Below are 288358 nucleotides of genomic sequence, written 5' to 3'. Positions count from 1 at the left end.
TATTTTCCAGATTCTACTCTTCATTTTTTTTCCGCCACACCCTCTGTACTGTTTAATAACCCTTTATTGAATGAAACAGAAATCCAATGCCAGATGCACAGACATACAACTAGGCACATTTCCTCCACTCTGTAATAATCCAATTATGGCTGAGTAATTAAAAACTGCGCCCTACTAGCAAGTTGAACCACTCTCTCAAAAATGAGGTTTACGTGGATTTTCGAAAAAGGGGGGGTTGCCAAAAAAAACACGTCCTGACTGCTTTCTCTTTCAAAGCTCTGCTTTTGAAAGTGAGATTGGAAAAGCACTTTCGAAAGTCTTTCGAAATATCCTTTTGAAACTTCAGCATAGTGTAGACGAGCCCTTTGTGGATTCTTCCTTCCTCCCACCTTTGTCATTGTTTGCATGGTCCGCCTTCTCCATGATTTTCTTTTAAAAAAACAGGCCAAGATTTTCAGATCCTGTCTGCTTAAAAGTAGGATCCCAATACCCTATTTAAGCACCTAAATACATGTCCTAATTTTTAAGAACTGCTTAATGCGTGGAGGCTCTTAATGAAGTCATGGGTGGCTGCTGAGCCCTTTTGAAAATCAGACCATGTCTTCAGGTACAACTCAACATGTTTCTTAAATTTAAACACAAGCTTTGCCTTCAGTGGTCTACTCACACACTTAAAATTAGACAAGTGCTTAAGCACCGTACTGAATTAGGGCCTTAGGTGCGTAAATACAGACTTAGGAGAGTAGCTTGACCATCAGTCATAATATAGAATCATGGAACCTCGAGAGGTCATCAAGTCCAGTTGCCTGCACTCATGGCAGGACCAGGCACCATTATAGACCATCCCTGACAGGTGTTTGTCTAACCTGTTCTTAAAAATCTCCAATGATGGAGATTCTTCAACCTCCCTGGGCAATTTATTCCAGTGTTTAACCACCCTGACAGTTAGGAACTTTTTCCTAATATTCAACCTAAACCTCCATTGCTGCAATTTAAGCCTATTGCTTCTTGTCCTATCATCAGTAGCTAAGGAGAATATTTTTTCTCCCTCCTCCTTGAAACTATCTTTTAGGTACTTGAAAGCTATTGTCAAGACCCCTCTCAGTCTTCTCTTTTCCAGAGTAAACAGACCCAATTCTTTCAGTCTTCCCTCATAAGTCATGTTTTCTAGACCTTGAATAATTTTTGTTGTTCTTCTCAGGACTTTCTCCAATTTCTCCACATAATTCCTGAAATGTTGCTCCCAGAACTGGACATAATACTCTAGTTGAGGCCTAATCAGCAAAGACTAGAGTGGAAGAATTACGTCTTGTGTCTTGCTTACAACACTTCTGTTATACATTCCAGAATGATTTTTGCTTTTTTTTGCAACTGTGTCACACTGTTTACTCATATTTACCTTGTGATCCTCTATGATTCCTAGATCCATTTCTGCAGTACTCCTTCCTAGATAGTCACTTCCCATTCTGTATAAGTGAAACTGATTGTTCCATCCTAAGTTGAGTTCTTTGTATTTGTTCTTATTGCATTTTATCCTATTTACCTCCAACCATTCCTCCAGTGTGTCCACGTAATTTTGAATTATAATCACATCCTCCAAAGCACTTGCAACTCCTCCCAACTTGGTATCATCTGCAAACATTGTAAGTGTACTCTCTATGCCATTTTCTAGTGTTTATATTGCTACGTCTGTGCTAAACTCTGAAGGCTTTGCATTATGGCTGACAATGTTTTCATTTCCTGATTTCTGAGGTCTGAAGAGTCAAATTCACCTTGCCTGTCTTATTCATGTGACCAGTCCCAATGCAGTTCTTGGTATTACTCATGTGAGTTTGAGTTTGCAAGATTAGGTCCTAAGTCTTTTGAGCAGAGACTTTATCTTCCTATGTGTGTAGAAAATGATGTGAATACCTCTGATATAATTATTATAATAATTAAGGCCTATATTCTATCACCCCGACTCACATCATTAACACCTTGCTCCAGAATAGTCACATTAAAAGCAATGAGTTCACTTTTTGTATAAGACACCATTTAATGTAAGGTTATAAGAATTTTGAGCTAAAACAGAATCAATGGGACTGTATGGAAAATGGTTAGACCTTCACATAGCTAATATTTAGATTCCCTACTTTGCCACTGGCTTCCTGTATAACCTTGGGCAAGTCACTTAGCTTCTCTGTCTCCATTTCTTATGTGTAAAATGGATATAATGGTACTTCCCTGCATCCAAAGGGTGTTGTGAGGCTAAAGCCATTAACAATTTTGAGGTATTCAAATACCATGCTAATGAGCCTAAGATAGATGGCAGCAGGAGGAACTGAGATGCAGGGATCAGGAGAAATGGATAGGGAGAGTCCTTCTTTCATTCTCTTTGCTATTTATTCATCTTTGAAAAAACTTAACAAGTGGTCCTGTAGCACCTTAGAGATTAACAAATATATATATATATATATATATCAATCATGAGCTTTTGTGGGGACAACCCACTTCTTCAGATGAGTGGAGCAAGAGGTGCACAGAGGGACACAGAAACCCCAAAAATTTAAAGCAGAAAAAGAGGGGGGAAGGGGAGGAGAAAAATACTTGTCAATTATAGCGCCCGTGCTAAATGAGGCTAATAGAGTGGAATGTAATTGTCCGATACTTAGCTTTTGATGTCATTTGCATGTTGAATAAGTTTTTAAGTTACAGACTAACAAAGCTACCTCTTTGAGACTTTTCTTCTTCTTTGAGTTGTTTATTCCATCTGTAGGATGGGGATGCCCAGGACCTAACCGAGAACCAATCCCCGTTGTGTGAGGCACTGTAAAACAGCCCCCAGGAGCTCACATGACAGCGACGGGGCAGTAGGGATGGTACAGAACACACAAACAAGATAAACAATGTGGTGGCAAAGAGAACAGTTGGGGCATGGTTTTTCTGCTTTAAGAGGTAGGATTAGCAAAAGCAGGAGCAAATAGCAAAAGCAGGAGCAGAGCCTGTAAGAGGACAGGAAGGAAGGGAGGCTAGAAACCCAACATTTTCTGCCCTCACAAGAAGCAGATCCCACCCCACAGCATGAAACAGCATGCAGAACAATAAGGAGATTTGTTAGCAACTGGCAATGCTTGTGAGGTAATTTTCCCATGGTAACAAAGATGGCAGCAGCCTCTCACTTGACTGCAACACTGTCTCCTCCACAATCTATTCTCCAGGCCCCTCCTGAAACTCCAGGCTGGAAACATACCAGCTGCCTCCTGAAGTAGTCAAGAATATGATCTAATTCCTCCAGGCTCTCTGCCATTGGCCAAGTAACATCCCTGTCGGTAGGTGTGGGGGTTGCTGCAGCATTCCTAGGTTCAAGTGATTTCCATGATATACAAGGTTTACAGTTTGGTTCAGTGGCTCTCAGCACCCCTGCTATAAAAATGGTTCCAGTACCCCAATCCCCATCTCCCTGCCCACCAGCCTCTTGGAGATGTATGGTCAGAGGCATTGATTTGGGGTACAACTCCCCAACTGCTGGCTACTGATCTCACCCTGGAGCTCCACCAGTGCCTTGTGTGAACAACTGGCATATTGGCACAAGGACCTTCCTGGTGGCATCCCTGTTCTGCACTGTAATCTATGGAGTAATGGAGCCAACCACGTGGTATGTGAGGTTGAAATGTAGCACCACTATATGTAAGCTGAGTGGTGCTATTCAGAGAACATAAGAACGGCCTTACTGGGTCAGACCAAAGGTCCATCTAGCCCACTATCCTGTCTTCACATAGTGGCCAATGCCAGGCACTTTAGAGGGAATAAACAGAACAGGTAATCATCAGGGGATCCCTCTCCTGAGGAGGGTTCCTCCCAGAGAAAGGAGCTCACCAGCCCCGTTAGAGGCATGCATGGATTGTAAGCACTTTCCCCTCGTTTCCTTAGCGTCTGGTGAACGGGATGAAAAACAAGCTGCATCCCGGAGCACCCGCTGTTGCTCCTCCATACCTTCTGAAATGGCGCCCTTGATTGATGCACTTAACCTCCATGAATTTATCTAGTTCTTTTTTGAACCCTATTGAAGTCCTGGTCTTCACAACCTCCTCTGGCAAGGAGTTCCACAGGCCAACCATGCGTTTTGTGAAGAAAAACTTCCTTTTGTTTGTTCATAGAATCATAGAACTGGAAGAGACCTCAGAAGGTCATCAAGTCCAGCCACCTGCTCTAGGCAGGACCAATTCCAATTAAATCAACCCAGCCAGGGCTTTGTCAAGCCGAGACTTAAACACCTCTAGGGATGGAGACTCCACTACTTCCCTAGGTAACTCATTCCAGTGCTTCACCACGCTCCTACTGAAATAGTTTTTCCTAATATCCAACCTGGACCTCTCCCACCACAACTTGAGACCATTGCTCCTTGTTCTGCCATCTGTCACTACTGTGAACAGCCTCGCTCCATCCTCTTTGGAACCTCCCTTCAGGAAGTTGAAGGCTGCTATCAAATCCCCCCTCACTCTTCGCTTCTGCAGACTAAACAGACCCAAGTCCCTCAGCCTCTCCTCATAAGTCATATGCTCCAGCCCCCTAATCATTTTGGTTGCCCTCCGCTGGACCCTCTCCAATGCATCCACATCCTTTGTTTTAAACCTGCCACCTATTAATTTCATTTGTGACCTCTAATTCTTATGTTATGGGAACAAGTAAATATGTAAAGGGTCCCACATCAGTGCCCTAGAGTGCCAACAAACCCGTGAGTGCTGAGAAATCCCTGCTGGAAAGGGATAACAAGTGGAGTTCCTCAAGGGGCTGTTTTGGGACCCGTACTGTTCAATATCTTCATCAATGATGTAGATATTGGGATAGAGAGTACGCTTATTAAGTTTGCAGATGATACCAAACTGGGTGGGGTTGCGACTTCTTTGGAGGATAGGGACATAATTCAAAATGACCTTAGCAAGTTAGAGAAATGGTCAGAGGTAAACAGGATGAGGTTTAATAAAGAGAAATGCAAAGTGCTCCACTTAGGAAGGAACAATCAGTTCCATACATACAAGATGGGAAGCGACTGTCTAGGAAGGAGCATGGCGGAAAGGGATCTAGGGGTCATAGTGGACCACAAGTTGAATATGAGTCAACAGTGTGATGCTGTTGCAAAAAAAGCAAATATGATTCTAGGTTGTATCAACAGGTGTGTTGTAAGCAAAACTCGTGAAGTCATTCTGCCACTCTACTCTGCACTAGTTAGGCCTCAGCTGGAGTACTGTGTCCAGTTCTGGGCGCCACATTTCAAGAAAGATGTGGAGAAATTGGAAAGGGTACAGAGAAGAGCGACAAGAATGATTAAAGGTCTAGAGAACATGACCTATGAAGCCAGACTTCATGAACTGGGCTTGTTTAGTTTGGAAAAAAGAAGATTAAGGGGGGACATGATAGCGGTTTTCAAATATCTAAAAGGGTGTCACAAGGAGGAAGGAGAAAAATTGTTCCTCTTGGTTTCTGAGGACAGGACAAGGAGTAATGGGCTTAAAGTGCAGCAGGGGAGGTTTAGATTGGACATTAGGAAAAAATTCCTAACTGTCAGGGTGGTCAAATATTGGAATAAATTGCCAAGGGAGGTGGTGGAATCTCCCTCTCTGGAGATATTTAAGAACAGGTTAGATAGACATCTGTCAGGGATGGTGTAGGTGGAGCTTGGTCCTGCCTTGAGGGCAGGGGGCTGGACTCGATGACCTCTTGAGGTCCCTTCCAGTCCTATTATTCTATGATTCTATGAGTCACGCCTTAGCCGAGCAACAGTTTGTGAGGCCCAGCCCAGGGTCAGAGCAGGTGGACAGACAGGGGAATAATACAAATAGACAACAGTTCACAATTTAAGGCTCAGTCCTATCACCAATTGTTCAGCGATTAAAGCTCTAGCTGGGTCCCAGCCAGGCAGGGGGTTGGGTCTCCTCACTCTTGGAGAGCCAAGAAGTGCAGGGGTTTGTGCCCCACAGTAGGGAACTTGCCACCCAAAAGGAAGTGTGGGGAGGGGGGAGGACGCGGGCATTCCCTATTCCACCATGTCCCGGCCCAGAGCCCTGATAGTGGCGGCCTTGCAGCCACTAGGTCGGTGGGGATCTGCTTACAAAAAATATTTCCTTATTCACTTTTTCCACAACAGTCATGATTTTATAGACCTCTATTATTCCCCCCCCCCCGCCCTTATTCTTTTTTTTTCTAAGATGAAAAGTCCCAGTCTTTTTAATCTCTCTTCATATGGAACCCATTCCAAAACCCTCGTCATTTTTGTTGCCCTATTTGAACCTTTTCCAAAGCCAAGATATCTTTTTCGAGATGAGGTGAACACATCTGTACACAGTATTCAAGATGTGGGCGTACGATGGCTTTATATAAAGGCAATAAGATATTCTCTGTCTTAGTCTCTATCCCTTTTTTAAGGATTCCTAACGTTCTGTTTGCTTTTTTGACTGCAGAAGAAGGGTATAAGTGGGAGCAGGAGCGGCTCGAGGAGAGCTGCCGGCAACTGGCGCCCTAGGCAGAATGCTCAATCGGCGCCCCCGCCTCCATAGCCCTCGATGGTGTGACGTCATCATTGGGCACCACATTTAACTGCCGAGGTTGCCTGCATCCACGGGCCGCCCCTGCGTGGGAGGACAGGGAAATAAGGCTCCAGTGGAACTGTGGGAAGGCATTGGTGGACTACCAGCCCCCTGATTTATGAGGAACAAGGTGACAGCTGTGTCCATACTGCAAAGTGAGCAGAGCACAACCTGAACTGAAGCATCAGCTGGGGCTCCAACCCATAGGTTTGGATCCAGATGTTAGCCTGGGTTCACAGCACCTCCGAAATCAGGTCAAAAATTTTGTGTGGGGAAGGGAAGGGGAGAGAAGGTGAAAATCCAGGGACAAGCCTGCTTAAGTCTCTGCTGTGAAAATACGCTGTGAGAGACTGGCAGGAGAAGGCTGGGATGTCTTTCATCCCGTTTGTCTGATCAGTGACTCACTCTCATTCTCCTGTGCTGATTCCATCTATTACTTTTTTTTTTTTTTAATTCTCTCTCTGGTGCTTGCACAGGAGGGACAATGGAAAATCCTGAGCAGAGCTCTGCAGGACAAAGCCAGCCCAGAAAAGTGAGTTTCCAGGACACTGTTTAGCACGTATTTATGCATTTAAACTCAAATCAACCCTAAACAGAAAGAAAGAAAGAATTGTACAGTGGCTTAGAAGTACAAAACAACAGGAAAATGTGCACGCTGTGCAAATAAGGAACAGGGCTTTGCCGTAATGCATATCACAGAGGACTGTGTATATGAGCTTCTGTTTTCTATTTCACCAGAGGTACAGGTGCTTCGCAACAGGGTTTTTCTGTGTGAGAAACAGGCATTGTGGGAAACCATCATGGACAACAGAAATTTTTTTGAAAGTAAGTAAATACATTTCATAGAATCAATGACTCTAGGGCTGGAAAATATCCGTTAGATTAACTCACTCCAGCTCCCTGTCACTGCAGAATTGTTCCTTAGTGGAGACGTATTAGTGCTTTACTCAGTCTAGTTTTAAATGTCACATTTCATTTCCTGCCACAATTATAAGGAGCTTTTATCTACGGGATGTGTGTGGGAAGGGAGGAGGGTGTTTTCACTTTTGTATGCAAATGTATTCTTAGGTACTGTCCAAGATACAGGACAAATATTTGCTGTTGTAAAAGAAAAAATGCTAATAATTCAAAGTCTAAATATTCTCTCAGATCACTCGCTATGATATGCAAAACCAGCTATGCACAGCTCTCCATGTAGTATAAAAACAAGTGGATTTATGTGAGCAAGGCTGATCTTGTGTATTTAAGATATTGGGCTGGAACTGAGAAGCACTGGGTTTAATTCCCATCTTTGCCACAGATTCCCTGTGTGACCTGAGGCAAATCGCCTAGGCCTGGTTTTGAGATAACAAGAGGAGCGTCCACACGACAAGCCTTTTATTTTGAAATAAGGGACTGGTTATTTTGAAATAATAACACATGCTTTTTCACGAGGAATAACACTTATTTTGAAATGGTTATTTTGAAATAGCGATAGAATGGACACTCTACTGCTGCTGTTTCAAAATAAGTACTCCCCAGAGTCAATCAAAGTAATTACTCCCCAGTGCTTCCAGGAGTTCTAAGTCGAGGTAGCACGTTCACATTAAGGGAGCCTGCCTCAGACTAATTTTGAGGTTCCCCTGAAGTGTGGACATGCTATTTTGAAAAAAGCTTCTGGGGATACAACAAACCGTCTGGTAGCACTGTATAGACTAACAAAACATGTAGATGGTATCATGAGCCCACTTCTTCAGATGACCTAAACTCAAAACTCCGGTCATCTGAAAGCTCATGATACCATCTATGTGTTTTGTTAGTCTATAGAGTCCTGACCATTTGTTGTTTTTTAAGTTTATTTTGAAATAGTTATTTGGGGATTATTTGTTTCAAAACAAGTTATTTTGAAATAATTTCCTACTGTAAACATGCCTTTAGGGTTAGGTTCACAAAGGGACTTAGATGCCTAAAATCTTCTTTAGGTGCCTAAGTCCAGCATTCAGGGCATTCACAAAGCCCCTATTCTGTTGCTGTCTAACCCTATAGATGCCTAGCACAATGGCTGTTTTGAAAATGTCAGTGGTGCCTCTATGGGTGACCTAAGGCCCTAACAAGGCACATAGGTAGCTAACTGGCTTTGAGGATCTGGGCCTTTGGTCTCACTCTATTTTGATATCCTAGCTATAAATTAGGCCTGATAGCACTTCCTCATGGCAAGAGTGTTGTGGCCATGAATTTGTTAAGGTGCTCAATTGGGAGGTAATTAGATGTGAATGAGTCAAATATGGTAGGGTTGCAGGCATTAACTTTTGTCTAGATTTTCCACTGCCTTCCCCCTTACTTCATCATCCGAGGCTCGGTGAAGCCAGTGGAAAGACCAGTGCTGGCCTTACCATGAGCAGGTGCCAGACTGTGGGGGAGTGCCACTAGGACCCAAAGTGTAAAAAATTGTGTCTGCTACTGATGCATATGTATTCTCTCTGCTCTAGATGCACAGAGATGGTGAAGTGCCATGAGAGGAGTAGAACAGGAAGAAGGCAGAATTGAGACCTTTCAAAGTTTTGGCCCAAGTGAGGAGGCATGGGGGCGTCATTTCAGCTCCCTGCCTCAGGTGCCAAAATGTTGTGGGCTGGCCCTGGGAAAGACTCCCATGGACTTCAAAGGGCTTGGGCTCACCCCTATTTTGATTGGGCACTCACTTCACACTCACATGAATGACTCCAAAAGGGCCAGATGGAAGAGAATCATGCTTGATGGCACCATTATGGCAATACAGAGATTATATTCATTTGACTAGACCAGTGTTTCCCAAATGGTGTTCCGCGGAACCCCAGGGTTCCGCAAGAAAATTCCATTACAATAGCATTTTATGATTTAAAAAATAATATTTTTGTACATATTAAATGTGATTTTTGATTTTAAATATGTGCAATTAAACTAAATGTTGATCTCATGACTTTGTTTAGCACTTGTTTATTATTAGCCTTACTTATTTGTGGTCTACTTTTTCAGCTCCAAATCTAAGACTGTTATTAGGGGTTGCACAGAATTCTTTGAAGTTTAAAAGGGTTCCATGGCCAAATAAAATTGGGAAACACCGGACTAGACTATCTTCAGTGAAAATACACAGACTATCTTCAATGAAAAAAGCTGACTGTGGGTCCTACTACTTTTCAGACTCTGGGCATTTGTGCAAGAGTTTCCTGACAGCTTTACCTTTTAAAAATATCCCCCTTAATCCCACCTTTGTAAATGGTTCCAGCAATAAGTCCCAACTATTGTGCCTAGGAAAGTGGCCCTGCAAGAGCCTTAGAATGCAGTGTTTTGAGATGTGATTAGAGAAGGAAATTTGTCAGCTTCCTCCTTTCTAGCTCTGCTTTATTGCCATTTAACAGAAAAGCCATCTCTCCACAAAACCACTTAGTCCATTTGTTTTCTTAATACAGCATAATAGATATTTGTTTTACAGCTTAGTTTGAATACAGACCTAGGGACTGAAAAAGCAGCTAATTTATGGCCTTAAACACAATGGTTGGGGTTTGGTTTTTTTCATTAACAAGTCCTAAGGAAAGAACACTTTTATTTTAGGTGAGGTTTTTACACCTGTAGATCTTGCCAAGAGCTGTTGTCAGTAGTTGCTACCAGTTGCTGAGCAATACAGGCAGTCCCCGGGTTACGTACAAGATAGGGACTGTAGGTTTGTTCTTAAGTTGAATTTGTATGTAAGTCGGAACTGGTACATATTGTAGGGGAAACTCTAGCCAAACATTTTTTTTAGTTTTGGATAGCATAGGGAAAGGTTAACTCCCCTCTAATGTTTGTTTTGCTGTCTGTTCCCCTGTTCAGAAGATTTCACATCTATTTCTGTCCCTGTGACAAACTCAGGACTAAAGGAGTAACTCATCAAATACCAAACAGCTCTGCACCATGCTTTGAGCTAATAGCTTTATTTCCACACACCACCCAGGGTTCTAGGAGGAGGGTCCTTTTTTTGCTAACACAATGAGGCCAGCACTTTGTTTGTTTTGGTGGAGTCTTTGTTTGCCCAGGGAGCCCAGCATGTATAGGGGGAGGAGGGGCGGAGAGGCTGCTTTTGTCTGCTGTTCCGCAGCCTGTTGCTCAGGGGAGGGGGCAGCCTGTTGCTGGCAGCGGGGGGAGGGGGGAGGCGTGCAGGATGCGAGGCCGCGGGGGGGGGGGGGGCAGCGGGCGTGGGGAGGCACTTTTCCTCTGCCCGGCAGCTCTGCGGGATCCCTGTCCCTGTGGCCAGCTGCTACAGGCAGAGGCCAGTTGGAGCCGGCCGAAGAGGAGGAGAAGGTGGATTCTAGGACCCAGGTGAGCGAGCCCCGGGGACGCTGCTGTGCTCCGAGCTGGGCATGTATAGAGGGGAGGAGGGGCAGAGAGGCTGCTTTTGTCTGTTCGGCAGCCTGTTGCTCAGGGGAGGGGGCAGCCTGTTGCTGGCAGGGGGGTGGGGGGGGCAGCGGGCGTGGGGAGGCACTTTTCCTCTGCCCGGCAGCTCTGCGGGACCCCAGTCGGAGCCGGCCCGAGGAGGAGGAGGATCCTAGGACCCAGGTGAGCGAGCCCCGGGAATGCTGCTGCGCATGTGCGGGAGTTGCCTCACCCCGTTCGTATCTAGGGATCCGACGTAAGTCAGATCCACGTAAGTCGGGGACTGCCTGTACTCAGAGGCTGGAGTAGAGCACAGCTGGTTCAACACATACTTAGGACAGCAATGAGTTACTAGTGGGTTAGCAGCAGGAAGGTACTGACCCCCCACCTTACTATTTGTGTGCAGATCAGTGTAAATATGGCATATGTCCTCATGGTGGGTACGACTTGGGCTTAGCCTGCTTCGTAACATGGATTCTGAATAGGCATCACATCAGTGACATCCGTCTGTGCCCATGGGCGGTGGGTGCAGGCCCAGCTGGGGAAGGCAAATCCTAGCCCTGCCCCTTCAGCAACCTTCCCCCCCTACCCCATGGAGCCAAGACCCACCCAACCTTTCCTGGCCACCGGGAGGGCTGGGGCTGGCACGCTGTGGCCCCGGTCCTCTGTGGCGGCCAGGGAGCCAAGCTGCTACACCATGGTTCTAGCCTTCCCCTGCAGCCAGGGAGCCTGTTTGTCACACCACAGCTCCAGCCTTTCCTGGCAGCTGGGGAATGTAGGCAATTTTGAGAAGGGAATGCCTTCCCTTGCCTACATTACCCACTGCCCATGTCTGTACCCACACTTTGTCCAGTGCTGCAAACCTTAACCACTTCTTCAGGAGAAATGCAACAGAATAGCACAGCAACTTCTAAAATCCCACATGGGGGGGGGGGGAACAGTTCACCCCTTCATCCTATAGTCCCTCTGGTGCAAAGAGCTGTTGCTCCAAGTTCCTTGAGCCATAAAGTAGTACAGTTTTCACCAGAGAAGGTAAAATTCTGCTCATTTAGAAGGTAAAAACTGCTTTTTTGTCATTTTGAAAACGTCTGTTCTTATGTGGCAGCTTTGCCCGCGACGGGAGCAGGAGTGATGTAGATCAACCCACACAAGCAGGAATCCGTGACCCTGACAGCCTCCGGGACTGACTGAATGACTGACTCTCTCTCCCATGCTGAGGAGAGAATCATCCCCACTGTTTGATATTTGCAAGGCTGATGGTTGGAACAATGGGATGAGCTAACACTGAGCTAGCCTTTAACAAAATGCATACCGGCCCTAACTCAGAGACTCTGGTGCATTCTCTTCCCATCCTTCTTATATCTGATACACTAGCCTTTAATTAAACAAATTAGCAAGGGATATGGTGGATTCACCATCGTTTGGAATCCTTCATCCCAGATTGGATGCCTTCCCATAACATATTGAGGTTCAGCCACAAGTTGTTGGGCATGCTGCAGGAACATGAATGAAATCTGGCTGTTGTCATGCAAGAGGTCAATCTTAGATGATGAGTTTGTACAGCACCTGGCGTAATGGGGGTCAAGGTCTGTTTGTGGGACTAGTGGGCACTACTGCAATACAAATAATAGACCCTTCTGAAATCTATCAGACACATATAGGAGAGACTAATTTGTACTGTCAACAATTCTGTCTGTCTCTAAAAATTTAGTGCCCACGTTAACAAAATCACTCAAACTTTCTAGCTGTTTTCTTCTTCCCCTGGGGCAACTGAGTTGGGGCTGGCCAACCAGTTTTATGAGAACACATTCCAGGGAATATCCAGGGTCAATGGATGTTTTGGGCCTTACTGGAATGGAGACATAGTCCAGTGCCAATATGTAGTTCCCAGTTGCAAGGCTGGTTTGGGAAGATAACCTACAGAAAACTGATTGCGCATAATTGCATGGTTGTGCCAAAAATGAATCTCTTTGAGGCAGGGACTATCTCTTGTGGTATTATAAAGTACCTAACATCACAGGCCTTAATCCTGATAAGGGCACTTGGGTGCTACCCAATGCACTTCATTAGTAAGTTGCAATTCACCACAAGAGCTAGGTTAAGCCACATAAGGTGATGAGTGATAGAAATGTAGCCGTGTTAGTCTGGTGTAGCTGAAGCAAAATGCAGGACTATGTAGCACTTTAAAGACTAACAAGATGGTTTATTAGATGATGAGCTTTCGTGGGCCAGACCCACTTCCTCAGATCAAATAGTGGAAGAAAATAGTCACAACCGATGAGCTTTCGTGGGCCAGACCCACTTCCTCAGATCAAATAGTGGAAGAAAATAGTCACAATATGGTTGTGACTATTTTCTTCCACTATTTGATCTGAGGAAGTGGGTCTGGCCCACGAAAGCTCATCATCTAATAAACCATCTTGTTAGTCTTTAAAGTGCTACATAGTCCTGTATAAGGTGATGAGTCACTCCTGTGCCAAGCTCCAGCCAATCCACAAGCCGATCTGGTGGCTCTCCGCATGGATGCGTGAGCCCCACAGGAGAAACAGCAGCTCCGTCTTCCCAGTGTCACTTCATGGCTCTGAACTCTCTCAGTCAGACACTGAGATGCGAAGGGTGAGGCCTAGTGGTTGGTGCAGCGGCAGCCAGACCAGGAACCAGAATGACATAGTGATGACATACTCCTCAGGCCTTATCCAGCTCCAGCCCTGCTCAGACTTCAGCCTTGTTCCCAGTCCTGTTCCAGCACTGCTCTTCCACCTGCCAATTTCCTAGCCCTGCTCTTAGCTTACTGCAAGCATACCTGACGCCTGACTCCGGCTCCTACCTCCGATTCCAGTTCCTGGCCTTACCCTCCACATCTCAGTCTCTGACAGAACTCCCAGTGTGGTCAAGAAGTGTGCTGTCTGCTATTTGCCTAAGGGGCAGTCACATGGGTTACATGAATCTATCAACACATATGTGGGAGTCTTTCTGCTGCTTCCTGTGTAAAAGCAACTCCCCCGGAGCTCCATGGTCTTTACCTTTTGCACAAAGCATCACAATGTGCGTCAGGAACTCTGCGATTATCCTGCAGCATCTTCTCATCCTTGCTGGGGCTGCAGCGCTGCCCTGCCCTCTTCTTCCCACTGCCAGGCCGATGTTTATACTGTGATAGATTTTCATTTAAGATTTCATAACGTCCAGCTGCATTTGAGGTAAAAATGTGTTGTCTAAAAAAGTAATTCACTGAGAGGCGCTGGCTGGAAATCATTTTCTGAACCACAGCATAATTTTAATCAGAGGATCATGCTGTATCCAATCAAAGGAGGATTTAGGAGAGAGGGAGGAGGGGTTCTAGTGTGGCATTCCCAAGGGAGCTGTAAATCCAAGCCCTACTTCAGGAAGACAGGATATCATGGGCTTCACATTCTACCCAAACCTAATTTGCACTAGAATTACATGGATATTACTAATGTACACAGTAACTCAAATTGATTAGCTTGCTATTAGTAAGAGCAATGTGTTCACTTGGTAGCTGTGGTTTCCTTTTGAGCAGAAGCCTGGTAGGCTTAGAGCTAGTAGGGAGTGATGCTTTGAAAACATGCATGTTCTAATAAAGAGGGCCATACTATACTGCCCCTTCTGGCGCAAGAAAAACTCTTGCGCAATGCCGTTCTTCCTGAAAAGTAATAGGTGTAACGGCATTGCCCAGGAGGGTTTTTCTTGCGCAAGAAGGGGCAGTGTAGACGCTCCTTCTTGCACAAGAGCCTCTTCTGAAAAAAATGGTGGCTCATTAGGTATGCAAATGAGGCTCAGCGATATTCCACGCTTAGTCTCATTTGCATATTACTCGCACAAGAAACCGCGAGTGTAGACATAGCCCAAGAGAGTGAGGATTGGTGTCGGGCTCCGCCGTGTCCCTGGGAGCAGACACATGTTGCCCTAAGTCTCTAGGTACCAGTAATTCTGGGGACTTTCATGTTACACTCGTTCCGCTAGAAATGGGATCAGTGCAAATTGCACAAAGAACCAGTAAGTGATCACCTGCCTTAAGGCATAGTAAACAACTGCCTGGGTTGCTCTTTAAGCCAATGAACTATTTACAGCATTTCTTAATTAAAGGGTATCTGAGAAGTATGCCACCACCAGGACGTTGTAGTGTTGGCACTGGCAAAATGCAACTGTCTATACAACACATTAATACAGAAGCTTGGTTCTGTATCCTCAGAGCCAGGGTGCTCAGTGAGAGCAGGACATACCTGTCAGGAGTAGAGACTGGTCAAGACCAAAATCCTGGATCTAGACTTTAGAAGGCATCCCCTCAGCTGATGTAAACTGGCATAACAGGGAGCAATGCCTATAAAGCAAAGCCCAGATGTGGCTCATCAGCAGAGACAGAACCTGGGACCTGTGGATTGTAAAGTACGTTGCTCTGCTGACTGAAGTAGAACATAAGAAAGGGGTCAGCCCAAAGGTCCATCTAGCCTAGTAACCTGTCTTCCAACTGGGGCCAGTGCCAGGTGCCCCAGACGGAATGAACAGACCAGATAATCATGTGATCCATCTCCCATTCCCAGGTTCTGGCAAACAGAGACCAAGCTGTGTTAGTCAAATGCAGTGGCAGATTCAAACTACTAGGTGGCCCAGCTCTGTGGGGGGATAGATCACAACCCTACGCATGGGTTACACACCAGCTGAGAGTCTGGCCCCTAAATTTTACACCTGGTGCTGACTTTGGGTCAGGAATAAAGTTATGTCCCCTCCACACAAACTCAAAAATGTTACTTAAATACATCTTGCAAGAACTGGACAGATTAAGAGGTCTTCTTGCAGAGCATAAAACTCCATACCCATAGAGCTCTAATCAAGGAGATGAGTCAGGGAACAACATCCACACCTTCAGACCTTAATCTTCTATGAGGATACAGGATACTGGACTTCATGGACCTCTGCTTTGATCCATACCTGGTCCCTTCACGTTGACGTTTGAGGCAGGTGAAGAGGTCCCTCCCATGGCACATGGGAATGCAAAGACATCTCCCACCTGCTTGATTGCCATAGGCCCCCTGAGAGAGCTCTGATGTTGCAAAAGGTGCTTCAGCTGACTCTGAAATAGGCTGCAATTTAGCCAAAGAGAACAGCTGATGGCTGAGGGACACGGTTTGGCTGCTTGTACTCTAGCAGTGCCACAGGCTAGGCCAGTTTTTTTCCTAGCTTTCACTATTTCAACATTTCACGGTTTTAGCTTGGTTTGCATTTTTCAGTTTTCTTGTATAATCAAAATCAACTTTAACCCTATTTATATAGCCAGCATGTTTCACTTCGGCTGGGGTTGCACTCTACTCCACACTTACTGGTGTAGATCAGGAAACGCATTTGCAACCATCTTATGGGATGATCATAACTAACCCCTATCTAGTATATGATAGCCAGGGATTTCTAATTGCTTTTCAAATGACGGAAAGCCTCTTTTCATCTGTGTGTGTGCACGCGTGTGTTGTGAGCAGTGAAATGATTTGCTGAAGGTCACATAGTCAGAGCTCAACTCTCCTGCCACTGCACCACACTGTTTCTCTGTCTGATGATGGAGATAGAAACAGAATTAGGCCACAGAACGCTGGAAACATTTTCTGGGATCTGACACCCTCCCTCTCCCCCGTTTGGAATCCATCTTTGAGTTTAAACTGATTTAGTTTACAAACTTGGGGACTGCAGCTATGTTCAGCACAGTGCATTTCTAAGCCTCTGACAGAGGATCCCAAAGCACTTTACAGTATTTGGGCCAATGCCATAGCTAAACAGTGGCACTGTGCTACTTTCTACCAGCTGAAGATCTGGCCTGATTAATTGAGCCTCCCACTACACCTGGGCAGCCGGGAAGTCTTTTGCTGCCCATCTCCACAATTCTCACTACCTGTGTTTTGGGATCGCTTGATGTATCTGAGTTGCAGGCGGCAGCCTCAATCAACCTGGCTAGCTGAGTGGAAAAGAGGCAGGCTGGCAGGTGCTGGTCAGAATCCATAAGGTGTTTTACTCCAGATGGATGCATCTGCACACAGGGAGACAGGATCCAAGACTGTTAGCAGCACTGGGTGGAGGAGGGGCAGGGCAAGGCAAAGTGTTCCAGCATGTTGACTGGTGTGGCTGACTCTCTCCCAGTTCTCTGGCTACAATCAAACCCAAGTTTGCTGCACGTTACAACTTGCTGAGAGAAGCATTAGCAGAAGTCCGCAATGGCCTTTATTCCCTCCTGCTTTGGATACGAGTTAGTCTTTGAACGATGGTTCCTCTCTATGTTTGGGTAACAATCTATGTCCCGTTTCTTAAACAACATTAGACATGCCTCATTCAAGATCCTTTGTCTGCTTTGCTCCTTGCCTGTGGAACACATGGTCAGTGCTAGTGGGCACGCCAACCGTTATGCCTCACTAACGTGTGCAAAGTAATTTCATTCAGCTTCTTGAAGTGATTATTTGGGGACTATTGTGTGGCCAAAGCTGCTGATTTTACACTCAGTGGGTGGGAAAGTGGCCTCACAAGGCTGCATGTAGGGCACAATGGAATGCATGCTTGAGTTACTCCCCTAATTTTACTACACGTGAGAGCAGACTTTTACTTGTACACATAGTGAACACAACATACCCAACCCAGAACATCAAAATACACACGTCTGAGATTTTTAGGCATGTACGCTCAGTCACTGTCCAGTGTTTTAATCCAATTTATGACAACAGCAGATATTGCATTAATTGCACAGGGCATTAGCGAACATACAAGACCTGGCTCCTCCAGAACAGCGTAGGTGGGGCTGCTTAGATAGACCTGAAGCACAGAAGGGAACAGTTCCTACCTCCCTTTTGGTTTCTCATCTGTGTGGCTGTACGATTGCTGGAGAAGACAATTAAAAAATAACAGCAAAATTACTCCTCACTTCCCCACTGAGTCAGGTCACCTCTGGGGTTTATATACAACTCCTATAGAAGCTCCTGAAACACTGGAGCAGACAGACCTATCATTTTTATTTTTCTGGCTTAAATGGGACAAGTCACTTCACTTTCCTGTGATTTGGGTTCCTCTCCCAGCCTTTGTCTGCCTTATCGGTTAGACTATAAACTCAGACCAGGAACTGTCTCTTACCGTAGTCTCAGCTGGGAGCCTCTTTGCACTATTGTAATACAAATCACAGCTGGGATATGGACCAACACTACATTCAACTAATGGCTAGAGAAATAAAAATGCCCCCCTCTCTCCCGGTGCATTGCAGACTGGTACAAATTAAAGCATTAAAAAGTATTCTCATAGTATATAAAGTGTTACATACTCATCTGCGATTCCACTCCTAATGAAGTAGGATTTGGACTTGGCATACAGCCAGGCATACAAAATGAAGACATCAACACTACTGGTAAATCTAGTACAAGTATGTTATTTCCACAATCCTTTTCATCTGGGAAAGTCATGGGTTTGTCCTGTACATAGCTTTTTAATGTAATACATGAACTCATAATTCTTTTAAAAAGGGGGTATGGTAGCATTCCAAACAGGAAAGACAGTTGTTACTATAGGAAAGGAAACAAAGCGTCTTTGTTATTTACAGCTTTCACTTGAATCCTCCATAAGACTTTCAGCCTCTTAAAGTTTATATGCAGCTGGAACAGATAGTAAGTCAAGTATCTGTTATAGATTTCAACTGCCCCCAAACGGTCAAATATCAGAACTGCATTCACATTTCATACCTCTGACAAAATAAACACAAAAGCCAGAAAGAGTTAAAACCAAATCCAAAAGAAGGGCAACTGCTGAAAGGTCCATCTGAGAACAACATTTTTTCCTTTTCTTAGTGTCTCCATATTAGCCACTGAAAACACTTTGTTTACCAACTCCCCTGCTCTGAATGGAAGTCTGTGAGAATGCTGGTGAGCAGCAATCAGGAAATGTCTGTATCCGATTGCAAATGGTAGACAGATGTCACCACCCTTCAACTCTTTTATATTAGGCCAACACACTGGGAAGACTGAAGCAAACCAATGCTAGCACTTCCCACCATTTGTTTTTAATCACACTTAGATATTTTAAATCACATGGTGGTTTATAATTTCTCCAACAAAATCTAGGCATGTTGGTGGACCCAGATGATGGTGAAGGTTGAAAAACTAATGAGGATTGTACCAAAATTCTAGTTAAGCCTTAGTAGTTAACAGTAAGAGGAATTCTGACACTACTAATAGCAACCAATGTTTTTATATGTGGCTCAGCATACAGGGCAGTAATTTATGCTTAGAAAAAAATAAGCCAAGAAATGTCATTATTTGTGCTGTATTTTCTGTTTCCTTTAGAAAGCTTTGTTCCAGCCACCAAAGTCATTACCTCAATTTGTGAAATAGGCAAAGTAAATGCTTATGATTGTATTATATTCTTTGATTTGTATCAGATAGGGATGTGTTTTTTCTAGGCCAGTACTAGCTATTTACTAGAGTTATTGATTAATTGCAATTAACTTGTGTGATTAAATAAAAAAATCAAGATTAAAAATATTGTGATTCATCACAGTTTTAAATCACACTGTTAAATGATAGAATACCAACAGAAGCAGACAGGGGCTGCAGACAGGGGAGTCTGACAGAGGGAGGCCTACGATGGTCAGGAAGACCCGCAACACCTGTACCAGCACTGCTTCTGTCTCCTCCACCGGCACCTGTCGCCAGACAGAGCACCTGAGCATGGATGCCTCTACCCAGATCCTGGTGTGGTTTTGCAGGGACTGTGGATTGCAATTCCCACTTATTGATATCCAGGCTGGGGAGATCATCCAATGCGAAAGGTGCCTGCTGGTGGAATCTTTCAGGCAGCAGGTGGCCGAGCTACAGGAGAAGGTGGCTAGTTGAGGAGCACCCGCATGCATAAGAAATTCCTGGACCGTGTTCATGAGGAGACAGCTGAGGTAGCTGTCCTGGTACACAGGACTGGGGACACACCACTGATGGAGGAGGAGACGGCTCAGGGTGGACAGTGGCAGCTGGTTACTTCTGGCAGCAGGCACTGCTCCACCCCTGCTCTGAACCCTCCCACGGTAGTACTAGGAAACCGTTATACTCTTCTTTATACAGGAGATAAGCAATCACCCCCTACACCGGAGGAGAAGTCCCATACCCCCAAGGCTGGGAAGTCTGCTGCCACCACTGTGAATAGGAATAGGAAATAGGAAATGAATAGAAATGTATTAAATATTTTGGATGTTTTTCTACATTGTCAAATATATCAATTTCTATTATAACGCAGAATATGAAATATACAGTGCTCACTTTATATTTTTATTACAAATATTTTCACCGTAAAATGATATACAAAAATAGTATTTTTCGGTTCATCTCTTACAAGCACTGTAGTGAATTCTCTTTATTATGAAAGTACAATTTAGAAATGTAGCTATTTTTGTTACATCACTGCATTCAGAAACAAAGCAATATAAAACTTTACAGTCTACAAGTCCACTCAGTCCTACTTCTTGTTCAGCCAAACACATTTGTTTACATTTACCGTAGATAATGTTGCCTGCTTCTTATTTACAATGTTATCTGAAAGCGAGAACAGGCATTCACATGGCACATCTGTCGCTGGCGTTGTAAGGTATTTACGTGCCAGATCTGCTAAAGAGTCATATGTCCCTTTGTGCTTCAACCACCATTCCAGAAGACATGCATTCATACTGATGATGAATTGTGCTTGATTCAAAACAGGTGGCATGGGAGCGGGCAGAATTATCTTCTGCAAATATAAACAAACTTGCTTACCTAAGCAATTGGCTGAACAAGCAGTAAGACTGAGTAGACTAAAGTTTTACATTGGTTTATTTTTGAATGCAGGTTTTTTGTACATAATTCCACATTTGTAAGTTCAACTTTCATAATAAAGAGATCGCACTACAGTACTTGTATTAGGTGAAATGAAAAAAACTGTTTCTTTTCTGTTTTTTACAGTGCAAATATGTGTAATAAAAAGTAAATATAAAGAGCACTGTACACTTGGTATCCTGTGTTGTAACTGAAATAAAAATACAGTAAAACTCCATTAGTCCAGCATCCAATGCTCCGGGACTCCTGATGGTCCGGCACCATCAGGAACCCGGAATTGCTGGGGCAGCCGGACAGGCTTCCCCCATTCAGCTGCTGCTGAAACTGACCAGCAGCTGAATCGGGGAAGCCGGGAGCAGAACAGCTGGGGTGCTGCTGGGTTGGTCTCATAGTGCTGCCCCTCGGGGCTGAGGGACCAACCTGGCAGCACCCCAGCTGCTCTTGGGGATGCCTGGGGTAGAGCAGCTGGAGTGCTGCCGGGTTGGTCCCCAGCTGCTCTGCCTCAGGGGTCCCCGATTCAGCCGCTGCTGAAACAGATCAGCGGCTGATTCCAGGAAGTCACAATGCACAGCGGTCTCTGCAGTGAGGTTTTGGGTGGTATGGCAGATCTAGACACTGCAGGGGATACCTCTTGCCTTTAAGCTTGCTGCTCATGAGGCTGATGCAGCATATGACTTTACTGGACTAGAAGGGAGGGTTACAGGCCTTCTTGTTAGGGATGAAACAGAGCCACAAGCCATCCCTGAATTCCTACTTCCACTTCATACACCTGCCAGGGAGGAGTGGATAATAATTAATAGGAGTCTGGATCCACAAAATAGCAGACTCCACCCTTCTATCAATATGTGGTTCTCTATTACCCATTAGATAAGTGCGGATTTACATTTATGCTAAAACATGATGGGCAAAGCAAAATGCTTCCCCCAAAAGAACCCTCCTTTACACCCAGTGGTAAGGCTCCTGCCCTTCCTATGGGCATGTTTTCATGGTAAGACCAGCCCCGAGCCTTGCTGACAGCAGCTCACATAAGTCAGTGTACCTCATCTCCTTCCCCATGGAATCAGGGACACGTTATGCCTCTAATAGCTTGCTGAGCTGTGTGTTTGCCAAGTCCTCTAAGGGGATTCCAGGCCAGGCACTCTGCTGCCTCTTGGACCTCGTGAGGGGAGGTAGGTGACTGTGTTGTGATGTACTGTGCATTTTGTTATAATTAATCAAATGGATGGGTAAAATCCTGGCCTCACGGAAGTCAATGAAAAATTCACCACTGACTAGACAGTGGATATAAATGTTGCTGGGTTTTAAGATGTCCGCCAAGTAAAAGAAAAAAAAGTCATGTCAGCATTTATTTCATTAAAACAAACAACAGAAAAACAAACTCACCACACACCACCATCATTAATTCTACAGCTTTGTGTTAAAATACATCTGTAGGGTCAGTTACATTTAGATGGGTTCCAGTTATACTCCTAAGGTGTCCACTGTCTATTTTTATAATATTTCTAGAAGAGATTCCATACAAACCTTCATTCTGACGTCAAAGCCTTTTCCAAAGGCCTCATAAGCCAATCGTGCCAGGAAAGAATCATTTTCATTTTCCACACAGTACTGTGGCAAATCAGACATACATCATGTTACAAGAGGATGAACATTGCCCTGAACTCCAATGCCTAATTGTTTCCACCTTTTTTTAAAAAATAGCCAAATTGTAAAATCCAAATTGTGTGTGCACATCCCTCCTTTCTGAGTCTGACATTCCAAATATAGTTTCTGAAATGCACACTCAACCAGCTCTCCTTTCTCTAGCTTCCATTTGCTTTTGCTCCACTAGTTCCGCCTCCTTCTTCTTGTAAAGCTTCACTAGATATTCATCAGGCTCAATTCCCTTCTCCCTTAATTCTGACATCACCTTTTCCAGCCTGTGCAGCGTTCTGGCACTCTGAACTTTCCGGGCAGTGATATACAATGTAAACTCATCAAACCCCATTAATTTACAGGTGTCTACATCACAGATATTTTTAACATCTTTGGTTTTGTCCACCTGTGGGAAGAAAATCAGCCCTGACATTTTCTCCAGGTCTTCAATATTCACTTGAAATTCAAGTAGTTGGTGACTGAAGCCTATGGGATCGTTAGGCACCACAAAGGCCCCCAGCATGAGGGGCTCCGAGGAAATTCTGCTTCGCCTGGCGAGAATCACCTTGTAGAGGTGTGACGGTACAGCCACATCGTCCTTGCCAATCACCTAGCAACAAAATAGTTAAATTAGAGATATATATCTGAACTGGAAACTAGGCCTAATCCTACAACTTCTGGAAATGAGCTAATATCAACAAACAGTAATATCAGCATACAGCAGATCATGAACGCTATACTGGATTACAGTATGCTCCCGATTCAGTTGTTCTGTTACTCTCAATACAACCCCATCCTCTCTGGTGAGCAGAGACATAGAAACATGGTACAGAACACGCTGGAGAGAGCTGCACAGATGTTTGGCTGTTGTTTTTCAGAACACTGTATTGGTCCTTCTTACCTTGACATGCTAATGCAACTGATTTTCCATTAAATGTCAAAAGCAAGAGGGTTATAAGTAGGTGTATAACTGCAGAGCAGTGTTTCTCAAAGTGGTCCATGAAACAGATGATCTGTATTCCCAACTGTGCCAATTATTTCCTTTTTACCATTAGCCATGTTGTGTGGATTATTTTTGAAGTGAGGATCTTGTATATGAAACATCAGAAATCTAGGATACAACATTAGTAAATACCCCATTTATCCAACAATACAATTCAATTAATGTAACACAAGCCGGCAAAGCAAAAGCAGAAAAGATCAAATCAGGGCTTAGATTTCCACTCCCCAGTGCTATCTGGTATCTGACACTGTTTCTTTGCTTTCATGCCGCATTGCTACTGATCTCTGTCATGCCCCTTTGCCACCAATCCCTATACAAACTGCTCCTAGATGCTGGAGGGCCATAAATTCCATAGGGCCGGGAGATCCAATACTTCTTGCCTGCTCCAGGCAGAAGTGTCTAGTAGCTCTCTGTTCGTATAGCACGGTCGGACAGTCAAATGCAAACAGCAGAGGTGAGCTTGGATGGATGCTCACTAAGGTGAGCAATCAGGAAGAGGTATTTCAAAACATATGTGTGGAGTTTTACAGGGTGCTGGGGTGAGCTTCTGCTGTCTGTGACCGCTGAGGTCAACACAAGTTATGCAGCATATACGCTTCCCTGAACTGACAGTGGGTTTGCGCCGTTGGTGTGTGTGTGGGGGGGGAGGTTACTGCAGTGCAGTCATGGGGTGCTCACATCGCTGGCGAAGGGCACACTTTGCTAGAGACACATGCACAACTAGGTTGATTCAAGTCAATTTACATCAACCTAACTTTGAAGTACAGACAGCACCCTAGGTACTGTATGGTCCCCATTATCACAGTATGAGTGCCTCACAATGTTTCACAGATTTATCCTCCCATCACCCCTGTGAGCTAGGGCAGTGCTATTAACCCCATCTTAAAAATGGGAAGCTGAAACCCAGTGAAACTAAATGAGTCATTCAAGTTGCATGAGGAAGTCTGTGGTGGAGCAGCAACTTGAACTCACATCTCTCAAGAACCAGGCTACCAGTCTACCGCTGGGGGAGCAACATTCTTCCTCTATAAACTCAACTGAGATAGGATAAAGGCTTGGTCACATTAGCACACCATTCCCACGACAAAGGTTCTTTTCAATAGCAACAGCTCCTATATGATTTACCATGTGTCCTTGTTAACAAGAAATCCATATTCATTTTCAGAATGTAAACATCCCTTTTTATCAGTTCTAGCTTACTCTCTTGCCTATTGGTTGTGATACATTTGCGATGCACCATACACAATATTTAAAACCTAAATTAGGGATGTAAGCGACTAGTCAAGTAGTCGACTACCCGATAAGCCTAGGCTTATCAGGTAGTTGAGTGACCACTGGACTACTCGCTTCCCCCCTCCTTTGTATCAGAGGTGGCAGGTGGGGGGAGCAGGAGCTGGTGCTGGGGGAGCTGGCTTAAAAGCCGGATCTCCCCAGCACAGTCTCCGCAGTGGTCTCAAAGCCTGTGTGAGCCAGGACTGCTCAAGTCCCAGCTTGTGCTGGCCCTGGGAAATACCCCGGCTGCAGCTCTGCATTTTATTTGTAGTAAAAGCCAATAGGCTCTTACTAAATTTAAAATGCAAAGCCACAGTGGCCCTGGAGCTGGTGCGAGCCAGGACTGCTCAGTCCCAGCTCATGTTGGCTCCGGGAACTACCCCCGCTGAGGCTCTGCAGTTTAAATGTAGTAGGAGCCAGGCTACCTGCACACCCAACTCCTACTGCATTTAAACTGCAGAACCGCAGCAGCAGTAGCTCCTGGACTTGGTGCGAGCCGGGACAGAGCACTTCCCCTTATCGACTAATCATGTAATCGATACAAATTGTATCAACTACACGATTAGCCAATTACCCGCTTTTTAACATCCTTAACCTAAACAGGAATTTTTATGAGGGACCCCAGATGTAGAAAACACTGTTTACTTGGGCAGTGGTTAAGATGCTCTAAGATAGCCGAATAGCCACATTATGAGGAATCTCCATTATTCCTCACTGTGTTTTTATTCTGTCTAGCAATTCATTAAGACTACACATAAGGACCAGTAAATGACGGGATTGCTGTTGTGCATCTCAAAACAGATCACAAACTCCAAATGTAACTTAAGAACTTGGAGTGGATAATCAGAACTCTGAATTCATTTGAGGCCTGTAACATGCTCACATACATCCATACATCGAGGGCTACCATTACATCAGAGAGACCTTCCTGTGTCATGAATCCATCTGGCAGGAGACACCATTCAATGAAGAACTGAATTTTCTTACTGCCAGGAAAATTAACTATTTGAATAAATTATGTTCCGATGGGTATTTTACTAGGACCTTTTATTTGCTATGCCGTTTATCTGGCACATGGACAGAACACACAGTCAACCAAATGTAGCTCGGTTTATGTCTAGAAGATTTGAGTGCTGTTAATTCTTTTATATAATTGTATTTTAAAAACACAATTAAAATGGCAACACAAGAAAATGAGGTAGATTCTTAGACATGAAATATGAAGATCTCTGGTAGGATGTATAAAATCTAGGGATGTGAAAGGTTAACTGGCTAATCAGTAAGCGTCATCCTAAATAGGTAATGCTTATCGGTTCTGGTTAACCAGTAGGGGCTGGCCGGAGCAACCCCTGTCCGTAGCGCTGTCACTGTGGCAGCGTAGCCTCCTCTCCAGGAGTGGGGCCAGCAAAAACTGGAGGCCCTGATCCTAGGGAGGCTCCACAGGATAAAGCTATTCAGCTTAAATAAAGCTTATCTTTTTACTGCAGCACGTGTAACCACTAAGATTTTCAGTGGTTACATGGTTAGCTTTTTAACCAACTTTTTGGATCCCTAATAAAATTCAGAAGTAAAACACTGTATTCTAGGTTTGTAGCATGCGTAAAGACACTGGCCCTACATTTTTATTTCCTGACATCTTTGTGGCATGGCTGCTTTCTTTGAAATCATATTTTATCTATTTCACTGCTGTGATTGATCCAATTAATTACAAGCACTTTTAAGTTGAGGTAATGGTTCAAATGTACTTTGGCTCCGCAGATATTCAGTATAATTCAGTTATAGAATAATCTCTATATATTTGAGTGGGACAGTATTGAGCACTTTTGCACAAGATAATGCATTTTTAAAACCCCGTCTTGCCAACGGCTATTGAAGTATTCAAAGTTCAGTTCAGTCTGTTCCAATATTTAACTCATTTAGGTTTCTGCTAGCCCTGTGGTGGATTCCTTTAGTGTTTGAAATGGTCCTTCTACATCCTTTTGCAATAACTAAAACCATAAAAGCCCAATCAGTTAGAAAGAAACCACCCTACCTTTAGGAGAAAGGAAATGGAAATCATAGCTACAGAGTTTTCATTTTTGGCGCAATAACTTGGCAGCACTTCACTGCTGCCTTCTCTGTATCTCTCCATATAGATCATAATCTCAATTTTCTTTAGTTAACATTATCAACTTTATCATTACAGCAAGCATTTCTCTCCTTTTTAGGGAGTTTCATGATGGTAACAACTTATCAGCAGGTGAAGACATACTGCAGACTACAAGTAATCTTTCCTTTGCCCCCCACACTTTCCCAAAAATTTCCTCTGTCCTCAACCCTTTCCCAACCTATGTATATAAAAGTCATGAAGACAGCACCAGGAAAAGCAATCCCTAATATCTTTATGCTAAATTCCCTTCCGATGATGATAGATGTCTTGATCTTAAAGAGTCGGAGTTCTTAAGCTTCAAATCACTTTGTATTTAGCATTTAGTGTCTGTGAAGCCAGACTTACAGCTCCTGGGCATGAAGAGCTTAATCAAAAGTGATTGATGTGCAGGTAATTTTAAAATCTATATTAAAAATAACCACCCCCCTGTGCTTTATCTGATGGATTCAAATTGAATTGTAAAATGAAGGCTGTTGCTCATTCTAGGTGAAATTCAATCCTTTGCAGAAAGTGATCAGCATGAGGCCTATGTGTGTTCTGGGGAAATTGAAGTTGTACACAGGCTTTGTGCTAGCCCGTACATAGGTGTGAATTTCACCCACAGTGAGCAAAACACTGTTCTAATGAATTTTTCCTGTAACCGGGGTTAGCCTAGTCCAAAAGCTTCCTCTTATGCTATCCAGAGCAGGCTTAAAGCTTCTATACCAGCCCCATCCAGCAGTCTGTAAACAGCTTTCTTTAGGGAGAGTTGGAGAAGAGTTTGCGGAGATGCATGTCCCTGCAAATATGTTTCTTTACAAGACAAGTCTTCTGAAGCATAAAGCTTACACTGACCACATACAGTTTTGTAGTGCAGGTTCTATCTGCAGCCAAAGTGACCGGTGAATGTTACAATGACAATGTGTGGCTCTTAGAGAGAGCCATTATGGCAATGTTAATACATATGCAATATGCACACAATACAAAACTTTGCATGATGGCCAATGCTAGTGGTATTTGTTTGCAAAACGTGGCACATATGCACTGCATTGTATAACAACACAGTAACAAGAAGAATCTTATCTTCCTCCATCATTTCCCCATTCTGCACAAGTACCTGCACTGAAATACACACCTATTGCTTGAGAGAGAGGCTGTAAAAGACTGCTATGGATGGTTCTGTAGGTTGCTCAATACATGTATGCACTGCACAGATGAACAGTCAGTAAATGGACTAAAGAATGGTTCTGTGGAGGTAGCAAAGTTTGAACAGGAAAAACGGGACGATTACATGAACAGTTCATATTGTAGTGCCATCTTGTGGAGCTTCTAGTGTAACTGCAGCAACAGTCATAATTGCAGGGCATGTATACTCTACTATGTTGACAATGTTAGTCAACATTGCATTAATTAAGTTGATTGTGTGTGTCCACACCACACTCACTGTCTCGGTGGAATACGTCCTTACTAGCAGTGCTTGCATCGATGCACAGAGCAGTGCATCGTTGGTAGCAATCCCACAGTACAACAAGACATAAGGGCTATGTCTACACTGGCCCCTTCTCCGGAAGAGGCATGCTAATTTCAAACTTTGGAATAGGGAAATCCGCGGGGGAGATTTAAATATCCCCCGCGGAATTTAAATAAACATGTCTGCCGCTTTTTTTCCGGCTTGGGGAAAAGCCGGAAAAAAGCATCTAGACTGGCGCAATCCTCCGGAATAAAGCCCTTTTCCGGAGGATCTCTTATTCCTACTTTCATGTAGCAGACTAAAAATCTTTTTTTTTTTTTAACTTTAACAATATTCACATCTCTCTCTTTATTGGGAATAGCAATCTCAAATTTCAGATCTCTTTTCTCTTTGCTGCGCCTATTAGTTTTGCTACCAACATTGATTAACAAAACTGTTTGCTGACCCATGACACTCTTTGGAGTTTCCTATCACATTCACTTTTGCCCTGGATTTTCAATATTCTTGCTATTTTACCAGCCAAAGATTACATGTATTACGGAGGTTGCACTGTCCCACCACGATGCATTGTTAGTCTTGTTCTCAACACAAACATTTGTTGTTTTCACCAGACTGAAATTCCTAAGAGCTACAGTCACTGGAATACTAGACCCAGAGTCCACAAATGAGCATGCAAAACTATCACATCTGAACATCTCAGAGGGGTAGCTGTGTTAGACTATAACTGAAAAAACTGAAAAAACAACAAATAGTCTAGCAGCACCTTAGAGATTAACAAAAAATGTAGATGGCATCATCATCCGGCTGATCCCGCACAGCGTTTCACAAGGCATAAGGGATCAGTCGGCAACGGCTTCCCCAGCCAACGGATCCGCGTCTAGACTACCGCGCTGTGCCGGATCAGCTGATCATCGGCACAGCGCGGCAGCCATGTTTATTTTAATGAAGCAGGGATTATTTAAATCCCTGCTTCTTTGCCTATGCCGGGGAAACTAGTTTACGGAGCCATGTAGTCTAGACATACCCTATGACTTGTCACACAGTTACAATGGTTCCTTGGTAACTTTCACCCTCACTTACCATGACAAATCTGTAGCCTGAGACAACCAAATGAGCAGGATCCTGCCTTAAAATTTTATCAGATCAGAGCAAGAGCAGGAGACAAGAAAAGGGATTCTTTCCAGAGATATAACCTTAAAAGCCAACTACTCTATAGAACACAGGCACGTCAATGTCAACATACTATTTCTGAGTATTTGTTTCAGGGACAGTGTCTCTCACAGGCACCACACACATCCACGCTAACCCCAATACAGGCTGTGCTTCAAAGAAATAACAGGACACTGCTAGCTTTTTAAAAGGATACATACTTGTCGATTTAAACACAAGCTTTCCTGAATTTTAATTCTGTAGTCAACCCAATAAAAGGGCTACAGCTGCACAGTCATTCAAGAAGAGAAAGCAAATCTCCAGTAGGAAGGAAATAAATTTGCATGGGAAGCAATTATATCTGAAAAGTTGCACTGTGCCATCTAGTGACAAGAAAATGCAAAACTACCATGAACAAAAATTGGCAAAGGACCCTGGGCTTTCCTGACAGTGAGCTCCAGCTCAGAGCTGGCAATCACCTAAGACTTCTGCAGGACATAGTTAACAGAACTCAAATTCCATCAGGACTTAGCTGCCAGTACACATTAATCAGTCCTGCACACTCTCCCTGAACCAGGCAATATTGTCAAATACATTTCAACAATACCTACAGAAATTTCCTTTGGTGTATAGTAACTCTTTCCTCTGTGTGTGTGTTTTGGAGCTCTGTCTATATAACTACTATGGGGGAGCAGAGAATCTCTAATTCAGAATCTCTTGGAAACACAGAAAGAGTCAACTCTCAAGCAAAGCAAGTCTACACTGCCATCCAGATCCAGGAATAGCAAAATTAAAGGTTAGTTAAATCTCCAGGTCATCTACAATGCTATATGCTGAATTTCCACACACACCATCCCTTTAGCTTCTACATTTGGCCTATGGCCCCCTCTGATCCAGTGCCTAAGGGCACGTCCACACAGCAGGGCTAAAGCCGAAATAAGCTATGCAACTTGAGCTGTGTCAATTGTGACTTTTGGTGCTGTCTACACAGCAGGAAGTTCAAGAAAGAGCACTCTTTCTCCAACTTCCCTTACTCCTTGTAAAATGAGGGTTACAGGAGTTGGAGTAAGAAGTCCTTCAGCTCAACATTATTTTGACATTATGTTGAAATAACTCCTTGTAATGTAGATGCGGTCTATGTTATTTCAGAATAATGTCAGTTATTCTGAAATAACACTGCTATGTACACATAGCTTTAGAGAAGATACTTGATCTTTTTAGCTATAACGTCAGAGACAATGTTGACCAGGACCATTAGATAACATCATGCCTACTGATATCACCCCAGGATTAACTCATCAGAGATTTATCATAATTTGATCCAGGATCCCTTGTAGAAACAGGATTCTGGAATCCTCCTTGCTGTTAGTGTATTTTTTCCCTGGCCATGAGTGTTCAGAACATCACTTGTGCTCTCCATACCAGTCCGAATGCCCTTGCATTCATGTTGCTATTGGACCTGTTAATTTTGTTATTACAGCCCTGGTTTCCCTGCTTGATAAGGAGTGAGGAGTTTGAATGCAGTCCTGTTCCAAGGACTCTTTTCATTCTACTTGTAACATAATCAGCATTCAGTATTCCTGAGGATGTAACACAGAAAACGTGTCACATACTGAAGAACTATGTTAAAATAAACAAAAAAACCTCCCAGAAAACCAGTTAAGGTTGAGAGAGAGAGAGACCTACCTTTGAACAGGCAATATCTTGATTCAGAACAGAAACCACAACCCAGGTGAGTGCCCTAACCCAGCGGCTAAACAGTTGGTCTTTCTCAATCACTCCTACAGGAGTGGTTCCATTGGCATAAAGAATTAAATAAGCTTCGGGTCAGAGATCAGGGAACTAACGTGATAGCCCAGTTTTGACTAATCTTCATTTTTCAATGAAAAAATGTTTTATTGAAAATTTCCCAATCAGTTCTACATAATTCAGCCGCCTTGTACATATAGTAGGATGTTAGCTATCGTTTAATTGAATAGTTGTGTAGCCGCAGACAATATTATTGGTTACATGACAATTTGATAGTCCCCGGGGGCAGGCCGGCAGCCAGTGCATTCCTGGCCCCACTCTCAGGGAACCTCCTGCGACTCCACGCTACTGCCTCTCTATCAGAGGCAGCAGAGTGGGGTGGCAGGTGGGAGCTGGTCCGTGAGGGGAGCCAGTTTAAAAACCAGCTCCCCACACAGATAGGTCTTTGACATTTATAGTACTTAAGGCCCTGTCCCTTAAACCATATGCCCTTTGGGATAGGAAGCATGTCCATACTTGTCTGTATAGTACTGAGTAGATATGGGGTGCTAATAATGGTACCAATGTTTGCATGCAGGTTCTTTTCCCTTGTAATATCTAGATTAAAAGAGATCAATGAAAACCCTTGAGAGCAGGGCTGGATGAACTCAGTGGCTTTAGGGGCTGCAGTTTAAGGCTTTAGGCTCAGGGGGTCGGATGTGGCCCACTGCTTCTTTTCATTCAGTCCATGCCAAGTCTCTGCATTGTAAGCCGGACACCAGTCACCGAGCCTCTCCCACCCCTGCAGGGCTGGAATCGCAATGCCCCATCAGCCTCTAAGTGAAGGGCATTCAGGGAATCTCTGCATGCTGCCCTGTCCGCAGTGCTGGTGCTGTAGCTCGCACGGCCCAGGAAGAGCAGACAATGGGGTGTGTGGGAGCAGCGCCGGTGGACACGGGCAGCTTGCACTGCACAGAGCGGCCTGGCCTCTCCAGCAGATCCTCACCCTCCTATCCCAGCCCTGAGACTCCTTCTCATACCCCAACTCTTGCTCACAGCCTACACCCTGAACCTCCAACCACATCCTTGTCCCCACTCCTGAGCCCATCCCACCACCTGGAACTGCACCCCCTTCCTCACACCAATCCCCTGCCTCAGCCCTGAGCCCATTTCCACATCCCAAACCCCAGGGTTCCACAAAATCTAATGGTTCCAGACCCACAGGAGAGTTATTCCGGCTGTATCAGAGATGTTTCCCAAACATCTTTACATCACCATCACACACCTGAAGAGGTGCTATTAGGATTTTAATCACCTATTCCTCAATTGCTGGTGTAGATGACAGCAGTACACCCCAACTCATATAGTTGGTCTCTGCCGTGTGTCAGGAAAACATATTAATTCTGTTTAAACATCTTTAAACATTGAACAAAAGAAATGTGTCCAGTAAATAGTAAATACTTCATTTAAAAAAAAGCCTCAAGCAAAATGCCTTGTGTGAAATAAACAAGATGGTGACTTCTGTTGACAACAATTGCTGAAAAAGTTAGTTATAATTTAGTATGATTCTATGGCGAACAAAGGAATGTGATGCAATAAAATTACAGTACAAGTCATATTTAAAACCAACAATCTGCCAGCAGAGGAAAATCACTAAACTCACATTCAGTGGAGAACAGTAATATATAAAACAAGACAATGTCAGTTTGATTTGCTCTGGACAAAGATGAAAAACCTGCATCTGCCTCTCCAGTGACACAGAACAGATTCTTCCTGTTGGCATTCTATTTTACATTTGTGTATATATATTCTGCAAATGTATCTCTCAAACACCAAGCATGGTCATCAATCTATCTTTTGCAATAAAAGCCTCCATTGGAGGCAGATGTGCTGACAGAATTTATCTTGGGACACAGCAAGTTCAGCCAATAGACAGAAAAGCATTGGCATATAAGGAGTTTGAGGTTAATTCCTTTCTGGAATTAAAAGGCAAATGACACAGCAGTCCAAGCAGGAACTGGGAACAATGCCACGGCTGCTGCTCTGACTTTCCTCTACAATGATCTAAAAATAATGTTTTGGGGACATCCATGATGAGAAAAACATCGGCCTTGCCACCCGTGGATCTATATTTCACCACTCAAATAGCCAAGAAGAAAACGAAAACTGAAGAGTAGGTCAGTAAATAGATTAATGCATACATACATGTTTTAGTACTTCCACATTTTTTGCTTCACAAAAGAAAACAGTACAGGAGCATAAAGATGTCAGAAACCCAGCCACAGCATTTACTTTGTTGGGGTGTGTCTACACTGCCACCCTAGTTCGAACTAGGGTGGCTAATGTAGGCATTCGAACTTGCAAATGAAGCCCGGGATTTAAATATCCTGGGCTTCATTTGCATGTTCCTGGGCGGGCACCTCCTTGCAGGAGGAATAACAGTAGTTCGAATTAGGAGCTTTAATTAGAACTACCTAGTCCGTGCCACGTGTAGCAGGTAGTTCGAACTACGGGCATTTAAAAATGGCACCCACCCGTGAACATGCAAATGAAGCCCGGGATATTTAAATCCCGGGCTTCATTTGCAAGTTTGAATGCCTACAATAGCCACCCTACTTCAAACTAGGGTGGCAGTGCAGACATATCCTTAGTATGTAATTGCAATGCTTGAATCTACTCTACAACATGCCTCTTTAACCAACTTCAAAAGAATGACATTTTCCCATGTCATCCACATCAAAAAAGAGATAAGGGGTTGGCTGTGGATTATGGAACCTTCCATTTCTAGGTCACTGGTCTGACCACAAGGCATGTCACTACTGAAAGATGGCTAAAAGCGTATCCACCAATTATTGCTCAGTAACAAATTCTTTGGGTTCCTAGTTGTACGGGTGAAATCCTGGCCAATGGAATCAATAGCAGAACTCCTCTGACTTCACAGGAATCAGATATCAATGAACTTTTATGTGTGATTTGGCAAATTATGACCCATTTAAGGAGAGAGCATTAGATTTTACTGCTGAATAAAAAATTGCTACACTCCAAAGTCTTGTTCCCCAAAGGACAAATTCCTGGTGACAGCGAAGAAGTCTCTACTAGAAACAATATCTACAATGACAAAAACTGGGAAATTTTAGATATTTTCAGTGTATATTTTATTTACACTAAGAGAATGAACCCTTTAGAAGCAGCTAAACACAAGTGGCTTGGTCAATATGCAAATTGTTCCTATTAAGAGTCTTTGAGTCTCTTCTCAAATTTCAAAGAGAATCAAGCACCAAGAAGCACCTAGTATTCATGCTAGTACAAACAAACAAATTCACAGCTTTTGAAAACACTGAAAGTTCCTCTAAATAACTTTTAGAAGCAGAACAACAGCCAAATTACAATCATATTGGATTGAAACCTAACTTGTTTTCTGTTACATTCTATTCCCTTTTGAATACATCCAAAACACCACAGAAAATAAATGATCATGCATATGCATAATTAAAGATTTTAAATTGAAATAATTCAAATAGTAAAACTAATTGCATTACTCCTGTTCCCCAACTAAATAGATGCTAGTTTGGGAATACAAAAATTTAAGTGGCAAAGGAATCTATCCATGGTATCTCATTCTGGAAAAAGGCAATTTACTAAAAGGGTTTATAATTGTGACCATCACCTTGCCATTTCCTATTCCAGACTCTCATAAGATCGAACTTCACTTCATAGCTTGTATCAAAACCAAAACCAATACAACATTTATGAAAGACATGAGCTGTCGTCAAACCCAGGGACGATGAAGACGTCTTGGCACCAGACTAGAACAAAATGCAGTAATCAAAGCCGCAGGGACACATTGTGCCACTGTATTATTCAATCATAATATGTTGTCATCAAATTATTTGAAATAAAGGCTGTAAGATACAGATCCTGCTCTTACTTTTTTCCTGCAGTGCACTAACATTAACATTTCAAAACTGACAGAGTCACAGAGTGTTGTTTTTAAATATTCCCTTCCTTTTCTTTGTACTACGAGGAGATGTTCCTTCAAAGACACAATTTGAAAAATGCTGACTAAAACATAGGGGTGTAAAATCCTGTTTAAAATGTTGACTAGTTAAACCGTATGTTTAACCAGTTAACTGGCCTGTTGTATCAAGGACTGCTCCAGCCAGGCAGGGGTGGCCCGCTGCACCCCTCCGTGGGGCTGCTCCGGTCAGGCTAAGTGCGGGTTAACCTGGTAAGCATGCCGTTAAGGTGAATGCTTACCGGGCAACTGGTTAACCCTTTAAATCCCTACTAAAATGCAACACAGTAGAAACAACTGCTGGATTCTGAACAATTCTACAGCTTGCTGGAAAATCATTGTCATTTTAAAAATATTCCTGGGATCCACCCTCTGATTCCCAACTGATTGTTAATTTCTTAATAATCCAAGATAATATTTTTTAAACGATAAACAACTGAAACTAAACCGTCATGATAATCAAAGTGAAGCAAAGTCCAGTGAGCTATACATAAGGGGGAACTCCAGAACATTCTAATCCTAGTTCTGCTGCTGACTCGCTGCATGGCTTGGTCAAGTCACTTAGCCACTCACTTTCTGTATTTGTAAAACGAGGACAGCAATTACCTACCTCACCAGAATATTGCAACAATTAAAGCTTGTAAAACTTTATCTCTGAAGATGAAAAATATGAATTATTATGGATTTATATTTTACTAGCACCCAAAGACCTTAGGCAGGATTAGGTCCTATTGTGCTAGGTACTGTACAGTCAAAGTTAGTCTCTGCCCTGAACCGTTCCTACAAGAACTTATACACATGCTTACCTTTAAGAATAAGAGTAGTTGGTCAAGAAAAGGAGGTGGGGGCTATCAGTCACCTAAACAGCATTTTTCAGTCTCTTGGCTCGTAATGCAATAAGTTCTGAAGACTTTGTCCAAAATTTCAATGAACTATTCAGGCATCAATGTGTGTGATATAAAATAAGGGGTAACAGGGAGGGAGGACAAAGGTTACAGTGGTAAGGCTGCATCTGAAGCCCACTGAACTCAACTGATGCCTTTCAGCTGGCTTTACTGACTTTTAGATAACACTTTAGGGCTGATATTTAAACTGCTGTCAAGGGGATTTTGGCAAATAATTAACAGGAACAGGATACCCAAAACCCTTATGTGGCTTTGAAAACCCCACGCTGTGTTAGCATTGTGACGAGAGACGTGCATTTTTAAAGAATATATAAATAAATGATTAAATAGATACATATACATCAGCAAGCCCCACTGGCCCTCTACCTAGCAATTATCTTGCATCACAGAAGCACAAAGTACAGTTTTAAAACAGCTTTATAAAGAAGCATTTAAATGCCCTCTGGTACATGAATAAAACAAAGGATTTTATAACAGAAGGCGCAGTAGCACAATCTCAGAATGTAGGCTAGCTACAATAGTGCTAATGTTTATTACAACGTTTTCAAGGATTAAAAAGTTTAATTTTGTTTTAACCAAGCTGCAAGATAATTATGTTTATATGCTTCTGTTTCATATAAGGATACTGTGGACAGTGACATTCAATTTAGTATATGACAACAGCATAGATACCTACCTCATAAGTAACTCTTTTTTTCCCATCATCCCCTGTCTGTGGCAAGGTCAAAGGTCCAGAAACTATCCAAACATCCTCAAATCTCTCAGTCAGCTCCCGACAATACATTTCCATTCTGCAAAGATATTCCTCATGTCAAGGAATGCCAGTAGGTGAACTTCAAATTTAAAAAAAAATGCCTAAAACACAGAGGGCAAGACAAACTACTCTAAAAAATAAGTACCAATATTGCATGCCAAGAAAGGAAAAAAGCATGCATAAGTTAAAGTTGTTGTCCCATCTCCTTTATTCACTCCTTACCGGTTAATTTATAATTAGTCATGCATTTTCTTCACACATTTGAGAACTCAAATCAGCAGTTTCATCACATTCCCTCAAAATCAAATTCCTCAGTCATTTCCTCTACTGAGTTCTTGATCGCTGTCATTATATAAGACAATTTCCAAACGGTGGGCTGCATCCTATCTCATTTCAAAAGGTTTTTAATATTATTTTTGTTTGCGCCTCTATATTACAAAGCAATCACAGTCCTTCAACATACTACCAAAGAATTTTAGAAATACAGAATTAGATAATCTTGTAAGCTGCCTTATTAGTATTTTAAATGTCAAATTACAAGTATTTCAGGCGTTCTCTCTCATGCTCTGATGCCAATTCCAGTCACCAAACTTTACTGCTCTTCAGTGTGAAACTCGTTAGAAAAATAGGATACTGACCAGCACAATCACTGCCCCGAATAAGGTATCAAACCAAACGACATATTAATGGGGTTCAGGCAAATATTTAGGGCATTAAGTTTGGAGTATGAAAAGTCTGTCCAGGTGAACAGCTTGCCAAGTCATGCCTAGTTTGCATAAAATGGAACTGGTTATAGCCACTCTTTACATGGCTCTTACAGGTCATAGCAGTTGCTTTACATTAAAGCGGTCACTGTGGAGACCTTTACTGGAAGTGAAGAGGGGGGATGTAACACATTCGGTTTCCAAGTCTCACTTGGTTACCTTTGAAATAGTCAAATGTACAGTTAGTTATTCATCTACTCGCGTTGGGTGGAAGAGAGGGAGGAAGAAATTGATGGGATAAATTAGTATTGAGAGAGATTTTTGGTAGGGAGAAGTCAGGAGACACAAAAAATCCAGAGGTGGCAGATAAAATGTAAGAAAGAGAGAGAAGGGTCTCGAGGGGAGAAAATGAAAAAAGAACACAGATGCAGGTTGGACTTCCCGAGTCTGGCACCCTGGGTCATGAATGAGGGAATGTGCCAGACCAGCGAAGGTCCCCTGCCGCTGGCCTGCCAGCCCACTGCTGGCTCTGCTTCTGGCTCCAGCTGGTCCTCCTGCCTCCAGTCAGCTATGCTGCTGGCCTTGGCTGGATCCCCTTCCAGGCACACTACTGAACCCCGGTGCAGTGGGCTCTCGGTTGCACAACTCCTGGTCACCACTGACGAGCTCCCCACACTGTTTCACTGCCCCCTGCTGCAGGGCTCCATGCCACACCACTGGACACACACACACCTGCCACAGGGCTCCTGGGTGTGCCTCCCCTGCCCTGTCCTGCTGGTCTCCCCTCCCGCCATGGGGCACCTGGCCATGCTGCCCCTCCTCCCGGTGCCAGTGTCTCAGGGCTCTCTGGATCGTTGACGTTGCTAGACCAGAGAGAACCGGTTTAGGGAGGTACAGCATGTACTGAAAGACAACATTACAAATAATCCATAAAAAGAAAGGGGAGAAAGGACGAGAGAGAAGACAGGAAGGGGTAACAAAAACAAAAAAGATGCCTTATGCAAAACAGGTCATGCAGCTTTTTAATGTTACTGTTACAATCTGCTGAATTTGTATATCCTATTTTTGTGCATGTATCATTCTTGTATGCGGTTAGAAATATGAAATGAGGATCTGTTTATAATTCTAAATGTGCTAATGAGAGCTATTAGTGATACTTCAGGTAACTAATGACTTTGTATTCAAACCAACGACCTGTGGATGGCCTTTTTGTCCTATAAGTCCAAACTGTGGTTGGTTCTAAGAAGACACGTGACCATGCTACCTGGCACTGGACTCCCTCTTGAACCTGGTATAGTAAACTTCCGATAATCCAGCACCTTTGGGACCCAGGGGGTGCCGGATTATCAGATATGCCGGACTATCAGAAGGGAGGGCTATGAGGGGTCTGACCCCAGACCCTTCATAGCCCCTCCTTCCGATAGTCTGGCTCTGCCCCAGGCGTCCCTGATTCAGCCGCTGCTGGTCGGTTTCAGTAGCGGCTGAATCGGGGACGCCTGCAGCAGAGCAGCTGGAGTGCTGCCGGGTTGGTCCAGTAGCGCTGACCCTTGGCGCAGCGAGACCAACCCGGCAGCACCCCAGCTGCTCTTGGGGATGCCTGGGGCAGAGCAGCTGGGGTGCTGCCGGGTTGATCCCTGCAGCCCTGAGGGGCAGCGCTACGGTACCTACCCGGCAGCACTCCAGCTGATCTGCCCCCGGCTTCCTGGATTCAGCTGCCGGTCAGTTTTAGCAGCGGCTGAATCCGGGAAGCTGGGGGCAGAGCAGCTCCAATGGTCCGGTTGCCCGGAGCACTTCCGGGTTCCTGATGGTGCCAGACCATCAGGAGTGCTGGACCATCAGATGCCGGACCATCGGAGTTTTACTGTACTTTTCCATAGGGATGGAGTATGCCAAACAAAGGGTTTCCACCATGGGGGAAAATCTATTTAAGCAATGGGAAACCATCAATCTTTTGTCTTCAGCTGGCCTTTGAAACTGCCAGGCACACTATAAGAGGATACAAAGAACTTTGAAAACGCTGTAGACCCAGGCCAGAGTAAAAATCAACTCTGACTTGAAACATTTTACCCAAGATAAGAACAGCTCTTTAGAATAAGAATTTGCATGTTACAAGTTTCTTAGTGAATTAGAAATAGTTAAGTGTTTTTTGTTCATTTTAATTTAGTAAGTTACTTCGATCTGACTGTTTTCACTTACAACCACTTAAATCCTACTTTTTATACTTGATAATAAACAAAAGTGTTTTTATAAAGTGCAATGTAAGTAATTGTTACCGGGGGAGGGAGGGCATTGTACATATGTCTCTTTCATTGACAAAGGGAGCTTTTTCTGTAGACTTTTCCTGTGTAAAAGACAGAATAAGACAGATTTATTTGGTCCCTTTTGGGGGTTGGTTTCCTGGGTGCTGAGCCTTTTTTAGCTGAGTCTTCCCAGAATGGAACTGTTTCAATGTCTGTGTTGCTCTGCAGGAGGGCGGTAATCCCAAATCTGTGGTTTGGCTTGGGAAGGACCAGAGGATCTGGCCCAGAGGGCAGGAAGGCAGGCATCAGTGGCATGATCACCACATAGGTTGAGTCACAGAAGTCCCCTCATCACAGCAATATGAACAGAACAAACAACACATGCTAACTATATGCCTTTACATTGGAGGGGAGTGGTAACCATGATATTTAATTCTACCTAGTAGGCAAAGACCACGGGGCAGTAGGTGACCGATGTAATTTACAGCTCTCCTGATCAGCCAGAGTTCTTGGCTGAGTGAAGTAACAGAGGCTCCCAACCCTCAAGTGGCACATGCCTACCTTTAGCATCATGAAAAATTACACTCAAATGCCTGAGGCATTAAAACAATAGAATCTCTCTTAAAATGTTATTGTACGTTATGTCTTCATACAATCCTATAACCTTACTGGATGCCTTATATACTGAAATGTATGTATATTCCACTACAAGTAAAAAGCAGCATTTGCTAGAATGATGAATCATTTCCTATGCTAGATTTTTAAATGTAATATTTTACATTGTTGTACTATCCTCTCCGTGATTGAGCCTTGTGACATTCATCACTCCCTCAGATGTCTGAGCCTTAAAGATGTTGCATCCCACACAAGTACGGAATCAATGTTTGTTTTAGCTACTAATTAGTTTTCACCTCAAAAGAACCCAAGGAACAGAGCCAATATGAACAGTCAATACACATCATCCAGTTCTGTCACCCCAAAGCTGCAACACTGCCAGTCTTCACAAGTGAAGGAGATTTTGGCTGGTTGCTATTTGGATGCATGTACAAGTCAGGCCTTGCAGGTCTCCAACCTGTAGCCATAGGAATGATGGGGGGAGTCATATTCCAGCCTTCCACCTGGCAGCTTACAGAAAGCAGCTGGGAAGGGCCAGGGTTGATGAACCCCAGCTGGGGCACCCCTCCCCCCCCCTGCTCTGCCTGGGAGAGCTCTAACTCTGCTGATTGGGCCTTAGCCCCTGTTTAAGCCACAGAAGAAAAAAAGAAATTGTCCCTAAAACTGGGCTTCACCTTGCTGGTCTGGGATTTACCTGATCCTGTCCTCCTGGTATCCTGACTTAGCCTGACTCTTGGTAACTGACTCTTGGTAACTGTGCTGCCCAGCTTAGAGGGAACGCTGCTCTTGATCCCTGCCCTCTGGTTTCTCTCTGAATTCTAGTCTCCTGGGCTATGTCTACACTTGCGGCTTCTTTTGCAAGAAATATGCAAATGAGGCTAAGCGTGGAATATCGCCAAGCCTCATTTGCATACCTAATGAGCTGCAATTTTTGCAGAAGAGGCTCTTGCGCCAGAAGGAGCTGTCTACATTGCCCCCTTCTTGCGCAACAAAAACCCTCTTGTGCAATGCCGCTAAGCTGATTATTTTCAGGAATAACGGCATTGCGCAAGAGGGTTTTTCTTGCACAAGAAGGGGCAGTGTGGACAGCTCCTTCTGGTGCAAGAGCCTCTTTTGCAAAAATGGCGGCTCATTAGGAATGCAAATGAGGCTTGGCGATATTCCATGCTTAGCCTCATTTGTATATTTCTTGTGCAAGAAGCCGCAAGTGTAGATATAGCTCTCTTGTTCCAACTAAGGATGCCCACACAATTAACTGAGAAGCCTGAATTTATTGGTTAATCTTGTTCACTACATGCATTCCCCTCACTTGCTGCCTCTGTATCGGAGGCAGCAAACAGGGGAGGGAGCGGAAGCCGGTGCCTGTGAGGAGCTGGCTTTAAATAGGCTCCCCACAAGCACCAGATCCGCTTACCACCTGTCCCATGCTGCTGCCTCTGATAGAGAGGCGGTAACACAGAGAGTGAGGGGGGCAGGCTGGAGCAGATATTTGCAGGGAGCCGGCTTTCAAACAGGCTCTCCACACGTGTCAGCTTAGTGGACCCGCCTCCCCCCCCCAGTTGACCCCTCCTACAGAGGCAGTGAGGGGGAGCAGGCAGGAGCTGGTGCCAGCTTAAAAGCCTCTGGGGGGATCCAGCTTAAAAGCCTCTATCAGAGGCAGCAGTACAAGGGAGTGGAAAGGGCAAGAGAGGCTGCCGCAAAGCAACCTCTGTCCACGGCAGCAGCCCTTGTCCACGAGGGGGTCCGAGTTCCCTATGGGACAGAGGCTGCTGCTGCGGACCAGGCTCTGTCCATGGGGAGCTTGTACACCTGCAGACAGGGGCTGCTGCCTCTGTATTTTTAAATTGGCTCCCCTGGCAGACCAGCTCTGGCCTGCCACTCCACACTGCTGCCTCTGATAGAGATTCAGCAGCATAGGGAAGCAGGGGGCTCCCCGGGGGCCATGATAGCAGTTTCCGGTATATTAAAGGGTGTCATAAGGAGGAGGGAGAAAATTTGTTCAGCTTGGCCTCTGAGGATAGAACAAGGAGCAATGGGCTTAAACTGCAGCAAGGGAGGTTTAGGTTGGACATTAGGAAAAAGTTCCTAACTGTCAGGGTGATCAAACACTGGAATAAATTGCCCAGGGAGGTTGTGGAATCTCCATCTCTGGAGATATTTAAGAGTAGGTTAGATAAACGTCTATCAGGGATGGTCTAGACAGTACTGGGCTCTGCCATGAGGGCAGGGGACTAGACTCAATGACCTTTCGAGGTCCCTTCCAGTCCTAGTGTTCTATGATTCTATGAAATAAATTGTGTCGCTGGCCCTACCTGTCCGACAGATTGTTCCAACCCCCCTCCTGGCCCCAATTCCGGCCACTTTATCGGCCGGCGCCAGCTCCTCCAGCTGTGTCTGGCGCTGGGCATTCTGCGTTGGTGCACACAGTGCCCAGCCTTCTCCCTGGGTCCTAGCACCCGCCGGATCTCGCCCTGCCGCCCAGGAGCATGCCCAGCAGAGACGCTGCGGCGGCGGGCTCTCTCCCAAGAGGGCCACGCCATCGCGCTTGGCAGTGCGGGGTGCTGCTACCCCGTCACACAAATTAATAGGATCGTGCGCGATAATTTTTCAAAGGACCAGTATTTTTTTTCTAAGGACCGGTACTGGGCCGCGGACCACACTTTGGGAAACGCTGCCCTACAGGTTTGCGTCACACAGCTGACCAGAGTCAGCCAGCTACTCCAGGAACAAGTGGACCAGCTATGAGCCGAAACCACCATACTTCGAGCACACCTTGAAGCCCCCCACCATGTTCCTCTACTGAAACATTTTGATAATTCCCGCCCATCATTCTGGGGCTTTATGAACCAATGTTGGCTTCTGTTCCTAATATGTCCCCAGACCTATGCTTCTGATTGGTTCAAGGTGAAACTGGTAGTCAGTCTGCTGATGGGAGAAGCACTAGAACAGGTCTTCCCCTTGCTGAAGAATGACAGCCTGGTACTGCTAAATGGGAATGATGTTCTCCAGACCGCAATGGTAACATTAGAAGATCTGCACAAGGCTTGAATAGTGAAGCTGCTTTGAGACAATCTGGCAGGGGCAAGACATGGTAGCTACCTGTGCAGAGCATGTCTCATAGCAGATACCAGCTGATACCAAAACAGAAGATGAGATGGCCTGTGTAGGGAAACCCATAAATATAATCCACTTTTGTGGATCTCACTGTTCATACAGATAGCTGGCTGTGTGAAACAGGGAATGCAAGAAGAGGCTCCCTGGAATCCCCTATCCATATGCTGTTTCCTTGATGCCCTCCATCCTGCCAAACTGATGCAGGTGAACATAGCCTGTTGGCGGCTCACTCCTGAGGAAAGGAAACATCACTGTCAACACAATTACACCTGGAGGCAAAAGTGCTCCACTGCCAGATTTATGCCATGTCCAAAGCCAAACTGACTTCACTCCAAGAACATTTCCAGGAGAATCTGGCCTGAGAGTTTATCTGTAAGTTAACATCACTAGCTGGCCTTCCTTCCAGACCTCTTTGTTAAGAATCCATCAACTATCATGCACTAAATCAAACAACAATAAAGAACCCGGACCTGCTGTCCTTGACTTCTGGAGTTAAGGATCACATAGGAACTGTCAAAATATGTACTAGGTTGGATCTCTGGCAAGCCAATAACCTTACATGCACTAGGGAAGGTGAGGAATGGAAGACCATCTTTGAATACACGACAGTCATTCTGAATACCTGACGATGCTGTTCAGGCTGATCAAAGCCCCTGCAATCTTCCAACACTTTGTACATTGTGTGTTCTGGGATGTTAGAGCAATACATAGTGGTTTATCTAGACAATACCCTACTACTCTCGGATGACCATGGAGCAGCCCAGCTGTCAGTTTTGAGCAGTCCTGGAGCATTTATGGCAGCAAAGACTTCATGTCAAGTTTTAGAAGTGTGAGTCTGAGAAGACTTCCACAGAATTTCTGGATTTTATCCTGACCTTGAAGGAATCGAGATGAATCCACACAAAGTCCAAGCCATTTGCAACCGGACCATCTCTACATATGACCTGGGATCAGCAATGCTTCTAAAGGTGCTCAATTTTTAATCAACAGTTTATTCCACGTTTTTCAAAACAAGCTGGGCCCCTCACTATTCTGCTTCAGAAGAATGCCTAGTTCCAGTGGTCCCTCAAAACACAGCAGGCATATGATCAGCAGAAACTCACCTTTACCACTGCATCCATACTGCCCCACCCAGATGACAGACAATCCAATACCATAGGTCATATATCTATGTGCCCATAATTCACAGAGGCTTTTCCCCACTGAACAGAGCTGTGAGATTCTAGCTATAGAGCTCCTAGCCAATGCCTAAGCCTCTGAAGAATGCCAGTGTTATTTAGAAGGGGTTCATCATCCATGTATACACTGACCACTATCCCATATTAAGGATGCTAAATAGTGACTAATTCTGCCTTTGAAATGTAGCAACAACCCTAGGACAGCTGATCCCAGGCTCCACACTGAGTTGCTGCTTTGAAATGCTGGGAGGAGCCTGATGCTGGGCTCCCCATGGCATTTCAAAGCAGCAGCGCCACATGCAGCCCAGTGTTAGCGGGGGAATCCCCAGCTGATCCCGGGCTCCACACAGCGCTGCCACTTTGAAATGCCACATGCAGCCTGGGGACACCCCATCTGGCCCTGGGCTACACACGGCATTTCAAAGCAGCAGCGCCACGTGGAGCCCAGGGTCTGGCCACAGGCTTCAAGGAGCATGGATGCTTTGAATTCCCCTCTTCTCCACCTTGCTGCCTCTTTCTGATAGAGGCAGCAAGGAGGGTGGGGAGGGAAGTGACTAGGGGTATGTCTACACTAAAACGTTAATTCGAACTAACTTAGTTCGAATTAGTTAATTCGAACTAAGCTAATTCGAACTAACGGATCCAGACTAAAAAACTAGTTCGAATTAGCGTTTTGCTAATTCGAACTAGCATGTCCACATTAAGTGGACCCTGAACCGGGCTTAAGGATGGCCAGAAGCAGTGCCGGCAGGGCATCAGAGGAGGACTTAGAGCATGGAGATGCTGTCTCAGGCTAGCCGAGGGCTGTGCTTAAAGGGTCCCGACCCCCACCCCGGACAGACAGTTCTCAGGGGTGCCCCGCTTGCAAAGCAGTCCTGGCTTGGATTGCCCGGACTACCCACACTGGGCACATCACACCACTTGGCCATCAGCCCGGCTGCACTTGCCGCAGGCTGCCATCTGGGAAGAGGGGGCAATTGGGGGGCTGCAGGAGAGCTTCCACCCCCAGAAGCCCGCAGAGCCAGCCCAGTCCTCCCCATCGGGGGCTCGTGCCCCATTCCTCCCTCACCTCCTTCCACTTATCCTTCCCTAGCCCCTCTTCTTGATGTACAAAATAAAGATAACATGTCTTCCAAAATGGAATCTGTCTTTATTGAACAAAACTGGGGGAGACTGGGAAAAGGAGGTGGGAGAGGGTAAGAGAGAGGCTGGGAGAGGGGAGGGCAACTAAAATGATCAGGGGTTGAGAACAGGTCCCATATGAAGAGAGGCTAAAGAGACTGGGACTTTTCAGCTTAGAAAAGAGGAGACGGAGGGGGGACAGGATAGAGGTCTCTAAAAGCATGAGTGGGGTGGAGAGGGTGCATACAGAAAAGTTCTTCATTAGTTCCCATAAAGAAGGACTAGAGGACACCAAAGGAAAGGAATAGGTAGCAGGCTTCAAACTAGTAACAGAAAGTTGTTCTTCACAAAGCAAAGAATCAACCTGTGGAACTCCTTGCTGCAGGAGGCTGTGAAGGCTAGAACTAGAACAGAGTTTGAAGGGAAGTGAGATCAAGTCATGGAGGCTGGGTCCATGGAGTGGTATTAGCCAGGGGGTAGGAGTGGTGTCCCTGCCCAAGGTTTGTGGAAGGCTGGAGAGGGATGGCACGAGACAAATGGCTTGGTCACTGTCTTCGGTCCATCCCCTCCAGGGTCCCTAGGGTTCGCCGCTGTTGGCAGACAGGCTACTGGGCTAGATGGACCTTTGGTTTGACCCAGGACGGCCATTGTAAGCTCAGGGCTCAGGGGTCTCAGTGGACCCCCTTGATTCTCTTTCACACCTGCTCCTGGGTGGCCAGGCTGGCACCTCTCCTGCCCTAGCCGGCCACTTTCCTGTGCCTAGTGCGGAGATCGTGGACAAGGTCCACGATGTCTGCACTAGCCCAGGCGGGTGCCCGCCTCTTGCGGTCCCGGGCAAGCTCCCGGGAGCCGCCAGCCTGGTCCCGGGAAGAGGGGGAGGGCTGGGGGGCATCGGGTGGGTGGCTCGATCTGTGCCAGGTACAGGGTCTGCTGGCTGGGTGCTGGCAGGTTTGCACCTGGCACAGGCACCGTAGCCAGCCCGTGCCCCTTTAAGGGGTCCGGGGCCGGGAGGGGGGCAGAAGCGTTTCCCTGGTGTTGGCCAGAGTGGCCACCAGGGAAACCTGGGGAGGGCTAGCCTCCCACTAGTTCGAATTAAGGGGCTACACACCCCTTAATTCGAACTAGCTAGTTCGAACTAGGCTTAATCCTCATAAAATGAGGTTTTCCTAGTTCGAACTAAGCGCTCCGTTAGTTCGAATTAAATCTGAACTAACGGAGCACTAGTGTAGCGCCTATGAAAGTTAGTTCGAACTAACTTTGTAGTGTAGACATACCCTAAGAGACTAGTCCTTCATATCCCTATTCCATTTAGCCCCTGAATCAGAAACAGCAAGGCTGATCCTTATCTTGGAGCTTTGACACTGAGCTGTATGGACCTAGCCAGGAATCAGACCACATCCTTACGTCCTGCTACTCCTTCTTAAGGACCTACTCGTACTGATTTGTTCTGTCTCTTCTTTGAAAGTTCTGCCTCGCAAACCACCAATGACAGGGAGCCACACAACATTTGGAAGGGTGGCATGTTTGTGGATAACCATGTTTACATTCCCCTGGGGCAGACAAGAGTGGTGGCTTCATAAGCTGTACCATGACCACTAGCTGCCCCCTTCCCTCAGCAGCACAACTGGGTTGCTTTAAGACTCTACAATTGACATGTCATCTTTTCTGGTAGCCCTCAATGTGCTCCATGACACAGGCTTCCGAGGATCCTGCAACATGCATGTGATCAAGCAAGATGACGCAACATAAACTCTGAGGTGTACTCCAATCTCCAGACACTCCACCCCAACCATTGGCAGCTACTGAATTGTATTGTATTGTGGGGTTGTCAAGAGTCAACTATCTTGACGGCGGTAGACTTCTTCACCAAAATGGCCCACTTCATGCCCTATGCTCAGCTCCATTCTGCTGAAGACACAGCTCAGCTGTGGATTAGCTGTGTAACTCATTTCCATAGACTAATGAAACGCTTCACCTCCAAATGAAGGTTGCAATTTAAAGCCCAATTCTGGCAAGAGGCCCTCTGTTTTGTGACAGTCTAGCTGCACCTTTCTTCCGCCTACTACCCTGAATACAATGGTCAGATGGAAAGTGTTACTCAGATAGCAGAGCAATACCTACAATGTTATAAAAAGAAGACTGATCTTTGCTGTTAACTCTAAGTGGTGCTTGGATAAGATAACACAGATCATGCTTTCACAAAGAAAAGCCCCTTCTTTGCCAGCTATAGGGCCAACTCCAATTCCAACCATAGCTACATATGACCTCTCCTAACCTGACCACCTCAGACTTAGTGCAGAGAACTCAGCAAGAAGTAAGGGGTCACCTGGAAAAATTGAAAGCTGACTACTGGTGACTACCTATGGATCACTTAAGATTACTTGTTCTGTTCATTCCCTCGGAAACCTCTGGCATTGGCAACTGTCAGAAAACAGAATACTGGGCTAGATGGACCTTTGGTCTGACCCAGTATGGCTGTTCTTATATTTTTGCGTAATGATCAAGTGACATGCAAACCAGCATTATCGACCATGCCACCTATCCAGTGGAAGAAAAAATGGCTTTCATTGGAGCACCTTTGCACAGATTCTCGTGTAAGCTGGACTTCATGTTCCTCAGCCCTTATCAAATCCGTTGACAACTCAACCCAGTCATCATTAAGCTGCATCTACCCCGATCTCTCAAGTTCCAACCAGTATTCCAATAACTTCCTAAAATCCTACACAGAGAATTTGTTTCCTCACAGGATCCAACCACCTCAACTGCCAATGTATATACAAGGACAGGAGGAATACGGTGTGCATATGCTCTTGGACTCTAAAAGTCAGCAGGATACACTTTTATGAGTGATTGATGGGGAAGGCTATAACCCTGAGGAATGTACATAGAAGCTGGCAGAAAACATTCACACTCCTGCCCTAATATAAGCCTTCCATGAGAACTATCCCAAGAAACCTAGACTCGTAGTACCTGGAAGGTGCCTTTGGGCAGAGGCTGATGTCCAGCCCTGGACTTCTCAACCAAAGTCCATGGAGGTCCTGGGAGTCATCACACTTCAATCCTCTACCTGGAAGCTAATAAACTGCAGCTGGGACCATGGTTGATGAAGCCCAACAAGGTCACAACCCCCAATTCTGCTGTCTGATTGGGACAGCTACATGGCTCTTGACTGGGCAACAGTGCCTATTTAAGCTAGAAGAAGAAACAGACTTTTGTCCATAAAACTGAGTTTCATCCCGCCATGGACCACTGGTCTGGCTGGTGTTTACCCTTTCCTGTCTTCTGATCCTGACCTCTTGGGATATTGGCTCTTGGTAATGGCTTTCTGGTTCAACTGCTTGAGGCTGACCTGCCATCTTAATTTCACCTGACTCTTGATCCCTGCCCTCCAGTTTGTCTCTCAATTCTGAACTTTTGGTGTTCCAAACTGGCTTGACTCTCAATAATTGGCTCCTGAAGTTAAACCCTAGGATAAGTAATTATATTCACCTAACTAAATCCCTTCTATAATTTCTATTGGATAATGCACCAAAATGAATGCACATTGTTCTTGGCAATGCATTTCTTCATGGAGGAGGTTGCAGGATATAGTATGAAATATTTTTGCAAAGTGCTTTTGTATCCTTTGAGATGTATGAATATGATACTATTAGTGTTTTACCCCTTAGTCTTCATCTTACACTTGTTCCATGCAAAAGTAACATCTCACCTGTTCCAGAATCCAGCATTATTCTTATAATTCTGGGGCACAATATTGGACAGGTAAAATGTTTCAGCCATAGCTCGCTATAGAAAGAAAGAAAGAAAATGGTGCCAGGTTATTGAAATGCAATTGAGATGGGCTGAAAATAAAGCCAAACTTTAGGAGGGCTAGGAATTAGAACCCGTATCTACAGCCAATTTTCATAACTGGACATTATTTACATAAGAGGCAAAATCAAAATCCTAGATCAGAGTACCAGTGAAGTTCTGGGGAAGAAGTAGAAAGGGAAAACAGGTTAAGGATTTTAAGTAACGGTTAATTTACTAGTTGAGTAGTCAATGGAATTTCCTCCGCTGAGGCTCTTGTACATTTCAAAGGAGGAACACGGAACATTGCGTGCACCCCGGGGCCAGTGGGAAGCTGAACCTGCCCATTTGAACACCGCCTAGGTATTTCAAAAGGGCAGCTACACAGCTGATCCCTAGCTCAGCTGTGCAGTGCTGCCCCTTTGAAGTGCTCCCTTTCCCCCCCCCCTTTGCTGCCTCTATCTGATAGAGGCAGCAAGGGGGGGGGAAGGGGATCGACTAGTTAACAGACTATCTGATAAGCATTTGTTCATCAGATAGTCGACTAGTCCTTAACACCCCTAAAACAGGCCCATCTGTAGTTCTATAGAAATATTCACATGTTATCCATATTTGGAGCCAGCAGACATATAAAATAACATTGAAGCATAACAATGAATGACAACAAATGGTCTCGTAGCACTTTATAGATTAACAAAACATATAGATGGTATCATGAGCTTTTGGGGCACAGCCCACTTCTTCAGATGACCGGAGTTTTGAGTTTGAATGACAGTAAGGAATTAATGTTAAAGGGGCATAAGTTTATAATTAATTTGGGCATAGCTGGCTGCCTTTTCCAGAGAGAAGGGAAATTTACACTTATGATTCTTATTTCCCAGAATGGTTCAATATATTTTTGCCCTTACTTGGCTAAAAATATTTTACATTACTAATTTTTTACAATTTGAAAAATATAAAGAGTGCAGATGGTGAAATGGTCATCAAGATCCTGATTCAGCACAGGATTATGCCCCTGTTTAACTTTACAAATTGTGAGTAAAGAAGGAGCATAAATATTTCAGGATTGTGGCTCAAGTAATTCCAAACAAGAAGCAACCTTACCTTCTTCTGGTTCTATGCATTTATAAGTATGTGAAAAAATATAAAAGGAAAATCTCAGGCTTTTATCCTGAATCTTATATCTTTATTTTATTAGAAGTGCCTTTTCAGATTCTCCTTATTCATAGAAGTTAAGGATCTAGCAGCATTATTTGGAACAATGCTTAGTATAGTTTGTGTTGGTGAAAGCTATGAAATATTCCAGTTAGCATGTCTAACTCTATTTTAGTCCTGGACCTCATTGCTAAACATGCTGGAATAACACTGACAAAATCCATCAGTGACCCTTTCGCTGTAAGTAAAAGGGCTAGTACTTTAATCCACTAAATACAGTGCTGCCATCATTCTGCTCTACCACATATTACATTTCAGGACAGAAATGCACTTTCTCGCTGCTTCTTAAATAGCAAATAATCTACATTATGGGAAAAAACAAACCAAGACCAGATAGAATCAAGGCTGTTTTGTCTATCAGCCAATGGATTAAGAGACCGATATTTTGATACAGGTTCAACCTCTATAGTCGGGGCTTCTGTCATCCAGCATCCCCACGGGTGCTCCTGGGCAAGCCTCATGCTCAGCAACTCCTCCCCCACCCTTCCAGAGCTTCCGGAGCACTGCAAGAAGCTCATTTCGCCCTGGTCCACCCTAGGGAGTTATTTTGAAATAATAAATTGAGTGTCCACACTACCAAGCCTGTTATTTCAAAATAACAGGCTGGTTATTTTGAAATCTGCCCTTCTGCTTTCCTTGGGGAAGAATGTTTATTTCAAATTAGTTATTTCAAAATAGCATTACTGTGGACACGCTGCTGCTACTTTGAAATAACTACTCCCCAGAGTCATTCAGAGTCATTACTCCCCAATGCTTCCTGGGGCTCTAAATCAAGGTAGCGTGTCCACAATAATGGAGCCTGCCTCAGACTAATTTTGAGGCTCCCCAGAGTGGGGATACACTATTTCAAGTTTGTTTTGGCAGTTATTTTGAATTTTGTTATTTCAAAATAATTTCCTAGTGTAAACATGTCGCCACTGCGCTCAAGCTCAGGGAGGGAGGAGGAGAAGCGGGGGCTGGGGAGCATTCAGGGAAGAGTCAGGGTGTCTGAGAAGCCCTGAGGATGGAGGCCAGGAGTGCAGCCCCACGGCTGGCAGCAGAAGCCAAGAGTGCAGCCCCACAGGGGCCGGGAATGCAGTCTGCCAAATGGGGGCCGTGGCAGGTGGCGGGAGCCAGGAGCGCAGCCCAGCGGCCACCTAGCTGTGCTCCCAGCCCCCAGCTGCAGCGTTCCTCAGATGCCCTCCCTCTTCCCCCAAGTGCCTTCCTATCCCATCCCCGCTTGGTCAATGCTGCCACCAGAACAGAGCTCTGCAGCAGATTCCCTGGTTTGGGACCAGTCAGGTCTCAAGGGTGCCGGACCAGGAAGGTAAAACCTGCACCCTTATCTTACAACTTTATAGATCAGGTAAGTAAAGACACTTTGTAGGCTTTAAGAGCATACCTAAGGCAAAAGCTAAGGCAATCTCTTAATTCCCTTCATACGGAGAATTAGAAAGGGAACAGACCTTGAAACAGTCTAATCCATTCCCCAGCCAGAACAGGACTGCCCTTCACAGTATGTTTGCTAGTGCTTTGTCCATTGAGTTTTAAATATCTCAGTACCTGTTGGCTGCTTTTCTCCACTTGCTTATTAACTCAGCATCAGGAGAGACATTTAAGGTGAGATATGTAAATAATCTCCATGCTGCAGGTAGGGAAACTGGGACACAGAAAGTTGTGGAGTTGCTCAGTTTCACACAGCAAGCCTACAGCATAGTGAACCCCAGAACTCCTGATTCCATGTCCTGTCCCTCAACAAGTAGGCCAGACTTCATCCCAAGAAAACTCAGGAGAAATACATTTCAGATCACCCTCCCTGTGACAGGCAGTAGTTAAGAAAGATTCTTACTACTGAAAACTTGTTATCTCCTGCAGGTGCCATATGTCCTCGCGACCACCCGCTCCCAATGTAGTCTTCATTGACAGCACTAAACATTAGAGGGATACTAGGATCTGGTCTGAATTTGCAGTGCCTTCTATCTGCGTTGCCTGAGGAACAACATAATAAATAGTTAGGTTATTAGTGAACCATCATCATTACAGAATAAAAAGAGCTGTTTCCAAATGTGCCTTCCCAAACTGCTTGCCTACGTCTAGACTGGCCACAAATTCCGGAAAAGGGATGCAAATCAGGTAAGTCAGCATAGGGAAATCCGCAGGGGATATTTAAATCCCCCGCGGATTTAAATAAACATGTCCGCCGCTTTTTTCCGGCTTTTCCCCAAGCGTTTAGACTGGCGCGATCCTCCGGAATAAAGCCCTTTTCCGGAGGATCTCTTATTCCTACTTGAAAGTAGGAATAAGAGATCCTCCGGAAAAGGGCTTTATTCCGGAGGATCGCGCCAGTCTAGACGCTTTTTTTTCCGGCTTTTCCCCAAGCTGGAAAAAAAGCGGCGGACATGTTTATTTAAATCCGCGGGGGATATTTAAATCCCCCGCGGATTTCCCTATGCTGACTTACCTGATTTGCATCCCTTTTCCGGAATTTGTGGCCAGTCTAGACGTAGCCCTTATGTTTCAAGATTCTAGGTACAATCTGAGTATTAGTTCTATCAAAATCAAGGAAGAAAATATGTCTTGATTGGCACAGCAATCAGATATATATCAAGAATCACATATCTCAAGAGGTTTAATCTTGGCTGGATAGTTTGATTCTGATACTTTGGACAACATTTTAACATGTCAGATGATTACAGTCACTTGAAAACAATGTTTAAATTACAGCTTTCACCATATGAACCACTGAAGTCAATGGGATGACTTACTGATAGTTCTAAGTGCTTGTAGGACCATGTCTGTAGATCTGAAAGTTACGCTGAAGACTGTGACTGAGATATAGCTGAAGGGATGCAACTTCTATAAAACATTTAACAATTACACAGCTACCTTTCTTACCAACAACTTTCAATACGAAAACTGAAATAATTCTATAAACTTAAGATAGTTGTATATCGTTTACGTTTCATTCAGGAGGTGAAAACAATTTAATTATTTTCTTACATATACAACAGAGAAGAGGGAATCAGATGTACTCAAGTGAAATAGTGAAACTGGGGCAATGGTAGTACTGGGTTTCAAAAAGCATGTGTTATATCCTGAGTAACACGTGAAACAATGTATTACAATAATTATTTGCTTTTGCCCAGTTGATTTCACTTAGTTCAGCTTTCCCAAAAACATTATTTCAGGGATACATATTACATACGCCTAGTTTTCTGGTATTTTATATTCTAACTAATTCTGTCACAGAGCTATTTTGATTACTTCATACTCTGATCCTGCAAAGACAGACATGGGTAGATCCTCAGACAGTGTAAACCTATGACAATCTACCACAGTGGAAGATTTGCTCCAGGATCACCTTTAAGCACTTGAGTAATCCCACTGCCTTCAATGAAAATGAGCATTTCAGACACACACACACAGATGCTGAACCACCAGACTTGCATCTGGGTAAACTATACAACCACCTCATCCTATACCTGTTACTCATGTCCTTCCTCGTCCCTCCACAACCCTCCCTCTCCCCCACGCTGAGATACACTCAAACCCCTGTCACGTTTGTCACATAAGCCATATGCCTGCAGAGAAATCCTTCAGTATGCTCCCTTCTGCCAGCACACAGACCCACTAGAACAGGCATGAACGTCTGCACTGGTAGATCCCTGTTAACAGGACTAGGGTTATCAAACCAGCACTTCCATGCAGTTTCACTGACTTTGGTGAGCACAGGGCTCTGCCTCCACAGAGCTTATTGCAGGACTCAGGTGACAGACTAAAAGATCTACAGAACAAGACCAGTCCCCTTTAAGTATTTTCTATGAAGTGCCTAGCCAACAGCCAAGCTAACCGATTAATCCTAGATAGTTTAAAAGATCTGTCCAGCTCTGTGTCCACTTCACTAGACCTAACCAGATATTTAGACCAGAGACAAATTAGAAAGCCAGTATTAAAGAATAAGATAGCTTTGACCACCCAGCCCTGATGGTGGTGAGTCCCCTTGTAAGAACTGGCGCCACAAAACGGACCAGTACAATTCAGGTGAGTCCCCATCTCCCCTGTGCCTACCCATGGGAGTGGGGAAGTAAAAAATCCGTGTCTTTACTGCTAGGACTGGGGTCCCGTCGCAGAGGGTGGCCAGCAGGCCAACAGACGCCTCGTTATATAGGAAGAGCTTATTACACTTTAGATTTTAACTGCTAGAACACAGGGGTTCCTTCGCAGCGGGCAGCCTGGGAAAGGCTGGAAAGGTGCCCCAACGGATCTTGTCACCTGGGAGTGACACAGAACCAAACGCCTAAGCTCTCCCTATGTCTGTCCTTTTATGACCGGCTGAAGTTCTTTTAAATTGTGCTTGGTTCTGTTACAGCAACTGAAGGAGTCAGGTTAAAGCTTAAACAGTTACAGGTTTATTAAAAGACTTATAAAAGCATATGGTTACAATGGCTATTGCTCTATTTTTTAAATGCTAACAAATACAGATTTTAAAAATGGTTACAAAGAAAATAAAGATAGAAAATAGAAATAATGGTACCAAGTGACAGCTTAATCTTTAAAGAGCTCTAAGTCTATGTATATATATACTTAAGCAAAGGACCACATCCAGGTACAATTTTTACTCTTTTCTGTGCCTCTCGACTCTAGCGTGTCAGGCCAGGGCCGGTCTCTCAATTCCTAGGAAAGACGAATACGAGGTGGGCGTCCCCTTGGAACCTCGGGAGATCAAACACCAAACTTGACCAGCAGATAGATGGTAGATTGACACTCAGAGAAAATGCGCTGCTGGACCTATCTTTATACCCCTGGGGGCCCGTATTCTCTTTCTTATCTAAGATGCTGAATTGTACTGGTCCGTTTTGTGGCGCCAGTTCTTACAAGCAAGTTTCAAGTTAATTTACACTTGCAAGAGAGATAACTAAATTGTGAGCACTAGACATTTTTTTACTGGGCGAGAGATTCCTCCCCCCGCGGATGGATGTGTGTTCGTATCAATATGGGTTTCATTCAAGGGCACTCCTTGGCAGCCTCTTGGTCAGCAATTGGCGTATCTCTGTTTACAGCCATTCACGGTCACACAGCCTGGGCCTTCTGCTCTGTGTGCCCTGTATGCTCCAGGCAAGCAAAAATGGATGTTACAAGGGGGGGTTCCTGTCTGGCTACACACATACATACATACCCAGTGTCTTGTGTTTGGAAATATGTTCAATCACCCATCTAGGCAATCGTTTTGCCTGATCATAAGAGAGTGCATGATTTGTGTAACATCTGGTCTCTGTTCCAGCTACAGGGAAACCATACTGTTCCAGCAGAGACTCTTCCACTGGCTCTAAGGGGAAAAACAAACAAAATGTGACCCTCAGAGAAAATTGGGATTAGAAACAGAAGAGGAAGGGGAACGTCTCTTATGTGTCTTCACAGAGTATTGAACAACGGGACTATTTGAGTTTAACTGAAAATGTATCTGAGATTTAAAAAGGAACGTAGACAAATAACTCCTGTCCACCAGAGAAACATCCATGCTTGATGCCAAGTGTACATTAATAATAATTATATGAATAATAATTAATTGCATTAATAATTAATATTTAATAAATAACTAATAATAGTGATTCCCTGGTCACAATTACAGTTGACGACCTGTCAGCCAACTCTTAGTCCACTGAACTCAAACTCAGGATAGACTTTGTGTTGATTTTTGTATTCTTGTTTCACACCAAATGTCAGTGTAAATGTCAGTGCTGTCCCCTTCATCACACAGCCTTATGGCTCAGTCTGTCAGAAGGGGAGACAAGAGGCCTGAGGAGCAGCGAAGGCCAACGCTCAGGGAGTGGGAGCTGGGATAGGAACTTCCTAACTGTCAGGGTGGTTAAACACTGGAATAAATTGCCTAAGGAGATTGTGGAATCTCCATCACTGGAGATATTTAAGAGCAGGTTGGCTAGACATCTATCAGGGATGGCCTAGACAGTACTGGGTCCTGCCATGAGGGCAGGGGATTGAACTCGATGACCTCTCGAGGTCCCTTCCAGTTCTAGTGTTCTATGATTCTATGATTCACAGATCAAACCAGCAATGATAAGCCCCCACATTCTCACCTCCCAAGGAAGCCTGTGGGCCGTACAGGTATTTATCGCACCACAGAATGCACTCAATCTCTCCTAGCAGCAGGCTTTTGCTTCTTCCCAGTTCGACAAAATGCTTAAACATGGACTTTGCCAGCGCAACCCACGCAGACACTCATACCTCTATGGTTCACCAGGGCCTGAGTAACAACGGAGCAGAACCCTTTGCAGTATATGTGCTCATATGTCACTGAGCAAATCTACATTCATGGACAGGCTGAAAGAGTTCTCCCACCAAACGACATTGTCACACACAGTGTTATTCTCCCCATGGTTATTCTGGAGGCCCCTGCATGTTCCCTTTCATGCCTTGGCTTATGAAACTATAACTAGATTGCAGAAGTCCTGGCAAAAGAAGGATTAATTACACTTGCAAAGGGCGGAGAATGATTGGTTTTGGCCAACTGACATCTCATTGGAAATATCTACAGACTTGTTTGGATGCCAGAATCATCATACCATCTGCACCACTGGGGCTTGCTGTGCTCATCACAATCTTTGCAAAACCAGAAGTGAGCCATTTCCCTATGATAGCGAGGGGCTACTGACTTGTACCTTCAGCCAGGAAGGAGACTTACTGCAGCTGGAGCTGGATGCACCCAGGCCACAGAAGTCAGGGGATGTTTTGTGCTCCCACCTTGTGGGCATTCTCGGGCCAATGGAAGAGGGAGCATAATACCTTTATGTCAAGTATCAGAGGGGTAGCCATGTTAGTCAATTCAAATGTCACCCAACTGATTTAGCAGAGTGCTCAGCTAGTTATTTTGTTTCTACTGGTGGCACACAGTTGCACATGCTTTGGTGCACATAACAATTTATTCTGCACATGGATGGAAAAAGATTAGAGGGAACATTATTCCCTGTCTGTAGAAACAGTGGCACAGCTGCAGCTTGCGGACACTGTTTCATGAACAAGTCAACCTATTGAGTGCAGGCAATCTCTCTCTCATGAGTCCTAGCCTTCATTTAAATATTTTTATTTCAAACTGTAGAGAACATAACAATTGTTAAATCTTTCTGAAATCTGACACCTCAACAAATCCTGCTAATATATAAGGGGAGTGGGTTGGTGCATTACTGACATACACACAACCAATTCAATGGGAAAGGGGAAAAAGAACAAAAGAAACCTTTAAGAAGAAAATGCCTGAAAGTCAAAAATATTTATGTACTGGCACACCTACAGTAACTTATCTCCCACCACCAGACACTTATTTTTGTACTAAAAATAACACAAATACCCGTAAGCAACAATCAAGCGAAAAAGATGTCATTACAAGCAATTAACTACTTGTGCGCAAAAGCCATAGGAAACCACTTCCTTACCACGTTTACTGATTAATTTTCACTGGAAGCAGCAACAAGGAAGGTGGATGTTATTTTTAATTCAATTCACATTCAATGGTCTCAGGATAAACCTCTGCTCTATGTTGGTGTGTGTACACACACACACACAAAATATGACAAAAATACTGTCATTACAGCAATGGGGGGCAATCTATTTATTGGAGAAGGAATAATAGGACAGTGGGGGAGGTTTCCTGAGGATAAGAAATTGTAGGGAGGAATATTGGCAGGGCCGGCCTTTGGGGTGAGCGACCTGGCTGATCACCCAGGTGCCATAGTCAGGGCACTGTGGTGTCTATGGGGCCTCCCTGAGGCCTGGTGTGGCATCCAGAAGCGAGTCACTGCAGAGCAGGGTCAGCCCTATAGGTGGGTGATGTGGTGGGGGGAGCTATGGGCAAGAAGCAGGGCAGACACAGTGTATGAAGCTTACGTCAATGGGAGAAGATTGTAGGAGTGGGGAGCCCAGGGAGACAATGAGAGCCTAGGGTGTGAAAATGCAAGTTCACACAGGGTGGTATGTCCCCTGAGGCCAGCTTTGGCTACTGGGGCTGGTCATGGGGCAATGTGGGTAGCTCTGTTAGGGGATGGGGCTTTGGTGCTGACTCCTTGGGAAATATGGGGAGGTCTGTTGGGGGACAAGTAGTGAAGAAGACATTGGGGTTAAGGGATTCATCTGGTTCCTGGAGCGATGTGGAGAGATCCCTGGGGGCTGGGCAGTGAAGAGGGTTACTGGGATTAAGGATGTTAACTAGTGGTTAATTGACTAGTCAATAGACACTTCCACATTCCTCCTTTGAAATGTGGGCAAGAGCCCCAGCTGACTGCAGGTTTCCCAAGGCATTTCCCCAGAACCCAGGGTCAGCTGGGCGGAGCTGCCACTTTCAAGTGTTTGTCAGAGGCTGGAGAAGGATGGCAGGAGACAAATCACTTGATCATTGTCTTCAGTCCACCCTCACTGGGGCACCTGGTGTTGGACACTGGGCTAGATGGACCTTTGGTCTGACCCAGTACGGCCATTCTTATGTTCTTATGTAAGTACCCCTTCTTCCCACCCCCTTTGCTGCCTCTATCTGATTGAGGCAACAAAGGGGGGGGGAGGGGAAATCGACTAGTCGACTATCCAAACAACATTTGCTTATTGGATAGTCAATTAGTCGACTAGTTTTTAACATCCCTAATTGGGATAGGGAGTACTGGAGTATGAGTGATCACCTGGCTCCTGGGGCGATGTGGGGAGGTCAGTAGGGGCTACACAGGACACAGAGGGCTGTGGGGCAAAGGGGATGGTGATGGCGATTGGGAGAAGAGCTGTCAGGTGGCTAGCTCCTGCGCTCATGATGGAAGATCCACAGGAGCTGGGCAGGAACGAACAAGGAGGGCTGATGTAGGAACGGCACTAAGAGATGGGGCTAGCTCCTGGGGCAATGCAGGGAAGCCTGGGGGAGCTGGACAGGGAGGAGGATTACTGAGATATGGGGCATTGGAAGATAGGGACTGGAGCTGCCTCCTCAGGAGAGGTGTGGAAACCCATGGGGCTGGACCCTGGCTCCTGGGGAGCCCTATGGGGGCTGGGCAGGACCCAGAGAGCTGGTGAGGCATCTAGGGATGACTCTTGATTAGAGGGTCAGCAGGTAGCAGATGGAGCTGGGCACTAGGGGTAACCAGGGAACGGGGGAAGGGAGAAGGATGGTGGAGACCAAGGGAGCCAGGCACCTGGGGCAGGGCTTGGGGGATGGCGGAGGCCGGGAGGCCGGGCATAGGGGGGAGGGAAGGGGCCGGGCACAGAGTTAGTGGGGGGGGGGGGGCAGGCACTGTGGGGGAGGAGCTGATGGGGCCAAGCGCCGGGGGGCGGGCACGGAGCAGCAGGGCTGGGGGGGGGGAACCGAGGCCAGGCACCGGGGAGGGCTGGGGGCGGGCTCGGGCTGCCAGACGCCCAGCTCCCGGCGCACAGGCTGCCGGGCCGGGATCCCCCCGCCCCCCGCCACGCTCTTACCCTGCGGCCGCTCGCGAGGGGGCGCGGGGCCGGGCTGGCGGCGGAGGAGCCCCAGCGCGGCCAGGCCGGAGGCGGCGGCGCCCAGCGCGGCCCCGCACACGAAGCCGCCCAGGAAGTGGCGCTTGGCGAAGCCTGAAGTTCTCGCCATGGCCCGGCCGGGGGGAGCAGGCGGCTCCCGCTCCGCGCTGCCCCACAGAGCCCCCTGCAGGCCGGCCGGGGAGCGGCCCGGGGCTCGCTGCCGGGGAGCGCAGGCCCCTCCGTGTCCGCCCCCCCCCCAGCAACAAGCGGGGCAGAGCTGCCCGCGGGGCTCCCACCCCGCTCCCAGCCTGGCCCCCCTTGGTGCGGATCATCCCCTGGGCGCTGTGGCTAGAGGGGATGGGGAAAGCTCGAGGCAGAGCCCTAGGGACAGGCCATTCCCATTCCCGCTTTCACCTTAGCTTCCTTGGATGAAGGAGGTAACCTAGTGACAGATGATGTGGGGAAAGCTGAAGTACTCAATGCTTTCTTTGCCTCTGTCTTCACGGACAAGGTCGGCTCCTGGACTTCTGTGCTAAGCGACGCAAGATGGGAAGAAGATGGACAGCCCTTGGTGGGTAAAGAACAGGTTAGGAACTATTTAGAAAAACTAAACGTACACAAATCCATGGGTCCAGACTTAATGCACCCAAGGGTACTGAAGGAGTTGGCAAATGTCATTGAGGAGCCTTTGGCCATTATCTTTGAAAAGTCGTGGAGATCGGGCGAAATCCCGGATGATTGGAAAAAGGCAAATGTAGTGCCCATCTTCAAAAAAGGGAAGAAGGACGATCCAGGGAACTATAGGCCGGTCAGTCTTACCTCGGTTCCTGGAAAAATCATGGAAGGGATCATAAAGGAATCCATTTTGAGACACTTGAATGAGAGGAAAGTGATCAGGAATAGTCAGCATGGATTCACAAAGGGCAAGTCGTGCTTGACCAATCTGATTAGCTTCTATGATGAGGTAACTGGCTCAGTGGACATGGGAAAGTCAGTGGATGTTATATACCTTGACTTTAGCAAGGCTTTTGATACGGTCTCCCACAATATTCTTGCCAGCAAGTTAAGGGAATGCGGATTGGATAAATGGACGGTAAGATGGATAGAAAGATGGCTAGAAGGCCGGGCCCAGCGGGTAGTGATCAACGGTTCAATGTCAGGATGGCGGTCGGTTTCTAGTGGAGCCCCAAGGTTCGGTTCTAGGACCGGTTTTGTTCAATTTCTTTATTAATGACCTGGATGAGGGGATAGATTGCACCCTCAGCAAGTTTGCAGATGACACTAAGCTAGGGGGAGAGGTAGATACGCTTAAGGGCAGAGATAGGGTCCAGAGTGACTTAGACAAATTGGAGGATTGGGCCACTAGAAATCTCATGAGATTCAACAAAGACAAGTGTAGAGTCCTGCAGTTGGGACGGAAGAATCCCAAGCATAGTTACAGGCTGGGGACCAACCAGTTAAGTAGTAGTTCTGCAGAAAAGGACCTGGGGGTTACAGTGGATGAGAAGCTGGATATGAGTCAACAGTGTGCCCTTGTAGCCAAGAAGGCTAATGGCATATTAGGATGCATTAAGAGGAGCATTGCCAGCAGATCCAGAGATGTCATTATTCCCCTTTATTCGGCTTTGGTGAGGCCACATCTGGAGTACTGTGTCCAGTTCTGGGCCCCCCACTACAAAAAGGATGCGGACGCATTGGAGAGGGTCCAGCGGAGGGCAACCAAAATGATTAGGGGTCTGGAGCATATGACCTACGAGGAGAGGCTGAGGGACTTGGGTCTGTTTAGTCTGCAGAAGCGAAGAGTGAGGGGGGACTTGATAGCAGCCTTCAACTTCCTGAAGGGAGGTTCCAAAGAGGATGGAGAGAGGCTGTTCTCAGTAATGACAGATGGCAGAATAAGGAGCAATGGTCTCAAGTTGTGGTGGGAGAGGTCCAGATTGGATATTAGGAAAAACTATTTTACTAGGAGGGTAGTGAAGCATTGGAATGGGTTACCTAGGGAAGTAATGGAGTCTCCATCCCTAGAGGTGTTTAAGTCTCGGCTTGACAAAGCCCTGGCCGGGTTGATTTAGATGGGATTGGTCCTGCCTAGAGCGGAGGGCTGGACTTGACGACCTTCTGAGGTCTCTTCCAGTTCTGATTCTATGATAAGGGGATGGTTGGATGAAATAACATGATCTTGGTAACTAATTGACCATTCATTTCCAGATGGAAATAGGTCAATGGAGGGATGATAGGAGTTGCTATAGGGAACTTTCTGGGTGTCTGGCTGGTGAGTCTTGCCCACATGCTCAGGGTTTAGCTGATTGCCATATTTGGGGTCAGGAAGGAATTTTCCTCCAGGGTAGATTGGCAGAGGCCCTGGAGGTTTTTCGCCTTCCTCTGTAGCATTGGGCACAGATCACAGCTGAAGGACTCTCTGCCTGTTGGGGCCTTCAAAGTATTGGAAGGCTTCAATATCTGAGACATAGGTGAGAGGATTATTCTAAGAGGGGTGGGCGAGATTCTGTGGCCTGCACTGTGCAGGGGGTCAGACTAGATGATCATAATGGTCCCTTCTGACCTTAAAGTCTATGAGTCTATGAGTCTTAGCTGTGTCTAGACTGGCCAGTTTTTCCAGAAAATCAGCTGCTTTTCCCGAAAAACTTGCCAGCTGTCTACACTGGCCGCTTGAATTTCCCCAAGAACACTGACTTCCTACTGTCTGAAATCAGTGCTTCTTGCGGAAATACTATGCTGCTCCCGTTCAGGCAGAAGTCCTTTTTGCGCAAAAGGGCCAGGCTAGACAGCTCAGATTTGTTTTCCGCAAACAAGCCCCGCTCACGAAAATGGTGATTGGGGTTTTTTTTTTTTGTGGAAAAGCGTCTCTCGCTTGGCCACAGACACTTTTCCACAAAAAGTGCTTTTGCGGAAAAGCATCCGTGCCAATCTAGACGCTCTTTTCTAAAAATGCTTTTAACGGAAAACTTTTCCATTAAAAGCATTTCTGGAAAATCATGCCAGTCTAGACGTAGCCCTGGAGAACAGCTTGTTTCCCCCTCTCGAGCCTGCTCCAGGAGTTAGCTCAGGGAAGTTCCCCAGCCTGAGCGACACGGGAGGCCAGAGACCTTAATTCTTGCTGCTGATTTTGGCCTGTTATTCGCGCCTGCAGCAGCCACAGCCCTGCTCCTACCCAGAGCCGAGCCAGTTTTACATGATAATAAATTTAGTCTGTAACTGGTATGGTTGAGATGGGTCAGAATTGTGGCTAAGAAAAACCGAGGACGACTAGGGGGCCAGATGCCAGATTCTGCCCCTCTTTTTGTTTTGTTCAGGGTTTTTGACTGTACCCATTAATATCTATGCACTTTCCAAAACCTAAGACATACAATGTGACTTAGGACAGTAGATATATACTCACTCTTCTCTTCCACCCCACAGCTGCATAAGGTAGATCAGAAGTGCATTTTCCAAAGATGTTAATCCATAGTTGCTGTGTAAAAAAGCACATGGGGGCTGTGATCATCGTTAGATTCTGTGGTAATGAATTCCAAAGGCTTGGGCCTTTTATGAGAAACATTCTAGGTAGCTCAGGGCTTGTCTGTACTACATTAGGTCAGTGAAGTGCCAGGGCAGTAATTCAATCAGCTGGTGTCTTCACTGGGGGGCACATTCTCATCCTGAGCATTTCCACCAACTGAAGTAGGGCAAGGTGGGGCACTGACAGCCATACTGGACTCACAGCCAGAGTCTCCAACCCACACTGAGGTAACAACCCCAGCTGTGAACCCATGGGTTGTCAACTCATGGGTTCAACTGTGAGCCCCACCCTGCTCACAGAATGACAGATCACCACTGAAGTAAGTAGTGCAGTATCTATAAGGGCACTGCATCTCCCTAACTACACTAAGACCTATGTCTCTTGTGGAAGTAGGTTTCTCTCAGTGTAGCAGGCCATGTATTGTGGCAGAAGCAGCATTCTAGTGTGGATGCTGCTATAAATATAGGGAATGTAAGCTACCTTAAGTCATCCCAGCTCTGATGTTGATCAAACATCAGGCCACCCATGCTCTTCTGCCTTCTGGCAGATCTTTCCAGTGTTTCCAAAAAGCAGAGCTAATGAGACCTCTACTAAGTCTTTCAATTCCCAGGCTGAAATGAACAGCCTTAAAAATAAGGATGGTTAAGATATTTTAAAAATGGGTGCTCTGAAATTCCTATTTAGGCACCTAGTTAACTGGCCTGATTTTCAAAATGGCTGACTGTTCTGCCACTCCTGCAGACTCCAAATAGGCATGCTAAATGGAAAGGGTGCATGTTCAAGAGTAACATGTGAGAAGAGTTATTTGAGCACGTCAGCACAGAGATCTTGATATCTAGCTCATGGAAATCCTGTTGCACACCTGTTAGAAGCCCTAATTTTGCTGAAGTGTTGGTGTGGTATTTAGTTTCTACAATTATGCTGAGTTACATAAGCAGCAGAGAGATTCCAGATGTCAAAGATCAGCACAATTGCCTTGCTGTGTTCCCTCTCCCACCCAACAAAGGTAGGAAACAAAGATGACACATGGGGACAAAAGGGAGCTGCAGTTTCAATAGTAACTCGTTACCTTGGATAACCCCCTCTGTACCTCAGCCTCCTCTATAATATAAGGGTAAATGTGCCTCCCAGCAGAACATGAGTTAATAAATGTTTGTAGCACACTTGAGTGCTAAGAATTAACTGAGAACCATAATATTTGATGTCCCTTGGTAGCTCATGAGGGCCATTGTTGGCCAGGTATGATTCTCTCACCTTCTCACAGCTAGGGTTGCAAAATCCCATTTAATTAGTTAACTGGTTAAACTGATTAAAGTAGCCCCCCTGTCTGCTGAGGCCAGACTGGAGTGCCTCTTCGCTCTGCCACAGGCAGGGGATGCTCCAGCCTAGACAGAGCAGCCCCACCTGTGGGGTGCACAGGCCTACTGTGGACAGAAGCCGCTCCAGAACTGGCAGGCGGGGAGCTGCTCCACCTCCCCCACCATTTAATGGTTAACTAGAACCGGTAAGCATTATACATTAAGAAGGAACGATTAAACTTTGTGTGTCCCTAGTCCCAGAATGCTCATGCTGTCCATGTATATGCATCTTATCTGGGGACAGTAGGACTAGAAACAGAGATTAGTGCTCAACCTGTGCACATGCCCATAGGATTTGCCTGTGTGGCCATCTTTTTTTTATTAACGAATTATTTGTTGCCACACATTTCTTGCACAGGCATGAGATTTCCATAAGTTTCTCAATAGCATTAAAGGGCACATTCCATGACTGAACAGATTCAATTGAAACATCATTTCAGAGTTTCACTGCCCTCCAATAAGAAGAATTTTACAGGTGATGGGTTGGACCTAGGCAAGCTGCAATTCTGTGCCAATCTCACTAGATGGCAAGGAGGCCATAAACAATGAAGATGCAATGTATTCTGAAAGCAAATAATTCAGGCAGATGTAAAGAAGAAAAATGTCTTTAGAATTTTACCAATAAAAGAAGAGCTTAATAGTTGTAATTTATTGTTTATTTTCATATACAAAAAGATAAACTTGAAATATTTCTCTCTAGTTTTTTTCCTCCTATTTGTTGGGATATAGCTGCTTCACGCAGGGCAAACACTACATTCATACTGGTTTATTCAGGCACCCAGTGCAAAGCTGAAACAGCAAAACCCCAACATGGCAGATCTAATTTCAATCTTGAGACTCACTTCTAAAATACCACAGTAAAAAGGAACAAAGATCCACTGCAAATTTATGAACTATGATACAATGTTCTTTCCAAAACATCTTCATCTCATAACTGCAATACAATGGATGTCTGCTTTAGGCCATTTTATATATGTATATATATATTTTTATATATATATAATATATATAAAAATCAGCACACTTCAATCCAAAAGGGGTTACAGCAATGAGCTTAACTCCGTATACTCTTTTTTCTTTAACAGGATACTTCAATATAACTTTTGTTAACTCAGTAGTACAAGCTAGCTCTGTTCTACATTTTAATAGCTACAAGAGTGAAATATAACCTACAACATTTACATTTCACATATCCTGGTATACAAACAGTATTTATTGAATTTGAGCCAAGGACCAAAAGAACCTTTAAAAATTATTTCACCATCTGATAGAGCTTTCTGTGATTTACACTCAAGTTTACTTCTGCAGTCTTCTCAATTATTTACTTAATGTCATTGTCAGACTTTCTTAAATCATTCAAACTGGAAATCCTGAAGAAACAGGTTACTGCAAACTCTTATGTATATTCCATATATACAAGTTAAGTAACACAGCGTAATAAGACTTAGCTATCCATCCTAAAACTGATATACACATATTTCACTAGGCTAGATAAGTCTTAGGATATTTTTTTTAAATAAAGCACAAATTTAGAAGTAGCTAGTAAAACTGATAATATGACAATTTAAAATGACTAATTGTTAGGGTGAAATTTCTTTCTGCTGGTGCCAAAACATTTTCAGTTTTGTACTATGCTGTGTTGTTTAACTGTATGTGTCTAAAGTTACATGCAGAAAGCTCTTTCCACAAGAATTTACATCAAACTGTACTTGTCAACTTTACAATAGAAAATTAGTCAAATTTCACAGAAATGTGAATAGTAACAGGTGAAAAATTAAGCCTTAAACTCTATCATGAGGATCATGCAGAATTCATAAGCAGTATTTTGAAGAAATTGACAATGGCATTGTGTGGACTTATGGCATAGAATAATATCAAGAAGTATGTTACTCACTTCAACGTAACTTTAGTTGTTCATGGGTGTGGAAAAGTCCCCACTTCCCCAAGCAATAGTTACATCAATCTGAGTGCTGGTATGGCCAACACTATGTCGGCGGGATAAGCTCTTCTACTGACAAAGCTCCCACCACTTGGGTAGATGGAGTAATACTGATGAGAGGAGAGAGCTCACTCCCATCATAAAGCATTGGCATTAGCAGCACTGCTTCATCAGTACAACTTCACCACTTTGGCAATTCTAGCATAGACTAGCCCATAGGCTGCAGTAACCACCTCCTTAAATTCTGATGGAACAAATAGCTGGTTTTGCACCATTATGTAACTGTATGGCAAGGCCATCAATGTTCCAAATATTTTCTGGGAGATTTTAATACTTTTGTAAAAGGTGTATCAAAGATTCCCTGTTATCAATAACCACACAAACATTTGTCACTTACACCAACACTGATGCTTTAAAGAAGTGGTCATAGATCACCCTCCTCCCCTTAAATTACTTAATGAAATTTCATATAGGTAAACTGCAAACTGTATTGGTTCACTAGGTATCTAGCTAAAATTAAAACAAATTTTAATCCAAACTTCCCAAAAACATGACCAATGAGAATGTAATAGGTTTTTCCTTTGGGAAAAACTAGTAGGGCTGCAGTTTCTTTAAAGCAGATACTGTTCTGGCATATTCTGTTAGGGTCAAAAAGATGATAGTATTTAAAAGCCACAGGGGAATAAAAAGATTAAATCCACTCATATTATAGGTCTCCTAGATAGCCAACACAACTTTCTCTGGATAACAGAGGGTAACACTCCCTGGACAGCCTAAATCCTTATCGCATAGCCACCTTTTTATAAGTTAGAGGGTAAATCTGCAGCCTAGAAAGGTCACTAGCTACTACTCAAGATTTCAAAATGACACTGTGATGGTCACTGGTTAAGCTTTAGTTCATTGCAATAGCAGAGAAAGGTGAACAAGATAGTTACTGGTTTCCTTTTTACAGAAACAGTCTACAGAAGTTTTCCCAGAATGCACTGTAGTTTTACAACACTAATCTTACTGGAATGTTTTATAGTGAGTTTAACAACTGGAAATATCACTGAGCCTTCTGCTTCAGAGAAGACCAAAAGAAATACAGGAACAGCATTTTAATCACATCATTTGACACAATGAAATGTTGAAAACTGTAGAAATTAGGTTAATAAAGGAAGCACTTTTCAGATAACACCCTCTTGAGATATATATCTCCAGCACAATGCCATTACAGAGCTTTACAGAAGCCCTTTTGGTTTCAAAGGTTGGAAAACAGAAAAGCTTGCTTTTCTTTTTCAGTCCTTGGGGATCTTTTCCATTTATATATATATATATATATATATATATATATATATATATATATATAAACACCCATATGTAGCAGGGTTCCTGTTTGTGTATGTTACAATATTGTAGTATCAAGGAGAATCCAGATAGCAACACTGTTCAACATGAGGTTTGAGGTAATTGGTTCTTGAAATACCTGGATCACAGACTGCATCCAGAAACTACAGCTGGGCAATGAAAAGTGTCCCTCCCCTCCTTCCCCCCCAAAAAAAACAAGTAAAAAATTACAGCAGTTGCTTTTACGTGTTAAAAACAAAGGCACAACAGAATAGTATTACATTTCAAACTGAAATGGACATAACAGATGTAGGATCTTTCTGTGGAATTGTCCCAACAGAGAGGATAACTACTTACTTCATGGATTATTACTTTAGTTATGGAAGCAAAATTTTAACCTATATTTAATGTGTTAGGGAACAAGAAGGTCCATGTATTATTGACCAGGCACTGTTAAAAAGTGCTCTAGGAACACATTAATCTACTTTGACTCAAATCAATTCAGCAGGGCCAAGATATTACTCAGTACATGTCTACACTGTTGCTGCTTTGCCACTTGTGTGCCTTAGTGTAGCTGCAGCCTATACTGAGGGAAGAGGGGTTTCCATCACGTACTTCATCCATCTCACTAAAGGATGCTATTTAAAGAATTCTTCTGTCAATGTAGCTGCATCTACACCAGGGATTAGATCAACCTAACCAGTGCTCAGAGAACAAATTTTTTCCCAGCTCCAAGCAACATATTTTGGATAATCTAAGTGCAAACCAGGCCTCAGAAGGAGCACTAATACAGAAATGGACCTGCAATTACAAATGACAGGAACTACTCAAAGTCTTCCTAGTCTAGAATAAAAGGGACACTGTCAGAGTGACTAGACCATATAAAATTATTATAATTTCAGTGAAAACAGGTAGTTTGGAATTAAGATGCTTACTGCAATGTGGACTTTGTGGCATCAGAGTAGAACATGAGACCTAGAAAGCAAAACTGTCCAGTCTGGTTTTCTATTTAATTTAGCTTGGACAGTATAAAGTGAACAGTCAATATTAAGTGGTGACAAGTACATTTTAGGAAGTTTTGTTTTTTAATTCGATGACGTCTTTGATTAGTAACACAGATTAGGAAACTTTCTAAATAGGAATTTTAACCTGGCAGTGTCCCACTAGTACTTTTTTTAAAAGAACACAAGGACAAGTATCCCTTATATTGACAGTGAAAGTTGATTTCTGAAAAACAGAGCACTTGTCTCAATTTTCTGGAAAATCCTGACCCAGTTTATATCTATATTTTTGGGGAAGAAAAGGGATTTCTATGAATTTGTTTTATTGGGTTTCCACTGGCAACAGTTTCTTAGAGATCATATCATCAATGCATCAGAAGCAGCTCCTATAAGTGGATGTGTGTCAATGAGTAAAATCAGCCTTAGGATTTGTTCTTTGAAAATTCTTTAGACTCTGACTTTAAAATCCCCTGAAGCATCACAGCACATGCACACCACCACACTAATCACATATAGATCTTTGCATGGATATGTGAAAATAGCCTTCATGGTTAAGCCTAAAATGGCTTGTTTACAGAAGGGATGAAACATGCAAGATTACCAACTGAAAAACATACAGGGCAGTCCCCAAAACATGTCGTAGTACTTCCAAATCTGCTTGTTAAATTGGTTTCACATTAAATTATTTCATCCTCTATATTTTGATATAGTGCAGAGTTAGATTAAAAATTACATACATTTTATATAGATATATATTTTCCTGTGACTACACAATTTTTCCCTTTTCCCTGAAGAAACATATTAGACTTTACAAAAATAATTTGTGGTACAAAAGAATCATCACACAATGTAGAATTTTTGCTTATATACGTAACTAAAATATATTTTTCAAAAGTAAAAAAGTCAAAATGTTCTTATTTTCCTCTTATTATATAGTCTACTTTTTATTTACAATGTTACCAAACAATAGTCTGTATGCAAAAGCGATATAGTGGGGGAAGGGAGTGGGGAAGTGGGGAGGTGCTTCCAACTTCTCAACCAGAGTACTACTTGGACAGGACTGCAACGACTTCATGTTTGCAATGTTATCAAGCAGTAACTTCTTCTGCAACTTGACTTTCTTGCTTTCATAACAAGAAATTAGTTCTCTCTCCCAGAAAAATTGGGGCATGCTGTCTAGAAGGCAGTGCTACTGGAATTAAGTATATGTTTTTCAGTTTACATGCAGTCAGAGGAGAAATCATTACTCCTGGTAAGAAGGGCCCAGATCTTACAATGACTGCACATGAAGATTCCTACCAGGAATTCTGCATCCAATGAACTTACATAAGAACATAAGATTTTTATAACTTCTGTGATTAGGCCCAATGCTACTCCTACTGAATGAAGTCAGTGACTTCAATGGATCAGGATTGAGACCTTAGTACCAGGTGAAATGTAACATGCTATTCTGAGAAATGGGAGGGGACATTTGCTGCATCTTGCCCCTGAAATGTATAGGGAGATCAAACATGGACACTTGGCATTTCCACAGGTGTAATTCTTGTCAAATACTTTTTGGAGGGTAGGGAGGGCAGATTTTAATCTTAAAAGTATGAGAGAAGTCTACGACATAGCATCTTATGACTTAATAAAAATGACTATGAAGACACAAAGCTCCAAATCTGTACAGCTTTATAATTTCTCTCTAACTTTGGTCTCTATCCTCTGCTTATCTCAACATCGCAACTTGGGGGTTGGAGAAAATTGTAATTTTTTTACTCTTTGCACGTGTTGATAAACCTAAGGAAATTAAAGCATCTTAGATTAACATTGATTCCAAGGAGCTTAAAATGTGGAGAGATGCTTTTGAGTATTAAAAATTGTTATTGACAGATATAACAACATATAGTAAGGGTCACCTCCTACACGCTGTTAAAATACTCTCAGGCTTTGTCTACACTGAGCTTTTGCGGCAGAAAATATGCTAATGAGGGACTTATTAGCATAAGTCATGATCTCATTAACATGTTTTCTGCTGTTTCTTTTTGCACACGGGGTTTTTGAGCAAAAAGAAGCAGTGTAGCCGCCTCCGTTCTCCGGAGAGGTATAAGGATCTTGCACAAAAACTCGCAGTGTAGATGTAGCCTCATTGACTTCAGTTGGAGTTTCCTGACTAGAGAGCAGGATTGGGTGGCAAATTACTACTGATTTAATATATGAAGTTTGTTCAGTACTTCTGTAGTGAGAACTGGGCTGAAAGTTTGTGTGATAACAGGTTTATATGTTTAATACACTATCCACAAGCATAATAACTGCAGGAGGAATTGAGAGGAACTCTTTCACTCAGGACGGGTTTAATTTAAAAACATCTTTTACGTGAAAAAGTCTTTAATTTCATTCCTGCTTAGCCAACAATCTGTGGTATCAGTAACATGATAAAAAAACTCTCAGTTTTATATCATAATTAGTTAGACAGTTCTATGAAATTTTACAAATTGATGGATTCACTGAATTTTAAGCCTTTCTATAAGAACACAACAGCTGAGAATAGTTTGTGTGTGTCTTAACATTCTTATTCTTATCTAGAGGGTGATGCTTCAAGCTCACTTTTAGTAGTACCCTTATACCTCACTGACCACAATATGAAGACAGGTCTGAGACCACAGTGAATGAAATTTACAAAATCTTTATCAGATTTCTGAATTGGTGCTTAGTTGTACTATAACTGTAGCACAAAAATATTCATATTCTTTGTCTTTTTTTAGTATAATAGGAAATTTAATCCCTGGCTCCTGCTAGGGAGTTAAAACGATTTAAAAACCGCTTTCTATAATATGCTATTCTGACACTCATCTAAGATACTTGTAAGAGATGGCAACAAGTCAGCTGTGTTGACAGCAATAAACTGAATAGATTACTTCTTTGGTAGGCTGCTAGAGATTACTTAGTGATCAGAGCAAAAATCTGCACTCAGCATGAATAAATTAAATGCTGCTTATCAAGGACTAATTCATAGCCTTCCTTATAAAGTGCACATATATTTAAACATTCATGCAATGCACTAATTTCCAGCCCGCGTACAATGATATTATCATTATTATCCAGGATAGATCTGCTAACTACAGCTCCTGTAGAATTTCCCAGAATAAAATGTGAACTCATACTTTAGTCAGCCAGTTAACTAAATGAGTCAATGTGACAAATTCACAACCTGAGTTAAGATAAATGCTGATGAAATCCTGGCTCTCCTGATGCCAAAGGGAACTTTGCCATTGACAATTTTAAACATCTTGGATGGCAATTAACATTAAACTATGCCTAGCAAATTGAATAATGATGCCCAACAATAAAATTCTACGGAATATATTTTAAATAGGCATGTCTGAAGTTTGCAGATGCAGTAATCACTAACACTTCAAAAATGAGAATATATGGTCAGTCATATTCAACGTGGTCTGGAGGGGAAATCATTGCAATTGCTTCTGACTCTTACACCTGTGGAAATACCTTATTGCTATCTTAGGAAATGTCTTTCAATACTGAACACAATTCCAATGGATATTGTAAAATGACAGTTGAAATGCTGGATTAGCAGTGATGAAACTACTCGTTTGGTATCTAGAAACCTGCACAGTCGATGAGATCATCTACATGAAAAGTATGCACAAGTTTAAGTTAAACTGGTATGTTTTTTAAACTGGGGCAAATCTTTATGTAGACAAGACCTCAAGACTTCCTTCTCTGGCATACTAATCTGCATGCACGCGCACGCACGCACACACACACAGGAATTCCCTTTTACCATTTGCTAAGTTATGTTCACAAAATGATCTATTAGGAACTGTAAAGCCAGGGAAAATGCTGATCTCACAATCAGTTGTTTGGTCAAAGTTGGTATGTCCATACAGTTCTCCACAGTAAAATAAGGTACACATGTTAAGAGTTTTTGATTATTCTTCTTCAAAAGAGACTTTTGAGGAGAATGTCTAATAAGCTATTGAAAATCATATGGCACTTTCAATAAATACTTTAAAGCTTCTTAAATAAATCAGTTTTTTTTAAAGCAACTGCTGTAACAAGCTTGTTTTATCAATTACACAATTCTGTAGGAAAAAATCCAGAAACAGCACAAAGATCATAGTAGTTAAAAGACAGTACAGCTTTTACTTTTCATAACAATCTGGACTGGCTCCCATTTCAAGAATAAGCCAAAAAAACCTAAGGTTTATTCAATCTTAATTCTTATCTAGAATTCTACCCCCCAAAGCTTATATCGCTCCTTTTCAAAACACTAAAATCACATGTATATAAATTTCAGTGCAGAAATGTATTCACAGAGCAAAAGAAAGCCCCCAGTCCTGGAAACACTTATGCACATGCTTAACTTTAAGTATGTGAATATTGTCACTGACCTTAACAGAACTACTTGCATGGTTAACTTTAAGCACTACAGTGTTCGTAGCATTGGGGCCAAAGATGTTAACTATCAATGGGCCAGAATTTTATTATTTTGCTTGTGTGTTTGTCCAAGTTTTCTGAACAGGATCACATTAAAAATCAGAAACTTCCACATACACAAATACACTTACATGTGTGCACATATTAATATGTGAATATACATTCAGTAACTTGAAAGAAGTATTTAAGATTTTATTTAGACAGACAAGTGAAGGCAACTACCTTATTGTCTCTACAATATCAAGGACTCTGTCCATTTGGGGACTCTAGGTTTTTAAAGCCATGCTTCTGAGAAAAATATTTGCAATCTATTTTTTGAGTTGGTAATTTTGTTTGCTTAATATTTTTACACCTAGACTAAGGTTCCCCTGTTGACATTTTGTCAGTGACAAAAAAAATTCCTAATTTATTTATATAATATATACTTTTACATCATAAAAGGTCATTTGTTTAGGGGTATGTTTTGGTATAAAAGCAAATAAAAGTTTAAAATTTCTGGCAATCAAATGAGGAAAGATAACTTTCAGGCTAGCAAAATATTGATTCTTGTACTAATATTATATTCTGAGAAAAACATAATAAAAAGATGTACTGTCCTTTCACTGAAATAGATCAAATACAAAATGGAAACAGCCTTCACAAACAAGAGTGAATAATGCCCAGATACCTTATATAGGCAGTTATTCTACAACTGTATACAGTTATTTACAATGATGCTTTATAAAACAAAAACAAAAAAATGGTAGCACTTCCTAAAAGATTTTGGAACTTTTTTTCTTCTTTTTTTTTTCTTTTTTTAAAACTCCCTTGTCATAAAAGCCAACTTACATTAAAATAGACTTACTACAAGACAACACAACTAACAAAATATATAATAAAACTCATACAAGTAGAAAATTCTGAGGTATTTCTGGTTTGAGGTGGTCTGTGGTCATGAAGATTTTAATTTTTTTTTCAGTTTAAACCTCGGAAGCCATGTAACGTGTTTTGTGTGTGTGTTTTGTTTTTTTAAACATTGCATGTTTTGCAAATTAAAAAAATATTTAAATGTTGAATCAGCAGCATTAGGAACATTCACTGACTAGAGCAAGTGTATGGCATACTAGAGTAATGGTATTTTAGAATATGCACCACTTTAAGACAAAAGAGTTTAACCACAGATAAGGAGAAAGCTAAGTCAAACTGGTTTAACAAATTCTATGATTAACTTTAATGCTGCTCTATTACCTCCCTATATTCTGCAAATGTACAATTCAAATGTTTCTTGGGTGCAACTGTCTGCCATTGGTCCAGGTAATTTTTTCCTCTCCAGTTAATAAAGGCCTTTTAGAGTGCCAGAATCAGACTTTTCTTCTTTTAAAAGATCTACACTGATAACTTGGGCTAAGCAGTTATCCAGCCCAGAGGACTTATTCCCTGAACTGCTAGGCTACGTCTAGACTGGCCCCTTCTCCGGAAGAGGCATGCAAAGCAGGCAAGTCAGAATAGGGAAATCCGCGGGGGATTTAAATATCCCCCGCGGGATTTAAATAAACATGGCCGCCGCTTTTTTCCCAGCTTGGGGAAAAGCCGGAAAAGAGCGTCTAGACTGGCGCGATCCTCCGGAATAAAGCCTTTTTCCGGAGGATCTCTTATTCCTACTTCCAAGTACTTCATACTTGCAAGTAGGAATAAGAGATCCTCCGGAAAAAGGCTTTATTCCGGAGGATCGCGCCAGTCTAGACGCTCTTTTCTGGCTTTTCCCCAAGCCGGGAAAAAAGCGGCGGCCATGTTTATTTAAATCCCGCGGGGGATATTTAAATCCCCCGCGGATTTCCCTATTCTGACTTGCCTGCTTTGCATGCCTCTTCTGGAGAAGGGGCCAGTCTAGACGTAGCCCTACTGTATTTGAAAGCAAGATATAAATGCTTTCAAATCTTCCAATACTTTACAGAGTGCTTCAGAGCATATGCTATTACTTCTCTCAATTACACAGCTTAAAAGCATTTTTTTCCAATTCTTAACTGGAGAATTAAACGTACACACACACACACACACACACACACCCCCCCCCCATGGTTTGGTTTTGTTCTGTTCTTTTAACACTTAAGCCTGAGATATTGGGGGAAGTAAGAACTGGTACCTTGCTTATCCCATTGGCTCTTTGACTGAACTTTCTCCATATGCTGTGGTGATTAATACTCTGCCTCAAAAAAGTTCTTCCCCTCATTAACTGGTTACCTGAGAAGTAGCTCCATAGCAAATGATGTTTCTCCAAATGCTGCGAAGTCCAACGTCACTCTCCCCCTATTCCCTATACTAACCACCCTCCTTCAATTTTACCACCAAAGAGTTAACATTCTCTTCCCAGTTTCTTGTGTTTTTTTTCCCATTACAATGACACCCGTTAGATCCGTAAAAGACACATCTGCTGTTTGTTTCGTTTTGAAGCTTACTGTCTAAAAAAGAAAACAGGGGAAAATAATCCTTTTGAGGAAGGTGTAATCTTATGTAACAGTCTTAAGTTTCCTCCAAAGTTTGCAGCATTGCGTTTTCTAAGATGGTTGGTGGTTTTCCTTTATGTCAGAGATGCTCTGTGTTGAAGACAGACCAATAAAGAGAAACCCAGAAAACTGAATAAAAAACAACTGAAGTGAGTTTGTTGAGGTTCTGAGGTACCTGCACCTTTTCTGCATTCATTAGTCGGCACCTGAATGCTTGCTGAGATGTCTTTTTTTTTTTTTTTAATACAGTAGAGCAATGTGCTGGTAAAATTGATCCAATCAAAAAAAAACAAAACAAAACAACAACAACAACAATAATAATAATAATAAAAGTCAAGATAAAATAGCAGCTGCATTCATGTGTTTGTTGGGTTTTTAAACTTTTTTTTAAATCCACTGAGTCTGGAAAGACAAAAATGAATCAGGACTTAGATACTAGACTCTTTGGGTGGCAAGTCCACGTTGGTGACAGATGTCACGATGGAAACGAGGCAGTCCGAGGTAGTGCCGTTTACCGATTTGCGGATCTGAGAAATGCGCTCCTCGACACAGCCTGCTGAAAGCCGAGCCTCTGCATCGTGATCCCAGCATTCTTCAATTGTAACACAGAGCTGTGCCAAACCCTGTGGAAACAGGAGGAAACACACACTTAGCATGTGGATTCTCATGGAAATCTTGTTTTTAGAAGTGAGAACGAGGCATGTGGAGCAACACACAGAGCCTGGCAGTGGACATAGGAGAATCTGAGTACAGGCAGTCCCCGGGTTACATGGATCCGACTTACATCGGATCCCTACTTACAAACGGGGTGAGGCAACCCCGCACTAGCTGCTTTCCCCCAGCAGACCAGGGAGACGCGAAGCTAGCGCCCCCCCACCCCCCAGGAGACCAGGGAGATGCGGAGCGGCTTTTCTCAGCAGACACCTCAGCTTGAGAATAAAGGACTGAGGGAAGTGAGGTGTGGGAGAATAAAACTGAGCTCTGGAGAAATGTTTGGCTAGAGTTTCCCCTACAATATGTACCAGTTCCGACTTACATACAAATTCAACTTAAGAACAAACCTACAGTCCCTATCTTGTACGTAACCTGGGGACTGCCTGTATATTTCCTCAATAGAAGATCCTATGGACTTGTCTACTAGAACAGTTAGTTTGTGGCAAGACATAGTGTAAATGTACCCATCACTAGCCTGCTGTGGACACTGCTGCTACATGCTGCAAGTTTCCTAGTGTGCTTTGATCTATCCTGCTTTGAAATGGGAGCTGATCACAGCATACTAGAAAACTCCTCATGCACAGCAGCAGGGTCCATGCAGACACTCTGTACAAAGCAGGCTAGTATGAGTTACATTTACTCCAAGACCTTCTATAGTATCTAGCTCACATTCTACAGTGAGTATTGCCAACCTCACATTCTCAAAAGCCTGAGATAATCTCACGACATTTTGAGGCCTACTTTAAACAGTGTGTGTTTTTTTTTTAAGAATACACTTAAGTTCTTTGATTTATGGGCCTTCAGGATGCATTCAAATCAAGCTTTTACCCACAAACATGAAGGCTATAAACTTTTTTTTTTTTAAACGGAGAAGAGATTCTCAACTAATCTTTAGATTCTGGGAGCAGGAAGTTTAAGGAATAAAACCCCAAATATTGCAAGATTTACGAGTCAATAACATTGTTACAAGTACCATAAAATTCTTCTTCCTAAAGAAATACTGCTTCATTAGCTTACTCATCCTGTAAAATTGCTGGATTAAAGATAGCACCTTCCATACAGCTGAATGCAGGTTATTAATACTCTGAATTGTATCCAATTTTGAATAATCAGGTTTCATCCACATATTATGTCCCTGATTTTGGGGAAACATACAGAATTTAAATTGTCTGAAATAATGGTAACTGTATGGCTGAAGATAGGGGTATTTAGCCGCTTAGTACATGGGGCTTGAGCTTGAAGTCATCATGTTTTAGTCAGCAGAGGTAAGGCATCTAACATTTAAGTGGCCCGTATGCAATGACCTGGAGAGCTCAGTTCAAAGAGTGGAAAGACTCCCAAAGCACAAAAGCCAGTTGTGGCAATTGGCATTTCTTCAGAGAGAAAGAGGACTGAATTGACCTGGAGTCTGCTGTGCTCTCCTGAACAGGGCTGAGACACGTTGGCTAGTGAAATGAGGGGAAATCTTGCTCTGACACTGCAAATGCTTGGGCCTCTTCTATGGATAAACAGAATGCTTCATTTTCTGATGTCAATCTAGACCATTTCACAAGCACTAAGCCTCAAAACAAAACAAAAAAAAATCTAATAGCCTGACTGGGAATCCTTGTCATGGCATTAATGCACAAAATGTTATAAAATATTCCATTTCTGGCTATGCCGGTGAAGGGTGAAACTGCTTAAAAATCAGATCAGTTGATTAAAACCACAGTAAAAATAGGACAAACTATCCAACAGAATGGGCACTGCGTAAGTGTTGATTCCCAATGTTTCCACTGGCCTCCTGCCTGACCCAGGGCATATCACTCAGTTTCCTCAGCAATGGGGATATGTTACTGACCTCCTTTCAAAAGTTCTTTGAGCTCTGCTAATGAAAAATGGTATATAGGAGCTGCATACTCTTATTTTTAGCTATGGATTTTTCTTCTGAAGCAATTTTCCACACCATATCAATGAAGGGGAAGGGAAGCAGTAGTCAGGGAGAGAGAAAAGGACAGGGCCGGTTTTCAGACATGCTCAGTGCTTGTAGTTGTGGGTGCTCAGCTCCATGAGGCCCAGGAGACTAAATAAATAAGTTCATATGTAGTTTAGTTTATGCCTCAAGACAGTTCCATTCTGCCAAACCGTTACAAGATAATTTCCCTGATGTAACTGGCTTGAAGTTAACATCTAATGCTCAACCGTGTTGCTAATTCTAGCAATCAGAGGAAACATTTTAAGCTGTTAATGAGATGGGACATACAGAGTGTTTCAGCCAGTGATCCTTGAAAGCAGGTCGCATCTTTTTGTGCACCACCACTTCCTGCAGGTCCTCCAGGGATGGATGCTGACCTATCTCCTCTTCAAAAGGCAGCATATACTCATCCACTGGACCTGAAGTACAAGGAGAAAGCTATGTTAATACAGAGAAGGACTCCATTAGGTAGATGGATTTCTTTACTTAGGCTGAACTGCAATTCGATAGCAAAAAAACAAAGCAAAGCATGGCACACTACATGTTTCATGTCATTTTATACCAACCTGATTTACATTCCCCCTTCAAAAAAAACCCAGTATGCCATCACTGCTATTTATCGATTCATGCATTTGCTACTGATGTTTGCTTGAACCCCAAATCTTCCACAATTCTCCAATTTATGCCATTTTCCTAGTGGAAAATTAGTGGGGTATTTTGTAAAAAAACTAAGCAAGTTAACTCCAAATCTCAGTTGGTTTGATGCATTACTCCAATGTTACATACAATGTTCTGGCAATAAATATCAATATGGCAGACATGACTTGCAGGGTCAAACACCAATAAAATATTTCTCACTTGTTCTTTCATGATCTAGTCTGATCATAGACTTATGGAAATAACAGCCATTTGTTTTTAGTTACTACACTATATTGGTGATCCTGAGAATCGACACTTTCCTTAAAGAAGCCAGATCTGATTAAGTGACAGACGGTCTACTACAGGTGTGGCCAACCAGTTAGAAACTAAGAGCCAAAATAGCTGTAGATAGTAGTGCAAAGGCACCTCCAGCCTCGCTCTAACCCAATTCACACACCCCTCTCCCAGAGCCAGGCATTCACAGGCCCCCTGCTCTAACCCAATTCCCCTCCCCTCCCCCAGAGCCACGCACCCCCAGCTTCCACTCTCCCCCCCGCTCTAACCCAATGCACCCACCCTTCCCCCAGCCAGGCACTCACAGCCCCCCTGCTCTAACCCAATCTCCCTCCCCTCCCCCAAAGCTAGGCAGCCCCAGATTCTTTTAACAACACCCTGGGTCTCACCGGAGCTGCCACAGCCACATGCTTTTTCCTCCAGGCAATGGGGCATGTGTGCAGAGTGGCTGTGAACTGTCCAGGCGTGCAGCTCCGAAAGACAATCAAACGTTCCCTTGAAGGCAGGTGCCGCCGCCCCCTCCCCGAATCCTGGACATTTTTTGTGTTTTAAAAAAGCCAGCCGGACTGCAATTTAACATGCGAAAATGAGGACATGTCATGGAAAAACCGGGCTGAGGGTAACCCTACAGAGCCTCATTTCTATGAGCAAAGAGCCGCGGGTTGGCCACACCTGGTCTACAAGGCATTATCAATGTAAGTAAATCTAGCACAGTTGTGCTATTAACAGTAATATCCATAGAACAACGTACAGTTCAGGAACTTAGGGTGTGTCCACAGTAGCTCGTTAATTCGAGCTAGGTAGGCAAATGAGATGACCGCAGTTGCAAATGAAGCCCGGGATTTAAATATCCTGGGCTTTATTTGCATGTTCCCGTCCTGTCACCATTTTGAAATTTCACTAGCCCGAACTCACTGCCGCACGGCTACACACGGCAGTGACACGTTAATTCAAACTAAGTCCTTAGTTTGAATTAACTGTTACTTCTCGTGGAACTCCGGTTTGCAACTCCGGTCGCCTCATTTGCCTACCTAGCTCGAATTCACGAGCTAGGGTAGACATACCCATAGATAGTTCTTGAAATTCTTTGGTGTTTCAGTGGACCTCTAAATAAATGACCCAAGATGGAAAGCAGGAATGCAAACAGCAACTTACACTCTATATAAGTATATGATGGGATTTTTGAGCCACTTTAGGAAATAGGGGCTGAAAAAACTTGATCTTGGTCAGTTCTACTTTGGAAAGTGGTCAACTGTAATAGGACAGCAACTTTAAGAAAACCAATTCAGGGTTAAAGAGCTAATTACACTGTAGAAGAGTACAGAAGCCTTTGTTTTGACCCTTCACTTACAATTAAGTCTCAGTTCACACTGGGAGCTGGACCATGTCAAGCACAAATGCATTCTGAAACAAAGTCATTCATGGGGAAAGGGGCTTGAAAACAGCAAAGAAAATAGTTTTCCAATAGGAATAGAGAGATTTTCTTTTCCAGGGAGGATTTCTGTTTTAATTGTGCTATAAATTATCCCTAGCTAGCAGGTACAGAATGATTTCTGAACCTTTCAGACAAGTACAGATGTGACCTGTCCTGAACTGCAACAGCACATGAAAACTTATCTAAACAGCAGTGTGGTCTACAATTGTGGCAACAAGTTTGGTTTATTAAAACATCATTTGACATTTCATAATTGTTAAGAGTGTATCTAAGCAACAGCCTGCCAACTGAAGTGAAGAATTTTTTTAATGGTACTTCTGCATGGTCTCTCTGGACCAAGTGGTGGCCTCTTTCAAACCTGACACAATTACACATGGGTTCCTGCAAATGGAAGGAAAAAAGAAAATAGCTGGATAATTTATTCTGCTCATGAACAGTAAGCCATCAATACACATTACACCTCTAAAATCCGGGTTTCTTTGGTCTGGCAACATCCGTGGCCTGGCATGACAACAGATGTTCCAGGACCAGAGAGTGCTGGTGGAGGTCCAGGAGCCAGTGTGCAGCTCAGTGGGGCTGCGGGGGGGAGAGGAGCTGGCACGCGGCTCATCTTTGGCTGCGGGAGAGCGCCAGGAGCAGGCGCACAGCTCAACTGGGCTGCCGGGAAAGCCAGGAAGCGGGAAAAGGAGTGTCAGGGGCCAGCAAGAATGGGGCCCTGAAATGACCTCCCCTGATCTGGAAAAATCCTTCACCCAGGACCAATGAGGTCCAGAGGGTGCCAGACCAGGGAGGTCCAACCTGTACTCCAATGTTTCAATATGTGACTATTACTCTGAAAGGTGATTAAAAGTCCATTTAATTTTTCCCAATGATGTGCCAATAAATAAAACAAATCTAAATATTTAGCCATACTCTGTAGGAAGGGAAGGTATTTTTGACATTTCCAAGGACTTTTCAAGGATAGCCACAGTAGAGATAATTGCAGTTAGCCTGGAGACATTATGGATTCATTGTTTATTAGCCTCCAATTATTTCCCAATCCAATATGCTCATTATTATAAGTAATGAGGTTCCTCATACATGCACGTTACTTGCTAGACTTGCAAACTCAACCTGGACTCAGGAGTTGAGCAGGATTCTTTTTGGTGCATGCACTTCCAACAAGAGAAGGTTCTGCAGGCCAATTGTCTTGCAACTGACATTTAGCCTGAAATTACTGCTGCAGTGCAAGTCATAGTGCCATTCAGCTCTGTTTCCCAGCACTGGATGTGCAGCGAGACTAAACATTCAGCACTGAAGCCAGCAGACATGGCTCTGAATATATGCACAGAGCAGGTCTGTTGAAATGGACAGTGCCATTTACATATGCACAGGAAGTAGAACTGCACTCTGAATTCAAGCCAGCTTCCTTTGAAGTCCAAGGAGGTCTTTCCATTGACTTTAATGGGACCTGCCTCATGCCTTTTTGAAGCTGTGTTTAATAAAAGGCTGATGGGGAGGACCAAATGGAAGATCTGAATCAGACAACCATGTGAGACCCGCATTATATTCCCAGGTCTGTAGCAGACCTACTGTGTGACCTTGGGCAAGTCGCTTTAACTATGTGTCACTATTTCCTTGCACATCTTGTCTAGTTCGACAGTAAGCCCTCTGAAGAAGAGACTAGTCTCTTGCCACATGTATGTAAAGGGGTCTCGATCTGATTTGCATCTCGACACGCTACTGTAATACAAACAAATAGTAATATTTGAAGCCCAGGGGAATCAGATAACGGACTGGATGTCTGTTCCATAAGGCGATTCCATACAAAAAGCGAAGGTCTTGAACAGTTAGTCGTGGAGCTGACAGAAATGAAACGACTGCTTTTGCCTAACCTCAGCAGGGAATCTTCTGCACACAGCAAAACTGTCACTGATTAGCAGATGCACTATTTCCACATGACACTTCTTGCTTACAGACCAGAGGCTGCCTCATTCTTCAAGCACTGTTTCGATGAAGAAACGTTGAGAAAGTCAGGCAATGCCAGGAAAGCAAACTCTTGCAGCTATGGCTTTGATTCCTTCTGAACTCAAGTGCTTAGGTTTTTATTCTTACAGTATAAATGGCAGCATCTTCCATTCTGGGTGGTGTAGTACAAGGGAAAGGGCAGATATATTAGCCTTTCAAAACTTGCTTAGGCAACAAGTGAAAATGAACAGCTTTGACAACAAACGAGACCCCCTTTGGAAAGAGACGCTGCATAGGGTAGTGCATTTAATACTTTAAGGTAGGCCCACTGTCAACTAAGGAACTATTTTCTCTCTCCCCTCATTTGCCATTTTTATTAGATTTCCAGTCATTATGCAATAAAATCTGCTCACTGTTAAAAGCATTTTGAACCTTAACTCTTTGATGTCAGAGGAAATGACAGTGTATTGGAAAATCCAGATAAGCATCTTAATCAGAAGAACATATATTGATTTTATGAAGGCAAAACCATTCTCTGGCCCATACACCCCAGCTGAGCTATGACAGCAAAGAGGGGATCTTGACACTTACCATCGGCTGCTGTGCACCTGGAGATTAACTCCCACAGTACTAGTCCCATCGCATACATGTCTATTCTGAGGAAGGCATCTCGCTGGAAGTTGATTGCCCCCTCTAAAACCTCAGGAGCCATGTACCTCCTTGTTCCCACCTACATACACACACAAAGAAAACCCCCCGCAAGTTAAGTTACAAAAGATTGATACTACATATCTAGTAATCTCAGCTGTTCCATCGATCTCAAAGCTACTTCTCTGCTAAGATGGCTGCAAACTGGCTCCAAATGAAATAGGTCCACCCTTTCTGGCATTTCTCCTCATTAAAACCATTTCAAGATACATGAAACTATTGCACAAAGGCTCCAGGTGTGTAAATATGTACATGTTGACCATTCAGGGGACACTAAGGGTTTGCATTAAATGCCATGAGGTAAGAGAACTATAAAATTCTGTCATTCGTCTACCCCATTACCTCTAGCTATTGCAGCATACACTGTATGTAAAACCATGTTAATCTTTCGAGACAATCCAAACACCCTAAGTTCAAGAGTTTCTCAGTTTTTGGATCATAGTTGATAGCTTAAATACCCCCCTTTATACATTTAAAGAGGAAGATTGAGCTGAAAGTTTTAGTGAATCAAGGTTTGACAGCCATAGATAGAAGTCTCATTTATTCAGAGAACAGGTATAATGTAGACACTGGAAGTTTCACCCTACTGTCCTGCCAATGTGCCTCAGCCATATTCTAGAGACCACCTCTAATCAGCCATATTCTAGAGACCACCTTTAATCTCCATTATACATCACTGTTAAAAATCTCCTTACTTTTACTCCAAAGAGATCTTTATAGAGGTGCTACAAATACGTGCGGTGAAATATCAAGTCATGATGATGAGTAAGAAAGAAAGGGGACTGGAGAGGATGATGGAATCATCTGTTCAATGCTGAACTTCATTAAAAAGAAAATTAGTTGCCCCTTTAGAGAATCTTCCACCATAAAACTTTCCATCTTGCAAGGGTCTTACCTTAGGGACAAAGACTAAGCACAAAAAAGATGTAGCAGTCAGAAAGGTCTAGAGAGGTGGCAAAAATTATCAGAACTGCAGCTGGATTTACAGAGGTATTAACAGTAACAACCCATTGCTCATTCTTAGGCTTTGTTTTCACTTCCAAGTTTAAAGTGTTGCTGAGGCAGCACTTTCATATGACAGTGTGGTCACAGCACCAGCGCTCTGGATAAACCACCTCAACGAGGGGAGTAGCTCAGAGCGCTGGGAGCCTGTTTACACTGGCACTTTACAGTGCTGTAACTTTCTCACTCAGTTTTTTTTCCCCTGAGCAAGGAAGTTACAACACACTAATTTGACAAGCCCACCCATAGTCGGTCAGTGGAAAAGAAGTAGACAGGAATTGAACAGTGTACTCAAAAATATACAGGCCTGTAAAGGAAAAATACTGGCTCTCCCTTTAAGCCCAGTGCATCACTCCTAAATTGAAAGATAATACATTCAGAATCATTTAAAAAATGAAGGGGTTTTGTTTGGTTTTAGACCCTGTGTATTCAGCTTGGGAGATTTATTGCTGCAGAAGGTCTCTAAGCAACTACAATAACTGGACTTAAAAAAAATATATAAACTGAATAACTTTATGACCCGATATTTGATGCTAAGACCAGTGATCAAATCTCATGTTGGAATGGATAAAGTGAATGTTGAGAGGGGTCAGGATGGTCTCCACCTCCATGCTATGCAGCCATGCACAAATTACTACATGCACTATTGGAAAGGGTGAGGGGTCGCCTTCCTCTGCAGTACTGGAGCCAAGTTACTTTAAAATGGCAAGTAGAAAGTGTCTAGCGGAAATGTAAAGATCAAATGCCATTATTTATGGAAGTGTTTCTGCTCACTTTGTTCCCTGATTCTGTATTTGGGATATAAGTAGTTTGCAAAAGTAGAAGGACATGTGTGTGCATGGGCGTGATAAAATATGTAAAAGGTAAATCTGGATCATGTCATAATCTACACTTTGGACACCACCATTCAAGCTAACTGAACATCAGCAATTAAAAAGACATTTTGTATCTGTTCCAATTCAGATTAACCAAGCTGAGCAAAGCAATGCCCTTCTGCGATCTCCTGTGTCACTGTCGACCATATCCTGCATCTGTGGAAATACTGATGGTGTCCAGCAGACACTGCTAGTCCCACATTTATTTTTACAAAGGAATTGTTACCTGTCCATGGGTGTCTCCTGGAGGCTTTCCAGGCTCAAACCGTACAGCCAGTCCAAAGTCAGCGAGAACTGCTGTCAAGTCATTCTTCAACAACACATTTTTACTCTTGAAGTCCCTGCAGATGGACCAGAAAGCAAGTTAGAGAAGAATTTAGTATGGCACAAATCCCATCACATTTAAACAAACAGGTCAAAACTTGACTGGTTTAATTGCCATGCTCAGGTTGAGCTCTGTGACCCAGTGTGAACACAGTAAACTGAAGATGCATTTGTCTTACATCTCTGAGATCAGACCTGCATCTACGAAAGCATTAATCAAACTAGAGCCCACACTGCTCCTGACCATATTTAACAGAATTCCTTCCCTTCCACCACATACTCCTTTGGGTATGTCTACACAGCAGCATTATTCTAAAATAACATAGTGCACATCTATACCATAAGCCTTTATTTTGGACTAACGTCGAGCTGGAGGACTTCTTACTCCGACTCACAGTAACCCTTATTTCACCAGGAGTAAGCGAAGTCGAAGGAAGAGTGTTCTTCCTTCAACTGCCTGCTGCGTAGACAGTGCCAAAAGCCAAATTAAGTTATTTCGACTTCAGCTACACAACTGATGTAGCTGAAGTTGCGTAGCTTACTTCAACTTTTGCGCTACTGTGTGGACGTACTTTTAGTGTGCATTTTTACAGAATTCTCCAGTTCAAAAAGACACAAAGAACCTACAGTAGAGTCAGACACACACGCACACTGTTTTAAGGAGTGGCATTAGGGCACTGCCTGCAAACACACCCCTCATGATTATACATGCTACACAGAGCAGTGTGGGGGCAGATTCCAAGCTGTGCACTGAAGCAGGTTCCAGCCTTTGTACTGAAATTGGGCCACTGCTTACATTCCATGGATGATCTGTACATGTGTGCCTTTGGCAGCTCACTATTTCACGGTCAGCTTCTCTTCCCTCAGCCTGGAGGGAGGATTGTAGTGATGCTGCCACAGAGAAGGTAGGGATCCTGTGCTACCCAGTCAGTGCAGGAGATATAGCGGTTATATTGGTTCCAATATAAAGTCTAAGGGTATGTCTACACTACAAAGTTAATTTGAAATAACAGACGTTATTTCGAATGAACTTTAATAGCATCTACACAGGCAAACTGCTATTTTGAAATAAATTCGAAATAGTGGAGCCCTTATTTCAAATTTGGTAAACCTCATTCAACGAGGAGTAACACCAAATTCTAAATAGCTATTTTGAATTAAGTGCTGTGTAGACACTTAATTCGAAATAGGGGGCCTCCAGCCCTTCCCAGGGAGCCCTTGTGGCCACTCTGGGCACAACCAGGAAACCTTCTCTCCTCTCCCTCAGCCCCGGAGCCATTATAAGGGTAGACCCTGGCCACAGTGCCTGTGCCAGCTCCAAGCCTGCCAGCCCAGAGCCAGCAGTGGCCACTGGCAGCCAGCCCTCTACCACTCCCCAGGAGCAGTCTGCCAGCTCGCAGGAGCCTGACAGGGGCTGGAAAAGGCAGGCACCTTCCTGGTCCAGGGTGGAGATCATGGACCTTATTCAAGTTTAGGGGGGACGCCCCCAACTTCCATGATCTCCGCACTAGATGGAGGAACGCGGCCATCTATGGCAGGATAGCTGCCAGCCTGGCCACCAAAGGCCACATGTGAACCCAGGAGCAGGTTTGCATGAAAGTCAGGTTCGTCCAGTAAGACCCCCAACCCCGAGCATCCCCTCCCCCCTTCCAGCTCCCTCCTCCCAGGTTTCCCACACCCTTCTCCCACCCTCTCTCTTCCCTTCTCCCACCTCCTTTTCCCAGTCTCCCCAGAGGTCCATCCCCCCTCTCCCAGTTTTGTTCAATAAACCCAGATTCTATTTTTGAACATACATGTCTTTTATTTGACATCAGGAAGGGGGGTTAGGGAGGGGTAAGTGGAAGGACATGAGGGAGGAATGGGGCACAAGTCCCTGGTGGGGAGGACCAGGGAGGCTCTGAGGGCTCCTCAGAGTGGACGCTCTCCCTCAGGGCCTACTAGATCTTGACAGCCCTCCGGTGGACCCCCCAGATGACAGCCTGCAGCAACCCTACGAGATGTACCGGCGTGCTCAGGGGCAGCTCTAGCTCCATGTGGCCTAGGGCTGTGGTGTCCCAAGTTCAGGCATTCAGGGCACTCCAGAACAGGACTGCTTTGCTGTCCCTCGTCGAGGTAGACAAGCAAGCAGGGAACCCTGAGAACTGTCTGTCCAGGGTGGGGGTAGGGTCCCTTTAAGCAAGGAACTCAGTTAGTGTGTGGGGCTGCTGCCTGAGGCTAAGTCATAAAACAATATTTACACACACACACACACACACACACACACACACACACACACACACACACACACACACACACACACACACACACACACACACACACACACACACACACACAGAAGGTAGATCCCATGTTTAAAGTTTCTACCATTTATGGACTATACAAAAACCAGCATTTCATACTAATGGACAGACCCTTTCTCCACTTGGCAGTCTCTGCAATGTTCCCTCAAAATGGCATTTGCGAAGTGGGGGACAGCACCACCAGGACTACCTACACACTGTTCCCATGTACATATGGTATACAGACTTTGTATCTGGGCTTTAAAAATTAAGTGTGTCTCTGACTCCATTCAAAGTCAGCCGTTTTAAGAAAGTCTAACTGCAATTTTAAATTAGAAGAGAGCTTAATCTTTCTCAAAGTTTCTCTAGTTGTTTGCTATTATAAGCAACCCACCATCACCAACACATATGCTAGATGCTTTTTAACAATTACTGTATTCATTAGGCCCATTAATTTATGAAGCAAGTGTTATAGTTGTGTGTTTATAATACTTTGTCATCCTAATTAAAGTAGTAGCCCTTTACAAAACAAGGTCTCCATGGAAACAAGCTGGTATCAGATGAACTCAGCTCACCCTTTCTACAGTTTTCAATAGTTGTGTGTGACGGGGATCACTTAAACTTAATTTCTGAACCAGTACTATCCTAGAGCTATTGCCTGTCTAGGAGTTGGATCACTAGTCATTGACAAAGTCCAAACTCCCTTTGTAGTGGTTTATTATGGATTAACCAAAATTTCATCCACAAGCCCTTCAAAGCTATGTCCTTACCTCTGTCTTATAGCAGTTGCTGCTTCTCATAGCTCTCCTTGGATCTATATGGTGAACTGGAGCCAAAGGGAGCCACAAGGCTGTGTGTGTGTTTGTGTGCGCATGTGGGTCTGTCCCTAGGGCCACTTTAAAAACTTCACCCAGCATCCCCAGCACAGCCGGATACTTATAGTTCCTCTCCTGCACTTGGGAGAGGCCTGCACAGGAGATCTAGTGGGAAGGAGACGCTCCACCTGGTGGAGTCCTGCGGCGTTTCAAAGAGGTGGCAGCAAAAAAAGAGGCTGAAGCAGGCTCAGGCAGACGCAAAGGCTGTTAGCAAAACTCCTTTTGCAGGCCTGCTGGACCAGAGGAGAAGGAGGGGATCCATTCCCAGAGTGGGAGGGAAGAGAAATCCCTGAGCCCCTTCCCTGCACAGGGCACCTTACAGGAGAAAGGGGAGGCCACAGCAGGGCCAACTCCGCCCCCCCCCCCACTTTCCCTGAATAGGCTGGTTGCAGCAGGGAACAGCCTCTGGCAGACTGGAGACTTAACAGTTAAGGAGGCATGCATGACTGGAGGATGGGGGGGGAGGGGGAGGGAAACATGTTACAGTAGTGGGAGGAAAGATAACACCCTCCCTCCCCCCCGAACTCCTTCTCAGCGTGGGGAGCTGAGAAAAAGGAAGGACGGGGTGGCCACAGCTGGGATTTGTGTGCGCGCTTGTGGTGGGGTTGGTGGCCCCCAACTGATCTCTCTCTGCAGATTAGTGGCCCTCGACCCAAATAATATTCCCCACCCTGTGTTAGATTAACAAACCGGAATGGCCTGTTAGCAGCTTTACACTATCTTATAGTAAGAATGTGAGTAAAAAACCTAACGAGAAAAAAAACTCACTCCCTGGCCTTTCCATGTTTTCATCAGAAAAGGGATGTTGGTGAACATAACCCAGTTATAGACCTCAGACAGCAGGTGGCAATGCCCTGTATGCTCTGCATGGTAATTTTCCTGTATTCTTTCAGTTCCCTCCGTGACCTTGCTAAATGCAGGACACTGCAGCCTTGCACGACATAATTAATGAGGTCAGATACAATTGCTTTCAACTAAAAGTGACCTGTCAAAATATTTTGGGAAGAGAGAAATCACTGGACCAGACAGAGGGACCAACTACATTTCTGGGCGTCATAAGGCCACATCCAGAGACAGGCTGCACTGCTCAACCCCCAAGTCTCAGCCTTCTGAGAAAGGAAATAACTGTTCCTTACCATGGCAACCAACAAATCTGGAAGTTCTAGCTTGGGAGTTTCTGGCGAGGGATTAAAGTGGGCGAAGTGATTTAGCGTTCCTTACAGTAAAGCAATTTTTGGAGACATTTCTGCAAAGTGTAGGATTTGTCATTATAGCATATTGAGGGCAAAATTTAAAGCATGCTTAATTGCTTAAGCAAAGCTGTGCTCTCATGGTTCTCCCTCATTGAGCTACAACTCCATTCGACAGAGGAGTTAATCTATGACACAGTCACTACACCACAGTAATACTCTGCTCCAACATCTTACAAAGGACAAATGAATGATTAGGGGCATACATATATAAATATGCATACACATAATTCCGGGCATACTATGCAGCAATCACCTTCTCCGTGTGCATCTACAAAAAAGGGAAAAACGAAAAAAACAACCAAATTGATCAAGTAAACAAAAATGTCAAGAAAGGCCCCCCCTCCCGACCACAGAAAGAAAAATAATCCTTCCCAGAAAGAGCTTTTGGATTTCAAAGCATGAGACAAGAGGCTCTATATTTATGTGCTTACATAAAAACAGTCCGATTTTCTGAACAACTGAACATCTGTTGACTCCCACTCAGATCTAAGAAACAGGATTTTAAAGCATGGCCAATCACTGGCTCGGCAACATGACCTGAAGGTCAGCAAACTATTCAGACAGACCAGGGAACTGGGAGGAAAATGGGGGTGGGAGGAAAAAGAAATTAAGCTCTACAAGCAGGGACCTGCACTGAAAATCCCTTTGTACTTCGCCTCCTCCCATTTAGATTTGGGGCCAGTCCATTTGAGTGTCTTATCTGGTAGGTAACAGAATGCAGCAAGAGAAGACTATTTCTTCCTCACTGCCATTTACACCTGTGTGTATCCCAGAAGCCACTGGCAACAATGATAAAGATTAACACACGTTTGTTTTATTATCTGCTCCTTTCGATTAAAATGTGATTTTTAATAAGTCAGCACTTTTCTATTGTGCGCTAACAGCTCATACATCCAGGGTAAAATATTTATACCTACCTCTGGAACTTCCACTACATGCATCTGACGAAGTGGGTCTTTGCCTACGAAAGCTTATGATCCAATAAATGTTAGTCTATAAGGTGCCACAGGACTTCTCGTTGTTCTTACAAATAACAATATGCGTGCATTTCAACACCACAACTAGACAGCTATTACCTTCAACTGGATACACACTGCAGAGGTGATAGCTTGCTCTTCTTTCACCCACCTAACCTTAAATTGGGTTGTAGGTGTGGTCTCCAGTATAGACAGTGCTGGGCCTGCACTACAGACCTGATCCAACTTCTGTGGAAGTCAGGAAAAGACTTCTTCTGACATCAACTGGCAGTGGAATGGATCACTGCTTACGAAAGCCACTTGCTTTTATGCAGGGTGTAATACAATAAAATCCATGTCAACATGCTATTTTAAATGGCATGCCAAATCGCAAAGGAGCGGATGGGCAATTAACCTCTTCTTTTCCATCCTTGCATTGTGCAGCAATGAGGTTCTTCAAGATGCACCCCTCTCTGGGTGCACTGCCTCAAGTCCTCATGTGCCTCCCAAGCTCTTGATCAGAGATTTTCAGTTAGCAGCATCTGTTCTGCCCATGCACAGACCCCGTGTGCCTCCTTCTTGGAGACACTAAGTTAGACTGGGGCGCATGGTGAATCACTCATTTGCTTCTCTACCCCAACATCCCCTAGGAAATAGCCTGAAGAGGAGGGGAAGGAAGGCAGGGCAGTGGAGATAGTGACAGATATCAAAGAACCACCGTTATGGCACAAGTTGAGTAACTTCTACTTCTCTGAGTAGTGTCCCTATGGGTGTTCCACTTCAGAGGACTCCTAAACAATATCCACAGAAGGAGAGTGGAACTTTGGAACAGAGTCCAGAATCGAAGATAATACCGCAGAACTAAGTGCCACTTCTGATCTGATTGCATGGATGAGGGAGTAGTGGTTTGCAAATGTATTTACTGACGCTCCTATAGCTACTCTACATCTCTCAGAAAATTATACATTCTTCAGTACTGCTATAAATATTGCCTGTGATCTAATCAAATGTGCTATCACTTATGGGGGGTGGAGTGGGGAATAGAGCAGGTGCAGACTCTTAACAAGTGAGGCAACCAGATGTCCATTCCAATAGTATTTGTGCAGAAAGAGAACCCCCTGGATCTATACACAATAGACATAAAGAGCCAAGGTGACCACTGTAATGTCCTGGTCCTCTTTAAATAGAAGGCCTAAGTTCTTCTAACATCCTAAGATATGGAAAGAGTATTCCTGTTGAAAGCAATGATGTTTGGATGATGGATGGACTGATTTCATTAGGTCAGAACTTTCATTAACAGTTATGGATATGGGTTTTAGGAGACCTTATCCTTAAAGAACACTGTATATGGAGGTTGGGTGAGGGGGAGACTGTTTAAAACCCTGAATTCCCTGACCCTATGGACAGATGTGAAGGCAGTCTTTGTAGATCAATGGAGCAGGAAGAAGTTTGCTATATGGTTTGAATGGAGGTCTCATAAGAAGACTGACAATCAAACCAAGGTCCCAAGGAAATGTAAGTTTTGAAAGTGGGGGTAAAGAGTACCCAACCCCTTAATGAATCTAGCCAAAGCCAAGAGAGCATCTACAGAGAATTCCTCCACCAGAGGACAAAAGTCTGGTATAGAAGCCAAACGTACCTTAATCAAGCTCATGGATAATTCTGATTTCTTCAGATCCAGCAGGTAATCAGGGATGAGTGGAAGCAGAATTGAATCAGAGCAAAGAGTGCAGAGACTATGCCAATAAGAGAATCTCGTCCATTTCCTCAGGTAAACAGTGCTTTTACTTCTGCAGAGCAGGGAGCCTCTAGCCCAAGAGCCATGAAGGAACCATGCCCTGAGATGCAGAACTGTGAAGTTGGGATGAAGCATGCAACCCACATCCTGAGGTAGGGAACAAGGAATGGCTGGAAGCTTGAATGACCACAGGACAGACAGGTGAAAGCAAGTATGGATATAAAGATCATCTCAACCAGCATGGCACTAAAAGAATAGCTCCAGCTATGCGCGATCTAATCTTATTCCTGATTCATACAATTAGAGGTGATGGGACACGTAAAAAGATCCCTCTTCCAAGGCAGAAGGAAGAGGTTTCCCAAGAATTGGTGACCTAGTCCTCTCTCAAGCAGAGAGGAGGGCAGTTCCCATCCTTGAAATATACTGCGAATATCCAACTTCCATTCACAGTCGTGTGAAAAATGAGAGGATCACCTGTGATCTGAGTGCTTGGGAGGCAGACCACTGAAACATGGATCTACTGGGTTATACACACGTTCCACAGCTTCACAACAGCCTGCTTGATGATACTGAACATGCAGAGCATGTTGTCTGACATGGCCCTAATTGTTTTGTCCTTTATGAGGAGCAGGAAATAATGGCAAGTGTTCCTGATAGATGTGAATGCCAATAGACTGACGTGTAGACTAATTTCTTGGGATGTCCATCTGCCCTGAATTGTGACGGTACTGTGATGTGTGATGGGTGTATCGATTTATGAAAACAGGCATCTGTCAGGCCAAAGACCAAAAGCCAAGTCTTTCCTCTGGTAAGGGAATTATAGTTACCATGGTCACCATCCTGAACTTTTGAGGCTTTGAAGTCTTGTTTAAGTCTTGGATCTAAGAATAGCCTCCATCCTCTGGCCTCCTTTGGGCTCAGGAAATAACTGAGTAGAATCCTGCCCCAATGAGGGGAAGAAACTGGTTCTGTTGTTCCTAGCTAGAGATGAAAATCCATCTGTTGTCTCAACACAAGTTGGTAGAAGAGATCCATGAAGAGGGACAGGGAAGGGTGGTGAGGGAGGGAGGGAGGGATGTAAACTGGATGGTATATCCTGATGTAATGACCTCTAAGACCCACTTGTCTGTAGTGATCATCAGGACCACAGAGCGCCAGCTGGTACCTGTATAGGCCTGGGCTAACTGCCTATCCCCCCACACCCTGTAGTTGTGATCAGACTTGCAATTTGCCTGCCATGTGCCACTAGTATAAATGCCAGAGCCATGCTATCTGCCTCCAAACATGAACAGCCGGTACCTGAGCCTAAGGCCCACAGCCCAAGCACCACTGCCCAAAGGGATGGTGTAGACGGAGCTTGATCCTGCCTTGAGGGCGGGGGGCTGGACTCGATGACCTCTCGAGTCCCTTCCAGTCCTATTATTCTATGATTCTATGACCTGTGCCCAACCCCACATCTCACCTGTTCCCTCCCCCCCCCCCACATCTCCCAGACACATATGCCCAGTCCCACACCTCGCCTGTTTCTCTCCTCCCGCCCCCATTGCCCACAGACCTGTGCCTGGTCCCGCATCTTGCCTGCCTGCCCCCTCACATTGCCTAGAGACCTGTATCCGACCCTTCACCTCGCCCTCTCTCCCCCACTTCCCAGAATCTATCTGCGCCCAGTACTTCCCACTACCCCAGATAGCTGATGCCTTTGCCCTGCAACCGGCTAGCTTCAGTGCTGGGCCCCCACTATCCTTAGCCCCACTGCCTCCCCCGCAGGTACTGATCCCAGTAGCTGCCCCACCACTCTCCCGCCTGGGCTCCCATGAAGCGGCGGTGGCTCCGGCCCCTGAAGTGGCTTCCTGCCGCCTGCCTCACACCTCTCGGCTCCTCTGGCCCTGGCTGCCAGAATGGCCACCCACCTCATGGCTCCTCCGGCCCTGGCTGCTGAAGCCACCATCTGTCATGCACTGGAGCAGCCACCTGATGCCCGCCATGCAGCTATGCATAGGAGGTGGGCGGGGTGGACATTTTTTCAGCACACCTGCACAAGTGCGGAGCTTAAAGGGAACCCTCGTCCGAGACTTCCCTTCAGGAAATCTTGGATACCTGCTTCACCTGAAGCAACAAGGTCTTGCCTTGGACACCATTCGAGTCCCACTGGCAGCCATTCCCACATTTCATCTGCTCCTGCAAGGACAATCTGTAGTCTCCCATAATGTCACCTCCTAGTTCCTCAGGGGTGGAATGGCTCTACCCCCAGACCAGAGGCCTTCTCCCACAGTGGGATCTGAACCTGGTCTCGGCACGGTTCATGGGACCCCCCCATTCGTGCCAATGGACGTACTTAGCATGGCCATCAGTTACAGGGACAGCCTTTCAACAGAAAAGGCAGCGTTTGAAGCCTGGCAGGCTAGGAATGCCCCACTAGGGAAACAAATCTCTCAGACTGACTTTGTTTTTTAAGAGCAGAACAAAGCAATCTTCTCACTACTTACACAAACTCACTCACTCCAATGTCACTAACAAATACTAGACTAGGTATCTAAACACTAAAGAAAAACCAGAAAGGCTGAGGCACATTCCAGGCAGGCACTCGGGAGGCACCTCCACATGTTATAAAAATTCGACAGCCTATCTGGGCTACAACAACTGTTTTTCTGCATTAAAAAAAACCCAAAAAACCACAACAGAGAGGCAAGCAGGGTTACGGGGGGGGGGCCCATTAAGCTAGGAAGCTCAGGATTTGGCTTCAGCCCAAGGGTGCAGGGCTTGGGGCCCCAAGGTTCAGCATTGCACAGCACAATTTCACCTGTCTTCCCTGAGCCCCAGCCCTCCTGCTTGGCAGATCCCCTGAAACCTGCCATGGCCACCCATGGGGCCAGAGTCCCATGGTTGAGAACCACTGCTCTAATAATCAGCCTCAGGCCGAAGTAACTATGGCGACTCGCCTATATATCCTGATGGAGTCATGGTGTCCAACATACTAGCCACATGTGGCTATTTGGCTGGTTGAGTGTGGCTAGTTCGCTATAGCAGTGGACACTATAGCGGCTATTGCTTCAGAACTGGTTGGGCACCATGGCTATAAAGTCTTGGATTCCACTGATTTATATACAAATGCTCTTATTTGAAATGTCCACTAGGGGGCACTATTGCATTGCCAAGTAAGGATTGTAATAATTGCAACATTAATCCTCCTTTTGTGCCAGAGGCCAATGGTGTTAAGGAATTAGCTGAAGCTTTTTATGGCAGTAACTCACTCAGACTTAACTGAGAATTCAAGCATGTTATCAGTGCATTGTCCTGTGCTATTCCAAAGTATCACCCAACTTTAAACCTATTTGCTCAGATTTCTGTTACACAGGGAAAGCCAGTGAAATACAGCCCCTACCCTAAAACATGCTCCATAGATGCTAAATTCACAGATGGGGAATGAATTCTTCCCCGTTTCCTCCCCTGCATCATTTGCTAAATCTATTGTGACACTAATTACCATGGTCCACAACTTCAAGACTTTTGTATGGCTTTTCCCCTGCCCCACCCTTAGGAATTTCACATATAAATCACTGCATTTATTATACAGGGGCAAGTGTCAAGGAGGCAGCATTCCCTCCACAAGCAATTGAAATGCAGCTGCAGGCTCTTGCACAAGACTACTGCTCTCAGAATTCCCTTAGTGTTTTGGAGGGGCAGGCGCACACATACAGCCACTGAACATAAAACACTTGTTATAAAAGAGATTTCATTTTTCCTATGTAAAAAATCAGTTTCACTGTATCAGATACAGACTACTGTAACGGAACTTCATGTTTCAGCCCAAGCTAACCTGCAGTGCAGTGGATGAAGGCGTGTGTCCAGGGACTGCCATATATATATATAGCCTTTCACCTGATTTGAATCCTCCCTGAAAACTAGAGCAAGACTATCTATAGTTATTTTAGAACAAGCTATATAGAACCATCACAGCATGCAGCAGATCTACCAAGTGAGTATCCAACTGTTGCCGTAACCTTCATCCTTCTGCACTCCATTCACTATGCCATTCTAATCTGTACCACGTTTAAAATGTACTGTAAGCTCTTTGGGGCAGAGATCTTTTTTGAATCTTTTGTACAGCTCATGGCAAGCTGTGTGCTATAAAATATTGAGTAACAAACAGCAACCATTTTGTTTTTCACTTATTCTTTCCTTCTGAACAAAAGCTCAGCTTAAGAGGATGGAATTAAAGACTAAGCATCATCAAGTTTGCATAGCCAAGTCAACAGACAGAATATACAAATTACCATACAATTTATTCAGATTATAATGCCAGGAGGGACAGTTTTCATCATCTAGTCTAACCGCCTGTAGAGCACAGGATTTCCCTGAATCAATTCCTATTTAAATTAGAGCAGATCTTTTAACACACATCCAATCTTAATTTAAAAATTGCCAGAGAGATAGAGAATCTACCACAGCAGTTGGCAAACTGCTCTATTGGTTAATTACCTTTTCTGTTAGAAATTTCCACCTTATTTCTACTCTAAATTATTCTAAATTCAACTTCCAGATCTTGTTATACTTGTGCCTGCTAGCCTGAAAATCCTCTACCAAATTTCTACTCTCCAAGTATATACTTACAGATTGTGATCCAGGGGTACCCCTACTTTTAAAAGGGATGTTAAAAATCCTGTAATAAGGGAACCATGTAGGCGCTGACAATCTCAGTGGTTACAGAGTTACCCATGCTGCAGGCTCTGCAGAACAAAGCTTATGTTCTGTGTCCCGCAGCAAAGCCTTCCAGGGAGGGGAGCCACCAGCTCTTGCCTGCCGGGCTCCTAGGGAGGCTGCTTCGCTGAGTGGAACCAACACCATTAACTGATAAGCGATAACCCATAGAGACTGCTTATCGGTTAAACACATAGTTGTCCACTCAAACATCCCTACTTAAAACCTTCCCTTATTTAAAATAAGCAAATTGAGCTCTTTGAATCTATTTTTATAAAGCTTATTTTCCCATCCTTCAATCATTTTTGCAGCCCTCTTCTGAACCCTCTCCAATTTACCAACATCCTTCTTGAATTGCAAACACCAGAACTGGACACAGGATTCCAATGTGAAGGTCCTTTGGAGAAGGACTAAATCAATATCCTGCCTGCTCTACCTGGACATTAAACATCACTTGGCATCATCAGTGGATCAGAGGAGGTTTTTTCCCCCCTGTGTTTTTGGCCTAAGTGCCTTTCTTCTCCAGGGCTGATTACTTATCTGGCTATTACTGTATGTGTATCTCTTGCAAAATACTTTAGGATGAAAGGCATGACATAAAAGCAAGCTCTCCTCCCTCCCTCCATTCAACAAAACTGTCATCAGAGGGTCATGTATTTTAGAAAGACAAGGTGGGCAAGCTTTTATTGGACCAGCCGTGAGGGCAGGGGACTGGACTTGATGATCTCTTAAGGTCCTTTCCAGTTCTAGTGTTCTATGATTCTATGACACTATGAACTTCTGCTAGTGCAAGGTCCAACCTTTCAAGTTTCATGGAACTCTTCAGGTCACAAGCTGAAGAAGCACAGTTATGCAAAAACATACAATATTTACCTATGTGCTATAGCAGGTTTGTGTCCTTCCCCCTTACACCAGGGAACATCTTCATGTAGGTAGGAAAGTCCACGGGCCATTGTTTCCGCAACATGGCAGAGTTCATTCCAGCTGATAATATTCCCCTTCAGGTAATCTGTCAGCGAGCCCTGAGAAATAGGATGCCATATAGTCTTAGAAGTTAATCACAGACCTTGGTGAGTGACAGTTGTGCCAAATCATCAGTTTAGAGAACGGTTTTAATGAGTGCTTGAGAAGTTTGAACTTTGATTTGACAGAAAAATCCACTTGCAAAGAACAAAACAAAAAAAGAAAAAGGGAAGAATGTCAGTGAAATACTATCACTTTCCTGGACTTATTGCAATGCATGGATTTAGAGTATTTGAAATAAAAAATTGATTTTTAAAAATTGTTTTACTAAGTCTAGCTACTTCAAAGAAAAACTGGAGCAATTATACAAGAAGGTGAAAGCCATAAATGGAAAAAAAGATCTTACATTCCATCACCTGGCTATGGAAATGATTGGCTCCATGAACCTGAGATTAAATACAGGGATATCATCACAGCTCAAACCTGGATTTGTGCAGGTTTGTTTTATTTTAAATGTTAGTTATATTTGATAACTAAAGCAACCCATTAAAACTTACAGCCATAGCTCTGTTTAAGTAAACACAGAGCCTGTTTGAAAATGAAGAGGAAGGACTGGGACAGTCTGTCAGGTCTGAATGCTCTCTCTCGGATTTACCTACACAGGTGCAAGGTTACTACTGCTTGCAAGTGCAAAGAGATGTTAAAAATTATGTAAAAGGGTAACCGTGTAACTGCTGAAAATCTCAGCGGTTACATGTGCTGTGGGCTCTGCAATGGTCTTTTCCACTTCTCCTCCTGTCCACCACAACAGATTGATTTTCTAAAGCTCACAATTTTTCTGAGAAATCTTTAACCAACTCTTAGTTGAAAGAAAACAGCAAACTGAATAAGCTCACTACTGAGAAGTGGGATACACTCTGAAAATAGCTATATGTGGAACATGACATTCCAAAGGGGTTGTTAAAATGGAACACACTCATTCTAAATCCTGCATAGCTGCCTAACAAGCATCAGTCCCTTTAGCACCCCTCAAATGGAGATGTGGGTATACTGTACCTTGTCATGGAAAGCTGTGATCAGCCATAGTTCCATCTCCAGGTTTGTTCCTCGCTTCTCTGCTGCAATAAACTGCAAAAGGTTTTCATGCTTCATGCCAGGGGTGCTGAAGATTTCTCTCTCGCTCTGCCAGGATTGTTTATCCTAAAGAAGAAGGAAAAATGATCGAAGACCACTTCTAAATTAAACCCTCCATTTCAAGCAAATAGCTGCCATGACAGTGCATTGCTGATGCTCCTCTGAAAGTCACTCTCAGCCATCATGAAAAAGAAGTACAAATGCCTTAAAAATTAGGCAGTTTCCCAAAGGTCTAGAAGCCAGAGGGGCAGAAGACATTTTTGCATTCAAACCACCCTCAGATATTTCTGTAGCCTTAAAAAAAAAATCTGACAACTCAAAAAAAAAAAAAAAAAAAGCAGCTACAATTTCTGTAAAAGCAAATAAAAGAACGAATACTACCTAGATTTCTATTTTAGCTGTAACTGTTAAGATCATCATAAACCAGAAGGGATTGTGTCAATGCCCAACTAGTTTATCCACTGCTGGTCTGAAGAGAGGATATGGAAATCTCCTTCTATAAAGTCACAATGAAAAGCACAAGGAAGAGGAGGATTAAACAAGAAGGCCTTTGGTGAGGAACACTCGGACTTTTTTTCAATTATTTTTCTTCAAGTGGACATGTTTGATTGTTTGGTCTTTCTGTTTGCAATTCTTACAGAGCTTTGGATGTTCAAAGTGAAAGATACAATGTAATCAGCACAGTAATGTTCCTGTGCAATTAGTCTTCACTCCATTAGGACTGTGGCTTTGTGAGCTGCAAATTACTTGTTAGGTCAGGGCTGGATTCAGAGTGTGCCTAGGCAACAGTCATGCAAGATGTAGGATTAATAACTCTTTGGGTATTGAACTACGTGCTGCCTCACTTGAATTTGTACAACTCAGAATACTTGTGTTGCATAAATTGCAAGGTTTCGTCCCCTTGGAGGCTAGTCTGATTTACCCCAAGAAGAGAGTCACACTTTCAGGCTGGGTCCAACTCAAGTTTATTGGTTGCAACCACGGTACGGCTAAGGAACTCAATGTTCAAATCAGAGCCGACCCCCAACATCTCATATGCAGGGGTTTTTATAGGGTTAACATCCTTCCTGGTTTAGGTGCCTTAACATGATAGGTTACTACATTTTTGACGTTTAGCATTCCTATAGGTCAGGTTAATTTTCCAAACGAGGTTAAATACAGTGCCTACTTGCTGACTTTGCGGTTACAGCTGTATTACATTCATTCACTCTTGCTGAACAATGGGCAAGCCATACTTCCCTTTTCCCTTTCCTGCTTGAGCCGGTCACAAGTTTAAAGGATGTAGAATCTATCCATATCTCTACTTAACAGAAGACTGGTTTCACCTCCCCTCGTCTCCTTATTATAAGTTATTACCTGTGACAGGCCTTGACCTTTGTCATGTCTTACTCCTATACAAATAGCAAATATATCTAAGCATTAGCAATGTATGTATATTGTACGTGCCCCTCATAGGGGAATCAATGGCTCCGGGGGATTTGACTTCCCTTTTACACATCACTTGGACCAAAGTTAAAATACCTGGTGGATTTCAAAATGGGATCATCTGTCCAGTTTCAAACAGCAACCGCCTCAAGTGGCATTTGCTACTGAAAGGCATTGGAGACCCTTGAATTTCTCTCACCTGTATGGGAAAGATTTTCACTGCTACATAGTCATTCATCAGCTGAGCCTTCCAGACACAGCCAAAGCGCCCCCTAGCTTTGATCTCCAGTAACTGCAAAGGCTTAAGGCCAACCAGCGGAGAAGGGGGTGGTGGCCCAGGGTCCTAGAAAACAAAAACAAGAATAAAGATATGGGTTACAAACTTAAGTCAAATAACCAAGCAAGAGGGACAATTTAATCTGATAGAAATTTTATTGTTCAAAAGCAAGTTATGACTTAGTAGGAGAGCAGTGTGAAATTCCCATTTTGTTTTACAAAACTTTTGCATAAAACATTGCCATTTGGTAGTATTTTCCACCTTCATATGTGGTTTATATGAAATGTTAAACTACTTGTTTAATCAAATCATGGCAAAAGCTTTAATTTTATTGTCTTTAATGCAAAGGCTGCATTCATTTGGAAAACAAACATTTGTCCCTTAAATGATATCTCCTGCAAAAAAAATGCAACCTTCAGTTTTGTAAAAAAAAATTAAAAAGCGCAAAGTAAAGTACACTTAGAATTAATTTCAAATAGTTTTCCACTTCATTATGAATATTTCACACCATTCTAATGAACTGCAAGTAAGCAGGTTTGCAGTCTATAAGTCTCAACAGGCTTCTATAAAAATAATATCTGTATAAACTTAGTGTTTTCATGAAAGATGCTATTTAGAATATAATTAGCTTCAGGTAGAAGAGTAGTAGTCTTCTTCCAACCCAATCTATCTTCCATGTTGGAAAAGCTCATATGACATAGGCTCGGACTAGCCACGCAGGAATAAAAAAAAAAAAAAAGGAGTTAGGCAAACTAAAATTAGGCCATAAGATTTCTTTTTAACTTTACTCTATATAAAAACATTAGGTTCTTACAGCATGTGCTAAGACAGATATGATGAATTCTAGCATGGCACTGCAACATTTGTTTAAAAATTTAACAAAGCAAAGTTCTGCCATCTTCCATTAATATGCCATCATAAGACAAATCCTCAAAACTCAACAGCTTCTGTTCTTTCATAACCACCTGGTAAACTTAGTGGAACAAAGTTTACAAAAGAGAAAAACGTCAATTGTTGCCCTTTAGTTTTCACGGTATCAGGCTTCTGACTTACCTCATTAATGTCCACATGCCCGTAGGGGGGCTTTCGGTGACGGTACATCCAGAAGGCCAAGAGAATGGCCATTGACAGAACAGCAATTGGAAGCAGAGAGTAAACCAGAATGTTGAGTAGTGAGGGTGTCGGTGGTGGTGGCTCATATATTACTGTAAGAGGGAGGGGAATAGTAAGTGAACTAGGATTCTCTGTATTCGTAATGGGATTTGTGGCTGTAGTTCCAGACATGCACAAGCATTTGCCCTCCCCCAGCTCCTTAGCGGACAACATTTGCTGAATGACTCTTGTAATGATCAATTTACTAGTTAAGATCTAGCCCCGCATGCGCTAAAATACCACACCAGAATTTCCCCAAACAAGTTCCATAGATCCAAGTAAAGCAGGAAATTGCTTAGTAGAGTTTAAGTCTATGTACTTGCCAGCTCTTAACATAGGCACGGAAGGCAAACACCCTTCCCCACCACTGCCTTTAGCTACCAAAGAGAAAGGTTCTCCAGGGGTGGCAATAAGATGTCAGTTTAAAATAAAATATTGCAGAAGCCGTCAGCAAATATATTGTCTCCACCTCAGTGAAACTGATGAAAAAAGAATGGAAAGTCTACAAGGAGCCATATTGTTTCATTGGAGACATGGACGAGGAAAGGACAAAATGCCAGTATTTGCCAAATTAAGCAAAAAGCTAGTAAGGAAAGGCTTATTTTGTTAGTATGAGATTATGAAGGTAATAATAAAAACAGTAGGTAATAAAAATATGCAATCAATAACTTTTTCTTAAAATCCTGGAAAATTTAATAAGGTTCTAATCTCTCTATGTATAAAAAAAAAGTTTTTCCTGCAGGACAACAGAGTGTCACGTCACTCTGCGTCCCGCAGGCTCCGCCCTCCCTGCCCCAGACACTGTTCGGGGACGGCAAAGCTGCCTGGCAGCCTGACCTGGGCAGATTCCGTTTCCCAAAAGGCCGCAGCCAGAGCTGAGCGGACAGGACACTTGGGAGGCAGAATCTGCCTAGGTCGGGCTGCCAGGCAGCTTTGCCGGTCCCTGAACAGTGTCCAGGGCAGGGAGTGATTCCATCCAGGGCCCGGGCACCACTCGGGAATAGCCTGCCATAAGGAACGGGGCTGTGGCAGCATCGCCGCCATTGCTCACGAGGGAGACCCCAAGTAGAGACTCTGGGGCGGTGGGACCTGAGGACGTTGGGGACCTTCTTGTCAGCCTGAGGCGCCAGGAGAAGTGGTGTGGGGTCTGGTGGCTAAGGGGAGCATTGGCTGTGCATCAAGCCAGCACCGGTGGCCCCCTGCTTGGGGGAAGCAACCACTGCACCATTTCTCATTCTGGCAGCGGTGCTCGACCGTGCGCGTAGGGTGGGCTGAGCTTTGGCTCACTGCCTGGGAATGGGGGCTGCAAGGCCGTGCTCCTCCCAGGCAGGGGTTCTCAGGCCCCCGGCCCAGGGGGTTGCTTCAGCGGGTGCAAAGCCTGAGGCACGGCCCACTCATGCTATGAACGGAGGCAGGCTCAGTGTCCCCGACTGCCTGCCGCTCCCCGAGCGGCCACATCAGCATCGAGCTGCCCTGTTGGAAACTGCTGCTGCAGTCCAGCAACCCCAAGACAAAGGGGAGTCCCAGCAGCATTTGGAGCGGCTGCCAACACAGCCGAGTGGGGGAAAGCTAGTGGGGGAGCGCTGCCTCTGCATGGTGGCGCCCAGAGACCCCCTCTCACTGCATAGCTCCCCGTCCCTCTTTCTACCCCTCATGTGCGTCCTCAGCCCATCTCCTGCCCCCTTACAGACTCCCTTCCCCCCTTCTCAACCTGGCATCCCAAAGGAACCCCTGCTCTCTGACCCTCCCTCCAGCCTCTTTCTCTGCCTCCTTTCCATTTCCACTGCCCACAGACATCCCCTTTCCCACTTCACAGCACTCCCGCATGCCACCTTTGCTGCCCCCTCTCTCCAGACAGCTGCACAGATCCTGCCATCACAGCACCCCCCCCCCCCGAAATTCCTGCATATGGGCCTGGTGCCGTTTCTTCGCGGGTTAGGTTGCCTGTTCATGGGAGGAGGCAGGGTGTGCATAGGGAGGGAGGAAAGGGGATAAGAGTGTATGTGGGGATGGGTAGTGTGGTATGGGGGGATGGTGAGGGTGATATAGGAATGGAGGCAGGGGGATGGGCAGTGGGGGTGTGGAGCGGGAGGGATTAGGGAAGGATGGGGGTGTAAGAATATGGAGGAAGGAAGTGGGGCCAGGGATGGAAGGAGGGGGGTGGGCTTTGGGCCATGGACTATTTTATTGGTGGGTGGGGCAGGAGCAGGAAGGGTGCAGGCAGGGGGGACTGGCTGGCGATTGAAGGACACAATCAGTTAGGGTGGGCTGAGAGCATTTGGACAGAAGGGCCCATCCAGGGGTGTGGTTGGCAGGAGTGGAAAAGGGTGCCAGTAACTTGGGGCCATGGAGAGCACAGCCAGGCTCAGTGCACTATTAACAGACTCTCTGGCTGCAAAAGCAACCAGCGAGGGGGGGGGGGTGTTGGTGAGCGTAGCCCCCTAGTAAAATTCAACAGAAATTACTCTGAAAACCTATACAACAGAACAAGACACTTTCTACAGATTCCTTGAAAACACCCTATAGAAAAAGAGATCTTATCTATTAAAATTGTATAGGATGTTTTAAAAGACACATATAGAAAAACTTGTAATACTTTTCCATAAGCGAGAACTTGTTATTACTTGCCCTTTAACTTACACAGATTGAACCTCTCTAGTCTGGCACACCCTGGTCCGCAACATCCGTGGTCTGGCATGATTTTAGTTAGCCAGATGTCCACTTAGCATGGGTGTGGCCACGTTTCCTGTGGTCCCATCAAGTTTGTTTACAGCTACCAGTCCTGGCTTTCAGTGTTCTGGGCTATTATTTAGCTCTAATTTACCCCTAAATGTCTTAGAATCATAGAATAATAGGACTGGAAGGGACCTCGAGAGGTCATCGAGTCCAGCCCCCCGCCCTCAAGGCAGGATCAAGCTCCGTCTACACCATCCCTGACAGATGTCTATCTAACCTGTTCTTAAATATCTCCAGAGAGGGAGATTCCACCACCTCCCTTGGCAATTTATTCCAATATTTGACCACCCTGACAGTTAGGAATTTTTTCCTAATGTCCAATCTAAACCTCCCCTGCTGCACTTTAAGCCCATTACTCCTTGTCCTGTCCTCAGAAACCAAGAGGAACAAATTTTCGCCTTCCTCCTTGTGACACCCTTTTAGATATTTGAAAACCGCTATCATGTCCCCCCTTAATCTTCTTTTTTCCAAACTAAACAAGCCCAGTTCATGAAGCCTGGCTTCATAGGTCATGTTCTCTAGACCTTTAATCATTCTTGTCGCTCTTCTCTGTACCCTTTCCAATTTCTCCACATCTTTCTTGAAATGTGGCGCCCAGAACTGGACACAGTACTCCAGCTGAGGCCTAACTAGTGCAGAGTAGAGCGGCAGAATGACTTCACGAGTTTTGCTTACAACACACCTGTTGATACAACCTAGAATCATATTTGCTTTTTTTGCAACAGCATCACACTGTTGGCTCATATTCAACTTGTGGTCCACTATGACCCCTAGATCCCTTTCCGCCATGCTCCTTCCTAGACAGTCGCTTCCCATCTTGTATGTATGGAACTGATTGTTCCTTCCTAAGTGGAGCACTTTGCATTTCTCTTTATTAAACCTCATCCTGTTTACCTCTGACCATTTCTCTAACTTGCTAAGGTCATTTTGAATTATGTCCCTATCCTCCAAAGAAGTCGCAACCCCACCCAGTTTGGTATCATCTGCAAACTTAATAAGCGTACTCTCTATCCCAATATCTACATCATTGATGAAGATATTGAACAGTACGGGTCCCAAAACAGACCCTTGAGGAACTCCACTTGTTATCCCTTTCCAGCAGGATTTAGAACCGTTAACAACAACTCTCTGACTACGGTTATTCAGCCAATTATGCACCCACCTTACCGTGGCCCTATCTAAATTATATTTGCCTAGTTTATCAATAAGAATATCATGCGAGACCGTATCAAATGCCTTACTAAAGTCTAGGTATATGACATCCACCGCTTCTCCCTTATCCACAAGGCTCGTTATCTTATCAAAGAAAGCTATCAGATTAGTTTGGCATGACTTGTTCTTCACAAACCCATGCTGGCTATTCCCTATCACTTTATTACCTTCCAAGTGTTTGCATATGATTTCCTTAATTACCTGCTCCATTATCTTCCCTGGGACAGACGTTAAACTGACCGGTCTGTAGTTTCCTGGGTTGTTCTTATTCCCCTTTTTATAGATGGGCACAATATTTGCCCTTTTCCAGTCTTCTGGAATCTCCCCTGTCTGCCATGATTTTTCAAAGATCATAGCTAAAGGCTCAGATACCTCCTCTATCAGCTCCTTGAGTATCCTGGGATGCATTTCATCAGGACCTGGTGACTTGCTGACATCTAACTTTCCTAAGTGATTTTTAACTTGTTCTTTGTGTATCCTATCTTCTAAACTTACCCTCTCTCTGCTTGTATTCACTACGTTAGGCACACCTCCAGACTTCTCGGTGAAGACCGAAACAAAGAAGTCATTGAGCATCTCCACTATTTCCAAGTTCCCTGTTACTGCTTCTCCCTCCTCACTAAGCAGTGGGCCTACCCTGTCCTTGGTCTTCCTCTTGCTTTTAATGTTTTTATAAAAGGTCTTCTTGTTTCCCTTTATGCCTGTAAGAGCCTTGTATGTCTTGTAAGAGCCCAGTCAGCAGTGGAAGTGTTGGAAATGCTGCTAGAAAATATTGATCTTCCATGGTCCAGAAAATTCTCTGGTTCATTACAAGTCAGATCCCAAGGATGTCAGAGTAGAGAGGTTCATTCAACCTGTACCCACAAATGCTGGAAGTCACCACAAATACATAAACATTTATTTATAATCTGTCCAGTGAGCAAAATACACTAAGCATATTAAAAGGAATGTTTGTCTATACTTTCAAAAGTTTAACTATATTATCTCTCCTCTTACTAAGCTTCCTTTTTTAAACAACCTGTGTATCGAGCATTCCCCTTGCTCACGACACACCAGGTTTCTGCATAATTCCATTTTTTTAAAGCATATATACGACAAAACAATTTACCTGCTAAAGTAAATTTGTAACTGAAAGCACCCTCTTATTTCTTGCTTTCTGAATAGCTAGCAATTCAAGATCATCACAAACTAGAGATCAAAGTTTATGAACAGATTTTTTTGTCCTCTTCCAAAATGAGTCACTTACCTTCTGGACCAGTTACTTCAGGTAAGTGCGTAAATTTTTCATTGCAATAGTTCCCCTCACAGCAGCAGAAAAACACTTGAGGGTTCTCTTCTGTGGCGACACATTCTTGTCTAGATCAGAAACAGAAGAAATAGAGAAACAAGGGTGGGGGGGGGGGAGGGAAGAGAGGTAGTGAATATATACTGTCTTTGAAAGTGAATATCTTACTGAAGTGAATTTTCTGTTTTTCTCTCTCTTCTGTTGCATTCTGCAGACCAATTGTTTCTTAAGCTAGGAAGTTTGTTTTTAAGGGAATAATCAAGAATGAGACTTTGCTATAGATTTCTAGTTTGCAGCCATTGTACATGACTGTATAAACTCAAGTAAGAGTGAACATTCCAGTAATTTGACAAACAGTATACACTTCCTTCTCTCTTCGCATATCTTTAATCACATGTTCTTCTCTCTCTGGACCTTTGCCTCATTCAATGTATTGACTGGATGGACAATGCTCAAAGGAAGAATTTGGCTGCTGTGTAGTGAATGATGCAGAGGATTCTTGTTCTAGGTATACACGGGACAAGGATGGGGACTGCAGGAAAATAAAGATGTTCTTGTGACTAAGGCAGGTGAATGCTGCACAGAACTCTGTACTGCCCCTGCCTCTGTCACACAGCTTGCGTGTGACACTGAATAAATCACTTTAATTTACAAGGTGGACAGATGTTCTTAGGTATCAGAAAATGGGAACACATAACTTGTGACACCCAAAGGCTAGTCTGCAGAAGAGCTGAGCATCCAACTCTAGCTGTGGATAGGAGGTATGGATTCTCAACAACGTAGTACAGAGGAGTAAGTACGTAGCTGGGAGTCAGATGGCCCAGAGTTTAATTCTGCCTCTGCTGCCGATTCAGCGCATGGCCTCAGGCAGTCTCTTAGTCTTAGTTTTGCCAGATGTAAATCAGGCAGGAGAATATTCTCTGATAAATGCATTAATATGTGCGTGAAGCACTCAGGACAAAGTGGAAAGCACCTCAGCAGAGACCATGAAGAAACAAATAATTCCCTATTCACTGCAGGCTTCAGATGGTGTAATAAATAAGACTGATCTATAACAGAACGATAAGCATTAGAACACCAACCAGTTGCTCCATTCCCTGAGTACTCCCCATCCTGAGCACTGACCAAGGCTGGGACCACATGGGGGAAAAAACCATTTTAAGATCACGTAATTTAAGACAGCATTATAAATAATATTCACAAGTGGACCAAATTAATGTTACACGGGCAATCTAAATTCTGGAATTTCCTAATTTTGAGTACTTGACTTTGCAAATAAAGTTCTTTTAACATAATATTTTTGGAAGGGGGGAGCTACTTTAAGGCTGCTCAGCTTCAACTCATTAGCAACATTCTGACCCCCATGAATGTCAAAGCCCTTGACGATGTATCAACCAGAAACTTCAGCTCCCCAGACTAGACTTTCGTGTTTTGTTCTTCACATCTAACTTTAAAACTTGTAACTGAGTAACACTGGACAAAAACCATTACATATAAACAGGAAGATGGGGCATTTTAAATTGCAAGGAGGCCAGAAATTCTCCTTGAGCCAGCCCCACTTTTGTTGTTTCTGTATTTAACTATATTTCCATTTTACTAACATGTTCTAACAACTACCTGCATTGGTTGTCTTACTTGCAACTCATGAAGACTAGGTCTTATTGATGCACTTAATACAGTTTCCTACCTCAGGTAACTACCAGTTTGCTTTAAAGAATTTCTACCTAAATATTAGTACCCCTGCCTTTTAACAAATAGGAGTTGTAGCTTTAAATATTCTCAGTTGTCTCCAGTTCAGATAGCACTGCAGTGATCTAGCCGTACTGTTTCAATATTTTGTATATCTTAATGAGATTCTTGTATAGGTATTAAACAAACGTCATCTGTTTTCCATACATACTTTTTCCTGCCAGGTCAGTGCAAAAGGTGTTCCAATGATAGTAGTAGTGTTCTACTACTCACTAGGAATGAAAAATTCCATTAAAAAAGTTAACTGGTTAAAAGTTAAGTTTAACCAGTTAACCAGGATCTTCACAGTGCACTGGGACTAGCAGGGCTGGAACAGCTCCCCATGGGCGGGGGGCTGCTCCAATCCGGCCGAGCCACCACTAAACTGGGTAACTGGTTAACCTTTTACATCTCTATTACTCACTTTCTCACAGGGCATATTGCTAGTGTTTACAAGCACCTGTTTTCCGTGTCTTTTTTTTTTTTTTTTTACACTTTTCAGCGTATTAACTAGTTAGATTGCAGACTTGTGTACTATGAACTGTATCAAAATATTTCTTAATCTAGCTAAATTATATGCCTAACTTCTTTCCCTCAAAATAAAAAGAGGAAATAATAAAATAATCATATGTCTCACACATTATTATTACTCTGTGAATCCATGCAAACCTCCTTGATTGTGGCATTCACAGCACATAGCTATAAGTAAGGGTGGAGAAGGCTCCTTTAAATTCATGGCACCATTTTCAGTCATTTATTCCTTCATGTGTGGGGAAATTTCTCATACAAGATCTTAGCTAGGAAATTATTTTATTTTTTAGTTCAAGGAAACATTAGCCATTTGAGTTAGCCAAATGAAGATTGTTTCAATAAATTAAGTAATATTCTCATATACCTTTTCCTGAATGCAGGCAATGCAAAATATTTGAATGAAAATGACACTAGATTCAAGTATTTGTAGCCTTCAATGGAGAATGCATGTTTTGCAAAATCTGTTAGTTAAGAAATTAAGTTAATGAGTGAAAACAGCCTACTCTGCATAGGCAATTCATTATTTCCCTTAATTGCTTCAGAGTGTGCCCGATACATAACCCTGGGTAGCTTGACGTGCTACTTAACAAGCAGTAAAATATAATGTTGAAGAAAACAACACTTTTTTCTATAGCTGTAAGTGCATCATTTTGCTGTAATTCATATGCTCTTCAAATGAATTTTAATGCTACTCCTCCAGTGAGACTATGCACATAAATGAATTGTGCAATGTTGATTTATTTTTAAATTGTACCCTTTTCTACAGCTTTGAATGCACATGTGCCATGTTATGGCATATTTGTTGGGTGATCACATAATGGAACACCACTTTAGTGCACAAGTAAAAGAGGTTTAGATACTGTTTAAATACTGGAATGAATACATAAGAATCTACACAATGTCCTATACCACATCTATGCTCTAAAAGATTAGATTAAAGGACAGAGTTAAGATTGCTCTAGGAACAATAACCCTAAATTTCCTGAACTTTGTATCAATATCTCAACCTTAATGTGCAACAAGGCACTATGTAGCATATAATACTAACCATTATCTACATTACTAAGCAAAAGACACTAAAAATTGATAGAACATGTAGACTCTCCTTTTACCAGAAGACACTATATACATAATTACGGAGCAACATAGCTATATCCCAACAAGATTGCCCTGAGGAGCCAGTTAACGGCCATGAGGACATGAATGCAGTTGCATTCTTTTTAAAGGCACGTTTGTTTATACTTTGATCCCAGGGGCAATGATAAATTGTAACGGAACAACTAAAAAGCCACCATTAAGATACAACCTGAACACTCAAGAAACAGAATTGAAACTAAACTTAATTAAAATTATTTCTAAAAATTCAGAATGGAGCTTTCACCATTTATGCTGTTTGACGACACCTGGTATCTCACTCAGCTTGGACCACAGAGCTAGATTTGGTCAGTTTCTACCTTCTGGTTCTCATGCCACAGAGTTAGTGTGTTTATAACCATGCATGCTTACAAGGGGTAGAGGGGGTTGAACAGGCTTTAATGGGGCTGCAACCATCCTCCCTTTCTTTACAACTAGATGGATGGGGTTAGAAGATCCAGAAACACTTATTTGTTGGAATGCAGGGTAACAGGATGGAAGAGGACAAAACCTGTGCATTGCAGCATGGAGGCATGTATTATACTATGCCAGTGTCACAATGGTGCTGAGTTTGGGAGCATATGCTATTACAGGAGATTTGGTAATGCTAAACACTTCTGTTTGAACTAGGGCTGTTGATTATTCAATTATACTGTATCTGGGTAACTGCATCAAATCTTAGTGGATACATGATTATTTGATAGTCCCTGGGGGCAGGGCTGGCAGCCAGTGATTAGGAGGCAGTACCTCGGGGGCAGTAGCAGCCTCTGCCCACGGGAGGCCCAAACACCCTGTGGGCAGAGGCTGCTCCACCATTCCACAGAGAAGCCTCTGTCCATAGAAAACTTGGGTCCACTGCAGACAGAAGCTGCTCCATGAAAGCAGCCCTTCTGCGAGAGAGCCAAGCTCCCTGCGGAGAGGCTGTGCCAAAAATCTCATCTGCCCACCCCCACCCCCAGAGCTGCAGCTCATGGGGAGCCATCTTTTAAGCTGGCTCCCCCGGGGCACCGGCTCTGGCCTGCCACCCCCCAGCTGCCTCTGTGGGAGGCAGCAAGGGGGGCAGGTGGCTCTACAGAGCCAGCACGCACAGAGATCTATCTTAAAAGCTAGCCCCCTGTGTGTATCAGCTTACGCCTCCCACCCTCACTCTCCACACTGCTGCCTCTCTATCAGAAGCAGAGGGGTGCTGCACAGACACATGAGCCAGCTGGCCACAGGCACTGGCTCATGCCTCCACATCCTCTTGCTTCCTCTGAATCCGAGGCAGCAACGGGGGGCAGGAGGGAGAAGGAATGCACATAGTTGTTTAGATTAACCAATAAGCCCAGGCTTATCGATGAATCATTTAAACAACTACATGTTAACATCCCTCGTTTGAACACAGAAAATGGTAGTGAGCTGTTCCTATTCTTCTCATGAGGATCAGCACTACATGATTAAAGCATCTGGAAGGACTGATTTGTTGAGGGGGGAAAGAAAGAGCAAAATCTACATGAATATGGAGATTGATTATGCAACTACTAAAACGATGGGTGTGGTGGGAAAATAACCCAGCTACAAATATCTGAAGGAGTAAGAGGGATTACTTATGAGCTATATGGTGGTGCAGAATAGTTAAGAGGAATGGGTTAGAGCTAGGAACAGCTTCAATGAATAGGATAAACTTGTTGAATTAGGGCCAAATTTGGCTCTGACTTAACCCCATGTATTTCAATAGGTTTGCACAGGAAATAAGTTCACAGTAGAATTTCCTATGAGACCTAAACTCCAGAATGGTCTCTCCCAGATAATGGTGGAAACCTCATGTCTTAGAACACTAAGGCTGCGTCTACACTGGCATGATTTTACGCAAATACTTTTAACGGAAGAGTTTTTCCATTAAAAATATTTGCGAAAGCATCCGTGCCAGTGTAGATGCTCTCTTGCGCAAGAAAACGCCGATGGCCATTTTAGCCATCAGGCTTTCTTGCGCAAGAAATTAACACTGCCTGTCTATACTGGCCTCTTGCGCAAGAGGGCTTATCCCTGAGCGGGAGCGTCAGAGTATTTGCGCAAGAAGCACTGATTTCGTACATTAGAACGTCAGTGTTCTTGCGCAAATACTCGCGGCCAGTGTAGACAGGTGGCAAGATTTTGTGCAAAATCTTACCAATGTAGACACAGCCTAAAAGGAATAGGATAAAAGACCTAGGAAATACTCATTTGGAAATAATCGGTTTTCCTGAAAAAGCAGGATTAGTATTATCTTGGCATTTAAACACACAGAACCGGGTATGTATCATCTTAGTTCGTTTCTGCCCACACCTTAGAGTGCTATCATTGTACTAAAACAAAAGTACAGGAGTTCCCTGCAAGTCGGGGGCATCGTAACTCAAACCCTCATTTACGACAGGTGCCGTGCGCTGTCAAACGCAGGCTGAGGACGTAAATCAGGGGTTTTCAGTCCCTTCCGCACTTACAAAAATGGTTATAAGTGCGGGAGGTCAGAACTTGGGCGGTCACAAGTTGGGGGCCTCCTGTAACTATGTATCTTAGGGCCAGAACTAGCAGTCAGTATTCCTTTAAACTTTGAAACGAAGGAAATTTTTTTTTAATTGCAATTGTTCTCCTTAACTAACATAGGATCATGTTACATGAACTTATGAAACAAGACCATATTTTCTAAAAATCCAAGACCTTAAATGCATCTCCAGACCCTTCATACAGGAGTGCTCATCTCCCTTACAGCTGGCTACAGACAGCTCCACATCCCAACACACATTTACTTCCATGTTCCATTCCCCCCATCTCTCCCAAACCAGAATCCTATCTTCAGCCCAGCTAGCAGGGACAGGGAGTAAAGAAACCCTTTACAATCCCATTAAACCAAGGACATCTCAAACCCTAATGCCCCCAACATCTGTGTTTTTCTAGGCAGCTCCAAATAACTCCATATTTTCCTTTATGTAGCCAAGTACTCTTGGAAGAACATATTGCTCTTCACTCAATCACACAGGACATATTTTTTCAGAGCATGCCAGAACTGCTGAGTTTTCCTATGAAAAAATACCCCAGAAAGCACCTTTTGTTGCTTACATACTGAAAGCAAAAAGAGTTAAGTGTGATTTGCAATTGAAGCCCTTTCCACTTGAACTGCAATTTAAATGGGTGTGTCAGGCACCAGGCTGGCTATTACCTGTCATAGCAGTTGAAGTCATCTAACCAGCAGCCCTTCTTCACCAACTCAATGGAGCCAGAGTTGTTTCTCCAAGAAGCATAGCAATGAAGCCTTTTGTCCTTCTCTCCTTCACAGCGTTCCACGCCACTCTGGTTGGTCTTCTCCTGCTCCCAGTTGGCATTGTAGTAGACGCATTCTCTCGTCTCTGCCTCCCCATGACCTGGCCCTGAGTATACAAAACCAAAACATACTTAAATTGTAGCCAAAGTTAAATACATGAACAGACATTTCCACATGCTAAACTGCTGAGCCTGGTGAAATGTGTCTACCTCTTGGTGTGCATGTTCCATCTTTATCCATAATTTACATAGAACATGCAATAGTGGAGCATCTCACATTTAATTAACTCATTTATCTTCCCTATTCCTGTGAGGCAGAGTATTATGCTCATTCCGCAGACAGGGAGCTAAGCCACAGAGAGATTATGGGATTTACTTAAGGTCAGGCAGGAAGTCTATGGAAAAGCTACGAATTGAACAGAGATCTCCTTGAGTGTCAATCCAGTGCCTTAACTACAAGATCATCCCAGAATTATGTATAATATTCAAGTGACCAACCATGTCCTGCAGAACTTAGTGAGGCAGCCCATGTCTAGGATTGCCAGGTGTTCGGTATTCACCCAGACAGTCCGGTATTTTCCGCTCCTGTCCGGTAAAAAAAAATTCAGAGAATACCGGACACCTAAAATGTCCGGTATTTTCAGAATTTTTCCTCGGCCAGGAGGTGAAAATGCAGGGCACCTGTCAACCCTACAAACATTCAGCACCCGGCCTTCCCCCGCCCCGAGCCTCCCCCTGGCTCCCAATACCCCCAGCCCTCCAACCCCACCGCTATGTTTACCTGGTTCCCCAAGGCTGCCAGCACAAAATGGCAATGCTTTCCCCTGGGTTTTAATGTTCAACCGCTCCCCCTGTTCCTATCCCTGCTGTTTTATTTTTTAAAAAATATATATTTTTTGGCTTACTTGGAGTCTTTTTTTTTTTTTTGCCCAACAACTTTGGTTCCCCCCCCCCCCCCCAACAGAATTTTTTTCCCTGGGGAGGGTGGGGGGCGGTATTTTTGTTTCAACCATCTGGCAACCCTACCCACGTCTGGCCTCACCTTCAGTACAGGAATAAAGGCCTAGGCTTAAAAGGAAGCATTATGAGACATTGCCTTCTTATTAAATATGAGGGATGCTGGTATCTTTTCCTTTACTATGGAAACCTAATGAAATCCAGGCTCCCTAGAAAGTTTTCACAGTATGCTCGGGATATTCTTGGTGTAACAATGATGGTAAATTAATCCTAGTGCCACCAACACTTCAATACTGTTAGTAGGCCAGTTTACAGAGAAAATACACTTCAAAACCTCATCATGCCCAAATGGAGTATCTGAAATGTTGTATGCCCTAACCATCAAAGGAAGCTATTGTTTTGCTGGACTCTCATACAGCATAATCACTACCTGAAGGAAGAGATTACTTTGGGGTCTGAGGGAATTATTCATGATTCGTAAAATTCACCTTATTCCTCACCCAAGTCTCACTTAAACCCTATTATAATAGATGATTATGCATTTCTACACATTGAGCTATTTTGAAGATGTAAGTGGGGCATTAGCCTCAGGCTGACTCTCTACAGCAGGATAAATTTCATCCAACATGATTCCCCTCCCCCCATTAATTTGACTGAGGCTTGCAAAGAACTGGATGGAGTTAAAAAAGCCACTATGAACTGGTACAACCAAGCTGTCTTCCTGATACTAACATTACTGTGGCTAGAAGCCAAATTAGTAACAAGGCCTGACTGGATTCAAAATGGAAGTGCTGACAAAAACAGTTACACTGATCCAACGTGCCAACAATTTTTTTTTTAATTGAAATGGGGGTCAAATACACGATGAACAGATCTCACACACAGGCGTGCACAGTCTTATGTCTCGAAAATCCTAATTTTATGATAGATATGTTCTGGATGAGATACTGTAAAGACTAAATGTGAAAAGTGGGAGGGAGAAATCAAATGCAGCAAGAGTGGTGTATAAATAGAAACTTCAGAAACATCACCACTGAGTAACAAATAGCAGGTTGCTTTTTAAAACTCCTGCTGAGATGCCGAACTATAAACAGGTTACATGAAACCAGAAATAATAGTATACGTTTTCAGATTAATCTTAACCATATAGACTGCAGCCATCCTACCATGGGATCACCAAACTTAAACAAGGGCAGGCCTGGGTCAGGCCAGGTCATTACTTGGATAGGTCCAAGGAAAATCTAGGTATTAGTGATTCAATAAACAACCTTGAATCAATCCCCCAGCATGGTGATAAAGGAATAATTGTTCTGCTAGATGTATCACTGTCTTTCCGAGATGTAAAAATAGTGCTCCCAACTTCTTGTGGCCAATGAAAATCTCATTGCACTCTCAGGATTAAATTCTGCCTCCCACTTTACAATCTGCCTTAAGATGATGGCACTTAGTCTTTATTGCTGGAGAATCTGAGCACTACACAATTGCTAACCTTTATCTGCACAACAACTGCATAAGGTAAGACAAGGCTATTATCCCCACTTTCCACATGAAGAACTGAGGCATGGCGAGACTAAGTGAATTGTTCAAGGTCACACAGAAAATCTTTGGCAGAGCAAGGAACTGAATTCAGGTCTCCCAAATCCCAGATTAGCATTCTAACCACTGGGTCAGCATTCCTTTGTACAGCCTGTAACCTCCAGACATGTACTGGATTTTTCTCACTTCCTCTCTTGTTGTAGGATGGTAAGATTTGCCTCCATTTCACGGGTGAGTTTTCATCTACAGAGAGCTTGGAAAGCAGTCTGAATTCAAGGTGCTATCGTAGTGTAAGTTTCACCAGGAAATTAGCCTATTACTGACAACTGGCTTAACTACAGGATTTAACTACAAGAATGAACCAGGACAATTCAAGGCTTCTGAAATGGGACTGCACATCGTTTGCTCAAAACCATTCTTGCAGTTGATTCTTGCTCTGTACCAGATCAACTGCCCTGGTTACTTGATTCTTACAGTCAGAGAAATTATCCAGTGCTGATGTGGAGAAGACAGACTGGGAAACTCTTTACATTTTAAAGAAGTATTTAATTCTTCAATGCCTGTTCTCCCCCTCAAGAACAATCTTTATCAGGGGAAAGATTTAAAAGGGTGGGAAATAGCCAGAAAGTGGAGCTTTGAAAAAGAAAATTATATTCAAAACACACACGGGAGAGTTCAATTTTAACAGCACCTGAAGGTTTTATCAACATTTGCAAATCTCCATCCAAGTCCTCCTCTGACAAGCTGCTTACTATAGCAAAAACCACCCACAAATATCCCCAGACTCAGAGACGCGTCAATATTGCTGCTCCTCAACAAAGCCTTTGCATTTGATCTGTTGATATTTACATGACAATTTGTTATAGAATTAAGCCTATCTGTTAAATACCCAGTGAAATCAACGCCAAAGAAGGGAGAATTTTCTCCTGTGTTTCTTTTGAAGCTAGGAACGCTTACCTTTGCTTTACTGTAACGTGTAACATGGCTTCCATCTTAAGCAGTTGCTGATTGCTAGCTAATATTCAACATAATCTTCTAGTCTTCTCTAGAAAGTGACTACATGATCAAAGGATGAGTCAAGATCAAGACTTACATAAAATCTTCTCCACAGGAACAAAGAAGAATAATATTCCTCACTAAGCTGACTCGAGTGGGATTTTTTCCTTTCCTCCTCACCTAAGCCTTTTAGAAAGCAGACTCATCTAGTGAGCCAAACAGAAAGGTGTAACCCCCAATTCTAGTCCCAGCTTTGACAACTCTCCATATAACCTTGGGCACAACTTCACAACCTCCATTACCTCAACTATAAAGTAGGGATATATCATTTGCAAGGATGCTGTGATAAATAATGTTTGCCCAGTGCTTTGGAAAGGAAATGTAAAAACCAGCAGCTGTAGTTCTGGGCCCCAAAAACAGCAGACACTTGAGCACGAGAAATTCTTTAATAAGTTTGAGCAGTGGCCCCTCTTCCCCCAGTAGAACATAAGTCTTCTCTGGAGCAAGCTTCAGACTAAGGGTAATACTTATTTCATACAAAAAAGAAAAAAAATTAAGTCTACATCCAGCAAATATGCCAAAAAGCCTACCAATATCCACCTGAGTTGCCCCAAAAAAAACCCCCAAAAAAACCACCCAGGGTTTTATTTATTTGGGTGGTGTTTTTAAACAATCCTTCAAGGTAGTTGTCTTAAAAGAGACACATATTTATAAACTTCACTCTTCGTAACACATTAAAAAAAATTGAGATGTACCTATCTCCTAGAACTGGAAGGGACCTTGAAAGGTCACAGAGTTCAGTTCCCTGCCTTCACAGCAGGACCAAGTACCATCCCTGACAGATTTGCCCCAGATCCCTAAATGGCCTCCTCAAGGATTGAATTCACACCCCTAGGTTTAGCAAGCCAATGCTCAAACCACTGAGCTATCCCTCCCCCCATGTTCTGTTAGTTGCAAAAAGCCATTCGGCAAGCATCTTTTTCTGCTGCGTTTCTACCACTACAGGAATGAAGGCAAGACCCTTTTGTCTCTCTCCAGCAGTCTCACTTGCATAGCTTTACAAATGGGTAATAAATTACCTGCAACAGGGTAGTGCACAAATTATTCCTATAAGCTTAAGTCAGTATAACTATGTCACTCACTCATGAAGAAAACCCACCCACCAGAGCAATGAAGTTATACTGATTTAGCTCCCAGAATAGGCACTAGGGATGTTAAATGTAGATTAAATCAAGTAGTCGATAAGGGCTGTTGCTACACTTCAAAGGTGAAAGCACTGCAGGGAGATTGGGGCCAACAGGGGGACTCAAACAGTCTCATGGGCCTCGTGCTCCCTGCAGAGTTTCAAAGGGGCTGGAGTTCCCAGCTGACCCCAGGCTCCACGCGACGTTTCAGAGAGGCAGACCCCAGGCTTCATGCGGTGCTGCCACATTTGCTTATCGGATAATTAACTAGTCATTCACATCCCTAATAGGCACCGCAGCATTTATAGGAGGGTTTCTCCTATCAATATAAAACTACCTCTTCTCAGGGTGATGGAGTACCTACACTGATGGAAAAACATAGGAATTGTCTTCATTAAGAACCGCAGCTGCACTGTTGCAGTGCTGTAAGTATAGACAAGCTCTAACTGAATTTGATACCAAAATGTATGTTTTGCAATCTGTACACTAAAACAACATTAAAGGTAAGTTGAATGAAGCTGGAAAAGCTTAAATAGGTTGACAATAGCCCTTTAAGAAAGAAAGCTCGGTGTGGGTGTACTTCATTGCTTCTGTTGTCCCTTCTAAGAATTAAAACTAAAGATCTAGGAAGGAACATGTTGAGTCAAAAAAGACTGTATAAAAATTAGTACAGTAAATTGGGTAATACACCAAAATTTTAGGCTGGAGACCTTTGTAAATAAATGTCACAAAGGCTAAACAACAGGGGTTTTCAGAAGAAGAAGGGCATCCTTTAAAAACTGGAAGTTATATTCTACTGAGGAAATGCAAGGGAGCATACTCTGGCAAGTCAAATGCCAAGGTGTGATTAGACTGACCACAAAAGGATTTGAAAAGCAACTAACTAGAGACAGAAAAATTAACAGCAAAAAAATAGCGAGCATATCAGAAGTGGAAAGCTGGTCAAATAATCAATGGCGCCACAGGAAGATCATGGTGCTCAAAGAACACTCAAGGAAGATAAAGCCATTGTGAAGAAGAAAAATAACATCTTTGAATGAGACTACACTGCAGAGGATGTGAGGGAGATTTCCTCACCTGAGCTGTTCTTTATAGGTGACAGATCTGAGGCACTGTCCCAGATTGAAGTGTCAGAGGAGGTTTTGGAACAAACTGATATATTAAACAGTAATAAATAACAAAACCAGACAGAAATCACCCAGGAATTCTGAAGTAACTCAAAATTCAAATTGCAAAATTAAACTTCTGGGTATCCTCTTGCTTAAATCTGCCTCTGCATCAGATGACTACAGTAATTAACATGAAGCCTAATTTTAATTAAGGCTCCACAAGCAATCGAGTTAGCCTAACTTCAGTACCAGGCAAGTGGGTTGAAAGAACATAGTAAAGAATAAAATTATCAGATACAGGTGAACACAATATGATGGGGAAGTGTCAACATGGATTTTGTGAAGGGAAATTGGACCTCACCAGTCTGTTAGAAATCTTTGAGGGAGGGGAGGATCAAACATCTGGACACAGGTAATCCAGTTGATATACTGTACTTGTAGAAATCTTTGAGGGAGGGAGGATCAAACATCTGGACACAGGTAATCCAGTTGATATACTGTACTTGTACTTTCAGAAAGCCTTTGACAAGGTCTCTCACCAACAGCTTAAGCAAAGTAAAATGCCATAGGATAAGAGGGAAATGAATCAGCAGCTGGTTAAAACATAGGAAACAAAGAATAGGAATAAATGATCAGTTTTCACGATGGAGAAAGGTAAAAGTGGAATTCCCCCAAAGATCTGTTCAGGGACTAGTGCTATTCAACATATTTATAAATGATACAGAAAAGGGGGTAGACAGTGATATCCAAAGCTGATGGAGAAGAGTTACAAAGAAAATCTCATAAAACTGGGTGAATGGACAACAAAAATGGCAGAAGAAACTCAATATGGATAATTGCAAAGTCATGGTTGCCAGATGATGTTGTGAAGACCAGGACTTTAACACAGTTCAAAAAAGAACTAGATACATTTATGGAGGTTAGGTCCATCAATGGATACTAGCAAGACTCGCTGAACTGCAGTGAGCCCCGCTCGCCAGTCGCGCTGTCCGGCGATCTGCGCATGCTCTTCCGGGTTGCAATCTACTCACCATGAGCAAGAAGACTGCATTATTTGTTGAGCCCTGGATATTACCCAGGACAGGTAGGAAGGGTGCCCCTAGCTTCTGTTCGTCAGAGGCTGGAAATGGATGACAGGAGAGGGATCACGTGAGGATTACCTGTTCTGTTCACTCCCTCTGGGGCATCTGGCATCAGCCACTGTTAGAAGACAGGATACTGGGCTAGCTGGACCTTTGGTCTGACCCAGTATGGACATTCTTATGTTCTTATGCACACTGGAAGTCACAATCCCAACGAAACATACAAAAAGATTGAGTCGAAATTAGCTATTACCACTCAAGAAAGATCTTGGTGTCATTGGGAACAGATCTCTGAAAACTGGGGATTTTAAATTGTGTAACTGCTGAAAGTCTTAGTGGTTATATGCACCCGCAGAGTGGGCTCGCAGCTGGCTGCCCAGAGTTAGGGCAGGAGCCTGTGTATTACCATTAACGATAAGCCCGGGCTTATTGGTTAACCATTTAAACAGTTATTCTTTTACATCCCTACTGAAAACATCTTCTGAATGTTAGGAACCCTTAGGAAAGGGATAGATAATAAAACAAAGTATCATAATGCAACTATATAAATCCCATGGTATGCCAACACCTTGAATATTGAGTGCAGTTCTGGTTTTTCCATCTCAAAAAAGATAGATTAGAACTGGAAAGAATACAAAGAAGGTTAACAAAAATGATTATGGGTATGGAACACCTTACATATGAGGAGAGATAAATAAGACTGGGAGTGTTCAGTAGGGATGTAAGCAACTAGTCAGGAAGTCGACTACCCGATAAGCCTAAGCTTATCAGGTAGTTGAGTCACTACTTGACTATAGCTTCACTCCCTCCTTGCTGCCTCTGTATCAGAGGAGGGGGGAGAGCAGGAGCACAGAACCATTTGGGGGGAAAGGTGGCAGGCGAGACAGAGGTGCAGCAGGGGACAAGCCAGGTCCCCAACCATTCTGCTTCTGCTTTTTAAATGTAGTAAGGGGCTGACTGGCCCTCTTTTGCCTGCCCCTTCTGAGGCCCTGCCCCCACTCACTATATTCCCACTCCCCTGATGGCTCACTCCCCCATTCACTTGCATTGGGCTGGGACAGAGGAGCTGCAGGAGGGGGTGAGGGCTATGGGGCACAGGAGGGTATTTCAGGCTGGGACTGAGGGATTTAGAATGTAGGCTGAGGCGGGAGCTGGGGTGCAAGGGAGGGTGTGGGCTCTGGGGTGGGGCTGAGCAGCAGGTTGGGAGGCAAGGGCTCTTAGCTGGGGGCAGAGATGAGGAGTTTAGGGTGTGGGAAAGGACTCCATGTTTGGAGGCCCAGCGCAGGGGCTCAGGCTTCCCTCAGGTGGCTCCTGGTCAGCAGTGCAACGAGACTAAAGCAGGCGGGTGGGGTTAGGAGGCCCTGCACACTGCTCCTGCCCTCAGGCAGTGCTCCTCCACCCCCATTGGTGGGTTTGCAGCCAATGGAAGTGCAGATCACAGGGCAAGGGCAGGGGCAGAGCGCCAAGCCCAGTGTTCACCGTTTCCCCACCACCACCCCCGACATAGGAGCCGGACCTGCTGGCTGCTTCCGGGGCGCAGCACCATGCCAGAACAGGTGGGGACTAGCCTGCCTTAGACCTAGAGCACCATCAGACAGACTTTTAACAGCCCAGTCAGCAGTGCTAACTGGAACTGCCAGGGTCTCTCTTCAACGGTGTGTTTTGGTTGAAAACTGGACACCTGGTCAGCCTAAACACACAGTTAACTTGTGGATCATTGCCAGGGGATGTGGGGAAGGCCAAAGCTATTCACTGGCTTTAAAAAGAAAAAAAAAGGAAAAAAAAAAAGAGAGAGAGAGAGAGAGATCTGGATAATTTCACAGAGGATAGGTCCATCATGGTCCTGGTTATGAGAACCAATACCTGACTCCACATGACCTAGCTCCCTTGCTGTAGGTAGGTGCCAGGGATACAGACCCATATTCTGGGTATCTCAAAACCTCCAACTGCTAGAAGCAAGGACTGGACAACAGAGGATGGATCGATCACTTGATAAACTGTTCTGTCCTATTTATTCCCTGACAGTACCAGCTGCTGTCAGAAGACAGGATAGTTAGCTGGAAAGGCCATTCATCTGACCCAGCATGGCCATCCTTAGGTTCTTATGTAGCATAATGGTTCAATTCTTGTTTTACTCAAATACGTATGTTGCTGAGCATCAACCTCATGACGACAGTTTGAACTCAACACTTTGCTGTGTCCCTACATAAAGAGCTCCTTGCTTATTTTTCCACCCTATTTTTAAAGCCTTTATAGGTGCTCCAAAATTATGTTAACATCTAAACATCATAAATGTACCCCTTACAAATCCAGTCTAGTTGTATTAGCACCTATCATCAGTGTCCAAGCTTTCAGCATGTTAACAGGCTGGCATAGCAGCCTCTGCTTCACCATCCAAGTCCAGTAATGAATCCAACTGGCCTATAAGGCTTCGCATCACTTTGAAATGACAAAGGGTGGGGCGGAGAGAAGAGTGTCTTGAAAAGTTGAACCTTAGATTAAAAATACCTGATACGTCTAAGACCAGCAAAAGCACTTCTGTTTTTAAGCCATATAGGGTTTAAAACTCTCTAAAACCAGAGTTCAGTATAACACTGGGAATACCAGTAAATAAATGTGTAGAAGGAAGTCTGGCTTGAGTTCTGTTTTCTGTCAATAGATTAGTCACTAGGCAGATCCCAAGACAAGAGCTCTGGAAGTCTTCTGTCAATCAGAGCCTGTTTAACTATTCTCAACATATAGACTATCACCATGGTAACCCATGGTGATGTCATTACAGCCAATCTCAAAAGGACAGGAGGCTTTAAGTCATTTTCTTTTAAAATTAAAAAAGGTACTTCATATTAAGAAATGCATCCTCTCTACTCACCAGGGATAAGAATAACCAGGGGCTTCTATATTCACACTATGACACAGACTTCAGAGCTTCCATAGACATTCCTTCTCCTTCCTCCACTATTTTTTTTTAAATTGGGCTCAAGTCAATTAAAGATAACAAAGAAACTATGAAAAAGAATTAGATTATTACACTCCATTTCTCACATTGCCAATATAATGTGTTCCTTGAAGTACAGGGAATATATTTTTAACAGACATTATCAGCAACTTGGAAAAGGATTTAATTATTTTGAATAATTTCCTGTTATTTTAAATTGAATGAGGTTTGTTTCTTTCACATATAAAGTCTAGAAAAAGAGCCCATGAAAGACCACAGAAGCCCAAAATTGCTCAAACCACGCCGGTGTTCTTGTTTACAGAAAATAGCTCTTAACAGCAGCGCACGCGCAAGTGCGCGTGCACACACACACACACACACACACACACACACAAAATTTTCTGGCCCAATGCAGAGGCTCACTCAGGAAAAGGTTGAACAAATCATTCCTTTGCCTAGATAAAACTGATTCAAGTAGTAATTAGCAGGGTCATGATTATTAGCACCACTATCCTGCACCAGTACAAATGCATTGCCAGCAGTAAATCAATTTCTGGATATAGGGCATTTTCAATTTCAGCTCAACTACTCATTTTTATATTTTGTTTAAAGGAGGGATCATATTATTCATCCATTAGGAAATCCTACGTTGTGCAACATCAATTAAGGACAAAGCCAAAACGTAATTATTTTTCCCCTTAACATCACTAACTATAGCTGTCTCCTCAAAAAGATTTTGGTTCTTTAATAAAAACCACCAGGGAGATCAATCAAAAGCATTTAATGCCTTGTTGCTCCTGCAGTTCATGTTTAAATTGCACTTTGGGTCTCAAACGAGGCAATCTGGACAGTCAGTGCTCAAACTGGATTAGTCATCACAAAAACCCAGTGGGGGATACGCGTGTTAGATTATTTGCAGTGGTGCTGTAGCTGTGTGAGGTACTATCTTATTTTATTGGTCCAATAAAAAGATATTACACCTCACCTGCCTTCTCTGTGTTCTATTAGACAGACAGACCAGTGCTGTGTCTAAAAGAATAAAACAACATTAAGGTTAGGATATTGTGTATTGGGGCACGGCACAGCCATATAGCATTTGCCTCCATCTATCACAAAGTGTGGAGGGAAGCATGGAGCGTGGCACTCTTGGATCTGTTTATTAATGTCCTAAGGGATGCATGCTTCCCTCATACCCTTGCTGCAGATTTAACAGGTGAAAGCCAACCATTCCTCCATTAACCCTACTCATTAGGAGGTCTCTCTCCTCAGTTTCTTTGTATCACTAAACCAAGATATTACCTTGCTTGACAAATGATTTCTTTGGAAGGATGTTGTTCCCCCCTCCCCTCCTTCTCCCTCTATCACTGGATTCAGATAAGCAGCCTAATAAGGAGCAAGCTGTTGCATAGCACCATGAAATTTCTTTTTGGCTATTTCCCTTAAGCCTATTGGAAATACACTTTTATATCAGCAGTAATGATTTCTTTGTATTGCTATAGCACTCGTACAAGTCCAGTCACCCACCACAATCCCATTGTGTTAGTTGCACAAAAGCCTTAAAAAGTCCATTTTTGCCCCCAACATGTTTACAATGCAAGTGGAAGAAAATCTGAGTGTTTAGAAATGAAGTTATGAATATCATGAAGACATTTCCGGTTAAAGTCAACCAAAGAGAAAGGAGACAACACTTCTGATCAGATGCTATAGATAACTAAGCAAAATTTATACTCAATCCTTAAGTGTTCTTTGAAAATATAATTATTTGTTCGTTCCCCTCCATGGAGGGGAACATGAGGATGTAAGTGATGAACTAATGAAATGCTACAAACTTTGTGACAGTCTGTGAATTTCAGCCCATGAAAAAATTTCTTCTTCTTAGACAAAGAAATGTGGTGGACAGGGAGCAATTACTAGGAGTAAAAATATGCCTGCATTCTTTCCCACAATTTCATATACATCTAACATTGCCTCTCTCTGTTCACTACACCTCTGCATCACCACCAGCTGGAAACCCAGGAAGGCCCTGCCCTGTAAGAGACCAATCCTAGCTCTTCTCCAGGGAGAAAGTAGTCGTGTTTATTACACGCAATATAAGCCTATAATGATGTAGAAACAAATCTCTAGTGAATCACCATTGCCAGAAAGCTTCATTGTCTGAACAGCAGCACTTCACAAGCCACACATGGTCCTCGGAGTTTCGTCAAGAGGGACATTTCAAATATGCTTTCGAATGTGCTGAATCTATTAAGACAGAGCCCCAAAGTGCTTTTCTACTGATTCTGCTTGACATTTCTAAATATCACAATTCCAAATGTAATTCACTGGTAATTGGAAAAACTGTAATGCATGTGAATGGACAAGAAGATGTTGAAGGTCGGGCATCAGGAAACTGTGCCCTTAAGACCCTGGTTTGCAAACTGTGCAGTGCATTCCCTAGGGAGCATGATGGAACATTCAGGAAGGGTATAGCAGGACATAGAAACAGGCTAGCCCTGCTCTGCTCTGGCCTGTTTCCAGGCCCCACCTCGCACAAACACACTCCTCTCAGCAGGCAAAGGCAGGGGGAGGGAGCAAAGAAAAGTTTTGGGACCTCTGCCCTAATAACTTTGGCATCTCATCACCCTCTCACACTTAAATAACCAAAGCTTAGTGTTTGGCAGCATTCCTAGCAACGTTACAAGGAAAGGAAAGGAAACGGTGCAAGATCTCTTTGAGGTGTCAGGACAGATCATGTAAAACAGTTTTTAAAGTCAGCCATAAATCAAAATCCAAATATACCTGATTCTCTGTTCTGCCTAAAGGAGATGCAGTGGGAGAAAGCTGCCAAGATGTAGGTGACCGACTGCATTGGCAATTTCTACAGTGATGTATATGAAATATACATTGTGAGTGAAATGCACAAGTTTCTCCTAAGATTTTAGTAGTACAAACTGGACCTCCCTTGTCCGGTACCCTCAAAACCGGAAAGGTCCCGAACAAGAGGATTCGCCAGATCCGGGGTGGTTCCTCCCAGCATGGCCCCTCTGCCCCCAGCTAAGGCTCCAAGTCCAGCCCTGCTGTTGCCTGCCAGGCCATGGTTCCCAGGCTGGAGCACTGAGGCTGCTGGGGCCGGAGCGCCATTGCTACCACTGCTTCACGCCAGAGCTCCACGGCTGCCGCTGCTGCCGCCACCCCTGAGCTCTGCAGCTGGGGCTCCACGGGTGCTGCTGGCGGCCTCTGTGCTCAGCGGCTGGGGCCAGAGCTCTGGCCACTGCTGCCCAGCCACAGGAGCAAAAACTCCCTGCTGCGCCACCTGCCCCACCCTCTCACATGTTGGGAGTACCAACGTGGGGTTCCGAGCTGAGTCACTGCCTCCTCACTCCCCCGTTACTCCTGGCCTGTGGCCCGACCTCCCTGTACCTGGGCTCTGTGGTCCAGGAACACTTGTGGTCCACCAGACCAGAGGGTCCCAGTTAAGGGAGGTACAACCTGTACTATTTTAACTCAATACTGTCACTTTTAGACTGTTGGGTTCCAGTTGTTGAAGACTTGATGTTTTACTAGTGCTAAGCAGAAATCTCATGCGCTACTCATCTGCCTTTCCAATGCCTGACAATATCCAGGGGGGCCAGCGCTTTTCCTATCTGTCAGGAAAGTGATTTGGTTTTGGCCTGACAATAACATGTACCAGGACTCCAAAGTCAGGCTTACGGCTCATTCTCCCTATTTTCATTACACCAGTTTTGTTCAGGAAGTAAAGTCTTAACCTCCTTCCTTGTACTACTCAACAGATGGCCCATAGCCCATTTGTTTGCGGCCCGTGGTGCAGTTTGGGTTTACGCAGGGCTCAACCCGCGGTCTGCTGGTGGGAGCAAAAACAAAAAAGCAGTCAATATAATGGTCTTCTGTTGATATGCCTTTTAGTAGTTAAATTCCTGGACTGTCATTGCTCATTAAAAGTGCTGTCATATGGGTGGAAATCGGGTAAATATTGCATTTTATTAATACCAGCAGAACTGACTTAAATGGAGCCTATGTGTTGTATAAGTCTTGCCTTAATCTTTGTATTCATGCCAGTCAGTGTGAAAGAAGCTATTTACATATTTTTGTATGTATATGCAACCACATTTAAGTTGTGGCCCTCAGCATGTGCTGTGAGTTTTCTTGTGGTCCCCGAGGCTTCCAAAGTTGAGTAGCCATATCATAGACAGTTAAATTCTATGGAAGTAGGTCCTCTAGTTTAACACCGGAGATTGCCAACAGATGAGCTCACTTGATGTTGATATGCAGCCTCTTTTTCCATCCAGAGTCAATAGGTTATACCAATAATTCTACAGAGCTTCAAGGACACCCTGAGTTCCAGCATAGTCCATGCGTGACTGCCTGCAGACTACCCTGATGGGACAAAGCCTGAGCAAGTTTAGCAGGCTAATTAAGAAACTCAGAAGGGGGTGGGGAGATCCTAACACAGTAGACGGAACAGAACTTTCCTCACTGCTGCTTTTGATTGAGTAACAAATTGTGGCTTTTAGCCATCAGTCAGATTTTAAAGCACTGTCCCCATCAAGATGACTTACTCACAAAGCAGTGGAAGCTCTATTTCAGGGAGCACACTGAAAACCAAAATGCTGTGTATAGTAAAGAATGCACTTCTTCACTTTATAATCAGTGTTTATATTGATAAAGGACAAACAGGCACTATATTGCAGATGGATTCCTCAATTCAATCCATTTGACCCCATTTAGGAACTTCAGAGGATTCACTGGAGAAGTCACAGCTTTTATACAGGCTGCAACAGAGTATGGTTTCACTATCAAGAAACAGGAAAACACAGTGGCTTTTTAAAGCCTAGTCTCCAATTTTCACTGGAATTTCAAGAGTTAATTAGCTTCAGTCAAAGAAGGCAAAGAGGCTGAACCAGAGAATGAAAGAAAAAAGGGCACAAAGAAAAGCAACTCTCTAGCCTTTGCAATCACACACTGGCCTTAAGCCCTCCAAAGGAAGTCAAGACATTCCTGAAATTCTTCAGAGGATGAGAAGCAAATCAGTCAAAGAAGAAGATGCCAATTTCTCCAGCCTTTATATTCTTAATGGTAAATCCCATGTGAGCAATTCTCTCAGTCCCTTTTGCAATGGAGTTTGCTTCCAAGTGACTATGTTACATTTAGAACCTGTCTCGTGTTTACAGAAATGTACCTTTTTTCTTTGGATCTATTGAAACAAGTCTATAACGGAATGACCCCGATGAAGGAATGCTGCACAATCCAATACCATCATGCAAATTCCAGTGACACAGATAATGACAAAAATACATTTATAAAAGGGTGCTGAATGCTGAAGGTATTTTAGGTAAAGAACAAATAATTTAGTTTCCCATATTATCCTTCAGCTTGATTTCATGCACTGACCACCAGCTATGTATGGATTCCACTTTAAAATCTATATGTATTTGAGTAGAAGTACAGTTCAAGAGATTTAAATCTCCACTTGTCTGTCCTAGAGATGGAATTCTATTGAACAACACTGAGTTCCTGTATAAAAGACATTTCCTTCCTTTAAAGCTATAGAGGTGCATAAAAACAATCCAGACCATGCAGAAACAACACACACTGCACCCACATTCTTGCCCTGATGTCTGTCATCTATTCAATAGCCTCACTTCAGGAAATTGGACACAATCACGCTTTAGTGATTCAACATTTAAACACTGGTCAATTCTCATGGCAATTAGATTCTAATATTTCAGAAACAACATGAAGAAATTTTACAAGGAAAGAACAGACAGTCACTCAGGAACATTTAAGTGTACTGAATCTGAAACCACAGTGCATTAGGCTTGGCGTTCTCTAGAAAGAGAATTTTACTGCCATTAATAAAGAAATGTGAATCATTTGATTGTTATTTGGAGGTTCCCAAAACTGCCAGAGTGTTACAGGTACCCTCTGTGCTGATCCACAGAAGGTAAAAGTTGCTTCAGCCCATAATACAGTGACCCGGATCCTTAACTCAGGAGAATGAGTTATTGGTTTCATCCACAGTGTCAGCCAAGATGGCTTCACGCAACAATGATCGCACCTCTTTCAAATCTTCTCTGAACACTTTCAGTGCCCCATGACCCCAACTGTTCCAAATCGCTCCCAGACAAGCCCAAGAGCTGTACCTAATCTGCAAAGACTTAAATGCAGCTGCCAACCTTTTTAACATGGCTAAAGAGTTCAAGCATACAGGGCGCCCTGTGAGACACTACCACAGCTGGATACAGCTTGAGCTGAAGCCCCCTTCGATTATGAGCAAACGCTGTGAGCAAGACACACTGCAAAGGGACTTTGACACTGGAGCTCAGATTGAAAAAGTCTGAATCCACACACCTCCAAGACACACTGCAATTTTATGAAAAGTCATGAATAGGGCTGACAGCTGTGGGTGACGTAGGATGTCATCTGGGTTTTTTTCTGTTTATTTTCTGGTTTTGATGCAAGTGATAGCTATTAGTTTTAATTTTTACATGCCTATATATTTTTGATTATGCCAAAGGATACTTGGGCTTTGCAATGTATTTTTCATATTACTGTATTCAGGCATTGAAATAAATGTTATTGCATCTCATTACTTTTATAGAATTGTGTTCCAATACCCTGGCATTCTCTCTAAGTGCCTTTAACTCATCACTGCAGTTTTATCTGGCCGTCTCCATGCCAGGCCATGGCAATCTCTTATTATTTTCATTAAAACAGTAACTCAAAGTTACACTCTGGCAATGCACTCTTCTAAAGTCCTTCACTTGGACATTTGATAGCCACTTGGTTTCAATGAAGGCGCAGGAAATGTTCATTTCTGTAATCAAGACTGGTTCCCAGTGCTGTGTCCTCTTCAGAACAAGCCACGCCGTAGACGTTGACAGTCAGAAATTTTGAAGCAATGCTCTCTCAGCAATCCTCGCAAAAGATTTACCATTGGGAATAAGCAAGAAACTTGAGTTTCTGTAGTGAAGAAAAAGTGGCTGCTATATCATGTGGTATTCTAGAACTGCAGGGAATGTTCCAGTTGCCCTTGACTTATATTCCATGTTTATCAGATCCTTTCAGATCAATGGAGAAAGACTCACATTGAGCCCCAAACCAGCAAAGCACCTAAGAAGGGGCATAATGAAAGTTGGATCATCAAAAGATTTTCTCCTCCTAAAATTTCCATGAAGAAAACATCAAATTAAGAATCTTCTGAAGAGACTCTTAACACATTGCTCTGTACAAATCTTGATTTCTTAAAATATCCTTTATATCATTTGCAATACTTCTTACAAGTCCAAAGTCGGGAAATTTTTGTCCTAATTTATATGGTAATGACTCTTTCAGAGGTCCATCAGCAAGACATGCTTGCCTTTTGTTTACCTTCATTTACCTCTTGCAGGCATGCATGTCCCCAGACCTCCATGCCTGCAAGAACACACGCAGCTCTGGGAAACCAGACAGTGACCAGAAAACCTACCGTTGCACACTCCTCTGCTTCCAATCACATAAAAAGGCTGTGTTAATTATAAGAAGTGATGTTAACACAGGCTGGACACACATTGCTTATTGGTATCAATGCAAATTGAAGGTTTTTATTAGACCCAGATATTTTCCAGAGATAGATTTAAAAAAAAAAAAAAAAACCCTTTCTATTTCCAAGACAAATGTAGGGTTTTCACTGCAACAGCAGCCTATTGAGCAATAACACCAGTAAGTTAACTACCAGGTCTGTGTGCATTTCAATCAATTTTCATGAACTTTGGTAATGCACTAAAGTTATCCAAGGACAAAAGGGAAACTTTTGATAACTTTTCACCCGCCACACTGAATTGCCCATCTGCTTTCCAAGTTGTAACATGCTAATCTTGTCATCTTAACACAGGACCATGGATGCAGAATTCCATGCAGCACAGCCACAAAGAGTAGGGTTGCCAGGTGTCCGGTATTCTAGCAGACAGTCCAGTATTTGCATTCTGTCCAGTTTAAAAAAAAAACAGAAAATACCAGACACGTGCAATGTCCAGTATTTTCTTATTTTTCCGGCTGCACACCAGACGGAAGCCTGGCGTGGGTCGGGGGAGCAGCTGGAAGGCAGGGCCACAATCGGCAGTAGGAGCCTGTGATTGCAATGAAGCCTGACGGGCGTGGAGGGGCGGGGGGAGTGGCTGGGACTCCACAAGCATGGCTATGGTGTTGATATTGCCTAGCTCTCACACCTCAGTCTCTCTGCTGAAGGTTTCTCTGGGGGAGACACACACAATTGTCTCATTCTAAGGGCTTGTCCACACTTAAAATACTGAAGTGGCACTACTGTACCAATGCATTTCCACTGCTGGGGCATGTAGGCAAAGATTCCACTTACACTGCAACAGCAGGGAGTCCCACCAAAAGGTATTCTACCTGTGTCAAAAGGCACCTTCTTGTCACCATAGTAATGTCTACACTACACTAGGAGTTAAGTCTATTTTCCACACCTCTGAGCGACAGCCATCCCTATGTATATTGCTAGTTGAGCCAAGCCCAAGAAGTGATCTTGTCTCCTTTGGATATGAATGTGAAACATCAACATGTGACATAAGCAAGCAAGCAGTAGACAAGTGCTAAGCACGATGGTTCAAAGCAATGCGGAGAGAGTAAGACAGAAAAATCGAAGCCCATCTACCAGTCAGCAGAATAATTGATGAAGTAAATATGACACACAGAAATCAATTGACGCTTAATACAATTACAATTCAAATGGCAAAAAAAAAAAAAAATCCCCACAAGAGATGGAAAATGTAACTGCCTGTTATAAAGCATCATGTGAAATTTTGCAGGGACTGCTGACTTAATCTTCTGATCCGGTTGCTATAACTGGTGACTGGAAAACAACTCCAGCTATGTTTATTCTTTAGATAAAGTCCAGTTAAAAATGCATCCAGGCTTGAACAATCTGTGTAACAATGCCGTGGAAAACCCAAATGCAATATTGCACTGGATGCTTTAGAAAACTTCTTAATGGTGTAAAATGTAGAAAATTATCTGCACTGGGCTTGACTAGATGATTCCTAGCCAGCTCCCACTAATTTAAACAAAGGCTGCAAATACATTTCCCCTTAATAATACTTTCGTTTTATACAGCTCTTTTTTACAATCATTTGCATTTTAGTGCTGCCCAGGGGCTTGCACATAAATCGGGCTCCATTGTGCTAGGCTCCATATAAATGCACTGTACAACAGTCCTTATCCCAAAGAGCTAAGTCTAAACAGAGAATACAGACAATGGATGGGGACAGAAAACAGAAGCGTGACGTGTCTTGCCCAATATCACACAGTGCACAATGGTAGAGTGGGGAACAAAAAAAGCAGATATTGTGATCCTTTTAGGATGAAAAGGCAGAGTTGCCTACTAAAAGTCAAGCATCATTCCCCAAATAAAGAGAAACTGAGGCAGAAAGTAACTTGCTTGCAGTTACATTACAGGTCACTGGCAGAGCCAAGAAGAGTCCCTTGACAGCTATGCTGTTTCTCTATCCACTAGGTGTAACAGCCAGCCTGACCCCATCCTTGTGCATTCTATTGGTTTTGGTCACTTTCTAAATCTGATAGCTTTTACAAATGTACAGTACCCTATTTTCCTAAGTATTCAGGTAAGGACTGGGACATTTTCCAAGGCAGCAGAATAAGTACTTCTTTTGCATTTTTAAATCCATGATCTACATAAATAGGATTTTTAAAAAAATGCTGCAGAAACAAGGCTGCAAGCAGAGCCCTGACATAAGATACTATCTTTGCCTCTGCTACTACAGACATGTCACTCAACTGGAGCCAGCCTCATTCACACACACACACACTTGTCTCCAGCCATGGTGCTGGCCCTAATCCCTCACCATTTCAAAACCTATGATACTAGACAGAGACAGGAGCTGTGCAGACGCTGAGGATAAACTAGGCAGAGTGCCTTAGATTGTCTGCACACCAAACTAACCCTCTCTCTTCCTAGGAAAAATCTGGACAGCTACAACAATTTCACACTTGTATTAAAGGTGTCTAGGAGATAAACAGAAATCTCAAAGGGCAGCACAGGTTCTCTCAAAGCAAGGTCCACTCCTAGGGCTGCCTTAAGTAAACAGAGAACTATGGACATGAAAATTCTTATATGTATTTTAGAACCACCCTTAAAATAGGGCAACATTCTGAGTCTCTTGGACGCATTCTGGAGCAAGCAACACAACGCCTGCCAGGATCCTAAGCTTTCAGCGGCTCACTTTTCACATCAGTTGTGTGTGTGTTTATTCTTAGTTAATTACCTGAACCTCATACCCTCCTTTCCTCTCTCTCCATGGACAGTTTGACTCTCTTTGCAATATAATTGTTCGCAAACTCTCAGCAAAACTAAGAATGAAAGAACGGATCCTGAACTCTTATTTTATTTTAGTAAGGGTACTCATGGAAGAGTATGTAGCTGCACAGAAAGACATGCATATGACAAAGCAGAAAATTGGCCGTAGGCATGGGTGCATGGAGCATTCTGAAGCTCTTCCTATAAATTAGTCCTTCAAACGCTAAAGGAGAAAGTAACAAATTCAAAAAGGTTCCACTTTGAAATTATTCATGACTTCCACATCAAAAGGTTCTGTCAGAGATCAACATGCCACTGCCCCAAAGAGATCAAAATGCAAACTAAAAAAGTCTCTTCAGGAACTAGGGATATTAATGGTTAACCAGTGTGGGCTACAGCAGCCTCACGGGCAAAAGGCGCTCCAGCCCGGCCAGAGCAGCATTTTATCAGTTAACTGGTTAACTAATTAAACAAGATTTTACATCCATATCAGGAACCTGATCTTTCATAACATTTATATCATCTAATTCATTTTGAGATGATATATATAAATTAGTCCCTCGTTCCAATCCCCCCACACTAACCCAGCAGCACATTCTGCACAACTTCAGAACATACTGTACACATCAATCTGCCTCTCTCCTGAAACAGTAGCTTCCTGGCACTAAGACCAATACCAGCAATTTTTTGTTTTTCTTGTTTAGAATTTTTCCCTTATTTTTTCCTTTCAATTACAAACCTCAGGAGCTCAAAAAAAAAAAAAAAAATCATGTCTACTCCTTGCCTCTTCTCTCCCACACACAAAAAATTGTTTTAAATGGTTCCAGAGCTTTCAGGATATATTCACTTTATATTTTCAGGCTTTTCTTTATAACCATCAGGGTTAGACGTAATTAATTTTTTTTTTTAAATGAGAGTCCCATGCGCCTTCCTCTTGATTCCAGTAGTTGTCTCTTTAAGAAAGACACCAGAAACCGTAAAACTTGTGGTAACATTGTGAGAGTTGCCAACAGTGCGTGCCCGTGGGCTCTAGCAGAGGACTAGATACCTGTTGTGCTTATGGTCCAAGAGCTCACAAGACAGCATGGGAGGACAAGAAATTAACATCCTCCAACAGGCATATCAGATTTAAGCTTCATTTTCCTGAGCTCTCTCCCAGTTCAATCAGGGTCAGAAAGTCTGCTCCTTTCACCTCCAGAGTAAAGAAAAGCAATGGAAGGAGCAAGCTGTTTCCAGAGCCTAGCACAGGAGTTCTCGGACTGGGGGTTGTGATCTCTCTGAACCTTGCAAGGTTATTATGTGAGTATTAAGAGCCATCAGACTACACTCCCAAAGCCCACTTAACCTCCAGCATTTAATAGTGTTAACCATATTTAAAAAAAGGTGTTTTTAATTTGAGGGGGGATTTCCACTCAGAAGTCTGTTGTGTGAAGGGGCTCACTCGTGCAAAGCTTAAGAACTACCAGCCTAGCTCATCAAGAACTCACACTTAGCCATCCAGCTTTTTAGGTTTAGGTACCTGCTGTAATGCTGGACCATTCCACTGTAAAGCTGTGTCTAAACCACATGGCTCCATCGATGGAGCCATGTAGATGAGGGTTGTACGCAAAGGGAAATGAAGCCGCGATTTAAATAATCGCGGCTTCATTTAAATTTACATGGCTGCCGCGCTGAGCCGCCAAACAGCTGATCAGCTGTTTGTCCGCTCAGCGCACTAGTCTGGACGTTCCCGCGCCGACCTGAATGCCCTTTATCGACCTCCCTGTTATGCTTCGTAGGATGAGGTTTACCGGGGAGGTCGATAAAGGGCTTTCATGTCGGCAGGGGAGCGTCCAGACTAGCGTGCTGAGCCAACAAACAGCTGATCAGCTGTATGTCGGCTCAGCACGGCAGCCATGTAAATTTAAATGAAGCTGCGATTATTTAAATCGCGGCTTCATTTCCCTTTGCCAAACAAACAAATCTACATGGCTCCTTCGACGGAGCCACGTAGTTTAGACGTACCCTAAGATGGAACCTATACCAGTGCCCAACTACCAGGAGGTACCTGGGTATTACTCTCACCATAAGCACCTTTTCTCACAGAAAAAAAACATTTTCCTTGAATCTGCTCAGAGTGTGGCATGAGTTTGAGACAGGTCCATCGTAGCATGCATTGGAGGAAATTTCTGCAGCAGGACTCTTTTCAGAGAACTGTCCCCAACCAGTCAGGTATGGAGCATTTCCCATTCCCCCAACTCCACCTCCTCAGGAAAGAAGGGAGACAGAATATTTTGAGTGTATTTCTGTCTGCTTTCCGCCAGTCTCCTGCTTAGATTTCACTCAGATGAGTTTGATGTGTGTAAAAATTATCAATTTTGGGTAAAGGTCAATGATGGGGGGGCTAAAGAGAAAAGACTGGGATCTCTACTAGAATATCTGATGGAACTGAACATTTTGGGACATGCGCCTCAACCACATGACAGCTTTCCTCACATGCTCAACTGATCAAGGTGCATGTTAGAGAAAAGAAACTGCTCCCCCAGTAAAAAAGTTTGGCCAGGCCGCTCTTGTTATAGTGGGCTGCAGTACTCCTTGAGAGAAACCGGCCGCACCCTTCCTGCATACCATTGCCTTTAGAAAAAAGGAAAGGTGTGAAAAGGGGAAAATAGCCTCAGACTCTCCCACCCATCACCTTGGCATGAGAACTGCGGGGCTTACCTGGTCGCATGAAACCTGCACAGTTTCGGCCCTACCCCTGGGACACAGACCCCCCTCACTTAGTGACCATTGGGCCATATATGATAATATGCAAGTGCGGGAAAGCGATGTGCATATTTGGGGATAAATTCCCATGGCACAGTTTGCTCTAGGAGGTCTTCACAACACATGTACCACCGTGCGTGTGCCTTCTCGTATACTTCAGGCCGGCAGCGCTTTGATCAACCGACCAGCCACCTCCCCCGACTCTCGGGCGTAACCAAGGCCTTCGCAACCGAACCGATATCTGTGAAATGTTCCGTGTGCTGTGTAAGTTGGTATGTATGGATTTGATTTTTTTCTTGTTGTATAAGCTTAGTGTTGTAGTTGTTTTTGGGTAGTACATAAGAGTTTGTAGTTATCACTTATTTAATTACTGTAGCTGGATATTTTAAGATTAGAGACTATTCCCCTTGCCATTCCCATCCTTATATCTCTGACACGTTTTACTAGAAGCCATAGAATAAATATAATAAATACTGTAAATCCGTTATTAACACAGTCTATCAAAAATCTTAGAATAAATACTATAAATTCACCATTGTCATAAATAAATATTTTTTATTTCATAAAACTGTCCACCTGGTTCTGTCCTTCCCCCCTTGGGTATTTATCATCGGACCTGTGATTCTTGCGACAGTGCAAACAAGAAACAAATATCTGGCTCCTAGGAAAGGTGGAATGCTAAGGATTAAGAGATCACAAGGTAAAAAGCACTCTCTGCTTCTTCAACATTAAAAAGTACATGTAACTTTGGGTGAGAGGAAATTCACCTGCCATTTCCAATTGGTTTTACAATTGGCATGTGAAAGTTACTCTCTGGTCAGCACAAACAAAATCAGAAGGGGCCCTCAGTAGGGACGGTCTCATATGTACAAGCTACTCTTGAAAACTAAAGTTCTCCCCAGAATAAAAAGTTTGAGATTATCAGAAAATTAGCTCACTTTTTTCCACATTCTATATGTACATTCCTGTTAACCGCAATCAAATTGTCTGCATACATGAGAGAACTTTTGCAGTATAACCTGAAGAAGCATGAACTTAAATTGAAATAATGACACAGATATAATCCTACAAGTGGACAACCATTTTAGTATAAAGGTGCCTTTTGCTAGTTCACCTTAAATCCCCTCCCAAGCAACATAAGATCAAACCAAAAAAAAGATGCTCCCGCTGGAGCATAACTATAATGTGGTATAACTGGTATACCAATTTATGTCGCAATAACAAAGTTGACACTGGTTTCAATGACCTACCCTGTGGATGAACTTTTTTTGGGGGGTTGTTTTTCTTTAAGGGTTTGCAAGAAAGCTCCATGCCCCCTAAATCTGTTGATCTTTAAACATACTTTTGTAGAAGCTTTTGTTACCAGATGAAGGGAGTAGAGATTTTCTGGACATTCTAGTAATTTTACTAGAAAACAAATCTTCAAACCCTATCCAAGACTGTAATGCTACCACTCCTGGTAAAATGAGACACAGAGTAAAATACAAGTGACCAGAGGCCATACAGCAGCAGAAACTTTGGGTGGTAAGACTTGCTGTTAGCTGGTTCTCCCCACATACATTGAGAAAGGAAGTTTTAAGGTGAACAAGAAAAGCAGCAGGCAATTGGATATTTCTTGGCACCCATTCAACTGCTCTCCCATCATCACTACCACCCTTCCTGATGTCAAGGTTCACCAAAAGCAGCTCGAGTAGAGCTAAATTAGGTTGTGCTTTTTCAAACAAAACAAAACAAACACTGCACCTCTATTTCTGGCGTCCCCAACTCAGCTCACTCTCAGGCACTCAACTCTGTCCCTCTCTAGCTCAGTGGAGAATCACATGAAACCTTCCATTTCTAGAAGAAAACCTAAATATAACCCTCTTAAAGCAACAGAGAGTTATTTAAAATGAAAATATGCTTTATGATTTTGATTCTGTTCCAATTTCCAATTCACAATGCTTATAAAGATCAAATGAAACCTTTTGAGTCATCCCACAAACCTTTAGGAGTAAGTGTTGCTCCATAAACTTCAGTCCTAGGCACTAGGTTTGGCAGGGTATAATACCTACAACTTGTCTTCATTACTTTTTTTAAGGCCTTTTACTGGAGGGTAACTAACACACAGGAGCTATTCACAGGTACACAGTGAAGACCAAGCACTTCCGTTTTATCCTGAAGTAATCTTGGCCCATCTGATTACCCTCAGGTGGGATATAATGCTGGGTTTGTGTTTTTCCCCCCTATTCAACAACAAGACAAGAGAAGTGTGTACATAGCAGTGGAAGCTTAACAGTACATTGCTCCTGCATACAGCTGAGTCACCCACAGCACTGACAAAGATTAACATTTTTTCTAAACAGAAAAGACTATAGACTATCTTCTCCAATCAGCTCCCGTGGTAGGAGAGACTATTTCTAAGCCGCATGCTGATTGAGAGGGGGCTACACATTTTAGTTAGCAGCCTATAAAAGAGCAGCCTCATGCAACCACACTCCAAGCCACATGCCCTCCCCTACTGAGAGCAATGCCTGTCCTGCTAATGTAATCCGTCAGCCCTGCCTAGCAACAACTGCACTTGGTGTCCTCACACTGAGATCAATGCCAGCCAACCAGAATCAGTCACTAGCACAATGCAAGCAATGTATACAAAGGGGGTCCAGCCAACAAGTGTGGAATTTAAGCCCTTACATTATTGAAGTCGGAAAGACTCCTCTATCGATCAAACTTTGCCACTATTGCCACATCACCTACGCCAACACCTGGTTTAATGCTGACCAAATTAGACATTTTCTGGGGTAGTAGTCCTACAAACACACCAGCGTGGAAAGAAGAAGCTGAGATGGGGGGAGGGGTGGGAATTATCAAATCAATCACACTTCTTGCTACCACACTTTAAAGGAAAACTGCAGCAATGGCTTATGTCCACTGAGCTCCCAACACTGCTTTAGAGTTTACAGGGCACAGCTGGCTAACTTTTGTCTGACTCTCCAGGCAATGTCCGCTTTCACAGACTCTCAGAAGAACCAACTAATTTAGATAGGACAGAATGTAGTTCCTTGTAACAGGGCACCCCAAAAATAAAATAGGTGGTGGGGAACAGTAGGGTTATTTTCAAAATGTTGATTTCTTTTGCAGTAGTTCAGGCACACCAGGTAGAAGTGGTCAACTATCGAGCTGATCATGAATTTTTGTTATATTCCAAGTATTTGTAGCTACCTAGACTCTGCAATTAGAATTGTTTGCATGCCACACTGTAATTTTCCTTTAAGAAAGGGTGTTTTGTTTTACAGCCTGACTACTGGATTTCTGCAAGCTGCTCACCCTCAGCTGGGAACTAACTGTGCTATTGCCACCCCTCCTTCCTGCCTGACACTCATCTGACATATCTACTGCCAAGGATTTTCCACACCATAACTTCCCCCTCAACAGCATGCCACAGAATTGCCAGTTGAAATTTGCTTAGTAGCTATTATTTAAAAACCATGTGGATTAGGGGAATGGATTTTTTTATTGCTAGCTTCTTCCATTTAAATTGATCAGCTATACATAGCTGTGCCCTAAACCAGTGGTTCTCATGACCCAGAGGAAGAAAATTGTTGATGCCACGACCCAACATAACTTGACTAGAGCGTGGGCCCCCTTGGGTGGGGCTGAGGATGAGAGCTTTGGAGAATAGGAGGGGGCTCTCACTGGGGGGAAGAGGGGGGAAATCAGGGCTGGGGCAGGAGGTGCTGACCTTAAGCAGCTCCTGGTCAGCAGGGTGCAGGGGAGTGCTAAGGCACCTTCCTGCCTCTCCTGGCACCACAGACCATGCTGTGCCCCAGAAGCAGCCAGCAGTAGGTTCTCAGCCAATTGGAATGAAAAGCTAGTGCTCAGGGGAGAAGCAGTGCAAGGAGCCCTCTGCACTCCACTCCTCCCCTCTTTTCCCTCCCGCAACACCTCATACCCTCCCACCAAGGAACCAGGCCTGTTCCGGCTGCTTCTGGGGTGCAGCACAATCTGTGGTCCCAGGACAGGCAGGTAGCCTGCCTTTGCAACCCCACTGGTCACCTGATCCCCCTGCAGGAATGAGTCCCAGTGCCTGGCATTCCACGCCCCAGTACTGGGTCACGACCCATGGTTTGAAGACTGCTGCCCTAAATTAAGTGAGCAAATCATTTAAACAGAGGGGAAGTTAGGCTAAAGAGCAAACCAATAGTACCCCATACCATTCTTCCAAATGCAGCATCCAAAGAGACTCCTGGAGACAACAGAAGGAATTTTCTTATAAACTAAGAAACCTCTCTCTTGGCCCTGTCACAGGATAAGTTTTACTTCCTGAAGCACAATGTGGCCTATCTTCTCTAGCGGCTTCCCAGATAAAGAATCAAAGCTGCTGAGGGCTTGTCTCCACTACAGTGTTAGCTCAAGCTATAACTGAACTAACACACACACACACACACACACACACACACACACACACACACACACACACACACACACACACACACACACACACACACACACACACACACACACACACACACACACACACACACACACACACACAAATCTCTAGCTTGAGTTATGTGGCATTTTAAGCTTACACTAGACTAGGCCTATCAGTGGCATAAGGAGACGCTTGTGAGCGGATAACACCCAAGCTAGTAATTCACTGTAGCCGCATCTCCAGAATACAGCTCAAGTTACACTTCAACTCATAATAAAATCACTCTGTGCAACTTGAATTCCTCCATCAACCTAGTTCTATCTTCACTGGGACCTAGATCTGTTTAACTATGTTGCCCAGAGGTGTGGATTTTTCACAGCTCTCAGTGAATGACATAGCTAGGTCGACCTAACCTTTCAGTGAAGACTAGGCCTCAATCAACTTCAAACACGTGGCCTGTGGACCTATATAATTTTCTGGCGCACCACAATGTGTTTTTTCTGGACCTTCTCCTGGGTGCCATGTAAAGTTAGGATTTTCTCTTGCACATGGTCTACTGGATTCCAAACACCAATCCAGACCTTTTGAGTCAGTTGGACAATGTATACAGAGTAGAAACAAAAAACAGAAGCCTGCCTGTCCACATGTCCCCCTCCAAAAAACAACAAAACCCATATCCCTCTGGTAGCAAGTCTCAGAGCTCAGCATCAACAGATTTGGGATTACACTAAAATAGGCTAAAAATAGCTGTACATGAGCTGGAGAGGAAATCTGGGTTTTAAAACCCAGCCAGGGTCTTGCAGCCAGGGCTCCTACCTAGACTGGAGCTTACAGAGCCCCATGAGCCTGAGCCAGCTGACCCAGGTGCTGAGACTGGCTACCCAACACATTGGTGTCAAGACTTAACTTCTACCCATTCTCTCCTAAATTCTCCAGTTTTGTGCTATACCTCTCTCTAGAGGGAGCCATGGAATCCATGGTACTGCTCATTCATGACTTGAAGGAGAAATGTAATTTAATGTCAGTCTGAAAGCACTTTATTATTTAATTGTTCCTCTGAATTTATTCTGGCAAGAGACACTTCATACCAGCACTTCTGGAGGTGTGTCTGCTTCTCCCATTCCTAGGATTCCATAGAATTGAGGGAAGCAAACTAAAAGACTCGTTGTACCAGAGACTTTCGTTTCCAGCCATTCTAGCTGCCCCGTTTTAATGGCAAAGAAGTTCTAGATTTACAGAATACAGATTACTGCAGAATACAGATTAAGGGTGTTTAAGAATCCTGACTATCGGGGTCATATCTAGTCCTTTTCACAGAAGGTCTTATGGCAGTGGCTCTCAACCTTTCCAGACTATTGCACCCCTTTCAGGAGTCTGATTTGTCTTGTGAACCTCCAAGCTACACCTCACTTAAAATCTGCTTGCTTTAAACAAAAAAAAAGTGTCACAAATCATTATTACTGGAAAATGGCTTACCTCCTCATTTTTGCCACATGGTTATGAAATTGACTGGATTGTCAAGACTGTACTTACATTTCAGTCTCTAGAATATAGACCAGTTTAAACAAATCATCTTTATGAAATTTTACTTTATACTGTCTTCAGTAGCGCTTTTTATGTAGCCCGTGGTTAAACTAAGCAAATATTTAAATGAATTCATGTACTCCCAATAGATCTCTTCATAGTCCCGGAGGTATGCAAGAACTACTGATTCAAGGTATGATCCAGGTGGACGAAAGTCATTGGCCCTGTGAAATCTGGAGATAATGAGTGGTATTTTCACGAGTTCTCAGCATTAGACACTCTGCTCTCATTAAAGAGAAAGGGAGCTTTACCACTGACCTCAATAGGTGCAGAATTAGAAGTCATGTGCAGCTAGGCTTGCCCACTATATATTAGGCTGATCTTCTAAACATATCCTTAGACTTGAGAGCTAAATTTCTGGGATAAGCCCCTATCCCCCATTTAAAGATGCATGATACAACTTCTGCATACAGTTTATCATCTTCTCTGGAAAGGCAGGAGAGAATACTAGATGTCTTTATATTTTATCCCAGCAACTATGTTTCCTAGCCCATTTACCTTACCCATGTTACTCTGTGCACACCTAGGCTGTGTCTACAATGGCAAGTTATTCCGGAAAATCAGCCGCTTTTCCGGAAAAACTTGCCAGCTGTCTACACTGGCCGCTTGAATTTCCGGAAAAGCACCGACAATCTAATGTAAAATCATCAGTGCTTTTCCGGAAAAACTATGCTGCTCCCATTCAGGCAAAAGTCTTTTTCCGGAAAACTGTTCCAGAAAAGGGCCAGTGTAGACAGCACAGTAGTGTTTTCCGCAAAAAAGCCCCGATCGCAAAGATGACGATCGGGACTTTTTTGCGGAAAAGCGCGTCTAGATTGGCCATGGACGCTTTTCCAGAAAGAGTGCTTTTCCAGAAAAGCGTCCTGCCAATCTAGACATGCTTTTCCAAAAATGCTTTTAACGGAAAACTTTTCCGTTAAAAGCATTTCCAGAAAATCATACCAGTGTAGACGTAGCCCTAGAGTTTTGTCTTGGTACTGACAGTCTCTTCAAGGCACTCTAAAAAACACCCATGAAGTTTGGCATTGGGGTTCTTAATACTCTCTTGCTGCTCAGTCATCATTCCACTTCATGCTCCAATGAGCTCTGTGACAGAGGCCTCAAATGGTTTCTCTTTGGAATAAACAGTATGACTGAGGAGAGCCCCACAGTGAGAAATGATGGGCCGAATGCCCTAATCACTGGGTGAGATACTTTGGACCATGTAATCCAGTCAGGCTAGCAGATCATACCAGTCAGGCTAGCAGATCATACCAGTCCCTAATAAATGAAATAAGTACTAAGCCTTCAGCAGGTTGACTGGCATTGTCATCTGGCACCTGTTTCCTTGAACTGCTACCCTACTGTGTTTCCAAGTAGTGTAGGCAAATAATGTTTCAAAGCATACAGGCGAAGAGACAAGTTCATCACAAATTCTGCTTAAAACAGCATCTCTCTGCCTCTATTTAACCAGGAAAGGGAGTTAATTTTACTAGCTGCAGATAAACTGTGTTTTTAAAATGCACTGACCAGAGTAAAAAGTGAGACAGTCACCTACTCTTCAAAATGAAATGTTTTTGAGAGTAAAACATATGGTTCAGGTAAAAACTTGCTTCACTTAGTCATGAAGTGTTTCTCCCTTCTGGCCTTGTAAAATGTCATAGTTAATTCAGTCACATCACTCCGCTCTGGCGGTGGACATTTTCTGTTAACAAATCAGATACAAATGAGTAATTTCATCCAGAGAAGGGCTGAATTATGAGGGGCTTAGTGCATCAGCAAAGCAGACTGATTTCTTCATGGTGCATCCCCTGTGTCCAGAAATGGTTTTAAAAACAACCTTGCTCAGGGGGGCCTTTTGTAGTCAGATTTCTTAGTGCTGTTAAAGAGCTGCCTTAGAAGTGTGAGATGCCTGGACAGGAGTGGCCAAGTATCCCTACAAGTGTTTTCTTATGATCATTCTCTCTATTGTGTTCAATGAGGATGCTTGATTCCCTGACAGAAAATGGAGAATTAGGAAGGAGAGGCAACAACCAATTCGGCCAAATCCACATCCTCAGTTTCAAGTAGGCTTCTGAAGGGGATAGGACACGTGATGTGGTATACTCTGTTTACTGCCAATTTTAAGTGGATGGATGAAAGGAAAGGAAAGGACTTCCCTGGGGTTTGCTCTTCTTCTTCAGGGATTTTTTAATATAACTGGGGGCCTTCACATCTGAATTCACCTCTCTCTTTCCCTAGTAGGCCCCAGTTTGGAAGAAGAAGAAATAGGATGTGCCTTCTTGCCTGAGCCAGCTACAAATAAGTTATTTCATGACAAAAAGAGGCAATTGCCTGGACACTTACTCAGAGTATTCTTTGGGACCAGATTGAGGGTACCCCAGGTGGAGTGAAAAGGATACTACTAGTGTTAAAAAGCGTTTATTTGTACAAATGTGTAACTGTTGAATTTTTCAGTGGTTACACATTTACATGTGGGTGGGGGAAAAGGACATGGGAGGGGCAAGAGCAGAGAGTGGTGCAGGTGGAAGCCAGTTTTTAAAGCCAGCTCTTTGTTCATGCAGGCTCCACGGAGCTGCCTCCCCCACTGATTTCTGCCTACCACCTAAGATTTGGTGCAGCTACACGATTTATTACATTAAACAATATCTAACATCCCTAGGTTGAACGGCCACCCAGGAGAGATTCAGGTGCCGTCCAGATGATCAGCAGAGCACCCACAGCTACAAGCATGTATTTCTACTTGTGGTGCACATCCACACGTTTTGATGCACACACAAAAATTCATTCAGCACCTGGATGGATGAAATTAGAGGGAACATTGATCCACACCCACTTTTCCAACTCTATCAGACCAGAGACTATTATATCTAAATAGATTGCCAGAAAGCTTTAACTCTAGCCTGCATGATTACTCCATCCAACCTGCAAAGAGCAATGGGATTCCAGAAGACCGATATCTGAATCCAGATTAGAGACAACACCTCCCCCTCTGATTCCACACTTCTCTTTTGCCCCTTGCCTTAAATAGATATTTTTAAAAATTAGTAAAATCAAGCACCAATGACCATTCTCCACTCCTTTTATAATCATGGCACACTTAGACCGAGGCTTCCTGGCAAACGAAAAGCCATTAGCAGTCTACTGTACTATTCTGTTTCTGCACATTGTGAAACACAGATAAATCATTACCATACACTTACTTTAAAGAGGAACTCTCTTTCCCTTCCTTACCAATATTTTTTTTGCTGAAACTGATGCTGGTGGTCATGTACACTTGCATCTCTTTAAGAAACAGGGTTTGCTGGATTAAGAGATTTTGCTGGGCCAGAGAGAGGGGTAAGGATTGGTCATTTACCTGGAACTCTGAATTCCCTGCCAATCTCAGGCATCTCCCTCCACCACAATGGGAGTGGCAGGGAAAAGTCTGTGACAGCCTGTGCTGTTAAGCTGCTGTTCCCCAAGCTGAGGGAAGTGAGAAGGAAGGGACAAGCACACTCCCTCCACCCCCTGCCAGGATCCTACACCAAGGGTGTTCCTGAATTAGATACACCCTGAGGACGGACGTTACAATGTAGCATTACTGGCAATATTTTTACATTCCCCAATCAATGGCTTGATAAAGATCAGAGACCAGCTAGGACTCTGCTGGACTAACACTGAGCTATTGCTAAGCTTGCTAACAGCACCAATAAGAGCACAGATTGAACTATCTGCAGATGCACCTCTAGAGAATCAAGGAATGCAATTTATAAAGCTGTAATGCAAACCAAGAAGCCTTAAAAGTCCCCCGATCACTCGCACGATGTTGTAAAAATACTACAGTACGAGGAATGCCAGAGCAAAGCAACACCACCAACCAGCAGGGCCTAATTCTATATTTAATAGCAGCTGCCATCTTTTAATCAATTTTGATTAAACTCTAACACCACTGGAGGAATTAATGCAAAGGCAGCACATACCCATAACAGGACAAGAATAAGCCTGCTTAGAAGCAGCACATCTGCTCCTAACATCCTTAGTGTATTCTTCAAACAATAGGAAGAAAAGCCAGCCTCTAGGAGCAACGACCCTCGCTTCTTTCAAACAGTGCCCCTTGCTCAATTCATGAAAGTTTGCCTTGCCTTTTCAAGTGAAAAGGCCAGAAGAATACTTGCGAAACAAACCAAAACCTTGAAAAATGAGTGTAACTTCAGAAGGCTGCAAATCACTAAATTTAAAATAAGAGCCACAAATTGTGTTTAAAAGAAAATTCACAACAAGCTAAGGGGCCAAGGATTTGGGTTTGGGAATGATTTTAAGGAACAGGAAAAATATAATTTTTAATCAGTCCTTCCACAAAGAGCCCCAGTGTAGGGAGATTTACAAAACTAATGTGCTGAAGCATAAACTGACAGCGTGACAACCTCTCTCTTCCCCCCTCCCATTCCTGTAAAATGTGCTAATAAGGCTGATCCTCTCTCAGAATCTTTGTTCTTAAGCGGTTTCTGCATTGAGTTCGTGTCTTTCACCAGGAAGGGGGAAAATGGCTTCTTATGTGGAAATAAACATTTTGAGTACATTCACTACCTCCTGGGCCCCCCACCAGCAATACAAATTGGGATTTGGGACAGTGAGGGAGTAACAGAACAGAGGCCGGGGGGGGGGGGGGAGCAGAAGATGGTTACTGTTATAATGAAAAGCAATTCTGGGTGGTTTAAAACAGGCTACACCAGAATCCTTAAGGGCTCACAGCACCTTCTACAAAGGGATACTGATCTTCGACTAGGGCTACCAGGTGGATGCTGTGTGGTAATATCTCCAGTATTGAAAGAAACAAATAATCTATTTACAGTTCTCTTGCTATTGGAGCAAGGACAGCCATGTTTAAGAAGCAAGAAAAGTAGAAATCGTTGGCTGAAAATACCTTTCACGAGTAAGAGATCTTAAATTACAAGGTTAAACCGGAGACACCGAAGCTCACGCATTTCTAGGGGGAGAGTTTGGGTATGACAATGACAGACTGATAAGGGCACAGATAATTGTATAGAGACAGTCAATTCACTGCCTCAATCTCCATACTGATGTTACTGCAATATGTTCCATATCCTGATTGAAAGGAAAGATCTTAGTGTTGATATAGATTAAACCACAAATACGAGTTCAGGCTCCTCCTTCAACATATGCACATGCCAAATGCTATGCTAATAAGCCATAGTAAAATATGTTTTACCCTGCAGCCATATATAAATGAAATTCATTTGAACTTCTGACTCCTAAATCTCTGGATATTCCTGCTTTGGCAGGGAACTGGTGAAACTAGTAACCTCTTGCTGCCACTTCTGAAGCCATTTGTGTTTCTGCTCCAATTCCTTTCTGGGATCTAAAACTCAAAAGGTGATTATTGGGAGATTCATCAATTCCACACCCCCTGCTGCTGCCGCTACCACACCCGCCTTCCAAAATAGGCATCTGATGGCTTTGACCTTTAATATGATGCAAAGCAACAAATGTCCATTTGGTGTCCAATCCTGTATTCCAGCTGGAAATTTGAGCGCACAAGATATGTGGGATAAGGGCTTTACATGCACACCATGCACGTTTAAATAATAAAATAAATAAAGCCTTTGCCAAAAAAACTAACTACTTCTTTACGCAGCCCACTCACAGCTGCTGACTGGTATTAGGGTTACAGGGTAAAGGAAGAATTCTTTCAGTAATATTTTTAGCTAAATGAGCACTGCACTTATTTTTGAATAAAATAACTTCTCCAAAGCTAAAGCACCATTACTAAGCATCCAGGGAAAACTCAGCTCCCTCCCAGCAAATAGTCCATGGGAGAGGTCTCAGGAAGAATGGGCAGACAGAGGACCTATGCCCCCCATCATCTCCTAGGAAACTAGGATTCTCCCATCCCCAGAAAACACTTTGGCCTCTTCCCCTCACTTCCCAAATCTACTGGATCCCTGCTGACCTCCCCTGTGCTTTGGCACAGCTCTGACACTCAATGGCCCATATCCCAATCCCCTGGCACTATTTGTATTACAGTAGCACCAAGGTACCCCCAACTGAGATCGGGACATCACTGTGCTAGGTATTGTATGGGACACTAAGACAATCCCTATACCAAAGAGCTTACAATGGAAATAGGTGAAATTTATTATACAATTATTTTTACTCAATCTCTGTGGAATGCAGAAGGGACAAGGGCACTCCCCTATTGCTCCCAACCACAGTCAGTCACTACTTCCTTCCTCCGGCCCAGGTGGGTCCTCACTGCCACGTTCTTCAGCTTGGTCCATGTCACCCTCAGCTCTAGTTCCCAAACAAATGAACAACAGGGGAAAGTAGCACTGATAGCTTTCAATAGCATAGCCCACGTTAACACTTTTTCTCTACTCCCCTCCTCCATCTGGTGGAGGTGCTCGTGAGACTCTCACATGTGGACTGGAGGATGGAAGACATGTCTGTCTTTTTCTATGGTTAAGAACTTCCACCATAATGATTACACTGAACTCAGCAAAGGACCACAACACACAGATGAGACCTGTACAACTTAAATACACCACTGAATTTCATCCCTTTACGACAGGTTGAGGGGGGTTCTAAGCCATCAATATCTGCAAAATCCCACTTTTAGTTGAGAAAAAAATACATTTCTGGCCATTAGAACGGCTCGGATAATTTTACCAATGTGAACGGATACAGCATCCACTTTCCAAGCCAGCAGCTCAAGTGCCTCCCCCCTCCCCCCCGCTTAGAACTCTGCCAATGACTTATGGGGTGAATCTGACTGGATGACTAATTTCACTGCAGCACACAAGGTTCTGCACAACAGAAGTTCTCTCTGCTTCATGTTGGGAAAGCTTGAGCAGCAGCAGCGGTGGCTCTTGGCAGCCATCAGTCCATCTACAAAACCAGGAAGGGAGCACTGCACTGGTCTACATACAGTTCACATTCTGAATGGTCTTTCTGATCTTAAGTATTTTTGTTTTCATGAAATCTTAAATTTGGCAAGAAAACCCCCTACCGGCCATGGAAGTGTGAATTTGTTCAAGCCCTAGTAAAGTTACACCTTCAGATAACGTTACTGGAAAGTAGCAAAGGTTACAATCAACTCAAAATTAGAGTCTCGGAAGGGCAGCCTTGTTAGTCTGTAACTTTAAAAACAACTTTAAAAAACAAACAAATAAGTAGTCTTATGGCACCTTAGAGACTAACAGAAATATATGTATAGTATCCAGAGCTTTTATAGGCAAAACCACTCACGGTCATCTCATCTGCAGAAGGGGGGTTTTGACCACAAAAGTTTATGACACCATACATATATTTTTGTTAGTCTCTAAGGTGCCACAGGACTACTCTTTTTTTTTTTTAAGTTTTTTTTCAAAGTCAGAGCTCACTCTTCAGACTTGGGGTCTTTTTTGACTTGAAAGAAGCCTAAAATTCAGGCCTGCACAATTCTAGAAGGTTAAAAAAAATTCCAAAAACAGTGGTAAAATTAAAACCCTCATTCAATACAAGTTCTCTCTGATGGGGGTCAGATTGGCAGTCAATGAGAGTGGGCGGGAGGGGAACAGATTCTCATTCCCCACTAACTCTGTGGGGTCCTCTAAGAGCCATAGTTCTCCCCCTTTTAGCTGACATGTGCATGCCAACCTTTTCTACAGTCCATTTAGAATTCTGATGTCATCAAGGCACTTTTAAGGACGGGCGTTTAGATCATTTGAGCTCATCTCACCCAGAGTCACTGTAATGAATCTGAACTATGCTAAAAAGACAAATGAGACCCAGACTCAGTTGCAACATTCTGTCTGAGCTGAAGCCCTATGTCAACCATTTAACAAGTGCATTTAAATGTTAATGGGCCTGTTTCTTCTGTTTAATGTTCATATTAGTAACCTCTGGCCACAAATGCTTCATTAAAAAAGCTTATCAAAGTGCACACAGAGTCCTTGGCTCTTTGAGCTATAGCTAACACACAAGGCACACACACATCCCTCTCTCCTTGCATGCCTTTTTTGGCTGTGAAACCAAATCCCTGTTCAACTGAGTCAGAGCAAACTTACCCAAAGCCAAAGTTAGTGGGCACGACATGCTCTGCCCTATCAAAGTGCCTATAAGCTTCTATGGTCAGAGCCAACCTAGCTTCATCAGCATTTTCTTGTACTTCCCAAACACAACAGACAGAGGACACACAGAAAGGGACTTGGATTAAAGGATAGTGCTGCATTGATCTGAGTGTTCACTTTAATCTTTTCCTGTGGCAGCAAAAGATAGAAGGCCAAAATTCAGTTTATACTGGCTGAAATTCTGTATTTTCAACCAATGAGGGATGAAGCGGATAAGGATCATTCACTTGGTTCATTATGAAGCCAAAGCAGTTGCTTCCATTCCTGTAACGTGCATGCTGTTTATCAAAGAACTAACATCACACTACAAACTTCTAGTAATTAAGGACTAATGTGATCAAGTCAGTTTTTTTAGAGGGGAAGCTGGGATTCTTAGACAATAAGTAGTCCCTTAAACACAGAAGGGCTCAACATTTAAGATAAATGGAATGTTTCTTAAATACCAAGAATAAAACACTCATGCTTCTGGAAGTCATGCAAATAAAAATTATCTGTATTAATTCAAAAGCACTAAAGGCTACATTAATACCATTTCAAAGACCTAATACAATTGATACAGGGGGGGAAATGATCACTCCAGTTATTTAAATTCTTGGAGGCAAAGGGTGTGTGTCAGTTTAAAATAGACCCCACACTCCCAATGATCTGATCAACTAGATTCCAGGCACACCCATACAGAAGAATCTTTTGCATCACCCAAATCAGTGATCACCCATAAGAAAGGAAATAGTTATGTGAGAAGAAGATTTCAGCAGTCTTTTTTTGAAAGTTAAAATCTTCTCTGGGCCCCTTAAGGCAGACTTGTGGTATGGCACAATCTTGTTCAAGTAGCACAACGTTCTGGGACCATGGACTTCACAGCAAGTAAGGGACCACCCTTATTCATGAGTATCAGCATCTGTCCCCAAACCTTTTACAGAGAAGGCACAAGAGATCAAGGGCCAGATTTTCAAATGAGTGTATGTGAGGTCAGATGTGCTCATGTAGATAGATCTGAACACACACAAAAAAGGCACACACAAAAGGACAATGTATAAAATATGGCCCTAAGTGACTTGCTCGCAATCAGACAAGAAGCTACTGGCAAAGTAGCTCAGAAGTCATGACTTCCAGTCTTCCCACCATGACTTACTCTTGATAATTAGTTTTTGAAAGAATAGTTAGTTTTTATTGCATAAACATTATTAATGAGGATTTAGATACAAGGCACCAAACTCTTAACTGGTGAGTGTTATTAAGCACCCCTCCATTTAGATCTCTTGATAATTAAAAAAAAAAAGCATGAATCATATTATATGCAACTATGTTTTTAAAATAACACTTTCATTATATAGCTAAGCAAACTGTGGATATACCAGAAAGAGTCTGACAAGCTAAAAGCAAACACATTTTGAAATCCATGGGACTACTCAGCCAAGTGCTAATTAGGGAAGTAATAGTATAGTTGATTAACCGATTAACCAATAAGCAAAAGCTTATAGGTTAATGATATCGACTACTCACATTCCCCCCACCCCACTTGCCAGTACATTTTTTAGCAGGGTAGCCAGCAGTCAGGCTCAATCCTGTCTTGAAACACGTCTAGAACCTACCCCGGCTGCAGCTCTGCATTTAAAGTGTATTGAGAGCCGGGCAGGCAGCCCAGCTCAGTTCTGGCTCACACTGGGTTCGGGAGCTCAGACCCACCTTAGACAGGGGCTGCTGCCACTTCGCACTGCTGCATCTTTATCAGAGGCAGCAGCACAGGGCGACAGGCATCTTGTCTGCGAGGGAAGCTGTTTTTTAAACTGGCTCCCCTTGCAGATCAGCTCCTGCATGGCACCCTGTACTGCTGCCTCTGATACAGCCCCATCCGCCCACCCGGGAGGAAACTACAGAATAGTCGACTAACCGATAAATATTCTTGAGGTTACTCAACTATTCAATTAACTGATATTTAACATCCCTAGTGGTAATCAATGTGAGCAAGGCTACCAGAATCTGGGCCTAATGACATGTCTACTCTAGTCAGTTTCACTGGCAAAGCTATGTCAGTTAGGAGTGTAATTCTTTGCCTATATATTATGCCAGTAAAGCCCCCAGCAAAGTTGGAGTCCTCTCAGTAAAAAAGGTTAGACCAAAATACCACTACATTAAAGTTCACTCACTCAGTCTAAGCAGACCAAAGCAAGATGTTATGTGCATTACCCCCCACAGTATAAACTAGTCCATGGTATAAGGACTCACCTCAAAAAAGCAGACACACACATACTCAAATCCATCCTGGTTCAGTATAAATACTTTACTAAAAGCCTAACTTTAACTAATAAAAAACGCAAGTGCTGGACTCTGTGAGACACACACTTCAAAAACAAAGAAAAAGGGATTGTCAGAATTTTATGGCAAGTTGCCAAAGAAAAGGAATCCAGTCATTCCCATTACCACAGATATACCTCAAATCCTAGATTACAGGTAGAGTTATATTAGATGACTGGGATGACAAACACATACTCATTCCATACTCATTTGCCTGCCATTCTGACCCAAAGATAAAAAACCCTACAAACTCCTCATTTTCAAGTATTTTCATTATCCTCACAGGAATGAAGGAGAAGGAAATTCAGCCAGATCATTTAGGAATAGTTGGCTTTAAAAGAAAATTCACTGAATCACTGGACAAAAGTTTGCCAATTGAGAAACCTTTTGACACAGTCAACAATATGCACTCAAAATACTATGGTGCTCGCTCATCCCCCCGCTTTACTAAAGGAGATGCTGTCAAGGAGTTACTTTCAAGTGGAACTTTTCAATTTATCTCCGCAAATGCACAAAATCCATTACAGCTAGAGATGAAGTCAAAATGCTTTAAAAAAGGCAGGAGCTGCAGCTGTATGAAAGTCGTTGGGATCGCAGCATTTCTAAGCATGCACAATCACCAAGATATTTGCAGAATACTGGCCACCAGAGAGCTAACCTGAAAAGCGCTTCTTGCGGCTAAAGGGCATCGTATTCTGCAGCAGACAATATATAAATGGTGCATCTCTCCTCCCTTATTAGGTTATTTTATTTGCACACTATTAAAAAATGAAGGCATCCATCGTGTGTAACTCTTTAAAAAAAATAAAAAAGAGAGAGAGATAAAAATAATTATTTATACCACTTATTTAAAAGTAGTTCCAAACCTGGAAATTTAGTTCTCTATATCTGGTTGTATGCATTTGAAAGCGAGGCAGTTTATCCTCTGGCATTAGAAGACTAGGGAAAGAACAACACTTCCTTACCTTGGCCTAAATACGTCCAATCATAACACACAACCTAATAACTGTGGCTAGTCATTAAAGGCTCCAATTTAGCAAAGCACTTGGGCATATCCATCTCTATTCCAGCAAAGCATTTAAACAGAATATTAAGAGAGTTTATATGGTATTGGGCTAAGCTAGAACCTGATCTAGGGTCTAAACAAAGAAAAAGGAAAAGTTTAATCACATTGTCATAGGAGTCATCTCATCAGTTCTAACTATGACAAAAAAATTGAAGAGTGGATTTAAAAAATTATAGGTCTTAAAACCTACTTTTGGGGAACAACTTTGGAAGACTAGATCACAGCATTTGGAAGTGGAAAAAAATACCTTGTCTATCTTACTCCAAGCAAAGGATTGCACTGAAAATAGTTTGATGTAAACTACGGATTTTAAAATCCTTTTTAATTGTTTAACCCGTTCATCCATTACCCGGGTGGCCCCCCCACCCCAAGCTGGAGAGCCCTTCTGCTCCCCCTCCTCTGTGCCCTCACCATGGAGGGCAGGGAGCTGCTCCAGCCTCCACCAGTTAACTTTTCACATCCCTAATTTAAACATGCCTTTGCAGAATGCATAACCTTAGAACTTCAGTCCCATGCTGTCACATGGAAACCAGTAAAGCAAAACTGATCAGCCTATCTTCATTGTTTAACCTCAATGTAGCACACAAAAGTAAGTCTAAGAGTGGAAAAGTGTTAAAATAGTTTTTAAAAAGTTAAATTTTATTAGCAGTGCTAGTTAACAAAATAAATAAAGATTTCTACATTTAGACACATACCTTTAATTGGCCACATCTCTGTCCCTTTAATTTTCTCTGAGCAAAAATGAAGGATTATGAATTCATTTTAATTTTGGATTAGAAAGTGAATATAAATATTAGCATGCAGCAGCATCTTACACTTTTGTGTAGTCTCCATTAAGAGAAATCTGCTCATTTAAATTGTTGCCATGAAGATTCTCTTAGGGTGTTGTGTTTTTGTTTTGTGTTTTGAAGGGAGCATGACACCATTTAGTTAACGGACAACTGATCTGGGGCTAAGCTACAGATCCACCACTGTTAACAAGCAGCTGCAGGCCCCTCCACACCCACAGAGCACCTGACCAGGGGCAGCATGCAGGGAGAGAAGGAGGTGTTGCCCCCACAGCAACAGACAGTAAGAAAAACCACAGGTTCACATACACCACCTATAATTCTCAGAGTGTACGTGTAGCCACAGTGGGCTTACATTTATGCACTCCAGTGGACAAATGCTTACTCCCTTTCATATTTTAAAGTTCTACATCATTAACATTAACATTTTGTATTATATGAGTGCAAAAAACTCAGGCATTGTTTTACGGTGTTGTTTTTCCCATTAATGAATATCACCAACAGCCTTGGTTTTCTCTATGTCCCTCAGCAAGTATCCCCTTAAAAACTGCTAGGTCCTCAGTTTTTACATCACTTTGTTCAGCTCTTCAAACACAGGAAGAATCAATCCTCTGTCTTGTATTTGCAATGTTTATGAGAAACGCACGGAGTCCTGCAGGCTCTATGTTTCTATCACAGATGGCAGATACCAAAAGAACTATGCAGGTTTGTTTTGAAGGAGCAAAAAGTATGGGATATGGAGAAAATTGCATGCTGGGAACTAGACCCTTTAACTGCCAAAGATCCCTGGGTGAGTCATTTCTATCCCACAATATGTGAAAGTTTCACAAAAAAGGCATTGCACTGGACAATAATAGCACATGGCTTGGTAGGATACACTTTGCATCAACACAAGCATTCCTGGTTAGCAAGTCCAACGCTGAGGCAAGCAAATATATACATGTGCACAAAACTTCAGCAGCTATATGCCAACTTAATTTGCACCAACCAGTTTCTAGTGCAAACGTGAACTCAATTCCACTTTCCACTCAAGTACTTAGATGAGAGAACGGTGCTATAATAACGTAAGTTTTTTGGGTTCTAGTCAAGTGCTCAGAGGATGTCAAAGACAATAGAATTAATGTAACTTTTGTTTCTGGGCCATTTCCAGCCATTCAGAAGCAAGGGGATTAGAGCTGATAATCTATAAATTGCCTCGTCAAATAAATGGATTTATTTTGACTGCAGTAATCTAATCTTCTAATGCTCCTAATAAGCAAATACAACTTTTCCCCCTTAAATCAATACAATCCTTCTAAGAGTCTTGATTTAAAATTATACATAAATCCCTCAAATTCGCGCATTTAAAATTTATTACGTCAGAAAGCCATTTGGTTATTTATGCAAGCTTTTAGCTATTTCTTTTAGACCTTTGTGTACATCTACAGACACTCAAGATATCAGAAACATTACAATAGCTTGAAAAGTCTTATTATATATCTTATTAAAAGGTGCTAAAGCATTTTATTCAACACTAAATCTGCAGCTCTTATGTTAAACTGAGCTATTTTTTGCTATTAAAGAACATAATATGAAATACTTTGAAATCTACCTCACTTTTCATTTGACCATAACTAATCTCAAAGACTCCATGAACTTTCATTAGGCCAATGAAGTAAAATAAGATACTATACTTGATTACTAATATTAATGTTAGTTTCAGTAGTTAACCCACAGTATGAAAGACTTTATACAATCACAGTGCAATTTTATTAGAATCCTATCAATAGAATAGAAATTACATATTTTTAACCAGTCAACTGAATAGCTAAAGATTCAAGATCTCTAGAACTATTCCTGCAACATGTATACTTAATGGCTGGTTGAAAGTAGTGAGGTGGAAATGGTCAAGCATTTTAAACAGTGTCATCTTAATCAGCCTTAACCTTTTCCTACTCTACATGCATTTGACCAACTCAATTATAATGTGCAAACTGGAATGTATGATTGACCAGATCTTCATGAACCAGCAGTAAGTGTTCTATATAAATCAATTGTGGCTTATAGACCACAGCTGCAACAGACTATTGCTACAAGCAAGGTAACTGACAAGAATGACCAGTAGTCTATAATGGAATTATAGTAATCTATGTTTCTACTACAACTGTTCAGAATTTGAAAGGCTAATTTCACAGAGATATTTGAAATTACAAATGGCTTTAATTTGAAATTCTGACTTTTCTCATTCTTGAATGTTTATGTTTTCAAATTTTCATCCCAATATTATCCAAAACGGTTATTGACATTGGCTTAACAATAACCCTTTAAACAAAACCATTGTCTTTTTAAAGCCCAGAATTTTCTTTCAAGAAAGTAAAAATAAACTAAAGCGTTTGACAACTCCCCCACCCAAAACTTGTTTTTCCAGAAAGGCCATTTTGGACAAAATAACTTGGCTTGAAAAGTTTAGACCAGCTCAAATTTTCTATTGTGTTTATTGGGTTAAAGAGCCAGGACTATATTATGACTGGTCACATGCAGCTAAGGAGGTGTGGGGAAATGGTTAAAATCACTAATGTAACCTTTTTGTTGAAACGCTCCCAGTTAATATTAAGTTGTTAGAGTTCAATAAAACCCAACTTAGTCTTCAGGTTCGACCCTCTAGGTCAGGTTCAGTAAGTTTATTTAGTAGAGAACTACATGGTGACACTTTGGTTTTATCATTCAAACTTTGCTTAACTAACAATTTTCCTTTTAAATAAAAAATGTCATGCAAACTTGATTTACACTGTTTCACCTTGGAGTGGAAGTACAATTATAACTGCATATATTGGTGGATGATGAGTCCACTGACAACAGTTCAAAACCAATCTTATAAACCTGGAATCTAATGACACCCTTTCCTGCAATTTAGCATGACTACTCCTTTTATACTCCATTATAATACTAATTAACATTAAAAGTACCCCTTACCATAATTAAATTTCTGCTACCTTATCAACTCTAAATTTTATTTAACATCTGCATCAATATATTTCCCATACTATCAATAGAGGTGGCATTTTAATAAAATGTTCATAATTCTTAAAGTCACTCATTAAAAACCTTGCTTACACCTGTTATAACCAAAACATAATGGCAACGTAACTAAGGGTCATGTCTATATTAACTTTTACTTTCCCTCAACACCATCTCCAACCTATCATTAACTTCTCCAACTGACAACTTCAATTTCCAATACTTCTCCACATTTATGCTAGCTTAGGCCCAGAACCTAACGTCTACACATTTAGTATCCTCAACCATCCTATATGCTACACTCGGTGTCTTTCCCTTTGCTTACCAACGATAATCAGAGAAGAGGGAAGCCACCACATGGCAAGGTCTATACCACATGCTATGTCAATCACAGCCCCGAAGGGAGATAGTTATACAGCAAAAGTCAAACTCTTTGGCCAGGTCTACACTAGATCCGGCAGCTCGGCTTATGGTACACAACTCCAGTTACATAGAATACATAGCTGGAGTTGTCTTACCTTAATCTGAGGTTGGCAGTGTACCCACAGTGGGAGGCTGATGGGAGCAAACATTCCCGTCAGCTTCCCTTACTCTTGGCAAGAGCAGTAGTACTGGACACCGATGGGAGCATCCTCTGAGTTAGATTTAGTGAATCTAAACTAGACTCACTAAATCAAACCCCGGAAGATTGATTGCAGCAGTTTGCTTCAGTCCTGGGGGAAAGACGGTACAGGATAGCATAGGTTTCACTTAAGTATCTAATCTAAAAATATTAAACATGTAACTGGATTTAAATTCTGTTACATGGTTAACTGCAGGGCTCGGCTGGGCTGGAAGTCAGTTAACTGGTTACCGGTAAGCATCACCCAGTAAGGTAGCTATGGATCACCATTCCAGGACCATGGGAGCTGCAGGAAGTGGTGTGGACCAGGACACTGCTTCCTGCAGCTCCCATTGTCCAGGAATGGCAATCCACAGCCAACAGAAGTTGCAATCACCCATACCTGTGGAGGCTGGTAAAGATAGCCTCTGGTGGGCCATCGCCACTCAACCCTAGTGAGCTGCCATTGTTTTATTGCCAACCCCTGCCATAGATCCTCAATAACTTGACCCTAGTCACCCAAAGCAGCATAGCTTCTGAGAGCCTTGTCGTCCTCCAAGGCACAGTCTGAGTTTTGAAAGGCTTTTGCTCTGGGCTAACTCAACGTAGGAAACCTCTGAGGATTTTCTGGGGAACAGTAGCTTTGTGACTCCCACAAGCCACGCCCACTGGGAGAGTCTACAGGGGCCTGCAGCTGCATTGACTTCACACTGCTCCCTTCAATATATTTTGGCATAAGAGAAACATTGTCTCTTCCCTGAACATCCAGTTTTGTCATTCCCTTCCTAGAAAACATAGGCAGGCATGGCAGGCTTTTATATGCCTATTGCCTACAAACATTCAAATATTTGCTAGCTTGTCTTTACATAAAACTTAACATTTTCCCTTCATCACAGTATAACAATCATGGCTATGGCAGTTTTACTCCATTATTGAGGATACGGCACTCAACGTCTATAGAAGAAAACAGCCTTTAAAAAAAAAAAAAAAAAAGCTTCGGCAAACAAGAAGAGCAAGTTCATCTAAATCAGGGCTACTCAACACATGTCCCACAGGCAATGGGCGGCTGCACCCCATTTGTTTGTGGCCCACGGTGCAGTTTGGGTTTACGCAGGGCTCAACACGCAGCCCACAGTTGGGAGCCAAAACAAAAAAAAGCAGTCAATATAATGGTTGGCTATTGATATGCATTTTAGTAGTTAAATTCCTGGACTGTCATTGCACATTAAGAGTGATTTTATATGGATGGAAATCTGGTAAATACTGCATTTTACTAATATCAGCAGAACTGATTTTAATGGGGCCTTCACGTTGTATAGTCTTGCCTTAATCTTTGTATTCATGCCCGTCAGTGTGAAAGAAGCTATTTGCATATATATTTGCATGTATATGCAAACACACTTAAGTCGCAGCCCTTGGCATATGCTGAGAGTATTATTGTGGCCCCTGGGGCTTCCAAAGTTGAGCAGCCCTAATCTAAATACTAGATCCATTGGAAATAGTATACTTAGTTTTCCAGAAAGCCTTTGACAAGGTCCCTCACCAAAGGCTCTTATGTAAAGTAAGTTGACATGGGATAAGAGGGAAGATCCTTTCGTGGCTTGATAACTGGTTAAAAGACAGGAACCAAAGGGTAGGAATAAATGGTAAGTTTTCCAAGTGGAGAGAGGTGGAGAGTAGGGTCCCCCAAGCGTCTGTCCTGGGACCCATCCTATTCAACTTATTTATAAATGATCTAGAGAAAGGGGTAAACAGTAAGGTGGCAAATTTTCAGATGATACCAAACTGCTCAAGACAGTTAAGATCACAGCAGACTGTGAAGAGCTTCAAAAAGATCTCACCAAACTAAGTGACTGGGCAACAAAATGGCAAATGAAATTTAATGTTGATAAATGTAAAGTAATTCACATTGGAAAAAATAATCCCAACTATACATAGAATATGATGGGGACTAATTTAGCTACAACTACTCAAGAGAAAGATCTTGGCGTCACAGTAGATAGTTCTCTGAAAACATCCACTCAGAGTGCAGCGGCAGTCAAAAAAGCAAACAATGTTGGGAGCCATTAAAAAAGGGCATAGAGAAGAAGACAGAAAATATCTTATTGCCTCTATATAAAACCATGGTACATCTACATCTTGAATACTGCGTACAGATGTGGTCGCCTCATCTCAAAAAAGATATGTTGGCATTAGAAAAGATTCAGAAAAGGGCAACAAAAATGATTAGGGGTTTGGAACAGAGATTAAAAATATTTGGACTTTTCAGCTTAGAAAAGAGGAGACTAAGGGGGGATATGGTATGGAAAAAGTGAATAAGGAAAAGTTATTTACTTATTCCCACAATAAAAGAACTAGCAGTCACCAAATGAAATTAATAGGCAGTAGGTTTAAAACAAACAAAAAGAAGATTTTCTTCACTCAGCGCACAGTCTACCTGTGGTACTCCTTGCCAGAGGATGCAGTGAAGCCTAGAACTTTAACAGGGTTCAAAAAAGAGCTAGATAGATTCATGGAGCTTAGGTCCATCAATGGCTATTAGCCAGGATGAGTAGGAATGATATCCTTAGCCTCTGTTTTTCTGGAAGTGGGTGACAGAGGAGGGATCACGTGAGGATTACCTCTTGTCATCTCTCCCTCTGGGGCATCTGGCATTGGCCACTGTCAGCAGACAGGATACTGGGCTAGATGGACCTTTGGTTTAACGCAGTATGGCCGATCTTATGTTCTTAGTCCACTGTCAGTGTTTCAAAAGCTTGTCCATCCATGGGTCGGGGCCCAGCATCAGAATTCTGCCAGATTTCTCGGTGACATATGAATGAAACAGGGTGGAATGAATGGTCATCACCCACGATCCAGAAGACAGATACTAGTTTGAATGGCTCATTCAACTCCTCAAACTGAGAAGGATAATGCGAGCAAACCTCTGCCACAGCTCTCAGAGAATCAGAGTGGCTAGGGAAGGTTGGATTTTTCAGCTGTCTCATGTGAGGGAAATGGAAGGTCATAACACTGAAATTAAAATGAGTAGTTCAGGACCACTCTTACAATTAGCTGTTCTGTAAGCTGCTACAAATGGTGGCTGGGCTGGAGGGAAGAAAGAATCAGGCAATGAGCTAGCTTCCTGGTAATCTCCTCCTTTTGTGGGGGGAGGGAAGAATCATTGCCTTTCTATCCAGTCCCACTGCTGAAAAGCATGAGGGGCCAGCTTGTGAGTCACAGAGCTTGCATAGGATGTGGAGGCCCCAAACGGTCACTTTTCCCTCTGCGTGTGCTCAAGGCCAGTTCCAAGCTAACTCTGTTCTGAGTTAATGGTTACACTGCTGCAGCTGTGAAATGCTGTTAATTCTTTCCTTAAGCCAAATCTTCAGAACTCCAAAGGCTTAGCGTGACCTCTGACCCCCAATGCCATATGCTTTAAATGCAAGCAGCTGGCCCAGCTTTAGCTGGTTTAAGGAAGGTTAAAAAACAAACAGAAAAACCCAAGGAAAACCCATTTCAGCAATATTTTAAAATGAAACGGGTTGCCCATAAACATATGCCCTTGCTTCCTCTGCCACATGCATACAATATAATAAATTGCACACCTTTTCTTAAAACCCATATTGTTTCCTGTACTGTAGCCTCCAAAAAGGACAATGCCATGCTCTGTTCAGTCCTGCGTTGCAACAATTTGCACCACATGGAGTTTATTGGGGTGGGGTGTCTAGTTTTTGTCTTTATATCAATCATAGTATCTTTTCTCCCTCACACATTCTGACATGTAAGAAGAGGGAAGAAAATTGTTTTTCATGGCATGTTCATAGCTTGTAGCTCCAGGAGAGAGAGTTTAGAGCTCACTGGGCAGTCTCTACCCAAATCCCATTCCCAACCAACATTCCAACCACCTTTCTCCTCGGTAAGTGTGAATCCGCACAATCTGAGCCCACTAGAAGCTCTAGCCTTGATTTTCAATGCAAAGCACTTGCATCATTTTTCTATAAAGTGTGTGCCTGGACTCTCACATAGACATATTTAATTTAGAACATGACGACAACCCAGTCTGAGGCACCCATAACACTGTGCTTTAGGGATCCTTACATATCCCAGCCTATACATTTGTTGTTCCCAAGAAAGCTTCAAATAGAGAAAACTTCATTATGATAACGCCGACAATTTTATGTCTCCAAACAATTACAGGTAACTAAGAATCAGCATGTTTTGTTCTTGAAGAATGCGCCTCAGTTAATTGTTCGATTTCATTTATTTATTTATTATATATCATAGAATACTAGACCTGAACGGGACTAAGAGATCATCGAGTCCAGACTCCTGCCTGTGTGTGTGCGCGTGTGTGTGTATAAAAAGGCGTTATGTTACACTCTCTCTAAAAAGTACAGAAGCAGTAAATGAATGTTTAGAGATTTGATTAGCTGGACTGAAACATTTGTACACAGCTAATTAAAACTGCTGCTATTATGATGCAAAGTATTTGAAGCCAACCTAAGTAGTTTCTCTAACAACCTATAAAGTAGTTTCTCTAACAACCTATAAAAATGAATTAATTACACCCATTTCCAGGTGATATTCAAAGGCCTGATCAAACGTCCAGCAATGCTTATCTCCCTCAAAATCTTTAACATACCTCTGTGAAATGAGAGCAGATGGTGAACTAAGTGATTTCCCAAGGTCACAAGGGAAATCTTTGGGGGAGTTTGAGGCTAATGCCTAACCACACAACTGTCCTTCTTCACTCAGTGGAAAGACTTTCCAGAATCCCAGGTTGGACTTCACACACAGCAGTGCCAAAGTCTTCTTAAACGACAGTGATTTTCTCCTTCATTCTCCCTTTACAATCCCCTGTAGAGTTGTTTACCCACATCTTTACAAAAGCCTGTATTTTGCTATGTCTATCACTTCAGAAAACAAGAACATTACTGTCAGTCTCCTTTTGTCTGTGCACAAGCATTTTCAATTTCACTAAGGAATGTAACTCCTTTGTGGAACCTTGACTCTTACTTAACCACAACTGAAAGCTGGCAAGGAGCACTATACTTTTGGTGCCTCCAAGGGTGCTGAAATAAAGGGGTCCCAGGCTCATCAACTTTTCGACACAGTCCCATCCCAACCCTCCTCATCTCTTTCCTCCCTATGGATCCTCCACCAGACCTGAGTGGGAGGCCTGCAGGATGGGAACATGGGCCAGGGATAGCTCTAGACCCCAACCCAAGGCAGGTGAAGGGTCTGCGGCACAGGTTCCCACACCTACCCATACAGCTCTTACTGTGGGCGGGCTGCAGTCAGGTCCAGGTAAGAGTCACAAGCAGCTTTGAGGAACTGCAGACCCTTCTGAACTGGGTAGGGACCCAATGCTGCTTTCAGGCCCCCATCCCAGGCAGGTTGCGGGCACCAGGTGCAAGGTAGCCTCCTTTCCCTCTCCCCCCCACCCCCCACGATCTGCCACCCTTGTGTGGACTGTGCACCAAAATTGTGGTTGATTTAGTTCTCTTGGTTAACTAGTAATGTTGGCTAGAACAAAAATGAAATACTTTGATTCTAGGTGCTGTTTCATGTTAGAAAAAAAATTTGAAAGAGCTAGTAGCCTTGTCCATGTCTATGCTATCACCCACTTCTAACACACACAGAGGAAATGACAGCTCTACCTCATTACCATGCAGTAACAACTCAAAAAGATCATTTACCAGGGCTCTCCTCTTCATCATATATTCAGAGTGGAAAAGTGATCCTGCCTCGCCATGCTAAACGCCCCTACCACATGCTCCACATCATCCTCCACCTCGACCATCCATGATTTCATCCTCAGAGTAGAGTCCACCCTCCAGTGCCACGAAAACATCCACAGCTTTTCTGCAGTTAAGACTGCTGTCCAGGATGTCGTCCTGTTCCTTATAGATGCAGCAGGTCTTTCAGAACAATGGTAGCCTCCCTTGGCCTTCTGGTATTCCTGGCTCAGCTCCTTTAACTTCATAAGCCACTTGTGTTTGTCCTGTTTGTAACAGGGATGTAAGCGACTAGTTGAGTAGACGACTACCCGATTAGCCTAGGCTTATCATGTAGTCGAGTCACTAATCAACTACTCACTCCTCCATCCCCCTAGCAGCCATGGGGAGGACCAGGAGTTGGAGGAAGCAGGCTTAAAAGCCGGTTCCCTCCAGCACTGTCTCTGCAGGGAGGCAGAGGCTCAGAGGAGGACCTGGCGCAAGCCGTCCTGGCTTGTGCCGGGTCCCAGACCGCTGCAGCTCTGCCTTTTAAACGTAGTACGAGCCGTCAGGTTCTTACTACATTTAAAAGGCAGAGCAGCAGTGGTCCCAGAGCCCGTGAGAGCCCAGACTGCTCCGTCCCAGATCGCACCGCCCCTCCGGGAGCTAGCTCCCTTATCGACTAGTCGATGGAAATTCCATGGGCTACTCAATATGGTTATTAACCACTACTTAATATCCCTAGTTTGTGGCCCTTCTCTAACAAGCCATGAGAAATCTGACTAATTACTAGACTTCCTACAGCTAGAGCAAAGCAGGGACTGCACAGCCTCCTCTCCCCACAGTGTCAGAAGATCCAACAACTCAACATTCCAAGTGAAAAGGCATTTGCTGCATGAAGCCACCATCGGTGGCTGGGAAAATACTGTGAGAGCTTTCTACCTGGAGGAAAACAAAATGGAATTTCAAAAGTTCCCAGGCCTTTAAAGGGGAGACTCCAACCAGAGGCTATAAAACAAACTATAATAGAAATATCTGAGGAACAATTCAAAACAAAAGTAATGCCTGTATACTTGGGTGCAGGGCAGTAGAGTTCAAACCGCTGACCAGAGTGGTCAGGATGGGCATTACTCAATACTCAAGGAGCTCACAGAGGAGGTATCTGAGCCTCTGGCTATCATCTTTGGACAATCATGGGAGACAGGAGAGATTCCAGAGGTCTGGAAAAGGGCAAATAATAGTGCCCATCTATAAAAAGGGAAATAAGAACAACCCAGGAAACTACAGACCAGTTAGTTTAACTTCTGTGCCAAGGAAGATAATGGAGCAAGTAATTAAGGAAATCATTTGTAAACACTTGGAAAGTGGCAAGGTGATATGGAACAGCCAGCATGGATTGGTAAAGAACAAATCATGTCAAACCAACTTGATAGCTTTCTTTGATAGGATAACGAGTCTTGTGGATAAGGGAGAAGCGGTGGATGTGGTATACCTAGACTTTAGTAAGGCGTTTGATACGGTCTCGCATGATATTCTTATAAATAAACTAGGTAAATACAACTTAGATGGGGCTACTAGAAGGTGGGTGCATAACTAGCTGGATAACCGTACTCAGAGAGTAATTATTAATGGTTCACAATCCTGCTGGAAAGGCATAATAAGTGGGGTTCTGCAGGGGTCTGTTTTGAGACCGGCTCTCTTCAATATCTTCATCAACGATTTAGATATTGGCATAGAAAGTACGCTTATTAAGTTTGCAGATGATACCAAGCTGGGAGGGGTTGCGACTAATCTGCAGGATAGGGTCATAATTCAAAATGACCTGGACAAATTGGAGAAATGGTCTGAGGTAAATAGGATGAAGTTTAATAAAGACAAATGCAAAGTGCTTCACTTGGAAAGGAACAGTCAGTTTCATACATACAGAATGGGAAGCGACTGTCTGGGAAGGAGTACGGCAGAAAGGGATCTAGGGGTTATAGTGGACCACAAGTTGAATATGAGTCAGCAGTGTGCTGCCGTTACAAAGAAAGCAAACATGATTCTGGGATGCATTAACAGGTGTGTTGTGAGCAAGAAACAAGAAGTTATTCTTTCGCTCTACTCTGTGCTGGTTAGGCCTCAATTGGAGTATTGTGTTCAGTTCTGGGCACCGCATTTCAAGAAAGATGTGGAGAAATTGGAGAGGGTCCAGAGAAGAGCAACGAGAATGATTAAAGGTCCAGAGAACATGACCTATGAGGGAAGGCTGAAGGAATTAGGTTTGTTAAGTTTAGAAAAGAGAAGATTGAGGGGGGACATTATAGCAGTTTTCAGATATCTAAAAGGGTGTCATAAGGAGGAGGGAGAAAACTTGTTCATCTTGGCCTCTGGGGATAGAACAAGAAGCAATGGGCTTAAATTGCAGCAAGGGAGGTTTAGGTTGGACATTAGGAAAAAGTTCCTAACTGTCAGCACCTCCTCCCTGCGGGCTAGAAATGCCAACACCCTGTACCTATCTGTTCTAGCCAGCCCATCCACTTGTGTCTTTCAATGCTCACCCTGCCTGCGAGATGCCTCACCATTGTGGAGCATGCTCCTAATGGAGGCCATATTCAAAAGATCCCACCTGCGGGCCACGTGTTAAGCCCCACATAAACTGAAACCGCACCGTGAGCCGCAAATAAATAGGCCATGGGCCGTATGTTGAGTAGCCCAGATTTATAGCAACATAACCAAGCACCGTGTCTACTGACACTCTTATCAATATAACTGCAGCAAAAAGCTCTGTGCCTATTGTCATGATTAAGGGGTTAACTACACCTAGCCAGGTGGAGAGACCAATAAGAATGTAGGTGGGACTTTTCAAACTGGGACAAAGGAATTTGGGTTTTTTTTTTTCCTTTCTCCCTTTTTTTTCTCTCTGGGAGAGTTCTCTGCAGCTACAGAGAGGGACAAGCATGTCTCTCTCTCTCTCCAAGACACCATTCTTCATTTTCTGTAAGTAGGGTAAAGTTTAGGTAGTTTCGTTAGTTTAGGTAGTAGACATGTCATGGCTCCTTCCCCACTCTGGCATGATAAATGCAGAAGTGGGGGCCAGCAAGTGTACCCCAAAGCCTTATCTACCAGGCTTTGGCATAAAACTTCCCCCAAGATCTTAAAAACCCTAGATCTTGGGAATAAAACTTCAGCTGCCACCACCCAAATGTTGCTAAAGAAACCAGGGGAAAGATCATTTGGGAAATCTTCCCCCTAAAACAAAAATCAGGGCACACCATTAACCACTGCCAGGTTAATAAAAGAAAATAAAGAACTTTTATTATTACAACAATATTCTGGTTGCAAGTATAATGACTAGAGAGGAAGGTAACAAAATATACTCATGGAGAAACTCCATGGGCCTAGAACTTAGTTACAAAGAAAAGCCAAAACATCTTTTAAGCAGTGCCAGATCTCAGATCCCATACCCAATCCATAACACAATAAAACCTAACGAAACTACCTAAACTTTATCCTACTTACAGAAAATGAAGAATGGTGTCTTGGAGAGAGAGAGACATGCTTGTCCCTCTCTGTAGCTGCAGAGAACTCTCCCAGAGAGAAAAAAAAGGGAGAAAGGAAAAAAAACCCCAAATTCCTTTGTCCCAGTTTGAAAAGTCCCACCTACATTCTTATTGGTCTCTCCACCTGGCTAGGTGTAGTTAACCCCTTAATCATGACACCTATCATAGTGGTTTTAATTGGTCAGCGAAGTGAGAGGTTTGTCCACAGAAGGAGCAATGCAGTGTGTACACTTCCATTGTTTCATCAATGAAACTAGACATTGGTTGACAAGCTCTGCTGTGTAGAGAAGGTCTTAGTCAACTGGGTATCTAAAGGGAAACAGTTTAACAGAGTGAAATCCAAATGCTGACCTTGGCTCAGTCCATTCAAAACCATCCTTTAGATCTAGGATGGTTCCCACCGCCTTGAAAGAGACAGTGACAAAACCATTCCTTAAGAAGCCTTCCTTGGACCCATGCAATGTGAATGACTATCACACAATTGCTAATATTTCTTTCTTGGGTAAGGTACTCCAGTGGGCAGAGGTGTTGCAACTCCAAGCTTTCTTGGAAGAAAAAGATTATCGAGATCCGTTTCAGTCTGGCTTCAGGCTGGTTTTGGAACAGAAACCACCTTGGTAGATGACCTACGCCGGGAGATAGATGGGGGAATGCTACCCTGTTGATTCTCTTGGTCCTCTTGGCAGCTTTCGATACCATCAACCATGATATCCTTCCGGAGTGCCTGGTGGAGTTGGGTATGGGAGGCAATGTTTGCAGTGGTTCTGGTCCTACCTGTCAGGATGCTTTCAAAAGGTGGAGTTAGGGGATTGCTGCTCAACCCCATGGCAATTGTGCAAGGTCCTGCAAGGTTCCATCTTGTCCCCTATGCTGTTTAACATATACATGAAACCTCTGGGAGAGGTCATAAGGGGATTTAGAGGACGGTGCCATCAATATGCAGATGACACCCAACTCTATTTCTCTGTGACATCAGATCCAGGTATGGAAGCAATCAATCTGAACCAGTGATGAAATGGATGAGGTCGAATAGGCTGAAGATTAATCCAGATAAGACCAAGGTCCTGTGGATCAGGAAGCCATATGCCCGGGAATGTGGTAGGATACCTGTTCTGGACAGGGTTATACTTCCCCTGAAAGAACGGGTACACCGCCTGGGAATCCTCCTGGATCCTTTTTTAACATTTGAAAAATCACATCTCCTTGGTGGCCAGGAGACCTTTTGGGCAGCTTTGACTGATCTGCCAGATGTGACCCTTCCTGAGTAAGAAGGACTTAGCTACAGTGATTCATGCTCTTCTCACACCCAGACTGAATTATTATAATGCGCTCTATGTAGGGCTGCCTTTGAAGACTCTTCGGAAGCTTCAACTGGTCCAGAATGCAGCTGCTCAAGTTTTAATGCAGCACATAGGCTAGTGCTCCAGCAGCTGCACTGGCTTCTGGTATGTTTCCGGGCACAGTTCAAGATCTTGGTTCTGACTTATAAAGCCCCAAATGGGTTGGGACCAGGGATTGAGGTCAGCTGGAGAGGCTCTGCTCCAGTTATGGAGCAGGTCTCAGCCTTTGCCACTAGGCTATGGAATTCTCTCCCCCAGGACATTCGCCTGGTGCCAATGTTGGTGTGTTTAAGTGCCAGGCCAAAGCTACCCTGTTTACCCATGCTTTTGATGACGTATAGGTGTGTGTCTTGAGGTATTTTAACAGGTTGTATGCCCCCCCCTTTGGAGTTCTGTATTTTACTTTTAAAAATATATGTATATATATTTGTCTTTTTAAAAATTTTGTAAGCCGCCTCGAATATTTTAAATAGACGGGAGGGGTAAAAATATTTTAAATAAATAAATACATTTTAAAAAATTACTACAGGCTAAAGTTATCTAACAGTTGGGCTTTTTGGTAAACTAAGACCCCCAAAAAGTGCAGAGTGCAGAATCATTACTGACACACAAACATTTCCACCAGAAGCAAAGCTACACCATTTCACAAGACAGAATCTTCCACTGAATTCCTGATGGTACCCTTTTGCTACACTGTCTTCTAGTATCACAGGACAACAGTTGGTGCTACTTTTATCTAACACTATTTACATCTCCCCCATTCCAGCTCAGCATTCATGAAACCCTTATATAGATACACGAGCACAAAGGGAGAGGTGTGATTTGAGGATAGAGTAGCCACAAATTAAGACTGGATGCTTCAAAAACTGTATTACAAACCTTAAAGAAAACAAAGTTTTTATTTACGGAGAATATAGTGTGCACAGGATCCTATTCAGTCTCAACATAATCACCAATCGGAATTTTACAAGATTTCTGGATAACCTGGAAGTTGACTAGTTACTGTAAGATCCATTACTTGTTGGGGGTAGAGTACTACACTGTGAAACCCCTTGTGCATTTCTGCAGATGTATGTTTCAGTTTCTGAAAGTTCCAATTCAGTGCTTCTTCACCGCTACCAAAAATGCCAGGAAAATCAATTTTTCAACTCCACCTACACTGTTGGGCCTCTAAGCACTAGCCTAACACAAATTAATAAACAACTGTGTATGCAGTTTTGACCCTTTCTAGCAAACTCCAACCACAAGCGATAAAGCAAACTATAATAGAAATATCTGAGGAACAGTTCAAAATAGAAGTAATTTTGAAGCCATCATATCCTTGGCACTTATTTGAAGTCTCATGTTAGCACTGTAGGTTCTTTCCTTTGAATGAGATTTTCCTAAGATATTACCAACACCACTCTCTGCCATGTTTGTCTGAACAATACAACTAGAACTAAAATGATATAAAATAAACATGGCACATGTTAAATGGATTCAAAACTGGTATACTGTTAGGTCTCAAAATGTAACTGTAAATGGGAAATCATTATCAAGTAGGAATGTTTCCAGTAGGATCATAGAAGGGTCAGTTCTCAGCCCTATACTATTTAACATTTTTTCAGTGAACTGAAAAATCATCAAATCATCATTGAAAGTCTGCAGATGACACAAAAGTTCGGTAGAGTGGTAAATAATGAAGAGGACTGACACCACTACAAAGTAATCTAGATGGCTTGGTCAACCAGGCCCAAATAATATGGCTGTGTCTAGATTGGCAAGTTTTTCTACAAAAGCAGCTGCTTTTACGGAAAAACTTGCCAGCTGTCTACACTGGCCGCTTGAATTTCCGCAAGAACGAGAGCAACCAATAAGATCCTACTTATCAGCATCCCTAACAAGCTCTTCAGTCTAGCATTGGAAGGTCTAACATGATTCAGTGGCTGGAAATAAGACAAATTTTTATCAGTTTGCGGAAAAACTGGTACGTAATGGTAAGTAATAATCATTAGAACAGTTTACAAGGGTCATGCTGGATGCTCCAACACTGACCATTTTTAAATCAAGTTGGATTCTCCCAGGAATTATTTGGGGGAAGTTCTGCATTGCACAGGACACAGGCAAACAGACTAGATGATCACAATGGTCCCTTTTCCAGATTATATGAACGTTTGTCTCCATTACCGTTCCTTGGGTTACTCCACATTTCAGCTCCATTAGTGGCAGCTGATGTAGTCAGGATTGTAGTCAGAACCTACAGGGACACTCATTTTAAAGAGCTGCAGTACCTGTGAGGAATTTTCCCTTCTTGGAGAGAGTCGTCCCTGTGGGTGCTCCATTCTTGCTGATTAGAGAGCAGGTTCTATCACAGAGGTAGTAGTTTTGGAGTGTTTTGAAAGGCTGAAGAAAATACTAACCTGCCTAACTGAGTATAAGCAACTAGATCATATGCAAGGGAATAGTGGTTTGCAAACGTATACTGTGATGCCCATATTGTGGCTTTGCAAATATTTAACAGCGGGACATTGTAGAGGTATGCCATTGAGGTAGAGACATCTCTCACAGAATGGGCTGTCGGACAGCGAGGAGGTGGAGAGCCCCTAACTTTGTAACACAAATGGATGCAGCCGGCTATCCATTTGGACAGTCTTTGTTTAGAAATTAGAGCTCCTTTATAATGGTCCACTTTGGATATAAAAAGCCATGGGGGGTCTTTCTGAAGGCTTTGATTCTGTCTCTATAAAATGCAAGCACCTGTCTGATGTCTGAGGTATGCACAGAACTTTCAAATGAGTTAACACGTTCCTTTGGAAAGAAAACAAGAGTTGAAGGGGTTGGTTAATATTAAATGAGGAAGGAATCTTAGGTAAAAGAAAACTTTGGGCAGGTACGTAGAGTAACTTTGTCTTTAAAGAATATTGTGTATGCAGGATCAGCCATGAGTTCTGCAACGTCTCCCACACGACAGGCAGAAGTGAGGACACCTTAATGAATAGATGTAGCAAGGAGCATGAGGTGTGTGGTTCGAAAGATGGTGTGTGGGAGCATAAAATGAAGTTTAAATTCCATGGAACAACAGGGGCTCTCACATCAGGATGAAGGCTTTGGAGGCCCTTTAGAAATTGTTTTGTAGTTGGATGGGTTCCACCGCCCCTCGTTGAAGTTGATCTACTTCTTGACATAGTTGTGTCTCACGGGAGGGGTTCCTGAAAAGGGACAGGGTAGGTGGGTGGGTAGAGTTAGGGGAGGAAAGGAAAGGGAGAATATTCAGAAAGGACCACCTCTAAAACCCATCTGTCAGAGGTTATGGGTGCCTACTGATTGTAAAATGGGCATAGTTGATCTGTGAATATTGGGATGGTCATGTTTGGCAGTGTAACAGATGGGAAGTCTTACTGGCCCTTGTCCAAGCCTTCAAATTTGCTCATTAGGTGAGGAGAGGGGTGCCAATCCAGGTTCTGAATAGAGCTGTGGTGTCTAACACACTAGCCACTACTGGCTATTTGGCCTGAGCAATGTGATTATTTGGCCAACTGAGTGTGGCTAGTTTGCTATAACAGTAGCCACTATAGTGGGTATTGCTTCAGAAGTGCTTGGACACCATGAGACTAGAGTATTCTTTCACTCCCTACTGCTGCAACATCACTAACGGCATGTTACTGGACTCACAACAAGGTTTTAGGCTAATGTAAGGAAAAGCAGACGCATCTGTAGCCTAGATGCAGGAGAAATGTAGTGAACAGCGACAGGACTCTTACAGAGTCTTTACTTAGTTAGCTAAAGCATTTGACAGTTGGCACAGTCAGCAGACTGGGGATTTGGCAATAAATTATGTAAGTTTGATTGTCCAGAAAAATTCTATAACATTCTGTGCATGTTTCATGACGGAACACTTGGATGAGTCTGCAAAGATGGCATTACATTACAGACTTCTTCTATTTTGATATATTGTTGAATGATGTTACTATAGATGAGGAACTGACTAGTCGGATCAACAAAGCCAATTCATTTGGTAGATTATCAAGAGGAATCTGGCAGCAGCGTGGAATTAAGTGTTAAAGCAAGCCTTAAAAAAAAAAAAAACATCTCTAAACCAGTTATGCCATCCCACTTGTTGTATGCATGTGTGATTTGGATCTGCTACAGGCATCACATGTTTCTAAGCAAGTTCCATTTGCAACATCTTCATGCCATCCTCTCCATCAAATCTACCAAGAAGGAGATTCTGCAACACTAACTTCACAGGGACTGAAGCCATGCTGATAGCATCATGACAGTTATGTTGGGATGGCCACATGTTGAGGATAGATGACATCAGACTGCCAAGCAGCTGCTCTCTGGCAAACTGAAAGTAGGCAACTGTATACAGGGTAGCCGGAAGAAATGTTTTGTTTCAAGGACACACTGAAGGATATATTGAAACAACATAACACTGACATTGACAGCTGTGAGTCACCGCTCAGCAACAGACAGATCACACTGGCTAGTGCAGTTGTCAACCACAGGGTTGCCCAGTTTGAGATCAATGGCTGTAACAGCAGCAGGCATCAAGTTAGCTATACTCTTCACGTGGAAAGGACTGCCGCCCATTAGGGATGTGAAAGTTTAACTGGTAAGCATTACCCTTAACGGGTGATTCTTACTGGTTCCAGTTAACTGGTGAGGGCCGGAGCAACTCCCTGTCAACCATAGGCAGTAGCGGCCCCCTTGTCAACTCCCTCTTCAATCAGTTAACTGGTTAAACATCGCATTTAGCCAGTTAACCAATTAAACGGGACTTAGCATCCCTTCCACTCGTGCATCAGCCTTTTTAGTCAAAACCATATTCACAAGATGTCAGACCATTGTCGGCGTTATCTTCGGGCTCAGAGAACAATCACCAGAGCAACAACATGTTCCCTGCCCCCAAAAGAGTTTACAATCTAAGCCTTTCCCCTTGTGCTCTGGTATCAGACACCCCCAGATTATGAATGCCTCTTGCCTGAGGGACAGAAGGGGTTCTATGACCCGCTCACCACCTTCTCCTCGCTCACCCTAAGGCGGCAACCAGAAGGTGGCCAGAGAGCAAAGGAACAATGTAAAGCACAGAAGTGGGGTGTTATTTTGTTAAGACTCCAGTTAACAAGAGGTGGCAGTCACATTGCCCTTTGCAAACTTCTTCAGGCTAGCATTTGATCTCTGGCCTCAGTTAATAAATAACCCCAACAAGAACAAACTACCTATTTATTTTTTAAAGGAAAAGCCGTGGGTGGCTTCTTCGTTTCTCTCACCAACATTCTTATTTGGAAGCATTAACCTTAATCTGGAAGGGGTCCCAGCCCAAATACCAAAGGTTATGACCTTTTCTTGGGTTTTTAAACAGGATTCTGTGGACCTTTATCACACAAATTCCACAGATGGAATTTCCACTCCATCGGCATCAGATCCCAGCCCACCTTACAGATTCCTTCCTGGGAAAGGAGCTTTTTAACCATTTAGAAAAATAAATAAATCCCAGAACAATCCTCCATTTTGATGCGTCTTAGTGAAATGTAAGTAAGATCAAAGCAGAATCAACATTAATGTAGTGCGAAGACAGCTCACATTTGACAGTTTCTTTAGCACAGAAAATCATGTCACAAACCAAACTGATTCAACATACAGAGAATAAATAAAGTATCTATAAAAATAAGCATCAGCATTTCAAAAGGTGATAGATGCTTCCAGCATTACACAGACATCCACATAAAATCCAACCGATAAAAATAAGCCATGACACAAACACAAAAGGCCTTATACACTCAGATACCTTCAAAATATATAGTGCAATTACATTTCTGCTAAATGTGAGAAAGAGAGAAAGAGAGAAAGAAAGAACAATTTCTGCAATTTGAGAATATCCAATTACACAAAAAAGAGTTCTCTGGCCATATATTTGGTTATGGATGAACAAGTATTTAATGAAAACAGAGGGAGGGGATTTTTATAAATCCGCTTGTTACATTATCTGTGGCATGTGATGAGTAATAACTAGCATGATCTTTCCGAAAGCTTTAAGATGAGTACCCTCAGATCACATGGATTTTCTCCAGCACACCACACAGCATTTTAGCAAATTCAAGAAATGGAAGGTTTTTGATAAATTACATTAATTCCCACATCCCAGTACACAGAGCTAAGAATTCTATAAACTTTTAACTACACTAATCTGCCACATAGGAATCACGGACTCATTACCATCTCTAATAAAAACGAATACCTCCCTCATCAGCAAATCAGCATCCTAGATTCCCCAATGTACTTAGAGACTTGTTTTACTTCAGAGTGCTGTCTCATGCAATTCTCAAATAGTTAGGAAATCCTATCTCATTAGTTAAGTGATTAATTGTCCTTTTTTTAGCCAGCATGTTTTTAAATACTTTATAAGGGGTAGGGTCACAGAGGGGGAGAAAGAGCTAAAGACTTCCTAAATGTTTCTATTTTATCCCCATTTTCAATTGCTTGGAGCTTACTAGAACATTCCTAACTTTTAGGCTGCTAGGCCTTTGCCCAAAAGCAAGTTATTTATTCTGAAACAGAACCCAAATGGCTCAAGTGAAGACTTGGGAGACCTTGATTCAATTATCCATTCTGCCACAGCTTTCCTGTTTGCCACAGCTTTCCTGTTTGACCATAGGCAAGTCACTTACATGGGAATAGCAGCACTGCCCTACCTCACAAGAGAAATGTGAGGATCTATGCATTAAAGACTGCAAGGTACTAAGTGATGAGAGCTATAAGTACCTTCAATAAATAGAAGACAGAAAAAAAATACTTTGTCCACAAAAATTTGAGACGCCTTTCCTGCAAATAGCACAATGGTTGAAACAGCTTGGGAAAAGAAAAATTTGAATTTGATAATGGAAGTCTTTACTGAAGAAAAGCACTTTATGAGTGTCCTAGAAAAAAAAATTGGTTTGAACTGATAACAACAAGCCTTTGGATAATTCACTTTCCACACGCTCAGTTCAACTGGCACAGATTTGAATACTATGAAAATTTGCTAAAATTGCAAAGACAGATTGCTATGTACATGCACAGAGTAGTTAGAAAGGGCTCTGATTCTCTGTTAGACTGGAAACTCTTTGAAGGCAGAGACCACCTTTTCCTTTTGCGCTGTTCTATCTAGTTCAATGGGGCCCTGGACCATGCCTGGGCTTCTAGCCACTATGGCAATACAATTTAACCAGAAGGACAGGGAAGAAATGAGCTCCTTTTCTGCCTCAAAAGGATTATCAATGTAGAAAACACCCTAGTGTTTCAGAGCTGGGTACAAGCAAGAGCTATGCCCTCAGAACAGGAGTCAATGACTTACCCTTGTGCAATTTTGCAGGATTCCCCCCAATGCAGAATTTTGAATAAATTAACATTGTGTACACAGAATTTCCTCCCTCTCCCTCTCTCCCCCGCCCCCCGAATGGGCTGCAGTGCTGTTAGCCAGTGGTAGAGCCCCTACTTGCATACAGAAGACACGACTTGGGGGGACGGAGAGAAAATTAGAGGGATCCTGGCAACTGCAGTTTGAGTGCCCTGGGGGAAGAAGAGGGTGGTGCGCAAGAAACTTTGTGCAAGCTTCGGACTGAGCATCAGGTTCTGGATTCCTGGGCTCTTTTTTTTTTTGGGGGGGGGGGGGGGGAGAGGACGACTGGGCAAGAGGAAAGGGAGGAGAGTGAGGACATGGCTATCTGGGCCAGGTGGGCCCTGTGCCTCGGCTTTGGGGGAAGGGGTGTCTGATAACCTGACTGGGCTCTGGAGGAGGAAAGGGGAACTGGGCTGTCATCTAAGTTCCCTCTAAGTGTCACAGTCGTATGCATGCCTATTAAGCCTTGTGAAGGGGCTCAGGGCTGCAGCAAGAAGAGGTGCCTCTATTTAAGCCTTGAGGTTGCACCGGCAGAGAAAGACACCTCTCCCCACCAGCCCTAACCCAGTGCTGGAATGAACCTGCCATGGCCAGAAGATAGGTGCCCCTACCCCATCCTGGCCCTGCTGGAGCCACTGTGCCTGTACAGAAGGGCGCATCTCACCTGGCCACAAGCTGATGTGGGGAGAGGTCTGGGAATAGTCCTCTCCCCTAGGGCAGCCTGCCCCTCCAAACCTCCAACCCCACCCGAGAACCTGCACCCCCAAACTGGAGCTCTCATCCCCCTCTCCCCTTCACACACACACACACACACACACACACACTGAGCCAAACCCTCTGCCCCCATCCACATTCCCAATCCCCAACCCGCCACATATTGTCCAGGTGCGGAACAAATTTAATTATGTGAACTAATATGAAAGTGTTGTGTACATAAAATTTATTCCAGACATGATCATAAAAATAGGCGGGGTTGTCATGGGAGTCTCTTTCTGCTCCTGGGAGAATGTTTGTGCATCTGTATGAGTACAAACATACTTGCTGACAGGCTTTCTGAAATAAATTACCAAAATAATTGAAACTGGTACGATTATGTAGTGTTATTTTGACAGAGTTTACAGAATTTTGCAAAAGAACGTTAAAAATAGTGTGCGCAGAAATTTTAATTTTGGGGCTCTGAATGACCTCAGAAGTAAATGCCGGGGATGCGGGGGGAGAGACCAGAGCAAGAGAAGGCCAGACAGGAATTATTACAATCCTGTTCCAACTCCCCTAGTCATTCTCCCAGGAGGTCTGAAGCTAAACGGAGCTTGTCCCAAAGCATTCAGAGGTGAGGGCAGCAAATTCTCACATCTTGGAGACTTCCCTTCTGAGAGCCATCTTCAGTAGTGGACAGATTAAGTTCCGGGGGCGAAGGGAAAAAACAATTGGCTGTCAGTGCCAACCCTACCACAGGAAAATAGCCCTCAACAGATTCACACAGTTTCTTACATCATTCACTACTGTGGGAGGAGGTTACCTGACAGTATGAAGCAGAAGCCCCTGTGGTCTTATCTCTGTACCACACTTCAACTAGAGAGAGAGACAGAGACAGAGAGAACTGAATAAGGGTAGGGAAAGAATCCAGAAAATTGTGCATAGATTGAAATGCCCCAAATAAGGCTACTGGCCTCTGGATAAAGTGCATTGATCCAAGCAGAGAAACTAGCAACTAGCTTGAAACAACGGAAACCCCAAAGGAAAGTTGTGTGGTGTGGGATTAGAAATGGAAAGCCATCAGTCTCAAGACTAACAGAGTTGCAGTACTCACAGGGGAGAAATGCATTTTTAACAAGGCAAACGCAACTGAAGCCACAAAGATTGGCTAGCAGAGAGAAGGGGAGGAATCAGAAGCAGGTAGAACCAGAAACGACTTTTAACTCATCTTTGAAAGAGCAGGTTTTGAGATGTGCATGGCTCCTTACAAGAAGCAAAACACATCCACAGTTATGGTTGGTTCAATGGCTGGGGCTCACCTCTGACTTTTGTCTCTTCCATAAATTCAAAGCTTACCTTCGAAACCCGACAACATTACTACTTGGGATTACGCCAGAATCTAGGGACCACAAAACAACATTAGAACCCCATTGTGCTAAATGCTGCACAGACACATTATAAGAAAGAATCCCTATCCTGAAAAACATGCAGTCTATAAACAGCCAAGACAGGAGAAGAAACAAGTACAGAGAAGCCACTTGCACATGGTCACATGGCAAGTCAGTGGCAGAGCTGAGAACAGAAGTCTTGTGATTCCCAGTCCTCTGCCCTGTCCACCCAGGCACACTCCCGGCTAAGAATCAGTCATTCGCATCATGTACTCCTTCCCACACTCCTCCTCTTCTACAAAAACGCTTTAAAGGCTCGTGTGTAGCGTTCAATCTTCTGCAAGGCTCAGGGAGGGGAAAAGGAAACGGCAGCGCATGGAGCTGGCAAGCCAGATCCTGCGGGAAGGCTTGGGGGTTTCCCCTCCTTTTCACTCCACAGGAAGCCAGGGCTGGGGCGCCAATCTTGAGGGGAACTAAGCTGGTGAGTGAGGCAGCTGGGTGGAGGAGCAGGAGTTGCCTGCAGGGCTCCTTTCACTTCGGCTCTGCCTACTCCTGCCCCTAGCCTGTTGACACTGATATGCTTATGTCACTTTGTCATCCCTCAGGAAATATTTTTTTTTTTGTAATATATACAGAGAAAGAGAGAGAGACTAAGTGTCAGAGTCGATAAAGAAGCCAAACAAAAAAGACACACACCTCTAACCAGAGAAAGACCATCTTACTCTCTGCTCCCCTTCCCACGCTACCTCAACACACTCATCTGCTGAAGTAATCCACTGTTGGCAGCCTGCCAGCTGGAAACCAAAAGGGGCTTTTCCTTTCCTGCCGCTCACCCTCATTCAGGCACTTCTTGCTCGTACACAATGCTATTTATAGCTGCGGGCAAGAAACCAGGCACAACTCAACCGCAGAACCACAGCTTTAAAAAAAAATACACTACAATAATTTTGTTTTTGTTATTGCTTCACAGCCAACACTGTCACATGCAAATGAGATTCCAAGGGAGGAAAGAATTGCAGAAGTGAGGTTTGCACTCTGTTTTGTTAAGTTAAAAATAACCAAGACAAAAAAAAACAACCCTCACAAAATTCTACCACAGAGAATGATCTCTTACTACTACTACATTGTACATGTTACTGACTAGATAACCCTCTTTGAAGATAAGTTTTAAAAGCAAGTGGAGAGGATGGGAACCACACACACACAAAAAAAAATGCGGACAGAAAACTAATTAAGTGACAGGCTAGAGAAAAGTTGCCTCTTTCAGTCATTAAAATCTTTTGATCCCCAAGAACCAAACTCACCTTCCATCAACTTCCTTCTCCTAGGAAATGGATGAGAAAGAATAGGGGTTATTTCCCCAAATTCTGTTTGAGGCAGATCTCTCTTACTCTTTTTTAAAAAGCAAAACAAAGGAAATGAAAAGGATGTGGTTTCATTAAAAGACAGGTCTGAAATGCAGTATTTTTATTATAGGAGAAAATCATTATAACCATAAAGCCAAAACCTCTGCGCATTGTGCAATGATATGCTTCCACAGAATTTCCCTTGCTGTTTGTTTCAGGCTATATTTGTTAAGCGCAAGCATTGAGCTTTGAATAAATACAATCTCTGCCCCATATCTTACAGCTTGTCTTCACAAGGACACAGGTGGTGAGTTCTAGGGCCCTGTGGTATCCAGGCACCAGGAATTTTCCTGGCCATGGGTCCAGCTGCACCAAAGTTCAGGTTCCGGTGTCTCCCCCAGTCCTACCTGCTGCCTCTGGGTGATTTAAAATGGCCTGAGACTACAGCAGCTTCTGTCCACTATCCCCCCCCCCAGCAAGCACCCCCCCCCCAAAGCCAACAGGAAGCTGCAGGCAGTAGTGCATGGAGATCCCCAATTGCCCACTTACCAGCTGCAGTCAGAGGGGGATTCCCCTGGTAAGCACCGCACCCCCCACCCTCTCCTATACTCCTCCCAGAGCCTGAACTCTGACCCTCTCCTCCCACCCCCCCAAACTCCCTCTCTAGGGTCTGCACCCCTGAGCCCTCCTACATCCCCACCCTCTGCCCCAACCCAGAACCTGCACCCAGCACACAAACTCCATTTCAAAGCCTGGCCCCACACACCCTCCTGCATCCAAAACTCCCTCCTGCACCCTAATCCCGTGCCGCAGCCCAGAGTTGGGACCCAGCACCCAAACTCCCTCCCTGAGCCTTAGGCCAGTGGGGGAGGAGGGATTTTGTCCAGAACCAGCACCTCTCCCTTGTCCATTCTGGGCATCACCAAAATTTCTGCAAACCTGCTGCCCAGCACGAGCAAATTTTAACTTGAGCTTAGTCACAATGTAAAACATGTTCCCTCTCAGTCTTCTCTTTTCCAAACTAAACAAACCCAATTCTTTCAATTTTCTTTCAGGGCTGGCTCTACCATGCGGCGAACTGAGGTGGCCGCCTCAGGTGCCAGACTGGTGGGGGGGAAGGGGGGGCCCGCCAGTAGGACCCAGAGAGAAAATTGTGTCTGCTGTTGGTGCATATGTTGGTGCATATGTAGCAGAGCCATGAGAGGAGTAGAACAGGAAAAGGCAGAATTGAGACCTTTCAAAGTTTTGGCCCAAGCGAGGGGGCATGGGGGCGTCATTTGAGCTCCCTGCCTCACGTGCCAAAATGTCGTGGGCCGGCCCCGTTTTCTTTCATAGTAGGGATGTCATAATGTAGTCAAATACCTGATTAACCAATAAGTCTGGGCTTTTTAATTAATCTTATCAACTACATGCATCTCCCGCCCCTTGCCGCCTCTGTATCAGGAAATGGATGAGATACAGATGCAGAAGAGGAGCCAGTAGGCGAGGGAAGCCGGCTTTCAAGCCAGCTCCCCGCAGATATTGGCTCACGCAAACCACTTACCACATACTCCCCCACCCCATACTGCTGCCTCTATCTGTATTAGAGGCAGCAGAGCGGGGAGGCAGGCAGGCAGGCAGGCAAGAGCTGGTCTGCACTGGGGGCTGGTTTTTAAACCAGCTTCCCTCACAGATGGGCTGCTGCCTCTGATTCAGAGGCAGCAGCGGCCCCTGTCCGTGGGAGAGGGAGAGGGGGGCAAGCCTCTGACACAGAGGCAGCAGTGCAAGGTGGCATGGGGCCCCCCAGGAGTGGAACCAGGAGTGCACTCACTGCAAGCACCGCTCCAAGGGACTATCAAATAGTCATATAACTGATATTTGATGCGGTTACCCAACTATTCAATTAATCACTAGCTAACACACCTATTTCACAGGTCATGTTTTTTAAACCTTTAATAATTTTTTTGTTGCTCTTCTCTGGACCTTCTCCAATTTCTCCTCAAATTCTGAAATTTTCTTCACATAAATCCCAGAACTCAACACTATACTCCACATGAAGCCTAATCGGTGCAGAGCAGAAAAGAATTACAGGCAGTCCCCGGGTTACGGCAATCCGACTTAAGTCGGACCCCTAGTTACGAACGGGGGGGGGTACCCCTGGTGCGGGGTGCCTCCCCCATTGTTGCCACCTCTGGCGGCATGGGGGGCGCTTCCCCCCAGCACACCAGGGAGACGCGGAGCTAGCGCCCCTCCCCCCCCCCCCCCCAGCAGAGCAGCTTTTCTCGCCGCGAAGGACGCGGGCGGCGGGACCACCAAGACACACCGCGGTCCCGCCGTCTGTGTCCTCCGCAGCGAGAAAAGCCGCTCCGCGTCTCCCTGGTCTAGTGCGCCCTCTCCCCCCCCTCCCCCCCAGCAGACCAGGCTTTTCTCACCGCAGCTCTGCCTCGGGCTTCCTGTAGTCAGCCGCTGGTCAGTTTCAGCAGCGGCTGACTTGGGGACACCTGGGGCAGAGCAGCTGGGGTGCTGCCGGGTTGGTCCAGTAGCGCCAAGGAGCGGCGCTGCGGGACCAACCCAGCAGCATCCCAGATGCTCTGCCCCAGGCGTCCCCAAGAGCAGCTGGGGTGCTGCCAGGTTGGTCCCGCCGCGCCAAGGGTCGGCGCTACCAGACCAACCCAGCAGCACTCCAGCTGCTCTGCCCCAGGTGTGTCCGATTCAGCCGCTGCTGGTCAGTTTTAACAGCGGCTGAATCTGGACGCCTGGGACAGAGCAGCTGGGGCACTGCCGGGTTGGTCCCCGCAGCGCCGCACCTCAGCGCTGTGGGGACCAACCTGGCAGCACCCCAGCTGCTCTACCCTAGGTATCCCCAAGTCAGCTGCTGCTGAAACTGATCAGCGGCTGATTCCAGGAAGCCCGGGGCAAAGCAGCTCTGCCTCGGGCTTCCTGTAGTCAGCCGCTGGTCAGTTTCAGCAGCGGCTGAATCGGGGACACCTGGGGTACAATATGTACCAGTTCCGACTTACATACAGATTCAACTTAAGAACAAACCTACAATTCCTATCTTGTACGTAACCCGGGGACTGCCTGTACTTCTCAGGCCTTTTTCACATCACTCCTGTTAATGCATCCCAAAATGAGGTTTCCTGTTTTTGGCAACAGCATCACACTGTTTACCCATATTTAGTTTGTGGTCCACTATGACCCCCTAGGTCCCTTTCTGCAGTACTCCTTCCCAGACAGTCACTTCTCATTTTGTATATATGAAACGGATTGTCCCTTCCTAAGTGGAAGACGGGAGAGATTCCAGAATACAGTGTCCATCTATAAAAAGGGAAATAAGGACAACCTAGGAAACTACAGACCAACTAGCTTAACTTCTGTGCCAGGAAAAACAATTGAGCAAATAATTAAGAAATCCATCTGCAAGGCAAGAAAAAGAAAAAAAATGTCATAAAGGAAAAAATTTCTAATTATACCATTAAAAACTGAAACAGGTTGCCTAGGAAGTCTGTGAAATCCCTGACATTGGAGGTTTTAACAACAGGTTAGACAAACACCTGTCAGGAAGATTTCGTTATTCATGACTCTGGCTCAGCATTGACGGCTGAACAAAGTGATCTGTTAAGGTCCTTTCCAGCCCTACATTTCTAAGATATCTAGCTCAAGATTTAAAATGAGACTGTGGATCTGTTAACAGGGTCGCTCACATCAACAAGCTTGGATTTTTTTTAAAATGAAAGCTCTTTGATTTCGCAGAGAGAGGTGTTTCAGATACTGCTTGAAAGCTAATTAAATCATATCTGTAGCTTGAAAGCTAATTAAGTCTTTATTCCCTATTATAATAGATAATTACAGTGCATAATAGGAAGTGACTTGTCAGGTTTTCTGTTAAAATGTTCACACTTTATAGAAATAAGGTGGGGGGGGGGGGGAGATGGTTACATGGGCTCTCCCGGCCTACTCTAGTCTACAAAAATTGCCAATTGCTAAAAGCCTTCTTGGATGGTGGCAGAATCAAGATAGGAATGAAGTCAGTCTGAAAGCAACCTTGTGAAGAAAAGGAAGAAAAAGAGAAACCAATGGGTTAATTTTTTTGGTACTTAAGTTATTCATTAGGATCCATAATCAAAGGAACATTTGTAGAGCCCAGAAGGGCCTGTATATACATAAACGCATGCATTATACCGGAAAGGAGAGAATTCCTTTCAAGGCTCATTTCCTGTGCAATGTTGGTTTTATATGCACTTCCTTCTTTAGTTCACTTTCTCCTTTAGCTATGTTCTCCAAAAGGACAAACTTTCACCAAAGCCTTGAGGAACACCCTCCCCCTCACGCACAGGTCTTTTCTTACTCTGTGGTTACTTACATGGGCAAATGGATGGAGACATTTCTTATTGCTGGTCTCCCTTATTCCCCACAAATTATGCCATATACTTTTGTCATCCCTGATTTAATTCTGTTTAAGAATCATGTAAGCATGGTGACTTAACGATGACCAAACAGGGTAAACGAACACATGCACCCCACCAGTCTATATCAAATGTACCGGACCCATCCTCCACAGAGCACCGCTAAATGTCAGTGTAATCCTTCTCCTCTTTCTATTTCACAGTGTTCAACTAAAAATACTTATTTTGCTAGTAATCACAGCTGCTGTTACCTACTTGTTCTCAGAAAAGATGGCCGTATAGAGCAGGGATGGGAAACCTTTGGCCCACAGTTGGCTAGGGATGGAGACTTCCTGGATCCAGCCCTTGAAGCTTCTTCGGTTGCCAGATGGTTTCACCAAAAATACTAGACTTCCCCCCACAGCCAGTTAAAAGGTTTCTCAAAGTGGTTTCGTGGACCACTTTGAGAAACACTGGTCTGAACTAATCACAGTCCTTTTGCATGCATCTAAACACTTTCCCATTCTTTTCAACTGGTTTTCTTTCATCTTTCTTCTAAGCTTTATCCAATCTCTCCACATCAAGATCTGAAAAGTACACCCTGCTTTGAAAAGAACTGTGCTTTATTATTGTATTTAATATTAAACAAATTGCACTTGCTTCTAAAGGTTTTGTAATTTAAGGTTATTTCTAGCTCAATACAATGTGTGGACTGAAACAAAGATCTGGTGCAAGGCAAGTTTCATCTGCTTTCAAAGCACCTTTCAGAAACAGCTAGCATTCAGCAGCTATTCATATAAGGAACTTCATCTGTGAATGTTCTTCCTTTTGAATGGTAACCTGCCACTACCCTCTCTGATTTCCTACTGCCACTATATCAAGCATTGGCTGGCATGCCCTAAAAGGCCTGTCTTGCCAATTTCAGATCTAGGATATACCGTACTCTGGTTACTAAGTTCTTTTTTGTGGGGATGGGGAAGCCTACAGGGAAATATTATTGAGCACAAAATAGAAAATTCATATGCACAATTACACATATGGGTCATTATAATTTTTAAAAATCCATCACTAAAAAAAAAAAAATCTTTCCATGATGTGCAAGTCAGGGAGAGACCAGGGAAACAGTGTGGAGAAGGACAGAACCAACAAGCTTCTAACTACTCTGACAAAATTCTTCACCACTGTGGGCTTATCACCATTTGACATATCCCTTTCTGAAGGCTCTCTTGGACAAAGCAACCAAGAGGCCAGCTGGGGTCCCACGTCCCAGGTGAGCTCTGCAAATTACAGATTAGTGCTCTCACATGCCAGCGAAGGGAATAGAGAGTGAGGAAACAATTCACTGGACCTCCTCCTCCTCTTTCTGATCAGGACACTGGAAAGGAAAGGTAAATCCTGACCTGGCTCTTCTCCTTCTACAGGCTGATATCTGGGGTGCTGCATCTACACTTTGCCACCAGGGTTGCTTTTTGCTATCACCTCTGTGCAGAGTCAGGAAACAACCACTCCGCCTCACTCCCTGTTAAAGCCCATGGCAGAAACCAATGCCCCACCTAATATGAGAACAGACGGTCAAAAATAGAAAATCTGAAAAGAGATAGGGCATTATGGGAGAAATTGGTCTTTAAAAAAAACCCAAATTAACTGCTTCAGTATTTGTTTAGTTATTAGATTAGTACAGTCCAAGGCAATTAAGCATATTTGAAAGAGAAGGCCCTATGGCAATGCTTAGTCTATCTTTCATGCAGCTGATTGCCATTCTTTTGAATTGGTTTTCAATAAACACAGCTTACTTCAATATTTTATGTGCTTACATGAAAGGTAAATCTGTCAGTGTAAATCCTTTGTACAAGTCCTGTAATAATCTAAATTATTTTAAGATTAGACAAAACAATACTGTGTACATAACTGTATATGAATGGCACACATGGGAACTAAAATCTTTTCCTGCACCCTCCTATCTTATTTTGTAAATTCATTTCAATCCAAGTTCATATTGGCACAATATTTTCTTTATCAATTAAATCCAAGTAGGGTTCCCATTTTTTTCCCCCCCAACATTAAATTGTTTTAGGCTAGACAGATTTTGCATGTTCCTATATCTACTGTAATACTCAACTCTTCCTCGACTGGTGGTTGATTCTATTATTGTCAACAGAGAATATAATTTGCCAACAATAGAATTAATATAATCCACTATCTGTAGCTCAGAACCTGTTGATGCTTAAGTTCTGCATTGGATAGAATAAGAACAGATTTTTGGCCCAGGTGCAGGAATGTATTGTGTGTGTATGTATTTTGATATATAGATATAGATATAGATATAGATATAGATATAGATATAGATATAGATATAGATATAGATATAGATATAGATATAGATATAGATATAGATATAGATATAGATATAGATATAGATATAGATATAGATATAGATAGAGAGAGAGAGAGAGAGAGAGAGAGAGACTGACTCTCTTTCAAAAGATTTTGGCAAAGATGTAGCCCTAACCCAAACCTAAATTTATTCTTGCTCCGAATACTGCTCTATAGACTTATCTAGTCAATAGCTCTGCTTCTATTGGAATGGTCTATGTTCTTTACTGTTTTCACATACATTCATTTTTATTTAAATTGCTGTAGTGCAGTTGGAAGAGAGAGAGTGGTAGCAGCAGGGGGTTACGGCAACCGGAGGCTGTATTTCTGAACACTGGCTGAACCCTGCCTGGGGCTGCGTTATGTCCAAACAGAGCACTGATGTACACAAAAGGTATCAACAGAAGAATCTTGCTGGAAGATGGTGTAGAAGCTTTACCTGATTAGGGTTGCCAGGTGTCTGGTTTTCACCGGGACAGTCCAGTAATTGCGTCTTATGTCCAGTAAAAAACAAAAAACAAAACAGAAAAAACTAATTTTTTTCCCCCACCATGTTCGGGATTTTTTGGGAAAGTATCTGGCAACCCTGTGCCTGATGTTTTTATTCTCACAGAGATTCCATGGCAGGGCTGCCATTTCCCCACTGCCATGGTGCAACACTCATTTTTAGTGACTTTCACATGTTGACAGCACTTTCATCAACAAACCTTTCCAGTGTAAGCATCGCCTCAAACAGATTATTATTAGACTCCAATGTAACAAATTCAAAATGTAATTATGGAAGACATGAGATGCTTGATAACCGAACTGTACTAGCTTAAACCAGGATTTTTCAAAGTTAATTATAGCTGTGTTTCTATTTTTGGGTGTTCAACTTGAAACACCCAGGAGGTATGCAATTTTCAAAAACTGCTGAGCACCCAATCTCTGAAAAATTTGACTCCTAACTGGTCTTAAAATCAACATGGTCTCGTGGAAAACATTGGCCAGTGTTCCCCCAACCCCAATATCTTGCTCCTATGAGCAAAGATTTTCACTGAGGGTACGTCGAAAGCTTCCTTCGAAAGAGATTGTCTAGACAGCCACAACTTTTTTGAAAAAGCGATCCATTTTTTCGAAAGAGCTCACAGGCAAGCTGGATGCTCTCTTTCAAAAAAGCCCTGTTTGCGGTCAAGAATGCCTTTTTTCAAAAGAACTCTTCCGAAAAGGCGTTCTTCCTTGTAAAATGAGATTTACCACTGTCGAAAAAACCACTGCATTCTTTCGATTTAATTTCGAAAGAATGCAGCAGCAGTCTAGCTGCAGGTGAAGTTTTTTCGAATAAAGACCACTTCCCTCTCTGCCCCCAAAAAACCCCTGTATTCTAGACTTAGCCTTAGGTATCACCTGGTCAACAAAACCAGTATTTTCTTTAACATATTGTAAAGGATTCAGAAAAGTTACAGAAAGAATATAGAATGATACGCCATCTGTTTACCAATCTGATATTATGCTTTGTGTAACTAAAGCAATTTAACAACTGAAGCCTATTTGACATCTAGTCTGTATAGTGGTCCAATCACTAGAAGGATTTGAGAAAACGATACTCCTATATTTTTCACGTTTAGTTATTTGTAGTCTTCGCTGCTTTATTTATTACACTCACTCAAGCATTTTCCCTGTCAACTATTTTACTTTTTTCTTAATGAAAACACTTCTTTTTTCTCTGCTTTACACTTCCTGTTACACTGAAGCTGACATATTTGGCCTTGTTTACTTCCCGGGTTGGGGCATCAACATCTCTAATTAAGTCAACCCAGCTCTGCTTCTTCCAGAAGTGTGTTAAATTGTGTCTTCATGTCAGCACAATGCATGACAAACCACCCATTAAAAGCCCCAACATCATACAAAAAAAATTCTTAGCTGAGAAATTGTTAAGTATTAACATTTAATATTTAATTGGAAATGGATAGCGGCAGGTGGGAGCACTTATTGTTTATGTTCTATTACATCTCACAAAGCACAAGGCACTGTCCAGACAGTTATCGTTCCTTAAACCTGAAGCTCTCTACTCCTGTTAAACATCTAGTGGGAAGTAACTGTATGAGATTTTTAATACGCATGGCACCTATGCTAGCTGCACATAGGGAGAAAGTGATTTATTATGTGTGGACAGAGTGATGCATGAGGAAGGATAGAGCATATTTAGAGATTTGGCATCTTCTGAAGAGGAGCTCTGTTCATACAAATAGCATTTTAAATACCTCCTCTGGAAGTCTGCATTCAAAAACTGTAAATGAATCATGCATTTCCAGAATACAAGGTGCACCCAGACATCAAAACCACTTACATACATAAGTCCAAGAGACACTAATCAGTACCATATCAACCTCAAAAAGGCATGCTTTAAAAAAAAAAAAAAAAAGTAGTCAACTCATTCCCCATCACCATGCCCTTCAGACAAAAGCCTGGGAAAACGGAGAGCTTTACTGTGCTGAGAATGTCAGATAGATTCTGGATAGGGAGGCTCAATTAGGGAAATGAACACTAAGTCAAGAACCCACCACTCTTCACATTCAGAGCTGATGTACTGCAACTCATTGCCTTTCACACATGAAGGAGTTCCTTGGTTTTAAGAGAAAGAACTTTTGAAGCAGGCATTTATTTAAAGGGGAGGGATGTTGCATGTTTCACAGCTAGACAGGGGTGAGGTTCTGGACCACGTGCTTGTGTGGGATGGATGGTAAAAATACAAGGAAGCTTTAAAAGGAAAGTCAGCCAGATATTTGCCCTCAGAAGAAAATGAGTAAGGTTGGCTTGATATTGGGAAGTGTTAAACCGGGTACTCTTGAGTACATGTCCTCAGCAGCAGTCTAAGAATTAAGAGCTTTCCAGATGTTAAATATGTTAAATTAAATGTTTGTATCGGTCTAGCTTGTATTGTTTGCTACACTTTAATTTGTATTGAGTAACTGCCTGCTCTTATCTCTGTAGCCCTGGTCAGGCCACTCTACTTGTCTCTTTTACCTTCATGTGTGTCAGATCTGATTTTTAAGCCTTGTCTAAACTAAGTTTTTAAAAAGGGTGAGAAGCTTCTTAGCCTGATCTAATTAGCACCTTCTGAAATTCTAATCAAAAGAAAGTAAATTTTACTTTAGCAGGAACTCACTGATCTAGTTAAACATGCTACTACACTGCAAAAGAAATGGAACGATTTTGCTAACTTTCATTCTGCTGTGCAGCAGATTGTTTTCAATACTCCATGTTGGCCTACCAGGTCTGGAGGGAAAATAAAGGGAGGCACTGGAGTCAATACAGGCTCCTGTGGTTCTGTGTAAACTCAGCTTAAAATGTATGTCAAGGAACTTGATCTATTGACATGGCAACTGTGAAAACTGGAGTCCATTTGAAATTTAAAATAGTGTTTCCACCCCTCTATTAATGCCAGCAGCAGGGTGGGCCCCACAGCCCTTGTTTCTAAAATGCTTTCACTAGAAGACATCTCTCCCAACAGAATGCCTCCAGACAACTGTTCTCCTCAAAAGCAGGCAGCACAATTGATTGGGGCTCCATTTTGATGCAAATTCATATTATTCTGTCCTGGAACAGCAGGTGTTCATTCAGCCATGCTTTCCTTTAGAAAAGTGAAGAGCCAACTCCCATTCTCTCCCCCCTCTCCACACACACACACTCCAGGTTTCCCCCGCCCCGCTCATTTTAACCATTTCCCAACTATGCATATGTGAAAAGGTGACTTTGGAGCTACCCACAGATAAGCCCTATGCGGTAACATGATGCTATGCTATTGTGTCAATACGACTTCTGCTGTAAACCCCAAAAGCTAGATGGCAAATATGCACAGTACTAAGTTTCGCAGAAGCACTGATTGCTAGGCTCTGTAAGAACTAATGGTGATGTGTGCTGAAGAGAAATGTGTGTTAGAACTGGTGGGAGGATTTCATGGCTGATAATCAGTTGAGTCAGGGAGCTGAAGTAATAGAAGAGTTTACAAGTGATCATACTCCAAAAGCAATCTACTCAAAGCCTCCGAAGGAGAGAGATTCATTCTATCATAAGAAAGATAAAACGGTCACTGTTCAATACTTCAAGGTTATGCGTGTTTTATGTAGAACATGTATACAAACGACCAGCCAGCAGAGGGAGCACAAACTAACCCAGCACTGTGCCAAGAATAATTTAATTGAGGATGCTATTAAACCAAAGATAATTAGCTAAACATCATTAGATGAAAAATGCTACATTTATTATTTGTATTGCAGTAATACCCAACCCCTCAAGCAGGATCATGTCCCAATTCAAAGGCAGGGGTGGGGAACCTGAGAATGTGGCCCCCGGCTTGCCTGGATTTGACCCCTCCAAGGCTCAGCACCACTACTGGCTAGCATTGGGGAGTCTGTATTGGTGCTTCAGCCCCCCTGCTGTTCAACCATGGGGCTGGAGCACACAAAATCTATTATTTCTGTCATGGGAGGGGAATGTCTCTCTACTTCTCAGATGTGTGTCATGTCAGTGAGGGATTTTTGTTTGTTTGTTTTTGCTTCTCACTTGTGTGGTGTGCAGCCCCTGACTGATTTTTCTGTGGGTCTGTGGCCCCTAAACCACAAATCCCCACGCAGGTTCTAAGGCAAGAAAGGACAGTTGTGATCATCTAATCTGATCTGCCATGTAGCATAGGCCATAGAACTATGCCAGAATTATTCCTACTGCTTACAACATTTGGAAAATCATTGAGGTTTTAAAATTGCCACAATCCTTGGTTAAAAAAAAAAAAAATTGTTCCAACGGCTAATTACTCTCAGTTTTAAAAATTTACTCCTGATTTCTGGACATCAGAACACAATATAGGTCTGTTATCGCATATTTTTAGGTACTTCTAGACTAGTCATGTCATCCCCCTTAATGTTAAGCTCAATATATTGAGCTCCTTGAATCTATCACAGTATAAGGTATGTTTTCCAAGCTTTTAATCATTCTCATGTCTCTTCTCTGAAACCCCTCTTAGTTCATCAGCATCCTTCTTGAATTTCAGGCACCAGAACTGGAGATGGGATTCCAGCAGTGGTTGCATCAGTGCCAAATATGGAGATCAAATAACCTCTCTACTCCTAAACAAGAGTTTCCTATTTATGCACCCAAGAATCACATTAGCTCTTTTGTCCACAGCATCATGCTGGAAGCTCAGTTCAGCTGACTGTCCACTATGAACCCCAGATCTTTTCCAGAGTCACTACTTCCCAGGATAGAGTGGCCCACCCTGTAAGTAAGGCCTACATTCTCTATTACAAGATGTATACATTTATATTTAACTGCATTGTGCTCAGCACTGTACAAACATGTATGAAGAAACACTCCCTGACTCCAAGTTTGTAATCTAATTCAAGAAGAATGCAACATGCAAACATCAGAGAGGACCAGGAGAAGGACAGCAAGAGCAACAGAGACAAAAGCTAGGAGTCCTAGAAGCAAGCAATATATATAACTTTATGGTTCAGACATCTTTAAGCTTGGATTTTCAAAGGACTCCACTGAAATTCAATGGGATAGGAGTACTTAGCTTCCTAAGACTGCTTGGAAACTCCATATTCCATCTTTCAAAATTAACTATTTGAGCAAGTCTCACAGGGTCTCTCCCTAAGGGTATGTCTACACTACAAAGTTAATTCGAACTAACAGACATTAGTTCGAATTAACTTTAATAGGCGCTACACATACAAACCGCTAGTTCGAACTTAATTCGAACTACCGGTGCGCTTAATTCGAACTAGGTAAACCTCATTCTACGAGGACTAACGCCTAGTTCGAATTAAGTAGTTCAAATTAAGGGCTGTGTAGCCACTTAATTCGAACTAGTGGGAGACTAGCCCTCCCTAGCTTTCCCTGGTGGCCACTCTGGGCACCACCAGGGAAACTCTTCTGCCCCCCTCCCGGCCCAGGAGCCCTTAAAGGGGCACGGTCTGGCTACGGTGCCCGTGCCAGGTGCAAGCCTGCCAGCACCCAGCCAGCAGACCCTGTGCCAGCCACCCGCTGCCACCCAGCCCTCCGCCTCTTCCCGGGAGCTTGCCCAGGGCCGCAAGAAGCAGGCGCCCGCCTGGTCTAGTGCGGACATCGTCGACCTCATCGAGGTTTGGGGGGAAGCCTCCAACGTCCACAACCTCCGCACTAGGCACAGGAAAGTGGCCGTCTAGGGCAGGATAGCTGCCAGCCTGGCCACCCAGGGGCAGGTTTGAATGAAAATCAAGGTGGTCCAGTGAGACCCCCGACCATGAGCCCTGAGCTTAGAACATAAAAACATAAGAATGGCCGTACTGGGTCAGACCAAAAGTCCATCTAGCCCAGTAGCCTGTCTGCCGACAGCGGCCAACACCAGCTACCCCGGAGAGGATGGACCAAAGACAATGACCAAGCCATTTGTCTCGTGCCATCCATCTCCAGCCTTCCACAAACAGAGGCCAGGGACACCATTTCTATCCCCTGGCTAATACCACTCCATGGACCCAACCTCCATGAATTTATCTAACTTCTCTTTAAACTCTGTTATAGTTCTAGCCTTCATAGCCTCCTGCAGCAAGGAGTTCCACAGGTTGACTATTTGATTTGTGAAGAAGAACTTTCTGTTATTAGTTTGAAGCTTGCTACCCATTCATTTCATTTGGTGTCCTCTAGTCCTTCTATTATGGGAACTAATGAAGAACTTTTTTTTAATGCACCCTCTCCACACCACTCATGCTTTTATAGACCTCTATCATATCCCCCTTCAGTCTCCTCTTTTCTAAGCTGAAAAGTCCCAGTCTCTTTAAGCGACGAGGAGTCCTGTGGCACCTTATAGACTAACTGAAGTGTAGGAGCATAAGCTTTCGTGGGCAAAGACCCACTTCGTCAGATGCATGTACATGCATCTGACGAAGTGGGTCTTTGCCCACGAAAGCTTATGCTCCTACACTTCAGTTAGTCTATAAGGTGCCACAGGACTCCTCGTCGCTTTTGCAGATTCAGACTAACACGGCTACCCCTCTGATACCAGTCTCTTTAGCCTCTCTTCATATGGGACCTGTTCCAAACCCCTGATCATTTTAGTTGCCCTCCCCTCTCCCACCCTCTCTCTTCCCCTCTCCCACCTCCTTTTCCCAGTCTCCCCAAGTTTTGTTCAATAAAGAGAGTTTCTGTTTTTGAACACACCTGTCCTTTATTTTGTACATCAGGAAGGGGGGCTAAGGAGGGGTAAGTGGAAGGAGGTGAGCGAGGAATGGGGTACGAGCCCCCAATGGGGAGGACTGGGGTGGCTCTGCAGGCTCCTCGGGGTGGAAGCTCTCCTGCAGCCCCCAAATTGACCCCTCCCCCGGATAGCAGCCTGCGCCTAGTGCAGCCGGGCTGATGGCCGAGTGCTGTGATGTGCTGAGTGTGGGCACTCAGGGCACTCCAAGCCAGGACTGCTTTGCTGTCCCTCATCGAGTTAGACAAGCGAGCAGGGAACCCCTGAGAACTGTCTGTCCGGGGTGGGGGTCGGGTCTCTTTAAGCACAGCCCTTGGCTAGCCTGAGACAGCAGCTCCACGCTCTAAGTCCTAATCTGATGCCCTGCCGGTACTGCTTCTGGCCATCCTTAACCCCGGTTCAGGGTCCACTCAATGTGGACATGCTAGTTCAAATTAGCAAAATGCTAATTCGAACTAGTTTTTAGGTCTAGATGCACTAGTTTGAATTAGCTTAGTTCGAATTAACTAATTTGAATTAAGTTAGTTTGAATTAGTGCTGTAGTGCAGACATACCCTAACTTAACAGTAGCAGTGTCCTGCAGGCATTAGGAATTATTTGGAGGACAGGGTAAAAATCCTACAGATCAACTTTGGGTAAGTGAAGATGTCCAGGTGGTTGAGGTGCACGAGATAAATTCAATAAAACACCAGCGCAGATCGGCAGCACAGGTCAAAACTGTAAATGGCTTTAGAATAGGAGGACAAGAATCTTAAATGTGATGCACTGGGAAAGGAAAAGCCACCAGATGAATTGAAAAAAGGAAGAGGGGCCGCAAGGGTTAAAACAATGAGCAACTAAGAGGATATAGGCAGTAGTTTCAATGGACTAGTTAGCGAATGTGTGTGTCAAAAAAAAGAAAAGAAAAAGAAAAGAGGATGGGCTGCAGTTCACTTTGTCTACAATACACAGCTTTTAGTGACACGGCTGTGTCCATGTCACTAAATGTCTGACAGCATAAGCTGCTGTTTGTCAGCTCTCTTGCTGAGAAAATACTTCCACGCCAATCAGCAGTATTTGCATCTTTTGTGAGAGGGAGGGGATATTTTTAGCACCTTGGAACAACAAAAGTTGTGTCGTTCAGCTGCCAGTGTAGACACAGCCGAAGATGCAAGAAGAGAGCATTCGGATGAGAGTTTATACAAGTATATTGCCATCACTCTACCTGTTAGTTATCACAAGAAAATGAATTGAGAACTGTGGGATGATGGAGTAGGGGTCCCTGTTTGACAAAGTTTCTTCCTTTCTGGTCTCAAATTATCAGTTCTGTTTTCCACTTGAAAATAAGCACGTTAAAGCAAAAGATATTTAAAAACATTGTTGGCATCTAAAATATTTGTATTTAATGTTTCAGATCCTTTTAGCAATAAGAGGGGGAGGGACTACTGCTCTCCTAAATCAGTTTTATTTGAGGTATTTAAAATCAAAGATAATCAAAGAGATCGTGAAACCACTATAGCAATAACTACTCTAGCTAACTTCCTGTGCCCAAAATTGACATGTCCTGATTTAAACAGAATGCAAGAAGCAAAAGACTCTTCCATGAGACACCAGGTGAATGAGGCAATAGCTTTTATTGGACCAACTTCTGTTGGTGACAGAGACATGCTTCCAAGCCCTATAGATCAGTGGGTGAAGATGTTGCTATACAGATGAGGAGACATGGGAAACACAGATCAACTTAAAGGTGTGAAGACCTTTACTAAGACAGAAAGTTTGTTTCTCAACAGAAGACACTACCTCACCCACCATCTCTCTCTAACATTCTGGAACCAACATGGCTACAACACTGCATACAAGACTCTTTCATGAAATTTGCCCGTTTCTACTGTTCTATGTCTACACTAGCAACTGTCTTACAAAACTCTTGTCTTTCAGGGGTGTTAAAATGACATCCTGTTACCCTTCTCCTGGACAAAAATATTTTGCTGTGGACAAGAGCTAGTGTAAAAAAGCATTTTGTCAGCAGGAGCATACCCTGCATACAAAACTGGGAGGTGGAAGTATCTTGTCAACAAAACAGCCAACAAACAGTAGCTACACTGCCCAACTTTTAGTGACACAACTTCGGTGACACAGCCGTGTAGTATAGACAAATCTCATTGTTATAGTCTCTATTATGGTGGCCTCTGTGGCTCCATTGAGGGATCCACTGTGCTAGACAGTATACAAAACATGAATAAAAAAGTCAACCTCTGCCCTAAACTGCTTACTTATCTATCTAGTAGGAATGTAAGATTATAGCCATTTAAGCGGCTAACCAATAAGCATGAGCTTATCAGTTTCCGTTATGGTTATACACCGGCTCCCGTCCCTGCTCCCAGGGAGCCAGCTACCACCCTGCGCTGCAGGCTCTGTGTCAAAGCGCACAGTGCAGGGTGGCCAGCAGCTGATGCACTTAAAACAGCTCCTGTTGCACACCAGCTCCAACTGCTGACTTTGCTATAGGGGAGCCGGCTGTGGCCCTGTGCTGCACACTCCCTGGGAGTGGGGCCAGGAGCCGATGTGCACCAGGGGATGGCTTATAAGCACACTGATTCCCAGCTGCCATCCCTGCTTCCAGGGAGCCGGATGCCATCCCACAGTGCAGGCTCTGATACAGAACCAGCAGCGCAGAGCGACAGCTAGCTCCCCAGAAGTGGGGCCGACATAAGCCGGCTCCCAGCGCACACCAGCTGCACTGTGGGCTCTGGAGTATAAACTTGATGCTGCAGCGCCCACAGTGTATATAACCGCTAAGATTTTTAATGGCTGCACAAGCTTTTTCTTTTTTTTTTTAAACATCCCTACTATCTAGCTTAGTACAGTTGAATGAAGCAAATACAAAAGGTAGATGGAAGATAGAGGTAGGAGCTTTAAAAAGAAGCCTGCGTTGGTTTAGTGAGCATTAATTATGGCTTGGCACCTGCATCACTAATTACAAAAATATGCTGAGGATGTCACATCCAAAGAGGTTTTTCAAATTCTTGAAAAGGGCAACCTGTTCATGTCTGGAACAGCTTGGCCTAGAAAACCAGCTGGAACACAGAAAGCCAAACTCAAGAGCTTCTTAGTGCAGATAAATTAATGTCCTTTGGAATTAAAATACTGAGCCCCAGTCACAGCAATAATATGAAAAAGGCACTGCTCAAATATTATTCAATGATCACACCAAAACCCTTTTTCCTTTGTCACATTTTTATATGTCCGAGAGACTGACAAGGTGGGGAGAGCTAGTCACGTATTTCTAAACATAAGGCTCTACCAAAGTTTGTAGATCTTACTCATCACGACAAAATGTCAAAGCTCGGTTCTTCTATAGCACCATATTTCATTCCATTTGTAGAAAAATAACATCTCAGAAATAATCAGACAGAAGTGAGAAGTTACTTGGAAATTATTTTGAATATTGTTAAAATTAGGTATGTTAAGATGAATGTAATTAAGTAACCATGTAACCTCTAAAAACTTCAGATGCAGAGGCAGCAGCCAGGAGGTGAGGGGAGGGGGCAGGTGGTTCCCCAGAAGCCAGTGCTCATGAGGACTGGCTTAAAAGCTTCAGAGGCAGTAGTGTGGGGAGATGGGTCTGGCTTGCGTGTAACCATGAAGGTTAACCAATGAGCCTGGGCTCATCAGTTAACCATTTAAACACTATTGGTATCAAATCCCTACTCTTGACTACAATAAATAAAAAGAAGTGCATTTAGCTTCTAAGCATAAAATTAAAGTACATAATCTGTGGCATCCAACTGTTGCCAGCTTTGTCTTCTGCAGTATTTGAGAACTTTATTTTTCTCCATTGTTGATGCCTGTATGAAATATTGTTATGAATCAAAACCCACAAAGTGATTAGAAGATAGTGACTGAAGATTGTGGGATATTCACTAATTCACACAAATCTATTAGTCCTATAATATAAAGAAATCTTTTCAAGGTTCAGATTTTTAGGGTATCACAATTCTATTAATAAAAAAAAAAAAAAACTTAAAAAAAAACCCCATGAGATTTACGTTTTCCTAGGAAAGTAGGATAAAAGTTTATCCGTTTGTAAAGGACGACACAAAGGGCTCAATTCAGTTACCCTGTACCTTTTGTAGCCATTAGCACCAATGTAAAGCAAATGCAAAATTATCCTAAACCAGGATGACACCATTTTACATACTCTTTACATCAATGTAAACGACTACTCAAAGTCCAGGCACCAGAGATAATCAGGCCTCTCATCACTTGTCTACATGGAGACACTCAGGAAAATTAATCCAAATCAGCTGTTAAAGAGGATTAGTTAACTACATTAATTCTGAATAAGAATGCCCACACAGAGGTTAAAAGGCCCTTAATTTGATGTAGCATCTAAATTTGGAACTCAGTTGAGCTAAATAAGATAAAGGCTGCTTAAATTCAGAATAAGTGTCCACACAGAGGTTTAATGCAGTTTTACTAATCCATTATAAAATTCACACTTTTTAGTCCAGCTCCCCAGAAGTCAGTACTCACAGGGAGCCGGCATTTAAGTTGGCTCCTCCAGAGCACTGGCTCCTGCCCGCCCCCGAGGCAGGTAACAGACAAGCGTGGGGGGGGAAATAGGGGAGCCCTAATACAGAGGCAGCAGGGTCAGGGGAGGAACCGTGTTCCCAAGTACACATTAACATCCCTACTCCTCACTGCTCCCAAAAGCAGCCGGTACATGGCTTGGCACTGCACAACACCCTCACCTGCATGCACCATCTCCACAGTACCCTGGTCACGCTGGTCCAGGACTCTGCGTTTCTGCATTTTAAATGTAGTAAGAGCCTGGCAGCTCTCGCTATATTTAAAATGCGGAGCTGCAGTGTGCACAAGCTGGGACTGTGTAGTCCCAGCTCAAGCTGGCTCCTGCCATTCGAGCTCTGCAGAGCGGTCCTTATTGGCTAATCATGTAGTCTATACCAGTGGTCCCCAACCTTTCAAGGTTGTCGGGCGCCAGGGGGCATGACCGTTCGTCCGCCGGGCGCCAGGAGGCGTGGCCGTTCGTCCGCCGGGCGCCAGGGGGTGGGGACACTTGCGCCCCGGGGCCGGCGCTCCCCCCGCCAAGCGCCGCGCGCCCGGGGCCGGCGCTCCCCCCGCCAAGCGCCGCGCGCCCGGGGCCGGCGCTCCCCCCGCCAAGCGCCCGGTGCCAGGCCAGCCCCGAGCACCTGGCGGGCGCCATGGTGCCCGCGGGCACCGTGTTGGGAACCACGGGTCTATACAAATTGTATTGATGTCAGAATTAGCCAGATAACCACAAATTATCATCCTTAGTCAAGAGATCATTATCCTTTTTCCCCCCACTGTCCTCCATCACTTGTAATGTAAACAAGAGTTGGAGCAGATCGGGACTACAGTCTCTCCAATCTTTCTTGAATTTGTTTTTCTACTAAAAGGAGGTTCTTTCTTCATCATTGAAGCTAAACTTCTATCCAGGGATCTGATAAGCAATACTGAATTGCTCTGATAAAAGTCTGACCTACAAGTCATAGTTGCAAACAAGGTATATCTTAAATGCGATCTCAAACCAACAGTGAGATATAGAAAAGGTGTTGTTCCAAACCTTGCTTAATTAAGCTGTTTGTAGGGCCAACACTATTTATTGCTTATTGAGCAAAGGAATGTCCCTAAAAATAAGGCAATAAGCTGCAATGGTTTACATTTAAAATATCTTTAGACACAAGATAGATATAGGCCATATCACGCCATCTGTATCCACACACATACTGAAGTAAAAGGCACTTTGCTTAAGACCAGCTTTATTTTGCACCACTATTTTCATACATATGCCCATTCTGTGTTTTATATCTTGCTGATCTTTACATACTGTTATTCCATTCCATTGCCCCATGTGCCATTGCTAGGAATATTTATTGTGTCCATTCTACACAAAAGGTAAACAAAACAGCTAGAAAGAACCAAGTCATCTTTAAAAAACTCTTCAAGGCAATTGCTAAATCAAATTGAGCCAAACAATAGAATAATTATCTCTGGGCCATAAAAGTCACAAGAATGCCTGCTGTAAAACCACATAAGGTCACACAACCAGGAGTCCTTTAAATTGATCCTACTTTTGTTGTCATAATTCTGTGGCTGTGTTCTGGTTAGGGATGTAATAGTATAGTCAGTTAACTGATTAACCAATAAGCAAAAGCTTATCAGTTAGGGTTCATCTAGACTACACAGAACAGTCGAAAGATAAGGTTTCCGTAGCTTTTTGACAAGGTGGGGGGGGGGGGGTCGCCGAAAAAGCCGCGTCTCAACTACTTTTTTTCAAAAGCTCTGCTTTCGAAAGTGCAATCAGAAGAAGATAGGCAAATTCCTGTGGAATTTGCATATCCTCTTTCAACTGTTCCGTGTAGTCTAGATGAGCCCTTAATGCTATAGACTACACACACATTCCCCTCCTCTCCCACCCCCCGCAGTAAATTTTTTTTTAACAGGCTGGCCAGCAGCCCGGCTCAGTCCCGGCTTACACGGAGGCCTCCCCCCACTGCGGCTTTGCATTTAAAGTGTATTAGGAGCCAGGTGAGCAGGCAGCCTAGCTCAGTCCCGGCTCACGCCGGGTCCAGGACCAGAGACACACACCCCTGGACAGGGGCTGCTGCCTCTCTGCACTGCTGCCTCTGTTTTTAAACTGGCTCCCCTATACAGAGGCAGCAGCCCAGAGTAGCAGGGGTCTCCTCAGGAGCGGGGCCAGGAGTGCCCTGGCTGCCAGCCCCATCCCTTGGGACTATAGAATAGTCGACTAACCACAAAGATCTCATGAGGTTAATCAACTATTCAATCAACCGATATTTAACATCCCTAGTTTTGGCGTGGGGGTTTTGTTCTAAGCCGTGTCAGGATCCAAAGGCTTCACATCAAAAGATGCATTACTTTTCATTTGTTCTAGTAAAGCCACAAAAAGGAACCTCTTTGAAATATTACTGTGTGTACATACTCATACCCTTTATCTAGATACCACGTCTGCTCTGCTCACACACTCACAACTATAACGACCGTTCCACCAAGAGGCCATATGTAGTAATACCTTTCACTGGTAATGGAAGATTACTTCCAGTTTAAGTGGCAGTATCAGGTCCTGGGTCCTGCTGCAGCATGTGGTGTCTACCTATCAGCTCATCTCACCATTTTTAATAGCTACAGCGAGACATGAATTGAACAAAGAAAGGATTTGGAGATAAGACTCAAATACTGACCTGGGAATTGGACTAGCTGAAGAACAAGTGGCCCACTACCCATTCGTTACAACAGACGAACACCAGACTGACAGATTGTTATAAACATTTATTTTCTAACCTCCAGGACTAGCCATCTTTAGGATTATCTCCTCCACCTGTTGATGACTAGCAAGGGGTCTGTCAGCCCTTGTACTTATCCTGAGGCAGTGAGATGTTTGAATCTTATATCCTCTTAAGAATCTTTGCTACAATACTTCTCACTCTGGTGAAGCAAAAGAAGCACACAATGCAGACCCCAGCTGTCTGTCCATAGCTAAAAGCCCTACTTTGTTGCTAGACTCCTTACAGCCAGATATTAGGCAGCGAGACGATCCAAGCACTATTTAACAAATTCCTTTCGACAGTCTCTTAGGCTCTCTCACAAAAAGTTTGGAAACTTGACACTGGTTGGAGCACACAGCACCTCACCTAATAAATGTTTTATTGGGCTGAATAGCTCAGCAGATTGGAAATGGAACACACAACAAAAGACTTGTATACTTTCGTGTCCACCGTTCAAACATCACCCCTCCTCCCTGTCAACAGCAGCCAGAAGTAGATACTACCCAATAACAATTCAGCCATCTGTGTAAAATGGTGATCTTACGCCAGTTCCTAGCAGAGAAGCGTCCATATCACACCCTCAGGATTTAATAATTGATTTGGGAAACTGAACTAAGATTTTACAACTAGAGACGGTCAATCCAGAAGAGGGCTGAAGCAAACTGACATACAGTAGGACAGGAAACTGCTGCTCCCTGCTATAGAGATAGGCGACTTCAGTCAGCATAGTGATAGAAATGTAGCCGTGTTAGTCTGGTGTAGCTGAAACAAAAAACAGGACTATGTAGCACTTTAAAGACTAACAAGATGGTTTAATAGGTGATGAGCTTTCGTGGGCCAGACCCACTTCCTCAGATCAAATAGTGGAAGAAAAATTGTCACAACCATATATACCAAAGGATACAATTAAAAAAATGAACATATATGAAAAGGACAAATCAAATTTCAGAACAGAAGGGAGATGGGGGGAGGGTAAATGTCTGTGAGCTAATGATATTAGAGGTGATATGGCACACTTCACAGGCATTAAGTTTCCAATTTTTAAATGTAATTATTTGTGCTACAAATGGTTCAAAAGTTAAGTCAAATAAGAGAGCATGTGCATGAGAGTCTACACATTTGTCCACTGGTATATCACTCTCTGAAGTTAAAAACTCAAAACTCCAAAATGTGTTTCGTCTCCAACTGCCACCTGCATATTAGCAATGTATGGAATGCTTAGAAGCCATATGTATGTGATGAATTAGTCAAATGTTTATTTCCTCTTTAAAGCAACACTAGGGATTCAAGTGTTGTTGATGTCGGTGTGATCACAATGCATCCCAAAATTTGAACTCATCTTTTTAGAATTACAGCCCAAACTGCAATTTGTTCCCAGAGTATGTGAAACACAAATACAATGTGAATCACAATTTCTTTCAGTGTCTGTGGTTCTTCCTCCCCCACCCTCTCCAGCCAGAGATTGAGGCAACAGAACAGCTGCAGATCTATCATTTTTGTTGGTCTGGTTCCCTGACACATTGAAAACCTGTCTCAGCTCTCATCACCAAGAATGTTTGTGTAGACTACAGATATAATCTAGCTCTCTGTGTCTCAACCACGTGGATAGAGTAAACATCCACATAAAAAGCTTTTATTTGTAGACTTTTTTAAATTTAACTTCACTGTTTTGTGGATAAGCTTTCCATGTAATGAAGTAAGCAGTACCACAATGCATTCTTTAACACTAGCTGACCTGCTAAATAGCTTCTTGTAGTTTGACACTGAAGCAGCTGGGTATTGGATTACAAACTAAAACCAAATGCAGAGACCTGGCCTTAACCATAGAATCAGAGGGTTAGAAGGGACCACAAGGGTCATCTAAATGCACAAAATATTGATGACCTACTGTACAGAGCTCCTTTCATTTAAACAACCAAAGTTATAAATTAGCTAATCTAATCAACATGTCCAACATAAGGATTTAGGGATTGGAAATAAAGGAAGATGGCTTAATTGGCATTTGCAACTCTGAAAAATAATTAAGTACAATTTATGCATGTGCCAAAGTAAGTGCAAGTTTGTCACATAAAACTGGATCCTGAGAGTCCCTTTTTCCAGTTAGATAATGGAGGAGAGAGGGAAGAAAGCTGGAAGAAGCAGAGGAAGGAGGCATCTTCCCTAAATGCTTTGCAAAAGCTACAGCAACACCGCTATGGAAAGAATTTTCTGCCCTTGACTGAAAGGGTAAACCCCCACTGAAATCAATGGTAAAACTTCTTAAGTGGGGTCAGGAATGTCACCCAAGGATCAGAGCCTTCAACTGTCCCAACATCTCTCTTCCCAAGACAGTTTGCATAGCTCAGGTCAGCAGATCTCAAATGGCAGTACAAGTACCACAAGGAATATAAAGACCAATCAGATGGTACAAGGCTTGGTTTACAGTAGCAGAAGAGAGTGCTGTAACTACATGCAATAAAAATAGGAAGAGAACTTGCCAAGAGCTTCTGAGTTTCAAGATGTGGTACGATGGACCTCAGACCTTGTGTGAACTCTCATCTGGGCATTAGTTATCTCACTGTAAAACCGCTACCTTTTTCGGCATATGAAGATATAGCCATAGTTTTAAACCAAGTTAGCTCATCTAGGTAAACTTTTGGGGTGTGAAAGAGCCTAAGGCTTTTACCATGGCCAGCTACTGAGCTAACATGACAATTACCTTGTCTCCACTAGACTCATGTTTTTCTTCCTTCATGAAAATGCAGCATTAAAATCTGAGAACTGCCAGCTTAGAAACCACAGAGTTGCATTCTGGTGCAGTAACAATAGCTACTGGAGTTGGTGACTCATTACCCTGTCATGAAGCCCTCAGCAGCCCCAGAGAGAGACCGCTTTCTTACCATAACTCCCAAGACTCATCTCTTATTATTAAGTCTCTGGCAAAAATTGAGCAGAGAACTGGAGTTGTTGCATTTCCAAGGTTTCCTGAACCAAGTGTTAATCAAGACAAATCTGGCATACTGCCTCATGTGACAGGTCCAGAAGCACTGGAAATATGGGAAATGAAAGGGATTTAAATTGATTGACAGCCATATGAAAATCAGTGGGGCAACTTGCTCTTAAGTTGTAAAGCTATGCAATAAAGCTAAACCACTTGAATTTGAATTTGTGGTGCAGCTGACAATCAGATCAAAACAATCGTTTGACATCATATGGCAGGGGTCAGTATCCACCGACTCTGGTGAACACTCTTACTGGCGCATCTGAAGAGAGGATTCCTACAATCTAGTCACAAGATTCCTTAGCCCAACCAAATAAGAGAAAAAAATACAGTCAAGCCACCTGCTTTCCAGAGGAGGAAGGGAGCATGAAATGCAACACTCAACAGCCAAAAGGCCACATCATACAACAGCCTCTGATGTATGGTAAACCTGAATGAATGAACCAAGCGTCAAGAATTTGTGCTTTTCTTTCAGACCACAATAGCGAGAACCCCCCTCAAAGAATGGAACCTAATCTCTAAAGAGACACATTTGGGGTGGGGAGAAAGAGGAGCAACTTATGAATAAATCCTGATAACAGTTTGTGAACAAAATCGTGGAAAAATAGATGGCACCATCCCAGCCAAAGTTCTCAACACTGGGCTTAAGAGAAATGTTCAACACATGCTGAGTACCCTGAAGCCTATTTCTGTAGCTTTGAACAAAATGCAGGAAAATAGCTGTGTTACTGCTGATGCTGTTGAAATTTGGAAGGAAGGAAGGAATGAGATCTTAAAAAAGAGAAATATGCAGTGACAGAGATAAATTACAAGCATTAAAAAAAATAATAATAAAACGAATGGCACAAGACTATCTCCAGCTCATATTCTTGCAAATATTCTCAATATTGGGTACCAGGAACAAACGGTAACTGCTGAAGAACTGGAGTTGGCTATGTCATGGGCATCCACTAATCATCCCTCCATAATGCAAACTATCATAAATTCCAGAAATATGTGTTTGCTGATGATGTTCTAAAGAAAGTCACACCGGTGAACTGGTGGAAGCCACTTAAGCACTTGGATTGCGAGTAGGGATGTAACTGTGTAGTCGATTAATCGATAAGAAAAGCTAATAGGTTAATGCTACAGACCACCCCAGGGGTGGGCAAAAGGGCCTCCACGGGCTGGATCCGGCCCACTAAGCGGGTTCATCCAGCCCTTGGAGGTCCTGCTGCTCCCCGCCCCCAGGCCAATCAGAGCCTGGGAGCAGGAGGAAGCCCGTGAAGTTTCCTCCTGCCCTGCCCTGCCCTGCAAGGAGTGTGCAGCACTTAGAAGCACCACGTGCTCCTTGCAGGACGGGGCCAGGGTGGGAGGAGGCTGTGCGCAGGCAAGTCCTGATTGGCCTGGGGGTAGAGGGAGCATGCAAAACCTCCTCCCGCCCTGCAAGGGGCTCAGCTGATGGGTGACTAAGCATGGTGCTCCCTTGCAGGGCAGGGCCAGACTTCGCTTGCTACCCTTGATTGACCTGGGGGCAGGAGGTGAGCATGCGAGGTCTCCTCCCACCGCCAGGGGCGCAGGTACCCAGAGGGAACTGCCACCTGTTCAGAACAGCTGGTGCTTCTCTCTGGAGGATCGGGGGCAAAGACTTCCATGCTTCCCCACCCACAGACCTTGACTGGTCTGTGGGTGGGGGAGTGCTTGAAATATCTGGGCCTCGGCCCTTCTGCCTGAAGCCCCGCCACTTCCAGGGCAGCCCGGGGCCACTTCAATTTCTGAAGTATATTAGTAGGAGCCAGGCTGGTAGGCAACCCAGCTCAGCTCTGCTCACACCAGGTCCGGGAGCTCACACTGCCACCCCAGGCAGGGACTGCTGCCACCCTGCATGCTGCTGAGTCAGACGCAACAGGTTGGGGCAACAGGTAGCCAGTCCGTGAGGGGAGCTGGTTTTTAAACTGTCTCCCCTCGCGGAGCAGCTCCCACCTGGCACTCCACGCTGCTACCTCTGTTACAGAAGTAGCAGCATTGAGTGGCAGGGGGCTCCTCAGGAGTAGGAGCAGAGTACACTGGCTGCTGTCCCCACCCCTAGGGTTGCCAGATGGTTTAACCAAAAATACCAAATACCCACCCCCCACCAAAAAACAGGGGGGGGGGAGATTTTTGTTGAAAAAAAAGGGGGGAGGACCAAAGTTGTTGAGCAAAAAACAAACAAAAACAAAAAAAAGAGGACCCAGAGAGTTATTAAGCAAAAAAAATTTAAAAAACAGCATGGGCCCTTTAAGAACAGGAGGGGCTGGGCTCCGCCTCCCCTAACAGCAGCCGGTGGCCATCTTGCCTCCCTCTCTGCTCCGGGCCAGACAGCTCCCCTGCAGAACCAGGTAAGCGGCCGATGAGGAGGGCGATTGCTGACTGTGTGTAGGGTTTCCAAGTGTCCCGTATGAATCTGGACAATCTGGTATGCACCCTGGCCAAGGGGAAAAAAACCCAAAAAAAACCAAAATTCTGGACATTTTAAGTATTTTCTGAATTTTTTTTACTGGACAGGAGCCGAAAATACCAGACACCTGACAACCCTACCTACCCCCAGAGACTATAGAATAGTCGACTAACCAATAAGAATTCATGAGGTTACTTGACTATTCAATTAACCACTATTTAACATCCCTAATTCAGAGCCAAAGTGATAATCTAACAGCAGTAGCTTCTTTTGCCAGTGGAGAAAGAATATTTTCTTCCTTTGGACTAATTGGTTCCAAACTCAGAAATGGTTTGGGACCTGAAAAAACAGGAAAGCTTGTTTTTCTTTTCCAGATTATGAACAAACAGGAAAACGAAGGTGAAGATGACTGAGTTAGCAACAAAAGCCAACGTTTTAAGTTTCTTATGTTGACCTGGTTGACACCAAAGATTTAATTTTTTTTTTACATTTCATTTACTATTGTAAACTATTTTTAAAAACATGAATGTTTAACTAAATTCAAAAATTCATATGGTTTTGTTAAAATATTATATGTTGGCTATTGAAGAAAAAAAAACCTTCCAGAATACTGTTCTTTTAGTTAAATAAAACAATTTAAATGTTTGGTGATGTTTTCCTCCTAATACAGCATGGCAAGAAAATCCTCCAAATTATAATGATTAACCTGTTGAATTAGAGATAGTTCACTTCCCAATGACAATAAATATCTGCTTCAATTACTGTTGGTAAATGAAATAACCGAACAATCATTCAATTTCTGATATAGCTGTAAAACTAATCTGAAAAGTTTTTAAAATAAATCACTGCTTAAAATGTATAGTGTGTACCTTCTAAAAATGAACCCTACAGCTATGTCTGAGTTGTGAAGACGTAGTAAGGTTATAACAGCCAACAAGAATGCACTTTAATGTATAAACCCATGATTAAATCAAGTCTTCCAGACTAGTGATTTAAATCACTAGTCTATTTGATTTAAATCAAATCCATACTGTTCAAAACATCCCCAACACCCAGACTCTGCAGCTGGATTCCTTCAAAAACTAAGACGCTTTTCCCAGTCGCTAATGGAAAAGGCTGCAGTTGGATTTTGCTACCAGACACTGCTGAGCAGATAGAACGGAGCAGCTGGCTCAGGCGCAACTGGTTGAGTAGAAGGCAGTATGGGGGGGGAGGGGGGTGTCAAAAACAAAAAACAAAATTCCCGTCTGCTATGTCTGACTGAAAGCCCTTTGGATTAAGAAGAGATCCATGCTGGAATAGAGGGGGGGAACACAGTTGAGAGAGGGAGCAGAGGAATCCAAGGGAGTGAGTCATTCACGATTCTTTCACTGCAAACAAAGAAGGGATGGGAGAAGGTCATGTGCTGAAGGATCCAGGGGTTTTGCGACTTGCAGCAGTATTCTTAGCGCACAGGAAAATGCAACAAGTGCAAATCTGTAATGGAGATTTATATCAGTCCCTCCCTCCTCCACCTCAGCAGAAAAACATCTCAAAGATAGTATCACAATTCTGATCTTGGTTCATATCCAGAAAAAAATTTGTTTCCACCAGTTGGCTTGGCAGAGACTGGACTAACCTGCCTGGCTAGATGTATGTGAAAACAAAGAAGAAGAAAAAAAAAGAAAAAAAGAAAAAAACCACATGGCTTCAAGCTACTACCAATCAGTAGCACAAACCTTTCTCATTAAGACACACATGGGAATAATGCCTCTATTATAAACATAGAGAATATGATAGATTTTAGAGAAATGAGGCAGAGTTCAAGAGCCTCCCATTAATATGATAGGTCTCAAAGACCAGAGAGAAAGGACAGCCATACCCATCACACTTGAGATTGGGACGCTGTCCTGAATCATCTATGCTAAATCTGCTTTTATTTCCTTTCTAGCTGGGCCATTCTCTAATCACAACTGAATGAAAGAGTCAGCACTCTGGAAAAACAAACTGAAAGGAAAACATTCCTAACCATCAGCGGAAAGTCCACTCCATCTTCCTCCCTCCTTTCCCCCACAAATGTGTGCCATTTCAGGTTATCAGCCAACCAACACAGGCAGAGCCGCCAGCTGTGGTTAAAGACATGATCAACCATTTGCGCAGCAGACTATAAGCCATTTCACTGTGTGCTAAGAAAGCTCAACCATTCTTAAACAGCATAGTTGTGCATGTACAGAAATAAGTTACTATGGAGAGGAAATGTTAAGGCAGGTGAAAAAAATCTTTATCGTCGAACTAACTTCTGTTGGTAAGAGAAAAGTTTTTGATCTTACATAGAGCTCTTTTTCAGCTCTCCACATAAGTGGCATTACTCTTACAGGGTTCAAAGGCAATGATGTGCTTGCTAATTTTGTCAACAGCTGGTAAGAACCCACACAATAGTTCTAGAACATTTCAATTTAAAACTCTACAGTTTAGCTGGAATAACCAACTGTGCTGCTATTACAAAATGGAAAGGCCGGCAAATTTCATTTCTTCTAAATCAGGAAAAAAAAGTCAATACAATTTTTTTTTAAAATCCTACACAACTATAGTGAGTGGTGATTGTCCTGAATTCAAACCAAAGGCAAAATAATTCAACTTATGCCTCTTTTGGGACAGCAGCATTCTTTGCAACCAAATGTAACTTCATCGTGACCAATCCCTTCTACAAGAAAAACCTTCTAGAGTATTCAACACACTGCAGCAACATTCTTGTTTCTAGGGTCTTGGTATCACTATTTCTCTATAAACACACACCCACACACACCACAGACAATTCTGCAGGATGACTGTCCAAAAAATTGGGGCTTAATTTGGGTCAAACCTTATTATTTACAGAAATAATTTCCTGTTACCACTTTTCCACAATTTTCTACTGTCAGCTGCCTGGGGCCACCAGTTGCAGACTTGGGCCAAGAGTGGGAGCTTCCACTGTCAGCACTGTTCACAGCAGGGTTCCCATTGTCAAAACTGTGGTGGAAGCCTAATGATGCAAATACTATAAATTAAATAGGGACACAGCTGGAGACTGGAAGTTACTTATTAGTGATCCTGCAAAAGAGACTGGGGGCAGGGGGTTGGAGGGTGATTTGGAGAACACTACAAAACAGTGGCTGCTTGATCAGCTTTCCCCACAGCTGGATACTATAGAAAGCTGCTACAGGACTATACATGAACTGCAAGTTAAAAAATGCCATCTGCTGGCCATGGCTTCTGTTCCACAGCATTAGCTGCATTTTGGACTAATGCTTATCATATATATATAGCTGCCCATTGTCTGTGCGCCTGTAATGCTGATGTACACGGCCACGCCCCCTGGCTGTGTATGTCAGCGCCCCGCCCCCCTTCTCCCTCCGTGGCTGTTCGGCCCAGCGCTGCGCTGCTCAGCTGGGCCCCATCTGAGGCCCTTTGGGGTCACGGGGGAAGGGGCGGGGCTGTGTACGTCACCGCCCCATTCCCCTCACGCTGTGGCACTCAGCTGAGAGCTGCGCCCCTCAGCTGGGCGGCCAGGGAAGCCAGCAGCGCCAAGGGCTGTTTGGGCTCCCCCGGGGTGGGAGGGGAAGGAAGGGCGGTGATGTACACGGCCCCGCCTCCTGGACGTGTACGTCACCGCCCTGCCCCCCTCCCTCACGGCAGCCTGGCTGAGCAGGCAGCACTCAGCAAAGCACCACGGCGGGAGGAAAAGGAAAGGGGAAGGGAGGCGGGGAAAGACGGAGGGGAGTGAGAGGCATGAGGGGGAGAAGAGAAAGAAAGAGACGGAGAGAGAGGCAGGAGGTGGAGAGCTGAGGGGGGGGAGGCAGTAGGAGGAGAGAGCGAGAGAGAGAGAGAGAGAGAGAGCGCGAGAGCGTTCAGGAAAGAAGACCTGAAAAATCCCGTCTTATGACGGGCTAATTGGCTAGTCTTGGGATAAGATGGCACCAGAGCATGGCAGATGTCTCCTACATCCCCTGAATCTTCTGGAATCAACTGAGCTGTACTGTGCACACACATACCCCAGAACCGATTGCTCAGCTATTATCAGATGCAGGAAAGTAGGAGTGGGGTAACCTTTGGAGAACCGCACACTGACATTCTGAGCAATGAGAGCCAGTGCCCACCACAGTCCTTTCCTAGGTTCCTGGTTGGGGGGAGGAGAAGAATGCTGGTCCAATAAAAATCAGGAATGTTGGAAGGGATGCCACAATAAAGGTTGCAGATATAAAACTCTTAAAAGGAGAGAGCCCAACATGGCAAAAAAGTAAGTGTTGAGCCTAAGTAAAAAATAAGATTATACTCCCCCAAACAGTAATGCGAGATGAACCAGGCGGAGTAGGGGGAAGAGGAATCCTTTTGTTCTCATCTCCAAACATAAATCCCAGCTTCCTCTGCAGGTTTATTCCCCTCCCTTGCAGCACACACATAAAATGCGATCACAGGCACAGCATGCATTTCAGCAGAACTGTATTATCTGGCTGAGTGGGATGTGAAAGGAAAGGAGAAGCAGCAGCAGCAAGTCTCAACTGCATTAAGGATAAGGAGAGAAAGACAGAAGCAGCAGCTGCCACTGGTACCAGGATAGAATGATGCTGAAACACTCCCATTAACAAGGATGAAGGTCTTTTCAACCAGTGGCACGAGTACCCTTAGGGGTACTCGACAGAAGTCTGGGAGGGTACGTCAACACAACTGAAATTTGGAGAAAACTGAATTTGTGTTTTACATTTTACAGTGCTTTATTATTTTTGTACTTTTTACACCCAAAAATTTCATTACCAGCCAGGCTATGGTTAAGTTGATTAAACAAATATGTTGCAATGGTAGGAAAAATTGTGTGTGTCTGAAAACTGTAGGTGCTGGGGGTACTTATAATATTTTTTTAGAGGGGTACTTTATAAAAAAGGTTGAGAAACACTGGTCTACAACTCTCCTGAAGTATGTTTCCAGTTTGGTTTCAGGGGACATTTGGGGAAGACTAGCAGGGGAAAGAAGCAAAGTAAGAAGAATGGGTGGGAAATACGCAAAAGATACCTTGTGAAGACTAAGGATGTGAATTGTTAATTGGTAAGCATCACCCTCACCGGGATACAGGATAAAGCTTTTCACTCTAGAAATTCAGATACACTTCACTTGCGCAAGATTAATATGAATTGCAGTCTTTAAAAAAAAAAAAGACAGAAATGCCCACACAACTGTTATGGAACTGTCTCTCCTTCAAATATGTAAAATGTCAGCTAGCAGCAGGTCAGCCTCAAACAGGGTGGCTCGCTCTCACCCTCCTCACTTTGATTGACAGCAACTTACACTGCTTACCTTAAAGGACATGAGGGCTCGATCAACTGAGGTGAATTCTAAAAGAACAGAGGTCACATTATTTCTTTTACAGCTGAAAGGCTGCACCTATACACAATAACCTTTGTATTTTCTAGAAAAGATAATTTCTTACTTGAAAAAACAAGGTACGTGTCAGTCACTGCTACCAGTCGAGGAAGACCAAGACAATTAGGTAGAGAAAGATAATGCCTACTGTGGACCTATCCTCTTTACATCATGCAGAGGTCATCATGACCTAGTGTTATTCGTGCTACTTGCCCTATTTGCTGAATAGAAATAGAGTTTAGTGTCTTTGTAAAAACCTACTCAGCAAAGCGAAGGGCCCAAAAATAATGCAGGTACCAGAAATGTTTTACGCGTTACCTGAAACCAAGGTCACATCTATACTATAAATTACTTCACTTGGGGGTGTGAAAAATCCACACACACCCCCGCACAACACTGTTATACTGACCTAATGGCATCCCCTCCCCGGGGAGGTGGATTAACTTTACCAATAATACAAGCTAGGGATGTTAAAAATCAAATGGGGTAACCACATACATTACCCGCGCTGCGGGCTCTGGAATATAAAGCTCAGCTATATATTGCAGAGCCCACAATGAAGCTTCCCAAGGAGCAGGGCCCCCAGCTCCCGCCCCAGGGAAGAGGCGGTGTGTAACCCACGCTGTTAACCAATAAGCATGCACTAATCAGTTAAACAGATAGTCATTTACACTCAAACATCCCTTGTAAAAGCTCTCCCATCAGCATGGTAATGGCTTCACTGAGCAGCATCAGGTGTACTGATGCAGCATTTTAAGTGCAAATTTGGTTTAAGACAGGGGGGCAGAGACCAGAAAGGGAAGGTGATGGAGAAAAGAGATAGGAAACAAGATGATCTGACATGCTTTTTCAAACATCACTATTATTCACCTCACAACAAATTAATATGAAGCCTCTTTTCAGCAGCTGGGTCCTCCATACCCCCATGAGGGAAACTGCTAGCTTAATAATCACACTTTCTGTAAATGCCCATGTTATTAATACTACAGGCTACTAAAATTAAAGTATTTTAAACAGCTATTTTCTACCCTTTGCTCAACTTGTACAATGGAAAAATACCAGTGGTTCACAAATGGTAGGTTGTGACCTGATTTTAGTAGGGTCACCAGCAGTATTCCTTCTAATATTGCCATCTATGTGTGGAATACATTTTATTATGTGCACCAAGGCACATGGATATGTGTACCACCAGATGAAACACATGCTCCTGGCTGTGGGTAGTTCGCTGATCAGCTGGGCAGCATTTGAATCTCTGCTAGGTGGCCACCAAATGTTCCACTTACAGGGAACACCGGTCATCAGGGCTGGTGTTTGGCCCTGAGCCGCAGCATGTTTAAGACTAAGCTTCACCATCCAGGTTGAAATCTGAAGCCTTGATGATGGGGCTCATGTTATGCCTCTCCCCGCTTGGGGCCGAAATCCTTTGGCTCTGGCCCCCTCAGAGGGCAGTGAGGCATGGGCAGATGCATACTTCAGCCCCTACTCCTGGGGACAAGTCATGATTTTTTCCCCTCAGAAGAGAGTCACAATGAAATGAAGTTTGAGAATCCTTGAAACAAACTGATCCATTTCACTGTCAGGCTCCCATGTGCTAGTAGGCAGAACACTAGAATGTGTAAGTGGCAAACACTACAGGAGAATGGCATTTCTTTAAAGTTACTTTTACTCTTTGAATAGTCAGTGCTATAAAAAAAATTCATTTTAACACACACAAAAAAATCCACACTTTTCTAGGCCTAAACTGATCTGACACTTGAATGGTATGGAGCTGTGGCAAGTATTTCTAAGATCCCAATCTGCTAAAAAAGATCTGAGTGTCATTCTACTTCAACACTGCTCCGAAGCTCTCTTTTTTCGTAATGCCTTGTGCATTTAAGAGGCTATAACTCAGGAGTGTGCGTGATGGGGGAATAGGACTACATCAGTGTATCTGCATTTAGGAGTTCTCTCATGCAACATCTGTAAGTCACAGCTGACATCCATCTGTCCATGAGCTTGTCCAGACCTTGTAAAAATGCGACAAGCGACCTCCTAATGAGCATCAGGAGGCAGATGGAGGTAATTGCAGTTACCTCTCTGGCAGCCTTGCTGAGAACTCACCCCAGGAGGTAGGGGAAATGAAGAAAGGAATGGTTTTGATCAAATTTTCTCTCTACAGCCCTTTGAACACGAGGTGGAATGTGTGTAAAGAATTATAAGCTCTCTGCGTGGTCTGCCCCCAAACCACCATCTACACTTTTTAGAAGTATAAATAGCAGTATTTACCAGACAAGGATTTGAAAGGCTCTGTACTAATAAGGACTATTAATCTGAAGCTAGAAAAAAAAAAATCTATTCTTAAAGAAAGTGCAAGACCAGCGAGGAGGATGCAGGACAACTCCTCTCCTCCGCCCCCAGGTACAGGCCCCACCTCTGCCTTGGCTCCACCGTAAGCCCCACCTCTTGCTCCTCCCCCAAGCAACACCAAGGGATTGCCAGAGGGCAGGGCACTGGGAGAGAACAGGGGTCAGCTCCCTCCTTCCGCACTCACCATGACCCAGCAGCCTGCTCCGCTCTGCCCACTGCACTCTCCCAAGCCGGCTGTGTTCCTCTTCACCGAGGCGACAGGCAGCAGAGCACCCTGGGGCTGACCCCTGATGCCACTCCGCACCAGCCCCACAGGTAAGATCTCAGACCGTCCTGGACCCCATCCATGGGACAGTTGAGCGGGCCACCTCAGAGCCCTTCCAAAGTGCGGCGCCTAGAGCAGTGGTCCCAAATTGTCTTATAGACAGGACGGCTCAGTCAGTGGAACGCCTGACAGGGAAGGGCGTTCTCTTAGGCTAAAAGGCACTAATGGAAGTCAGTAATAGAGATGTAGCAGTGTTAGTCTGGTCTAACTGAAACAAAAAACAGGACTATGTAGCACTTTTAAAGACTAACAAGATGGGTTATTAGTTAGGCTCTGGGAGACAAATGAACACTGAAATTCAGTGGTAGACACAATTGGGGAGTGACCCAAAATATGACCTGGCAGACCCATGGGGATTCTATGGAGCCATCACCCATAGCTTTCCCAAAGCCACGCTCAGAATCATAAAGGTACACGGTTAAAAGGGACTACAAAGGTAATCTCACCCCCTGCCAACATGTAGGTTATGGTGTATTCTAAATCCAAGACATTGATTATCCAGAGTATTTTTGAAAGGCTGTCGTGAAGGAGATTCCACAACTTCCCTAGGCAGTCCAATCCATTATTCCACTGTTCTTATAGTTAGGACATTTTCCCCTCAGATTTAATTTAATCTGCTATGCTGTAGTTTGAACCCCTTGCCTCTTGTCCTGCCCCCTGTAGCAGGAGAGAACAATTTTTCCTATATCTTTTTGGCAGACTTTCAAGTATTTGAAGACTGCTATCATTTTGCCCCTTAATCTCCTCTTTTCCAAACTAAACATACCCAGTTCCTTCAGCGTTTGTTCATATAGATTGCATTCCACCTCTTTGATCAACTTGTCGTTCACCTCTGGATCCTTTCCAGTTGCTCTATCTTTTCTATTCAGCAGTGACCAAAACATGCCTAGAGTGCTGTGTCCAAACCAGTGCTGAGTAGAATGGAACGATCACTTCCCCTGACTTGCATGCTATGCCCATTAATGCAACCCAGAACTACAACTTGCTTTTTTTTGCAACAAGATTGCATTGACTGGGGATGTTATATTTAATAATTGTGTAACTGCACCAAATCTTAGCAGTTACACAATTATTCAATGATCTCCAGAGGCGAGGCCGACAGCCAGTACACTCCTGGCCCCACTCCCAGGGAGCTCCCTGCCACACCACACTGCTGCCTCTGAGGCAGCAGCACAGGGCGGCAGCAGCCTCTGTTTGCAGGGGGCCTCAAAGCTCTGTCCTCAAGGCAGCAGAAAAGTCAGAGAGAACAAGTTGAAGGAGAGCTGGGGGGGGGGGGGGGGGAGGGAGAGGAAAAAAAAACAGGTTCCCCAAAAATATATCGAGGGTACATCTAGACTGCACTCTAGAATCAAAATCAGATACACAATTTGCACAGTGCAAATTGTGTATCTTATTTAGATTTTATTTCAAAACAGGTTATTTCAAAATTTGGCACATCTACACAGCACCAAATTTCGAAATAAAACACTATTTTGAGACATCCTTTATTCCTCATGAAACGAGGTTTACAGGGATGCCAAAAGAGCATGTCCATTATTTCAAAAATTATTTTCAAATAGCGGACACGTTCCTTGGACGCAAGGTAGCTATTTCAGGATACTTCTGGTATCGTGAAATAGCCTTGCATTCTAGACATACCCCAAGACACAATTGGCTTGGTTTCCTGTCATAGCCAAAGTGCCTTGCAAATATCACTGACAGAGGATGCAACCAAAAAAAAACAAAAAAACACACACAATTTGCCCTCGGAGATAGAGATGTAGTAGTATAGTCGATTAACTGATAAGCATAAGCTTATAGGCTAATGCTATAGACTACACACATTTCCCCTTCTCCCTTGCCAGTAAATTTTTTAGCAGGCTGGCCAGCAGCCTGGCTCAGTCCTGGCTCCTGCCAGGTCTCGGACCTACTCCCACTGAGGCTCTGCATTTAAAATGTATTAGGAGCTAGGCGGGCAGGCAGCCCAACTCAGTTACAGCTCACAGCGGATTCGTGAGCTCAGACATCTTCCCCTCGCCTCCCCTCCAGAAAGGGGTTGCTGCCACTCCGCATGCTGCTGTATCAGAGGCAGCAGGATAGGGTGACAAGCAGCCAATCCATGAGGGAAGCTGTTTTTTAAACTGGCTCCCCTCACGGAGCAGCTCCCACGTGGTACCTCACATTGCTGCCTCTGATAGAGAGGCAGCAGCATGCAGTGGCAGGGGGCTCCTCAGGAGTGGGGCTGGAGCGCACTGGCTGCCAGCTACCCTCTCCCCCACGCATACTATAGAATAGTTGAGTAACTGATAAGAAATTCATGAGGTTACTTGGCTATTCAATTAACCAGTATTTAACATCCCTACTCAATTATGTTCACTGGCTTGGTGTTCATCTCTAAGACAGGCATGACACAGTTTTACTTCCCATAGCAGGAGTATAACTCAGTAGCCTTCTGATCTGGCAGTTCTTAAATGCCAAAAGGCATCTAAACACCATAAATCCTCCAAACATCACTAGCACAAGAGAAAAACTTGTCTGTAAAAGAAAGGCTTGTAAAGCTGGAACCACCGAAGACTGCCTTTCCATGGCCAGTCTGATAGTCTTAATACTACTGAAGGGCACTTACCCACATTTTTTTACTTTTGTGGAAGCTTCAATGGAGCAAGACTGGAAATCTTATCCCAAGAAGGAGGTTAAGCTGTAGGGTTAGAATGCTATCAAATGAAACAGGCTGCTTTGGCAACGTGCGATGAAACAAAATAAAAACAAGTTTTATTTGAAGGAGAACTGCAACAATAGACTTACACACACACACACACACACTGACACACACTGAAGTAGGGATATAAAAATTTAACTGTTTTAACGGTTAATGGTATCCGATAAGCCCGGCCTTATCGATTACTGTTAACAGTCATATACAAGCTCCCGCCCTGCTCCTAGAGAGCTGGCTGCCACCCTGTACCGTGCCTCTGATACAGGAGACAGCAGTGTGAGGCAGCAACCGGATCCCAAGAGTGGGGCCAACAGGTGGCAGCCAGCACATTGGGAGCCAGTTTTTGATACAGAGGAAGTAGCGGGGGTGGTAGCCAGTGCACATCAGGGCCTGGCTTAAAATCTGGCTTCCAGTGTGCACTGGCTCCCAGGAAGCCGGCTGCCTCCCCGGAAGCCGGCTGCCTCCCCACAACGTGGATACATGATTTTCAGTAGTTACACGAAATTACTGGTACCCACTTTTTAACATCCCTACTATGAAGAGTAGCAGATTCACAACTCCAAATATGTGGCTACCACCAGTGTTACCATCTGGCAAGATTTACATTAAAATGGTGGAATGCCTGGTGTGGATCAGAGTGCTCTTTGAAGGCTCAGAAACCAGAAAGCAAAAAACAAACAAAAAAAATCTTATTTTTTCATACATTCATAATTTCTTAATGAATCTTATGATTTATTCCCTCAACTTATGATTTTTAAGGCCTGGGATGGCAATGCTGATCTATTACAAATAAAATCATACATCTTTTGTAAGAGAGGGTTAGTGATAACACAAGACAATAACTCATTGTATTTAACATTGGAGTTGCTAGCCTGGATCAGACAGACCCATGGCACTGGATCAGACCCATCTGCCACCAGATGTTTCGCAGGAAGGTGCAAGAGACCATGAAGTAAACAGATAAGATAGCCTTCCCACAGGAAAATTTTCCTTCAAACTCCCCATAGTTAAAGGTTAATATCCCAAAGCAGGATGGACTAGATCCCTCAGAGACAACCTCTTGTCTTCAGCCACAATGTCACTGTCAAGGCTAGTGGTTTAGTTTGTTTTAACAGTTGAGAGGCTTAAGAGACTGACAGAAGCTTTCATTTAGGTAGGAGACATTTACATAGCACAGACCAACAGGAACTGAGGGGGCAAAGTATTGTAGAGAGCTTGTGATACATTCACATCCTCATACTTTAATTACAGGCTTGCAGCCTAAAGAATTTCACTCCTTAAAATAGAGATAGTCATTAGAGCTCTTTACACACACAAAAAAAATACTATTATAGTAACAATCTCAGAGAAACATGATGTAAGTTACCGAAGGGCACATTATCTTCTCTTCTAGTAAAATGGTTAACAAATGTAACATGCATGACTCCTGAGGGACAGACAGCATTATATATAAAGTCCCTCTGCTATACAACTGGTGAAAAGACAGCTGTTAAGTCAGACAGCGTGGTTGATTACTTTGGCTCATTTGTTAATACTATTAAACACCTTTAATAAACTCTGTCTAGAGTCACAAAGCAAAGGCATGGACAACTACCAGACAAGGTGTACTTTTCACAATCTTGCATTTGCAGGTGAAGTTGTGTACTTCAGTTAAGCGTACGCTGCTGTCCAAAGGAAGCTGTATTTCCCAAGGACTCATCTGGGTTCCCCTTCAATTTAAAATTTACATATGACGATAAATATGTTGAAACCAATGACTGTAGTCTTGTTTTTTCCTAGATAGCCGATGCTTTATGCTTCTTTTCTGTCAGCTCCTCTCTTAAATCATACAATGGCCTCAGGGAAGCATTATGGTGATGACTGATGCATAGAGATTTCCTACAGGAACTCCCCAAGTCAAATTCTGGATTCCTGCCCTCCCTACCCCGCCCCGCCTAGCAGTTCAGAGGAAAGCTAATCCAGGAGTCAGGCACTAGATGGTATTCTGGAGACATGAATTCAAGTACCTGCTTTAATAGACTTTCTACATAGTCCTGAGCAAATGATTTAGACCAGAGCTTCACTAAAGTTTAAATATACCAAATCAACACCCCTGAGTGAAGTAGTTAAAACAACCTAATCTCAGGTAGAAAAAATGCTATGTTAATCTAGCTACTAAAGGGGAGATGAATTAACTATGATGGGAGACTCCCTCCTACGAGTGTAATGAGTCACTGAAGTGCTACAGCAACCACACTGCAGTGTTTCTAGTGAAAACAGCTTCAGTCTCTGTGCCACCACACTGTATCTGTAAAATGGGAACAATACATTAAAATAGATTCTGAGGTGCTCAGAATCCACAGTAAAGGGAGGAGGCAGCAGACATAAAATACATAATATTTCTCTCGAGAAAACTGAGCATCACTGCAGCAATAATTTACCACACTACTTGATATAGGCCAGTGCTGGGCAACCTGCAGCCCGTCAGTGTTCTATGTGGGGCCGTGAGACATTTTGTTTACCATTGCTCACGCACAGAGTTGCCAGATTCTGCTGGTTTCCACCACAGTTTTCCTTACCGGTATTATTAAAATGATATGCATGGAGAACAAGGGTACAGGATGTGAGGTGCATGCGGATTGCTGTGGGAGAACCATGCATGCTCATTGCATCCAATCAACACAACACGTATCCTAAGAGACAGTCTTGGTTACAACAATCTTGCAGACCAGTGAGATGGAGGACCACTCATGCAACCCACTCATTAGCCTACATTGCCCAGGACAGATGTGGTCAATGTAGGCTAGCGAGTGCTGCATGAGCTTCTAGATTACCAATATTATCATTGCCTGATATACCTATTTAAAAAAAAAAAAAAAAAAGGCAGAAATTGCAGGTCTCCAAGTCCAAATGGAAAACTCTGCTAAAACATTATGCTGTTGCTCAGTTTATACCCAATTAAAATTACCTCTAATTATAAAAACGTCAGCTCGCTAATAATTAGAAAAACGTCAGCTCGCTAAAAATAAGAAGTTTCAGTTCTAGAGCAGACAGGAAAATATGAAGTGTAGACCACAAAAATGTTAAAAAAATAATCTCACCCACTTTTTTTTTTTTTTTTGGTCATGCTCACTCCTTGGTTTTTCAAAAACTAGAAGCTTTTTTGGCTGCTTTTTAGAGAAACTCTGTATGAAATGAAACTTTTCATTTAAAAGTTATTCTTCTATTAAAAAATGTGAACAGAATTTTAAACCACTTCTTTCAGAATGGCTTCTTCCCGCTCAGTCTATGAAAAGGACTAGGAGAATGAGAGCCAAAGGTTCAGAGCACAGAGGTTACCTGTTTGCGATTGAATTAAGACCTTGGATACCAGAAACTATGTCCACCCTGACCCTCCTGTTGACCTCTCTCCTCTAAAATGGGGGGGGGGGGGAAAGGAGGGGAAATCCCATCATAAGAAGATATGCACACACAAAAATATGTTTAAGACATAAAAATATGTTTAAGAAGATTTATTAGAATGTTCTTCTGCTTTATTAGAGATCCTAATAACGTCCAAATTATAGCAAAGCTCAATTGTGTAACCAGGGAACCTAGATTTCATCCTTGATAAAGACACATATTTTTGTCTCACAGGAGAAGCCTGTAATTCACTAACAAAGATGACCTTTTATATGATATGCTTCAAGGCTGCAATTAGCTGTGGAAAACACTGTACTTACCTGGCAACATGAGCTTTTGTACCCTCTGCTAATTTACTAGTACAATCCTCACCAAGCCTATTGCAGCATTCTACCAACAACAAAAATTAAAGAAAAAAAAAATACAAAATCAACTGTCACCAAATCCAATTACTCTCAACAACTCAATCCAGTTTTAATTAAGATGAAAAACTTAACTGATCTACTAGCAATATCTCAGTGACCAAAACAATAAAAGGTAGTGAATTATAACCCACAAATACATTCTGCTCATACCCATAGCAGCATTCATGAACAGCTAGAATTTTAAACATTAGCCAATTTTATATCATTCAAATGATACCTTAAAACAGTGGTTCCCAACCTGTGGTCTGTGGATACCTGGTGGTCTGCGATGATACTGCAGGGGGTCCACAGAAACTTTAAATGGATCAGGCTAACTGTGTTGGGCCCGATCCTTACTTTTCTCCCCCCCGGCCTCCTCCGAGGGCTCCTTGCCTGGCCAAGAGTGAAATTTCAGGAGGGTGATGGGGCAGCAGCGAGCGCTCCAGGAGGCGGCTTACTTTTCATCCTGTTCCCTGAGCGCTAAGGAAGCGAGGGGAAAGTGATAGTATTCCCTGCATGCCTCTCACACACCAACCAGGTGTGAGAGGCATGCACAGAATGCAAGCACTTTCCCCTCACTCCCTTAGCATCTGGAGAATTAGATGAAAAGCAAGCCAGGTCCCAGAGCGCACAGCTGCTGCCCCCGACCCTCCTGAAATTCTGCCCCTGCATCATATCATAGATGGGAAGGGGGGCGGGAGCTGAGGAAGCAGCATGGGCCAAGGGAAGGAGGCATGAAATTTTAAGATTGAAAAGGGGTCCGTATGCTCGAAAAGGTTGGGAACCACTGCCTTATAAGATAGATCACTGATCATAATGGTGACATTCATCAATATAGAATGGCTTTTCTTAGACTAATATCTACACAGAAAGATTTGAAAAGACTACGATTACTCTAACAATGTTTCTACAGCTAGAAGGAATTTGGGGGTTGAAATAAATGTTTTCCTTCCACTCCTTGTCCTCTCAAAAATCAGCTTTATGTACTTTAATCAGAAAGTTATCAAAAATGTGTTTGCAATCACATCTTTAGAAACATCTTGTATACCTCTGATGACTCTACTGCTTCCCATTAGTCACAAATAAAGAAGATAATTCAAAGCCATAATATTTCACCAGTGGAAACTGTAATGTAAAGATGGCTCCTATGTTTTAGTCATGCCATCAAACTCTCCTTAGAGCACAGTTTGTTACCAATAGATAAGGCTCTACCAAACTTACGGCAATGAAAAACACATCATAGACCATGAAATCTGGTCTTGTGTGTGCTTTTACTATACATACTATACCGATTTGGGGGTGGGGATGCCAGCGTTTCTCAAATTGGGGGTTCTGACCAACATTCCCTCTAAGCTGCATGACAGCAGGGCCCCACAGCTGCTTAAATCAGCCACGCCCAGCCCAGCCAGGGGTGTAGGGCTCCGCACATAAAGCTGCCTGGCTGGTTGAGGAGCCCTTCTCCCTCAGCTACAGCAGCAGCTCCCTGCTGAGAGCAGAGCAGCAAATCTTGAAAGGGGAGCCCTGAACCCCTGGCTGGGCAGGGCTGATTAAACAGCTGCAGGACGCTGCTGCCACACAGCTTAGAAAGAACCTTAGTCCTGGCCCAAAAAGAAATTGTGGGGAGTCACAAGGTTATTTTAGGGCTGTGGGTCTCAACTGGTGGTCCATGGTGACTTTTTCAGTGGGCCACAGGAACATTGTCCAAAGTCACACGGCATGAGCAGGCACCGCCATTAGGCTGTTTTACACCGTGTTCACAAGCATGCGGCGCATCATCCATAGCGTCACTTATGACATAACTGTGTTTTGTTGCCAGTAACTTCCGTCTGAGGCTCTGAGCATCAGCGTAGCTGCCGCCGTCATGCTGAGCGGTTGCTGTGTCGTTCATCCTATGCTACATGTGCTGGAGGTGGTCCACGAAAATTTTTTGATTGGCCTTGTGGTCTGTGGACTGAAACGAGTTGAGAACCACTGTTTTAGGGAGTGTGCCATATTGTCAGCCTTACTTCTGTGCTGCCTTCAGAGTTAGGCGGCTGCAGAGCATCAGCCATTGGCCAAGCACTCAGCTATGAAGACAGCACCCAGCCAGCAGCCGTACAGAAGGGTGGCAATGCCATACTGTGCTATCCTTACTTATGCCCAGCTGCTAGCCATGGTGCTGGCTTCAGAGCTAGACCCCTAATCAGTAGGCCCTCCACTACAGCTTCCAAGCTCTGAAAGCAGCGCTCTTGCCAGCAGAAGTAAAGGCAGCAATACCAGAAACCCCCTCCCGGTGTGGGGTTTTGTAATCCATGTGTGAAATAATTTTTCATGTGCACCAAGACATGCAAATGTGCGCTACCATTTGAAACGCAAAACATTAGCTGTGGATACATAAGTGCACAGCTTAAAGGGAACACTGCCTCCTATAATAATCTTGTGAGTCCTCCCAGCTCCTTTTTGGGTCGGGAGACCTACAATTACAAGCACCATGACATTTCAGATTTAAATAGTTGAAATCATGACATTTAGTATTTTTAAAAATCCTATGACTGAGATTGACCAAAATGGACCATGAATGTGATAGGGTCCGACAAATAGGGGAAGGAAGGCACTGAATTAAGGACTGCATATCATGCTTATCCAGAGCAGAGAAACAAAAATAAGTTTTAGAAAATACAATCTATGGGAAAGACTGAAAGAACTGGGCATGTTTAAATCAAAAGGTAAAAGAGATGGTGGAGGGGGACACAATCTTCAAATACGACTTGTTATGAAGAGGACAGTGATCAATTATTCTCTGCATCCATCAAGGACAGGACATGAAGTAATCAGCTTAGTTTGTAGCAAGGGAAATTTTAGTTAAATATTAGGACAGACTTTAACTATAGGAATAGTTAACTTGTTACAGTGATTATTTCAAGGTTGTGGAATCCCTGACAGTTGATGACTTTAAAAACTGGTTAGACAAGATTTACGTAATCCTGCCTCAGCACTAGCTGAACTCTTAAGGTCCCTTCCAGATCTACATTTCTATGATTCCATGATGACCCAGTCCTAGTTAAATTCTGCATTGGGAAACCTGTTCTCATAAGTAACCTTGCCTGTTGCATCTACACTGAGAAAATATGTACTGAAGTTGCTCAGGTGCGGTAGCCATGGTGTAAGAGGCAGTATAAACAGGGCTCAAATTCTTAGATACTTTATCTTCTGACTCAGGTGGAAAATTATTTCCATGTGCAACTGCATCTCCCAGCCCCCTAAAATGCACAAGGCCACTTGGCTCACAGAAGAAGGCTCACCGCATTGCATTCCACTCTAAGGCACATTCTCTCTCATTATTTTGAAGGACAAGAAGCTACTAAAGCAATCTTCCAGCCATCCTGTTTCTAACGTTTTTGACTCAGCGAAGGTTCATGACTTCACACTAACCAACAAAACAAATCAATAAGATCCTGTTATAGCAGAGGGGTAGCTATATCAATGCAAAAAACCCTCTTGTAGACAGGTCTGTAAAGTGGTGCTATACCAGTGAAACTCATAACCAAGTTACTTTGAGGTTCAGATAGGGTAAATTAAAATCAGAATCAAGCTCTTGACAAGGATGGCCACTGAGAAAGTGTCTATGAGCAGAGAGATAAAATAAAAAGAAATGTATATGTCTTAAGTTGAACTAGTAACTAAATGCTTCCATCAGAAAACAGCATACAATACAGGTATCCAAATGCCATTGAACCATTCACAGATTCTGAGAAAAATGAATTTACATGTTCTGAAGTTTCTGCACTCTTCCTTAAAGATCTTCTGGTTTATTTAAAATTATTTACACTCCCACTTAACCATTTACTTTCCTCCCTTAACAAGATGTATATAGAGGGGGGGAAAATACACAACATTCAGATGAGACGTTAAATTTTGTTTTTGAAAGGGCAAGAACGTTATCTGTTTAGAAAGATTAAATTATTGTATAGTCCCCCATATAGGTTGCTAAGAAATCACTCTTGTTTAATGATTATGCACTGAATGGGCAAACACTTATCCCAATGGACAGAGAGCAGCTGTTACTATAACAAAGACATTCATCTTCCATTCTTGGAACTCTGAAATTCTATCAACAATGCCTGTAAAATGACTCATCTTGCTTAATTTCAACCAGCTTTCGTAAACCAAACTATTTTTAGCCAACTTTTGTCACTCTGTACATTAAAGTTTTATACTTCAAGTTATTTCAACTGTGTTTGTAAGTGACCTGAAATAAACAAACAGTTATTCCATTCCCTTCAACATATCCTGCATGAACAGTGCACTCATCTCTCCCAGATCTATTCTTCAATCAGCAATTCATTGACAATGTGTTTGATCACTGTAGTTACACATTCTTACCCTATTTATCTAACAGGGATGGTGATCACACTCATTTTTTAGCTTATAGTTGCCTTTGAAGGGGTTCCTTTAGTTTAGCACATACTTATGTTACAAATACAGACTCTGCATCTGTGATATGCAGGTAATAGAACTTCCTATCCTGCACAAAAAGTTTTTTTTCCCCTAAAGATTTTAGCTCATCCAGAAAATTTAGTGTTTACCTTGTTCCATCAGGTGAAGGAGGAACATATATGTATTTATAGAATATTTTCTATAGAACAGTTTTCTGATTTCCTTAGGGCAGTGTTTCCCCAAATGGTGTTCCGCGGAACCCCAGGGTTCCGTGAAGTGAAAATAAGGGTTCCGCGAGAAAATTCCATTACAATAACATTTTATGATTAAAAAAAATATGTGATTTTTGTTTTTTAAATATGTGCAAATAAACTAAATGTTGATCTCGTGACCTTGTTTAGCATTTGTTTATTATTATCCTTAATTATTTGTGGGCTACTTTTTCAACTCCATATATTAGATTGTTATTAGGGGTTCCACAAAATTCTTTCGAGTTTAAAAGGGTTCCGTGGCCAAATAAAATTGGGAAACACTACCTTAGGCCAACAGTTCCAGAAGTTGGCAGACCTAAAACCAGTATTAATATAACTAACTGCTCACAAGACAACCTAAAATGGGAGGCTTGGCATATCTCTGGGACTGTTTTGTGCTTACAAGAAAGCAGAGTGTTTCATTTCCAAGCATTTTGGAGTACCAGATATATAGGTCCAACAACCATTGTTGTGACACTAGAACTGCTCACGCTGGTAAAGGACTGCACACTAAGCCAAAGTGGATTTATTCCATGAAGTGGTAAGTAAAAATTTCTGTCAGATCAAATTATTCCCACTGCTCACACAAAGTTTTCTAGACCCTAACACAACAATTAAGGACAAATTATGAAAAGTGGATTTTATTCCAGTCTTTGGATTGGAAGGCTAAATTTTATATTAAAAGTTATACACAAGTTTAGATCCAGAAGAGCTTTCTTGCTGTTGTAATTATTTACAGTACAATAACCACTAAAAACCTCAAGCTGAACACAAGCCTCCCACTTTGCTATATTCACCCACAGTTATGAGAGACCCAAGATCCAAAGAACTTACAGCCTAAATAGAAATGAGACAGAAAAAGAGTAGTGGAAAAGAGCAAGAGAGAGATTAAATGACTTTCCCAACATCAGTTGTTTCCAAGGCAGAGCAAGGAATTAAAATTGGGCTCCTTGAACCACAATTTAGGATTCTAACCACTGCACCATGCTACTGCTCAGCATTAGGGATGTAAGGGAGTAGTTGACTACCCAACAAGCATATGCTTATCAGGTAGTCAATTCCACTACTTGCTTCCCCACCCTTGTTGCCTCTGAGTCAGAGGCGGGGGGGAGGGGAGAGCTGGTCCCTTCAGCACCTTCTCCACAGTGTGGGAGGGTGGGGAGCAGAGCTGCAGCGTCCCGAAGACGGCGCAAGCTGGAGCTGTTCAATCCAGGTCCCGCCAGCCCTGGGAGCTAACCCCGCTCTGCAGAGGCTCTTACTACATTTAAAGTGCAGAGCCACAGCTGGGGTAGCTTCCAGGTCCAGCATGTGCCAGGACTGAATAGTCCTAGTTCATACCTGTAGAAAGAGCCTAGCGGAGGTAGCGAGCATTTAAAATGTTACATTTAAAATGCAGAGCCACAAGCAGGGGTACTCAGCGCCGTCCCTCTTTATTGACTAATCGAGTAGTCGATGGAAATTCCGTCGACTACTTGATTAGCTGATTAACCACAATTTAACATCCCTTCTCAGCAGATCCACAAACTCTGCCACAATCTGGTTTTTCACCTAGTTTATAGGAGAGACTAGATTGAGTGCTATAAATTCTTTACACGGAATGGTCAGTTTACCCACAACCAGCACAGCAATAACTATAAGTCAGCCCAAAGCAGAGCCAATAAAAACCTGCTATTTCATTCTGTAAATGCCTCATGTTACAGAAAAAAAAAAAGTTAAGATTTTTAAAAATATATGTGGGAATATTTTCATATCTTTTTGCCTGTAAAGCTTTATACCTTATATACCATAGGTTCAAATAAACAAGGCTAGGAAAAATAACCTGAGATTACTTTTCCATGTCTGATTTTAATGCACATTTCCAGGGCAATAATTGAGTTTAGGGCCACAATGGGAAGCAGGCTCCATTTCTAACCCTTCAGGGCTGAGGTACTACCATAGTACAAAGCAATAAAATAGTAATAAAGTGAAAACATTCCTCATTTATCTGGCAGGTCGATTTTAAAAACTGGTGGCCATCTGAAGCTTCTCGGGGAGTTGGAACATTAAACCAGGTACCAAGGAGAAAGAATTAGGAGCAGGCACTAAGTGAGATAATCAAAGGTACATAATGAGCATATGTGTTTCCACAGCTCTACAAGGTGTCCATATAGGAAGCATGGATGTTCTCGTATCTTAATGCTGGTAACTGCATCAAATTAAGCATTAGAATACCTACAGGTCACATCCTGCAAAAAGCGTGTAGGAAATTCCTAAACTAGATCACATTGTTGTAAGAGAACATGAAATATATCAAAATGTATAACCATTTAGGATGCACATTGTCTCCTCACTCATGTTTCTGGTTGCACTAAGTGCTACCAATGCTTCTAAGGAATTCAAGTGTCTCCACTGACCACAACGCATATTCTAGATAATTTATAGAGGAAGAAATGCTAGCAAGATATTATAGAAATGGTGTTTATTACCACCAGCCCAAAATTGTTATTTAGTCTCAAATTGCTGATTATTGCCAAACGTATGTGGGAATGATAAAAAATTACTGGAACACACATTTGAGAATGTGTGCTGTCTCAGACATAAGACTGTGGCTTGAAGAGAGCCTTTTAAGTTATTGAGTATGTGAAAGCAAGAGAGACCAAGTTCAAAAACGTGAGTGAAGCAAGGGGCTTCCCAATGACAGGCTTAGCTCCAATCTGATACTCCTACTAGGAAAAGCCCAAGGACAATTTCTCAGACCAAAGATAAGGGAGAACTAGCAATCTTAACCCATTAACTACTCTACAGACTTTGTAATTCCTCAAATTTAACTTATTTTTTAAAGTCTACTTTCAGTCAGACCAGTGGAGAAAGGAACTGACTTGAAAGAAAAAAACAAAACAAAAAAAAACAAAACAAAAACCACCACACACACAGAGAGAGTTTCTATTTCATTGTAATCCTTCCCCCAACTGAACCCAATGTGAAAAAGCCATCCCTGAAGTTACACTAAGCATGCATTTGGCTGAGTGGCTTTGTTTCAAGGCAACTGTAAGTTTATTATACAAATAACTGTGGACAAGAATGATGTCAAACATTATGAAGGTCTCAGGCAGTCACAGCAAACACCTCACCACTGATTACACAATACTGTAGTTGGCAGCTTCTTCCCACACCACAGTCTCCTTACTTTAATTATGTAGTATTTAGCTTCCTCTCTCAGATAAAGGCCTTGACATCATCTTTGCAACATTTAAATGTCCTAGTTTCAAAGACGTATCAATGGCGGGCAGAGCTACTGGTGAGAACTGTAGTTGTGCAGACAACTAAAGTAAACAAAAGAACTTGCCATCAGCACTCAGAAATGAGAAGAAGCTCACAGAAACAGCACTAAAAGGCTTAGCAAATACCATACCTGAAGTGCACTCATTTTATAAAATAGTTTTATAATCCACAAAAAGGAGAGTGAGGAGGTTGACTGAACATCTTTATTTCAGAGTCACAGCTGCATTCTTTTCTCCCTGGGAATGCAAGGCTATGTATTATGTACAACTTTCTAAAAAGCCTAAACAGAAAACATTTCTGACAGCTGTAAATAAAAATGGGCTTGTCAGAAAACAGGGTTACCTGATTACTTTACTATTTGATAAACATACAATTAGGGTAATTTTACATGCCAGGTTCATGTCACACCTAAGAGCTCTAAGTTAGGGTGGAGACTACCAAAAGAGCAGCATAGTCATTGGAACGGAAAAGTAATTTTTACCAATACCCTCAGATTACCTATATTAAAATAGGAAATGTGAAAATAAACATGGCATATAAGGTACGGCTGTGAAATAATTAGAACAATACTGACTTTTTTATTTTTGATTCAGAGGGGTAGCCGAGTTAGTCTGTAACTGGGAAAACTTTAAAACAACAAACAGTCTTGAAGCACCTTAAAGACTAAAAGAACATGTAGTTTTATTTTTGTAAGAGCCGCTGTAGCTGTTTAGGAAAAAGTACAGCCTTGTGTCTAGAACAGAGCACTAGGAATCAAGAATTCTATAGATTGTTTGGACTTATCAGTGATTTGCTAATGGATGGAACATAAATACATGAAAGGCAAATTCACAAATACTATAGTAAATAGGCCCCACAAATACAGATAGATAATCTTTTCCAAAAGGGCTTGAATGACTGGTTACTCTAAATGGGTCACAGGGAGCACACTACAGTCTACTTAATGGTCTCATTTCACGATCTTAACATTTCCATTTAGTTTATTTTATGTATGTTCTCAAACCAAGCTCATCAGCACAGTATCTAAGTACCTTCCGCTAAACAATATGACTACTGAGTCACATATTTGTTCTCTCATCAGGAAGAGAAACACATGCAGCGGAGTGTCATGTTTGGGTAGTGGGTTTGGTTTTTGTTTTGCCTTTTTTTTAAATGAATACATGGGTTGCAATGGGTTTATGTTAGAGAAGGCAGGTACAAGAAGTGTGTCTTATACTTGGGGCAGAAGTCTGTGATAGACCTTAACAACTTAGGCAGTTTATTCCACAATTTCTCTTGGACTATCACCAGAGAAATTTCTGTCTCCTCTTTAAAATCCCACATTCTGACTAGACTAAGATCTTCAGTGCAAGGGACTGAATTTTACTCTATATCTGCACAGGATCAGGCATGGATTACCATACACTATACAAAGCAAGCCTCCAACCTTGCAAGTGATGGTATGGACTGCTATACCACCATAAAGTCCCACTGACTACTCAGGCCCTGTCTCCACGTCCAGGAAGATCGATACTATGGTGGTTGAGCTTCAGGCATTCGATTTAGCAGGTCTAGTAAAGATCCGCAAAACTGAATGCCAAGAGTACCCCCATTGGTACCTGTATTCCTCGCTGTCACAAGGAGTAAGAGAAATCGACAGTAGTATTTCTCCCGTCAATCTTGCACTGTGGAAACAGTGCCAAGCTCGGCTTAAGGTATGTCAACTCCAGCTACGTTATTTATATAGCTGGAGTTGCGAACCTTAAGCTGACCTTCAGGTATAGTGTAGCCTTGGCCAAAGTTTCATGCAGGAATAGCAGTTTGCCTACACACTATTTGTTGGCCAGGAACCTAAATAATACACAATGAACAAAGTATTTAGTCTAACCTTGGGCTAGTCACTAATTTCTCCTTGCCTCAGTTCCCCTCCTGCAGACTAAGAAGAATGATAATAAATACGTCTTCCCACCCTTTGCCTGTTTAGCCTATGAGCCCTAATGGACAGGGATGCCTTGCTACCTGTACAGTACCTAGCAAAACAAAGCCCAGATCTTGACGAAGGCGGCTATGTATCACTGTAATGAAACCAACAACAAAGTACTACAGGAATGCACCATTGTAGGTCAATGCCAAGTACTATAAAGTAACAAGAAGTCTTATATACAAAAAAAATGTTTTTTTAAAAGGTCTACATGTTGGCCTAAGTTTTTATTTTATTTTACACAGTAAAATGGCAATTGCTACCCAACATTTTTTGTTTTCAACAGAAGCAGCACTGCTATACTCAAGTAAAGAGAACTGAGAAAAAAAGAACAGGTCATTAGTGCATAAGAATAAATGTAATATTAATATCTAAGCTCAAAATCTGCTAGGTTTACAGAATGCAAGAACACAATGTTTCATCTTTAATGTAGTTTCTGACCCTTTGATTTCAACAGCTCCAAAAAAATTTTACTGGGAAAGTTCGGGAAGAAAAGTGATGTATATTATCCTACCTCAAAAAGGGACAAATGGCTAAACTGTTTCTAATTATTTCTTCTTGAAGTACTAATGAAGGGGGAGGTAAAACATCAACAAAGCTTTAATGCCCAGGGGGGAGGGGGGAAGAAGAGTGCTTGTAGTGGTGAATACTGTTCCACAACTCTTAGAGACATCCAGTTTCACCATTGTGGAAAATATCCTCATGAAGTGACAAGCAAAAGACTCTTAAATGGGGACAGAATAAAAAGTGGTCAGTGCTTCATCAGACTACTTCATTTTAGGGAATTCTGTTACCCAAACAAGACCTCACATCCTCCTGCTAGCTCTACAATCAAAGGCTGAGTGAGATGAAAGGGAAAGAGGACACCTTTTTAAGGACTTTTCTACACTGGGTGAGGGAGGGGGAAGAGAAAGGGAGAGAGAGGGTACTCCATCTAAGTTCCAGAACTTCAGCAGCCTAACTAGGGCAGCTGAAATCAACATACAGCAATGTCTTGGCAGCAGTGTATTGATAGAAGACACTCTCCCATTGACTCCCTTTGTGCTTCTTGAGAAAAGCAATTGGCAGTCGATTCATCATGTCTATATTAGACATGATAAAAATCTACCCCAGCTGGATTGATCACTGCCTTGACAATCCGGCCCATAACATAGACCTGTCCTAAAGGAGAGACTACACTTTGTGGTTCCTCTTTCCAGCTTCCACAAGACTCCGTAACCAACAAGTTACGCTATGTTGCTCTCACTGTTTTCTGAAGCTAACTACACTTTTTAAAAACATCATTTCACGGAATGAGAAATACAAATTCTGACTTTGAAACAAATACCAAAAAACTCTACTGCACTTGGGCTCTGTTTAATAACAGCCTCTTTGCCAAAATGTAAATAGTTATGTAATTCTTAGAAGCCATCTGAAAGGATAAACACCACTTTAAAGAACTATTATTGAGTTTTGATTCAAGTCAAGCAAGGTGTCTTTCTCTTTTCACCACTCACTTTGTGTTTATTTGTTTTAAGTATGAGATGTCAGAATAAGAGGATTATATCTTCCGTGATATTTACTCCGGGTGCCCAGCTTGACAAACATTGAAGAGTGCTGATTTTCAACAAGTGCTGACCACCTACTGTCTGCAATTAGTCTGTTCCAAGGTTCTACAAGTTGGGCACCCAGAAATGAAGACACCCAAAATCGCTACTCATTTTTAAAACATTTAGATTAGGTTATTACACTTAAATTAAGACAAATGACAACCTGTGTCTGGCAGAAAGGTGACGAGTTTTTATATTTGCAAGATATTACTCTGATCATCAGAAGAGGACAGGAACCTCTCAGTTAACCAAAGCAGCCTATTGCCATTCCATGAATGGTCACCTTCTTAACCACTACTACCACCTCATCAACTAGGATTTAGGGTGCATTTCTGAAGCTAGACACTGAAACATGAAAGACCCAGAATCATTGCCTTTAAAAAAAAATACTATGATTTATGTAAAATATGTCCTGACTTAAGGAATATGCACAATGGGTATTACGCACCTTCATCATTTTTACTGGTGTGCCTGCCTAGAAAAAATAATTTACTCTGTATTAGGTGAATTTTGAAAATGCCTCTTGGTTCTTTTCATAATTTGGGTATTTATGTTCTGCTGACGAACCTAGCACAGACAAAGTTGCCCTACAGATTAACAAAGCCAGACATGGGGAATGGGGCTGTTTATCCCATTAACTCCTCAAAAAATCCTGTTGTATTTGAGCCTGAAAAATAGTAGGCCTGCCTTACAAAACCAGTGTGTTTTGGACAGTTTGGGGAGGGGGAGGGGAGAAGATAACAATAAAAATGAGGTAAGGCTTGTTTCTTTCATCTATTCAGTAGCAGCAGGGGAGATCTAAAACTATTGCATTGCTTTAAAAAAAAAAAAAAAAAAAAAAAAAACCTGACAATGACAAGTATTTCTTTGCTGATCCACACGAGAATGGGGACCAGAGTGGATAGGATAGTGGTGACAGCTAAGCTGGTGGGAATGCAAGAGCTCTGCTTTAATTGGCTGTTTCTGCTCAGTTGATGAGACACTAAGAAAAATATTACTGCCAGGATAGGATGGTTACTTAAAGGCACACAAAAACAGCATACATTTCTACATATAAATGCTTTTAGTTGGATGTCAACTAAAAGAAATTTATGCTATTTTTCGAGGCATGGGTGTAGACTGTCTCTCCTTGTTCTAGGGAAGCTGATTTTCTTTAACCTTTATTAGCAAACAAAACACGCTCCAAAAAAAAAAAAAAAAAAAAAAAAAAAAAAACCTGCATGAACAGAGATGCTCTAAAATTTTCATTGTTAAATACACAGTGCCCTATGAAGTTTGTGAGGGTTCATGTTACAATGCCACTAAATCTAATAAATAGATACAGATACACACACACACACCTTTAAACATAAGCAGTGTCACAGTCTTGTAGAGAAGAAAACTCTTGATCATTGGGGTATAATTACCTAGATTTCATTATTTTTTAAATATCTTAGCCACAGGGTTCAAAAGTTTTGTGTTTTTAAAGGCAATCACCATTAACCTTGGGCCAGTAGCCTCATTGTGTTTAATTAGTAAGCTAATGAAGCCAATCTTATTCTCTCTCTCAAGCACAAAAGGATAAATACAAGACACTGAAAGAGATCAGATTCATTGCTACCTGATTGTACTTATTTTGGAATGAATTTAAATCCTGCAATGTTCTAGAGAAGTGTGTATTAGATCACTATTTCTGAGCATTTGGGCTGCAGAAAATTAGCAAACAAAAGGCTAAAAATGAACATAATGTTTTCATCAACAAATCTTAAATACTCCAAAAATTAAGCACACAACAGACACTTTTAAAAGAATAGCAGTCTGTGCTTGTTTTTTTAGCCATCCAAGGTAGCACAGAAAATCCATCAACTATGGAGGTTGAGCTATTTTTAAAAAGCCCACTGCTTGTCCACACCATACTTCAAGCAACACACATGCTTTGAATCCTCACCAAAAAGCTGCAACTTTGTTCTCTTTTCGGACACAGCTGCTTAAGGAAAAGCTGGACAAATAAGGAGGGTTATACTGTTAAACAAATCCACCTTTCATCCAGTATTTGTGTAAGAAAATACATAAAAATGGATTTACAATACTGCTGGTGCTCTAATCTGATAATCCACTGGGACCTTTTAAAATAAATATGATTATATACATTTTAATTACAATTTCAGAAAGCCTGTGGAGGTATGTACTAGTGGATTGTGCCTTTTTATAACATGATACAGACAGTAATCTTACAGTCCATTTTTAGGCAACTTTATTTTTCTCCTGGTTATGTTTTTGCCATTATAGGAAATTACAGAAGCAGATTTTAACAACAAAGAGGGACCATCTCACTTGAAAGCCACATGAGCTAAAAGGATCCAAGTAGTACTCAGAAAGAAAATGACTAAAAAAAACCTCTTTTATGCACGTTTTCCAGCCTGAGATGTTGAGAGCTAAATAACACTGTCCCAGCTACCCTGCTCCTTCCAAAATAGATCGCTCAACAAGATCAGGTATGTAAATACAATCACTCATAACCCCTTGTAAACACAAGGAAACAAAGCTGTAGACAAGTGCCCTATCAATTAGCTACATGTCCTAGCTGGCTTGATTTCCACCATAAATTAAAATTTTCTCTGCTCCTTCTACCACTAATGCCACTACCTTCAGTATGAATTTGAAACAATTAAGAGATGGCATTGTTGAAAATTCAAAACCCAGGCAGTGGCACTGCATATTTAATGGGCACTCGGAACAAAGAACCACCACCAGCAGCAAGAACCTTGCGCCTGGTAGATTTCAGCTAGTACGATTCCTGGGAACACATTCCAAAACAAACCCAACCCGATCTCGCGCCCTTTGCCCCCCCGACCCTCTTTGCAGAACCGGACAGGGTCGCCTCCCGGTTTCCAGTAAGAAACCATCTAACCAACGCAGTGGGAAATCTCCCCCCACCCCCGTCTCTCCAAATTTAAAATAAAAATAGCCAAAGGACAAGAAAACTGCATTCACATCAGATGCACACAAGCAGCCTAGGGTACAACTGTAGCACACTTCCCCCCTTTAAAACTAGCAGCCTCCTGCGATCCTTTATTCACAACGCCTCCGCCACCCCCTAAAAATACACACCACACCAACCACCCTGTCTCTGTTCGGTATTGGATACAACGTAACAAGTTACTACACACAGACTTCCCCTATCAGAACACCAGATGTGACAAAATAAAGATCAGATTAGGATCTATTATGTTTGGGGGGGGGGGGGCGGAGGAGATAAAAACAAAAAAAGAAAATTGCCGTGTACTAGTGGGAAATCACTCCTTTCCCTTGCAAAATGAGCCCTGGAACCATGGTCCATGGAGGGAAATGCACTGATTTGGGGGGGGGGGGGGGGTCAAATAATTAAGTCTTTCTATTTTGTAACAAACCCATATTAATAACATTCATGTACGTGTCTGTAGGATCAAAAGATTGTGTTGCTGTGTGCGATTTGTAACCTAGATCATTGTTTTACCAATCCCCAAAGGGTGAGCTCTCCTCCTCTCCACTCCTCATCAAAACAAGGAGGGAAACCACACAACAAAGCAGCCCTACAACGCTAAGGCTCGCCTCCCAGAAATGGCTCTAGCTAAAAAAAACACCTCTTTCCCCCTTGACAAAGGGGACACTCCGGTTTTGTAATAGCTCAACAGACCTAGCAGAAAGGGAATATTTTCATAAGTACACACCACATATCCCTGAAACACTGAACTACCCCCTAAAAACCCACAGTTAGTGTCACATGCGCGCCCCACCACGCCCCTTTTGCCCCAAAAAGACAGCTCTTCAAGCTAAAGCAAATGTAAATCAAATGTATCTCAACGCTTTGGAAGATTCATTTTGTAGCATGGCCTTCTGATCCCCTTAGCACGTCCAATGTTTACATTAAGTTCCATCATGCCACACAATATCCCCATGAAAATGCAAACCCTGCAGATTTGTGAAGTTTTCAAAAGGATCACGAGGGAAGGTTTAAAAACAAAATACCCCCCCCCCCAAAAAAAAAGCCTCTCAAAAGATGGGTTCTTCCGCTTCTCTCTTACAACTTTCTATTATGTCACCGTGTCACAAATCAGCCTAAATGACACATCTCATAAAAATAGCAAAAAATCTATGGGATCATAACATTTCATTAAGGGGGTAAGGGAGGAGAGACACGCTTCGACCGACTATCAGCACCGTTTAACTCTGGCAAGCTATTTACAAACGGTCCCTTTCAAAGAATTAAAAGACACGATCAAGAAGAATCTTGTGGAAAAGGCGAGCAACGTTTCTTAAGGGCTAGTAAACTCACACGAAATTAACACATTCATGAAAAAGAGAAGGGGGAAAGAAATCAAGCAATTTACACAACGCAACCTTGCAAACCCGGGAGTAAAAAACATATGGCTCTCTCTACCTGAAAAACAAAACAGTTACTAACAACCAAAAGGTTTTCTTTTTTTTTTTTTTTTTTTTTTTTTTTTTACTACGTTCAACTCGATTCTGACACACACCATGCCATTTTACAAAGTTTCCTAGGAATCTGAGGCCAGGAACACTAATTCATTCACACTCTGCTTAATTAAAGGAACACTGCAGAAACATAATCCATTGATATCAAAACCAACAACGAAAACAGGAGGGTTTCTTCTAAAAAAAAAAAATCTTAGGAACAGCCTTTTCCCCCCACTATTCGTTGCAGTTAAGGGATATTTAAGGGGAAAGGGAGGTAGTTTCGAATAACTGCACACCATTTGATTCTTTTTTCGAATGTTAATACAAAACTGGTGAAGGGAAAGACAGAAATTTACTTACCTGCACCGAAAGTTCCACAAAGAAAGGCGAAAGTCAACCACGAAGCAATCATATTCCTTTACTTTTTCCCCCCCTTGTGTTTCCCCCTCTACCCCCAAGGGGGGAAAAAACCGATCGGGAGAGCGAAAGGGGCGGGGGGCGAGGTTGGAGGAAAATGAGAATCGCTCCCGAAAAACAAGCACAACAAAAATAAGGCTCCCACAAAAGCGAGTTGAGTTCCTTCACAGTTGCAACAACGTATCCAGTTCGAATGGGGCACCAAATGGCAGCGCCAGGACAGCTGTAGCCCGGTAGCCGTCCGGCTCCTGCTCCGAGCTTTCCAAGAGTTTGCTCGGCCGGGGCTTTTGTGCAAGGGAGACAAGCGTGCAACACACCAACTCTCTCTCCCCCACCCCCCACCCCAGCCCAGCCCCTTCTGCCTGCCCCAAGCAGCGGGGACGAGGGACAACAACACGCACGCACCCAAAAGACAGGGAGGAGGAGGAGGAGGAGGAGAAGGAGGAGGGGGAGATAAGCAACCCCCAGCAGCACGCGCGCGACCCCCGCAGCCGGGCGGCCACCACCAAATGCAAAGCGGGCGGCAGCCCCGAAACTTTGCAGCAATGTTACCAACCCAGCATCCAGGGAAGCTGCTGAGCAGCAGGAGGCACCAGCCCAGCGGCTGCCGAGGAGGAGGAGGAGGAGGAGGCGGTGGCTGCCCCGGCGGCTGAGCGGCGGCTGAGAGAGGAGGAGCGCAGGGAGCGGGCTCCGAGGCGGGCAGTGGCGCGCGGGGCTGGCTGGGGCGAGGGTCCGGCCCGAGGCATCGCTCGCGCGGGGAGCGGGCGGCGGCGGCCGGCGCGGGGCAGGGCGGCGGCAGAGGCTGGCTCTGGAGGGGCCATGTACAAAAAAAAAAAAAAAAAAAAAAAAAAAAAATCCTGAACCGAGTCCAAAATGGCTCCTGCGGGGGGAGAAGCCGAGCCGGAGCCGGCGGGGGACCCGGATGTTGGATACAAAGGCGGGCGGCGGGGCGGGGGCCGGAGGGGGCTGAGGCAGCCCGGCCGCTGAGTGGGGGGAGGCGCTGCCCGTCAAGGCGGGGGCGGGAAAGGAGGGCGAGCGCCGGGCAGCCCCCCCCCCCGGCCGGGGGCCCCCTTCCCTCCAGTGACAGGCCAGGACTTGCCCGCCCGCGCCCTGCCGGTGGCTCGGGGCCAGGCGCAGATGCCAGGGAGGAAGGGGCCGGAGGGGCTGGTGGGAGCTTGGAGGGGGTGAGCTGCCCCGGGTGGGGGGGATTTCGGGGACACCCCCACCCCCGGCGGAGGTTGGTGTCAGCCCCGACGCAGGAGGTTTTATGTCCCTCCCAAACTTTGGCGCCGGTGGGTGACCTCCCACCTGCTACTCCCGTGCCCCCTGTGACTCATCCTGGCCGCTTTCTGATTCCAGCCACGCTCCTGCTCCTCTCTTGTGGCGGTGAGTTTCAGAGGCTCTTGGCGCCAGCTCTCTGGACTGCACTGTCGCTTTAGCCTGCCCCGTCCCGCCAGGGATGTACAGGGGGGAAGGCAGCTAATGCTGCATCCCTGCTGGTAAGCCAGAGGTGGAAATGGGGAGCCACAAGAGTCAAAACTGGAGAGAGAGGACAGTCCAGCAACAGATGTGAGAGAGCAGGGACTGAGGGGGCGATCAGTCACCTTCTGCTCCAACATCTGAAAGCCAGAGAGTGCAAGAAAAATGTGTTCTCTCTCAGAAATCATAGAAGACGTTATCAGAAAGTCATGAAGAAAGAGTGTCCTTGGAAGAATGAAGAGAGCTGGCAAACATGCCCTCCTACTACAAAGCAACTGCCATTAAATCAGATATGGCCAGTAGTGACAAATGGGACCCAGCAGATCAAACAACGCGGGAAGTCTTCTTCTGAGAGAGATTTACGGGGGTGTTTCAGACCAGCTGCACTTTGTCAACACTTAAATAGCTTGTTATGCGATAAAGTCTTAGGGTGGGAGTTTCAAATGCTGTCAGCATTGGCCTAACTCTGCTTCCATTAAAGGCAGTGGTAAAACACCTATAGATACACTGACATTCAATCCCGATTTTTCCGGGACAGTCCTGACTTTAAATACTCTGTCCTGGTGTCCCCATCAAGTAGTGAAATGTCCCAGAAAGCCCTGCCAGACATTTCACTACCTGATGGGACAGCGGCTTGCAGGAAGAAGCAACCAAGAAATGACTCTGTGCCATTGCTCCTCACATGATACAGCAGCCTCCTTCTTCACCACCACCCTCCCCTTGGCAAAGCACATAGGCAGCACCATTGGATCTTTGCCAGCAGGCAGCCAGACCAGCTTTTGGAGGTATGCGGCACCTCTTCTCTCCACTGTCCCTGTGGGACCGCCTCTGCTGTGCAGAGAGGATAGGAAGGGGTAGCTACAGATGATCAGAGTAGGGCTAGAGGCGGAGTAGACACAGGGGGAAGAGATGGGCTGGTGCAGGGGTCAAGAAGGATGGGGAGGGGGACAGGTCCCCAAAGGGGTGACGGGAGTGAGAAGGTCAGGAGCCAGGACACCAGAAGAGAGTGAGGGATAGGGGGGCAGCAGCAAGCACCAGGGGAGCAGATGGGGTAAGGGGAGGAGACATGGCAGCAGAGGGACAAGAGAGAAGTTTATAAGATATTAATAAATATCATAAAATAAATAACAGTGGCACACATCTGAACAAGCGCACATGAACTCAATAGTGGTGCACAAGACAAAATTCACTCCACTCATGGGAGGAAAATCTTAGAGGGAACACTTCCTCCAGCCTCTCTCCCCAAGTTAATGCAATACAAGCTGGGTTAATGCACTTGCAGGCTACTTGCATGGGGGGTCCTGTGGGGGCCAAACCCATACCTATTGGTAGAACAGTGGGAGGACTTCTTAGAGAGATCACAAACATGAAGCTTTAAACAAAATCTAGAGGCTCCCTGGGAATACTTTTATAAGAGCTCGTGGCCAGGGACCATCTTTTTGTTTTATGTTTGTATGTCTAGCACAGTGGATCCTGATTCATAATTGGTACACTCTCCTAACTCATAAAAGGCTTCCTAAGAACAAATAAATTATTATGACTTTGATACCAGTAAAGAAAAATGCATGTGAGATGGAAAAATGCATGCAGTAGTTGTGATTTTCTATATGGCAAAGGCACTTTCAGAAAAATTACAGAGTAAGTTTGCACTAACAGGTGGTGCATGTGGAACAGCTAGTGAAAATGCAAGTCACCTATCAATAAAGTAGAGGGAGTAACATTACAGGTAGCAAGAAAAAGAGGGAAAAACCACATCCCACAGAGCAAAGACAAGACCTACAAAAATGTTTCAAGAGGACAGATACCACTGGTCACGTGTGGCAAAGGAGAACACAAGACAGAGAAGAAGGCATGTCACCACTACATAGACTATACTGGCATAGCTTTGTCAGCTTAGCCATGGGCATCTGTTCGCCTAGGCAGGGGAAGGCTTTGCATTCCCAAACTGACAGGCATGGCCCTACCTACACTGTGCCCCCTGCACATTCCTCCCTCCCCTGGTGCTCTGGGGCTGGGGAGGCTGGGGCAAGCACAAACCCACCTACTCACCTGCCTTCCCTGTGAGGGCAGGGAAGGAGCAGAGCCTCAGCAGAAGGGGCAGCGTTGGAGGTGAGGCCCTAACTTCATCAACCACCCATGAGCTTAGCAGTGCCCCATAATGTAGATGCAGAGTAAAACTATAGAAGGGCATTTTCTGCCAGTCTAGGACACTAATGCTCTGAACAATGTTGGCTACATTGACAAAAGCATTCTACTGTAACCTGTTCGTTCTATACAAAACACAGCCCCACAGCAGATGGCTTAAAACTTAGCTGTTTTCGTTCAGATCTCAAAGCACATGTAAAGCTATGCCTTAATTAAACTTTATGACCCACCTAGAAGTAAACAGAGGCCCAAACTGGGTGACTGATTTGTCCAACACCACAAGTGAGTTAGAATTGGAACCTAGAGATTGGAACACCTAATCCAGTCCTCTGTATATTTAAATTATATCTCCATTATTAAACCACAGTGGTTCCATTCTTCTCTGGCCAGCTATAGGTGATTACCAGCAGGCCTAATTCTTCACTGCTTTGCACTTTCATTCACAATTCTGCAAAGTAGGTGTAAAATGCTACAAATAGCCACAGACACTCAGTTTGCAAAAGTGCAAGAAACTGCAAAGCACAAATCAATGACAAATAAGGCCCCCTGGCTTGTCTGTGGAAGAGTATTTGTCACACAAACACCAAGATACAACTTCCTTCTATTATATTATTTCATATTTGGATATTTTTAGGGCTGTCAGGAGATTAAAAAATAATTGTGATTAATCACATGAGTAAAAAAATTAATTGTGATTAATCATGCAATTTATTGCATTGTTAAACTAATAGAAACCCATTTATTTAAATATTTTGGTTGTAGTCTACGTTTTCAAATATATTGGTACCTTCTTTGTGTTGTGTGAAATCTGTAGTGAAAGTGTTCTTAAAATGAACAACAGGTGTTGGGTCACTGTCTGAGACTTCTATAACATGGAATATGGTAGAATGTGGGTAAAATAGAACAGAGGACATACAGTTCTCCCGCCAAGGAGCTCAGTCACAAATTTAATTAACATGTTATTTTTTTAGAGAGCATCATCAGCATGGAAGCATGTCCTCTGGAATGGTGGACAATGCATGAAGGGAAATATGAATGTTTAGCATACCTTGCAAAAAGTGCCTGTGTACAAAAGTGTCTGTTTTTACTTTCTTGTGATGTAAATAAGTCGTAGCATTTTCTCCTGCAAATGTAAACTTTTTTTCTTAGAGATTGGCTGAACAAGAAGTAAGACTGAGTGGAACTTGTAAGTTCTGAAGCTTTACATTATTATGGTTTTGAGTGCAGTTATGTAAAAAAATATACATTTGTAAGAACACAGAGATTGCACTAACGTATTTGTCAATTGAAAAATACTATTTATTTTTATCATTTTACAGTGCAAATATTTGTAATAAAATATATATTTGGATTTCAGTTGCAACACATAATGCAATACATCTGAAAATGTAGAAGAAGAGCCAAAATATTTAATACATTTCAGTTGGTATTTTATTGTTTAACTGTGTGATTAAAACTTCAATTAATCATGATTTTTTTATCGCAATTATATTTGTTGAGTTAATCATGCAAGTTAACTGCAGCTAATTGGTAGCCCTAATATTTTTCAAAATACAACGTTACAATATTTCCTGTATTTGCAACAAATTTTAAAAGGTGAAATCACATCTCCGTGAGAGTCAGAACCGTCACTTCCATTTTGCTACTGCTAAGGCCAGCTTTCTGCCTGTCCTGGCTCCACGGACTGTAGTGTGCTCTGGAAGTAGTCAGCAGCAAGTCTAGCTCCTAGGTGGAGGTGAATAGCCAACTCTCACAAGATAAAAAAGTAAAATAAGACAAAAAAAGCCAATCCCATTTCAAGCCCAATATGAGCTCGGTCCATTTTTGCTCCCCAATGCCTGGCAACAAACAACCCCAAATCCAATTCCTTTTTCAGTTGGCACTGCTCACTTCCAACAAATATGCCCAAAACAAGCCATACTTCAAAAGAGGTGGTTTTTTTAAAATCAAGACACAGAGCAGTAAGTGGACACAACCCCCACCCAACCCAACCCCCTGTTACTCCAGAGACTTCAGGTAAGCAATTAAAAATGGCCAATTGGTGGAAAAGTTAGGGTTAGGGATGTCTCCGCCAGCAGCCAGATTTGGCCTGACAGTAGCGTATCTATCACCGCTTAACTGTTTCAGAAATGACGGACAAAATGTTTAGGGCCAAACCATATATTTGAAAAAAAATGGTTGAGCACAACAAAAGGGCAACGGTACATTGAATTGAATGACCCCACCCTATCCCGAAAAAAAGGAAGATAGAAAGAGAACCCGATACAACAAGGGGAGATCTTACAACAATGAGGAGGTGGCGATGGAAGCCTGTGACCTTCTACCCGTAGGCTATTTGGAAGCCCTTGGGGAGGACTGACAGGGAGGTACCGTGAGGCGAATCCTTCCTGTTGAAGGGGATGCCCCAAGGGAAGAGGACCCTCGCCTCGGTGGTGGACAGCGCTGCTAGAGAGCTTCACGAATCCTTCGACCACGTGAAGATCCACTCAGGGACACAGTGGTAAAATGTCTCAATACAGTCCATGGATCCAGTCCCAAACTAGTACTGAGAGGTTTCCCAAGTACTCAATGGAGACTCCATAGATCAGGCCAGTATAGATAGTCCCTAGGCCATAAGTCCACGCATGCTGGAACTTCTCACAGGAATAAGGGGAGATGACAGGAACCCGATATGAATGAGAAGAGAAGAAGAACCCGAGCCCTTGACAGGACTAGGCTTTTAAAGCACTTAAGGCGGGAAAACTAGACGGGCAGCGTGCAGCAGTTGGCTGTCTGCCAAAGCCAGTCAGAGCAGAGTGCAGAGGTATTAGCGAGGAGTGCAGAGGTGATTTAGGTAGGAAAATGCGGGCAGGACACTGTAAGGCAGGAAACCTTTGAACAAGATCCCAAAGATTCTATTTTGTTTTACCAGACTCCATTTTGAATTTATACACGCCATGGTAACAATCCCCTTCTTGATGGTGTATTAGAACCGGAACGAGTTATTATATATCATCATCATTAACATTTCTCTTTTTCCTCTATCATAAAAGCACTCACAACTGTGTTGGTTAACTTAGGTCTTGATTTCTTAATGCACGCATACAATGTCAATCCCATTGTGTACAAGATTACACATAACTGTACAATACAACTTATGATCAATGGATGTTTCAGAGTATTCGATACATTATTCATATCGATCACCAAATCCCACCAGTGATGCTTCTCCATTGTGGATTGGATTACCTTGCTTATCTTTCCAATTTTATTAATGTCATGCTGTACAACAATTCCCGTTTTTATCCCAGCTGTTTTCACCTCCTTTACTAACTCTATCAACTCAGGGTGATGGAGCAATGATTTTAGCGTTACAATATCAGGGCCAAGATGAATAGGCTCTATTTTTCGCATCAGATGAAGATCAATATTATAATTATCCCTTGTAGGCATAAACAATGTTATGTCTACGTCACACCCTCGAATGTGCAAGATATTACATATACAAAGGTTATCGTGAACTGTATGATTAACAATATAGAAGGTATTAACAGTAAACATGAGGCACAAACTTCTGATACATCCACATCCTTCCTGTACTTGCGCTACCACAGAGTGATTGTTATGGATATCAGAGGGGTGCAGATCATAATGACACTCTCAGCCGAATTAAAACAAATATGGTTCTCTTCCCACAGTCCGGTAGTACAGGTATATCCTAAGTCGGATTGTTCCACACAGGCTTGCAAATTTACAGTCTTAATGGACTGGTTTACCATATAGGTCCACATTTGGTCTGGTAAAGGCATCATCACCGAGTGGTTGACAAATAGGCCTAGTGGAATAATAGGATAGATATGTTCCTTGTGGGCTTTAGATAATGTGACTATTGCTAGTTGCAATTCTTCTTGTTTTAGGTCGTATGAAGTGTCTAGAATAGACCACCATTCCGTGTTGTCTTTTTCTAAATCCGATACCTGTGGTTTTAACAATTAGATTACTTCAGCTGGTACCTTTCCAGATACACTATGTCTGATTATGTCTTTGGCAATGGTGATCCACAAGGATTGTGCCTGGATACAGGCTATTGCCATAGACAGATTTGCTTGCAGGTATCCGACAGAAGCTATCAGTCTTTCATGATCTTTTTCCTGTAATTCCAACCATAAGGGTAGTATTTTGGTTATATCAAGCTGCATGTGATTAAGGGACAGTAAAGCATCTTGGATTGGATGGGAGAGTGCAGCAACATGCTGCAACAATGTAGCCAGTTGCTTTGCCATTTGTATTTGGTTGACAGAATTTATGGTGCCTAGGCTGGCTCCAATGCCTCCCATTAATTTGGCAACCAGATCTCTTTTAATTCTTGATGGTGGAATATTTTGTTCCATTATTTGCAGCCATCGATTCCACCCTATTAGTAGCAGAGTGACGTACTGATGACACTCAGGATTAATTCTTCCAGATGATACATGCAAGGGGACCATTACAATTTTTACAGCGTACTGTGGTTCTATCATGACCGTTCGTATCAAGTCCTTTTTGATTACATATGGACCTACATATTTCACCTCTGGTGGGGGTACCACTACGATGTTTAATTTGTATCTAGCCCCATATGGACCTTGTATGATCCAAGTACCTGATGTTCTGATCTCCTCTTCAATATCTCCGTGACAACTTCGCCCTATGATATGGTCTCTTTTCTCCAAAGTACAGTATGGTGAACCCTGATGAACAGTGGTGCGGGCTGATTGTCCCATATCTCCACAAGAGATCCAGAATTCTCTTTTTCGCTTGTGTGGATCAATGATGACTAGAGGGATCTTGTCTATGTTGCGTGCCATATGTACCACTTGTACAGTAATATTGTTTTTTCCAGGCTTGACCAGAGTGGGACTGAATACGTCTATGAACACACACCTGGTGGCATCCCAATTATCGGTTTTCTGATGGCAATTTATTATGCATCATACAGGACATTGTTGGTGACAATCTGTCTTTTCCAATGCTATACTCCAATCACATCCTCCAGTAGGACTCAGCTTCATGTCGAACCAATTAAGGGTTTTGATGGTAATTTCCCTCACTTCTTTCTTTGCTGAAATTACTAATTCTGGTCAACCTGATATTTCATCTACGAGATTGGCGTAGATGATCTTTCCGTCAAATTCATAGGTATACATAATGAGGTCTTGAGCCTTAAACAGTTCTGAGTCGAACATTCCTCTTCTAGTAGTAGCTATGAATATGAACGACATCTTTTGAATATTCCAAAATCTTAATTGGCGGTCGATGGCCATACAACTCCAGTAGTCGGTGTTGGCGACTAGTAATCCATTTATCATAGTTATTGGTATTATAAGAAACAGTTTGTGCCATGACCACGACTTCATCTTCCTGAAATATAATAAACAATAATTATTTACAAGGGTAATATACAGATGAACATTAATTTAAGTTATAGGAGAACTTTCGGTGCCTTTCCATTTCTTTAGTTGGGAACTATGAAACCATTTCATTGTTGTTTTTGCCTTATGTTTTCCAGACTTATTTTCTAGTTGATATACGGTGGGTCCAGCTTTGATGATGATGAAGCAAGGTCCCATCCATCGAGGCCTATGCAGATGTTGGGTTTCACTGACGTATCTATATAAAACTTGATCTCCAGCTTTCCACTCCGGTGGCTGAAGATACTCAACTAGTCGTTGATCTACTTTGTTTACATTCCTTTTAAGGTTACTGGCAACTGACATTTGGATGTTATACATTGTTTCCAGTAATTGGCGTATATACTTTTCTGTGAGTACTTTTGGTTGAAAGTTATTAGGTGGCACCCCTCCGTGGACCCACCATATTTCGGGGGTCTTCATTGGTCGTCCCAGTAGAGCTTCATGTGGAGTGTACCCTGTAGCACTTACTGTTGATCTAATGGCCATCAATATTAAAGGAAGCTGTTCATCCCACTTCTTTCCGGAGGAGTCGATAACTTTTCTTAAAGCATTTTTCAGGGTTCTGTTAGTCCATTCCACCAATCCCGATGACTGTGGATGTCCGGGAATGTGAAAATGCTGTTTGATGCCCAAAGCACTGCACAGATGACGGGTGACATCTCCTGTGAAATGGGTACCCTGGTCGCTATCTATTACGTATGGTAGTCCAAAGCGAGCGACAACGTCCTTTAAGAGTACCCTTGCAGTTGTCTTGGCGGTACAATTCTTTGTTGGAACCGCTTCTACCCATTTTGTAAATGGATCCACCATAACCAGACAGTACACATTGCCTTTCGAGGATCTTGGCAAGGGTCCAATAAAGTCTATTTGGAGACGATGCCACGGACCACCTATGGGCTGGTGCTTGATCGTTTTATAAGGTTTTTCTTGTTTCAGATTATTTGGGGTGCATCGCAAGCAGTTTTGGATATGATGCTTGACATCCAATTTCATGTTAGGCCACCAGGCTATGGATCGTAGTCTTTCTAATGTTTTCTCACTTCCAAAATGTCCTTGAGCATGTGATAAGGAGATCAATTCAGTTTGGAGCATCGAAAGAAAAAATACCATAGGGTTACTTTCTTCATCAGGTGTTTCTTTTTGTTTTTCTGCCATGATCACTCTGTAGGGATGTTTGTAAATCTTATAGTTTTTGTACACCCCGATTTTGAATAATGCTATCAATTCTCGGTCCAGACTTTGCATTTTGATTATGTCAAGACACCTATCTTCCTGGGCAGACTTTAGAGCACTCACCGTCTCTGGTACCTTTTCCCACCTTTGACTTGTAGGTAGGGCAGCAGCTTCTTTAGCTAATTGATCTGCTTGATTGTTCCAAATCGAGATCTTCGCCTGATTCTTTCGGTGTGCTCGCACTTTAAACAAGTATGTCTTTCTGTATCGAATTTTAGTCAATTTCCATGTGTAATTTAATAATGACGCATGAGCCACAGGTTTATCATCAGATGTGCACATCCCTCTCTCCTTCCACACTGGCATCCAATCGATAAATGTGCGGAGTACCCACTTGGAGTCTGTGCAAATGGATATGTTGTCCTCAGAAGTACTGTTTTCTAGAGCCAGTATTATTGCTATGATCTCAGCTGCTTGGGCGGACACGGTCTTCACTGGTCTCAATATCTTCTTGTTAGAAGGAATATGTACAGCGGCTGCTCCAGTGGATAAAATTCCATTATGTCTTCGGCATCTTCCATCAACTGCCCAGATATGGCTTGGGGTGAGATCTTCAACTTCCTCATAAGTTTCTATCAGCGTAAATGGAGAAGTTTCCAGATGGACTTGTTGATTAGGTATTGGGCACACATGTTCGGGAAGGACTGGCATACATAATACTGCTGGCGCGACATTGGGTGTTTTAGATGCCTCTGTTGTTATATTATGATTAATTAGCACAAGAGTCCATTGAGCCATTCTGGGGTGGCTGACTCTACCATTATTCGCCCTTCCGGAGATGATGTATCAAACTGGAGTATGGTAAGTCCTGAGTACTATAGGGGCCATTCCTATGATATATTCCCAGTGGTTGATGGCCCATACCAACGCCAATACTTCTTTTTCTCAGGAAGAATATTGCTGCTCTACATTGGACAAGGTCCGTGACCCATAAGCCACTGGTTTGACTGAGGTGCCGTTGGATTGGAGCAATACAGCTCCGATGGCCTCGCAGCCCGTGGACAGTTGTAACTGAAATTCTTTTTGAGGATTAGGATAAGCCTCCATTAGTGCTTCCATTAGTGCCCTTTTACAATTTCATGAAGGCCTCCTGATTAATTTTACTCCACTGCCATGATTGATTCTTCTTTAATAACCAATAGAGGGGTTTAGCTTTCAATCCAAATTCCTCAATGAAGTCCCGGCTGAATCCTAACAGTCCTAAGAACATACATAAAGTATGTACATTGGTCGGAGCAGGCAGTGCAGCTACCATTTTCACTCTTTCCTGGTCTGGTCTTCACCCAGCTCCACTCCTAAGTACGTTACGGTGTTTTTCTCTAGTTGAGCTTTTGAGGGGTTGACGATGAATCTAGCTTCTTTTAGGATGGAAAGTACTTCTAGTGTTTCCAGGTGCGTCTTTCTATCTTGTGTAGCAATCAATATGTTGTCGACATAACTGATGACATTTTTGGGAAGTTTTAATGATTTCCATAAATTGGACACGATGCGATGACAAATCATAGAATCATAGAATACTAGGACTGGAAGTGACCTCGAGAAATCGAGTCCAGTCCCCTGCCCTCATGGCAGGACCAAATGCTGTCTAGACCATCCCTGATAGACATTTTTCTAACCTACTTTTACATATCTCCAGAGATGGAGATTCCACAACCTCCTTGGGCAATTTATTCCAGTGTTTGACTACCCTGACAGTTAGGAACTTTTTCCTAATGTCCAACCTAAACCTCCCTTGCTGCAGTTTAAGCCCATTGCTTCTTGTTCTATCCCCAGAGGCCAAGATGAACAAGTTTTCTCCCTCTTCCTTATGACACCCTTTTAGATATCTGAAAACTGCTATCATGTCCCCCCTCAATCTTCTCTTTTCTAAACTAAACAAACCCAATTCCTTCAGTCTTCCCTCACAGGTCGGGGCATTGTGAAACCCTTGTGGAATTCTGGTGAATGCATATTGCTGTTGATTGTAGGTAAAAGCAAACTTGTGCCATGAGTCCCGATGTAGGGGAACAGAAAAGAAAGTGTTGGAGTTATCCAGAACAGAAAACCAGCGTGCTCCATTGCAGATCTGTGAGATGATCTCTGGATACTTTGCGACCACTGGGGCCATTTGCGGTATTACCTTGTTAAGTTCTCTAAAGTCAACAGTGAGTCTCCAGCTGGTCCCGTCTGCTTTCTTTACTGGCCATATTGGGGAGTTACATGGGCTGTTGCTCTTTACTATTATTCCTTGGGCCAATAATGCCTCGATAGTGTCATGGATTCCATTCAGGGCTTCTACAGGATACTTGCACTGCCTTATAGGTTTTGGGTCAGGACCATGTACCACTATGGTCTGTTGGACTTTTTGTGAGAGGCGAAGACTTCTTGGAGTTTATTCACAATGTCTTGAATGTCTGACTCCCACCTTGGCATTGGTATTTCTTGACACGGATTGATTGACCCAATTCGATGTGATGAGGATATAACAATCCCTTTGTTGTTTTCATCCTGTGTTTGATAGAGACACTTGTTAGGCAAATCAATAATGAATCCAAACTTCCTAATTAAATCCATGCCCACAATTCCTTTTCCATCCAATTTTTGTAATCCAGTGGCGCTGGTTACTTTAAATGGACCTACTTGGCATTCAATCTAGTCGATAAAAGGAACAGTGGAAGTTTTTCCATTATAGGATTGTAGGGTCATAACGTGATGGATAGTTTCATTCTTGATCGAGGTATGGTGCTGTATGCACATTAGGCTTGTGGATGCCCCTGTGTCCAACAAGGCCTGTTGTTGAATGCATCTGAACTTCCCTTTGTAGGTAATATTGATTACCAGTCTACCATATAAATCAAATGTTATGGTAATCCGACAGTCCATTGGGGGCATGGAAGCTTGGTTTCTTCATTGTTCATCTGAAAAATTCCCACGGTCCAAATTGTCACAACATCCAAGATGACGTCCTCCATTGTTGCGACCACATGGTGACTCCGGAAGTGCCGTTCGTGCCATACAACATGATGATGTACAAGATGGCGGCGACATAGCAATCTTACCTTCCGTACAGCCTGACGATGTGGGAGTAGCCATTTTACTTTCCCTAGATACCAATTCTTTAAAGATGGCATCTGTGTCCAACACTTTGATTTTATCCCAAGACATATATTTTGCCAACCGTTAAGACAGCACCTTTCTAGTTGCAAATATGTCCTCTCTTTTTCCATGCAGCGTCCTGGGAGCAGATCCCGGCTTTTTTGGATAAGAAGAGTTGTTAGACTTCTTAGAATTTTCTTCCCAAGAACCAGTTTGGAAGGCAGAGATCCTTTTAGTTTGTGCTTTGGACCCTGCACTTGCCAACTGCTGAAGGTTAAACATTTCTCTTAACTGACTCTCTAACATGGGGAGTGGAGTATTAGTAGGATCATAAGCCCCCAAGGCCAATTTTAGGTCAGGAAGCAAGCCCTGATAGCACATATGCCTAAATTGAGGAGTGTCATAATCCACCATGTCACCCCTCCGACTCCTTCCTATTCCTGCCAGCCAAAATAATTTTTTTTTCTTATTACATACACATCAGGTTTTTCCCCTTCTTTTTGCTGGTCAGAATATGCTTTCCCTATGAGATCTTCTTGGGGATAGTACACTTTGTATACAGCTTTGTATAATTCACTAGGTTCAATGTTAGGGTTATTTATCACCATGCCCAGCAAAGCAAGGTAATCTTCCACCGGCTTACACTCCTTTAATAATATTCCAATGTCCTCTGGACTTAAATTCAGGGTGGCACATATGCGGGCTATCCAATTTAGCACCCTCTCTTTGTTACATGGACCCATGCTTTTCCCTAAAGCCCGAGCCTGCTCAGGGATTAACACCTTTTGTTCATATTTGATTATAGGATCTGGCTGTCCCGGATACCACACCATGGTAGTGGTGACGGGTGCCATGCAACCCTTATCACCCACCCCTCCTGTATAGGAAGGTGGAGCTGTTGGGATTTCTCCCTTGATATCCTCCTCTCCCAGCCAGTTTATCTGCTTGGAGTGCAGATTAACAGCAGCCATCACTCCTTTGGCCAGACCCAGCTGCTGCTGCAGTTTTTTTATTTTATTCTGGCAGTGGGTATGGTCTTCCTCAGCTGTTACACTACTGGCCTCCTTAAGTAGCTGCCTTACTGCAGCTTGGGATCCATTTAACTGGTCAGTGCTTTCCAGAATAGTTTCCTCAGCTTTCTCCAGCTTGTAGCCCAGTTCTGATACTTTATTTTCCAGGGAGGAAACCCTTATATTTAGTCCCTGGTTCAGGGAGTCCATAGACTCTACCCTCCTCACTTTTCTGTGCCACCTGAGTCTCAGCTACCCTCCTCACTTTTCTGTGCCACCTGAGTCTCAGCTATTGTTAATTGGTGTAGAGACTCCTCATACAATTTCTTATAAGATTTAACATGGGTGGCTATGTCCCCCATGGCTAAGCCATACCATAAAGCCCTTTTTTGAGATTTTCTTTTAGGATAAGGTTTGGTTTCTACATATTTTTCCCATAGGACACTGAACCGGTGTAGAGAATCCTCTCCCTTTAAGGATCCCTCTACCCATGGATTGTTCCCTTTACCAAAAGAATTCACTGCAAACTCCAAAGAATTTTTATTTACAGCTGGCCTCCATCCGGTGCCATCAAAGAGCTGCAGGGTAGTCATCTTAGATCTCTATAAGCGACTGCTTACCCAGTCGTTGCTACACGCACAAAGGAATGGAGAACCGAACGTAGTGGCTGGCCGAAGAAAAGCGGCGGAGGGGTTTACATTTGCAGCTTATGCGCCGGACCCTGTGATTAGCCCCGAGCTTTTGTGGCACGCTATTCTGGTTCAAGGGGAGGGCCGTGCCCTCAGCCGGTAAGGTCGGGAGCCTCCGGCTACGGGGTATCCTATAACCAAAGGGGAGCGTCCTCACCCTGGAAGGTACAGGTATACTTCCGGGTTTCTAGTATTGGGGATACACAAAAGAGGTAGGTGGCCCAGGGATATCCCTCCCTGAGCCTCTGGGCCATGTGTAACTGAAGTATTTTGTTGTGTTCTGCTCCCTCTCCTTTAAGTCAGAGGGGACCCGGGATCTAACAATGACTGAAATCAGTATTTGCCAGGTCCTGCCGTGGTCACCAAACTGTTACCCCGGAGACTTCAGGTAAGCAATTAAAAATGGCCAATTGGTGGAAAAGTTAGGGTTAGGGATGTCTCCGCCAGCAGCCAGATTTGGCCTGACAGTAGCATATCTATCACCGCTTAACTGTTTCAGAAATGACGGACAAAATGTTTAGGGCCAAACCATATATTTGAAAAAAAATGGTTGAGCACAACAAAAGGGCAACGGTACATTGAATTGAATGACCCCACCCTATCCCGAAAAAAAGGAAGATAGAAAGAGAACCCGATACAACAAGGGGAGATCTTATAACAATGAGGAGGCGGCGATGGAAGCCTGTGACCTTCTACCCATAGGCTATTTGGAAGCCTTTGGGGAGAACTGACAGGGAGGTCCCCCGAGGCGAATCCTTCCTGTCAAAGGGGACGCCCGAAGGGAAGAGGACCCTCCCCTCGGTGGTGGACAGCGCTGCTGGAGAGCTTCACGAATCCTTCGACCACGTGAAGATCCACTCAGGGACACGGTGGTAAAATGTCTCAATACAGTCCATGGATCCAGTCCCAAACTAGTACTGAGAGGTTTCTCAAGTACTCAATGGAGACTCTGTAGATCAGGCCAGTATAGATAGTCCCTAGGCCATAAGTCCACGCATGCTAGAACTTCTCACAGGAATAAGGGGAGATGACAGGAACCCGAGACGAATGAGAAGAGAAGAAGAACCCGAGCCCTTGACAGGGCTAGGCTTTTAAAGCACTTAAGGCAGGAAAACCAGACAGGGGCAGCGTGCAGTGGTTGGCTGTCTGCCAAAGTCAGTCAGAGCAGAGTGCAGAGGTGTTAGGGAGGAGTGCAGAGGTGATTTAGGTGGGAAAATGCAGGCAGGACACTATAAGGCGGGAAACCTTTGAACAAGAACCCAAAGATTCCTTTTTTTTTTTACCAGACTCCATTTTGAATTTAAACACTCCATGGTAACACCCCCTCTACCCACCAAACCAATAATCAACACCCCAGGGGGCATCTACCAGGCCAGCAGTACATGGAAGGCAGTCACATACAGTCTCCTCCTCAGCCCCACATGTACCTTCCAAACCAACAAGCAAATCCCAACCACACGCCCCCATCTCTTGCCCTCAGCCCTACCTAATTGTAGCTTCTTAGGGTGGTAGGTAGGAATGAAGCTCACCATCTAAGAAGACTCGAGGCATCTGAGTTTGAGTCTCCTCTCTGTGTGAGTCTGAGATGTTGAAAAAAAGCAGCATGGAATCTGAAACTCTGACCCCTTATGGAATCTGAAACTCTGCCCTGACTCTTCCTGTAGTTTCCTAACAATCAGGCTGACCTGGAGCATTAACCTCTCCCCATTGTCCCTGGGGACTAGGAAATCACACTTTCTGGTGGGAAATTTAAAAAAAGCAGCCATCACTTGGGAAACCCAAACAAGCAACAACTCCAACAAGCCACTTAAAGATCCAAGAAAGCCCAAAAAGAAGCAACAAGCAAATTGAAGAAATGACTAATCCAGTCTAGTTAAAATAAGTGGAATTGGGCTTGTTTTTGGCCACATTGGCAGCCTGTCATAGAATCATAGAATACTAGGACTGGAAGGGATCTCGAGAAGTCATCAAGTCCAGTCCCATGCCCTCATGGCAGGACCAAATACTGTCTAGACCATCCCTGATAGATATTTATCTAACCTACTCTTAAATATCTCCACAGATGGAGATTCCACAACCTCCCTGGGCAATTTATTCCAGTGTTTGACCACCCTGACAGTTAGGAACTTTTTCCTAGGGGGTGTGTCTAGACTACATGCCTCCTTCGACGGAGGCATGTAGATTAGCCAGATCGGAAGAGGGAAATGAAGCCGCGATTAAAATAATCGCGGCTTCATTTAAATTTAAATGGCTGCCCCGATCTGCCGATCAGCTGTTTGTCGGCAGATCGGGGCAGTCTGGACGCGATGCGCCGACAAAGAAGCCTTTCTTCATCGGCACAGGTAAACCTGGTTTCACGAGGCTTACCTGTGCCGATGAAGAAAGGCTTCTTTGTCGGCGCGTTGCATCCAGACTGCCCCGATCTGCCGACAAACAGCTGATCGGCAGATCGGGGCAGCCATTTAAATTTAAATGAAGCCGCGATTATTTTAATCGCGGCTTCATTTCCCTCTTCCGATCTGGCTAATCTACATGCCTCCGTCGAAGGAGGCATGTAGTCTAGACACACCCCTAATGTCCAACCTAAACCTCCCTTGCTGCAGTTTAAGCCCATTGCTTCTTGTTCTATCCCCAGAGGCCAAGATGAACAAGTTTTCTCCCTCCTCCTCATGACACTCTTTTAGATACCTGAAAATGACTATCATGTCCCCACTCAGTCTTCTCTTCTCTAAACTAAACAAACCCAATTCTTTCAGCATTCCTTCATAGGTCATGTTCTCTAGTCCTTTAATCATTCTTGTTGCTCTTCTCTGGACCCTCTCCAATTTCACCCACAGACACTTCCCCCTTCCCCTACACAGCTCCCATTGGCCAGGAGCCAGATCTTGGGCACCTACTTGCTGCTGGCCACTTCCAGGGTGCAGTGCAGGCCACTGTGCCAGGAAGCCTGCTTTACCATCCCACTGCATAACTGAGCAGGAGCTGCCGGAGATACGCCTGTGCCCCAACAATCCCATCCTAGCCCTGAACCCCTTCCACCAAACCCATTCGGAAACCCCTTCTGCACCCCACAACTGTGCACTGCAGATGGGCAGCATGGCGGACAGTTTCACGTTTTCTTCCGGAGTTAAACTAGGAGCTATTTGACAGTTTGCAAGCCAGCCCCTTAAATCAAATTGAAAAGCATCCCTGCTGCCTCAAAACAAATGCGGGGCAGACATGGAAACCTAGAGCTCCTTTTTGAAGCTTGTCTGCCAGAGCAGGGCTCCCCGGTGGACATCCGAGAAGAACTGCCACATCCCAACCTCAGCCCAGCCAAAGCACTTTGGTAGCAGCTGGGCTGCTTCAAGGTTTTACTTTCACTAATTTACCTATGGCCTTGTACCTCCCACTGTACAGAGAGACCCGTAAAACAGTTCCCTGGGGTGTTTTCATGGTATATTTTTAGTGGTTGTCCCACATTTTTGCCCTTTGTTCCAGATTTCAGTGTTTTGAGGATGAGACGCATGTATAAGAATGCCCAGTGGGCCAAGATAAAGTACACCTGCATTGCTCTCATGAAGGCTAAGAAGGAAGTAGCCTCTCTCAAAAAACACAAGGTGTGTGAGTGTGTGTGTTTATGTGCGTGGGAGGGAAATAGAGTAGTGGCGCAGGAGTAGTTTATACAGCCGTGGGTACTGCTGACAAAGTGAACACAAACAAATGTTCAGGCCTTACTGCAGGCAGGGCTGGTCTTACTGTGAGGCGAACTGAGGCAGCCGCCTCAGGTGCCAGACTGTGGGGAGGGGGGGCGCCACTGGGACCCAGAGCGTAGAAAATTGTGTGGGCTGCTGGTGCATATGTATTGTCTCTGCTCTAGATGCACAGAGATGGTGGAGAGCTGTGCTGGAGGAAGAAGGGCACAAGAGACATAACAGGGAGGCAGGAGAAAAGGTGGCATGGGGGCGTTAGTTGAGCTCCCCGCCTCAGGTGCCAAAATGTTGTGGGCCGGGCCTGCTGCCAGGCTGTGTCCCAGAATGCCCTCTGACATGGAGGGCCTGTTGAATGGTCTCTTTAGAGGAACTTGAGGAGCCAGATATAAGACAGTACATATCCCCCCCCCCGCTTTATAAATCTGTACGTTTCCTGTTATACACCAGCCCAGAATTTGGTCTTTGGGTTGAAATGAAAACAGAACTATTACATGGATTTCTGTTTGCCTAAATTTTGCAATCAACACTTTAGCCAGGAATTGCTCGGAGACCAAAAAGTTTCAGTGCTAGAGAGCTGGACATGTCTGATCTTCCCCCTACTGTTTCTGCTTCCTCAGGCCTGGCTCAAAGCCTACTATCAGTGCAGAGCTTCCTCCTACTACATGCCACCAGTCATGCAGCTGCAAACAGAATTCTAACTGGGTGAAGCTCCCATGGCCCACTGCTTGCCTACTCGGCTCCTTCCATCCCTTCAGCTCCCCAACCAGCCTAGTCCTTTGGCTTCCCTCCTCCACCTTATCTTAATTCTCCATCCCCACACCCACTCCACTTCTTTCCTGTTCCCAGGCGACTGATCCTGTTCTTCATTTGCCAGTGATCACCACTTACTTCTAGGGCTGGGGGAAAATCATCGGAAAGACGCTTACTATTACAACAAGCCTGGCTTGGGGGCAAGACCTCAGGCGCCAAAGTGTTGCAGCCGGGCCATGTTAAGAGCTGCCCAGGTAGCTGTGGGGACTTGCAGATCTGGCATCTCCCCACAAAGGGGGCCTAGGGAGCAAGGGCACGGGCTGGGGGCTGCTCTCAGACCCCTCAGCCCCAGGCAGGTAGAGGGTCCATGACTCCACACAGCTGCCAGGTAGGGTTGCTAAGGAGTCTATCAGAATCAGCTTCAATCTCCCTGTGACTATTAGAATCAATCTGGGAGAGAGTAATAGATCAAAAGTCCAGTTGGTGGGACTAAGCTGGTATGTCTGGCCCCTAGGGGCAGGGGCAGCCAGGGAATTTCAGCACACTGCCTCCCCCTATCTCCCCCCTCTCCCCCAGTTCCACAGCTCCCATTGGACAGGAACTGCAGCCAATGGGAACTGCAGGGAGAAATGCTGGCTACTTCTGGGAGGCATCTGAGGTAAGCACTTCCCAGAACCTGTACCTCTCCCCCTCCCATACTCCAACCCCCTGCACTAGCCCTTAGCCTCCTCCTGTAGAATCATAGAATCATAGGGCTGGAAAAGACCTCAGAAGGTCATCGAGTACAAGTTATGAGTGCTCCGGTCATCTGAAGAAGTGAGCTGTGCCCACGAAAGCTCATGATACCATCTACATGTTTTTTTAGTCTATAAAGTGTTACCAGACCATTCGTTGTTTTTTTCTGCAACAGACTAACTCGGCTACCCCCTGAAACAACTAATCAGAAAAGAGATCTTGGAGTCATCGTGGATAGTTCTCTGAAGACGTCTGTGCAGTGTGCAGCGGCAGTCAAAAAAGCAAACAGGATGTTAGGAATCATTAAAAAAGGGATAGAGAATAAGACAGAATATCTTATTGCCCTTATATAAATCCATGGTACACCCACATTTTGAATACTGTGTACAGATGTGGTCTCCTCATTTAAAAAAAGATATATTGGCATTAGAAAAGGTTCAGAGAAGGGCAACTAAAATGATTAGGGGTTTGTACAGGTCCCATATGAGGAGAGATTAAAGAGACTAGGACTTTTCAGCTTGGAAAAGAGGAGATTTAGGGGGACATGACAGAGATCTAAAAAATCATGAATGGTGTGGAGAAAGTGAATAAGGAAAAGTTATACCATCTCCTACAGCTGGACAAGACCTTGGAAGGTCATTGAGTCCACTCTGCTGCCCTCACAGCAGGACTAAATACCATCCCTGACAGATTTGCCCCAGATTCCTAAACAGCCCCCTCAAGGATTGAGCTCACAAGTGTTGGTTTAGCAGGCCAATTCTCAAACCACTGAACTATCCCTCCCTCTATAACAAGTTATTTACTTGTTCCCATAATATAAGAACTAGGGGCCACCAAATGAAATTAACAGGCAGCAGATTTAAAACAAATAAAAGGAAGTTCTTCTTCACACAGCGCAGTGTCAATCTGTGGAACTCCTTGCCTGTGGAAGTTGTGAAGGCTCGGACTATAACAGGGTTTAAAAGAGAACTAGATAAATTCATGGAGATTAAATCCATCAATGGCTATTAGCCAGGACAGGTAAGGAATGGTGTCCCTAGCTTCTGTTTGTCAGAGGGTGGAGATGGATGGCAGGAGAGAGATCGCTTGATCATTACCTGTTCAGTTCACTCCCCATGGGGCACCTGGCATTGGTCACTGTTGGCAGACAGGATACTTGGCTGGATGGACCTTTGGCCATTCTTGTGTTTTTAGGGTCAGCTCCATCCACTTTCAAAAGTGGAAGGACCGTGATTTCTTGACTGCTGTTCCACCACCCCTGCCATGCATGAGCGGATCGTTCCTGGGGGACATACAAATCAAGAACTGCTGGGAGGGGAAAAAATAGATGTTTTTAAAGAATAAATAGAAATACTAGCACATCTTCCATAACAAGAATTCAGCACTTCCCCCATTTAATTTTGTGCCTGATCAAAAATTAAAAAATAAAGGGACTGCTAATTTTAATAGATGAAATGCATCTGAATTTTATAATAGTGGAGGAAATGAAAAACACAAAGTAATATTATGGTGTTGTTAGAGATTTTAATAATGATTCTGCCTGCAGTTGCTGCTGCTATTACATAGAATATAGTTCGTTAATGAAGGAGTGGGGGAACCACAATTTTTATGGCAGTTGAACTAAAAGGAAAATTTAATTTTATGTCTGAGTCTGAAATACTTGGAAATAGCAAGAGTGCAAGCTGCCCATGGTCCCAGAGCTGAGACTAGCCCCCAGGGTGAGGTAATAGAGCAGGGTGGTTAACACTAGCTTTGTGTAGGTTGAGAGTTGAAGCCAGGCTATGAAGAAGGTAGGTCACTGGCCAGATGAACACAGATGCCAGAGTGAAGGAACTGCCTCACACAGTTTATCAGCAATTCCCCCAGCCATTTAAGGAGTCGTGTTTACAGGGCTTGAAAGCAGTCTCACCAGTCATCTTGTACAAAAAGATCCAGCCCGTCCACTATGAGGACTCTTGGAAATTTGCAAGTGTGCTCTTGCTGAGTTGCTCCCACGTCAGTTGGGCAGGAAGGTTCAGCCGCCCTGACCTCAGGTATGGAGTTTGTCTCCCCACATATGGATATGAACTCGCCAATGGTTACTGACCCCAATCCTCCACTCACAGGGAAAGGGAAGTCACAGCATGGAAGAAGACAATGAGTACAATTGAGAGCAGTCATTCTTTCCAATGTCAACATTTCTCTCCTCCTCTACTCCCTCTGATTCCCCCAGAGCATCCAGGAAGGGAACTTCCGAAGGCATGGAGGAGACTATGCCATTGAGGCTAGATGCTATCTCTGGTCATTTCAGTTCCAAGTCCCATTTGCTTATCATAATGGAGAAGTGTGGCTCAGTAGCTATTAGTCAGGGCCTAAGAGGAGGTGAGTATTAAAAGGAAGAGGGGGCATCAGACCATTTCTTTGGGCTCCTTAGTAAAGTGGAACCCCTGGCACTCACACAGAAATTTTGGAATGAAACTGCACTTTAGTATTTAGATTACAAGGCAAACCAATAAAGAGAAGAGATCATTAAACATTATTATATGAGAGCTCTGAGAGTCACCAGGACAATTTAGAATATGTAATTAACAGTACAATACAATTTATTTTTATATCACATTCTTCATACAAATCAGCAAATTCTATTACTTACCCCAAAAATGCAGAGCAAACAGCAAACAGTAATTTAAGAGAGGAAGACAAAGTGGCTATTGAAAAACGTATGTCTTACATTCCCTGAGAGCTGGCAGCAATCGTGGTTTAATATTTTAACTGCTGTGATAGGTTATAGTGCCGAAGAAAAGTACATTAATAACCATGGGACATCTAAAAAAATCTAATTACGATGAAAGAATAAAATCAGTTTTATTGACTGGGAAACAAATAAAGCTATGTAAAGGGAAATGAAGGATGCAAAATTTAAAAAAAACATGATTATGAGTCATTTTGATCTGCATTCTCTGAAATCTTCAGCTCTCTTTGATTCCTTGGAATCTTAATTTAAACCTAGTTATGGGGCTCTTAGTGGTCAGTAATCTTCAGGTGATAAAGACAAGGCATCAAATGTACATGTATTGGAAGCAGGTGCTAATTGGTTGCAGTCCAAGGAATTGAATCTGGATTGAATTAGATTCAAGGTGTCCATGCTGAGGTCCACTGGCAGCTTTTGATGTAGCTGGACCTGAAGGCATTGATGCATTTGTGGACTCTGGCTGGTGTAACAGAGCTGCTGTCTTGACTGGCTCCATTCTTTACTCTGAGAGGTCCCAGAGGTCAATGTTCAGCAACTGTTCATCTGCACCACAGAAACTTTTGTATATCACAGTGTGCTCAGGGAAAGTTAGGAGATTGTTTGAGATGCAGAAATATGGGCTAATGCAGGCCTCCTTCATTATAATGAAGTTGCATCTGCGTATACCAGAACCTAAATCTGACCATGTCTTTGTTGTATCTATTTGTAGACTTTCCCCAGGCCAGCCAACAGGAGGGGACAAAGGGGCCAACTGTCCCAGGTCCTGGAAATTCAAGAGGCCGAGGCTCCCAGTCACCACTACTACCTACTGTGGTAGTGGCTGGAGCCCTGGGTCGTGGCTTGTAAGGATAAGTCGCTAGCTGGCCCTGATACATTTTGTTTACCTGCGCCTCTGCAGCTACAGGCGATCGCAGCGTCCTTTGGTCACAATTTGCCGTTCCTGGCCAATGGGAGCTGCTAGAAATGGTATTCCAATCTGCACCACTTCCTGCAGCTCCCATTGGCTTGGAACAGCGAATCTCAGCCAATAGGATCTGCAGTCACTGACACCTGCAGAGGTGCAGGTAAACAAAGCATCTCGTGGCCAGCTAGCAACTTGTCCTTACAAGCCACGACCCAGAGTTTGAAAAACCCTACTTTAAATCACCGCTAGAGTGTTGTGTGGCACGCTGCAAGTGGCTCTCAGGGCTGGTGGGAAGGCTGTGGCATGCTCCAGGTGGCCCTGAGGTCTGACTACCCAGCCCTGCCACTTCTGTCCAAGGCCCCACCCCTTCCAGGAGCATGGAACCAGACCCCCCACCTTTCCCTGGAGCCCAGCCAGGCTGTCCCTCCTCTCCCTCCCCCTGACTTTCTCTAACATCTATGAACATAGCTAACTAACAGACGCTTGACCTGGAAGGAGACACGTGGTTTACAGCTTAGGATCCTGCTGGATCTACAATTCCTCCTGGAGTTCTAGGCAGCAACAACAGCTGAGAGCGCTAAGATGTTGTGACATTTCCTTCATGGTGTAAACTTGACATGATCATCCATGGCTTTGTCCCATTCCAGACTGGATTATTGGGACTATACAGTACTTGAAGAGAAGACTGCCAGGTGCAGTTCAAAGTGTTGGTATTAATCTACACAAGGCCTATATTGTTTGGATCCTTACTATTTTAAAGGCTGCATCTCTCCTGTTGCTCCAGCCCTCCAGCTAGGACCCTGGGGTGCTCTTACTGACAGTTCTTTGGTTTGTATGGGTTGGGGCTGCTGGAAGGGTTCCCTCACTGGAGGGCAGTTACAGGCCATGCCAAACCAAAAGCCACATCCATGCAGTTTTCCAAAAATATAGGTTGGTCCTCCCTGATCCCGCACTGTTGGGACCTGACCAGTCCCCAAAGAGCTCCTGTGCAAAAAGGAGTGTGTGGACGAAAACAGGGGTTTCTTGCGCAAAAAAGCACAGGTGCTCTGATGGCCTTTCTGTGAATGGCCATCAGAGCTTTTTTGCGCAAGAGTGTCCATGGCAGCGTGGACACTCTCTTACGTAAAAGCATATCGCAGTGTGGATGCGCTCTTGCGCAAGAAGCCTGCGCAAGAAGCCTTCTGAAAGTTTGCATGGTAAGAAACCTCTCTAATTCTAATTCATGGTATGGGTGAAGCAAAATTTTTCTTTTGTTAAAAAGGATATTTGTGACCTTTCTATTGGTAGGGGCAATAATGGTCTTGCTTGAGAAAAAAAAGTATTTATGACATCAGCAGAATAAGGAGCCTATGTCAGAGACTGTACAGCTTTTGCCATTCTGCTGTGACAATGGTTTAGGAACCAGAAGAACTATAGAAGCAAATTCTGATCTTATTTACGTGCACTTGCTTCAGGGGAGAGATTCCTGATTGACACCAAAGGCATCAGTCTTGATTTACTCTGGCTAAATGAAATCAGAATCGGACCTTCAACATTTTATTTAAAACAATGTATAAATGTAGAAATTCATTTTTAACATTTGTGCGCCTCAAAAAACTTCAAAAACAACAAATGGTCCTGTAGCACTTTAGAGACTAACAAAAACAAACAAAAAAAAGATGGAATCACGAGATTTCGAGGGCAAAACCCACTTCTTCAGATAAATGGAGCAAACGGTCCAGAGGTACAAATATATAGCAGAAAAAGAAGGGAGAAGGGAAGGGGACAGTGTCCCTGATAAATGAGGCTAAATGAGTGGGCTGTAAATGCCCACTACTTAACCTTTGATGTCATTTGGGTGTTGAATATAATATTCCATTCAGGAAATATCGTTCAATCCCTGGGGGTATGTCTACACTACAAAGTTAATTCGAATTAACGGACGTTAGTTCGAACTAACTTTCATAGGCGCTACGCTAGTGCTCCGTTAGTTCGAATTTAATTCGAACTAACGGAGCGCTTAGTTCGAACTAGGTAATCCTCATTCCACGAGGATTAAGCCTAGTTTGAATTTACTAGTTCGAATTAAGGGCTGTGTAGCCCCTTAATTCGAACTAGTGGGAGGCTAGCCCTCCCCAGCTTTCCCTGGTGGCCACTCTGGCCAACACCAGGGAAACGCTTCTGCCCCCCTCCCGGCCCCGGACCCCTTAAAGGGGCACGGGCTGGCTACGGTGCCCGTGCCAGGTGCAAGCCTGCCAGCACCCAGTCAGCAGACCCTGCACCTGGCACGGATCGAGCCACCCACCAGATGCCCCCCAGCCCTCCCCCTCTTCCCGGGACCAGGCTGGCGGCTCCCGGGAGCTTGCCCGGGACCGCAAGAGGCGGGCACCCGCCTGGGCTAGTGCGGACATCGTGGACCTTGTCCACGACCTCCGCACTAGGCACAGGAAAGTGGCCGTCTAGGGCAGGAGAGCTGCCAGCCTGGCCACCCAGGAGCAGGTGTGCATGAAAATCAAGGGGGTCCACTGAGACCCCCGACCCTGAGCCCTGAGTTTACAATGGCCGTACTGGGTCAGACCAAAGGTCCATCTACCCCAGTAGCCTGTCTGCCAACAGTGGCCAACCCTAGGGACCCTGGAGGGGATGGACCGAAGACAGTGACCAAGCCATTTGTCTCGTGCCATTCCTCTCCAGCCTTCCACAAACCTTGAGCAGGGACACCACTCCTACCCCCTGGCTAATAGCACTCCATGGACCCAACCTCCATGACTTGATCTCACTTCCCTTTAAACTCTGTTCTAGTTCTAGCCTTCACAGCCTCCTACAGCAAGGAGTTCCACAGGTTGACTCTTTGCTTTGTGAAGAACAACTTTCTGTTACTAGTTTGAAGCCTGCTACCCATTCCTTTCCTTTGGTGTCCTCTAGTCCTTCTTTATGGGAACTAATGAAGAACTTTTCTGTATGCACCCTCTCCACCCCACTCATGCTTTTAGAGACCTCTATCCTGTCCCCCCTCCGTCTCCTCTTTTCTAAGCTGAAAAGTCCCAGTCTCTTTAGCCTCTCTTCATATGGGACCTGTTCCCAACCCCTGATCATTTTAGTTGCCCTCCCCTCTCCCAGCCTCTCTCTTCTCCTCTCCCACCTCCTTTTCCCAGTCTCCCCCAGTTTTGTTCAATAAAGACAGATTCCATTTTTGAACACAATTGTCCTTTATTTTGTACATCAAGAAGAGGGGCTAGGAAAGGGTAAGTGGAAGGAGGTGAGGGAGGAATGGGGTACGCGCCCCCGATGGGGAGGACTGGGCTGGCTCTGCAGGCTTCTGGGGGTGGAAGCTCTCCTGCAGCCCCCAATTGCCCCCTCTCCCCAGATGGCAGCCTGCGGCAAGTGCAGTCGGTCTGATGGCCAAGTGGTGTGATGTGCCCAGTGTGGGTACTCCGGGCAATCCAAGCCAGGACTGCTTTGCAAGCGGGGCACCCCTGAGAACTGTCTGTCCGGGGTGGGGGTCGGGTCCCTTTAAGCACAGCCCTTGGCTAGCCTGAGACATCATCTCCACGCTCTAAGTCCTCCTCTGATGCCCTGCCGGCACTGCTTCCGGCCATCCTTAAGCCTGGTTCAGGGTCCACTTAATGTGGACATTCTAGTTCGAATTAGCAAAACGCTAATTCGAACTAGTTTTTTAGTCTGGATCCGTTAGTTCAAATTAGCTTAGTTCGAATTAACTAATTCGAACTAAGTTAGTTCGAATTAACGTTGTAGTGTAGACGTACCCTGGGTAAATGTGTAAAATTTGCATTTGAAGGCCAATTCCACAGTCACTCTCTTTAGTTGGTTCCTGAAATTACTTTGTAAGAGGATAGGCACATTTAAATCCATTAATGAGCATCCAGGCAGGTTAAAATGTTTCCCATCAGGTTTTTGTGTGTTACCATTTCGAATATCTGATTTGTGTCCATTAATCCTTTGTTGTAAAGACTGTCCAGTCTGGCTAATAGACATGGCAGAGGGGCATTGCTGGCACTTGATGCATATATCACTTTAGTTGATGGGCAGTTGTATGAGCCTCTGCTATCTAGGCTTACGTGGTTAGGTCCTGCGATGTCACTTGTGTAGCTGTGTGGACAGAGTTGGCATCAGAGTTTATTGCAGGGGTGGGTTCCTGGGTATGTTTGAGGTGTGATGCTGGAAAGAATTTGTTTCAAGTTAGGGGGTTGCTAGTAGGCGAGGACTGGCCTGTCTCGCAAAGCCTGTGGGTGAGCGATCATTTTCCAGGATAAGTTGTAGATTGTTAGTGATGAGCTGGAGGGGTTTAAGTTGGGGACTGTAGGTGATGACTAGTGGTATTCTGTGTTTTTGGGGCCTATCTTGAAGAAGCTGATGCCTGGGTACTCATCTGGCTTTGTGGATCTGTTTTTTCACTTCCTCGAGGGTATTTAAGTTTTAAGAATGCCTGGTAAAGATCCTATAGGTGTTTGTGAGATTGGAATAAATCCAGCTGTATTTTAGGGCCTGGCTGTAAACAATTCATCGGGTAATGTGTCCTGGATGAAAGCTACAGGCATGTAGGTAAGTATAACCATCAGTAGGTTTCCAGTATAAGGTGGTGGAAATGTGGCCGTCATTTAATTGTGCTGTAATGTTAAGGAAGTGGATCTCTAGTGTGATGTGGTCCAGGCTAATGTTGATGCCACTCTAACAGTGTAAATTGGCCTTCACATGAGTTCATGATTCATAGATTTCATGGCCAGAAGGGACCACTGTGATCATCTAGTCTGCCCTTCTGTATAACACAAGCCATAGAATTTCATCCAGTCAGTCCTGTATTGTGCTCAGTAACTCGTTTGACTAAAGCAATCATAAGGTGTAACAAACTATGTGTAAATGAGAATGAATATTACTAATTAGCAATATTACAATAGTAAAACAGGATGGAAAGTGACACTCCAGGATCCTTATACGATGAAATTTAATAGGGGGAAGCAGGCAGGAGGGGAGTTACTTCCTCAGAAATCTGATCCTGGCTGAGTTCTCTCAGTTCTCCCTTGGTCATAGTATTAGACTTAAGTGCAAGGTGAGGGTGTGTGCACCTCTCAAAAAGCAACACTTGGGGCTTTGCAAGATCAGGCCCCAGCTGGGTTTTCAGGAAGCTGTACCGGGGTGAATGAGTGCAGCTTTCTGTGAAGAATCCTGTTAAAGATACCGTGACAAATAATTGAAATGAAAAGGTGCATTTTGCATGACCGATCAATATAGAAAAGTCAATTACAAGTAACTAATGTTGGCTAAGTGCTTTGAAGATTAAAATCTTTTATATATGAATGGTGAACATCTCTTATTGAAATGATTGTCGTCTTAATGTTTTAAAATGGTTTTAAGTGTCTTGTTGAATTGAGGTCTTAAATATGTGAGTACACAGTGCAGCATATCTTGTGGAACCTGCTACAGCTTTATTGTGTATATTCAGTAGCTAGTTTTACAAGACACGGGTGTATGCATAGCTATGTAACTCTAAGAGCCCAGACTCTTGCACTCAATGGACCTGATTCTGCACCATTGAAGTGAATGGGAGTTTTATCTTTGACATCAGTAAGATCAGGTTCAAATAACTGAAATAACTCCAAGACTTTCATGACTGGTGGCAACCATGGGGTAAAACTGCTGAGAAGTCTAATGAAAGTCATCAGTTTATTGACTTGTCTAAAAAAGCCACCTTATTCAAGAGATACTGTATTGTCTATTACAGGCAAATTCTCTGGACCATCTTCATCCAGAGGAACATCTTGAAGAGCAATACTTCTTTGTGACCATGTAGCTAGAAAATCTGATTTCACTCTTAATCAAATGGGTTAATTCACTCTGTCAAAGGGTTGGCTGGATAGTGTTTGTCACCTAACTCCAAGAGAGACCAATCTGAAAAGTGTACTAGTCTAGCTGCGAGTAAAATGTACAAGGAGTACCTCTCCAATGCATCATGTTTATTCTGTTGATCAGACTGCTGCATAATTGCCTCCACCTATCACTTTGAGCTGTGCTGTCTTCCCTTACAAGATCTTTTGGGTTTATACTTGCCACTATTTGATTGGGCCACTTCTATTGAAAATCTAAAGGTTTGCCTGAGGAAACATGGCTGATTCTCTAGGAGGCACTCTAGTCTCAAAGGACTCGTTTTCATTAGGATAAAAGTGTGTTCTTACCTCATGTTTGCCATGAAGCAAAGTGCTAGTGAAGTTTTCATGCATGTTAGAAGGCCCAGGTAAAGTCTAGGGGAGCCTAGAGTTGTCCTTGAGCTGCTAAGTCATCATAAAACTACAGCCTAACTTGTCTTCAGCAAGACTTTATCGTGTGTCAGCTAACATGGGGAAAGGATAGTCGCTTTTTCCTAGTGAAGACATGATTCAGTTACTCCCAACCCAATGCCCAATGAAATGAGAAGGAGGGATGTGCTGTTGGAGGTGTTACCTTACTGATGTGTGTTAAAACTGCTTGTGATGGATACAATCCCATGTTCATCTCAAATGGGAAATTGCTGAGCTATTATCTGTGGTTTGTAACCTATCCTTTAAATCGGCTTCCGTACCTAATGACTGGAAGGTAGCCAACGTGACACCAATATTTAAAAAGGGCTCTAGAGGCGATCCTGGCAATTACAGACCGGTAAGTCTAACTTCAGTACTGGGCAAATTAGTTGAAACAATAGTAAAGAATAAAATTGTGAAGCATGTAGAAGAACATAATTTGTTGGACAAAAGTCAACATGGTTTCTGTAAAGGGAAATCCTGTCTTACTAATCTATTAGAGTTCTTTGAAGGGGTTAACAAGCATGCGGATAAGGGGGATCCAGTAGATATAGTATACTTGGATTTTCAGAAACCCTTTGACAAGGTCCCTCACCAAAGGCTCTTGTGTAAATTACATGGCCATGGGATAAGAGGGAAGGTCCTTTCTTGGATTGCGAACTGGTTAAAAGACAGGAAACAAAGGGTAGGAATAAATGGTAAATTTTCAGATTGGAGAGGGGTAACTAGTGGTGTACCCGAAGGGTCAGTCCTGGGACCAATCCTTTTCAACTTATTCATAAATGATCTGGAGAAAGGGGTAAGCAGTGAGGTAGTAAAGTTTGTGGATGATACCAAACTCTTTAGGATAGTCAAGACAGAAGCAGACTGTGAGGGACTCCAAGAAAATCTCACCAAACTCAGTGATTGGGCAGCAAAATGGCAAATGAAATTTAATGTGGATAAGTGTAAAGTAATGCACATTGGGAAAAATAACCCCAACTATACGTACAGTATGATGGGGGCAAATTTGGCTACGACAAATCAGGAAAGGGATCTTGGAGTTATCGTGGACAGTTCTCTGAAAACTTCCACGCAGTGTGCAGCGGCAGTCAAAAAGGCAAATAGGTTGCTAGGAATTATTAGGAAAGGGATAGAAAATAAGACCCAGAATATCTTACTGCCCCTGTATAAAACTATGGTACGCCCACATCTTGAATACTGTGTACAGATGTGGTCTCCTCACCTCAGAAAAGATATTTTGGCCTTGGAAAGGGTTCAGAAAAGGGCAACTAAAATGATTAGGGGTTTGGAACGGGTCCCATATGAGGAGAGGTTAAAGCGACTGGGACTTTTCAGTTTAGAAAAAAGGAGACTGAGGGGGGATATGATAGAGGTATATAAAATCATGAGTGGTGTGGAGAGGGCCGATAAAGAAAAGTTACTTATTAGTTCCCTAAATAGAAGAACTAGAGGACACCAAATTAAATTAATGGGTAGCAGGTTTAAAACGAATAAAAGAAAGTTCTTCTTCACACAGCGTGTAGTCAACCTGTGGAACTCCTTGCCAGAGGAGGCTGTGAAGGCTAGGACTATAATAGAGTTTAAAGAGAAGCTAGATAATTTCATGGAGGTTAGGTCCATAAAAGGCTATTAGCCAGGAGATAAAATGGTGTCCTTGGCCTCTGTTTTTCAGAGGCTGGAGAGAGATGGCAGGAGACAAATCGCTTGATCATTGTCTTCGGTCCACCCTCTCTGGGGCACCTGGTGCTGGCCACTGTCGGTAGACAGGCTACTGGGCTAGATGGACCTTTGGTCTGACCCAGTACGGCCGTTCTTATGTTCATTTCCACAAAGGGTAAAGGTATCTGTAGTTTGTCTATGTGTATCCTACCTCATAAAAATCACTCACACCTGTGGAAGTGTCAATCAGCGACTCAGGCTTGCCACTGTTGTGGCATTAGGGAAACTTTTATTTCCTTTGCCCATGCTGTACCTGTCCATGGTGGTGCTTTCGTTTCCAGGGCTGTTTGTCTGCCACCTTGCACAAACACTACATTTGCTTAAAAGAGCATCGCTACGTGGCCAACTTTTCACTGAATAATTCCAGCTTTTGTTACTGTGACCTGCCCTTGTAAATTTGAAAAGAGCTTTGAATACGCACCCATGAGAGCTGGAAATCTCTTCTATGGAGCACTTGTGGAATAGACTGGCTTAAAAAAACACTCTGCAGAAAGAATGAAGCCTGCCTGCAAAGAAGTGGAGTTTTTTTCCTCCCATGAATAGGATCTCAAATTAGCAGCCAAAGTGAATCGTTATGCACCCTGGCCATATGTCACTTTCAATGAATAAGGCCTCATACTCTGCAAACAATCAATTTAAACTATACCTATTAACAAGAATGCACATTTTCATAGTAATAACTCTATGCATGCCAACGCACCCGGATTACAAATAGACGAGAATTATCATAGCAAAGGGGAGATGGAATTTTTCAAACAATGGGCAAAGCGCATATGTACACACACATACAACACTAAAAGCTGCCATTCGTATCCCTCTAGTGTCTTTTTTAATGTCATGAACTTCTTCAGATGAACCAATTTTTTTTTTTTTGGCATACTTTCTTTAGGTTGAGAACATTGTGTGTCTTACTTGCTGGCATGAGACTATTTCAAAAGAAACTACTGCACTATGATCAAGAACCATCAGCCTGGCCTACACTAAAGGGGAAAAAGTCAACTTATGATATGCAACTCCAGCTACATTAATTACGAGAGTCGAAGTATGTTAAATCACATTTTGGCACTGTCCACACAGCAGGAGGTTGATGGGAGCACATGCTCCTGTTGTCTTCCCTTACTCCTTATGAGGAGCAAGACTGCTGGCACCAACAGGAGTGCCCTCTCAGTTCGAATTAGTGAGTCTTCTCTAGACCTGCTAATTCAAACCCCAGAAGATCAACTGCAGCAACGTCTATCGTCTCTATCGTGTAGATAAGCCCATAATGACAAACAAAATGGATAATAGCTATAATAGAGCCCTGAAGGTACAGTTGTGCATTGGGGACAGTGCAGAGTGCACTGTTCCTTAAGTAGGCTCAATGTCCGCCAGAACTCCAGGGATACAACTGGTAGGGTTGCCAGATGGTTTCAACAAAAATACCGGACACACTTGACATTACATCACAATCTACATTACATCTTATTTAGAAAATACCAGACACCTATATTTTCTCATTTATATTTTCTCAATGTTTCCCAAACAGAAAGCTCAAATAGTGGACTGTCCGGTTCAAAACCGGACACCTGGCAACCCTAACAACAGGTTCCTATCTACTAATAGCTGCACTAGTCTTCATGCAGGAGAGTGCAAAGTCTATACTATCTTGGCCCTTTTTGTGGAGCTGTAAAAAGAGAGGCAGGGTGGTCCCAGGAACAGGGCTCTGGCCTGGGATTCAGGAGAGGGTCTTTATTCTTTGCCTTGTCACCCTGCTGTGTGATCATGGACAACTCACTTAATATCTCAGCACTTCTGTTTCCTCCTCATATATTATCTCTCTTGTCTAGTTAGACTGTAAACTTATAACTGAATTATTGACCTTGAGGTAAGCATTACTAGATGATGTTCAATAGTCTGTCATGCAGGAGATCAGACTAGATGATCATAATGGTCCCATCTGGTCTTGAAAGTCTATGAATCACTTTGTTTGTCATACAGTCGGGGTGAGAGGGGGGGAGACACACTTTTGTGTATGGTGCCTTTTGGCACTGCCACACAAATAATAAAACTTGTGCATGGTCCAGTCCTGAGAAAGCAGACATAATCTTTCCCTCAATGTCTTAAAGATTTTTTGTTAGGTGTTGCCTTGGCAACCTCTGTGCAGAGGGCTAACATACTGTCTGTGCAGCACCATTTGTGAGACAATCTGTGTGCTTTGCAAGGAATGTCACAAACTGGTGTGGTAATGACAGAGTGCTGTTGCTTGAGCGTTTGGGGTGCGGGTTTTGTGCTGAAAAAAGAATGAATTTAGCAACTTGCAGTTAGCTTTACTACGTTATTGATTAGTTTCTTTTGAGTAGCTTATGCACTAACAGTTGGAAGATAACAGCACTAAAACATTAGTGTTTGGAATAAAAGATTATTACATTCATCAAATCATGTCCCTATTTGCAGAGGAATATGTTTACCTTCCAGGAACGCATGCTGTGTGAAAGTCAATGTACACGCAGTGGAGTAGCAGAATGAGTCTGATGCACCATCTGAGTCCCAATGAAGCCATCAAAGTAGAACTGACAAAGTGCTTTGCCTTGTCCTACCTTTCAGCTCAGGGCTAAATTATTAAAAAGTACATTTTGAGGCTCATCCTAAAAATTTCAATTATTTCTTTTCTAGCCAAAATAAGGTAAGGGGGCCTGTTCTAGTCCTGATGGCTTGGATGGGAGATTTTGTACATTTGTCAGATTTGTTGGACCCGTGAATTAATAGTACTCTGTTCTTATATGTTGACAGGTTGGACTTAATATAGGGTTAATTAGGTGACATTCTATAGCTTCTGTTATACATGAGGTCAGATTAGATAACCTAATGTTGACCCACTGGTCTTAAAATCTCTGAATGATGATGAATATAAACTAAAATATGTCAAATGTTCTTACACTTGTGTATATATAGTGTGCTGCGTTTTGACCCCCCTTTCAGCATAAACATATTGGAATAGCAGAGATATCTGAAAGAATAAGGAGAAACTCCAACCAACTATCTCCTCTAGAAGAGATGACAGGCAGCACCATCTTCCAATGGAATGCTTTTCTTCAGTCCTATTCTACCAGCCCATGTCTCAAACCACACCTACCTGCCACTTATCCCATAGGAGATGGAGTAGCCCATTACAGTAGTAAGCCACACAAAGTACATCACTACCTAGCATGACACAGTGTCAGATAGAACACATTTCTCCCAGATCATCAGACCGATTGAGGCTTGCTCAACTGGCACTCAAGTGGAGAAGAGATGGTGAAATGCACTCAAGTGGAGAAGAGATGGTGAAATGCACAACTGGCTCGGGCTTATGAGCAGCCAGACACCAGTGCCATTTGACAAGCACATAAGGGGCTGTGCTCATCTGGGAGGCCTTGAGGGAGCGTTTCAGTCAAAGCCAGCTGTGAGACTCTTCCCCCCACTCCCTCGGGCCTCTCCATAAAGGGCCCCTGCATTGCCTTTGTGTGCCTTTCCTCCCACACCCCTCCCTTCCACTGCCTTCCCTTCCCACCTTCCCCCCATCCCCTGCAGAGCAAATAAAAAAGCCTTTTTTGTTTGAAAATACAAGTCTGTTTATTAGGGGGGATATATAAAACGGGAGGGACTGGGGAAAGAACCTGGAATGGAGGAGCGGGAGGAGGGCTCAGGGATGGGGTTGGGAGTGACATCTGCCTCGGTCAGCTTGCGAGGTTTCGGCTGCCCTCGAGATTCCACCATCCTGAATTCTGGGGCCCTGGTGGCCCCTGGGGGGCTAAGAGCGGAAGCCATGGTGGGAGTGGGGAGGTGGCTGTTGGCCCGCTCCATTCACAAGGTCATGCGCTTCATGACCAAGGTGAGGGAGGAGCACATGGCCTTGTGCTGGCATGCCAGCTGGTTCCAGGGGGCCTTCCACAGCTCTTGGTCAGCCCAGCGCTCCTTCTGTTCAACGGCCTTCTCCCGGCGCTCCTCGTTGAGCCCTCAGACAAGGAACTGGAGGCAGGCCATCTGCTCACGCAGCAGGTCTTTCCCGGGTTCTCTTCCTCCGTGGGATCCCATGGAGTTGGGAAGATGGTGCCGGGAGGTGGTGGACATGCCACACTCGCAGCTAACCCAGCTGTCAAGAAAAGTGACAAGGGCAGTCGTCCCAGGAGGCGTATGAAGCCTAGCCCTAATCTCTGAGCTGACACCAAAGGTTTGGGTTCAGACAATGGTGATGTGCTTTGAGCAAGGCCATCTGTTGCCTAGAGAGTGGGCACTTTCCTGCAGGGGCATGCAACACCCATGGCCTGGGGGCAAACAGGCAGGAGCCTGGAGGCAGGAGGGAGGGATGGGGTGGCTTGGCTTCCTTCTGTGTCCTGCACAAACCAGGTCCAGCACTGGCAGAGAGAGAGAGAGAACTTCTGTCCCTGCCCGCTGGAGGAGAGAGGGAGGTGTTGGGGGAGGTGTGTGTGTGAGAGTGGCGTTGCTTGCCAGAGAGAGTGCTACTGGGGTCCCCTCCTCTTCCTCACACTGGCACGTTCCTATCCACAGGATCAGCCTCCTCCACATCAGTGTGCTTGATCAGGAATGAGTGCAGTCATGACCCTGTGCCATGCATGGCACTGCGGTGTGGTTCCCTGACCCCAGACTCCTTGGTGGTGACTTGTCGTGGGAAGGTGTCCCATCACGGAGACGAGGTAAGGGAGTCCTCTCCAGGAACCTTGTGAGAAGGACCGAGGGGTTCCTGTGTGAGGGCATCATGGGGGTGAGTGCTGTGGACTGGCGCTCCATGTGCACCCACGTGCATAGGCTGTGGTATGACCTCCAGGCCAAGTAGGCTGAGAGAAGAGTGCGTAGCCCATCACCTGCCCATGCGTAGTTATAGAACTCAGCTGAAATGGCGTCCCCGGGTTCGTCTGACATCTGGGAGACATGCTGGCTTGCAGGCATAGTTGCCTGCCTGGCCTGCTCCTCCTCCATAACCCCACCCTTGTGGAGGCTGACGCCGGGTGTGTCCTGGCCAGACTTTATGACAATGGAGAGGAGGAGGTGACCAGATCCCCTTCCAGGATGGCATTGAGCTGGTCGTAGTAGCGGCACATATGAGATTTCGCCCCAGAGCATCCACTCTGCTCCCTGGCCTTGTTGTAGGCCTGCCAGAGCGCTTTGATTTTTATGCGGATCTGGTCGATGGTCCGGGCGTGGCCTTTTTTGGCCAAGCTGGAAGCCTTTCATCCGTAGATATTGGTGTTTCTCTTCCTGGTGTGGAGATCCTAGAAGTTGGTCTCCTTGCCCCAGCCTCGATGAGATCCAGGGTCTCTGAACCAGTCTAGGCTGAAGCTCTCCTGTGTTACTGGCCAGTGGCAGCCGAGGATGCTGCAGGAGTGCTGGCAACCATGGGGAGCACAAGGGGAGTGCTGGGGTCTGCCATGGCTCCTGGGATGGTGCTGTGTGGCACAGGGCTAGCAAAGGTCTGCAGATGTCACAAGCCCTTTTCCCGCAGCCTGCTGCTTTTAGCGGTGCAGGAGAAGGGGAGCAGTGGAGCTGGCAAGTGTGGCCAGAGCAGCCACAAGTGCAGCTGTGAGAGCCCTCTGGAGGCCACCTATTTCCAGTTAGCAGCACCAGATTGTCCACACAAATGCTATTTTGAAAGAACAATTTTGAAATAAGCATTATTCCCCAAGGAAGCGAGAGCACAGATTTCAAAACAACCAGCCTGTTATTTCAAAATAACAGGCTGGGTAGTGTGGATGCTCCACTTGTTATTTTGAAATAAGCAGGGTTATTTTGAAATAACGCCCTAGTGTAGACCAGGGCCAAGTGTCTAACCAATCTAAAGTAAGAGATGGTGCTCATCTCCTAGATGATGGGCAAGTCAAGTGAGATACGCAATTTGAAAAAGGACTTTGGAGAAGACTGCTCTTTGAAGAAGAGTTGCTAACTCCACTGTAAATTTACAGAATTGCCGCCCCCAAGTGCTAAAAAACATGAGTCAGGATCACACATCATGAGACTGGCTTAAATATATTGAGGTTTTTTTTTTAAAGTTGACATTTTAATTTCCCTTCTGGGGATTTTTTGAACATTTAGGGTCCCTGTGTTTAAAAGAGCTGTTTTGGAAAAAAGCATGTGTGGACAGGGAAGACGGAGTTCTTTCAAAAGAAGAGGAGGGAGGAAAAAGCACAGGTGCCCTGGTGGCTACTTAGTCCACAGTAATCACAGCTGAAATGCGAGATAGCGTACATTCAGTATGGACCCTATCTTTCAAAAATGCAAATTGCTTTTTCAATGCGCTGTTGCCTGTGGACGCTCTTTTTGGGAAGAAGTTTTTTCGGAAGATCTCTTCCAAAAAAAGGTTATTCTGAAAGAAGCCTGCAGTCTAGACATAGCCTCAGACTTAAACTTAAGAGTATGCTTACATATTTAGCTGGGTCAGAGCTAGAGTGTGCCGCACCTTACAGGATCAAGCATTTTTGCCTACTCATATTTGCCTTTAAACATTAAATAAGTCAAAAACAAACCTGGAAAGCTAAATGCAGAGTCTCTGAAGATGATCATGGCAGTTTTGGAATGACAAAAGCATTCAGAAGAAATGACAAGAGTCTGTAGGCAACAAGCTTGTGTTTCAAGGAGAAACAAGACGAAAGGAAGAACAATAAATCAGAGATGCTACTTACTCAGATGTTGTCTTTGAGGTTTCACTTCTTGAAGGCCATGTCCCCCAGCATGCTGAGGGCCACTCTCCTTTGATCAAGACTATTAATTTCTGTCAAGCAGTGAAAAGAGCAGGGTGTGCTCTGTCTGCCATGTGTATCCAAAGACCATGTAGACATTGCTTTGTTTGACATGTTCTGTGAGCATTTAGGGAGTTAACAAATATAGACAGATTTATAAATTTTAATAAAAAAGGATTATAATCTAATACATTTTAATAATGTATTCTCTTTGGGGGCAGAGGGTTAACAGTTGCTCCTTTCTGAATCATCATTTGCACTCTTATAAACTAGTCTCTGGAGAGGCCTCTTCAGATCAGAAACTACCATGCAACATGGAGCAACTGGTTGCTGCTTTCTGGTTGCTTTCAGCCAGTACTGGCATTACAGGTCATGAGGTACATGGAAAGAAACACAAAGGGAAGCTTGCAATGTTAGTACTATTCTACGGCTGTCATCTTCTCAGTGTGTGGACAAGTTCACCTAAGAATTATTAATCTTTTTAAAATGTAAACATTTTCTCACAAATATCAGTTATGAAACTCAGGGTATGTCTACACTACAAAGTTAATTCGAACTAACAGACGTTAGTTCGAATTAACTTTGATAGGCGCTACACAAGCAAACCGTTAGTTCGAATTTAATTCAAACTAGCGGAGCGCTTAATTCGAACTAGGTAAACCTCATTCTACGAGGAGTAACGCCTAGTTCGAATTAAGTAGTTCGAATTAAGGGCTGTGTAGCCACTTAATTCGAACTAGTGGGAGGCTAGCCCTCCCCAGCTTTCCCTGGTAGCCACTCTGGGCACCACCAGGGAAACTCTTCTGCCCCCCTCCCGGCTCCAGAGCCCTTAAAGGGGCATGGGCTGGCTACGGTGCCCATGCCAGGTGCAAGCCTGCCAGCACCCAGCCAGCAGATCTCGCACCTGGCACGGCTCGAGCCAGCCACCCGCTGCCACCCAGCCCTCTGCCTCTTCCCGGGACCAGGCTGGCGGCTCCCGGGAGCCCGCCCAGGTCTGCAAGAGGCGGGCCCCCGCCCGGTCTAGTGCAGACATCGTGGACCTCATCCACGACCTCCGCACTAGGCACAGGAAAGTGGCCGTCTAGGGCAGGATAGCTGCCAGCCTGGCCACCCAGGAGCAGGTGTGTATGAAAATCAAGGTGGTCCAGTGAGACCCCTAACCCTGAGCCCTGAGCTTAGAATGGCCATACTGGGTCAGACCATAGGTCCATCTAGCCCAGTAGCCTATCTACCAACAGCGGCCAACACTAGGTACCCTGGAGGGGATGGACCGAAGACAATGACCAAGCAATTTGTCTTGTGCCATCCATCTCCAGCCTTCCATAAACAGAGGCCAGGGACACCATTTCTACCCCCTGGCTAATAGCACTCCATGGACCCAACCTCCATGACTTTATCTAACTTCTCTTTAAACTCTGTTCTAGTTCTAGCCTTCACAGCCTCCTGCAACAAGGAGTTCCACAGGTTGACTATTTGCTTTGTGAAGAAGAACTTTCTGTTATTAGTTTGAAACCTGCTACCCATTCATTTCATTTGGTGTCCTCTAGTCCTTCTATTATGGGAACTAATGAAGAACTTTTCTTTATGCACCCTCTCCACACCACTCATGCTTTTATAGACCTCTATCATATCCCCCTTCAGTCTTCTCTTTTCTAAGCTGAAAAGTCCCAGTCTCTTTAGCCTCTCTTCATATGGGACCTGTTCCAAACTCCTCCCCTCTCCCACCCTCTCTCTTCTCCTCTCCCACCTCCTTTTCCCAGTCTCCCCGAACTTTGTTAAAGAAAGAGTTTCTATTTTTGAACACACATGTCCTTTATTTTGTACATCAGGAAGGGGGGCTAGGGAGGGGTAGGTGGAAGGAGGTGAGGGAGGAATGGGGTACGAGCCCCTGATGGGGAGGACTGGGGTGGCTCTGTGGGCTCCTCGGGGTGGAAGCTCTCCTGCAGCCCTCCGATTGACCCCCCTCCCCGGATGGCAGCCTGCGGCAAGTGCAGCCGGGCTGATGGCCGAGTGCTGCGATGTGCTGAGTGTGGGCACTCAGGGCACTCCAAGCCAGGACTACTTTTGTCCCTCATTGAGTTAGACAAGTGAGCAGGGAACCCCTGAGAACTGTCTGTCCGGGGTGGGGGTCGGGCCCCTTTAAGCACAGCCCTCGGCTAGCCTGAGACAGCAGCTCCACGCTTTAAGTCCTAATCTGATGCCCTGCCGGCACTGCTCCCGGCCATCCTTAACCCCGGTTCAGGGTCCACTCAATGTGGACATGCTAGTTAGAATTAGCAAATCGCTAATTTGAACTAGTTTTTAGGTCTAGATGCACTAGTTCGAATTAGGTTAGTTCAAATTAACTAATTCGAATTAAGTTAGTTCGAATTAGTGCTGTAGTATAGACATACCCCCAGAGACTTGTATCCAATGGAACTCTAGACTATAAACTGCCAGTGTGTGATTTTGTTAATTTTAACAGAAATTGGGCACACCAAGCAGAAATTAATCCAACTATTGGATTTCCAGGATATGGCTCTCCCATCTAGGCAGATAGATGTTGTTCAGAGGAAACTGTAAGTAAATCAGACCAGCCAATTATCAAAAGGAGATTTTTTAAGCATTGTGGCCCCAACAAATGATTTTCATCTCTTTTTCCAATCTATTCCCTGCAAAAGGCTATCCTGCAAGAGAAGTTCTGCATTCCAAGAAACCTAATTTACATTACTAATGGAAACAAAGTGCAAAGAATTTTTCCAAAGTTCTTTGATTGTAATGCTACTTTATAAACCTCAACTACCAGCTCTGTGTTTGTGTTCAGTGTCTGAGATATCCCAGAAAGGCTGTGGTGGAGGTCCAGAGGTATTTTTAAGCAAGCTGAACTATTTTACTGTTACCTTGTACAGCACTGGTCTCTATCCGTCCGTTCTCTTATTCACAGACTATAAGCTCTTTGGGGGCAGGGATGGTCTTTTCATTGTACGTATGTGCAGTGCCTAGCACAGTCGGACTTAGATTAATGGTTTCCAGGCATTACCACATTATAAACATTTTTTGTCATCCAGTGCTACCTAAGAGGAGTGGCAATGACTGAAGCCCCACCAGGGAGGCTGACATCAATCTGTTCTTCCTCATCTCAAGAAGGCTTCACAGGAATTCTTTCTAAGAGAAGATTTTCAGACTGCAGGAAGATCACACAGGGCTAAACAAAATCACTTCACTAAGGCTGTGTCTACACTAGGCCACTTATTCCGGAAAAGCAGCCACTTTTCCAGAATAACTTGCCAGCTGTCTACACTGGCCGCTTGCTTTTCCGGAAAAGCAATGACGATCTACTGTAAAATTGTCAGTGTTTTTCCGGAAAAACTATGCTGCTCCCGTTCGGGCAAAAGTCCTTTTCCGGAAAAACTGTTCCGGAAAAGGGCCAGTGTAGACAGCACAGTAGTCTTTTCCGCAAAAAAGCCCCGATCGCGAAAATGACGATTGGGGCTTTTCTGGAAAAGGTGCTTTTCCGGAAAAAATGCTTTTCCGGAAAAGCATCCTGCCAATGTAGACGCGCTTTTTCCGGAAATACTTATAATGGAAAACTGTTCCATTTTAAGCATTTCCGGAAAAGGGTGCCAGTGTAGACGTAGCCGATGGGTATGTCTACACTGCATACTTATTTCAGAATAAGCTATTCAAGAAGAAATACTCTGAAATAGTTTAATTTTGAAATAGTGCATCTACACTACACGGAAGCCTTGAAATTAGTCCGAGGCAGGCTCCCCTAATGTGGATGCGCTACCTTGATTTAGAGCCCCAGGAAGCACTAGGGAGTAATTACTTTGAATGGCCTTGGGAAGGAGCTATTTCCAAATAGCTATTTCAAAATAGGTGTTATTCCTCGTGTACAGAAGTCGGAAGTTTACAAAAGTTGGAATAAGCCGTCCATTATTTCAAATTTATTTCGAAATAACAGAATTGCTGTGTAGACGCTCACATTATTATTTCAGAATAACGGCTGTTATTCCAAAATAATGCTGCTGTGTAGATGCACCCTAAGAGTTGCTGAACAGTCCCAGGCCCATAAGGGATGCTTCTGTGGCAACTGGAACATTTTAAATAATTTCTGCAGGAAACCAGAAGCTGGGTTGACACACATGTAAATGGAAAAGGGGCCAATTGTAGCTGTCCTTCAGTGTGTTATTCTTGAACTTCCTAGTTTCAGACACAGCTAGTACAGGTTGAATGACCCGTTTAGTGTAATCCTTTACCCTCACCACATTCTGGCAAGGCGCTCTTCATGACAGGCCTTGAAGTTTGAAATCTACTCCCCTCCTCCTAATCCATCAGGCATGCTACAAAACACATCTCTCCTTGATGCATGCAGAGTGAGAGGATGTGTTCTGAGTACAGAGGACTTGCAAGTGTGGCTGAGATGAGCGACTTTGTTTTTTCTCCTTCCTGGTTTAGTGGAAGCTGCTGTTTACTTCTGTTTGCACTAGTAGGATTACATTTTCTAGTAACTACCAGTGCCCCTTTGGATTCTTCTAGTAAATTGTAGCTATGCTTTCTTGATAGGTGCAGAAATGCAGAGGTTTCCAACAAATCCCTTTTCTTCTTTCTTTCACTGGGCTTAAAAAATTAAAGGCAGTTACACCAGCACATGCTCAAAGTCAATGAACCAACCGGAAAATGTTCAGAAGAAAATCCTAGTGCAAAACAAAGGGGAATAACTTTGCTGAGAGGAACAAAGAGGGTGTGTCTAGACTACATTGCTCTGTCGACAGAGCCATGTGGATGAATTTATTAGACATAGCAAAATGAAGCGGTGATTTAAATAATTGCCACTTCATTTACATCAAAATGGCCGCTGCACTGTGCCGATCAGCTGATTGTCGGCACAGCGCGGTAGTCTAGACAGGGATCAGCCGACCCCAGAACGCTTTGTCATCAGATTCTTTATGCCTCATGAAACAATCAGCTGATCGGCACAGTGCAGCGGCCATGTTGATGTAAATGAAGCGGCGATTATTTAAATTGCCACTTCATTTTGCTATGTCTAGTAAACTCATCTACATGGCTCTGTCAACAGAGCCATGTAGTCTAGACACACTCAGAGAGTGAAAAAAGGATCACAAAACTGACTGAATTAGATAATCAGTCTAATTATCAAAGACAGACAAAAAGGTAAAACATTTTTGAAAACTATAATTACTGTACTTATCTGAAACCTTCCTGTGATGGTCTGCCTCTCATGAGCACTTCGTGCCAGTTGGTTGTGAACCTGCACACTCTCTCTCTCTCTACCTCTGGTGCCTCCTGTCTTCCATTAACCTCATCAGGTGGGTCTTCAGTGCCTCAGGCCAGGTGGTCACACTTGCTCATGAACAAAAAACCTCATCTGGGGCAAAAGTTCCAACAGAGCCTGTCCCTGTGACCTTGGTAATTTGTTTAGTGCTGTCTCTAGATTCACTCCTCAGCCTCTTCTGGGGTAGGTTTAAGTCCCTGTCTGCCCTAGTTTAGAGCACTTGGGCCTCTACGTTTTATTCCTTTCTGTGGGCTTAGGCTGCATTTCCAAGAGTGGGGTGGGAGGAGACCTGGTCTGCCAATGACTTCAGGTCCCAACCCAGGGACCCTCTACATCAGCAGTTTCCAACCATGGATCGGCAGCCGACTTCCAGGCCACACCCCTAACTGCTAATAAACCCCACCCACTGGGGTTCCCCATGCAGCAGCACGGCAAGTAGCCTGGCGGGCAACTGGGTGTGCTGCGCTTGGAGCCAGGGCCGCAGCCTCACTGTGGCCCCAGTTCCAGCTCTGGTGGGGCAGCTGCAGCATTTGGCCCCAGCTGAGGCCATGGCACCCAGGTAAACCCAAAAAAGGTTTACCGCATATAAGCAGTGATTGCTATGGACAGAATGGCCCCAGCCAAGCACCGCAGCTGCATTTAGCAGGTGCCCAGATGCCGCAGTGCTCAGCTAGGGCCAAGCAACACGTGAAGCCCAGCAGCTGTGGCACTCAGCACACTGCGGGCTCTGTGCAGCCCTCCCGCCATGCAGGGAAGCGCTCTGCACTCAGCTAGTGGCAGGGCTAGGTGAGGACGGCGGGGTAGGCATGGGACGGGGCTAGTGCTAGAGGGGAGGGCTCTGGAGGTGTTGCCTGGCTCTAAGAGACGGGAGGGGCTGACACTGAGGAGCACTGTGACATCCAGGATGGAGAGCTGGCTCTGGGGGTGGGACTAGTAGTGGGGGGACTAGGGGGCAAGGCTAATATTGGGGACTGGGAGCTGACAGGGAGGGATCTGGGGGTTTGGGTGCAGTGGGGCTCTGGAAACAGGAGGCTGCCACTGATGTATTTGGGGTAAGTGAGCTGGCACTAGGGAACTCTGAGAATGACAGGCTGGCGCTGAGGGGGGTTGGGTGCAGAGGACTCTGGATCAGTGGCTGGTGCTGAGGGGGGCCAGGGCTGGCACTGGGGGCCAGGGTTTTTTATACCACAGACTGGCAAACCCATTCACAAACTTTTGGCAAACCGGAAACCTTTTATTTGCATAGTTGAATATTCATTTGCATAATGAATATGCAAATAAATGTTACCAGACCACCAAAAGTTTGTGAATGGGTTTGCCAGTCCCCGGTATAAAAAAGGTTGGGAATCACTGCTCTAAATAGCACCCAAATGCTGCTTCCAGTAGTTGCTGCAGCTATCCCCTGAGCAACTTCCATATAACTCCTACCTCTCCACCCATATCTCATAACTGAAGTTGTTCCTCAGAGTACCAGTGCCACCAGAAGCAATCTTCTAGCTCTCCCTTCAACTCCAGCAAAGAGAACCTTCCTTGCCCCCTCTGGTCCCTAACAGGAACTGCCTGAATAGGCCCAGTAGCTCCTTTTAATTGAGCCTGCTGTGCTCTGATTGGCTGTTTCCCTGAGCCTTTCTAGGCAGCCTGCTGGAGGATCCACCTTCACTGCTCCTTTCTTGGCCCAGGGTGTGGTAGGACCATGAGGCCTCCAGCAAGGGGCCTTCAAGGGCCTGATACACCTTAGCACACCTCCTGAACTGAAATTTCCAAGAAATTTCCAAGAAAAATCTCTCCAAGCCCTATAATTGTAAGAAAAATCCTAACTATGACCAGATCCCAACCTTATAACAGGAAATGAGGATCCCAGAGAAGGAACTTAGTTTCTTTAAGTCCAAGCATGTAAACACCCAATAAGTAACTTTATTCATTTCAGTAGTTCCATTTACTTCAATGGGATTTTCCATGTTAGTAAAGATCCTCACAGACATAAAAGTTTGCAGGGTCAGGACCTAGGACCATAAGCTTTACACAGGGCAAGATCTCTTGCTAATAGTGCATGACAATAGCACAAAGGAGCCCTGATTTTTGTTAAAGCTTGTGGATGCTACAAAAATAAACATTAAATTAAAAAAAGACAATTTCCTCACACACACACACACACACACACACACACACACCCTCCCCCTCCCCCCCCCCCCCCCAACCCCAAGCAAGATTCCTGAGGCACCAAAATGTGACCTCAGTGATCAGGTTATTAAGCGCATTTGTGACAAACACCATCTTGGCCAACATACCAGAGATCTACAACCTAAAAGCACAAGCCAGGCCTTTTGAGCTAAAGAGCCAAGACCGTGTAGTTGGGTTTGTAACAAACCCATGTCCTCTTAAGATCTGCTAGAGGGGATCTCTGAACACACCAGTGGTTATACATTCACTTTCCATTTCTGAAGCTCGTAGGGTTTCTTCAGTGTTTGCCTAGTATTTTGGGCAAATGTGACTGACTATGTGAGCTGTGTGGATGTACAACAGCTGCAGAAATCCACTTGACAGCAAAATAGGAACTTTTCTTAGGGCTTGATCATGCATTTAGTGACATCAAAGGTAAGAATCTCATTGACTTTATGCTGCAGTATTGGGTCTTCAATAAAATGAATAAAAACAAATCCTATGTGCCAGATTTTAGGATGTGTATCTGGTCTTGCTAGGCAAAATCCCAGCACCAGGATTTATCTGAGCCTAGCTAATTACAGTAGAGGTAAACCCTCATTTTACAAATTCCAATTTTACAAGAGTTTCTGTTACCCTTAATGCCTTCCCCAGTCCCAGTCACAGGCTATTGAATTGTCCCTTATTTTACAAAGCTGTGTTTTAAGAGTGTCCTGAGACTTCTGTAAGATTGAGATTTAGAATTGCTAAGAAGTTGTATTAACTAGAAAACTCTTGCTCAGTGCAGAGTTTGCAACTCCACAGACACCAGGGTATTAACATTCTGTTTGTCCTCCTGTTGGAAGAGACAGATCTGAAGAGTCAATTCTAAAACAGTGGGCGACAACTTAATGAAAAATTGAGCTCTATGTTTAATTTCCTTTTAAGTTTAGTTGAGCATTCTACAAGATCAAAGAGACTTTGTGGTTTGTAAATGATCAATTATATCAGAGAAACCGATTATAACCCAGGCACAGTTTGGTATTTAAGTAAGTATCCTTTTTAATACCAATGTATAAAGTAGGCTAATGAAACTAAAGCACAAGTATAATTTTCTATTATACAAGTTTATAAGCCAGTTTAATGTAGCAGTTTTCTAACACTAAACATAGATTATGAATTTAATTCTACTAAAAATTGTACCTGTCTAGAAAATATTCTGCAGATACCATACAATTGTCAATATAAAATGCTATCTTAGATTGTAAGATCTTTGGGGCAGGAACTGCAGTTTACTAAGTGCTTTGTATAATACCTAGCACAATGAAGCCTCCAGGGTCTAGAGTAATACAAGAAGATAAACAATAAAACACTGAAATGTAGATTTATAGGGCGAGTGTTATAATTCTGCTTGGACATGAGAATTCTGTTTTCAGCCTACAGCAAAATTCTCCCCTCAGTTATACCCAGGCAACTCCACTGAAGTCAGTGGGCCTTCTTGGGTTAAATGGGGGCAGAAATTGGTTCCTGGGCCTACTATAACACATCTTACATTTGTGATGAACAAGATACACCTTAGATATTAGATGAGATGGAAAGAATCACAACCCTAACTCTGAATTTCCTTTTTTTTTTGTAAGAAGTTGTATTAAATCTACTCTGTCCCTATCAAAAAAGTAGATTTTTTTAAAACCCCACTAGGTATAGAGCTAGATGAAATCTGAATTTTGGAAAAACTTCATGAAACTTTCTGAATTGTTTTGGATTACCTCTATTTAAAACCTGAACATTAAGTCCTGAATTTTCAGCAGGTCTCTTGTGTAAGCCCATACTTTGCCTGCACACCTCATTATACTCAACTAGGAACTAGCACTAGTTTTGCTCACTTGCCATCCAGAGGTGCTCTGATGATTAGTGTCACTATGAACTTCGCAGCCAACTTGCTGTCAAGTTCTCTGGGAAACTGAGTCAAAGAACGGAAGAGATTCATTACTTTTGATTGGTGCAAGTCGCTAATTTAGAAGCATACGCCTCTTTGCTAGTAGTTGTGATAAAGCAGTTCTGTTCAGAGCAAGTTTCATTAGGAATTTTAATTTGAGATTTAATTTTGGCTGTCATGCTGTCAATACCTATGTATTGCACTGCCACCTCAGATTTAGGCCTTTAGGAAATATGGCCAAGATCGTCAAAGGAGCACAAGGGAGTTCGGTGAAAATCAATGGCAGTTGTGTTCTTAATTCCATTAGGGGCTTTTGAAAATCCAAGCCTGCATCCATAATTCATTTTCTTTTAATACACAAAAATGTGCCCCTCCCAAATATCTGGTGCTCTGGCCATCATGTACAATAGAATGGTAATTGCTTCCTATGACTGATGCAGACTTTCTTTTGAAATACTATTAGGCAGCACAAAACAAACTTATCATCAAAGAAAAGTTAAAGATAGAGGGAGATGTGGACTAAGGATGAGATCGGAGACCTGAAAGATAGGACTTGAGTTCTAAGCCTGGCTAGGTCACGGACTCCTTCTGTGGACTTGGGTAAGTGTTCTCGGAGTCGCCAGCTGTAAATAGATACTTGCCAAGCACCTCTGAAACTCAGTTTGCTCACCCCAGATCAGAAGGTTACTTGATGCTGACATTCTGTGCTGGTGAATGTGGCAAGGAGTCTTGTGGCACCTTATAAACTAACTGAAGTGTAGGAGCATAAGCTTTCGTGGGCAAAGACCCACTTCGTGGATGCATCTGACGAAGTGGGTCTTTGCCCACGAAAGCTTATGCTCCTACACTTCAGTTAGTCTATAAGGTGCCACAGGACTCCTCGCCGCTTTTGCAGATTCAGACTAACATGGCTATCCCTCTGATACTTGTGCTGGTGAATGTGCATTAAAAGTGCCTTTCTAAGCCAGTTTCATGAATCACACAGGATATGATTCTGTTGCATCTCCAAATACAGAGCCATGCATCTTTCGCTTAAGCATGCATTTAGCTGTGGTGATCCACTCCATTCAATTCTTACTGTTGGTCAAGGCAGCAGTCATCACACTGACTTACAGGTTGACTAATCCCATTGTTACACTGGGAACGATGTAACGTGTTAATTTAGAATGAAATTAGACCTGTTCTGACTAGATGTAACTGATCCCAGAGTCAGAAGCAAGGTTCGCCAGGTAATCCGTATCTCTATCACCGGCGATTTATGGACCCGATAATCAGGCAATACAAAGTCTGGGGCCAAACCATGTATTTTGAATAAACAGCACAAACAAGAATAATAAACACAACTCACCCACCCTATCCCTAGGAACCAAGAAGATAGGAAAGATCCCAATACAAGAAAGATATACTTTACAAAATGTGTGTCAATCAGCGCCCGCGATCTTCTACTTCATGGCTAATTGGAAGCCTTGAAGGAGGACAAGCAGGGAGATCCCTCGAAGCGATAATCCTCGCCTCTTGGCAGAAGAATGCTGGAACGACACTCAATCGCTTGGAGAATGGCTCCTCAGGATATGGTACTAGTTGCCCTCTGCAGGGGCGGCCCTAGACTAGCTGCCAGCAACTGGAGCCCTAGGCGAACCATGCAATTGGCACCCCCACCTCCAAACCCCTCAATGATATTGTGCCACCATTTTGCGCCCCATTTAACATGGCACCCTAGGCCTAGTTTGCTTATATAGATGAGCTGCCCCTGGCCCTCCGGCTAAACCGTCCGGTCCAGAAGGTAAGTGGTGGTAGATGGTAAGTCCAGTCTCAGTCCAACGACTCTAGCCAAATACCCTCCACATGGGGCGTTCCCACACGCAAGGTGGCTAATGAGTCAAAACCAAGGCCTCACCAAATCAAAACCATTAATCCAAAGATGACAGGGAAAAAGGATTGGAACCACAGGAACTTGGAAAGATCAAAGAAACCAGAGGAACCAACCCGAACTC

General features: G+C 43.7%; 2 protein-coding genes across 3 annotated transcripts; both read right to left on the bottom strand.

Annotated features, from left to right (window-relative positions):
- Positions 1 to 22094: 22094 nt before the first annotated feature.
- On the bottom strand, positions 22095 to 60534 carry EXOG (exo/endonuclease G). The gene is made up of 6 exons (XM_075922834.1): positions 60240 to 60534; positions 55954 to 56103; positions 52627 to 52766; positions 49504 to 49580; positions 36744 to 36858; positions 22095 to 23006 (listed from the first exon to the last, which is right to left on the bottom strand). The coding sequence occupies exons 1-6, from the start codon at positions 60385 to 60387 to the stop codon at positions 22545 to 22547; spliced, it is 1092 nt and encodes a 363-aa protein (XP_075778949.1). The 5' UTR covers positions 60388 to 60534; the 3' UTR covers positions 22095 to 22544.
- A 5239-nt stretch (positions 60535 to 65773) lies between these two features.
- On the bottom strand, positions 65774 to 239272 carry ACVR2B (activin A receptor type 2B). Of its 2 annotated transcripts, XR_012902130.1 has the most exons (12): positions 238989 to 239272; positions 114768 to 114975; positions 108161 to 108270; positions 102868 to 103019; positions 101737 to 101880; positions 100035 to 100178; positions 98889 to 99037; positions 86119 to 86233; positions 83899 to 84037; positions 79281 to 79411; positions 75714 to 76947; positions 65774 to 75281 (listed from the first exon to the last, which is right to left on the bottom strand). XR_012902130.1 is itself a non-coding variant. In XM_006120554.4 (11 exons), the coding sequence occupies exons 1-11, from the start codon at positions 238425 to 238427 to the stop codon at positions 76753 to 76755; spliced, it is 1539 nt and encodes a 512-aa protein (XP_006120616.2). In that variant the 5' UTR covers positions 238428 to 239272; the 3' UTR covers positions 76158 to 76752. The 2 variants fall into 2 exon arrangements, 1 of the variants encoding a protein (XP_006120616.2); XM_006120554.4 differs by lacking the exon at positions 65774 to 75281 and having other exon boundaries at positions 76158 to 76947; positions 238376 to 239272.
- Positions 239273 to 288358: the final 49086 nt, after the last annotated feature.

Source organism: Pelodiscus sinensis, chromosome 2 (assembly GCF_049634645.1).
Source record: "Pelodiscus sinensis isolate JC-2024 chromosome 2, ASM4963464v1, whole genome shotgun sequence".
In the NCBI taxonomy this organism is placed as follows: domain Eukaryota; kingdom Metazoa; phylum Chordata; order Testudines; family Trionychidae; genus Pelodiscus; species Pelodiscus sinensis.
This window is presented reverse-complemented; position numbering and strand designations above follow the sequence as displayed.

What these genes read in the sequence shown, in the direction of transcription:
- EXOG (XM_075922834.1), bottom strand. Translation starts at nt 60,387, where the DNA reads ATGGCGAGAACTTCAGGCTTCGCCAAGCGCCACTTCCTGGGCGGCTTC. An exon ending in CCCTCGCGAGCGGCCGCAGG is followed by an intron (nt 56,104 to 60,239) that starts GTAAGAGCGTGG and finishes TTTTCCCCTTAG; the next exon opens with AGCCAGTGGAAGAGTCTCTG. An exon ending in GAGATAACAAGTTTTCAGTA is followed by an intron (nt 49,581 to 52,626) that starts GTAAGAATCTTT and finishes TTCTTTCTATAG; the next exon opens with CGAGCTATGGCTGAAACATT.
- ACVR2B (XM_006120554.4), bottom strand. Translation starts at nt 238,427, where the DNA reads ATGATTGCTTCGTGGTTGACTTTCGCCTTTCTTTGTGGAACTTTCGGT. An exon ending in TGAAGTAACTGGTCCAGAAG is followed by an intron (nt 103,020 to 108,160) that starts GTAAGTGACTCA and finishes TCCCTCTTACAG; the next exon opens with TAATATATGAGCCACCACCA. An exon ending in TGAAAATCTTTCCCATACAG is followed by an intron (nt 100,179 to 101,736) that starts GTGAGAGAAATT and finishes CTTCTTCTTTAG; the next exon opens with GATAAACAATCCTGGCAGAG.